General features: G+C 50.9%; 3 protein-coding genes and 2 long non-coding RNA genes across 5 annotated transcripts; 2 read left to right on the top strand and 3 right to left on the bottom strand.

Annotated features, from left to right (window-relative positions):
* Positions 1 to 45,146: 45,146 nt before the first annotated feature.
* LOC122200092 lies at positions 45,147 to 55,248 on the top strand. The gene is made up of 2 exons (XR_006193714.1): positions 45,147 to 45,284; positions 55,084 to 55,248. It is a non-coding gene; the product is annotated as an uncharacterized LOC122200092 (long non-coding RNA).
* Positions 55,249 to 85,398: 30,150 nt separating this feature from the next.
* On the bottom strand, positions 85,399 to 99,401 carry LRRC32 (leucine rich repeat containing 32). Its single transcript, XM_042906453.1, has 3 exons — positions 99,212 to 99,401; positions 94,332 to 94,422; positions 85,399 to 89,733 (listed from the first exon to the last, which is right to left on the bottom strand). The coding sequence occupies exons 2-3, from the start codon at positions 94,416 to 94,418 to the stop codon at positions 87,829 to 87,831; spliced, it is 1,992 nt and encodes a 663-aa protein (XP_042762387.1). The 5' UTR covers positions 94,419 to 94,422; positions 99,212 to 99,401; the 3' UTR covers positions 85,399 to 87,828.
* A 15,149-nt stretch (positions 99,402 to 114,550) lies between these two features.
* On the bottom strand, positions 114,551 to 215,402 carry LOC122201192 (guanylate cyclase D-like). Its single transcript, XM_042907123.1, has 19 exons — positions 215,236 to 215,402; positions 151,238 to 151,335; positions 148,518 to 149,249; positions 145,454 to 145,749; positions 143,331 to 143,685; positions 138,967 to 139,127; positions 138,755 to 138,883; positions 137,356 to 137,436; positions 135,899 to 136,075; positions 135,514 to 135,670; positions 135,071 to 135,220; positions 131,458 to 131,606; positions 128,289 to 128,452; positions 127,671 to 127,863; positions 121,181 to 121,355; positions 120,058 to 120,156; positions 119,127 to 119,221; positions 118,722 to 118,807; positions 114,551 to 114,896 (listed from the first exon to the last, which is right to left on the bottom strand). The coding sequence occupies exons 1-19, from the start codon at positions 215,400 to 215,402 to the stop codon at positions 114,788 to 114,790; spliced, it is 3,573 nt and encodes a 1,190-aa protein (XP_042763057.1). The 3' UTR covers positions 114,551 to 114,787.
* On the top strand, positions 215,244 to 229,530 carry TSKU (tsukushi, small leucine rich proteoglycan). The gene is made up of 2 exons (XM_042905006.1): positions 215,244 to 215,320; positions 227,032 to 229,530. The coding sequence occupies exon 2, from the start codon at positions 227,040 to 227,042 to the stop codon at positions 228,111 to 228,113; it is 1,074 nt and encodes a 357-aa protein (XP_042760940.1). The 5' UTR covers positions 215,244 to 215,320; positions 227,032 to 227,039; the 3' UTR covers positions 228,114 to 229,530.
* Positions 229,531 to 252,018: 22,488 nt separating this feature from the next.
* Positions 252,019 to 255,536, bottom strand: LOC122199152. The gene is made up of 3 exons (XR_006193384.1): positions 255,301 to 255,536; positions 254,724 to 254,839; positions 252,019 to 252,220 (listed from the first exon to the last, which is right to left on the bottom strand). It is a non-coding gene; the product is annotated as an uncharacterized LOC122199152 (long non-coding RNA).
* Between the last annotated feature and the right edge of the window lie 10,978 nt (positions 255,537 to 266,514).

Here is a 266,514-nt window from a genome sequence, read left to right as displayed (position 1 = left end):
AAGGGGGAGGCAGGTAGGGAGTAGTAGTAGGATATAAGGTCAGATAAGAGAACTGGAAGCTATTCCTACTTTTCTGAATGTTTTTATTATGAAAGTGTTGGATTTTGTGAAATGCTTTTTATGCACCAATTGAGATGATTATGTAGGTTTTCCCCCTTTGTTCTATAAATGTGTAAATTGATTGACTTGCTTATGTTGAATCACTCTTACATTCCTGTTATAATTCCCACTTGGTTATGGTATATAATCCTTTTAATGTGCTATTGGATTCAATTTGCTAGTATTTTGTTAAGGATTCTTGTGTCTATATTCATGAAGGATATTGGTCTGTAATTTTCTTAGGATGTCTTTAGCTGGCTTTGGCATTAGGGTAATGCATTACAGAATGAGTTAAAAAGTGTTCCCTCTTATTTTTTGGAAGAGTTTGAGAAGGATTGCTCTTCATTCTTTAAATGTTGTAGAATTCACCAGTGAAGCCATTTAGTCCTTGACTTTTCTTTGTTGAGAAGTTTTTGATTATTGATTCAGTCTCTTTTCTTTTTACAGATCTGTTGAGATTTTCTATTTCTTCTTAAGTCAGTTTAGGTAATTTGTATGTTTCTAGGAATTTGTCCATTTCATTTAGGTAATCTTATTTGTTGGTCTACAGTTGTTCATAATATTCTTATAATCCTCTTATTTCTGCAAGGACAGCAGTAATGTCCCCCATTTTCATTTCTAATTTTAGTTATTTGTGTCTTTCTCTTTTCTTTGTTGGTACCTAAAGGGTTATCAGTTTGATGATCTTTTCCAAGAACTGACTTTTGGTTTCATTGATTCTCTCTGTTGTTTTTCTATTCTCTATTTCATTTATCTCCATTCTATTCTTTTTCTTTTTTAATGTTTTTATTTATTTTTGAGACAGAGAGAGACAGAGCATGAGCAGGGGAGGGGCAGAGAGAGAGGGAGACACAGAATCCAAAGCAGGATCCAGGCTCTGAGCTGTCAGCACAGAGCCTGACGTGGGGCTGGAACTCATGGACTGTGAGATCGTGACCTGAGCTGAAGTCGGGTGCTGAACTAACTGAGCTACCCAGGCGCCTCTCCATTCTATTCTTTATTATTTTCTTCCTTTTGCTAGATCTGGGGTTCGGGTTTTTGTTTTTTCTGGTTTTCCTTTTTTTAGTTCCTCAAGGTGTAAAGTTAGGTTACTGATCTGAGATCTTTCTCCTTTTTTAAAAATGTAGGCATTTACATCTATAAATTTCCCTCTGAGCACTGCTTTTGCTGCATCCCGTAAATTTTGGTATCTTGTGTTATTTTTGACTCATCTCACAGTATTTTCTAGTTTTTCTTATGATTGATTCTTCAATCACTGGTTGTTTAAGAGTTTGTTGTTTAATTTCCACACATTTATGAGATGTCCAGTTTTCCTTCTGTTACAGATTTCTATTTTCATTCCACTGTGGATGTTCTATCTATGATTGCAAGTGGCATACTCAAGTCTCCAAAAGTCCCTATTATTGTGAGCCATTTCTCCCTTCAATCCTATTAATATCTGGCTCATATATTTTGGAGCTTTGTTTGGTACATGCATGTTTATAATTGTTATTATTTGATGAATCAACCCCTTTATCAGTATATAGTCCCTTGTGTCTTGTAACAGTTTTTGACTGAAACTATTTTGTCTGATATTAGTACAGTCACCCTAGCTCTCTTTTGGTTACCATTTGCATGGAATATATTTTCCCATCCTCTAACCTACAACCTATGTCTTTGGATCTAAAATGAACTCTTATGGAGAACATACTGGATTTTTTTTAATCCAATCTGGCAGTTTCTGCTTTTTTTTAGATTTTTTTTTAATGTTTATTATTTTTTAGAGAGAGAGCACAAGCAGGGGAGGGGCAGAGAGAGGGAGATACAGAATCAGAAGCAGGCTTCAGGCTCCGAGCTGTCAGCACAGAGCCCAACATGGGGCTCAAACTCACAAATCATGAGATTATGACCTGAGACAAAATTGGATGCTTAATCAACTGAGCCACCCAGGTGCCCTGACAGTCTCTGCTTTTTGATTGGAGAGTTTCATTCTTGTAACTAGTAATAAGGAAGATTTACTTATGTCATTTGGTATTTGTTTTACATGTCTAATACTTTTTAATCCTCATTTCCCCTATTACAGCCTTCTTTTGTGTTTAATTGATTTTTTTTATTTAAATATTTGATTTTCTTCTCATTTCCTTTGTGCACATTTTTTAGGTACAGTAAAACTTTGGATTGCGAGTAACTTGGTCTGTGAGTGTTCCGCAAGACAAACAAACATTTCTAATAAATTTTAATTTGATAAACAAGTGGTGTCTTGCCATATGAGTAGTACATGATCACAACTGAGCCAATGATTCTTGAAATATGCTTTGATATTACAAGTGCAGTGCTTTGGGTTACAAGCAAATTATGCTCCCAAACCAATGTTTTTCTGTATTTAGATATTTGTGGTACCATGGAGATTACATTTATCATCCTAAATTTATAGCAGTCTAGTTTGAATTGATACCAATCAACTTCAGTAGCATACAAAACTTTGCCCCAGTGTAGCTTTATCCCTCTTTATGTTGTTGTCATCACAAATTGCATCTTTAGACATTGTGTGTCCAATAATAGATTTATAGTTATTTTTATGCATTTGTCTTTTCAGTTATGTAGGAAATAAAAAAAATGGAATTACAAATAATATTGGCTCTTATATTTTCCCATGTAGGTAACTTTACTGGAGATCTTTATTTCTTCATATGGCTTCAACTTACTGTTGAGTGGCCTTTTGTTTCAATCTGAAGGACTCCTTTTAGTATTTCTTTATGGGAAGATCTAGTAGTAATGAACTCCCTGAGCTTTTGTTTATCTGAGAATGTCTTAATTTTTCCCTCAGTTTTGAAGGACAGTTTTGCTGGATATTGAATTCTTGATTGGCAGGTTTTTTTTTTCCCCTTTCAACACTTTAAATATGTCATCTCACTGCCTTCTAAGTTTCATGGTTTCTGATGAGAAAATATCTGTTTACCTTATTGAGGAGCACTGGTACCTGGCAGCTTACTTCCCTATTCTGTCAAGATTCTCTTTTTATCTTTTGACAGTTTGACTATAATGTGTCTCAGTGTATAAGTTTATTCTACCTGGAGTTCATTGAATGTGTAGATTTATGTCTTTCATCAAACTTGGAAAGTTTTCAGTTATTGTTTCTTCAAGTATTCTTTCTGCCCCTTTCTCTCTTTTCCTTCTGGTATTCTCATAATGCATATATTGATCTTTTTATAGTATCTGACAGGTTTCGTAGGTTCTGTTAATTTTTCTTCCTTTATTTTTTCCTATTCCTTCGACTGCATAATTTCAGTTGTCTTATCTTTAGGTTCATGAATTCTGTCTTCTGCGTGCTCAAGTTTTTTGTTGAACCCCTTTAGTAGTAGCAAAGTTTTTTTCTTAATTTATTTACCAACATCTCCTCATTTCTCCAGCCCTTGGCAACCACCATTCTACTCTCTTCTGTGAGTTTCACTTTTTAAGATTTCACATACAAGTGAGACAATGCAGTATTTGTCTTCTGTGTCTAGCTTATTTCATTTAGCATGGTGTCCTCCACGTTCATCTATGTTTTTGGAAATGACACGATTTTCTTGTTTTTTAAGGCTGAGTAATATTGCATTTTATATATACATACCATATTTTCTTTATCCATTAATCCATTGACAGACAGGTTGCTTCTGTATTTTGGCTATTATGAATAATGCTGCAGTGAGCATGGGAGTGCAGAAGTTCTTTGAGATGCTGATTTAATTTCCTATAAATATATACCCAGAAGTGGGATTGCTGGATGATATGCTAGTTCTTTTCTTCATTTACCTGAGGAGGTTCTATACTCTTTTCTGTGAAGTTTTCATTTCAATAATTATACATTTCATGTCCAGATTTTTCATTTGGTTCCTTTTTATATAATTTTAATTTTTTTTAATGTTTATTTTTGAGAGAAAGAGAGCGTGAGTGGGGGAGGGGCAGAAAGAGAGAGGCGGAGACAGAATCCGAAGCAGGCTCCAGGCTCTGAGCTGTCAGCACAGAGCCCGATGCAGGGCTCAAACTCACAAACCATGAGATCATGACCTGAGCCGAAGTTGGACACTTAACTGACTGAGCCACCCAGGCGCCCCTTTTTGGTTCCTTTTTATAATTTATCTTTATTGATATCCTCATTTTGTTCATATATCACTTTCCGTATTTCCTTTATTCTTTTTTCCATATTTCCATGTTATCCTTTGGCTCATTGAGTGCATATAAAGCAGTTATTTTAAAGTCATTGTGTAGTAAGTCCAATGTCTGGCTTTTCTTGGGGACTGTGTGAGTCAATTGATTTAGTTCCTTTTAATGACTCATATTTTTCTCATGTGTATACTTTGTGATTTGTTGAAAAGTGAACCTTTGAATATTATGGTATGGTAACTGGAAATCCGATTTTCCCTTTCCTGCAGGGTTTGCTGCAGTTTTTTTTCTTTTTTCTTTTCTTCTTTTCTGACCGTTAAAGGCTGTTGTGGTTCATTTGTCTACTGATGCCTCCTCACTGTTCCCTGCCCCCTGCCCAAGACTGTATTCCTTTTCGTATGTGGTCACTGAAGTCTCTATTCCTCAGCATGTGTTCAACTAGTGTTTTGACAGAGATCTCCTTGAACCCCAGGAGCTAAGCAAACACACATACATACACTCACACCTCTTGGTCTTGTTCTGTGGTCCTTCAGCATTACCCAGACTTCCACTGAGCCTAGGGACTGACCTGAGGTGAAAGCTGGAAGTCCTCTCAGTTCTTTTCTAAGCATGTATATGGCTTTCCAAATTCCTTTTTCATATACAAGTGCTTTTGAATGCCCTAATTTCCCAAAGAAACTCCTCAGCTTTTTCTCCCAGGCCTTAAGTGGTCTATTTTGTCCCAACCGTAATCTTTTGCCTTAGCTGTCTGCAGGTTGTTTGTCAGCCTTACCATGTTTTCAAGCAATGTATTCTGGCATTTCCAGCCTGACTGAGTTCTGAGTTAGGTGAAACAGAGATGACTGCCTTGCTTCAGTCCTTCAAATAGCCCTGAGGTAAGTTAGAATAAATGTACACAATGATTTGCAAATAACTGCCGTGTTCCTTTCAAAGGCAGGAACCAGGGCCCTACCCTGGCAACACAGGCATCTTTAAGATCATTGCTTAGCTGGGGAGAGGGTAGGGTGAAGGCTAGTAGAAATGCCACAAAGCTTTTCTATAGTTTTTTTTCTGTCTCATTTTTTTAATGTGGTAAAATATACGTAAGATAAAACCTACCATTTTAACTATTTTTAAGCACACACTTCAGTGGCGTTATGTGCATTCATCTTGTTGTGCAAACATCACCACTGTCCATTTCCAGAACCTTTTCATCATCCCAAACTGAGACTGTGTAGCCATAATACAATAATTCTCCCTTCCCACCTTCCCCCAGTCCCTACTAACCACCCTACACTTTCGAAGTTGTCTTTTTCTTGATTCAGCATTTGGTTGTTGCTATAAATCTTTGTTTTCCAGAGTTCTGACAAAGTTGGTTCTGACAGTTTCTGCTTGTATTTCAGTTTCTGTGGGTAGGGTAGGAGCTTGGAGCTCTCTACTCTGCCATTTTGCTGACATGATTCTCAACACTAAGGTTTTGTCCTGAGAAATTTGGAAGAGTACACTAGCCATTAACTGACATAGGAAAGACTGTGGGAGGATCTAATTTTGAAGGAGAATATCAAGGGCTCAGTTTGGGATAAATTAAATTTAAGACTCCTATTAGACATCAAGTGGAGAAGTCAAGTTAGGTAGGTAGAAGAGGGGTTCAAGATTCTAATCCCTGTGCAGTCAAGCACATAAGGGTCAGGAGGACTTTACTCATGTAAAGTCACTGGTGACGTTGGAAAGAGCAATTTTGATGGAGCTGGGGACAAAAGCTAGAGGAGGATGTGAGGAGAGAATTAGAGCTGAAAACACAGATAATTCAATAGATTGCTGTAAAGAGCAGCTGATATGATGCAGTTGCTGGAAAGGCAAATGGGGTCAAGAGTCTAGTTGTTTTCTAATTGAAGGAAATGAGATTCCTGATGTGATTGATCCAATGCAGAGGAGAAAGTTTATAGTGCAGAACAGAGGGGAATTGCTGGTGCACTGCTCTTGAATAGTGAGAGGAGATGGGGTTTGTGGAGGTGCTGGCTTCATCTGTTATAACAGAAGAGAAAAGATATGCAGGGACCGAAGTGGGCAGGTGGGTAGATACATCTGCCTCAATTTTCTATCTACAGTTGACATCTCTTCCCTGAGCCAAGGTCCACTGCCTTGAGACATCCCTGATGGAATTTCCTAGAAGTCCCTTAGCTTCAGGTTGCCGCAAACAAAGATCAGCTCCCTTCTGATTCATACTTCCTGCTGTGTTACTACCTGTCTGTGGCATCCCGATCCATGTTGAGAAGAGGAAAGGTCAGGTTTTGGGGTGGGGTGGAGACCTCAACAAAAAGGCAACCTCAGAGCTGAGGCTGGAATAAGGGAGTAGAATGAACTAGGCAGAACACCCTAAGATGGGGTGTGGGGTGACTAGATGGCAGGAAACTCAGAGCAGTCACCTGGAGGCTGTTACACACCCGAGTTACCCACAGTTTGTTACATCATTTAAAGGCTATTTTGAGTTTTTCTACGTTAGCGTTAGATTGTTGTCCCGCTGGAATAAGAACCCTGACAAGTCCTTTCACTGTGCCTTGCACAGGCTATTTGCTCCCTCCTCACGCAATGCACTCACCTCTGATGATTGACGAGACCCCTTCTCACTCCATCTCCAAGGTCACCTGGGATGCTTCCCTGACTTTCTTCCCCTTCACCCCCTCATCTGTATCTCCTTTATGGCTCCTAATTTTTGCTCCTCAAAAGTTTTGCTCTGAGAGTTGGATTCATCTTCATGGCCTTAGAAAAATACTTGGTGTGGAAGAGGCACCAACACGTTTGTTCATCAGCCGTATAGAAAACTCCCAGGCTGGCCCTAGGGCTCTGCCCACAGGTGCACAAGTGCTCATTAACTAAAATGCACGAGCAAATCCAGAAATAACATCCGTATTGCAGGTTGTTTTTGGATGAGGATGTTATTGTTGTGAAATGTTTGTATATCGGCCACTCTGGACCCAGAGGACAGTGCCCATCTCTGTTGTCATTTGTTCTGTCACTTCAAAGCGCAGGAAAACCATGGGTGGTGATTTTAGAATCTTATTCAGAACCCTCAGGGAATGAGTCATTTTGTACTGACGACTTTTCCGGATTGCCACAGTTCAAATAAATCAAGCAACAGGACATTGTTGTTGTTGTTGTTGTTGTTAATTTTAACCATTTTAGATGGTAAACTTCAGAAATGCATTATTGTACTTTTGTGAACGTGATCCTACCCACTCTTATTTCTTCAGAATCATTATCGTGAGCATAGTTATAATTTTCTGTCTCAGCTACGAGAATAGAGATCTTTGCTAAAGGAGTAAGAGGAGGGGTAGTTTGGGCTCAGTCTCTCCCTGCAGCAAACCTAGACTGGAGTCCAGAATCTAAGGTGGAGGCAGCTGACTGAGCTGCCCCAGAAATCAGAGGGCTAAGTGAGGGGAAAGAAGCAGGGCTTGACCCCAATGATAAGATCTGAGAATCTCCTTCTTTAGTTTGCGTTTGAACTACCTGAGGATCTTGTTAAAATGCAGATTCTGGTTCAGTAGATTGGGATTCAGTTGTAGCCTGGAATCTTAATTCTGCATTTTAAAAATGATTTCAGGTAATGCCAGTGCTGTTGGACCACAGACCACACTTTCCATATCAAGTCTTTATTTGACCTTCCAGAGATTTTCTTGTGACCTTTAGTTTTATTAGGTTTTGTTAGGAAGCTTATCTTTAGTGACTCCTGGCCTGGGGCATCATACAAGAAGCAGGTGGCCTCTGGTAGTAATAATACCTCTGTGTGCACAGTGCTTTAAGGTTTATAGGCTGGTCTCACGTTCCCTGTTCCTCTTCACATTATTACAGTAGTCCTGAGAGGTAAGTTAGCACCATTTTACCAATCAGGGGAACAATTTCTGACATCACACTGCTCAGTAATGGCCGAACCAGGCTCACGGTTTAGTGCTCTGTTCACTACTTGCTGCCTCCACCACATCTATGGTGCATGCCGTACATGGCCTTGTGGACTCCATACTGTGGGAACGTGATGGGGAAAACGTGCACACAAGACTGATCAACAGCTGTAGAACATGGGACTCATGCAGTCTCGGTTGGGACGCCCTGCCTGAGAATGACATTTCCTCTGCCCTCGAATCTCCACCTCCAGACGATGACCTTGCCTCATATTGTGTGGGCTAAATACTGGAACCACTGTGACGATCGTTAGCATGTGCTGAGATGCTTGCTGTCAGTGCTCCACTCACTGCCCCTCTAGGCCTTTCCATCTCAGGACAGGCTGGCCAACTCCATCTGCCAGCATTGTACCTCTCTGCCCAAGGGCTTTCTCTGCCTACAGGGGCCTGCTCTGCCCCATGTAGGCACTGAAGTGCTGGGAAATTTATGCCCCTCGGTCAACCAAGGATTGATAGGAACAGATGTAAAAATAAGCCAGTTCTCTCCTCTCTTAATTTGGGATAAGTCTGAGGCATTTTCCCCACATCAAGCCCCCATTACCTATAGTGGTAACTTGCTTGATAATGTTGCCTTTAGTTGCTGTCTTCTGCTCCCTGCCTCACTTCTCCACTCCTGTAAAATGTTTCCTGGGATTCCCCTCCTAAATGAATGATTGATACTTTTGTCTCAGGGCTCTGCTAGGGAGACCCCAGTGAAGACACTTCTCAGTTTCTCTCTCCTAGATCATTCCAACCGGCAAACATGCCTCAATATGACCCCCGAGGCCATGTTCTTCTGATTTCTGGCCAGTATGAAGTAACAGACTAGATTTTCTCTTCTGCCTGCAACAACAACAATCAAACAAAATATATGAAACAATGGTTTTCAAGACATTGGACATCAAGTATCAAAGCACAGTGATTCTTGAGAGATGGGAAACACAGGAGAGAATTTCCAAGCCCCAGCGCAAGGAGGGGAACCCAGGCAGAGCCTGATGGACTCCCTGAGTCGAGAAGACCAAACCAAGAGCCCAGAGAGATTGAGGTGGATCGAATGTGCAGGACAAAGTACTGGAAAGGCGAGAGCTTCACAGAGAGAGCACTCCTGAGATCTGCACAGGGACTCCGCAAGTATTCACTGGGGTACTGACAAGTAGGTGTGTATGAAGAAATAATCCAAGAGTAGGGAAAGAACCACCTGGAAGGATTAGAGGAAAACAGTAGCTGGCACTCACACAGAGCCAGGAATTATGTTGGTACCCCCCAGGCAACTGGAACACTTTGTATTTCACGGCGTTTTAGGTAGAGCACTCGGAAAAGCCTGGTGAGAAACAGCAAACCCTGCACTAAACGCTGCTCTCATCCTGCCCCACACATTTTAAAAGAAATACCCCAAAGGATGAAACTGTTTCCAACTAATATAACTACATCCCAGAACAAAGTTCAAGGAATAGAACTGCAAATGAAGGAATAGAAATGCAGAAATATCCAGCACTCTACAAGGTAACACTTGTTACTACCAGCATCAAGTAAAAATGATCAAAAATTCAAAGAAGCAGAAAAATACAACCTACAATGAGAAAAATCAAGCGATCAAAACAGACCAGGATCAGCACAGATATAAAAATTAGCAGGCAAGGACATTAAGAAAGTTATTGTAACTGCATATATGTGTTCAGATGTTAAATGGAGACATAGAAGATACAAAGAAATCCAAATCAAACTTCTAGAGATGAATATTACAATATCTGATCTATATCATCATATATATCACTATTTATATAGTGAATGGGATTAACAGCAGACTAGGCATTTCAGAAGAAATACAGTGTACTTAATGACAATAAGAGAAATAATCTAAAATAAAACAGAGTAAGAAGAAACACTTTAAAAATGAACAGAGCATCAGTTAACCATGAGGCAACTTCAAATGGTCTAACATGAATAATTTGGTATCCTGGGGAAATAAAAGGGAGGAAAAGAAAAAAAAAATACCTGAAAATAACAGGCAGCATTTTCCCGAATTTGGTAAAAACTATGAACCCACATATGCAAGAAGTTCGAGGAATTCCAAGTACAAGAACCATGAAAGAGTATACCAAGACACCTCAATCATTTACTCAAAATCAGTGATAAAAAGAAAAACCTTAAAAGCACCAGAGGGGAAAAGACGCATTACAATACAAAGGGAAAAAAAACTATTCCCCCCCCCCCCCCCCCCCCCCCCCCCGCCCCAGGAAACAACTCAAGCAAGTAGAGAGAGGAACTTTAAAGTGCTGAAAATAACTATCAACCTACAATTCTGTACCCACTGAAAATAAGTTTTATTATTTAAAAAAAAAAATTTTTTTTTAACATTTATTTATTTTTGAGACAGAGAGAGACAGAGCATGAAGAGGGGAGGGGCAGAGAGAGAGGGAGACACAGAATCTGAAACAGGCTCCAGGCTCTGAGCTGTCAGCACAGAGCCCGACACGGGGCTCGAACTCACGGACCGTGAGATCATGACCTGAGCCGAAGTCGGACGCTTAACCAACCAAGCCACCCAGGCACCCCGAAAATAAGTTTTAAAAATGAAGGTGATGGTTTTGACAATACACTGTGTTTATGTAGGATGTTGTCATTAAGGGAAACTGGGTGAGTGTACATGGGAACAAAGAAGAGAGAGATCAAATAGTAAGATGATAGATTTAAACCTAACCACATTAAGTGTAAATGATATACCCCCAATTAAAAGGCATAGATCACTAGATTAAATATAAAACCAAGACCCAGCTATATGTTGTCACCAAGAAACACACTTTAAAAGTAAAGTCTAAGATAGGTTAAAAGCAAACAGATTGAAAAATAGATCCCGAGAGACAGAATGCAAAAAAGTTGGATTGACTCTCTTAATATCAGATAAAGTAGATCTCAAAGCAAAGAATCTTATCAGAGATAAAGAACATTGGTTCCTAATGAGAAAGGGGTCGATTCATCAAAAGGACATAATTATAAAAAACATATGCATGTAATAACAGAATTCCCAACTATATTAGAGAAAACTGGTAGAACTGCAAGGAGAAATAGAAACATTTACAATAATGCCTAGAAGCTTCAACATCCCTTTCTTATTAATAGAACAAACAGAAAAATGCGTGAAGGGGAAACAAAACAAAACAAAACCTTTCACACTAAGAAAGCCAAAAAAAACCCAACCCCAAACGAAAAGAAAATATTATGCTAAATGAAGGAAGCAGTCACAAAAGATGTATAATTTCACTGATATAAAATGTCCAGAATACACAAATTCATACAGAAAGTAGATCAGTGGTTGCCTGGGTCTTGGGGGTAGAGGTGGGAAGGAGTGACCACTAACGGGTATAGGGGTATTTCTCTCCCTTTCCCTCCTCCTTTCTCCCTCCTTTCTCTCTCTCTCTCTCTCTCTCTCTCTCTCTCTCTCTGGTGTGATATAATAAAATTGATTGTGGAGGTGATTGCCTAACTGTGACTATATATTAAATTGTGAAAATAATTTAATTTTATACTTTAAACAGGTGAATTTTGTGGTTTTGAATTATACCTCAATTCAGCTGCCACTAAAAAGTAGTTCTAAATTTTGTAAATACCTCTTGGGTTAAGTATCGCATGAACACCTGCTGGCTTTTCATTGCACTTGGTATAACACCCCAACCCCATCCCTGGTGTGATTGACCTTTGAACACCTCTCCAACCTCATCTTCCTCCCTTCTCCTCATTCACCATGTTCCAGCCACAGTGGCTTTCTCTCTGTTCCTGGACGTGGCAAGCGGATTCCCATCTCAGGACCTTTGTACTTGCTGTTACTTTTACCTAGAAGGCTGTTCTACCAACTTGTGAAACGAAACTGCTTCCTTTTCATCAATCAGTTTTGTTTCATCCCAAGTATCATCTTCTCAGAGAGGTCTTCCCAGACTATCCTGGCAAAAGCCTACTTCCTATTCCACATTACCCTATTTTACCTATGTCATTGAATTTAGTGCCTGAAACCACCTTTTATCTATTGACACGTGCTTCCTGTACTAGAATGTAATGTAACTCACTGAGGAAAAACTTCCTTGTCTTCCTCCCTGCTGTATCCACTGATCACAGAACAATGCCAGGCACAGAGTTGTTGACTGAATAAGTGCTATCCAGACCAGAAAGAATTGCCAGGAGTATGCATTGATGGTAGAAATAGTGGCACTAGAGAGCAAGGCGTGAAGGGTTGCAAGAGTGGGTGAAGGTTATGCCTCAGTGACACCAACATTGCCTCTAGCAGTGGTGTGGCTGCAGGGGGATGGGGTTGACTGCTTTCCGGAGGTTAGCAGGCTAAAGAGCCTGGAAAGAGAGAGGCTAGTGCTGTAGGAATAGATGTTTCTATACTCTTCTTTAATAATTTTTAAATTTAGAAACACATATGCAGAAGAGTATATAAAACATATATGTGCAGTTTAAAGAATAACTGTAAATAAATATATATATATATATATATATATATATGGAAATTATGGATAAAGTTGCTATAAACATTCATGTATAGGATTTTGTGTTCAGTTTTCAATTGACTTGAGTAAATACCCAGGAGTGCGATTGCTGAGTTGTGTGGTAAGTCTATGTTTAAGAAACTATCATGGGGCACCTGGGTGGCTCAGCCGGTTAAGTGTCAGGTCATGATCTCACAGTTGGTGAGTTCGAGCCCCACGTCGGGCTCTGTGCTGACAGCTCAGAGCCTGGAACCTGCTTCGGATTCTGTGTCTCCCTCTCTCTCTGCCCCTCCCCCACTTGTGCTCTGTCTCACTCTCTCTCAAAATAAATAAACTTTTAAAAAATTTTAAAAAAAAATCAGATTGTCTTCCAAAGTAGCTATACCATTTTGTATTCCCACCAGCAATGAATGAGAGTTCATGTTGTTTCACATCCCCATCAGCATTTGGTATTGTCAGGTTTTTGGACTTCAGCCATTCCAATGAGTGTGTAATAGAATCTCACTGCCATTTTAATTTGTATTTCCCTAATGACAAATGACTTTGAGTATAATCACATTTTTGATTTTTATTTTTCTGATTACTAAGGTTGAATTTATTCTCACGTACTTATTGGCTATTTGATTTTTCTCTTTATGAAGTGCCTATTCAAGTTTTTCACCCATTTTTCTATTTGATTCTTGTCTCTTTCTTAATATATCTTTGAACTTTATATATTCCGGGCATTTGTTCTTTTCTGGTGGAGTGTAATGCACATGTTTTCCTTACTTTATGGCTTGCTTTTCACTCTTTATAATCCCTTTTGATAAATAGAAAACCTCTGTAATTGAGCTACAGTATTTGCTCTATTTATATTTAAAGCAGATATGGTAGATTTATATCTATCATTTATTTGTGCTATTTATTCCCTTCATTCTATTTCCTTTTCTCCCCTTTCTCCCCTTCATTTGGATTATTTAGTGCAATTCCATTTTTCCCTCTACAAGTCTGAAAGATATACATTCTGTTTTTATCTTCCTAGTGGTTTCTTAAAAGTTAAAAGATCATCATGAATTTACCGAAATCCAAGGTAGTTCATGTCTTTATCCTCCTCTTGAATAAGGACATCTCATTTTCACTCTACTTTCTGGAGTTCAGTTACACTTACTTTAGACTGTTTGATATCGTCTCAGAGCTCTTGATTTTCTGTTTTTGTTTGCTCCTTGTCATTCTTCTTTCCTCTGTGTTTTAGTCTGGGTAATTTCTATTGGCCTATCTTCGCTGATCCATTCCTCGGTCACTTTTAGCCGACTGATGAGCCATTGAAGGAATTCTTCATCTCAAGTACTGTGATTTTTATTTCTAGAATTTTCTTTAGATTCAATAGTATAGTTTCCATCTCTTTGCTGAAACTTCTCCATCTGTTCTTGTGTAGTGTCCACTTTTCCCACTAGATTCTATAACATATTATTTCTATTTATTTTACAGTCCTCCTCAGATAGTTCCACCATCTGGATTATCTCTGAATCTGGTTTTATTGATTGCTTTGTCTCTGGACAATGGGTCGTTTGTTTCTTGCTCTTTTGATGTATCTGGTATTTTTTATCAAAATGCCAGACATTGTAGACTAGATAAGATAAAGTAGAGACTAAGATAAAAGTCTTTACACCTGGGAATAGGCATGCCTCCTGTTCTGTCAGACCATTAGTGAGTGGGATTGAGTCGATCCGGTAGGGAGTTGAGCAGTGTTTGTGTTTGTTGCTGTTGTTGTTGTTACCTTATATCTTCAGTGCATCGCAGATTTCAAATTCCCCTAGAACTGCCTCATGTTTAGGATTAGAGGATTTTTCTTAGTGACGCCCTCCTCAGACTTCAACCATCCCTGCACTTCTTCACCACAGAAGGACTCACTCTCCACATTTTTCTCCTTCCTCAGTAGTAAACTGATTTGCTTGTTACTCAGTCTTACAAGAGACTTGTTTTGGGCCCCGGGAGGTGTTTTCCTTGCTGTGCTCCTGCCTCAGTCTTAGGCTGGCTCTGTGTGCATGGGTCTCAGGGGTGGGGCTTTCTTGGCATCTGTGTCCCTCCTCCCCATGGAAGCCTTGTCCCTCTGCCTTGAATCTCTGGTGAGTCTTGCCCTGGATAGGATTTCCTGCCTTCTTCCAGCAGCAATAGACTTGTGATATCAGTTCAAGATTCTGGATGTGGGACAGTTTTCTGCATTCTACTAGTGCAGGGTATTTTTCTTGTATTCTTCTCTCATTAGCAATGGGATTTTGCTCATGCCCTTTGGAGCAAGACTTGCTGCCCCTGCCCAAGTAGCTTAAGGGCTCTGTTCCATATGAGAGAGGGGTCTTGGCAGGGGGACAGTACTTTCCTCTAGTACTCCTCCTGCACATCTGCACCCCCAGAGGTGACTCTCTACAACATTTCTTATAAGTACCTGGTAGAGGTCCATGGGAAAGAGCCTCGAAATATGTCAAAACCCTCCTTGAGTCTGGGGCTGTATACTGTCATGCTAGCTAACACTCAGCCATTAGCGGTTATGAAACTTGTAGCTGTTTTCTGCTTCTCTGCCTGTATGGTGGCCATACAACGTCTAGCTCTGTCACAGGTGAGCCAGTCTCCGGTTTCATCTTTCCTTGGAAAGCCTGTCCCTCCAAGGGAGTCAGAGTACTGGTTGTCCTCTGACCTCAGATCTCTGATGGATTCACGAAGAGTTGTGCTTTGTGGTTTATCTGGTGTGTGTGTGTGAGTGTGTGTGTGTGTGTGTGTGAGAGAGAGAGAGAGAGATTGAGACTGAGAGAGAGAGAGAGAAAAGGCAGGAGCAACACTATTTCTAGTTTTCTACATCTTGGACAGTAGTGAAACCTCCCTCTGTATTTATTCTTAGGAAAGTAAACAGGTTTCATTTCTTTTGCCGAGTCTTTCCCCCTCCCTGTTGCCCTCTGACTTGGCCCTCCAAAGGCTACCCTCCAGCTCCGTTTCCATTCCCAAAGTAAGAGACTCTACTGGCTTTGGGAGACCCTGCTTAGAGGGGAAGGATGGGAAGGAACTGGAGGGGAAAAGGGAGGGGCTTGTCAGTGGGCAGGGCTTAGGAGCATCCCTGAATATTCATGCGTTGTTCATGTTTGTCTTGCCACAGCTTTAAATAATAGCAGGAATTGGGCTGGGTCTCAGGCCCCCTGCAGGACCCTCACCCCCATCCTGCCAAAGGGAACCCTGCAGAGGGGTCCTGCAGTTCTCCCGCTTATTTTGTCCTATTGCTGGGTAAGAGGCCAAGCTGATCTACATAATAAAGTACTGGGGGCAAAGGGAGGGAGGAGGAAAGGTGGGGAGAGCTGGATAGTTTGGAGGTGAAGTTTTCAGAGCATTTGGGGGGAGAGGAGACAAACCAGGCAGAGGATGGAAGCAAAGAGGAGAGGGGCGCCTGGGTGGCTCAGTCAGTTAAGCAGCTGTCTGTCCAACTTCAGCTCAGGTCATGACCTCATGGATTTTGAGTTTGAGCACCCCCACCCCCCGCCCCGCATGAGTTTGAGCCCCCTCCCCCTGTATGAGTTTGTGAGTTCAAGCTCCCCCCACATGAGTTCGGGCCCCCGCATGAGTTTGAGCACCTCATTGGGCTGTCTGCTGTCAGCACAGAGCCCGCTGCAGATCAGATCCTCTCTCCTACCCCGCTGCCCCTGCCCCGCTGGTGCTGGCTCTCAAAATAAACAAACATTTTTTTTTTAAAGCAAAAAAACAAGCAGGAGAAGAGTGGATTCTGAGAGCATTTCATGAACTGTACGTAGAGTCATTTTCTCTTTAAGAGAATCAAGAAAAAATGAATTATTTTAGATTCTTTATTATTACTTAATAATATAGTTATTAAGATTTCTAACGGCTTTATCTGTTTACGAGTGCTTTTTAAATGCGATGCCATGGGTGTCTCTGGCCTCGTAAGGGTTACACTGCAGGCTTAGCATGTAGGTACCAGGCTGTGTAGAGACTTCACAGGGTCAGAGATGGTGGGTGCCTCGCTGCCAGTCACACAGCGAAAAGATGCCAAAGCTTGGGCAAAAGTCCAGCCGGGTCTGGCCCTTTCTAGCCTGAGGTCTTTCAGTCTTGCTGCTCAGACAGGGCTCCCTGATCAGCCACGGACCCCAGCTCGTAGCTGCCCTGCTCCGACTCACTGCTCTGCAGTTGGCAGTGCTGGGCCGGGCCCAGCCTGCACCCTATCCAGCTCCTAGAGAAGGAGAGAACGTTCTTTCCTTCCTGACACTCCCCAGACAGCCAGGCCCCAGGGCTTGCAGCCAAGTGGAACCCCTCCGGGTGCCCCTCGCCTGGGCTCTGGGTGTGCTCCCCGTCACAGCCCAGGAATGCGGGCATCCGAGCAGCAGCAACAGACACGCTGGCTGTCAGCCGAGCCAGGGCCCCTGGTAACTGACAGGAGCTGAAAGAACCATTACAGGGGAAGGCACGGTCGCAGGGGCACATTTCGGAGTCGCCTGGGCTGTGTAGAACAGTAGAAGGCAGCCAGGGCTGGCAGCCTCAGGTTAGCCACTGCCTAGTAAGCCTCAGTTTCCCCATGTGTAGAACAGGGATGAAACTTCTTGGCCTGCTGTGAGACAACAAATGCACTACCTGACTGTATTGCCTACTGTGGCCCATCTCAGAGAACCACAGAGAGACTGAGGCCCCAAGAGCACAGATCATACTTTGAATTGGTAACAAAGCCAGAACCGGACTTCAGGCACCACCACCCCCCTTCCTTAACCAGGACTCTTCTGTTCCAGTGTCAGTCTTTTCTCTTTTGCACGTGCCCGGGGAGGGAAGTCGGCTTCCTGCATGGGGGACCAGGATGAGGTGGAATTAGTCCTAGGACGCCAGATGGGCTCCAGGCTTAGCGTTGTCACCTACTTGCTCTGGGAAACTGAGCAGAGGGTTCCTCCTGTCAGGGCCTCGTCTTTATTGTGAAAGAAGAACACCATGAACAATGCTCCTCAGACTTGCACGTGCTTGTGAATCACTGGGACCTTGTTAATAGATTCCGATTCAGCAGTTCCGGGGCAGGCCCCGAGAGTCTGCATTTCTAACAAGCTTCCATAAGCTGCTGCTGGCGCCTGACCACATTTTAAGAGCAAGAGGGTGGAGGAGCCCTAAGAGCTTCCAGGTCTGGCCTTCTGTAAGCTTCTGGGGCTCCAAAATGCGCCTTACCCTCATCCCAGCACCCCCAAGTCCCGGGCTGTTCGGGGGTCCCAAAACTTCTCCTTGGGAGTGCTTCCTCCCTTTCCTGGGACCCTCCCCTCCACCTGCTCCTGCTTCACCTTCAGGATCAAGAAGTCTCAATGGGGCGCCTGGGTGGCTCAGTCGGTTGAGCGTCCTACTTCGGCTCAGGTCATGATCTTGCGGGTCTGTGAGTTCGAGCCCCACATCGGGCTCTGTGCTGACAGCTCAGAGCCTGGAGCCTGCTTCGTATTCTGTCTCTCTCTCTCTCTCTGACCCTCCCCTGTTCATGCTCTGTCTCTCTGTCTCAAGAATAAATAAACATTTTTTAAAAATTGAAAAAAAAAAAAAGAAGTCTCAAGTTCCTTCTTCCTCCTGCTGGGATTGCCTCAGGAAGACCCTCCTCCAGCCTTTTGAGGAAACAGAGCCCCATCTGCACTGGGGACGTGAGGAGCTCATTCTGTAGCTCCTGAAGGCTGGGCAGCATCAGAGAGCAGGGTTTCTAGGAGCTTCCCATCCCAGAGGCCTGGCTCCTGCCACTGGACTTTCCTGCCCCCATCCCATACCCACCCGCCCGCCAGCAGCAGCTGCTGGGGTGAGATTTATGTGGATGCCGTGGGGGGTTTTGTAAAGAAAAGAGGGTGTGTGTCCATAAGGAAGGAAGAAAACCAACATTTATTAAGGTCCTATTGTGTGGCAGGCACATTCACAAACACCACTTCCGCCCACCCCTTGGCCCTGGAAGGTACGTTTGCCTTGAAGGTCATTGTGAGGATGAAATAAGACGAAGCCTGTGAAACCCCTGGGTGACTTGTCAGCAGTTTGAAGAGCGGACAGAGGCCAGTCTGGCTTCAGAGCACGAAGGAGGAGGAGATGGAGCGGGCGGAGGAGGGCGTCTGGCTCAGAGGGGGCGGCAACCCTCAGATGGAGTTGGACTCCCGTCCAGGAGCAGTGGGAGGCTGGTAGAGGATCAGGCAAGTTTGGGGCCAAATCGCATTGGCTCTCCAGACGTTCAGTGTGGCCACCGAGTGGAGATGGACAGGAGGGGGCACGGCCTGATGTGTGGAGGCTGGTGGGGTTCCGAAGAGCCCCCCGGTGAGATCCCTTCCTTTCCTGGGATCTTGAATGGGACCGGCTGTGTGGCGGCAATCCTGTGGTTCGCTTCCACATCTCAACAGCACATTCACAGACATGATCTGAGTTTCCCTGTCAAGCCCCCCAGGAGGGGGCAGCACCGGCCTCCGTCTCCCCTTTCGGGGACCAGGTCCTGGAGCACCAAAGGTTTCCCCGGGACCACCGAGGGATGAGTCACTAGGCTGAGGTTGGAATCCAGGCTCCCATAGGCTGTGTGGCTGCCAGGACTCTGGCGGGCCTGGGAGGGAGAGAGGCCGGAAGCCTGGGGCCCAGCCCGGGTCAGCCGGCGTCCATCACCAGGAGCATCACCCGGCTGGCCAGGCTCAAAATAGCTCTCCAGACGTAAGGAAATATTTTACCCTACTCTGTTTTCCCACCAAAAAATAAATAAATAAATTAATTAAATAAACATTCCCAAATCTCAATGGGGCCAGGCTCCAAAGAGGGGGAAAGGGAACAAGAACATGCCCGGCCGCCTACTGAGAAGTCCAGTGTGTGTCTGTCCTTTTAGTTCCTTGCTTGAGGGTCAAGGCTTTGCTTCATGGCATGAGTGCGGAGACTCCCACGGCTTTCCCAGTGGTGACTGGCTTTCTCCTGATGTCAGGCTGCCCTTTCCCAGGGGTCACTCATCTCAGACTTGGTGACGCACAAGGGATCTAAGAAATATATGACACAACTCTGTCCTCGAAGGTCTTACAAGTGCAGGGTGGCGGGGCAGGGCTTCCTCTCTCTCTGAGGCGCAACTGGAAAGTGGGGGAGAGGGCACCAACATTTAGGGACAGCCAATCCTGTGGTTAACCAGGCACTTCCACCAAATAGCATCCCTTTTGACCCTCACGCTAAGCCTTTGAGGTTTGTATTTATCACTTCCCATTTTACGAATGAAGAAACTGAGGCTCAGAACGGGCATGACCTGTTAAGGTTTCGCAGCCAGTGAACGGTAGACCTAGGACTGGATTTTCCATTACCTGGGCTAGGGGCGCCTGGGTGGCTCAGTCGGTTGAGCGTCCGACTTCGGCTCAGGTCATGATCTCGCGGTCTGTGAGTTCAAGCCCCGCGTCGGGCTCTGTGCTGACAGCTCAGAGCCTGGAGCCTGTTTCAGATTCTGTGCCTCCCTCTCTCTCTGACCCTCCCCTGTTCATGCTCTGTCTCTCTCTGTCTCAAAAATAAATAAACATTACATTACCTGGGCTCGAACGCTGTGTGGTGCATCACGTTGACTGTCGTAGGGCCCTCATGAAGGCTGGTGGGTGGACTGAATGAGCTCCGGACTCACTTGTGCACAGAGTTCTCCTTTCCTTTGCACTGTGGTCGCCCTGGGCTCAGGGACACCAAGACCCGATCAAGGGGGCAGCAGTGAGGCTGGTGTTGTGGGTTGAGTTGTGTCCCCTCCCAAAAGACATGTTGAAGTCCTTACCCCCTACCTGTGAATGTGACCTTATTTGGAAATAAGGTCTTGGGCAGGTGTAATCAAGTTAAGATGAAGCCATTAGGGTGGGCCCTAATCCAACATGACTGATGTCCTCATGAGATGAGGGAAAACAGCCGAGTGAAGACAAAGGCAGACACTAGGGCCATGCTGCCATTAACCAAGGAACGGCTGGGGCACCAGAGGCTGGAAGAGGCAAGGAAGGATCCTCCCCTGGAGGCTTCAGAGAGAACATGACTGCCAACACCTAGATTTTGTACTTCTAGCCCCCAGAACTGGGAGAGAAAACGTCTCTGTGGTTTCAAGCCATTCAGATGTAGTCCTCTGTTATGGCAGCCAGGGAAACTTCTACAGCTGGGGTTGCCTCCCCGCCCCACCCCGGGTCTCCTCAGGAAGCAGGCAGATTGGGACTGGGGACAGAGCAGAATTTGATTCTCCGCTCCATGAGGGGAAGAGCTTTCTCCCAGTCAGAGTGAGTCCTCGGAAGAGATGTCTGCTTCTGGGGAGTGAGAGCTGCATCAGGGGGCACAGAGATGAGGGAGCCAGTTGCCATACGGTGGAGACATAGGTGCGTCTTTCTTCTTGAGTTTTGGGAATTCATAAATTCCCGAAAAATAGATAGATTGGCCGACCGGGTAATAAAGTCGTTACGTATTTTGGGACTATGTTCCCTAGTTTGGGACTTGTATTTTCATATTCTTTGTGATGTAACAAGGTCTTCATTTTCATGTGGCCAGAGTTACTCATCTTTACTCGGTTGGTGCGTTCGAACCCCGCATCGGGCTGCGGGCTGGCAGCATGGGATTCTGTCTCTCTCTGTCTCTCACCCTCCCCCACTCATTCTCTTCCTCCCTCTCTCTCAAAATAAACAAACTTAAAAGAAATTTGTAGGACAGAGGAAGAGTTTGATAGGTTAGTATATATTTTTATAAAATGTTTTCAGTATAGATACCAATATACAAACACAATGTATTATGAATACATCATGATAAAATTATTCTTCACATGCTGTTCTGCCATTTGGCTTTTTCACTAAGAAATATGTCAAATATATTTTCACGTCAGAAAAATAGAACCGACCACGTAAAAAAAATACCGACAGAGTCTCCAATTTTAGAGAACAGAGGGACTCTGATATCGTCAACCAGCTCCTTACTGAAGAATGTTGGTATTTCCAACAGGTCGTTTTTCAAAATCATTCCTCTTCAATAAACACATTGCTCTCCGAGAAGATGCTAGTCATCTATACTCCCACCAACCCTGCATCACACTGCCTGCGGGTCGCACAGTCACCAACACTGGTTTTAAGGAAATAGTGGAACAGATACAGTAAAAGTAGAGCAAAGACCATGATAGGCACTGTGTACCCACCGCTCACATTAGCCACGTGGTTATTACTTTAGCTTTTTATTGCATTTTCTTTGGAAATGAAAAAGAATTTAAGGAAATTCCACACACACACAAAAGTAGAGTGAGTGGTAGGATGAACCTCCTCAGCCAGCTTCCACAATGATCAATTCGTTGCTAACCTTGCTCCATCTAGACTCGCACCCCCAAATGATTTCGAAGCGGATACCAGATATCATAGAGTTTCACCTGTTAACACTTCAGCAAGTCTGTCCAAGAGATAAAGACTTTCACACCGTAGAAGTCAATGATTTTCGAATGTAATCAAACATTCGATGTATCAACATTTCCTGGTTGTCTTTTTACATATGTGCCTCTGTGTGTATATATATATTATAATATATATATTATAATATATTAAATATATTATAATATATATAACATATAAAAATATATAATATATATAATATATATAATATATATAATATATATTAATATATAATATATATTAAATATATTATAATATATATAACATATATAAATATATATAATATATAAATATATATAATATATAAATATATAATATATAATATATATAAATATATATAATATATATAAATATATATAATATATATAAATATATATAATATATATATAATATAATATATAATATATATGTGTATATGTGTTGGCTTCAATGAGGGTCTAAATTAAGATCTAGACATTGCGCATTGCTTCTGATTGTCTCAAAAAAAAATTTTTTTTAATTTGAGTCAATCACAAACAGAAAAGTTGCAAGTATGTTACAAAGAACTTTCCTTCCTCCCCGGCTTTTGAGAGGGAGTTGTGGACCTGGTTTCCCATCCCCCAACCCCAATCTGTATGCAAGGTTTTCTATAATTAAGGATTTTCTTCTCTCTATAATTACAGTATTATCCTCAAAGCCAGGGGGTTACCATGGAATCACTGCTCTGATTTATTCCTCAGACCCCATGCAAGTGGCTAGTTGTCCCCGTAATGTCTTTTGTAGCCAAAGCATCCAGTTCAGACACATGTCATGTCTCTTTAGTCTCCTTTGGTCTGGAGAAGTTCTTCAATTTTTACTTGACTGTTAAGACCTTGACGTTTTGGAAGTTATTTTGCAGATCTCCCTCAGTGTGAGCTTGTCTGACGTTTTCGCACGATTACGCGTCTTTAACGTGAACATTCCGGAAGTGACCCTGTGTTTTCCTCATTGCATCTTCAGGTGGCGTGTGATTTTGATCAGTCCCATCACTGACGGTGACTAAGGTGATGTCTGCCAGTCTTGTCCACAGTGAAGTTACTCTTTTCTCCTTTGTGATTTTGTAGAGAGATACTGTGAAACTGTGCAAATATCTCATTCCTCATCAAGCTTTTATTTTATTTATTTGTTTTAAAGTTTGTTTATTCATTTGTTAATACAGTCAGCTGGCTATAAAGCAAGCATCAACAAATTCCAAAGAATCAGTTTCTTTGGAGGGACAGCATGGGAGGGACAGAGAGAGAGAGGAAGAGAGAGAATCCCAAGCAGGATCAGAGCTGTCAGCACAGAGTCCGACGCAGGGCTTGAACTCACGAACCGAGAGATCACGACCCGAGCTGAAATCAAGAGTCCGATGCTTAACCGTCGAGCCACCCAGGCACCCCCATCAAACTTTTAATTTATTCCTTTGTTTATATCAGGGAGGACTTATGGTTTTCCATTTTATTCGATAGGTTACAATCTGTTACTATCATTATTTATTTTGATACTCATGTTGTCCCCAGTTTGGCCAGTGGGAGTCCCTTCAAGCTGGCTTCTGTATCCTTTTGAAAAATCCCCATCATTCTTTGAACACTTCCTTACTTTCTGCCATAAAAGATGTTCCAGGTGTATCTTGTTCTTTCCTGTCCTTATCCTGTAATCAGGAGTTCTCTAAGGAAATGCAAAATGGTGATATTCTACTTCTAATGTTTATTAGCTAGATTCTTTTAAATTACAAAATCAATAACTTCCTTTTCATCAATTACGCTGGGCCATTTCCTTGAGATACAGTTTAAATAGCAAGTCAGGATAAATGTTTGAATCTTTCCCTTTACACTCCAGTGTTCATAACTGTGAATTAGTTTTCTAGAGTCTTCCAAAGGTGGTCAATAAGGGTTGGTTTTTTTTTTTTTAAGTATTATGATGAACTTACTAATTTTTATGAATTTCAATCTATTTGTCATTCTTGGTGTTGATTCCATCTTTGCTCAGTGGTAGCCTGTCTTGGGCTTTTACTCTTCCAGATGATCCTAATCATGAGGAAATAGGAGACAAACCCAAACCAAATTTCCTTCCATTGGAATTCTGGGAATTTTGTTTGGGATTGCATTGCCTCTATAGGTCAGTATGGGGAGAATTGACAGCTTCAGGATAGTGAGCCTTCCTGTTCATGAGTGTGGGGTACATCTCGGGTTAGGCTCCCTCTAATGTCTTTCAATAAAGTTTTATTAACAATCTTGCACATCTTTTGTTAGATTTATTCCAAGATATTGTATATTTTTATTGCTAGTACAAATTGCATTTTTTGAAGTGCGTTGCTAACTGAAAAAAAATGGAAAAAATGGTAACTGACTTTTGTATATTGATTTTACTTATTAAGTCTTAACAATTTGATTATAGATTATTTTGCTTTCCTGTGTAGAAACTGCTACCAATTCATAACACAAATCACAGCCTGGTTCTGTTTCTTCCTTTTTGGTCCTTATGATTTTATTTCTTTTTTATTTTATTGTGTTTTCTGAAGCTTCTAGTTCAGCATAGAATAGAAACAATAGCAGGCATCCTATTTTTAAAGGGAATGCTTTTAAGTTTCAGGATTTAGTAAGATGTTTTCTGTGGGCTCTTTGATTTTGGTAGATATCAGGTTTAGAAAGTTTATATTACTGATTTGCCAAGAGGTTTATTATTATTTTTTACCTTGAATGGATATTGAATGGATGATCTATATAATTATTGAAAGAATTCTAATTCTTGTCCTTTAATCTGTTAAGAAAAAGCAATTTAGAGATTTTTCTACTGTTGAACCCTGTGGTCAGAGAACATGGATTGTATGAAACTGATTCTTTGGAATTTGTTGATGCTTGCTTTATAGCCAGCTGACTGTATTATCAGGATGCACAGGTGGTCTGTCTTTGCCTTAAACTCAGATTCATTCTCCAGGGGCATCTGGGTGGTTCAGTCAGTTAAGCCTCCAACTCTTGATTTTGGCTCAGGTCGTGATCTCACAGTTTGTGACATTGAGCCCCAAGTAGGGCTGACAGCACAGAGGCTGCTTGAGATAGTCTCTCTCTCTCCTTCTTTCTCTGCCCCTCCCCCTTTGAGACTCTCTCTCTCTCTCTCTCTCTCTCTCTCTCAAAATAAGTAAACTTTAAAAAAATAATTAAATCAGATTTATTCTTTAGTCATTGGATGCAGGGTACTGTATGCATGTATTAAGTTGCTTAGTCTTAATAGTAATTTCTTTTTTTTTAATGTCTACTTATTTATTTTGAGAGAGACAGAGTACACAAGCACAAGCTCAAGCAGGGGAGGGGCAGAGAGTAGAGGGAGAGAATCCCAAGCAGGCTCCGCAGTGTCAGCACAGAGCCCAACTCGGGATTCGAACCTATGAACTGTGAGATCATGACCTGAGCTGAAATCAAGAGTTGGACGATCAACCGACTGAGCCACCCAGTTGCCCCTGATTTCTTTTTAAAAATGATCTATCAAATCCTGATCTCCCCTTATTTGTCATACACACACACACACACACACACATATATACACACACACATATATATATACACACATATATATACACACACACATATACATTACTTGAAAGTGATATATATATATATATATATATATATATATATATATATATATTTGAAGCTACATTATTATGTGTATGTAGATTCAACAGTTTTATGTCTTCCTGGATAGTTGAATGTTTAATCATTTTGAATGACCCACTCTATCACAAGTAATGTTTCTGTCAAGTCTGTTTTATCTGATATTAATATGGCTACATCAGATTTCTTTCGGTAATATTTGTTCAACATCCTTTGACTTTCAACTTTTCTGCGTTCTTAGAGCTAATTTTTTTTTAAACTTATTTTGACAATCTTCGTCTTGTTGTTGTGATTACTGATGTATTCAATTTGTTTTGACCATGTAGCACATAGTAGGTGCTCAAGAAAGCAGTCATCGTCAACCCAGGGTCTCTGGGGGTAGGGGGCTGGGAAGGGAAGTGGGGCCTTTTCTCTCTTTACCCCTTAGTCTGGGGAGCCTACAGGACATGGTTTTCCTGAGAAAAGCATGGCGTTTCCAGAAAGACTTGGCTGAGAAAACCCCAACCCAGTCTGAGGCCACATGACTGTTTCCTAGAAACAAGATGTGAGTGAAACTCGGCCGGTGCCCGAGTTACAGCATACATTTCCTGTTTTTCATCCACGAGCTAATAAAGTTATTTCCTTCACAGGCTGCTCTGTTGAGCAGGAAGGCCCCACTGCCTCAAGGCCTGAGGCCTGCCCTTATCCACCACCCGGCTCCAAGCTGAGGGAGGAAGTGGCCTGGGCTCCCTTGGGGGAGGGGCTTCCTCAAGTCTTCTCCCCACACGTGCTCCATCCGCTCAGCTCCTCGGGTGGCATCAAAGCCATCTCTACCCTGGCGGTCCCCAAGGCTCTGTCTCCGGCCTGGAGTCCTCTGTGGATCATCTGACTCATCTCTCTGCTTCTTTGAGAAGTCTCCCTGGGTGTCTGACCAGCACCTCAGACCCTACCTGTCCCACGCAAGTCTCTTGCATCACCTGTGTTCCTCCGGGTGTTCCTCATGTTCCCCATCTCCAGGGCTACCCCCATCCACTCACCTGCTGATCAGAATTAAGGGCATCACCGTGCCCCCTGCCCAAGCCCTGTAGCCCATCACCAGACATCTCGGTCTGGGATTCCCGGCGCTGGTCCAGAATCTGTTCACAGCAGTGTGGGAAGGGCTGTTGTCTGGCCCAGCTGCCCCCACTCACTGTGAGTCCTCCAGGGACAGGTTGGATTCATCTCTGCGCCCCCGTGTCCAGCAGAGTGGGACATGGGAAGACTGCTCAGGAAAGTGTGTTGAACAAACAAATGAACGTATGCATGAATGAGCAGGCCCTTCTGGAACTTCTCCAGGATAACACCCTGCCGCCCCTTCCCCAATCATCTTTCCTGGTTATGGTTTCCAGAACCCTCTGCCTCCTGCCACTTTCTAAACCTCCTCCAAGCCTCTACTTTCTTCCCCACGTGTGGAGTGCAGGTGCAAACATTGTCCTGGGCACTCCTTTGGAACAGGGACTACTGTTCCAGAGCCAGAGCCCTGCTGGCTTATTCTTTATTTACTCAAGCCTTTACATGTGCCATACCTGGGGGATATAGTATGGCAAAGACAGTTAAAGTGCCTCCCCTCCTGAGGCTTACTCACCAGAGCAGGGAGCAGAGGACCCAGAAGCACCCAGTCGCCAATGGTGTCCCGCTGAGCTGGGGCATCTGGAGACGTGTGTGGGTACAGGCCCGCCATGATGGGACAGGAGGGCCATGGGAAGCCTGTGCAGACGACAGCCCAGACAGCAGGCTGAGCTGCAGGCCTGAGTCCGGCTCCCAGAATGAAGTGTGCGTGGAAGGAGGGAGGGCGGGCCTCAGGGGCCAGGATCTACCACAGATGACCCAGACAGACGGTCAAGTGAGAAGGTCCCTATTTGGAAGTCAACCAGCCCTGGCACACGGAGGAGGTAGCTCTCTGAGTCCAGTTTCCTTTTCTGTAGAATGGATATTAGTAATCCCTACCTCACTAGAGGGTGACATAAATGCGTACCAGGGAAGGCCCCCTGGCCCATATGAGGGGCTCAAGGTGGGGACTGGGGGAGGCAGGGAGCCCCGAGGCATGGGGCCAGGGCCAGAGCTGCTCAGAGCCCCCCCCCCCCCCCCCCACCCCGTCCTCTTCTTCTCAGGGAGGTCTCGAAGCTAAGACAGGACCGGGGTGGAAGGGCGGGAGTCCAAGAGAATTAGGGGCAGAGGCGGGGGCGGGGGGATAAGGGGAGATTCAGTTTTGACTTGGGCAATTCATGTGCTTGAAGAGAAGCCTCACAAGCCTACGGTGAAGCATGTCTCACCCCGAGGAAACTGGAGCTCGGAGAGGAAGGGACCTCCTGTCCCAGGTGAATGCAAAACTGGGCTCAAATTCAGATTCACAGGAGCCCCGCGCTCATGCTCACGCCCCTTATCTTGCACTGATGGGGGCCCCCCCCCACCGTCCTTTCTCACAGCATGCCTTGGGGTCTTGAGCTCGTCCCTGCCGTGGTTGTGTGCTGCCGTGTTGGACTTCTTCATCCAACAGCGCATGGACTGTTTTCAGGCCAGCCTGGAGGCCTGCAGGTGTGTGCCGGCCCCCATCCTGGCCGTGGCTGGGCCGCTCCATGTCCTGCAGTGGCCTCTGTGCTGAGCTCCCGGAGGGCCAGGCCTACTCTGCCTCGTCCTCGCGTTCCAGCACCCAGCCAGGGGCCAGCAGGGAGCAGGAGCCAGGAATATGTTCGCTCTTTATAAAGAAGGAGGGTGGCCCTGAGTGGGTGAAACCTCCCCACGGTGCAGAAGGAGGGACAGACTATCAAGTGTGGTGACTCACGGTCCCAGGTGCGAAGGCCACCCTTGGCCATCTTTTTTTCAAACTGTGGTCAAAGACCTAATACAAAATTTACCGTTTTAATCCTTTTCAAGTGTACAGTTCAGTGTTATGCAACTATCACCACCCTCCAGCTCCAGAACTTTCCCGTCTCCCAAACTCTTGGCCATTTTTCTGGCCCGTGTACCCTCAGGTGAGGAAGTGCGGGCCCCCGAGCCTCAGTGTGCTCGTCCACGCCCGGGAGCACGCGGCGGCTTGTCGTGGGGCTTGTGGTGGGGCTAAAGGAGATGGATGAGGGCCCTGTTTCCAGGGCCAACTGTGGTGGACCCACGAGCGGCTGGTATTTTCCTGTGTTGGCACAAGTCAGCCCCTCAAGGACACTCCCTAAAGGGCAAGGCTGCATGTAATAATAATGGTAATTATGGCACAACCGTGACAAATGAGGCCCTGAGGAGAAGACTCCAGTTGGTGGGGAGCTGGGAGACCTGCTCTAACTGTGTGGCTTTGGTCAAGGCCAAGGCTGCCTTCCCTGGGCCTCCAGCTTCCTCCTTGTACAGAGAGTGCATAAGGGGACACTCTCTCGTGGTGCAGAACCTTCTTCAGGCTTGCCCAGCAGGACACAAGACCCTCAAGGACAGGAGTCCTGGCTTTCTCTCATTCATTCACTCATTCGTTCACTCATTCGTTCACTCACATACATACTCGATGAACCCTTGTCTGCTCGGGGCCCTGTGCCGGATTGGCTGGAAGGGCCCCGGTGCCTGCACTCCGGGGGGGGCTCTCGGTCTGGCGGGAGGTCAGAGCCAGGCACAGACAGCTCCCGGCCTGCAGGGAGGAGGTGCTATTCCCGGTGCCCTCTGCCCTGAGCAGGGGTGAGGCGAGGCGGGGCTCGTGGCGCCGACGTGCCTCCGCAAGCGCTCCTTCCAGCTCTGCCTCCTCGTCTGCAAAGCAGGCGTGCAGAACGCAGCCACGCATCGGGCCTGTGTGAAGAGCAGCCGAGGGGGTGCTCGTAAAGAAAGGCGCGCAGAAAACATTCGTGCTCGTGCGAACTCCCCACGGCTGGGGTAGACCCTGCAGGAAAACGCTGCACGTGTGCGCGTCCATCCGTCGGCCAAAGCCTTCCCCGGCACCTGTCGGAACAAAGCGTTTTTCAGGGGCCACACTGCGTACGTACATCGCGTAAACGTGCTGCTCAGTTCCGTGTGGTACTTCTTGAGAACCCGTAGAGATGCTTATCTGCACCAAGCTGCGGTTCTTAGAAGGGATCTACTGTTGGTTGAGCACAAACCTTGGGTCTAGGTACACAGAAGAGCAAGACCCAGTCCCCTCCCTCCAGATCCTTGGTCTTGTCGGGGAGAAGACAGATGGGAAACTTCAAGTGGCCTGCCCTCTGAGGGCTAGAAGTGTGACCCCGGCCCCGTGACCCCGGTGGGGGTGGGGGTGGGGGTGGGAAGCTGGGCCGAGGGACTGACTCAACTCACGGACGGAAGACAGGATCAAAACTGAGGTGAAGGACTGTTTTGGCCAGTTCTGACGTTTCTTCTCATAGTATCACCACAGCCACCCCACGCAGGCATATAATGTGGGTACTATTTCTAGGGTTCCCATTTGACAGATGTGGACGCTGAGGCCTAGAAAACTCGTCCACTTGCTGAAGATCACACCACTGGCAGGTGCTAGGCTCGGGATTTGAATGCTCATACGTGTGACATCAGAGGCCACTACACCTCACTCTGCTGCCTCGCAGAACCTTTCCCTCTCCCTTTGTGGGTACTTGTCCTCCCGTCGTTCCTTTGCCACCATCCTCTTCCCTGCCGCCCTCCAGGTCTCACCTTAAAACTGGGGCTGGAAGGGGGCACTTGGCTGGCTCAGTTGGTTGGGCGTCCAACTTCAGCCCAGGTCATGATCTCGAGGTCAGCGGGTTCGAGCCCCGCATGGGGCTCTGGGCTGACAGCTCACGGCCTGGAGGTTGCTTCGGATTCTGTGTCTCCCTCTCTCTGCACTGCCCCCCACCCCCACCCCCAACTCCCGCTCTGTCTCTCTCTGTCTCTCAAAAATGAATAAACGTTAAAAAAAAAAATTAAAACCAAACAAAACTGGGGCTGGAAGGCTCCACCCCTTCCCTGTCACAGGCCATCAGGCAGGAACTTCCTGGCTGTGTTCCTCAGGAAAGCAGTAGCTTCCCATCCCCACTTGCTCCAGAGGGGTGGATGGCGACATCCTCCTGCTCAGGTACAGCCCAGGGACACAGGCTCCACCCTGGGGCGTGGGGCTGAGCACAAAGCCTCTTTGTGCTCTCATCTGCCCCCACCCGGCCCTGCCCTGAGCCTCTCGGACTCGGGGAGGGCTCCGGGCAGCTGTGCCAACCAAGCATGGGTTTGCCGATGAGGCAGCTGAGTCCACGCATCCACAGACTTAGTACGTGGGCTCTCATCCCTGCCTGCACGGCAGAATCACCTGGGAGCTTACAACAAGCGCCCAGGCCGGGGCTCCTCGACAGACCAACGAAACCAGAATCTCTGGGGTCGTTGGGGGGGGTGGGGAGGGGGGGCGGAGCTGGGCAATGGCACTTTATGAGATTCCACGTGCAGCCAGGCCCCTCTTGGTTGGTCCTAATGGTCATGGCAGGGGGCCCAGCTTAGACAGGAATCTGCACTGATCCTCAAGCCTCCCCTGCAACAGGTTTTCTATGATCTCCTCTTACGGGTTGAGTTTTGTCCCCCCAGATTCATGTGAAGTCCTAACTCCCAGCCCGCCACAGAATGCAACCTTATTTGGAGATAGGGTCTTTGCAGAGGTAAGTCAAGGTAAAACGGGTCATTGGGGTGGGCCTGACCCCAGCACGACTGGCATCTCTATATAAAGGGGAACTTTGGAAATGGATCTGTACAGGGCAATGCATCTACGGGCCAGGGAACATCGAAGATGCCAGACAACCACCATAAGCCGGGGGGAGAAGCCGGGCCCTGATTCTCCCCCACAGCCCTCAGGAGGAAGTAACCTTGCTGACTGACGCCCTGATCTTGGACTTCCAGACCTCACAGCTGGGAGACAATACATTTCTTCTTTGTGCTACTTTGTTACGGCAACCCTAGCAAGCGAATGATAGTTTTACAAATGAGCGAAACCAAGATTATGAAGTGACTTTCCCAAGGTTACCTGGCCACAGTGGACCTCTTGGGTGCTTATTTTCTCTGCCGTTTTTAAATGCGGATATCCGCCCCTGTCCCCCACCCCCCCACCCCCAATCCCGTGCCCTCGGCTCTCCGGGTGTTCATCCATCCATATGTCTTTGAGGCAGACAATGTTGTGAGCACAGGGGCCCGACAGGAGAACAAACAATAGACACAGTCCCCGCCTCCCCCCCCACAATGGGGAACAGACAAAAATGCAAGGTAAGTGAACTACGGGTCAATAGTATGTTAGGTGGTCTAAGCGCCGTGGGGAGACCTGGGGCAGGGAAGGGGCACAGGAGGTATGGAGGGGAGGGGGTTTGGAACAGGATGGTTGGGAAGGCTAACCCAGAGGTGACACTCCGGGCTGCATCCCCTCCGGACACACACCTCCCAGATCCTCCTCCGTTCATGGTCCCCTGGGGCGTCCCCCCTGGGGCTCACCCTGTGCAAGCTGAACTCAGCCCTCCCCTCCACATGCCTCACCGCAAGGTGCACATCCCAGCAAGTGGCGTCACCACCCACATTCAGCTGCTCAAACCAGAAACCTGAAAGCCAACTAGACCTGCTCCCACTCTTGCCCTTCACCCCATCTGACTCGGGAACTGGAGGTGTTCCCTTTACAGGTGCTGAGGTTGCTGGCCCAGCCCCCTCTCAGCTTGGACAGAGGAGTCCAACTTAGGAGGGAGGGCTGTTTCTTGTAATGGTGGACCCAGCACATTCTAATCACCCTTGCAGATCCTGTCCGCCACCATGGGTGGCTCCAACTTCAGAGGCCATAGTTGGGCCCTGAGATCCGTAAATCTGCCTCTTCTTCTATGCCCACCAAATGCTGCTTCCAGGGGCTTCTAGGGGGCTTTCCATGACCTGTCTAATGACAGCAACCAGGTTCCTACCTTTTCTGGGCCTCAGTCTTCCCATCTGTATAATGGGCACACATCCACGCAGGGCTAGACTCTCAGGTTATCCTGGCTGAGCCAATGGACGTGAATGGCATAGCTCTAAAAGGCGGGTATGTTGTTGGGTATGCTGATGGGCTGGGGTGGGGGAGGATGGGGTGGGATGCTTTGTGTGTCGATGTGCACAAGCCAGAAGGGCCAGAGTGATCCGGGCTTACCAGTCCTCACAACGTGCTCCCCCCAACCTTGGTTTCTCTACTGGCCTCTTTCCTTCTGCTGTCTTCTGCCGAAAGGCTCTGGCCCAGACGCCTCCTGCCTCGGGGGCCCACACTGCGCACGGCACCCCATCTGAATAGTAAGATGGGATGGGAGAGACTGACCTCTGGGATCTTAGAGTTTTCATGAAGTTTCCAGGGGTGCTGGAGGCTTGATGGGGAAAGAAAGGGAGACCCAGACATGTTCCTCAAACTGTGACATTGGACCAAGCCTTCCTATTCTCTTGCCTCTGAGAAGCCCCCGGCCAGAGCAGCACAGGTCCTGGGGGTGGTGGGAGTGAAAGAGCAGTCTGGCTCATGATGAAATGATTAATATTTTTGACATATTAGGGAAGAGAGAATATATTGTTAAAATTAAGCTCACCTGTTTCTTTTTACTTTCATAATGTGGCTACTAGAGAAATTTAATTAAATATATGGCTTGCATTACATTTTATTGGGTAATGCTGTTCTAGAGCTTGAAAGGCCATTTGCAGGGCATCTTCCTAGTGGCTCCCAGGAGAAGCAGCCTTTGGAATTCCCACTGAATTCCACTCAACCTCAGCCCCAGAAGAATGTCTGCTTCCCAGACAGCCCGTGGGTTCTGGAGCCCACTCTGGGTGGCCTCACTCGCTTCTCCCTGATTCCCCGTGTGTCACATGGCCTCCCAGGAGGCTTAGACCCAAGCGAGAAAACTGTGTCCCCAGGATAAGTGTGGCCAACAGAGCCCACAGCCCCCTGTTTCAAACCCCAGCTGTCCTGCTGGTCGAACCTCAGAGCTGTGTGGGAATTTCCTGGTGTCACTTTCTCCCCCCAACAGACCCCAAGGATGTGGCTTTCTTGTTCCAGGCCCTGAGTCGGCTCCAAGGAATCCCTCTCCTCTCAAGAGGGCTGTGAGTGGGCGCCTGGGTGGCTCAGTCAGTTAAGCGTCTGACTTGGGCTCAGGTCATGATCTCACTGTTCGTGAGTTCGAGCCCCACCTGGGGCTCTCTGCTGTCAGCACAGGGCCTGCTTCAGATGCTATGTCCCCTCTTGCTCTGCCCCTCTCCCATTCAGCACATGCTCTCTTTCTCTCTCTCTGTCAAAAATAAATAAAAATTTAAAAAAAATCAAAATTAAAAAAAAAAAGAGGGTAACGAGGGTGAGATGTGTGATGCTGGAGGCCATGGCTCCAGAAGCCAGAGAGGGCCAGGCACCAGCCACGTGGCTCAGGCCAAGGCCCCTCTTCTCCATACCTCAGCTCTCTTCTTTTTGATATGGGCACAGTCATTGCACCGGCCTTGTGGTGTTGTTGGGGGACTCAATGACCCCACTGATGCATGGCCTCCAGCACAGAGCCTGATTCACAGTAAGCTGTAATTGTGAGAGTGACAGGAAAGAGTTAGGGATGTGGCTTTTGGCCACAGCCTCCCCCGTCCAGCCACGGGCGGAAGGTTCCAAGGGGGCGGGGCCAGGGGTGGGAAGGCGGGGGTGGGACTATATAGTTCCCTTTAGACTTTGGGCTATACGCGGCCTGACGCATAACCCAGCTGGCTCATTTTCAGATCAGGAAATCGAGGCTCCTTGAGGCGAAGCGATATGCCCGAGGGTGGCGCCAGTGCTGGTGGTGGGGGCTGCCTGTCTCTGAAGCCTGTGCCCTCTCCGCTCCACTGCCCTGCGAAGTCTGAGCTTGGTCTGTGCAGGGAGGGGTTGGGGTACCGGGGAGTGAACTCAAGATAGAATGAGAAGAAACTTGAGCTGATATGGCCCCTTTCCCACGGGTGACGTTGAGCCTTTGAAAGAAAGCGTCCCCACTCTTTTTTTTTTTTTTTTTTTTTTTGAATGTTCATTTATTTTGAGGGAGAGAGAGAGCCAGGGAAGGGCAGAGAGAGGGAAAGAGAGAATCCCAAACAGGCTCCACACTGTCAGTGCAGAGCCTAATAGGGGGCTCAACCTTACGATCGCCGTGAGATCACAACCCAGACAGAAATCAAGAGCCGGATGCTTAACCCACTGAGCCACCCAAGAGCCTCAAGCATTCCCGCTCATAAACTGGGCTCCTCAAAGCAGGCCCTGAGGCCAAGAACTGGGACGCAGGCCGTGCATTCAGGAGGTGACCCCAGGAAAACACAGTAAGGAAAGGAGAAGCAAGATGGGGACAGAGAGAGCCCCAAAAAGTGTGTTTGATCACCAGGTCGCCACTGAGGGCACGTGAGCATCCCGCGTGAGCTGGGGGTACAGAATACACATGAGGATTTTCAGACTAGGGAGCTGAAGGCTGGGTTGTTTGTCCTGTTTCCACTTTCATGATTGAGGATTGCCCCTGGGGGTGTGGAATTTCTGGCACTTCCCTGCACAGGCTGAACAAGAAGACCCTTTGGTGCTGGAGGAAGCCCTTGGGAGTAGAGCGAGAATCATGAAACAGGCCAAGTTAGACTCGAACAGGCGTGGTGTCCACGGGGTTGGCAGGAGCTCCACACCTGCACATTCCTCTTGAGAAAAACTTTCAAACTATACAATGAGATATTTGTGACAGTTAAAATATAATGGTAGGTATTTAAAAATAACCTAGGGACACTTTAGTGGCTCAGTTGGTTAAGTCTCCGACGTCGGCTCAGGCCATGATCTTCTGGTTCGTGAGTTCAAGCCCCGCATCGGGCTCTGTGCTGACAGCTCAGAGCCTGGAGCCTACTTTGGATTCGGTGGCTCCCTGAATCTCTGCCCCTACCCTGCTCATGCTCTGCCTCTCTGTCTCTCTCTCTCAAAATTGAATAAACATTAAAATGAATAAATAAACGAAAATAACCTAAATATTCGGCAAGAGGGGATTGGCCCAGTAAATTACGGCGCATGGGTAAGACAGAGTATCCTGTAGCCCAAAATGAAGACTCTGTTGCAACATGATGAAATATTTGGGGAGGGATGTTTAGTAAAAAATGACACAGGCACACAATGGCCCCCACGGCTGGTGCGTCCTCAGGGCCCCATCAAGGAAGCGGTACCAGTAGGAGGGCGTTGAGGGTTGGCTAGGCAAGTCCGAAGGACTCACTTTGTAACCACAGCCTGGGCTCTCCTGAGGCCGTGGAGACTGCAGATAGATACCCAGCTTCATCAAGCTGACACCACTCTAGCCTGAAGCTTGATCTTTGCAGGACTCCTCCCTTTCTGTGCCCGCCCCCCCACCCCCCAAATAGATGTAAGGTGGCAGCGTGGGGCCACTTTCTCTCCTTTTTCTCAGCGTTGGCCTCAGAGTACATCATCTCTGGGCATGGTGCCTGGACTGACACAGCACATACCCTTCCCCCACCCCGTTATCTCCTGGGCCTCCTGGGGCAGGGCCTGGAGGTCTGTGGAGGGGGACAGGACCTAACACATGGATCCCATCAGTGACCTCATTCTGAGTGGCCATCAGTAGACTTTCCCTGGCCTAGGAAAGGTCCGGCTTGAGGCTGCCCTCACCCCGCATGTGGGATTTGTACATTCCAGCCCCCCCCCCCCCACCCCGGGATGGACCAAGGTGAAGTAGAAAATGAGTCAGGCTATGACTGGCCGTGTTACCTTGGGCAAGCTCCCCTCTGGTCACTCTTCACTCTAACATGGAAAGTGTTTGATTACACCAGGGTTAGCTTCTGTGCATCTGGGGTTGGTGTCCTGAACCGAACTGCCCAAAGCAGGGCTGTGTAGGCATGGGGGTTGGGCTGAGTGGCATAAGCTGGGGCCAGCTGGCCTGAGGGTGGGGACATTTATGCCTGGAGTTTGATCTGCTTTACTAGTCCCAGGCCTTGTGCCTCAGTCCTCAGCTGAGGTCCCCAGACCCAGGGACCCTGTAGGATCCTCTGAGGCATCAGTGCCCAGCCTAGGGCTGGCATAGAAGGGCACTCAGTGAGTAGGGAAGAGAGAGAGAAAGGAAGGGAGGGAGGCAGAGAGGAAGGCAAAAAAAGATGGGGAAAGGGAGAGAGAAAAAGGAGGGAGGGGAGGAAAGGAGGAAGAGAGAAAAGGGAGAAGGAAGGAAAAGATGGAGGGAGGGGGGAGGGAGACCAGAGGACCAGTGACCGAGTGCGTGACGGAGGCCTGCCCCGAGCAGTCCACTGTCCGTGCAGTCCATTTGTGCTGCTGGCCCAACAGCTAGAGCCAGAGGCCAAGGCCAGCCCCTTCTGCAGATGAAGAAACTGAGGCACAGGGAAGAGAGGGGGGCGATGAGTGAGGTTGTAGAGAACGGAGGCAGGGACAGGACCAAGGTGCATCATCCAGTGTTCTTCCCACCTCTAAACATTGCCCTTGCCCTTGGTGAAATGGTTTCTAGAGCCAAATGGGAAAGCAACTGGGAGCTGGGTCCCGGGGGGTGAGGAGGAGACGCAGGGGTTCCCAGGCCCCCGGCCCAGGAGGGAGGCTGAAGGTAAGGCATCGTTAGGTGGGGAGCGCAGGGCGGGCAGGGCTCTGGGAGGCCAGCGGGCAGGACCGTGGCTGCCAGGGGACCGAGGCTGCGATGACAGCACCTCTGGGCTCCGGGCTGGCTGCTCTGCAACCTGCCACGTTTTGGTCTCACCGCTCCCCGTCTGGTGTTCTCAGCCCTGTTCCTTCACCTCCTCTCTTGTCTCCTCTCTGTTCTGCCTCTCCCTCCTCTCTGAGGGTCCGTCTCTCCATGCCCTTTTCTCCCTGTCTCACTATGTCTGTGTCACTCTGTCTGACTCTGCCTCCCGAGGTTACTTGAGCCTCAGTCTTGCCCTGCTCTGTCTCTGTGTCCCTCTCTCTGTCCCCTTCTGTCTCTGATTTTCCCCCTGCCTCTGTCTCACGCTCCCTCCTTCTAGTCACCAAAGGCCCTGCTGGCTGCTCTGGACAGTGCCTCACCCCTTCCCCCTCCTCGCCCAGTCTCTCCCACCTCTGGTAACAATTACTCTGGACTGCAATGGAATCCTCCAGTGCCCCAGACAGACCCACAGGCAGCACATGGGGACCAGATGGCGACAGACTCCTCAAGAAACTTACCACTTTGGGCAGGGGAGCAGAGGTCCCAGGGAAGGCCAAGCCAGCCAAAGAGCAAAGACCCAAGTGCCAGGGCTTCCAAATCCCACCCAAGAGCCTCTTGGGCTCTGCTCTGCCCACCAGGCCCGAGGCAGGGGGGGGGGGGGGGGGGGGGGGGGGGGAGGGGGAGGGTAATGCCAGATGCCCAGCGCATGGGCACCATAAGCAGCCACAGGCAGAGGAGCAGGGCCACTGGAAATCGGGTCCTACTCCTACCTGCACAGGCCTGAAGTCAGGGTCCAGACCCCTTCAGTGACCTTCTCAAGGTCACCGGCACCTGGGCAATAGACCAAAAACCTTGAGTTTGAATCCAGGCTCTGTTCCCAGGAATAAGTTGTTTCCCCTTTGCCGAGTCTTTCTCTGGAGCCAGACTGCTTGGGTTCCAGGCCCAGCTTCATTCACCTCTTCCTGAGCCTCTCAGTGTCTTTTCCTGTAAGTCAGAAGTAATAGTAGCCACATCAGCCGAAAAGGCTGATGGGAGGGTTTATGAGTTAATATGCATAAAGTATTCACGCAGGGCTTGGTCAGAATGACAATTCAATCAAATGATAAATAAACAGTACAAAATAATAATAATTAATAATTATTATTAATCTTCCTAAGGCACAGCTCAGCCCAAACCACTGCCGCTCAGAAACTTGCTACGCCCCCCAGTGTCTATGGAATAAAGTCCAAGAGAGCTACAGCCATCAATCTGCCCTCATCTTGCTCACCTTAGCAGTTGCTGCCACTTAGATATGGAGGCCCTTTGTTCATGTTTACTCTCCCTCCGTGCTGGGGACTCCTGACCGTCACTGATCACCCCTTTCGTGTAGCCAGGACCCGGGGTTCTTTCCACACACCCCACACCCTTGGCCATCTCAGGCTGCAGCGGCTCTCAGGGTCGTCAGAGAGCAAAGATACCAACACCCTGATCTGCAGACTGGCCCTTCGCCCTTCGCCCTGGCTCCTCAGCCATTCCAAACCAGTGTCTCATTGACCTTCACACTTGACTTGTCTAAACCACAACTTATGATTTTCTCTCCCGACCCTTCTTCCGCTCTGTCCCTCCACCTTCCCATTGCCCAGGCAGGCCAGGAGCCTCACGGTCATTCCTGAGTCCCTCTCACACCTCACATCCCACATGTCAGCAGGTCCCTCTGCTCAGCCTTCAGAAATACACCCCGAAGGCACCCGAGCCACCACCCCACTCTGGGCTATTTCCAATGCTCTCCCCGGTCCCACTGAGGCTTGACCTCAGGCTTGACCCTCCCGGCTTGTCTCCACTCAGCAGCTTGTGTGACCCCTTTCAAAAGCAAAACGTGAGGTTTATATGACAGCACACATTTGTCAAAACTCACGGAGCTCTACACTACAAAGGAGATAGTTTACTGCATGTAAATTACATGTTAATTTAAAAAATGGAACAAAAAGGAAAACAGACCACAGCCCTCTTCTGCACAAACCTGTCCACTGGCTTCCAGCTCACTCTTTACAATGGTCTACAAGCCTCTATGCCAGTGTTTTTCAAACCGTGAGCCATGACCCTTTGATCAATCGAAGGATTGTAACCAGCATTATTTTTAAGCTTAGATAAGATGATATATAATATAATATAAAATACATAATATAAAATAAAATATATACAAGTGCATACATATAGTAGAGGTACGATTTGTGAAATGTTTTCTTCGGTGTTATTTTTGCATATGCATGTTTTTACTGGATTGTAATGTAAAATTTATATCTTCCTGTAATATAAAACTTATATACTCAACAAAAACGAAAAGATGCCGTTCAGCTTAGTCTGCGTCGCAGCCTCCGTTCTCCCTGTGCTTCTAAAGTGTTTCCAAATTGTTTTTAATTTAATTTATTTATTTTGAGAGAGAGAGAGAGACAGAGCGCGAGTGCAAGTGAGGGAGGGGCAGAGAGAGAGGGAGAGAGAGAGGCCGTGGGGCCCGTGGGGCTTGATCTCATGAAACTGTGAGATCAGGACGGGAGCCAAAATCAAGAGTCAGACGCTTAACCGACTTAGACACCCAGGCACCCCCACCCCTACCGCGTACTTCTTTTCTTCCCTTTCTCCCTCGCCCACTCTGCTACCGCCTCACTTTCAGGTCCTGCCCCACTTGTGGCACACTCCCGCCTCAGGACCTTTGCACTGGCTGTTTTGCCTGGAACGTGCCTCCTGTAGATATCCCCACAGCTCCTTCTCTCACTTCTTCCAGGTCTTGACCCAAATGTCAACCTCTAGAGGGAAACTGTCAGCTTTCCAGTCTGGCTTGTTTAAAATAGGCCCTCTTCCTGGCCTGCCTGTAGTCCTCTTGCCTTACTTTATTTTCCTTCAGGCACTTATGTCTCCCTGGGATATTATATATTTATTTGTCCACCTCCCTTCCTAGAATGTCAGTTCCAGGAGGGCAAGGCCTATGACAATTTCCCCCCCGCCCCCCCCCCCCCCCCCCCCGTATCCCAGTGCCTAGAATGGTGCCTCTTGTAGGGTGGACAGTTATTGAATAAATTGCCATGGAATAATTACCATCCTTGCCCTAATGGAACATGTCTGGTTTAGATGGTAAAGTTCCCAGAAGCTCCCTCCAACCCGTCCTGAAAGGAGAAAGGGCACACCTGAGAATCCAGTGGGTTTCGTCAACCTGGAGACACTTGACCATCCTCTGGAAGCTTCATTGCCTCCCTGGAATGCGGCGAGAGCTGGCTCGCTCTCCAAGTTCCAGAGCACCTCTGCTGGGATTTCTCATCATCCTGCTGAGATCCCGGTGATGTGTGCCGAACCCCTGGGCCTGTGCCCTGTCGCAGTAAACAGCGTGGAAATACTGCGGTTGAGATCTCATTCCAGTTGACAAGACTTGTCGGCTGAGTGCCTCAGCTGAGACAGAGCAGAGAAACCTGAACCAGATGGCTGGTGAGGGGGAGGCCTTGCATGGGAGGCTGCCTCACTGGTTTGGAAGCCAGCCTCACCACAGCGCCCCATCCTACTGGCAGCAGCCAGAGAACCCCCCCTCAGGAGCCCGCACCTGCCTCAGGGCCAACTGGCTTTGTGGGGTGAGGTGGGGAAAGGAGGAGGGGACCACACCTCCAGGAGCCAGAGGGTCTGAGTGAGTTCTGTCTGCCAAAATGACCTTATTTCCCCAGATGGTGATGAATCGCAGGTTTAGACCACTGGGCGGGCCCATGGAAGTCATGTAATACAGCTTCTCTGTTCCATGGGGGGAGAAACTGAGGGCCAGACAGGGAGGGGGACAACCTCCCCCCCCCCCCCCCAGAGTCTCCAACCATCCTCCACCCATCAGTCTGGGCATTTCGAACCAAGCAGAAGTTCTAGGGGGCGCAGGCCTGGGGGACCAGGGACTGAAGGCACTGAAGCATAGCTGATTCCCTTGAGCCCGTGGTGTAAGAGAGCCTCGGTGGGTCAGATAGGATTGGAACTGATTCTTTACAGACTGGCCAGGTTTCAACAGAGAACAAAGACATTCCTGGGGTGCGGGTAAGGGGCTGGGTTAAGTTTGGCAGATGGGTATTTCTTTGGGGCCCTTCGTAGAACAGTGTGGCTAGTGTGGGGTCGGTACGGTGGGGAGGCGGTGGAAAGTGAGGTGCAAGGCCTTATTCTGGCAGTGAGGAGTCAGCCTCGTGCACAGCAGAAGCATTAAGGGCCAAGGACTTCATGCTTGGGAAGGATCAGGGAACACAGGAGTGTGCTAGCTGGGAGGTTTCTTTCCAGGTGTCCCCTGCCCCCATCCCGGGCAGCTCTGTCCCTACAGGTGGCCATCTCTCCTTGCCAAGTGCGGATGCTATTTTGGGATACGGAACCTGCCAGTGGAGGGGGGTCCGGGCTTGGGGGCCCCACCTCCTGCAGGGATGCCGAGGGTCTGGGAAACAGGAGCGGGGCCTGGGAAAACAGGCCATCAAAGCTGCCTGGGCAATTCCCTCCGGCCATGGGCAGGAGAGGGCTGCAAGGTCACAGCACACAGCTAAATATAGGGACACTCGGAGGTGGAAGTGGTTCCTGCCGGCCACAGGGGGCTGTCCAGTTCCTTCTCACAGGAGCAGGCATGAGGCTCTCGGGAACAGTGTTTGTGAGATGGAGCTCCAAGAGCCGGACCCGGTGGCGGGCTCAGGCATCTGGAAGCCTTGGTCTGGATTTGGCCTCCCATCCCCATCTACAGCTGGCGTCATGGCATGGGTTACCCTTGCATTAGTCATTAATTCCAGCCGTATCTATCAGCCCTCTGATCTGGGCTAGGACCTGGGCTTGATCTCGGGCTCAGAGGTCCCTACTGTTAGGAACAAATGCTTTCCTGGGGAGACCAACTTGTAAATGGCCAACCTGCTGTGAGTAAGTGGAATAAGGACTGACCTTAGAACATCAGTACCTACCCCACTAGGATGTGAGCTCCCAGAGCGAGGGATTTTTGTCTGTTCGGTTCACTGTTATATACCCAGCAGCCTATAGATCAGTATCTGGCACATAGTAGGTGTTTAATAAGCATTTGTTGAATAGTTGAATAAACAACTCTGGCCTGGGAATCTGACTCTATGGATGGGTAGCCTGGGGGTGGCTCTTGAAGAATGGATAGACTTTTAAGCCAGTCCCTTGGGGATGGGCATATGAGATAAAACGCCTTGTATGAGAAAGACACAAAAATGTGCTGCGTACTCACGAATATTGAATCAAGATGTGAGGAAGACTGAAACAGCTCCTGAGGTGCTGTGAACATGGCCAAGGGCCCTATTGTACAGCCATAGAGGTCCAAAATGGGGTGCACAAGGTGCTCCATTCATGTAGAAAGAACATTCTAGAGCTTTTCTGTAAACTTATTTTTACCTTTTTTGTAAAAAGGAAAAAAAAGTTTAAGTTCTACTAATAATAAATAGCCTGACATCTGTGCCCTCGTGTTGCCTGCGGTGTGATAGGTCACGTGTTCCGTATCCCAGGTCTGCTGTGAAAAAGCAGCATGGAGTCCACTGTGTGGGCTTAGCTGACAATGGCACCCCCATCTCCAGTGATGGTTCTAGTCAACCTGCCACAGGAGTCATCCAGGCACTTAATATTATAAAGGCAAAGTCTTTACATTATAGAATCTTTTACAAAGCTTACTATTGACAAAGGCAGGGGTCACAAAAATCTTTTGTACCATACAGAAATTTCCTGGTTGTTTCATAGCAAAATACTTCATCCGCCCTTAAAGATGAGTTTTACTTTTGCCTGTTAAGAAAAGACAAACGATCCAAATGTGCTGGGTCTTTCTGTGACAGCAAGGTATGTTATCCAGCAGATACTAAAAAAAATACATAGTACCACAGGTAAAGATGTGGTTTTAAGACCGAGTGAGGTGACCCCTTTTGGAAAGAAATGTGCTGGAGAGGCAGCACTTTGCTGACAGGTATTCTGGAATGATGTTGTTGACGGAGTGGTTCTCAGAGTATCACCCGTCTATCGTATGTATGCATTTAAAAACGGGGGAATAAAACTTTTCAACTTGTTTTAAAATTTTCTAAATTCTGAATTCACTTGTCAAAAATACTGAAAAAAAAAGATAACACCTTCTGACTGGTTTGCATTAAATGACATCGTTAAACCAAATTTCAGCAAAAAACTTCCGCACCGAATTGAAAACTGCACTTACAATTTAGCCAGTGCAGCCAACCACACACCTCTTCCCTGTGGAGCTCCCGCTCTTGGGAGGTGTTTTCTTCAGCCATAACAAGCATTGAACCAAGTGGACAAATGTGAGTTTAGTACCAGATTCTTACATGAATGGATCACAACATTAAACCAAGATTAAAAAATTTTTTTTTCATGTTTATTTATTTATTTCGTGTGTGAAACATAGAGATGGAACAGGGGAAGGGCAGAGAGAGAGAGAGAGAGAATCCCAAGCAGGCTCCACACTGTCATCACAGAGCCCAATGCAGGGCTCGAACCCACAAACAGTGAGATCATGACCTCAGCCGAAATCAAGAGTCAGACACACTTGACCCAACTGAGCCACCCAGGAATCCCTAACAAAGATTTTATTTAAAGATGAAATACATTTGGGGCACCCAGCTATCTTGGTGGAGCACGTGACTCTTGATCCTGGGGTCGTGAGTTCAAGCTCCACATTTGAGTGTAAAATCAAAATTTTTTTTAAGAATTAAAATTATTTTTATTTTATTTAAAAAAAAATTTTTTTTTAACGTTTATTTATTTTTGAGACAGAGAGAGACAGAGCATGAACGGGGGAGGGGCAGAGAGAGAGGGAGACACAGAATTGGAAACAGGCTCCAGGCTCTGAGCCATCTGCCCAGAGCCTGACGCGGGGCTCGAACTCACGGACCGCGAGATCGTGACCTGAGCCGAAGTCGGACGCTTAACCGACTGAGCCACCCAGGCGCCCCTTAAAATTATTTTTAAAAAAACCTTAAAATAAATACATAAAAATAAGACACATGTAACCAGAATTTTTGGTAATAATATGATTAGAGAAAGAAGCTTTTTTAAAAAAATGTTTATTTATTTACTTTTGAGAGAGAGAGAGCATGTGAGCAGGGAAGGGGCAGAGAAAGAGGGAGACAGAGAATCCCAAGCAGGATCCATGCTCAGCACAGAACCCGACGCGGGGCTTGATCTCACGACCGGGAAATCAGGACCCGAGCCAATATCAAGAGTCAGAAGCTCAACGGACTGAGCCACCCAGGTGCCCTAAGAAGCTTTCTTTTAAACCATTAAATAAAATGAAAACAAAGCATAAAACAGTATTATTTAATCTTGTTTTTTTAGTTTCTATTTTTTGGTAATGGGTTTTATAATTCATCCTCTATATTTGTATGTGGGTTATGCATATAATTTATAAATAAATATATGCATATGTTGGTTAGATTGCACGAACTTTGCTTTTCCTAGTGGGAGGCCGAGATTCAGCCGTGGCTGAGAATGACCAGGACGCTAGGGAGTGTTTCCAGAGGGAGGGACAGGATCCATTCGAGGCCACGTTGGAGTCTGGAGGCCTGGAGTCTCGAGGGAAGACTGAACTTTGGTCCTGACTGACTCAGGAGGGAGCCTGACCTGGGCCTGGGGCTGAGGGCAGGGAGGAGTAGGGAGGGAAGAATGCCGGAAGTTCTGGACAAGGCAGGAGTGCACACTTTGGTAATAGATGGGATGGGGTGGGGAGAGCTTGGGAGGAAACCATGCTGTTGCCCAGGACCTGGTCCCTGTGACGAGGTCCGTCCAGGCTAGCTGGCCCCGAAGGCCCAGACACCGCGTCCTCCAGCCTTATTCTCCTGCACAGCCCGTCTGAGCCAAAGAGGGCTCACAATGTAAGTCCTCATGCCAGCAGCCAGTGGGGGGGGTGGCCAAAGCCCCATGTCCCAGGCCGCTGGGTCTGGAGGTCGCCCTGGCAACAGGCTGTGTTGTGATGCTTCACAGAGCCAAGGGCTTGTTAGTCAGAGCCACACAGGAAGGTCCCCTCTGACCCTGGCAGGCCGGCAGGCCAAATCTGGACACTCCTGGGAATGGCCCAATGACAGACCATTGTCGGGCCTTGTTACCAGACCAGGAGAAGAGCAGCTGGCCAAAGGAGAGAGAGGTGGGTCCAGCAGGGATCGGGGTTCCGAAATCATTCAATTAACAAACTGTGCTCAGCCAGCAGGCAAATCAGGCCTCGCCTCGGGTGGGGAGGAGGGTCCCTGTGTACCATGTGAGATGTGATATCAGAGGTGGCACCAGTACAGCTAGGACATGTCCTTCCAAATAGGCCTCAGCCCCTGAAGCCGTCCCCTTGGGACGCTGCTGCCCTTACACCAGTGATGAAGCCGGGTGCCTGCATTTCAGGACTCTGCATGAGGACGGCTTCAGATCGGGGCCGCTGTATTCTAGTCCTGCCTGGAATAGACAGTTCCCCTTTTCCTGGGCCTCAGTCTCCCCATAGCCTGCCAGCAGGTTGCCCAGGAGACCTGCCCCCATCACCCCCTCAGAGCCCATCTCTCTCATCCCGCCCCAGCAAGCCCCCACGTCACACTGAGCTTTGTCAGGGCTACCTGGGTCTCCTCACTTCCACATTACTGAGAATGCTGTTCCAGTCCGCCATTCCTGCTACAGGGCCTGTGATGAAGGCAATGAGCGACCTGGGGCCCAGTCACCCCTCCCAAGACTGGATTAATGTCCCCAGGCAGTGGCCCCTTCCCTGCTGTGTCCAAACCTCCCCCCACAGCACACACACAGTTGCCCCTAGGGGCACAGTCTCCGAATGACTGGCCTCGGTGGAGCCACTTCCCTCCCTGAGTCTCAGTTTCCTCATCTGTGGAAGGAGGGTAGTGAGAGTGACCTCACAGGAAGGCATGCCACGCAGAGTTAGCTCCCATGCTTCTGATCACATTTAAGGAATTATTTTTATTATTAACGTGGGCGTCTCTTGTTGGCCTTTTTAGGCTGTTTGAAGAATAATTTGGGCACGGGTCAAACCCCACTTCCCTTGATCCCCCTGTGGGCTGAGGAGCTGCGGGGGTGGGCGGTGGGAAGCCACGCCCTCCAGGAACATGCCCCTCAACATGATGTCAGGAAGCGTGTCAACAGCAGCGCAGACCTGAATCACGAGGCCCTCCCCATCCCCTGGGAGCTCCCAGAATAGATCCAGGAGCCCTTCCCACAAGCGGCCCCTGAGCACTGGGAAAGCAGACAGGCCCCAGTTAGAATCCTGCCGATGACTCAGAGCAGGTCACCTGAGCTCCCCAACAACCCCCAGCCGCATCCTCACCCCTACCTTCTTCCTGGACTCCCCTCCGTGAATCTCCCCGCCCCAAGGCTTCCATCTCAGCGGGCCCTGTGGTTTCCTGCTGCCACGCTCTTTCTACAGAAAGGTTGCCCATTTTTTTTACCCCCTCTCACCCTCTGCCTCTGGCAACCACCGATCTGTTTTCTGTATCTATGACCTTGGATTTTCTAATTATCATTTTTTTTAAAAGATTCCACATATAAGAGAGATTATACAGTATTTGTCTTTCTCTCTCTGGCTTATTTCACTTAGCATAATACCCTCTAGATCCATCCATGTTGTCCTCGATGGTAAGATTTCATTCTTTTTTATCGCTGAATAATATTTCATTATATATATACATATATAATGAATATATATTATAATGAATATATATGTATATATGTATATATATGTATATATGTATATATATGTGTATATATGTATATATGTATATGTATATATGTATACATAATGAATATATGTGTGTATATATGTATACACACACATATACATATATATGTATATACACACATATATGTATATATGTACATATATGTGTGCATATACATATACATATATGTATATATACATATATATGTATGTACATATATGCATATGCACATACATACATATGTATATATACATATATACATACATACACACATATATGTATGTGTATATATATGTATATGTATATGTGTATATATGTGTGTGTATATATACATGTATATGCACACACACATATGTACATATATGTATATATACATACATATATGTACATATATATGTACATACATATATATGTATATGTACATATATGTGTGTATACATATATATATACATATATATATGTATATGTACCAAACTTTTTTAATCCATTCATCCATTGATAGACACTTTGGTTGTTTCCATATCTTAGCAATTGAAAATAATGCTGCAATGAACCACAGGATACGTGTATTTTTTCAAGTTAGTGCTTTTGTTTTCATTGGGTAAGTACCCAGAGGCAGAATTGCTGGATCATATGGCAGTTCTATTTTCAACTTTTATTTTTAATTTTTTGAGGGCTCTCTGTCCTGTCTTCCACCGTGGCTGCACCAGGTGACATTCCCACCCACAGTGCACGAGGGCTCCCTTTTCTCCATATCCTCGCCAACACTTGTTATTTTTTGTCTTTTTGATGATAGCTATTCTGACAGGTGTGAGGTGGCATCTCATTGTGGCTTTGATTTGCATTTCCCTGATGATTAGTGATGCAGAACATCTTTTCACGTGCTTGTTGGCCATCTGTGCATCTTCTCTGGAAAATATCTCTTCAGATCGGCCCATTTTTTAAACCAAATTGTTTGGGTTTTTTACTACTGAGCGGTATGAGTTCTTTATATATTTTGGATACTAGCCCTTTATCAGATATATGATTTGCAAATATTTTCTCCCATTCAATAGGTTTCCCTTTCTTTCTTTCTTTCTTTTTTTTTTTAAGATTTTATTTTTAAGTAATCTCCACACCCAATGTGGGGCTTGAACTCATAACCCTGAGATCAAGGGTTGCACGCTCCACTGATGGAGCCTGCCGCCAGGCTCAGGGTTTTCCTTTCATTTTGTTGATGGTTTCCTTTGCTGTGCAGAAGCTTTTTAGTTGGATGTAGTCCCACTTTTTTCTTTCTACTTTGGTTCCTAGTTGCTCGGGCTGTTTCCTCTGCTTGTCTTCTCGGGGCTGCTGAGCCCAGCCACTGCCACCAGGAAGCGTGCCCAGCCTCCCCCAACTGGAGGGGAGCTTTTCCTCAGCACCTTGTAGGTGGCACTTTAGCACATTTTTTCAAGTTGATTTATTTAAATTGAAAGAGAGAGAGAGAGAGAGCATGAGCAGGAGAGAGGCAGAGACAGAGGGAGAGAGCCCAAGCAGGCTCTGCGCAGTCAGCTCAGAGTCCGATGCAGGGCTCCGTCTCACGACCGCTGTGAGATCATGACCTGAGCCGATATCAAGAGTGGGACGCTTAACCCGCTGAGCCACCCAGGCATCCCTGTACGCATCCCTTTAAAAACTTCAAATAGGAGCTCCAACTCGGCGCGTGCGGTGGGAGCAGTGCCCTTCAGATGCAGCGTCCCATCTTCTTCTGTTTTACAGATGAGGAAACTGAGGCTCAGAAAGGTTGAATAACTTGCTCTGGATAGTCTGCCACCCTAGGACTTGAAGCACGCAGACACAGAAGTCCCTGTGCTTTTCTACACCCCCCCCCCACCCCGCCCCCTGCGCATTCCCATTTCTGGGCTCTCCTGGTCTTAACCAGACAATTGAAGATAATGTCCGAAGGAAATCGGAGTTGTAAAAGATTAAAACTTAATCCAAATGACTCTCCAACTAGCCAGTGACTCTTCTAAGTTTGTTCCTCCACACACTGTTAGCATTATAAAACTCTCTCTTTTTTTTTTTTTTTCTGGTAGAAATAATAGTTCCTAAAACAAAATATCCTCAGTGAACTCAAAGACCTGAGAGAAATATGGAAGTCCGTTGTCCCCTCTTCATGAGCCTGGACCCGCTCCACACAGGGACTAGGCAAGTCCTGTGGGGCCCAGCTGACAGCTTGCCCAGCGCTAGGGACAGTGTGTGACTGCTGTGTTCACACAGGGCTCGGAGGGTGAGGTCCTTGCTCATTTCACGCTTACAGCAACCCAGCTATGTGGGCCCCAGTACCCTTATGCTGTGGGGTGGGGGGAGACCGAAGGTCAGAGAGGTTGGAGGTGACCCCACGGATCTTCCCAGCTCCATAACTCGCGTTCCCAGCCTAGCAAGTGGGGACCTTCCCTCCCACTGTGGGTCAGGACCTCTGCCTGGGAGAAGCATTAGGCCTCTTGCTAGGGGATCTGCCTTGGAGAGGCCTTTCTTGGGACTCTCCCTCCTCCCAAAGGCCACAGAGCTGGCCTAGCCCCCAGCAGCTCCCAGACTGGTCCCTCCCCTGTGGTCACATGGATGGTGGCGCCCCACTGGTACACTGGAGGCAGTTATCGAAGGGAGAGTCAGGAGCCTGCGGTTCGGATCTTTGGTCTGCCACCTATTTGCTGTGCCATGACTCTGGGCCTCCCGGGGATTGTCTCCCTGGTAAAATGAGGGTATGTAGGTGACTTGGGCAGGAGCACAGCGAGCCTCCCCTGGAAGAGAGCCGAGTCTGAGATCAGGGTGGAAAGACAGACAAGAGAAGGTGGCCCCGGAAGCCAGGCCATTCCAGGTCTGGGTCAGGGAGCTGCATGAGAGCAAGGACGTGCTTATCAGTGCTAGGACAACCTCAGGGCACATGACTCCTCTCCTGTGGGTAGAAGGAAGAAAGAGCTTTCTCCTTTGGAATGTAGCCCTCCGCCTCCCCCAGGCCGCAAGACACAGACCTCCAGCATTTGGGCTGAATTAAGAGCCTCAGACATCAGCTGCCTCTGAATCACGGCTGCTCTGAGCCGAGCCGGGGAGGCACGTAGGAGCACATCCTGGACGGTGATTTTCACACCGTGTCCTATAGGCTCTGGGGGACCTCGGGTGTGCAGTTCCCTTTATGTGTGTTATATATGAGCTTCCTCTTATTTCAAGCGAAGAGAAAGTGCTGCATGCCAACAGAGGAAGGAAAGGAATGAGCTGAGTTCCAGAGAAGTCACACGGCCAGAATGGCCTCTCTGGGCCAGGCTTGGTGCCGACCATGAGGATTCCGTGGAAGCCACAACAGACAGGGCTCCTGCCGTCGAGGTGTTTAAGGTCTGAGGAGATGACAGCGATCGATAAGAGCTCATACATGGGGGGCACGTGGGTGGCTCAGTCGGTTGGGCGTCCGGCTTCCGCTCAGGTCATGATCTCGCGGTCCGTGAGTTCGAGCCCCGCGTCGGGCTCTGTGCTGACCGCTCGGAGCCTGGAGCCTGCTTCGGATTCTGTGTCTCCTTCTCTCTCTGCCCCTCCCCCACTCATGCTCTGTCTGTCTCTCAAACATAAATAACACTTTAAAAAATAAATAAATAAATAAATAAAGAGCTCATACGTGTAACCTTATGTAGCCTGTCATGCAATCTACACATATCAACTCTCATGACAGCCTTCTGAGGTTAGTAAATCCCCCATTCACAGATGAGGAAATTGAGGTATGAGAGATAAAACGATACACCAGGCAGCTAGGACGTGACAGAGCTGGGATTTGAACCTTACCTATCTGTCTCCAGAGTTTGTGCTCAGGACTACTACGTTACGCGGGTATATAAATAACCTATATAAAAAACCTATGTGTTTCCCCTATAGACAGGGGAACCCAGCTAAGCTGAGGTTGGGTGGGGAGCATTGTCAACAGAAGCTTCCCTGAGGAAGTGATGCTTGAGTTAAGATGGAAGGATGACATTGAGAGACGATTGGGGTTTTTTTAAAGTTTATTTTGAGAGAAAGAGCACAAGCAAGGGAGGAACAGAGAGAGAAAGAGAATTCCAAGCAGGCTCCACACTGTCAGCACAGAGCCCAACGCGGGGCTCGAAGCCACAAACCGTGAGATCACGACCTGAGCCGAAACCAAGAGTTGGAGGCTTAACCGACTGAGCCACCCAGGAGCCCCAACAGACAATTGATTTTTCACAGTGATGCCAAGACCATTCCCTAAGAGGACGGCCTTTTCAACGAACGGTGCTGGGGCAGCTGGATATCCACGTGCGGAGGAATGAAGTTGATCCCCTATCTCACACCATACACAAAAATTACCTTAAAATGGATCGACAACCTCAATGTAAAGACTAAACTTCTTAGAAGAAAATAGTTGTAAATCTCTGTGACCTTAGATTAGGCAATAATTTCTTGGATATCACGTCAAAAGCATAAGCAACAGAAAGGAAATTAGAAACATTGGACGGGATCAAGATTAAATACCTTTATGCTTCGGAGAACACTAGCAAGAATGGGGAAATCTTTTTGCAAATCATGTATCTGAAATATATATGAAATTCTCATAATTCAGTAATAAGACAAATGTGAACATAGGCAAAGGATCTGGATAGACATTTCTCCAAAAAAGGTACACACAGGGCCAACAAGCACATGAAAATATGCTCTGATGTCATTAGTCATCAGAGAAACGCACTCCAAGCCGCAGCGAGATGTTGCTTCACAGGCACTACAATGGCTGTATATATATTTACAAAAAGACGTAATAAAAAGCATTGATGAGTATGTGGAGAAATTGGAACCCTAATACCCTGCTAGTTGTACTGGAAAACAAAGCAGCCTCTGTGCAAAACAATCCGGCTGTTCCTCAAACGATTAAACCTAGAGTTGCCATATGATCTAGGAATTCTACTCCTAGGAATACACGCAAGAGAAATAAAAACATATGTCCGCACGAAAATTTGCACATGGATGTTCATAGCAGCATTATTCATAATGGCTAAAATGTGGAAACAACCCAAATGTCCCTCAATTTATGAATGTATAAATAAAATGTGGTATCATCCATGTGAGGGAATATCATTCAGCCATAAAAAGAGGACAAGGTGCATCATCTACTACGATATAGATGAATCTTGAAAACCTCATGCCAAGTGAAAGAAGCCAGTCACCAAAATGTAAGACTCCATTTATAGGAAACGTCCAGAATAGGCAAATCTATAGACACAGAAAGTAGATTAGTGACTGGTAAATGAGTACAGGGTTTTAGACGGTGATGCAAATGTCCTAGAACTGATTGTGGTGATGATTACCCAGATCTGTGGACATACTAAAAACCATTGAATCACATGTTTTAAATAGGTCAATTATATGACATATGAATTATATGTCAATAAAGCTGTTATTTTAAAAAGAAGGAAGGATGAAGAGGCATTAACTGTGGACATGGAAGGGGCTGGGGCTTGGGGCACGTCTTCTAAAGTAAGGGGACTGTATGTGCAAAGGCCCTGTGGCTGGAAGCCTGGTATGTTGAAGAAAGCAAGAAAGACCAAGTGACAGGAGCTCATAGGGCAGAGGGGGAAGAGGGAGGAGAAAAGGCCGGAGGGCCAGCTGGGCTAGGTTGCCCAGGGTCTTGGGGACTATGGCATGACCTCAGGTCCACGTAGAGACAGAGGAATGCAGCTCCCACAATGGTGCAGGTGATGGCATTATGGCATGTAGTTCATCAGGCTCAGGCTATCCTACACTTCCCTCCTCCTGACATCTTCCGTCTGCCTGGGGGACCCTAGGATAGGATGTGCATTCTGGAGGAAGTGTGGGAATCATCCGAGTCAGAAGTCTCTGCGGATGATGGGCTTTGTGGCAGAGCCAAGGTTTATGTCCCAGCTCTGCGACTGCTGTGGGGCTTTGGGCTACTTTTTCCTCTTCTTTCCTCTTCCTTCCTCTCTCTCAGAGCCCCAGTTTCTGCATCTGCATAGTAACAGCTCTTCCCGGTCTAGCCTCTTGAGAGGGCTGTGGCCAGGGGGGTCCATGTGATGGCGTCCAGTGCTTTGCAAAAAAAAAAAAAAAGGTTTAAAAACGCAGACAAAGGTCATTGTCTATCTGCCGCCAGCTGCCTTCTTTCTGAATTCCAGGGTCCGCAGACAGTCGGCAAGGCTGCCGCACCCCCGCTCTGGGGACCATGGGTTTTTCTGAGGAGCTGGCTCTCATCCTGAGATTGGAGAGAAAGTCTCCGGCCTGCACGCTGTTCCTCCCCAGCTCCAGGGCATCGGGGTTGGGGTGGGGGGGGTCAGGGAGTGGGAGAGCTGGGAGCGGACAGGCTGTGTCCACGTCCCAGGAGCTGACTAATTGAGGGCAGGGGGGAGGCCAACTGTCCTGCGAGGCAGAGCTGAGCGTGGACTCCCGGGGATGAGCAGAGTCTGGGGCTTCGGCAGCTGGAATCTGCTGGCTTGCTCTTTGAACAAACACTGAGGCCCTGTGTGCAACCTTAGAGATCATGCCTGTCTAATACAGGCTCTGGATTAGAGGCAGCTGGGGCCCGGCGTCGGGGAAGCCTTGCATAATGCCTCACAGTCAGTCAGGGGCAGAGGAAGACAAGCTGGAAAAAGTCAGAAGGGGAAGGGGCTTGGAGGCCTTCTAATCTAAACGTCACACTGCGCGCACGGAACGGGAGCCCATAAAGCTGATCCGTGATTAGAGGGATGGGTCCCCCCGTGGATGGAAAGATGGGCCGAGTGACCCAGGCTGCTCCCAACGTTTCTGTTGTCCTGACCCCTGAGGCCTCCTCCCCAGACCCTGGAGAGGAAGACACCTGGGGCCTCTTCCCAGTGTCCCATTTCTAGTCCTAGTCACCCCACCTTACACTCCCCTACTATGGCCTTTCCCACCCTCTCCCCGACCCCTCCTCCCAGTTCGGTGCCTGACGCGGGGCCTGCATTCCTAGGGTCAGGCCCCGAGCCCAGGATCTGGCCACCATATAACAGCGCTTTGTGCGTCCCAAACAGAACCTGTCTCTGGGCCCTGGCACCACTCCCCACTCTCTAGTCTCCGTTGGTGATGGACACCATCACCTGCACGGTGCCCAAGCCAGCCACACACCTGGGGCCACCTTCCCCTGACTCCCCTTCATCTCTGAAACAGCCCCTGCCCTCGACAGGGTTCCAGTCTCCTTCTCTCTTGCCTGTATCCCTAGTGCCCTCCGAGCCTCCCCCTCATCTGCCTGCTCTGGTCCAACCTCCTCCCGGGAGCAGAGACACATTTGGGACATACTGTTCTGATCATACTCCTCCTCTCCTCAAAACTATTCCATGACTCCCCAGCACCCTCAGGAGAAAGCCCAGGCTCCCTAGCCTGGTGTTCAAGGCCCTTCCTCATGTCCAGCTGGTTCCTGCTGACGTGGCGAGCCCCGGCACTCTAGCTGTCTATCCTCATTGGAGACAGGCTCCCACCTGGACTCCCGCGTCCAGACCTTGGCCCCCAGCTCGCCCTACCCAAGGCTTTCTTTTCCGCTAGTCTGCCTGGCAAACACCCACCCATTCTTCAAGGATCATGTCCCCAAAGATTTCCCCACAAAGAGTCTTGACCCCTCCCTCACTCTAGGACCCCATCCCACTGTATCCTGTACAGACCTTGATCTGAGCCCCTGTGACACAAAGCTTATAGCCCTCTGCCCAGCCTGGGAGCCTCTCAGCCCAGGGACCAGATCTTATTGGGCTGGGGTGGGGAAGGGAAAGCAAGGGAGGCAGGCAGGAGGGAGGGGAGAGGAAAGGATTTATTTCAGGTTCCTGCTTAATGCCTCCTCCCCCAGGAAGACGGGCAGACGGCCTCTTGCTTGCATTTCTGCTGGTGCAGTCACTGTTACTCGGGTTCACACAGTCTAGAATGAGCCCGGGGCCCTGGAAGAGCATTTAGGCGGCACCTTGTTTTACAGATGGGGAAAATGAGGCACAGGGATGAGCAGCCCCCCTGAGTGTCATTCTACCAGATTGGAGCAGAGCCATCTGTCTGACCCCAAACCCCATGCCCATGCCCTTTCCCTGCTCCTGCTGCCTGATGTTGGCACCTCTGGGTCCTGGGAGCACATCATAAAGGGGACTCTTCAACCCCGGAGCCCCAAGCCACAGGTTCCAGCCCAATGGGGCCAGTGGGGGCCTGGGAGCAGGTGGTGGGGAAGGGGCCTGAGCCTTGCGATGCACGCACACTGGGCTGACCCCTTTCCATCTCACTCCATCTCAGCCAGCCGGGACTATTTGTGCTTGGACCCCCTGATCACAGCTTCCACCACACTCTACAGAGCGAGGCCTCTGGGGCTTGAATCCCAGCTCTGGCAAGTTGTGAAAATGCTGTCACCTCCCTGTGCCCCGGCTTCCTCCTCTTGGAAATGGATACTTCACAAGGTTACTTTAAGGGCTGTGTGATTTCAATGAGCTGATTGGAGCCAATCGCTCAGCACGGCACAGGGCATTAAAGGACCCCCAGGCTGGGATTCCCTTCTCCCCTGCAGGCAGAGTTGCAGGCAGGGAATGGGGGAGGGGGACAAGGGCTGCCCCCCCCTTCCCCCGTGCTTCTGCTTTGTGTCATCCCCGGGCTGGCTCATCACAGGGCTGTGTGACAGGCATGTTTACATTCCTGAGTACCCCAGACGACAGCGGCTGATAAGGATGTCTCTGGTCTGGGAGCCTCCGCAATGACTTTATCTCCCTAGATAGAGCTGGCTGGCCCCGGTTGGGGGACGGAGGGTGACTTCGGTTTCTGAGAAGCCTCCGAAACCATGTTTGCGCAGATGTAACTGAGTCCACCTGGTTCTGGTGGCGTTTCCCGGTCTGTCCTCCTTGACCCGGATCCTGCCCCCTGTGCCCTCCGCTGCCGCCCCCCCCCCCACCCCCTGTCAATCACCCTTGACCAGATTCTGGCAAGCCTGCCCAGCCTCACTTCTCTTCTTCCTGCCTCTGGGTCAATCTGGGAGCAACCTGAGGGCAGCGTCTCCTGGGGACCCATCCCTGCAGGAAGCCGGGCTTCTCACACTTGATGTCCAACCAGCACTGACCCCTTTTCAGCCTCCCTGAAGCACACTCCTCCCCTTCTCCCTTGACCAAGTCAGAGACTGGAGCCATGTCTTGGGTCTTGTCCTTTCTTCCCAGCCTCACACACCTGCACCCTTCTAAGGAACACTCCCTCTGTGCCAGGCACTTTCCTTAATCCCCGGGCTCCTGGGAGGTACTGTTTTAATTCCCATCACAGAGGCTGGTGACCCGCCCAGGGGCACGTAGTTGCAAGTGACAGAGCTGGGCTCAGTGGTGGGCAGAGGACTGACTCCAGGTTCCACTGAGACATCTCGGGGGTGGGAGTGGGGTGTGGGGAGGAGCTTACTTAAACCAGGCTGGGGTGGCTCACAGGTTGCCGGGGAAGCGGGAAGGCTGTTCTTTTTACTCAGTGCTGTGTATCTAAAACCTAAGTGCTTGAAACAAGACATTCATTTTGTTCTCAAATCTGCGTTTGGGCAGGGCATGGAGGGGATAGTTCATCTCTGCCCCACTTGACATTACCTGAAATGGTTGCAGTCAGGAGCAGGAATCATTTGGAGAGTCGTTTGTGCACATGTTGAGCACTGAAGCTGGCCTAAGGTGGAGACCTTAATGGAGGCTGTTGGCCCAGAGCACCTACAGTGGCCTCTCCGGGTGGCTTGGGCTTCCTCACAATATGGCTGCTGGGTTCCAGAAAGAGACAGAGACAGACAGATAGAAGCCTTATCGCATTTTAAGATTTAGCCTGGGAAGTTAATGTAGTATCACTTTTGCTCTATTCTGTTCACTGAGGCAGTCACAAAGTTCTGCCCAGTCAGAAGAGGGGCAATAACCCACATCTCTTGGTGGAGAATGACAAGGCTCCAGTATGTAGAACTGGAAATCTTCCTGAGGCCACATGTTTTGGAAGGTATGCTCTGCCACAGGGACCTCCTCCTCTGACCTCTCATGACTAGTCCCAATTTCCTGACCTGAGAAGGCAACTCCAGAGGCTCAGTTGATTCTTCTCAACTTTGGAAGCATGGTCCTAAGTGGTGGGAGTTGGGGGAGACCATGAGCCAACATTTACTCACTGTATGCTGGGCCCTACCTGGGCATAGAGGTCCACACCCCACTATGATCCTACTTGATGGTCAATGAGGCCCCCATCCATCAGGTAAGGGAACAGAGGTTGAAAGAGGTGAGGTGACTACCCAGGCCACAAGGAGTCATCGGCAAGTCTGGAATAGAACCCAGGTCAGGTCAGTGTGGCTCCAAACGTCCTGGTCTTACCCTTGCACAGGCTGTCCCCAGGCTCAAGGTAAGGAAGGGGTGAGAGGGTGAGAGGGTGAGGGACTAATAACATGGGCTTTGGGATCAGAACAACCTGGGTTCTCACGGAAGCCCTTTGACCCTGGGTCAAAGGTTACTTCACATCTCTGAGCCTCAATTTCCATATCTGTCCAATGGGGTCATAACCTCTATGTCACTGAATTTCAAAACAAACCAGTGAAATAAAGTAATTTCTGCCACCAGCTTGGCACAGCCTGTGGCATGTCATAAATGAACCCAGAGCCCTCCTTAGACAAGACCCGCGCATCTGTGAGCCAGAGTGGGTGGTGGCTGCCTGGGGAATGGGCATTCTGCCGCTCACCAAGGGGGAGCCCCCGGCGCCCGGTGGCTCTGTGCAGGCAACCACAGAACCACATGTGGGGTTTACCACGGTCTGGCCAAGGCCGGAAGAACAAGAAAACACATGTGATGACGGAGGGTGGGCACCTGAGGTCGGAATGGGCCTCTGTCCTTTCTGGCATCTCCAGGTCGATTCAAACAAAGTAGGAGGGCTGTGTTTCCTCATCTGGAAAATGGAGACGATCACAAGCACAAAAGCCCCCCTTTTGGGGCTGCTTACCATGGGCCTGATGCAGATAGAGCAGCTCACCTTGTGAGCTCAGGGGATCTCACCCGACCCCGGCTGAGAGGGACGCTGTGGGGCAGGAGCAGCTCAGATAGAAGAGGCAGCAGGAGCGCGACCAGGCCGGTCCTTTTCACCACTCTGCTCCCAGCCTCCCCAAACACACTGCAACGAGTTTATAAGGACTAGCCGAATTATGGACGTGGGTATGATTTCAACATTGTAAGCTGGAATGCAAACAGAGCGGGCCCAGGGACAACCTAGGCTTCGACTAGAACTGTGTTCTATGAGGCTCTCCCCACCTCCCTGACCCTGGCCTTCAGCCATGTGTCTCCACTTACCCATCTGTTTTCTGGACAGGGGGTCCTTGTGAGATGTTATGTTGGCTTTATGAAAGAGAGAAAGAGAGAGAGAGAGAAGGGAGGGAGGGAGGAAGGAAGGAAGAAGGAGCGTAGAAAACCACTGAGGGGTGGACTGAAGTCCCAGGGTGGCAGGAACACTCCCCAGGGCACACAGTGGGCGCTGAGGCCCCACGTGTCCCAACGCCCTCACCAGCCTGGTCCACAACAGTAGCCCCGGGAGCCTCCGCCCACTTCTCAGAGGCCAAGCTTCAGGCCATCTGCTTCTTCACTCACATGGGACCTCTGACATCGGTACTTCTCAGGTCCAGGAAACCATGCTCCTGAAAGAGCCACTCAGAAGCCCCGTAATCCCCCAAGAGGAAAGCAAAGCAAAGCAAAGGACAACAAGGGAATGTTTGTATGTGCTCATACCTGCAGTTACATGCACTCATGCACACTGTGCATATCACACACGTGCAAGGCACACATTACGCACGAATACGCCTGTACACACACTTTTGTAGATCTACACACACACGTGTGCACAAAGACGCAAAACACTTATTCCCCCGGGCACCCACGCATACACGCCACACCTATCCGTATTCCTACATTAAGGTGCACCTCCAAAGTACACACACACCTTACACGAACATACACGCATGTCTCATACACTCATATGGATTACCATCAGGCACAGCATGTATTTATGCAAAAAAGCACAAATGTGCACAAACATACATACATATATATATATATATATATGTATATATACATACATACATATATATATACATATATACATATTTACACACACCCAATCAGCATACGCTTCCATGGGTAAACAGATACATATATTCAATATACTTGCACCACGAAAGCTTACATATCAATGGACGCTCATGCAAACACACCCATTCCCATACAAATGTAAGTGCACATTTATGCTTCGTTTCTACACAGGCATACACGGCAACACACAACACAGATACACAAGCATCTGTAGCTACACATCCCCGCGGTCCACACGTGCGTGTGCAAGCACACGTGCACACACACTTGCATGCACACGTCTAAGCTCCACACTGCACGCCAAGCGTGCACCCTGCCTTTTCGGGCTCCACTGTCGCTGAGCGATCCTGCAAAGATGCAAACACCTAGTTCCACTTCACCTGAAAACCCCCAGCCCCTGGGTGTGTGGGAGGGTGAGCCAGACGCCCTCCCTGCAGGGGGCACAGTGGAAAGTATGACCCAAGTTGACTTTTGCAATAAGAGCTAGAGGTGAGGGTTTTTTCCACCCTGTTACCTCACTGTGTCGGGAGGTGACCAAGGCCACCACTGCTAACCCACCTCCCATCCCCTCAAACCTCACGGGCGTTCGGGCCCAACACCAGAATTCCGTGTTTTTAGTTTTCTCAGCAATGAACTCACCAACGCCTGACTCCAATGTGCCAGGCCCTGGGCCAGGCATGTGGGGCTGAGGGAAGAGCTGGGTCTGGGCCCTCCTCGCAGGGCTCACAGTCGGGAGGAGGGGTGGGGAGGGCTCTAGGTCAAGTCCTTTAACGTGTATTCACTTGATGGCCAATTTGCCAAGTGATCGATCTTTCAAAAGACTGGTTTGCTGAACACATCACCTTATCAATTTAGCGTTACTTTTTTCTTTCTGTTCAGAAGTACACAGCAATTTTATTCGATGCATTGAAACTTGTTTTCATTTTGTCTTTGGAACAGCATCTCAAGGAATATTCGGATGTTCAAAAGCTGAGGGTCAGGGAGCGGTTTGGGTTAATAAAGGCACTTACTAGTTATAACTGGAGCAGGGCGTTCTGGAAGCCCTGTGGCATGGCAGGCCTCACGGGACCCCCGGCCCCCAGATGCATGTGACCTGTACCTGGGTTCTCACCTGGCTTCCCTGTGATCCTGGCCAGGTCCCTTCTCCTCCCTGATTCTCAGCTGCTTCACATACAAAGAGCTCATCTTTAGGGCCTCGCCGACAGTTAATGAGACCCTGGGGCTCCCTGGGACCTCCATCTCCCAGTGTGGCCTGCGTCCGGGCCCACGGGATGCAGAGGGTGCTGACTCTGTTTGGGGTGGCCTAGCCCTGCTCAGAAGTCAAAACCGTAAGTCTGCACTCACCCATACTGTGTGAACCGTGACATTTCTGGGTCCTGTCCCCAGCTCCAGGCAGAAGGGCCTAGTGTGCTGTGGGGGCAGTGGGGGAGGAGCGTGGGGCTGCAAAGGGTGGGGCGCAACTAACTTTCCTTTCCTGGTAACACGCTCGCTCGCTAACCTCATTTCCTTTTTCTGAAAGGAAATGCCATTGACATCACACAACTGGATTTTCAGTGAGGCCCAATGAGAGCTCATGACCCCCTCTCGGGCAAGAAGGATGCACGCATAAGGCGGGGTGCAAATCTCTCCGGGGTGGACGATCTCCGTGAGCTTCCCCCACCTCCGTCTTCCCCTGATTTGCCCCCCTTTGCTCCTTCAGTGCTGAGATTACTTGCCCCCGCCCGGATGGTGGAACCTTCCTGCACTCGCTCACACTATTCCCTCTACTGAGAACTCTCCCTTTTACAGGCACATTCCTGCCTAAGTTCACCCCTAGGGAGTCAGCTCTCTGGCTCTGCCCCCATCTCCACCTTGGAGGGAACGGATCCAAGTCTCCCTCTCCACTTCCCCAGCAAGGACATCTCACTGTGGAAACCTCTAAGCATGCACAAAAATACTCACACACACAAAATGCCTCTTCTTCACTCAGCTTCAACCCTTAGCAACTCAAGGTCACTCTGGTTTCTCTGATAGCCCCCAACTCCTCCCCTATTGGATTATTTAGAGCAATTCCAAAACATCAAACCATTTTATCCATAAATATTGCACTGTACGTTTCTGAAAGATAAAGGTGTGAACAGAACACCGTTATCATACTTAAGTTTCTACAACAATTTTTTATTTTCATCCCATATTCAGTAATGTTTACACTTCCCCAACTGTCTTGTAAATGGCCTTTTAAAGCTGGTTTGTTCGAAATTCAGGATCCAAACGAGGTCTGTACATTTCACTTGGTTGCTGGGTCCCTTAAACTACTTTCAATTTATAGGTTTCTCCCCCCCTCTCTTATTTTTTTCTCACATTCATTTATTGAATAAACCAGGTTGTTTGTCCCCTGTAGTTTTCCCCATCCTGGACTTTCCCCACCGCATCCCCCGTGGTGTTAACATAGTCTTCAATCCCTTCCCTTTCCTGCAAATTGGCAATTAGATCTAAAGGCTTGATTAGATTTGGATTTGATTAGATTTGGATCCTACTTCATAGGAGGAGTGTGTATTTTCCCCCAAAGGCACGTAGTGTTTGGTTGTCTGTCTGTCTGTCCTTTCGGAAGACTTTGGTGATCATTGCCTAGACCCACTATTTGGTTAGAGATTTGCAAAACAATGATACTGTAATTTTATGGATCCTTCTCATTTACTAGCTAGAATACTTCCATAGAAAGAAACTTTCCTCATCGGCTCTGGGTTCTCTGAGGTACAATTTATTTAGGAAAAGTGGGATAAATATTGGATGCTTGCACCATGTTTATCAATTTTCAGAATAACGAGTTGGTTCTCTAACATCTTCTCCAAAGATGTCCAACAAGGATTTTGTTTGTTTTTAGTTTAGTTTTTGTTTCTTTTGTACCATGGTTGTCTCATAGTTTCTAATACAGTTGCTATTTCAATCCATTTTGTCATTATCCTTGTTATCATTCAAAGTGTCCCACATCTGGCCAGTGAGGACCTCTTTAATGGGTGTCTGAGTCCTTCTGACCTGAGGAGTGTTTATTAACTCCCTGACTTTCTAGTATGACAAATGTTCAGGTTTGCCTTCTGCATTTTCTGCCCAGACATGGAATCAGCGAGTTCTCCAAGAGGCTGTGGTTCTTTTAGTGAGAAATGGTATTTACAGACCATGACTCTGGATGCTAGGAGTGTTCAGTGCTGTTTGGATGACCATCCAGACCAAGAGCTGGATGCTTAACCAACTAATCTAGGTCTCTTCAGTGTACAGAGCTAGGAAATACTTTTTTCTTTCTTTCTTTCTTTCTTTCTTTCTTTCTTTCTTTCTTTCTTTCTTTCTTTCTTTTTTTAAGTTTGTTTATTTATTCTAAGAGTGAGAGAGAGAGAAGGAGAGCACTCGGGACAGGGGTCAAGAGAGCGGGAGAGAATCCCAAGCAGGCTCCCAGCTGTCAGCACACAGCCCCGTGCAGGGCTTGATCTCACAAACCGCGAGATCACGACCTAGGCGGAAATCAAGAGTCGGATGCTCGTCCCACTGAGGCACCCAGGCACCCGGAAATATCTTTTTCTTAAGAAAATATACATCAAAAGTTCATACTGATACTTGAACGAAAACCTAAGGCTATAGATCTTTTAGTTTAGGTTTTTGGCTTTATATTCGTATGTCCTTGTTTCTAATGCCGAAAAGTTTCACTTCTGACAATATTCACAAGATTACTTATTTGTTTCCTCTTACTTTCTCTACGTACGATAAACACCTCAGAGCAAAAAATACCAGTAGTATGACTAACTATATGATGCGTGAACACACTTGATGATTTGTTTGTTCTTTTGTCCTTAGAATATATATGCTACTGATGCAGTCAGGGCACGGGGTTTCCAAATCACTCGAAAGAATTCAATTCTGCATGGTGAAGCCATCAACTCAATATGCAGATTCATTTATTTCATTTTGCTTTTGATTTGGGGAGATTGCTTTTGACTTGTTTTGATTTAATTTTGCCTTTTGTTTTGAGAGAGAGAACCTGTGTATGTATGTATGTGGGAGTGGTGGGGAGAGGGAGAGCAAGAGAGAGAGAGAGAGAGTTTTTTTTAGTTGAGAACCTCCCCTTTAATGTTGATTTATTTTTGAGAGAGAGAGAGAGCGTGAGAGAGAGGGGCAGAGAGGGTGCGGGACAGGACAGGGGATCCAAGGCGGGCTCCATCCTGACAGCAGAGAGCCCAATGCAGGGCTCCAACTCACAAACTTTGAGATGATGACCCGTGCCACCCAGGCACCCCAGAGAGAGAGAATCTTAAGCTCGATCCCACAACCACCATGACATCATGACCTGAGCTGAAATCAAGGGTTGGATGCTTAGCCGACTGAGCCACCCAGGCACCCCAGTTTTGTCCTATTTTTATGTAAAGCATTCACCTGGTTCTAAAGTTAAGCTAGAAGATGAGGCCCATTCATAGAGGTCTAGCTTCTGCCCTAATTCCCTTTACCACCTTTCCTCTGTCATCCAATAAAAGACAATTTTGACATTTTATGTTTTCTGTTTTAGCTGCTTGTTTTAATTAAAGAAAACATGAATGTTTGCGCATTCCCTTCCCTTTCTTTGATAAGTGACAATGTACTATATGCATTTTATTCCACTTTGCTTTTTCACTTAGCATCATACCCCAGAGGTTACGTCATCATCTGAGTGATCCTCCCCTGCCCTTTTCTAGATGCAGAACCACCCATTGTGTGGTCAGCTCACCCCTAGTGATGGGCATTTGAGTGGCTCTTAGAGTTTTACTTTCATAATGGTGCTTTTATGAATAGATATACTTGTATATCTTGTTTAATTTTTTCAGCGTATCTTTTTTTTTTTAGTTTTTTTTAATGTTTATTTATTTTTGACAAGGAGAGAGACAGAGCATGAGCAGAGGAGGGGCAGAGAGAGGAGACACAGAATCCAAAGCAGGCTCCAGGCCCTGAGCTGTTAGCACAGGGCCTGATGCAGGGCTCGAACCCACGAACCACGAGATCATGACCTGAGCTGAAGTCAGATGCTTAACCGACTGAGCCGCCCAGGCACCTCTCCAGTGTATCTTTGAGGATAGATTCTTAGAAGTGGATTTGCTGAGTCAAAGGGTAAACACACATATATTTTTGCTAGAAGTTACCAAATTCCTCTTCATGTAGGGCTTGCAGTTTTTTGAATTTTTTTTTAAACATTTATTCATTTTTTGAGAAAGCGAGCAGAAGCAGGGGAGGGGCAGAGAGAGAGGCGGAGACACAGAATCCGAAGCAGGTTCCAGGCTCTGAGCTGTCAGCACAGAGCCTGACGTGGGTCTCGAACCCACGAACTGTGAGATCATGACTTGAGCCAAAGTCAGATGCTTAACCGAGTAAGCCACCCAGGCACCCTGCTTGCACTATTTAGTATTCCCATCAGGTGATCTAAGAGAGAGCCTGTTTCCCCACAGTCTTGCCAGCGAAAGACGTTGTCCAATTTTTGAGTTTTTGCCAATTTGAGAGATAGGATTTGGTACCTCGGCTTAGTTTTATTTATTTATTTTTTTAAATTTTTTTTAACGTTTATTTTTGAGACAGAGAGAGACAGAGCATGAATGGGGGAGGGTCAGAGAGAGAGGGGGACACAGAATCTGAAAGACAGAGCATGAATGGGGGAGGGTCAGAGAGAGAGGGGGACACAGAATCTGAAACAGGCTCCAGGCTCTGAGCGGTCAGCACAGAGCCCGACGCGGGGCTTGAACTCACAGACCGCGAGATCATGATCTGAGCCGAAGTCCAATGCTTAACCGACCGAGCCACCCAGGCGCCCCTATCCTCGGCTTAGATTTAATTGGTATTTTTCTGATTATGAACAAGGTTAAATGTATTTTTGATATGTTTAGATTCTGGTTCACTTGTGGGTCCCCGGTGCCCAGCTGGTGCAGGTGAGGTTCTCGAGAGAGATTTCTGGAAGGAAGGAGAGAACAAATGAACAAACCAATGAGGAAATCAAGTCATGAAGAGGGTGGTTGATTTGCTGAAGCTCTTGTGTCCAATTATCACCAGAACTGGGGCTAAAATTTATCTCTTCCTCCCCGCCTCCGCTAATTAATTTTTTCTAGTCATAAAATGAGTAAAAGTTTATAGCAAGTTTGTTTTCAGACAATAAAATGAAGAGAAGTTTATAGAAGTTTCGGAAAGTACAGGGAAGTAAAAACCTAGGAAAAATTTAACCTTTCTGCCCCAAGTCAACCATTTTTAACATTTTAGTCTATTTCTTCCCAGTCTGTATGCATTTTTTTTTCAGTTATGATCATACTACACATATGGTTTTGTATTCTGTTCTTTTTCACTTAGTGCTTTTCCATGTTAAGAACAACTTGCAAAGATCATCTTAATGGTTGTACAATATTTCACTGTCTGAACAGACATGAATGCACTTAACCTTTCCGTTAGTGCTAGTCTTCTAGATTGTTTCCAGACTTGCTATTGCAAATAAATTCTGCCATGTTCATCTTTGTTCACATTCTAGATGTTTCCCCTTAGGATTAATTCCTGGAAGTGGAGCTCCTAGAATCCCAGCACTGAGTTCCAAGTCCAGGGCTTTTCTTGGCTGCTCTCGAAGAGGACTGTTTGTTAAGCTTTGCCTCTGTAGTTTCCCAGAGCCCTGGGCCTGGCTTGGTTCTCAGTGCCTGTGATCTGGAGTAGGGACATACTCCCACCCAAGTCAGATCAGCAAATGGGCTGAACCTGGTGGAGGCTGCAGGTGGACGGTGAGGCCAAGTGGACGTGGTCTCTGTTTTGGAAGCAGTCACCATCCAGGGAGGCACGCAGCTGGAGTCAGACCCTCCCACCGCGAGAAGGGCTCCAGCACAGCACTATTCAGAGATGGAAAGATCTGGGAAAGCTGCCTGGAGGGGGCATCAGTTGAGTTCAGTAGTAAGGAACATAGGTCTTATCTCACAGACGAGGTTGGGCAATGGCCAGTACTGAGAGGCTTATAAGCCAGGTTATGGACCCTGGATCTTGTCCTAAAGGCAGTGAAGCAGGGGGATGACAGAGTCAGGTCTGTGTTAAGGACAATCCCTCTGGCTTCTGGGGGAGGGGGCAGCAAGTTTGCAGGTGGGAACTGGACAGACTGTTGGAATGAGACCAATACTCAGGCAAGAGAGTGTGAAGCCTGAACAGGAGTGGTGGCCACAGGGATGGAAAAGGAGGATCAAGACAAGAGACACCGTGTATACAGTTGTCACTCAAAACGGATAAAGCTCCATCAATGTGTGGCCTTTCTGTGGCCTATGGGAAAGACTTTTGGACTAGCAGCCAAGGTACCGGGGTTCCAGTCCCAGTTCCTTGGGACCCAGGTAAAATTTCTTGCTTGTACCTGGGCCTCAGTTTCTACTTTTGTACAGCAAGAATTTGCACTGGGTCGTCTCTGAGGGCTCTAGTTTCTGAAAACTCTATGATCTGAAGGCTGCAGAGTGGCCGAGGTCCTGGAGGTGACAGGAAGGAAAAAAACAGAGGCTGAGTCTGTGGGGGCGGGAGTGGGGGAGGGAGCCAGGCCTGGGGTCTTGGGGTCCAGGCTCTCTGTCTCCCCACCCCATCAATCTCGCAGCATTAATGTCAGTGGGCTGGCCTGGGCCAAGGCCAGAGGCCAGCTGCAGGGAGGGAGGAATTGTCTCTGGCTCGAGGACCAGAGAGGAAAGAATGCAGAGCTTCCAAAAAGCCGTGAACCAGTCGTCAGCCCTGGCCGGGAGCCCAGAGATTTCACAACTGTCCTCTGGGCTTAAGTACTAGAGTGAGCCAGCGTGGGGAGGACTGCTAGTTTCTCCTCTGTGCATTAGAGACTGTCTGCGGATGAGGAGCCCTGAAGATGCCTTCGGCTGCAAGTAAGAGAGACCCTGCCTCCAACATCTCAATAAGGCAAGGACACAATCAGCTCCCTCCACTGCAAGTCCAGAGTGGCTCCAGCACCAGCGGCAGCTCCTGGGGGCACGAAGACACAGGCTTTTCTACTTCTCTCTTGTCCTTAGCTGGCGCCCCTGTGTCCCCATGATGGCTGTCACTCCCCTATGGGTTGAGAGACGGCTGCCAGTGACAACAGGGGCTGCATGCTTCCGTGTACGTGTCTGGCAGGAGAGTGCAAGAGGCTTCCCTCCCAACCCTGGGCTGTAAGTCCCTTTCTTTGGCTTGGATTGGACAGCTAGGTCATGTTTCCAATCAATAACAGTCTCTCGCGGGGACTGCCGTGTGCTGACCGGCTTAGATGAATTGGGATCTTGTGTTATATCCAGGTGGGGGGTGGAAATGAGCAATATTGGGGTCCTAGGAGGATGGAAAAGGAAAACAGGTGCTGGATGGGCACCTAACACATCCCCATGGTAATGAGCTTCCACTCCTCATCAGATCACCCGATCCCTACCCACCTCGGAGCTCAGTAGGACAGGCATCGCGTCCAAATGACCACTGAGGTCACGGAGGCACAGAGAAAGGGAAAGACTCGCTTGGGTCACCCTGGGTAAGTGGCAGAGCCTGGACTGAGAAAAAGAAATGCACGGCAAACAAACCAAGCAGGCCTCAAGCTGCCAGGCCTTGGCTCAACCTCCTGACCCTGTCCCTTCAAGCACCGCGCCTGCTGCCTCCTCTAGGCCGCCACAGTGCCTGCCCACCAGCAACCCTTGACTCAGAGTTCACCTTGCAGCGCTGGGGGGCTACCTCCCTCCTTAGTCTGAGCGTGCACACTTCCCACTCATGGCATGAGGCTTCCCAAGCGCTTCAGGATCCAAGGCCGGGGACATGGGTTCGAACCCTGGCTTTGAGCTTCCGTGTCCTCCTCTGTGCAATGGGCCCTTGAACCTCACCTATACCTCTTGGCCTAACTGTTGGGCGATGGAATGAAATGAGGAGATGATGCTTAACTAATGAAGTGCTGTGGGACCATCAGGTGTCCCTTCTCGCCGGGAAAGGGTCATTCCCTGGGCCTCATCTGCACTGGAAAATACCAAAAGACAGGCAGCCAGAGAGACCCATGAGACAGCCAGGTGTGGATCATTCGACCACAAATGCCTAGTTTGAATCTGTCATCTGATAGATGAGGAGATACGTCCAGAGAGGGGCGGTAATCCGCTCAAAGTCACACAGGACTAGAACCCGCCCCCCATCCCCGCCCCCCCGGATCCCAGTCCTGCCCTCCTTGCACCAGGCCCCAAGGATCGGGTGAGGTCCACTAAGCAGTCCGAGGTGGGGTGCTGCGGCTGTAACATTGGTGCCTGCCCGCCAGCACGTCCCCAAGTTTCTCGGGGGCCATTCTTCAGGGGTTCACTGAGGCGAGGCCACATTTCCCCTTGGGCGGCTTCCTGTTTGGGCCAAACAATGACTTTTGCCCGGACATGATGCCAGCTGGCTGCAGCTGTTGCCAAGGCCTTGACTTCTTGCATGCAGAGAGAGGAGATCCTGGCCCGCGGGGATCTGCTGCTGGCCTCCCCCAGCCAGGAACGCCACACTCAAATGCGGCCTTTGGGCCTCACTGAACTCGGTAATCCTTTCATGTACCGATCACACACACGCGAGCACCTTCTGTTTGCCAAGCTCCGTCTGGATACCTAGGATACAGATACCTGAGAGTTGGACAATTGTACAAATATTTACCCTCTGCCCGTGAGGAGTAGGTCATCGTACTAGGCACCAGCGATGCAGACCTGAATAAGAAACACCCTACAAACTCACTGACTCACTCAACTGCTTGTCCTCCCTGTCCCTTGCAAGACCTCAGAATTGGTTGTCGGACATTTACGTGCTTGTGTGAATGAGTGAATGCAGCTCCTTCCTGAAATAGTATCTCAGGGCACGCGGGAAAGGGGTACTAAGGGGTGCGGATCAAAAGAACAAAATGTTTGTAATGCCTTTTTTTAAGGGGTGGGAAAAGCACGCTGCAGATATGTGAAGGGATGCACGAAGGTAGGGGATGGAGCTAGGACCTTGACCCAGGTCTTTAGACCCCAAGCCTTGCACACCCAGATGCTTCAGAGAGCTTCCAATCCAGTGTGAGGATTCACGGGACTGGAGATGCTGTGGGGGTGGCCCTGTGTACAGAGGGGGGGATGCTTGCTGCTGAATAAAAGATGGGGGGGGGAACCTGAGAACAGAGGGAGACGTGGAGGGCTTGTAGGTGAAGGCAGCCGGCTACTTATGGTTATACCAGCTCCCCTGATGTGGAAAATCAAGAGGCGGAAAATCTCCCTGAGCATCTGGAAAACAGTGCGGCTGGCCCTTTCACCCAGGCTCCGCACTGGGCGGGCCGTTCTCCGTCTGCCCCAGTCCGCCCGCCATCCTGCTCTGTGTCCTAGGGGGCTGACTTTTGTGGCTGCTTTACCTTTCTGTTAGGTCCTGCCGGTGGGAGGCTGCGGCAGGACACGGATGGGAGCGAGGAAAGGGAGGTCCAGGCTTTGCGTCTCCCTGCTCCTCCCTGCCTGGCCACAGCCCTGGCAGCTCGTCGTCCTCCAGCTCCGGGCACGCTATCGGCTCTGGAACACCTGTTGACCCTGGAGGCGGTGGAGGGTAACCGTTTCCCGCTGTTGCTAGCCTGGGTGCCCCTTTCCCCGGGTTGGTTCCTGTCACCCTGCCCATCTGTTCATTCATCGCTCTCCAGTGCCTCGCTTTGGGTGCCCCCACTTCCTGCTGGGATCCCAGCCAGGCCTGCGCTGGGCGCTGCTCCCAACCCCCTGCCTTGTTCTGGGCCTCCATGGGGATGCCCCCCACCACCCATCCGCACCCGCCTGAGACAGGGCAGTGACTTGGCAAAGTCGGCTTCCCTCTGGGTCTCCTCAATTGTTTCTGGGCCGGGGCTGCTGTGGAAACAAGGAGAGGGAGGCTTCTAAGCCCCGGGACGGGGTCCCTCTGGGTCCCCCATCTCCTGGGACAGGCTGGATCTCCCCGGCCCCTGGCCAAGAAGAAGCAGAGTATCCTGCTGGCGGGGATGGGAGGGGGTCTTGGGAGAGGAGAGGTCTGGACCCAGGCTTGTCTGCCTCCATCCTCAAGTTGGTGGGGAGGAAGGTACCGGAGGCAGGGGGGCTGGGAGACTGTTAGGAGTCAGGCAAGGCAACCCCTCTTGGTTCAGTAGCGGGAACAGGCCCAGGAGTGACAGATGCCACCCAAGTCCCTAAGTAGACACCGCCAAGTCTACGTCAAGCCCAACTTCCCTCCTAGGGAGAAGGAGGGCTTTGTAACCCACGAGAACCTATACCTAGCATGTCCCCCTCCTCCCGGACTCCTGTTCCGTGTCCCCTCCAAGTTCTCACCAAGTGTGCCAGTTCGACTTTCCAAACCACTCTTGACTCTGACGTCGTCTCTCCAGGCCAGCGCCACCTCCCTCGTCTGGGTTTCGTCATCTACACTCGATACGACCATGGCCTCCTCGCTTGTCTCCCTGACCCCCGTCTTGTCCCCTCCAAGCTGTTCTCCGGGCAGCACCAGTGTGCTCTTTCAGAAATACAGGCCTGAGCATGGCTCCTCCCGGCTTACATGGAGCCAGACCCTTTAACCTGCGTGCACGGCAGGCCTTCCGCTCCAACTGTACCTCTGAAGTGAAACCCTATTTGCTGGTCCGTGATCCACTGGCCTTTCCCGGCTTCCTGCTGTGTGGCTCTGAGTCCGCCTCAGCGTGACCCCTTGGAACAGGTTCCTCCTCATTCCCAGCAGCGCCAGCACTGGGTCTTAATCTGGGTTCCTCCGCAAGCAGAGTATGATGCAAGGTCTCGGTGTGAGTAGTCTGTTTGAGGGTGGGGAGGGGGGTGATCCCAGGAAGCAGGAGGAGGGAAGCGGGAAGAGGGAAATGGGAAGGAAGAAAGGCCGCGCTAGGGCGTGTTATGTCCTTCTCCACGGTGGGGGACGGGGCTGCGTTCCACCCGGACCCCTGCAGAATGCCTCCCAGAACCTGCCAACTGCAGGATGGGAAGCTGGAAGCCTCTCTGCTGACCAATCCCCCCCTCCCCCCGTTCGGGTGAGGCCCTTCACACCTCTTGGCCGTGCTCACCTGCCCAAGCAAGCTCTTATGGCGCTGAGGAGCCTGTAACTGTGTGAAAACTCAACCCAAGCTTGGGGCAAGATGCTGGCCATGGGAGGAGAGCTTCAGCTGAAATCAAAGGTGAGCCGAGGGATGTGACGGCGGCTTCTGGGGTGGCTGTGCAGAAATGTACCTTCATCAGTCCATGTATCTGGGGCATCTGGATGGCTCAGTCGGTTAAGCGTCCAACTCTTGGTTTCAGCTCAGGTCACGATCTCATGGTTCGTGAGTTCAAGCCCTGCCTCGGGCTCTGTGCTGTCAGCACAGAGCCTGCTTGGGATCCTCTCTCTCCCTCTCTCTCTCTCTGCCCCTTCCCCACTCACGCACGCACTCTCTCTCTCTCTCTCAAAATAAATAAACAAACATTAAAAAAAAATCAGTCCCTACACCTGGCTTGTTGGAGCTCAGCCGCACACGAGGTGCCTTGAATTGCCGAAGGGGGACCGTGGTCAGAGTGCACCTGAGGAGCTCTGGAAGGAGCATGGGCTTTGTTGTCGGGCTTCCTGGGTTCGAACCCCGCTTCGGCTGGTATCTGCCGTGAGACGCCCAGCAGACGACATCATGCTGGAGCCACTGTGTCCTCAGCCCTAAGTTAGGGACAATAATATTTCTACCATACGAGGTGTTTATGAGAATCAAACGTACCCCCAGAAATGAATGCATATGGCAGAGTCTGATGCCAAATACAACTGGCTATGTCCATTTCTTTCTTCCCTCGGGAAGCTGCTGCCCTAGACACTTCCTCACTCCACTCCCTCTGTCAGGAGCGGCCTGTGTTCTCCATGCCATGGGTTTAACCTCCGTTCCCCACAAGCCCTGGCCTCCGGTAGGCAGCACTGGCTTGGCCCTGTCCTGGCTTTGGGGCCAGCACGTGTACAATCCCCAAGCCTGTACAGAGCAGAAGTAGCTTTTGAGGAAAAGTTGACAGGGCAGGCCACACAGCAATCACATTGTTTTAACCCCCTGGAGCTATCTCCGTCTTTCTCCCAAACCTTCTTCTGGCCTGGCTGCCTTTCTCACTTGGGCAATTCCACCTTGAGCTAATGCCTCCCATTTTGCTCCTCCACACTCATCCCTGCCCTTGGGGCTCTGGCCTCTACTCACCTCTTTTGGGTTGAATGTCATGCCTCTGAAATTCATATGCTGAGGTCCTAACCCCTCTACCTCAGCGTGCGATCTTCTTTGGAAATAGGGTCTCTGCAGATGTTAATTAGTTAAGAGGAGATCCCTTTGGAGCAGGGTGGGACCCCGACCCAATATGACTGACGCCCTGGGAATTTGGGCACAGAGACGTGCACAAGGGGCGGACGCCCTGCGACTGGAATTGTGCCACACAAAGCAGGGAACAGCCAGAGCCAGGAGAGATGCTTGGCACACATCCTTCCTGAGCGCCTTCCGAGGCAGCACGGCCCCGCCCAGCCCTTGACCTCGGACTTGCAGCCTCCAGAACTGGGAGACCATATGCTTCTGTTGTTTTAAGCCATGTAGTTCATGGGACTTTGTTCTGGCAGCCCTGACAGACTCATATGCCACCTAAAAGGGCAACTTCCTTCTCTGCTACAAACACCATTTTCCAATCCTTCTCTTCTAATCTCTGTGTCTGTGTGTGTTTCCCTTTCTCAACTCCCTGGTAGACTGTGAACTCCCCGGAGGCAGGGCCCGTGTCATTCTCACTGCTGTGTTCTCACGGCCCAGCAAAGACGCTGGCCCACAGGAGCCACTCAGCAAAGTTCTTCTGGAAACTTCTTGAAAGAGGTAGCTTCGATGCTTGCCCTTGAAGCGCAGTCCTTTTGGACAGGCGGAGCGGTCAGGGGGAGGCATTCTAGCGGGAGAGCGGCAGGAAAGGGCGGTGTGGGAGGAGCGAGCAGCCCGGTTTTTGTGGGGGGTGGGGGTGGGAAAGGTGGGATGCTGGCAGGGGGCGGGGGCAGGGGAAGGGTGGGACCAGAAGGTGGGGGTTAAGGTATCAGGGTTTGAATAGGCGATGGGGTCACGCAGAGCAACATCAGGGCTCTGGGAAGAGTATTCAGCTGCAGAACTGAAGACAGGAGACCAGGGAGGTCAGGGGGCCCCAATCCAGTGGCCCAGTGATGCCAAAGGCCTGAACCCTCAGACGGAGAGAACATGAGAGACTTAAGAGACGTTAGGAGGATGAAATGTGGGCCTGATGACTGATTTGGAAATACTTCCCCTTTGAGGTGCTTGCCTCCAAGCTCCTCCTTCTTCTGAAGATGCCATACTGAGAATTTCCATGATGTCGGTAGTGACATATAAATCACCCCACCCCCCGGTCCCTCTCTGACAGCTGTCAGTCTTGGTAAGGGAGCAAAGGAATGAGCCACCCCCGCCCCAGGCTGCTGAGGTTTCTTCTGGTCCACAATTCAAAATGTCAATTCATGGAAGCAAGTCATTTTTCACCTTTTTTTTTTTTTCAACGTTTTTTATTTATTTTTGGGACAGAGAGAGACAGAGCATGAACGGGGGAGGGGCAGAGAGAGAGGGAGACACAGAATCGGAAACAGGCTCCAGGCTCCGAGCCATCAGCCCAGAGCCTGACGCGGGGCTCGAACTCACGAACCGCGAGATCGTGACCTGGCTGAAGTCGGACGCTTAACCGACTGCGCCACCCAGGCGCCCCAATTTTTCACCTTTTTTTTAATGGCAATTTTTTCTTATCGCTCCTGCGAAAGGTAAGTTAACTGTATAAAAAATCTGACTATACAATGGCATTGGATAAGGTGAAAACTGCATTCAGTAAAAATGACCCTGGATAATCCCTTAAGTGGAAGGACCTGGGGTATTAGAAATTCAAAAGACAAAGATTACATTGTGTAATTATCTTTACCTCTTGACTGTGACCTTCTTTTCCCTGGAGCTCCAAAGGGGTTTGGAGGTGGGGTGTGGCTGGATTCAGGGTTTTCTGGGTGTGAGTCCAATATACATGTAAGTCAAAGAATGTCAAAATCACCTGAATTCCTCTTCCTGCTCTTCTGTTTTGGCAAATATCCTCTTTCCAGTCTTTTCTCCCCCTAATGCATGTTAAAAGCCACACTGGGTGGATGGAGTATGAGGGGTCTCACGATGCGGTAACCTGAGAAAGAAAACATCGCTTCTGTGCTATTCAAGACCCGACAGGAAATGTCAGACAAGACCGAATTGAAAACCAGTCTACAAAATAATTGGCTCGGACTCATCAAAAGTGTCAGTGTCACAAATGACAATGAAAGAGGAGCTGTTCCAGATCAATGAGATGAAAGAGAGGTGGTAACCGAATAGAGTGCAGGATCCTGGATTAAATCCTGGATCAGAGGGGAAACTGTCAAGAGGACATAATGGGCGGCAATTAGCGAAATTTAGATCTGGCTGGAAGATTAGATGATAGGAGCATAGCAATGTTACATTTCCTGAGTTGATGACTGTACTGTAGCTATGTAAGAGAGTGTCTTTTTTCTTAGGAAATAACATGTTGAAATATTTGGAGTAGTGGTGTATATGCAACTTACTCTCGGATGGTTTGGGGAAAATGCATATATAGAGAGAGAGAACGTGACAAAGCAGAATGTTGACATTGCTACCAGCTGGGGAATCTGGGTGAAGGCTCTCTGAGCATTCTTTGTACTATTCTTGCAATTCTTCTGCAAGTTCAAAATTGTTTCAAAACTACAAGTTAAAAAAGAAAAACAAAAAAACCCCACCACCAATTCCAGTCCAGTTCAACTGAAATTTCAGTGTCTGGGAGAAAATATTTGCAAAAGACCTATCTGATGAAAGACTGCTCTTAAAAAAAAGTCTGTTTGAAAACACACACACACACAAAAGAAACTTCAGTCTCCCACTACACTCGGATTAAATAGATTAGCGCACAACAATATCAAGTGTTGCTGAGGATGAAGGAAAACTAGAAGTCTTACACGTTGCTGACGAGAACTAAACATTGAACGATCGCTTTGGAAGACAACTTGGCATTGGCTTTGGGAGCTAAACAAACACCTGCCTTAGGACCCAACAGTCTGACTCCCAAGGTTTTGCCCAAGAGAAACGAAAACTTACGTTCCAACCCAAACCCGTATGTGGATGTTTATAGCAGCTTTGTTTATAATTCCAGCCCCAAACTGGAAACAACTCAAAAGTTCTTCGGCAGGTGAACAGTCACACACACTGTGGCGCATCTGTTTCATGGAGAACTGTCCAGTCATAGGAGGGAGCCTTGGTACTTTCAACAACATGGATGAACTTCAAATGCATTGTACAAACTGAAAGAGCCCAGACCCCAAAGGGTATCTACTGTGTGATTTCATCGATATGACATTCTGGGAAAGGCAAAAACCGTAGCAGAAAACAGACCAGTGATTACTAGGGCCTGGAGATGAAGAAGGGGGCTGACTATAGAGGGGCACAAGGGAACTTTCCGTGGTGATGGCGATGTTTTATGTCTTGACAGTGGTGGTGGTGACACGGCTGTGCGTATTCGTCGAAACTTCTGGAACTCCACGCCGAGGGTGAATTTTACCGTAGGCGAATTATACCCCAGTCACACAAGCAAACATGGAGAAACAAACTTGAGTTTCTCAAAGCTTCGCTCCTACCCTACCGCTCTCAGCCCGAGTTCAGAAACCTGCGATAAGGAAAGGAAGGGTTGTCTGCCTCTCTTTCTGTTCCGCGTCTTCGAAGCAAGGCTCAGTGTGGAGGCCGGGGGGGGGGGGGGGGGGGGGGGGGGGGGGGGGGGGGCGGGGGGGGGGCAGTAAAGTGCCAGGTCTGCTCAGAATGGGGGTGTTGTAAACTGGCCTCAAGCTCCTCTGGGTGGCAGATGCCCAAATTCTGGCCCTTGCTTTCTTTTTTTTTTTTTTTTTTTTTTTTAATGTTTTTAATGTTTATTTTTGAGACAGAGAGAGGCAGAGCATGAATGGGAGAGGGTCACAGAGAGATGGAGACACGGAATCCAAAGCAGGCTCCAGGCTCCAGGCTGTCAGCACAGAGCCCGACGCAGGGCCTGAACCCATGGACCATGAGATCATGACCTGAGCTGAAGTCGGACGCTCAACCGACTGAGCCACCCAGGCGCCCCTCTGGCCCTTGCTTTCATGAGGCAAACACTTGCGGGTTGCGCAGAGCTCCTTTTGTGGTCTCTTCCCACTGGTCCCTGGGCTTAGGTGACATACACCTGCTGACCACCTGAGCCTGTTCTCTCCACTCCTGCTGGGGAATCCTTCTGGAGAGACAAGGCAGACATCTTGGGTAGAGATCTTTCGGGATGACTCATGCTCAGCTTTGGTACACCGTGTCCAGTAGGTCCCACAGCAAATATTCCTTTCTTTTGCTGGCAGGCTCTGGAAACACAAGCCGCTCCCGCAGCAGCCCCCTCCCACCTTGGGCCATCACCCTCTTAACTTCAGACTTATCCACGCGAGAGGTGGGCTCAGCTTCCGTGTCCTCTGAGCTCCGGGGAAGCCACCGTCTCTGGGCTTGAGCCGTGTGGGGTAATGCCAGGCACTTGGTCAACTCTCCCCACAAAAGCTTCAGCAACCACCCTCCTCTCCCGGGCCAGTGCCTGCTGCGAGGCTGGCGGCAGGGGCCGGGGGTGAGGACATCACCGTCTCTGCTCTAGTCCTGCTGGTCTGTGTCTGGTGCTGCTTTCAAGGCTCTGGGGGACAGCAGCAGTTCTGAGACGGAGAGGTCCCATTTAGCATCCTGTTACATGTAACTAATAATGTTATTTTAGCCAAGTGGGATCTCACACATACTTTATAACCTGTTTATTTTTCACTTCATACTATGTTTTGAGCATCTTTCCATGTCAGTAAATACACCTCTACATTCAGATCATTTTATTTGTGTTTTAAATGTTTATTTTTGAGAGAGGCAGAGCAGGAGTGGGGGAGGGGCAGAGAGAGAAGACAGAAGCCGAAGCAGGCTCCAGGCTCTGAGCTGTCAGCACAGAGCCCGACGTGGAGCTCGAACCCACAAACCATGAGATCGTGACCTGAGCCCAAGTCAGATGCTTAACCGACTGAGCCACCTAGGCACCCCATACATTCGTATCATTTTAAATGACTGATCAGTATTTCCCCGTATGGATATACTATAACTTCCTATGTCAAACTCCAGTTGTTGGCTGTTTTAGGTTATTTCTAATTTCAGATTATCATTACTAACGCTATGGTTGCATCAATTTATGTGAAGCCGATGAAGCTTTAGTTGCAGGGTCCCTCTAAATGGTATAAATTCAGGCCCCACAAAAGCTGGATGTGCCCTTGGCTCTGATAAACATCCTCACACTCCACTTTCCTTTGGCTACATCTTTATTTCCTTAGGATAAACTCCTAGAAACAGAATTGCTAGGTTAAAACAGATGCACATTTTTAAGATTCTTGGAACATATTGCCTAAGAGGCCTCCAGAAAAAGTGATCTAATTTACACCCCAACCCCGCCCTAAACAAGAACACCCAAGACTCGGCTGGTTTCTATGGGATTATGTTTCTCTGTTATTGTGGCTCCGTTGTAACTGCCATTAACATCTTCTCCCCAAAACAGAGTCCTTGACCTGAGATCCACGGGACCCACGGGTAGAATTCTTGATGTCTGTGAACTTGGATGAGAAAAACAAATACATCTTTATTTTCAACATTACCTTTGAACTGAAACGTAATGGCTCTTTCCGTCATGGGTGTAGGCCTTTGACAAACCCCTGTAATAAATATTAGCAGTACCTGTTACGTTAGCAGTCCCTTCATCAACCAAAATCACAGATGTTTTCACGCCTTATTACAATTGTTGTTGCAGAGCTCCCAAAATCTTGTTCGTGCTCATCTGTGCTTTGAAAGTACAGTAGTTATTAGACCTCCCACTAGATCTCATCATTTACTATGTTAATAAAAACATATAGGACTCAATCACAATTATTACCTTAATATTTTGATAACTGCATTCAGTGCAATTCGCTCCTTTTATAATCGTGTATTTTTTGTCTTAAAAATTAAAAAAACTTGTTCTGAGAAGGGGTCCGTAGGCTTCAACAGATTGCCAAGGGGTCCACGGCACAATAAGTTGTCAGGGCCCTCACTGTAAGAGACTCCTACCTCGTGTGTTTCTGAAAGTTGTGCACGATACAGAAAGAAAGAAATTGAACTTTCATGACCGCTGCCTGGAGCCAGGCTTTGTGTCAGGTGCTGGGGGACAGAGGAGGCAAGATGACACCAAGCTTTTGAGAAGCGCAGAGTCTAGGTGGGAGATACCATTTCGCAGCTCCTGCCACTCATTGTCCTGTGGGCTGGGGACCAGGTTCTCAGATTTTCCAGGATTTTACGAAAAATCAGAAAGCCAGATTCTTACATGTTTTCACATAAAACAACTCTTCCAACTTTTAAATGTTGGCAATTAAACCGGACTTTAATAAACCACTGTGTGGGCCAAATCAAGCATGCCTGAGGGCTAAATCTGGCCCATAGGCCACCAGCTTTCAACCTTTGCTCTAGGAGGAGGACGGAATGAATTCCAGTTCGGGTGGAACAAAGCAGCAGAGCTTGAGTTCCCCTCACCCACCCCTCCACTCTGCTCCTGCAAATCAGGGAGACAGAGGATGAGAGCCCTGGTCTTGGGAAAAGAGGACATGGAAGAAGAAGCTCTGTGGTGGGCAGTTGAGGGGGGAGGGGGTCCCTGCAACCTGGCTGCAGGCCAGATGAGGAGGGGCCTGGCTGGAGGCAGATGCTGCTGTAGGGAGGGTAGCAAGGGAGTTGTGGGAAGGATGAGGTCATTAAGTGATCGTATACCTAGAAAACCCAAGAGGCTTTAGCAGACAAACAGAGAGCAAAAACACATGCAAAAACAAAAGAAACAAACAAAAAACCTTATTTGAATGAAGACAAATTGATAAGGTTATTGGGTGCAAGATAAATATACAAAACCAAGCACCGCTCTCTGTTTGGACAATAAACACATCAAAATGCAAATAGAGAAAATACTCCATTTACAATAATGACAAAAGAGGAATAGATTTCACAGGAAAGACACAGGGCTCACATAAAGAAAGCAATACAATCTTGTAGGAAGGTTGAAAACGAGTTCTGAACAAATGGAAAGACACATCATGCTCTTGGACAGGAAGCTTTGATAATCACACAGATGTCAAAACTCCCCAGATCAATTCCAAACAGCATGAAATGTTTATTTGGAAGAATAAATGCTTAAAAATAGCCAAAAATTTATGAAGATAATAGCAGTGCAGGACTTACCTTATACATGTCAGAGCGAACTCTAAAACCAGTCACTAGAGTATTGGTACAGGGATAGAGACACAGATCAGTGAAATACACAGAGGAGGAAATCCACAAGTAGATACCAAACATATGTCAGAATTTGATATTTGACAGGGTGACCTTTCAATTATTTAGTAAATGATGCGGGCAAAATCACTGTCCATCTAGAAGCAAATTAAAATTTGCCCAATTATCCAACTTCATAATCAAAAAGACACTTCCGATTATTTAGAGATTGAAATGTAAAAAATAAAAGAAGAAAAAAATCAAGAGACTTTATGACCAATCCGAGTGAAACAATCGAATCAAGAGCTGTAAGGGAAAAATGAGGCCCCAAAGCGCTGTGGAGCAAAGATACAGAAGCAGAGTCGACAGACAAATGAAAGATTTGGAAAACATTTGTTTAAAAAGTGCTAGATGAATAACTACAGTGCACGATGAGGTTTTACAAATTGACAAGGAAAAGATAACACAGAAAAATGGGCAAAGGACAAAAATGAGTGATTCATGGAAGAGACCATCCAAATGGCAAACAAACATGAAAAGCTGCTCAGATCCAGCCTAGGGAAATGTGATTTAAAGTAACAATGAGAGGGGGGTGCCTGGGGGGCCCTGTCAGTTGAGCTTCTGATGTGAGTCTGACTTCCTCTCAGGCCACGATCTCAGTTTGTGGGCTCGAACCCTGCGTCGGGCTCTGTGCTGACAGCCTGGAGCCTGGAGCCTGCTTCGGATTCTGTGTTTCCCTCTCCCTCTGCTCCTCCCCAGCTTGTGCTCTCTCTCTCAAAAATAAATAAATAAGCATTAAAAAAATATATAAAGTAGCAATAAGAGACCATTCTATACCTGTAGCTACCACCTGCGTTGCTGGGAGGGAGGTGCAGAAAAAGATATTCTCATAAATTGTTGACGGAAAGGTGAAACATAACCGTCTTTTAAATGAAGCTTTATTAAAATTGACATAACTTGTATTTCATATCTATCTGTTTGATCTGGAATTTCACTTGTAAGAACTTATCTGACAGAACTACAACTCCCAGAGACCATGAGCATCTGAACAAGGATGTTTTTGCAGCAAGTTTATAGTTGCAAGAAAATATAAAAGAGTGAATGTCCCTCCATTGATAAACAGCTGAATAAATTATGAATATTCACACTACGGAATATTAGGTATTGTCAAAAATGAATCAGAGCTATATCAGTTGGTTTAGGGGGGGATTTCCTTGCAGTATTGTTGAGTAAAAACAAGATGTAGGAAAATGTATTTACTGTGATCCTATTTTTATATAACAATGTACATGCATATGTGTATTTGCATATAATTTACATGTATCTGTCAGTGATAATTATGGAGACAATACGCAGAAGGCTAAGAGATGAGAATGTTAATAAGTTACCTAGGACGAAAAAGGAGGGTCGGTGCAGGCTAATATGGGTGATACCGGAATGGAGGAGGGAGCCAAGCCCATTGTACCTGTCCTACCCCCGCATCAAAATTAAACAGCAAGAGCCTTTGGAATTGGACTCTTAGCCTGCATCTAGCCCCCCCTACCCTCCCAATGCTTGGCTCCTGGGACCCCTCCCTTGGTGATCCCTCCCACCAATCTATATGTGGCCTTCCCTATTTTTCTCCGTGATTCTAGAATAGGACAGTCAAGGCACTGAGAGGGAGAGAAGGCAGAGAGGGTCCCAGTGTCAGGGGCTCCTTTCAGTGCGTGAAAATTGGCCTCGGGGTCTAGAGTGCAGCTCTTACTTTCCTGGGCATTTTGGCAAATTCACGCGAGTGAGGGGAAGAGGCCAGAAGGAGTGTTATTAACTCACTCTCTCGATGTGAGTCTTCCTTTAGGCTCAGCTTACAGGTGGTTGTCCTCCGAGAGGACATCTCTGTCTGCCCGTCTCAATGACATCTCCCTGTGGTTGTCCTCTCACGGGACTCTTCACAGTTGGCCATTTTGTCCTCATTTGTGTGTGCCGGCCTGTGTGTGAACGCCCATTTCTCCCAATAAACAGCGAGCACCGCAAGGGGAGGGGTGGTATATGTATAGCACCTAGTACGGAATGTAGCCGGGGCTTAAGAAATGTCAGTTGAATTTAGTAACTTACTCACTTATTCTCTTTCTCATTGACTCACTCTTTTATTCATTCCCTTATTCGTTTATGCCCTTATTCATTCCAGAAACATGTGCTATTGGGGCCAATGACTTTTCCCCTGATCTGGGTCTTCCACTTTCTAGGGTGGTTGAGGGGGGGTGGGGGCGGCGTGGGGACATGACTGCAGAATTCCAGGAACATGTCCACAACTTGGGAGAGCTGGATGAGTCGGAAGCTCTCCAGGGAGGGAAGGAAGATTCTGGAAGGCTGCAAGGTTGGGGCGGAAGGTGCTGAAGGATCAGAGGAGACACGGTTGGGAGCATGGGGGGGAGGCTGGCATAGGCAGACTCCTCTCTGCCCCACCCAGACCCGGCTTTTGCCGGCTCCCGGTTGCTCTGCCTGGAGGAACCTCTCCCCGGGCTCCACATGTTGAAATCCTACCCTTCCCGGCCTGGCCAGCCCAGATGTCCTCGAAGTCTCCCCTCACTCCTCCAGCTGGAAGGGCCACTCCCTGCTGCAAACAATCTTCCCGAGTACAAAATCTGGACCTCCCTCATGGCGCTGACCACTTCCTGCCTGTGCTGTGGTGTGGCCCCTCCCTCCACCCAATAGACCGTGGCCCTGTCCGACTGTTCCCAGGAACCCTTCGGGGCCCAGCACAGAGTGGGTGCTCAAGCTACTCAGGCCTAACCTGTGAACCGCAGCGTGCGTTCGGGCAGTGATTGTGACCCCATTTTAGGGATGGGGAAATGGAGGCACAGACAAGTGGCTTGACTTGCCCTTACTCCCAGAGCAGAGCCTAGACTTAGCCCTGTGTTTCTGGTCCCGGAGGCAGGGCTCTTTCCAGGGCAGCTTGGTGGGAGGTGGGAGGAGGGTGGGGTGGTGTGGGGTGGGAGCTGGGTCCTGAGAACCAGCAGGCCAGGGAGATTTGAAGTTCGAATGGCCAAGTTCAGGAAAAGCACAGCTGGGGAGGAGCCAAGGTATTTATTATGCTTGGTTTCCCGCTCCAAACAGCTGATGGATGGAGCTACTCCCGTTCCTATAAACAGCTCGGGCCTCCCTCCCCTCTGCCCCTCCCCACTCTCAGCCACCACAGCCCCAACTGCTTCTAGGGAGAGAAGGGTTGGGGGAGAGATGACCAAGGGAGGGAAGGGAGAAGAGTGCGGGGAGGAGGAAGAGAAGGAGGAGATAAGACGGGGTCTCAGAGACAAGAAGAAAGTGGAGGGAAGTAGGGGGTGTTGAGAGAATATTCTTCCTTTGCCTCTTCCTCTGCGTCTTCTGTGTCCCCTGCATCTGTCACCCCCTTCTCTTTCTGAGGACTGGTCTTAATCCCAAGTTTTTAAGTCCTGAAGGGTGGGGGCCATGCATTCAGGAAGAGCTTTCTGAGCTCTCCTTCTGTGCTAGCTCACGGGCCCTGGGGACACAGAAAGGATTCTGGGTAGAATCTCCCCCCAGGAGCTCTTAGTCTGGTGGCAGATCAGGCAGAGATTCCGCCCCTCCCCCCAGCCCCCTGTGGCCCACAGCAGCCTGGGGCTGTGGAGGGAAATCAGGGCAAACTCCCCGGAAGAGGTGGTGCAGGGAGGGGTTGAAACAAGAGTTTGGCAGGTGGGTCAGTGTAGGTGAGACACTGTAGGTGGAGGAGGTGGGAGAGAGCCTGGTGTTGGCAGGTGGACAGCCCCATGGTTAAGACGGCGGGCTCTGGAGCAGCACATACCTGCGTTCCATCTCGGCTCTGGAGGTTTACGGCTGCGGGAACTTGAGCCTCAGTTTCTTTAAAATGAGGCTGATAATAATAGAAGTCTCTTCAAAGATGCTAAGAATTGCACATAACAATGTACATTAAGTGCTCAGTGCAGGACTGACTCAGAAGTGCTCAATAATTATCAGCTCTGAGCACCGGGTTGGAGATGGCCAGAGAGAGACGGAGCACCGGGCCCTTGTGAGCTCCCTGAAGAACAGGGGCACAGAGAGCAGACTGTGGCTCCTGGGCCCTGGGCAGGGGTGACAGCACAGGGGACTGAGAAGGTGAGGCAGCTTGCGGGGCCGTGGGTGCTGCCTTCCTCCCCTCCTGCCCGGCCTGGCCTGCGAGCCTGGCTCCTGCGGGGCCCTGTGCCTTCGGGGAATGCCACAAGAGCTTACTGAATTGAATGGGCTGGGCGACCTGGCACGCAGGCTGTGACGTGGGCGGACAGGGGCCTCCCCTCTCCCTGGAACTTGCCGGATGCTCTGATGACCTAGTTGGCAGCTGTGTCCCTGTTTGGCCGAAAACAGGAATTTCTGCCTTGCTGGGGGTCTTGGCCAGGTGAGCAGACTCCCCTGTTTGCCAGGAAAAGGGGTCAGGGACCTGGTGGGTTCCAGCTGGATTGGAGGTCCGCAGAGCCCTGGGCCGAGCTCAGCCTATGCTATTGCCTTCCTTTACGCCTTCACTGAGCACGTGGTCTGTGCCAGGGCACTGAGTCACATGCCTTCTGACGCCACGAGCCCCATCTATGAAATAGGCATTTAAGATTTTCCTTTAGGGCCCCTGGGTGGCTCAGTGAAGCATTCGACTTCGGCTCAGGTCATGATCTTGCAGTCCGTGGGTTGGAGCCTGCATTGGGCTCTGTGCTGACAGCTCAGAGCCTGGATCCTGCTTCGGATTCTGTGTCTCCCTCTGTCTGTGTCCCTCCCCCACTCTCTTTGTGCGTGTGTGTCTCTCTCTCAAAAATAAAAAATAAATAAAAATAAACATAAAATGTTCTTTTGGAGGGGCGCCTGGGTGGCTCAGTCGGTTAAAGCGTCCTACTCTTGGTTTCGGCTAAAGTCATGATCTTGCGGTTTGGGAGTTCGAGCCCCACATTGGGCTCCACACTGACTGCTTGGGATTCTCGTTCTCCTCTCTCTCTGCCTCTCCCCTGCTCGCATACTCTGTGTCTCATTCTCTCAAAATAGATAAATAAACTTAAAAAAAATTTTTTTTTTTTTCCTTTGGAGTAGGAGCTCTGAGGTGAGAGGTCACAGCCCAGAGGAGCTACCGTGGAGAAATCTCCAGGGTGCTTGGAGGACAGAGGAAGTGGAGCGTCACTAAGCGGGAATTTGTGGGAGAGGAAGAAGGGAAGAGAAGGCACTTCTAAAGGGGATAGTGTCTGGGTGTCAGGCAGCTGAGAAGGGCTGATGGGTCCACATGAGGACAGGCACAGGGGTCTGGAAAGTGGAGGGTGGGGTAACTGCCTGCCCTCCGGACTCCACCTCAGAGCCCCTCACCTGTCCCCCACCTCCACCCCAGGTGAGGTGGCTCTTGTCCCCTCCCCCAGACCTCACAGCCCACACCCTCCAGCTCCCTTCCAGGGACCAGGAATGCTCTCCTCCTTGCCCCCCTTCCCACGGTCTTCTTTTAAGCTCGGTCTTGAACTGCAGCCATCCATTCAACTGACCACCGATTCAATTCCCTGGCCCCCGGGGAGAACATTAGCTCTCCAGCTGCGGAGGCCTCTGGGTATCAGGGCCGGATGCTCAGGGCTGACTGGGGCTGGAGCTAGAGATGTGGGCATCAGAGCAACGGAGTGGCTACAATCATGAGGGTGATGGCATTCCTGAGGGAAGAGGGCCTGGAACAGCGTCCTGGCAATCACCACTCAGAAAGCTGGATGGAGATGAGCACATAGCAGAGTCTGAAAAGGAGCGGTCTCAAAGGAAGGCAGACACCATGTGTGGGGGGCTTAGATACCAAGGCGAGTGTGCTGAGTGCCGGGCATGAGGGACGGGGACTATGGGGTGAGGGACCCCCGCAGCTGAGGGGTCGAGGAGGTACAGTCTGGAAAGTGCACTGAGTCTGGCAAAGGATACCCTAGATGACCTCGGTTCAAGGCAGTGCGGGGGGGGGGGGGGGGCAGAGGGGCAACGACACCTGGGGTGGGTGAGAAGGGAGGGGAGAGGGGGGCTACTTCACCAAGGAGTTACCTATGAGGTAGGAGAAGGAAAGGGAAAGCAGTTTAATGGTCTTTTACTATCTTTCAGATAAGCCAGACTTGAACACAGCCAAGGTGTGAGAGGAATGTGCGAAGACAGAGGAGAGGCTGCACAGGGAGGAAAATGAAGGGTCCGTGAAAGGCCCCGGAGGGTGGGCGGGAGAGACAGCAGGGCGGAAGAGACAGCAGGGCTCTGCGATGAGGCAGGGCCGTGAGCACAGAGAGAGGGTAAGAACAGAAGCTGCCGAAGGAGGAAGGGTCAGGCCGGGTCAGGGCTTGTTGAGTGCAAGGGTCAGAGGTGTGGCAGGGGAATGAGGGCTGAGGCCCCAAGGTCCCGGGCGGTGAGGACCCAGAGCCTCAGTCTCCCCTCAACAGCCCTCAGCCCATCTCTCCATGGGTTAGCCATGAGGATCCAAAGCCTGCAGTGGAAGCAGAGGGGGCAGGGCTCAAGCGGATGCCATGATGCCAATCACCCGCAGTGAGGAGGAGGCTGGCAGGCCACGCTGTTTCTCCCAAATTATTTTTTAATACATTCATGTGGGTTATACAAAGAGCTGGTCCCGAGGCCAGGGCTGTGGCCTGGCTCCTGGGAGGTGAGAGCAGCATTGCGTAGTGTTTTTGAAGATCAGGCACGAAGGGGCCCACGCCCCGCCCTCCAGGCCTGAGGAAGAGTGTTTATGTGCAGTGACCATCTGTGGTTGTGATCCCAACCAGGGCTGGATCCACCCGGCTGTCCCACATACCACCAGGGCCCCAGGCTGGGGCCAAGATACCAGCTTCTAGCCCCAGCTCTGCCACTGACTCCCTGAGTCCTTGGCCCTCTCTGGGCCTCAGTTTTCTTGTCTATAAAATGGGGCCGAGAGAGGGGTGTTTTCATTGTCTCACTCAAGCACCATCGTGAGCCAGACCACGGGCCAAGCTGGTAAAGACAGTAACACAGGGTCTTGGGCTGACCCCAGGGCTCCCTGGAAAGCCCATGATTCCATGGGTGTGAAGAATAGGGAGTTACACCCAGATGAGTATTTCTACTCATTTGTCTAAGAGGAAAAAGTCCCTGCCTGATGAGGATCCGAAAGAGTTTGGAGCCAGCATTATCTTGTGATATGACAGCTGAGAGAGAAGGGAATCACTCAGGTCCAAGCCCTAAACCCCTCTCACACCCCCAGGGAGGTATGAATCCACTTTTTCTCACAGGCTTTGCCACCGACTTGTGAAGCTCTCAGCAAATTCCATTCTCTTCCCCAGCCTCAGTTTCCCTATCTGTGCAACGGGGAGGTTGGACTCAATAGTCTCAAACTCAGGACTTCGCTCAGTGGAGGAAGAGGGAACACAAGAGCAAAACAGAAAATGGTGAATACACACCAGTCTGCAAAGGAGGGAGTAAGGGAAACTGAGGCAGAGGAGGAGGGGAGGGCCTGTGTCTACCTGCCTAGGAGAGAGGCGGGAGAGGAGTGGGTGGGTATATGTGGCACAGGATGCCCCCAGGGCCTGTTCCCTCGATGTGGGTCCATTTCCTGTCCACCTAACGGCCTACAGCCCCCACAGTGGCAAAGGTCAGGCCCTGGAGACAGGAGGATTTGAGTCTGAATCTCAGCTATGTCGTTTTTTAGCTGGAGGACCCTGAAGGGAGAGTTTTGGAGTTTTGGTGAAATGGGATAAAAGACCCACCTCAGAGGGTTGTCGTAAAGAGGCAGACGTGTCACAGCTGCCGAGCCTGGTGCAAAACAGAACCAGATACCTAAGCTTCTAACTCCTGGCTCACCAGCCGGCGTAAGGCTGGGACTGAACAGCATGCCTGCATGTGCCTGCAGAGGAGCTGGGGGGCTGGAGCGGTGTTTGGGCTAGTGTGGGCACCACGAGGGTGCCAGGTAGGGAAAGAGCCTGTTTGGAGTGGGAAATGGGATGGTCTACCACCCGGCCGGAACCCAGGGCAACCGCCTCTTAACCAGGAGCCGCTGCAGCCCGCCTAGTAGCCCGATCCATGTGGCTCCAGTTCTCTTCCGGTCACAAGCTCTTCATGTTCCAGAGAGGCTGAAAGTCATTATCAGAAGATGTGACAAACAGTCTGCTTGGAACCGGCTCAGACAAGTCTTCTGGGTCTCGCCCCTCCTTTGCTCTGGCCCTGCTGAGGCAGGGCTCGCCACTGAGCCCCAGGACTCAGCCAGCCGGGGCTGGAGAGCTTTGGGGCCCTGGATCTCCACACTCCGTGTGGTCACTGCCTGGCTTGGCGACCACCTCCCCACCAGGGCCGGGAGATGCCTGAGGGCAGGGATGTGTCTCAGTCACCGGGCGTCCCCAGTCCCCAGAGCAGGATGTGGTGCAAAACAGATGCCAGGCGAAGATTCGTTGACTGGATAGGTCGACCTTATTTTCTGTTGCTCCTGAAACTGCTTGACTTCCGGCTTCCACAGCTGGACCACATGTGTGGCCTGGGAAGTGGGTCACCTGCCAGTACAGCGGGATACAGGGAAAGGAGCCCTGGGCTGGGATTTAGAGAGCAGAGTTCTCAGACCCTGTGTGACCTTGGGTCAGTCCCCGCCCTTGTCCGTGCCTCTGGCTCCCCAGCTGACCCGGCGGGGCTCCCGGCCGGGCCCTTCTACAGTCTCTGGCCTCTCTAGGCTTTGTACTGCTGGTTGAACTTCTGCCGGCGGACACAGCAACAGGTGGCCAGTGTGGTGAGGAGGACGGCAGAGACCAGTGCGAAGGTCAGGATGATGATGAGGTTGACATTCTTGAGCCCCCCCTTCTCACAGTCCTCAGGACGCACGTGGCTCAGGGATACCTCCTCCCGGGAGCCAAAGCGGCAGGTCAGGTCCTGGGTGGCATCCACGTCCACACGACCCTGGTGCAGCTGGGCTGCCAGCCAGCCGTTGCCGCAGCAGCTCAGTGGATTCCCCTGCAGGTAGAGGCGCCGGAGGCTGGGCTCGAGGCCGCCCATGGCACTGCCTGGCAAGAGGCTGAAACTGTTGTTCCTCAGGTCCAGTACCTCCAGTGACACAGCCTGCGTCCAGGCAGGCAGGCGGCTCAGGCGGTTCTCGGCAAGATTGAGTCGCTTCAGGCAGCTGAAGCAGGGCAGGTCTACTTGCAGGATGGCCAGCCCATTGCCCTGCAGGGCCAGGACCTCCAAGGAGGCCTCCAGGCCCGCCAAGGCCCCCGTGGCCACATCCAGCCCTGGGTTCGCAGAGAGGTCCAGCTCAGTAAGCGGCGTGTGGAGGAAGGCACCCGGCCGGAGCACCTCCATCTCATTGTCCGCCAGGTTCAGGATGCGGAGGGAAGAGATGTCAGAGAAGGCCACGCAGCCCGAGGGGCCAGGCTCACCTGGCCCCCCGCAAGGCCTGATCTGGTTCCCCTGCAGGTTAAGCTTCTGCAGGCTGGCCAGGCTGGCAAAAGTGTAGGGGGGCAGGTCCTGCAGGGCATTGTCCTGTAGGAGCAGTGTCCGCAGAGACCCCAGGGCCCTGGGGCCCAGCTCCAGCGTCTCCAGCGCGTTGTGGCTGACGTCCAGGTGCACGAGGCAAGGCAGGAAGCCCGCACGCCGCACCTCAAAGGCTCGCAAGCAGTTTCGGCTGAGATTTAGGAAGCGAAGGGAGGTCAGGGGCTCAAGAAAGCCCTCAGGGACCAGCTCAATCTCATTGTAGCTCAGATCCAGATTCAAGAGCTGGGAGAGGGGGTGGGTGCTGGAGTTCCGGCTGGGGTTCGAGAAGGGCAAGGCTGACCAACCCTCGGAAGGTGCATGGATGCCCTCACCGCCCTGGGGTGGCTCTGCGGGGAGCCGGATGAGGTTGTTGGACACGTTCAGGTAGATGAGTCTCGGGAGCGCGGCCAGGTCAGGGAAGTGGAGCAGTCTGTTCTCCCGCAGGTCAAGCCAGGCGAGCTGATACTCAGCCTGGGGCTCTGGGGCCGTCTGGAAGGCCTCAATACTGTTGCAGCTCAGGTCAAGCACCCTCAGCTGTTGGAGGCTGAAGTCAGAGATGCAGGTGAGAGAATTCCTGGAGAGATTGAGGTGGGCCAGGTGCGGCAGGGCCTCGAAAGCGCCGTCCTCAATGTCCATGAGCACGTTGCTGTGGAGGTCCAGCCGCTCAAGCGCGGGTGTGCCCCAGAAGGTATGGCGGGCCAGGCGGGTCAGGCTGTTCTCTGCCAGCGAGAGGGTGCGCAGGGCAGGTGCCTCCCCCAGCAGCCGCTCCACCAGGCCACTGTACAGACTGTTCCCAGACAGGTCCAGAGATGTCACATGCGGCAGGGGGCCCAGGCCAGGGGCGCTCAGCACGGTGCCCACTGCCAGGCGGTTATGGGCCAGGTTGAGGTGCTCCAGGTGGGGCAGGGCCTGGAAGACACCTGTCTGGAGGAAGCTGATCTCATTGGTGCTCAGGTCCAGGTGCCGAAGCTCTGTGTAGAAGCCCAGGGGCGAGGCCAGGATTCTCTGCAGCTGGTTTCCAGATAGGTCGAGGGCCTCGATGTCCAGCGGGAGCATTGAGGGGACCTGGAACAGGCCAAGACCCTGGCACAAGACCTCCTTTTCTACCTGGGGTGGGTCGGGGAGGGCAGGGAGAGCAGTGGGCATTAGTGGGTGCAGTGGGGGGTGGAACCAGACACAGCATCTGGAAAGGATGACTCAACCCCCTCTCCTACCCACCCCCACCCCAGCCAGACCTAGCGAGGGCTCCACATTCCCCCACCCCAGCCTAATCCTCCCATGTCTGGATGATCTCCATCTTGCCCCCTGCTCCCATTTCTGGCACTCAGTCCTGGGCTGGGCATCAGGGAGGGATTTAAGGAATTTTGATGGATACACACAGAAATAACAGACAGATATGAGGACAAATGAACTAACAAAACACCCTACATTGATTATTATCCCATTTCACAGGAAACGGAACCATATTTCACCTAGTGTGATCCCAAGCCAGTGGACAACAGGGCCAAGCTGATAGCCGGGACTCCTGGTTCATATCCTGGGTTCCTTCTTTGGTCCCAGAGAGTTAAATTTACCCAGCTGCTATTAGACTAGAAACCATGTGGGGAGAAATGTTTCCAAAATGCAATTTGTACTCCTCTCACTAGTTCTCATTTTGGCCTCCTACCCTCAGACCTCATTCCAGGGGGCAGAGCTCTGGGTCCTAGTGCCTGCCTTCCTTGCTGCCTATCCCCAGAGGAGACCTCCTTTCTGCTGCTGCTACCTGCCCCACCTCCATCCGTGGCCTTGCTTCCCAAGGCCCGATCCAGACTGGCCTCTGGAGATGGGAACAGGGGTAGGAAGCAGGGGGAAAGATGGCCGGGGTCCCAACCCACATTCTTTGGTGACAAGAATATGATTTTGCTGTGTGAGCCTTACCAAATCACATCATCGCTCTGGTTTCTTATCTAGAAACTTAACAGCCTTCCTCAGCACCAACTCAGCATTTTACATTTTATTTAGCACATTCAGGCCCCTCGTCTCACTGGAGCCTCGCAGCAGCAAGCACGTCAGATATGATCACCCTTATTTACAGAAACCCAAGCTCAGAGAGGGTAGAGAGGCTCCAGGATCGCTCAGCCGATGAGGAGCAGAGCTGGGATTGGAGCCCGGGTCTCCTCACGATCAAAGGCCCAACTTTCGTCCTTCTAGTGCATGGGCCTTCTGGAGCCTGAATGCTTTCTGTGCAGATACAGTCTCCCCTTCTCATCCCTTCAAGGACCCCAGGAAGGCAGCCTTTCCCAGGAAACGGTCTGACTTCCACAACCACCCAGTTCAGGCCTATTCCTGCCCCGGGGTTCTCTGTATCCATTGACCCCTTCTGACCCCTCCACCAGTCAAATGCCTGGCAACTGCTAAACAAACAAACAAACTCTGTGCCACCCTCTGCTTAATCCCCTCCAGGGCAAAGTCCAGGACCCTCAGTGGGGTTCAAAACTGTTTGTAGCCCTTGCCAACTTGTCCCCTCTCCCCCAGCCCACTCCTGCCCAGCCCACATGCAGTGACAACATCTGAGCAGTGCCCTTCATACCCTCCCACACCTACCTCTGGGCCTTCTCCTTGCTGTTCCCTGCATTGGTTAGGCCCACCCCCACCCAGATGTGCAGAGTGAGCCCAACATACTGAGCTGGGCAGGTTGGGTCTCCTCTGGGCTCTCCCCAGGCCAGAGAGCCCCCGGTGCTCCCTCTCTCAGAGTTTGGCCCCAGATTGTGACTGTCTGTGTGGGACCTGCTGCGCAGAGAGCTCAGAGCTAACAGGGACTGGTGTGATTGATGGGGATGCCTTGGACCTGGCCCACAAAAGGTGCTCAATCAGTTTTTTTTAATGAATGAGTCACGGACATCTCTGGCTTAGTAAAGGTCTGAGGGATTGAATCAATCACCTTTCTGAAAGGAAAGAAAAAAGAGAGTCGATGTATTCAAACTGGACTCAAAGCCCATTAGAGTAAAAAGACTCTGGCCCACCCACTTCTCAGATGGGGAGACGGAACCTGAAGATGGCAGTGACCTATGCAAGGTCACAGTGAGTTAGTGGCTGAGCCCACACAGCAGAAACAGCAGCCTGGGTGTCCCCTGCCTGGCCCAGCTCTCAGCTTCCTCCCCAGAACCCCAAGGTGAGTGTGTGGTGGTGTGTGTAGGGGGGTCCTCATCAGGCATCTGTGTGACTCTTCCCCGTTCCAGGCAGCCCAGTGACCACTCCTACCACCTCCAGCGAAGCAGCTTCCTGGAGGCCTCAGAGACCCACAGATACACCCGCGGTTGGGCGCCCCCACGAACCAGAAACCCAGCCCTGTCACCTTGCCAGCCCTTCCCGTCTCTTGCCCCTTCCTCCCTCACACCCTCTCTGCCAGCTCGGGCCACTAGGCACGGCCTCACCTCCATCCTCAGCTCCCTGGACCATCCTGACTTAAGGAAGGAACAGCAAAAGGAACACAATGACCGCGGCTGTCACGGAGCGCCAGCTCTGTGGCAGGCCCCATGGCGGAGTGCACAGACTCCTTGCCTCATTTATTTACCCTGCTGTACTCCCTAAGGAAACAGGCTCAGGGCAGGGGGGTGAGCTTCCCCCAGCTCTGATGGTCAGAGGCTCCAGGGTACCAGTGTGAGTTCCTTTTCCTGTCAGTGCCAGCTGAGTTCTGATCACTGGGCCCTCAGCTGGCCCAGCACCCACATTGACTACTCCAGCACAGTAAATGGTACCATTTGCCGAGCATCTGCTGTATGGGGGGCACTGTACTAGGACCCATGTTATCCCACACCCCATCTCGCCTCTGGATACTCCAAGGCTCCCAAGACACCAGCCCCTGAGAGCTGAGCCAGGACACAAAGCTGGCCAAGCCCAGGGCCTAAGACTTGCTTTCCACCTTGGTGCCCACGAAGGCTGGCAGGGCGGCTCTGGGCTGCCAGTCCAGGAGGGAGCGTGAAGGCCAGGGTGGCTCTCAGAACTCTGTTTCTAAGGGTGTCCGCTATGCCTTCGGCTCTGAGCCTCCAGCATGGCTGACATGGCCAAGTTCAGAGTTGTCCCTGACAATCTGCTACCCGCTGTCTCTGGGATGCCAGCATGCCACTGCCCTGCTTTTTTTTTTTTTTAGGAGGGAAGAGGACTTTCCACCCAACTCCATTTTGCCACTTGCGCATAGAAGGGAAATGAGGTAGAAAGAGGCACCCGGCAGGGGACAGCACCAGCTCGGGAGACATGGGTTCAAGTCCTAGCTCTGTTGCTTCCTGTCTGTATGACCCTGGTGGGTCACATCTCTTCTCTCAGCCTCGGTGTCCTCAGCTGAAAAGAGTTCTTTGTAGGATAAAATGAGAGAAAGCCCTCAGCATGGTGCAGGTACCTCGCGAGCCCTTAGTATGTGGCAACTTCTTTTCACTATTTTGAAAGTCATCGTCACTCCTATATTGATCTTCCATGGTAGTTCAGAAAGTGCTTTCTGAATGCACTTTTACCCAGAATGCAAAGCTCCCTCAGCTTCCCTCTGCCTGTTGGGTGGTCCAGCCCCTTCACTAGGACCCCGCCAACCCAGGGAAGGGCTGCCGGCCCTTCCAGCCCCTGAGGCAGCTGCCCCACCTGTATCATGAGCTTCTGGCCCCAGGTCCAGGTGGGGCTGCTGGAGGGCCTGTGCCTTCTCCAGCCTGACTCTGGCCTTCACCTGGGTGACTTATAAGTGGACCTAGGTGGTCCCTTTTCCCTGTATCCTGCGGGGTCCCAGTGACTTCAGGGCTAGTCTGCCTGGCTCAGGGCAAGAAAAAGGACCCAGAGTGAACCAAACCTTATCTCTGCCCTCAAGAAATTCTTGGTCTGGCAGGGGAACCAGGCTTGGACCCACTCACCCACTACCCCACGTGCTCAGTAGGAGGGTCCAGAAAGAGGAAGCAAACAGAACCAGAGCAGCCTGGGAGTGGTCAGGGGAGACTTTCTGGAGGAGGTAGCATTTGGCCTTGGCTGTACTGAGTGAGAGGCATCCCATCAGGGAGGGAAGCAGCAGACAGGCCCAAGTCAAGGACCCCAGTTAGGAAAGGAGATTTTCTGCATGAGGGACCCAGCTGGCCCACCCCCAATTCCCCACACATACACATACTCTGCATCACCCAGATGGGTCCACTGCCCTGCAGAGGCAGCTTGGGGAATAGAGTCCAATATCAGCCCCCTGGTCCTAGTTGAATGACCTTAGACAAGTAACCTAGCCTCTCTAAACAGCTGTTTCCAATTCTATACAATGGGAATAATGGTACTTACCCAATAGGATTAATAGTGCAGAAGGTATTTAAACGTTCTAGTAGGTACTTATTAAATGTAAGATTTAAATGCATTAAATGCATTCCCTGGGGCACCTGGCTGGCTTGGTTGGCTAAGCATCCGACTTTGGCTCAGGTCACGATCTCCCTGAGATCTCCCTGAGTTCAAGCCCTGCCTGGGGCTCTATGCTGACAGCTCAGAGCCTGGAGCCTGCTTTGGATTCTGTGTCTCCTTCTCTCTCTGCCCCTCCCCCACTTGTTCTCTCCCTCTCTCTCTCTCTCTGAAATAATAAATGAATAAACTTTATAAAAAAATTAAAAAAACAAATGCATTCCCTTTCCTCTTCTAACTCCTCAGACTTCTGGCTTGTGGGGCTGGGACGGCAGGACACCCTAGGGGCCCTACCCTGCCTAGGTGGGGCTTCTTACCATCTTACAGGGCACCTTGTCTCGGTGTTGGGAGGTGGCCAGGCCCAGGGTCAGCACGGTCAGGAGCAGCAGGATCTGGTGGCTCATGGCTCTGTGTAGGGTGGGAAGGAAAGGGGAACACTGTAAGATCACTGGCTCCTTTCCACTGCCCCCATCCTGTCTGTGCCTGCCTTCAGGGAACCCCAGATCACAGTGGAGGTGGGTGAGAACTGGGTCCAAAGGCTACCACAAAGGATCCCTAGTGCCAGGCCATTGCCCCAGGCAGCAAGAGTTTTTAAGGAGTGGGTGACTTGGTCAGATTTGGGTTTCAAAAGACCCTACTTGCCAGAAGACTGCCTGGAGGAGGTGAGCAGGAGACAGAGGGACTCTAAGGGCTGCCCTGGGCCAAGCTCAGGGCTGGGGTGAGGTGAGGTGGGGAGCTAGGCCTCTGACTGCATTTCCACCCAGGTCATAAGCAGGTCCCCCATCCTGGTTCCTTAGACCCCAAACGGAATTCCTCAATTCCCCCCACCCCCGGACTTTTATTTTGCCCTTTTTCTTTTGATTTTCTGATTCTGGAGTCGCTGCCATTGTTTGAAGGCTGGGCCTGGAGCCCTGACAGGAAACCCCGCCAGGAGGCCTCTGCCCTGCCCCCAGCACTGTCGCTGTGGACTTCCCCAGGAGCGGGCTCCAGGCCCTTTACTTTCACTGAAGCTACTGCCTACTGCCAGTGCAGGGGGACTCTTAGGCCTGCTGGTGTCCTCTCCGTGTAGAGCTGAGGTGGCATTGAGGGGGGCCACAGAGGCCCTGAGCAGGGTTGCATCCCATTGCCGCTAGCAGCTCACTTGCTGAGGAGCTGGGCCAAGTGCTAGAAGTAGACAGATCAAGCCACTGATTTCATTCATTCATTCATTCATTCATTCATTCATTCACACCTAAACTGAATGCCTCCTCAAGTCTGGCTCTGTGCTGGGAACTGAGGCCACATATAAATGCACAGAAGTGATCATAATGCAAACAGAGTGTTAACAAGGAAGGGCACTTTGTAAAGCCCTCCAAGAGCACTGGACTCAGTCACCTGTAACTGACTGCTTTCTCTTTCCCCTCCACTTGCCTGTTGTGTGACCTTGCACAAGTCACTTCACCTCTGTGAGCCTCAGTTTCCTCTTTTTTTTTTTTTAAATGTTTGTGTTGTTTTTTTTTTTGAGAGAGAGAGAGAGAGAGAGAGAGAATGCATGCACGTGCACAAACGGGGGAGGGGCAGAGAGAAAGGGGGCAGGAGATCCAAAGCAGGCTCCGTGCTGACAAGAGTAAGCCCAACAGAGACCTCGGACTCATGAACCGTGAGATCATGACCTGAGCCGAAGTCGGACACTCAACCGACTGAGCCACCCAGACGCCCCTCAGTTTCCTCTTTTGAGGTTAATGCCAACTTTGCCAAGTTTTGTTAACGATCAAATGAGATGCATTCTATGAAAGTGCCCTTACAGAGTCCTTTATCATAAACCAGGCACTCTTCTCGATACTTTACGTGTATTAACTCACTTAATCCTCACAGCAGTTCACACACTTGGTTCTATGATTACCATTCCCATTTTGCAGGTGGGGAAACTGAGGCTCGGAGAGGTTAAGTAACATGCCCAAGGTCACACAACTAACCAGTGGCTGGCACAGGCAATCTGTGCCCTAAACGTCTACACTAGAAGGTCACCCACGGGTGCTTAATAAACGAGCACTGAATCGCCACTCTGAAGGGTGCTTTAGAAGAGGAGGCATCTATGGGACCTTTGAGGGCTGGGTCTTTGTTGGAATCCACCAGTGTCCTTGTGATAAAGTTTAGATTAAGATGGCTGGTTCTGAGGCCACTTCTTGCCCAAACATTCAGGGGCATCTTTTAAACGCCATTGCCTAGGTTCCCCTCAGGGCCATGCCCTCCCCACCCCCCCCACAGCTGCTCTCCTCTCACCTGCTTTCACAGGAAATTTGGTTCTGCTGTCTAAAAAGCAGAACATCACCCCCCCCCCCCCCTTTGAAAGCTAGTATAGTCAGAATTGAGTGGAAACCTCTCAGGGGGGCCTTCAAGGCCCTTGGGGAGTGTGCCTGCACGGTTAGTTCTTCCCTCCAGCTTCATCTAGCACTGTCCCCTTTCCCACTCTGGGTTCTGGAAGCCTCCTATTGCCTTCAGTTCTCTGAGTGCCTTTTCACTGCCCCAAATCTTCACTTCCTCCCCTCTCTTGTGCTGAATGTCTCCTTATCCTTTGGATCTCAGCTTCAATACCACTTCCTCCAGGAAGCCTTCTCTGATTTCCCAAGTCTGGGCAATGTATAGCCCCTCCTCCAGGTTCCCACAGACCCTGAGCTTCCAGTGAGCACAGCACTGAGCACTCCGTGGCTTGTGCCTCCAACCCCTTTCCCACGGTCAGTGCCCCAGGGCACAGAGGACTCACTCTCCCCTGGGCTCCATTTCACACCAGCAGGCAGGCCAGGGAGGCACTGAGAATTGACACAGGGTGACGCTGGCGAGAGCAGCGTTCTCCTAGGCTCTCCCTTCATCTCCCTGCCGTACCTTCCCCCCCATCAGCGGGTGCTGCCTGTTCTGCCTGAAAAACAGACCCTGGGGCGGTCTGCTGCTTCCCTCCTCCATCACTGCCCCACAATGAGGCACCATCACAACCCTGGGCCTTGAAGCAACACCATACTTCCACCCTGACCCCTTTCAGGCTGCCCTCCACGCACAGCCAGAGTGAGGTCTCCAAATCATATATGAGATCATGAATCTCACAGCTTGAGAACCTCCAATAACATCCAGGCTTTACACAAGCTCTTCTCTGCCCGCATCTCCCATTTGCCCTGCCCTTACCAAATTCCACCATTCCTCAAACATAGCAAGTGCATTCCTGCCTCAGGGCCTTTGCCCTTGCTGCTCCCTCCACCTGGAATCCTAGTCCCCAGATTCTCACACATTTTATTGTTTCCTTGCATTGATCATTTTCTGCTCCTTTATTTCTGATTCTGTGAGAACAGGGGTCTCTTAAGTGGTGCTCACCAAAGATCTATTGAACGAATGGCAAAGTGAGGGGTAAAGGCTCTACTGCAGGGGCCTCCGAGGTCAGGACAAGGTCAGGACCTCTGGGTCCTGAACCTGAAGGCATTGTTGCCCAAAGGGGCCCTCACCACCCCTCCTCTGCCTGCCAAATTTTACCCTACCCCTGAGGCGGGCATCTGTGCATCCTTCCGCAGTGCCCAGGACTCGATGTGTGGCATTGGAGGGCTATTCACCCTCGAGGGAGCACTGCAGTCACTCAGACCCAGGCTTACTTCCAGACTCTACTGCCTACCGACCCTGCTCCCTGGGCAAGTCCCTTAACCTTTCAGTGCCTAAGTGTCCCATCAGTCCAGCAAGCAGCCTGGTTCCTGTTCTGCCACTGGCTTCCCCCAAGCACAGTGATGATCAAGCTGAGAATGGCTGTCAAAATATCTTGGACACATCTTTCCCAGCTGGGGCAAAGACCCACAAGGCTGAATGGCCCAGGTGAGGCATGTTGAGGAGCGAGGCCTCTGGCCTGCAGACCAGTAGCCTAGGCAAGAGAAGGCAGGAGACATTTTAGAACTCTAACTGGGAGGAGAAATGCCAGAGGATAACCGTGCGTGTGTGTGTGTGTGTGTGTGTGATAGAGACAGACAGACAGAGAAAGAGAGAGAGAGAGAGAAATAGTGGGGGCAATGTCTGCTATTATAATAAGCCCATCTCTACTATTTCAGGACGTTAGACACTCTTCTGAGCATTTGACGTATATTATCTCTTTGAAATCACAACCCAATAAGGTGGTTACCATAATTTCCACTTTACAGATGAGAAAACTGAGGCTCAGAAAGGTGAAGCGACTTAGCCCACAGTTACTCAGCTTATTAGCATTTTGGGGGTTAGCCCAGGTCTCCATGACCCAAATGCTGTGTTTTCTCCAGGTGCTGAGCTGCCTGCTCATCCTCCCTTTGCCCATGAGGAAAACGAGGCTCAAAGAGGTGACTTACCCAAAGTCACACAGTAAACAGCAGAGACTGATTCAGAATCTGGTCTGTCTGCCTTCAGAGCAAATGTTTCCACTACACCAGGCCAAGTGCTCCCTCCCTAACCCCTTCCGACGACCCCCACCCCCACCCCTACCACACACAAACAAACAGGCTCACAGGACTGGGCTCTGGGGTGCTCCTCTCCCTCCTCTCAGCCCCAGTCTCCAGCAGAGTGGGGTCCTGGGAGAGCTGCTGTGGACGTTCATAGCAAGCAGTGAATCACTAAGGGCAAGCCCCATTCTGGAGACATGTGCATCCCACGGGGGAATTAGACCTTAACCCAAAGGAATGTAGCTGTGATGGTGGAATTTCAGGCAGCCTGGGGTGGGGGTGGGGGTCCCTCACATCTTACCACTCATGAAGAAGGCCGGCTTCAGAGCCCCCTGGGAGAGGTGCCCCCCCCCCCCCCCCCGCCCCTACCAATCCCCACCCAGAGATGGGCAAGGAAGCTCTTTGGTGCGGTGGGATGGGAAGCCCCGGGGCGGCCTGAGTCAGAGGGTGGTGGGAGACTTGGATTCAAATCCCGATCTGCCCTAGCCTAGCTGTGAGTTCCCGGGCAAGTAAGTGCCGGCCTTTCCGCCCCTGTTTTCCCATCTGTCAAATAGGAACGCCGGGCTCTCCCTTCGCGGGAAAGATCAGCTGAGACAGGAGCCGTGGGGCCGAGGGAGGGTCAAGCTTGGCTCCACGCGCGAAGTGGGCGGCGGCCGGAGAGGACTACTGGGGGGCGCGGGAGGCGTCCCGACGGACTCGCCGCACCCCGCGCTCGCCAGGGGCGCGGGACAGCGGGCTCCCCGAGGGGCCGGCAGCCTCGCCCGCGGGGCGGCTCCTACCTGGCTCAGCGCGGCCGCCGCTCCTCTCCCGCGCAGCCCCGGCACATTTTGCGCAAATCTGCCCCCCACGGCCCCACCCCGCGCCAGACCCCGGGGTCACGGCCGGCGGAGGCCCACGGCTGCTCCACTGCCCCACGGGAACCCGACCCGCGAGGGGGCGGCTCGGGCTCCAATTTAAATACCTCTCCTGCCGACCCGCCCCACCACGCCCCCCCTCGGCCAAGCTGCGGGGTCCTAGCGCCCGGCCGGCGCGCCCCCGCGTGACTCGGTTTCTCCGGAACGCGCGAGAGGGTGAAGCATCTTTCCGCTGGAACCCGGGCTGGGAAGGGGCGGGGTGGCAGGGGGCGGGATGAAAGGGCCGGGGGTGGGAAGGAGGGTCGCTAAGGAAGCTCTGGGCGGGCGAGGCCGCCCCGGACAGCCGCACGTGCAGCTCGTGGCCCCGCGGGGTCCGGAGGGGCGGGAGGGGGCCCTCTAGGAGCCGCAGGTCCGCAGAGGAAATCCGGCCTGGCCCCGATTTCCCCGCTGCCGGCGCCGCCGCACTTAAGGGGGGACAAACAGGAGAGGTGACGGCGGGGCTGAACGCGGAAGGAAATGACCCTTCACTGGCCCTGGGGCGGCCGCAGAGGGGGTTCCCCACACCGCGGCCATCCCCTCTGACGAGTCCAGGCAGGTCACTTCCCCTCTCTGATTGTGCTCTTGTATCCAGACTCGCCTTCCTCCATCATCTCCCGGACCCTTAAGCCGTCCTGTGAAATGGTACCATCCGAGCCTCCAGTTTTCAGATGGAGAAAGCGAGGCTAGGGATGGGACAGCGAATATATAAATAGAAACCAGTTGTCTGGGACTAGTAAGGTCCCCATTTATGTTTGGGGAAACTGAGTCTCGTAAAGGTTAAATGGCACATCCAAAGTCACATTGCCTAACAGAGCAGGGATTGGAACGCAATCTGTCCATAAAGCTAAGTCCAGGTGCCTCTGGGTCCCCTTTTCCAGGCACCATCTTGCTCAGGTTGGTTTAAAGTGCTGTGAGCACAAGGAGCATGGTGGAATCGTTGTCTTTTACATTACGGGTTGAGGCACACCTTCCCCAAAGCCAACCCCTCTCCTAGATGCCTCGGCCCTACCTAATCATGGGTACTCTGTCCTGCAGGGTGTGGACCCAAAGATGGGGGAGAAGGGTCATGGCTGTCTCCTGGGCCTCAGTCCCAAGGATAGAATGTTTCTCTTCCCAGCCCTGAAAGTGACATGGGCTGCTCCATTTTACAGATGGTAAGTGACCACCCAAAGCCTTGTGTTAAATCAGGGCAAAGCTGGGCTTAGAAACTGGGTTCCCTGAATCCCTAGATGGCTGACATCTTTACTTCTTCCCATCTGGCTTACTGTGGGGACAGGTGTGGGCAGATGGGGATGGTCCAGAGAGAGGACAAACTGTGATAGCAGGTGGCCCAGGGCCTAAACTAATCTGGGAAGAGATCAGGGAAATCTTCCCCAAGGAGGGGCCTGAGCTGGAATGAAGGCATGGGTAGGAAAGGGTGCAGGAACAGGGAAGGGTGTCAAAGCCTCCCCCTTCCCTGTCAGCCGCTGGAGGCCTCCGAGCTATGCTCTTGGAGGTCCCAGCTGGTCATCCCAACCCTCTCTCTTGATTCTAATGCTCTTCTGGTCAAACAGAACCTCAGTTTTCCTGTCCGTGAAGTGAGGCAGATAGTAGACACTTCTTGGGGTTAGTGCCAGAACGAAGCTTAGCGAACCCCTCCTGGGGCCTGGCCCCAGTGGGTGTTAGGGTAACTCCTTGCTGGCTTTATTGGTGATACCTTTGCTGTACCCTGAGGGCTTCCTTTTCCAGATCCTTGTCCAAGGGGCCAAATGTCCAGAAACTGCTTCGCAGCATCCTTGCAGCATGGGCAGAGCATGGCCAGGCAGGATTCAGGCATTTCCCGGGTTCCCCCACGTGACCTGCTCCTGCCACACCCAGGCCCAGGCCGGCTGAGCGCCAGCTCGTCTTTCCCTGGGCTGCTGCCAAACAGAAACCACTGGGCTGGCACAGAGCTTTGGCCGGGGTTGGGTTAGGGCGGGGCCGGAGCTATGACGGGCTGGGGACAGCGGCCTGCCTCCCACACACCCCCAAAGGCTGTGGTTGTGGTTAGTTAGTTCATGGGGTTCCACCTCACCCAGTGCCCGGATGGGGCTCCCCGAGAGTCGGAGACAGATGGGCAACCAAGTGTGACCACCTACTGCAGGTGCCTCTTGGGACCAGGGGCTAAAGCCAAGAACCCTACGTGCTCAGTGCCCCTCCCTTCATCTCTTCACTTCTGCAGCAGTCATGGTGCTGTGTGACTTTCGGCAGGTTGCTTGATCTTTCTGACCGCGGTCTGTGGATCTGCAAGTGAGACTGATAATATCACCTGACCTCCTGGCTTGCTGTAAAGAGTCAAATGCAACAATGTATGTAAAGTACCTGGTCAGAGGCCTGCGGCCCATGGTACTTTCTCAGTAAATACGACCTCCCTTCCCTGGCGGGCCCCAGAAAGCTGATGAATAAAAATGTCCAAGCTCCAGTCTCGCATCACCAGATGCGAGGCAGATGAGGACAGAGGATGAATGAGTCCAGAGGCCTCGAAGGCCAAGTCCAGGAGTCTGAGCTTGATCTGAAGGAGGGGGAGAGGTTGGAACTGAGCAGGGTCAGAGTTGCCTAGCAGCCATGTGGAGGGTAGCTGTCTTTAAAAGGCCACCAAGGCCAGCTCTCCATCCAGTGTTGGCTAGTTCCAGCTCGCACACCTCTGGGAATAGGGAGTTGTCTGGTCAGTCCATCAGTGGGCAGCTCAGTCTTGACGGTGTTGGTATTTTTGTGAAAATGCCTCCACTGCCTCATGCGTTCTATCAGTGAAGATAGGAGACGCATGTTTTCCTGTGTCCTCAGGACCACCATTCTGAGATGAGAAAACCCTTTCAGGCACCAAGTCAGGCTGAAGTCTCCCTGGGAGGGCTCCACCTCAGGCCAAAATGATACTCAGGGTCTCAAGTAGGAGCGAGTGGCCCAGGAAGGCAATGAGGTGCACATCCTGTGTGACCTTGGGCAAGTTGCCGAACCTCTGGGCCTGGCTGTCCTCATCTAACTGTAAAACTGGAGTGGAAAGGACCATGGCACCTTGGGCCCTCAATTTGGTTTCCACTGTTCTTTGCTAACTATCCACTGTGGACCAGTCTTTCATCTCATGTGCCAAATCAGGATAAAGCCACAGAGAAGACTTTCATTTAGGTGTCTTTATTTTCAATTACTGACTAGGAAAACAGGTTCAGAGGCGTTAAGCAACTGGCCCAAGTCACACAGCTTTGGAGTCAGGAATTGAACCCAGGTCTCTGTCCTCCAGGCCAGGTCTCAGTGCAAAGATATGGTTTGCCCCTGCCCCTTGCCTTGCACCCCTGCGGGCCCCTGGGAGTCAGGAAGTCCCTTATCAGTCCCTACTGGGGCCCTGCCTTCTGGGGCAGAACCCTGGGTTCCCCAGCTCTTTTACGGCCCACCCTCTTTTGCTCCCTAGGGAAACTGGGCCCAGACCATACCAGCTAGGGCCACCTCTTGGAGGGACAGTAGGAGAGGAAAGCAAATGTTGCTGGGTATCAGCTATAAGGAGTTTGTGAGTAAAAGCCAGTGTTGGGTGCTTGGGAAATAAACACATAAAGGACAAGTGGTATGTCCCTTGCTCTGATGTGTTAAATGGAAATAAGGAAGGCTTGCAAGGCCAGGCCCAGTGCCAGGCACTATATTCAAATTATCTCCTCCTCATGGCCATCTGATGAAGCGGGGAATATTGTTGCCCCCCTTTTGCAAAAGAGAGACCGAGGTTCAGGAGGATGACGGGACGGGGCACAGCAACCATTTCCATCTGAGCCCTCAGACTCCAAGGCCCTCACGCATGGCCAGAGACTCACCTGGCTAATTCTCTGCTCTTTGTAGGGACACGAGCACTGGGAGTGACCAAGGTAGGGGAGGGTGAGGCCCTGTGTACCCCTCGGCCGCCACCCAGAGTCTGGTCCTCAAGAACTGGCTGTGGGGAGTTTGGAGGCTCCGGGAGGCCCCAAGGGAGAGGGGGATGGTAGATGAGAAAATTCGAGACGGGGCCAGGCAGGCAGGCAGGCAGGATCAGAAGCGGCTCCACAGCTTGACTGTGCTGTGCCACGGACCATGAAACCACAGCTCTCTGCAGTACCCGGGCTGCTGGGAACTGAGGGTTTGTCCCTTCCAGCCACACAACTTTTTCCCCCATTTTAACCATTTGAAGGTTCAACCCAATGTAACTGTCCCTGAGGATCCCGGGTTATCAGTACGGGCTTTAGACAAGCCCAGGGGAGGGGGGTGGGGGGTAGGGGAGACAGCAAGCACGGGAGTAAAGTAGAGTCCAGGCTGCCTTGGGGACAGCCCGTCGCGGAGAGCTGGACAACCTGGGCCAAGTCTTTTCCCCCTGGTAGTCTCAGTTTCTCATCTGTGTGCTGGGGACTCATTCCGCCAGCTTCAAGGCGGCGTTGAGATGACACTGAAAAGCTGAGTGGAGCAGGGGTTGGATCGGTATGATTACTGATATTGTCTTCCTCATGTGAAAGGCTGTGACTCTGTGGTTGACCTGAACAGGAAGGGACCTGTTTGTTGGCAGGTGGAGCGCGTAGTGATAGGAGACAGCGACTGGGAGGGGCTGACAGTGACTGGGAGGGTCCCGGCGCTGTAGGCTCAGTGGACCCAGGGCGGAGGGCCAGACTCCTCAGGCAAGGCGCGGCGCCCGTGAGGGGAAGGGCCGTGGCCCAGGCAGGGCAACCCATGGTGGGTGTACCCTGCGTCCAGGGGCTCCCCAACTTGAGGTTCCCCACGGTGCTGAGCTCCCGGCGGGCTCTTGGCTCCTGTCTTCCTCCTGGGTGAGGGCGGTGAGGGTGGGTGGGTCAAAGCCCCAAGGTCTGGCAGAGCTTCTGGAAACCGACTCACGAGTACCCAGGTGATCCCCACAGACAAAGGCCACCCCCCTGAAGTTTCAGAGAATCCTGCTTGCCTCCCCTACTTCCGCTCCAAGAAAGACAGCAGATTCTAGGCCCCGAGAGCGTGCTGAGGGGGTGGCTCCCCTCCCCCCCCCACTTTTTTTGACCTGCCCCACGTGAGGTGCTCCTGGGTTCACACCACAGACGCCTCGCCCAGCTCCTCTCAAACTGTGGAGACTATCAGAATCCCCGAGGGCTCGTTAAAACAGACTGCCAGGCCCTACCCCAGAGACTCTAGTTCTGGAGGTCCGAGGTGGGGCCCAGAAGCTGCATCTCATGCAAACCCCCAGTGGCGCCGGTGCTGCCCGGCCACAGGCCACCCTTGGAGAAGCGCCATGCCTGTGAGGGTGAGGGGCAGCCTTCATCCTCCGTGAGATGGAGGTGACCACAGCCTCTCCTCACGAGCTGCCCAAATGAGGGCGTGAAATGGGAAGCTCTGGTTAACAGGAGTATGAGTCTTTCTTACCATGAGTAAAATTCCGAGACCAGTGTGAGGCCTCTGTGTACTCAGAGGTGGGAAGGGGACGGGCTGGCCCAGGAGATTGCTTTCTTTCTTTTTTTTTTTCTTTTTTCTTTAAAAAAAAAAATTTTTTTTTTAACATTTATTTATTTTTGAGACAGAGACAGAGCATGAACGGGGGAGGGTCAGAGAGAGGGAGACACAGAATCTGCAACAGGCTCCAGGCTCTGAGCGGTCAGCACAGAGCCCAACGTGGGGTTCGAACTCACGGACCACGAGATCATGACCTGAGCCGAAGTTGGCCGCTTAACCAACTTAACTGAGCCACCCAGGAGCCCCTCTTTTTTCTTTTTTTAATTTTAGGGTGGGGACGGGCAGAGGGCAAGAGAGAGAGAGAGAGAGAGCGAGCATGGGGTGGGGGAAGGGCAGAAGGAGAGAGAGAGAGAGAGAGAAAGAGAAAATCTTAAGCAGGTTCCACACTCAGCGCAGAACCTGATGCAGGGATCGATCCCATGACCCTGGGATCGTGACCTGAGCCAAAATTAAGAGTCAGACTCTCAACTGACTGAGCCCCCCAGGTGCCCCCCAGGCGGTTTCTAATGCAGCTTTCATGTTGTGACCCATTCACTGCTATAACACCCAATGAGGTAAATATTTTATTATTATTATTATTGCTATTATTATCTCCACTTTATACAGATGACATACGAGGAAACTCAGAGAGGTTTAAGTGATTAACTCAAGCTTGCACAGCCAGTACAAATCAGTCCAGGCAGCAGGGTTCCAGCGCCTATATTGTCCCTTGATGGAACGTTAATTAGCCAAAAGAGTAAACGATCTAAAAGTTTAAATTTACATGACGCCCCTTGTGCGTGGCATTGTATTTTCTCCCCTCTTGGGTGGGATGAGGAGTGGCCTGAGGAGGGCAAAGCTGAGGGAGAGAAGCAGCCTAGATTTCAGAGAGGGACCCACCCGGGTTCCCATCCTCACTGTGCTGCCCATTGCTGTGTGACTTTGGGCCCGTGGCCTCACCTCTCTGAACCCATTCTGTCTCTGTAAAGTAGAGCAGTGATGGAAAGCTAGGGCTGTTTGAAGAGCTCCTTTGTGTCAGTGCCTGCCTGCCTGCCTGCCTGTGGCATTCATCCATTCAGTGGTACTGCCTGTGATTTCTGGCTGGTTATTGTTTGCTTTTTTTTTTTTTTTTTTTGGATAGCAGCTCTATCTTCCCATTTGGGGAAGGAATGGAGGGGTCTGTGAAGCTTCCCCTGGCTGTGCTTAGAGAACGTGGGGAGGGGACCTGTCTAAAAGGTAGCTGTGGCTGCCCCAGGGACAATGAGAGTGAACAGCCTTCCCATTCTGCAGAGGGACAGGTGGGGCCTCCAGGGAAGGGCTCGGGGCAAAGGACTGGGCACACCCAGCTCCTATTGTAACCATCTTTGGCACAGGCCACTGTGACCCCTTCTTGTCCTCTCGCGTTGTCTTCCTCATGACCAGAGGCCCTTCCTAGAACACTTTAAGTACTGGTCTTTGGGGGAAATCTGAGGCTTGAGGGGGACAGTATTAGCTCACGTCACAGAGTCAGGACATGTGATGTTGGGCTGTCTCACTTCCCCCCATGACATCCCTTCACACATTCACACACACACGCTCTCCCCCCGCAGACACAGTGCACCTGCAAAAGCACACCCCAGGCCCCTTTAACACACACACACACACACACACACACACACACACACACTCCCTTTATATATCCCCTCAAAGACCGTACAGGACACACAGGGCCACGACTCATGAACACAAGCATCAACCTTACACAAACGTGTCGCACAGGTACACACTGGCTACAAACATTGCAAACGTTCCACAGAGACGCCCTCGCAAGTTGCATAATCACAACTCACAGACACACACGTTCAACTCTCCTGTTAACACTACGCACGCAGCATCCATCACAAGCATACACGTGAAGCATACGTGATGTGCACGTGATATATATCCCATGCAAGTGCCAGTCACAGACACAACACACACATTGTCCACAAACACACTTTGTATCCCCTATACACAGCAAAGACTTAAAATAGCCGGGCTCCCGCGCCCAGGGCACATACACAGACACATGGGCACGTGCTTGTAGGCAATGGGCTGTGATCTCACATTGCTTGTAACTCCGATGTTCTCCAAAGCAGATCATACAGGAGTCGGGTGGCTGATTTGCCGGGGTGTCAAAGGGAAGAAGGGAAAGGACAGTTTGACAGATTCCTGTGGCCTCCCAGGGAGCCTGTGATTCATCCCGATGGGGTACTGTGAGCTTAGGACGCCAAGAGCTTCGAGGCTGGGCTGGGGCTGCAGGATGCAGAGGGCTGGATCCCATCTCCTAAGGAGTGGATGCTGGCCCTGACCCCAAAGCCAGCCCCTCTCTCTAGGTCTGGAAGCTGGGGAATGGGTATTCAGCCTTCCAGACTGCTGTTCTCTGGGTTCTTCTGGGCTGTGACTTCTGCCTGCTTGCCTTCCCTCTCTTCTGTGTGCTGGGGGCAGCAGACCTGGGTTTGAGGCCTGATCCAGACCCCTGAAACCAACCTCACCTCGGCCTGCATCAGGGCCCGCCTGGCCTCCTGGGGGCCGGGCTATGCTTCCTGCTGGCAGAGGCCATCTTTCAGGAGAACAACGCAGCCCCTCTCCCTGCAGGCTCTGCCATCAGCGTGAATGCTCTCCTATTTAACAAATTCCTTCCAGGCCAACCCATGTCCCCTCCAGCTACTGCCCTGTCCTCTTGTCTCCTAGCCGGACCTGCCAGGGCTGCTGCCTACCCTTGCTGTGTCCATTTCCCACCTCCGCCACATGCCTCCCTTCTCCCTCCACTTGTCTCCGGCCTCATCATTCCAACCAGCTCATCCCCAGCTTCCACATCTAGAACTGCTACAGACGGAAACTCTTCCGTCCCCAGCTCCCTCGGTCGCTTGGTCACTTGGCTGCCCACTCCCTCCTTCCTGAATCGCCCTCTTCCCTTAGCACCTTGTGATGCCCTCTCCTGGCTCTCCTGCCACCTCTCCAGTATCTCCTCCTGGATCCTTCTCTGGCCCCTCCTCATCTTCCTCCTTCTCCACCTGATCTTTAAATGTGGAAGCTCCCAGGTCTCCCTGGCTTGTTTCTCTCCTTGCCCTCCCTCCAGGAGACCTTCCTGCCCCAGGATCCCCCTTTCCTGTTCACCCATCCAGCCATTCATCTTCCACGTGGCGGCCAGATGGAGTCTCTCCAAAACACAGATTTGACCAGGTCACTCCCTGCTTAAAACCCTTTGATGGCCCTGGGGGGTCCAACCACAAGTCACATTTCCCATTTTCCTGTCTCTTTCACTGCTCACAGGGACCAGATTCCATATCATGCACCGACACACATCCTCCACCAGCTCCTTTCCTGCTCTCTCCCAACTGTGCTCAGTTATCTCTGCCATACTCCCGCTCTCCCTGCCCCCACTCTCTCCCACTCTTCCCCACCCCCATCTCTTCCCTCTGTCTCTGTCCCTCTCTCCATTTAGAGTTGCCAGACCACCACCCTCCCTTGGGCTGCCTGCCTTGAAGACATCCTTCCCAGTGTCTGGAAGGCTCTTCGAAGGCTTCTGGATGGCCACAGTTCAGGGGCATCCTTGCTATTTCATTCTCCCACTGCCCCACTTACACTGCAGACACAGACCTTGACCCCTGTCTATAGCACACTCTGATGTCTGCCCATTCAGCTCCTCCATCCGCCGTCCGGACACATGGCTGTTGGCCTTGGCCTCACCCGGGGCCCAGCCTCACCTGCCTGTTCCTCTGGACCTCGCCCCAGAACTCACCCCATTTCCTTTGGCTGCTCCCACCCTGCAGCTGGGGACTGAGGCTGTCACCGTATCCACGTCAGCTCTTTCTGTGTAGTATGTAGCTCTGGGGGGACAAGGCAGGCAGGATGGCACACGTGGTGGGGGCTTTGGAGTCAAGGTCTAGGAGTCTCAGTAGCATCATTGAAAGATATGGGGAGAATAACATCTACCCTGCATGATCGTAGTGAGGGTTGAAGGGCAGGTATCCTACCCATATCAGTTCCTTCTTTTCAGTGGAATAAAGACCCTCCTATGGGCTGCCCACAGGTGAGCCGTATGTACATACTGCCCAGTGCCCGGGAAGGCCTGATTCAGCCCTTTTAAAGACTCCTGGGCCTTTGATCAATCTTATAAATTGCTCTTTGGCTATTTATAAGGCAGCAGCCCTGGCAGGTCCAGCTAGGAGACAAGAGGACAGAGCGGTAGCTGGAGGGGACATTGCTCTACCAATGAAGCAGGAAGCAGAGGCCGGGTGCTGGTTGGCTCGGGACGACAGTGGGTTCTGGAAGCAAGGTGGAAATGTCTGTCAGGGAGCAGACTGGCAGGAGAACCAAGAGGCTGGTGTGGGGGGTTCACGAAGCCCTGCTGTATGATGTGCGGTGATGTGCTTTCTTCTTGACTCCCAGGAATTCTCCAGCAAACTCCCCATTTCTTATGATGCACGGGGAAGTTGCACTGGTTTTAGGGCTATGTCAAAGTGCTAAGTGCAGGTTCAAGGTGGACACTCAGGGAGAACAAAGACTGCCCTCCCCCCAGCCTAGCTTTCCCCAGGCCATGCACTCAGTGACAATCCCGGAAGTGGGCCAAGTGGATATTGTGATCTTCCTCAAGCAAGGATTTGGGACTTGGGCACAATGGTCGCACCGTCTCCAGGCCACTGAGTCCAGGTCTTGGGTTATTAAAAGTACTAATAGGAATGCCTCACAATAAACATCCTCTAGGTTGAAACTGGAGGGTCTGAGCACTTTGAGAGGACAAGGTGGGGCTGGGCATGGGGGTGGGAAGGTGCTGGGCATCAGAGGAGACGGTGGGGGAGGGTCCACTGGCAGGAGCCCCCTGGCGAAGAGCCCTGGCCTTCAGCAGTGGGGAGCACGCTATGTAGGAAGGTGGCATGGCGAGCCCTGTGCTGCAGGTAGGCTGAGGATGTCACAGGCCAATGGGGAATGGAGGCAGGAGAGTGGCCCGGAGGTTGATGCCATCACTGAGTATGCTGATGGTGGGGCTTGGGTAAAGGCAGAGCCCAGTGTGGTGGGCGGGACAGGCTTGGGGAGAGGGTCACGGGAAGGACGGGGAAGAGAGGGTGATCATTCCTGGTTCTGACCAGGTGACTGGGCAGAGCACAGTCACGATGGTCTGTGGCTCACTGGGGAGATGCCCAGTGGGGCATCACTACACCTGCCGCTCAGGAGAGGGTCTGGAAGGCCAGGCGAGCATCACCCAGGTGTTATTTAATAGGAGTTTCAATGACTGAGACTGGACAGAACTCTGACAGAAGCCAACTTGGGCCAGGCCTCTCGGATGGGGATGGGACCCGGATCTGCTGTCCTCTGCTGTCCTTCACTCATCAGAGGGGAGTCCCCCAGCAAGATTCCTCTGTGGGGTGGACCCCCGCCTATGGCTCTGTGTGGTCCCATCCTCCCTTCCGGCAGCAGCCCCTGGAGCCTGCTGGCTGGGGAAGGCCCCAGAATCTTGGGGTTGCCAGCGGGCTCCCGGTTCTCTCTGGAACAGCTTGCCTGCCCCCTAGTGGACTTCTGAAGAGTCTCAGGTACTCACGGAAACTGGAAAGGGGCCTTGAAGATTCAGTCCACCCTGTCCACGTCCTGATGGGGAGACCGAACCTCCCAGCAGGGATGGCTAGTGCAAGTCCAGGGACGGAGCTGGGACAAGAGGTGGCATGGCTGGCACTTGGGAAAGAACCCCAGGCTTTGGCGTCCCACAGCCTCAGGGGAGCTCAGCAACAGTGGGGGTGATGACGCCTCCCCTTCCATTGCCCGCCCCCGCCTAGGGCTACAAGGACCGCTGTCTGAGACAACACACACACAACATGCTCAGTAATATGTGGCTCCTTCCTCCTGCTCTACGTTACTTCTCCTCCCCCTGTAAGAGTGGAGGCTCAGCTCTAACAGCCTTTGAGTAAATCAAACCTCGATCTTCATGCAGGTAGATTTCCTTAAAGTGGGGTTCACCTGCCACCACAGTGGCCTCCTCTACCTCCCCTGCCCTGTTATATTTGTTCTCCTTCTGGGGTCACAGAAAGAGGGTTTAGACCCAGTCCTGCCCCCAGTCTGCAGCGACAGAGCTGGACAAGGTGGCTGGGGGTCCCGAGGGGCAGAGGAGATGCCCCTCCTGCAGTATGCAGGGGTGAGGGGATGGTTTCCAGGAAGGCTTCCTGGAGGAGGCAGCAAGGGAACAGAGGTGTGGAGGGTGAGGAGGAGCTGGCCAGAAGGAGTAGGAAGCAGAGGGACTAGGGAAGATCTTTCAGGCTAGTGTAGGGGTGGAGGTAAGAGCATCTGTAGCAGTAGGAGGGGTGGTGGTGAGGAGAGACAGGGCAGACAGGAGAGCCACGGACTGACACACTGCCCACACATGGCACGCAGGATCCTAACTCAGCAGTAGACTACACGAGCCCTGTGCAGAGAACATCCGAGGAGGAGAGCTTGCAGGGGAGGGCAGGAGAGCTCAGGAGCTAGCATTGCAGGAGGGGAGATTGCTCGCTGACAGCCTGTGGGCTAACTAGTTCTTTAGTTTGTTAGCTCATCGGTTCACCATCCCGCTGCACACCTCCATCTGGGCTTTGGGCTAAAGGAATGAACTTGATACGGTTCCTGCCGTCAAGTGAGGGTCGGGCACGGCAACTAATAATTGCCTATCGAGGGTGCCTTGGGAAAGGGTTTCAGGAGGAGGTGGCTTTTAGGTGGGCTTTGAAGGATGTTTGGGAGTCTGCCAGATATTGAAAAAAGGGTAGGGTCATGTAGGTGGAGAAAACAGCAAGAGCAGGATGTGGCATCACTCTGGGTTTGGGGAAGGGTAAGCAGTCTGTCATGACCAGAGAGTTGAGTGGGAGGGGCAGGGGAGGTGAAGCCAGCACGAGTAGATGAACACCAGGCTAAAGCATTTGGCTTTTCCAAGGAGTCTGTCCTAAATCGTGCCTGCCTGAAGAACACTGCACCCAGCAGTTCCAGACCACCGGAGCCTGCAAAGACCTTCTGGAGCCCCGTGGTTGTGCCTGCCACCATGAGAACTCCTCTCCCTAGAGGAACCAGGAGCGTTCTGTTGCTGGAAACCGACCAAGGGACAGGAACATGGCCCCAGGCTGATGGCGAAGGTGGAGGACTTCATGGGGACCAGCCGGCACTGGCTCGTCATAAGACGAGGGGGAGCTCCTGAAAGCCTCCTGAGCCTCATCAGGAAGGTTTTGTCCTCACCCCCCACTCACAGAAAAGCCATGCCCTCTGGAGCCCCCTCTGGGAGCTTTTCAGGGACGATCGCTATTTCCCGGGGCTTTTGTAGCACTGTGTAATCGCCTCAGATCAGAAGACACATAGAGGCTGGCGTGGACAAGTCACTTCACCCCTCTGAGCCTCTGTTTCCTCATCTAGAAAGTGGGCACATAACTCCTGTCTTGGTGAGTGTTGTGGCTGAGACAACGTACATGGAAGCTCCGGGCACAGGGCCTGGCCCACAGCAGGAAGCAGTGAGTGTAGAATAAATCAGCGCTAACATCTCCCAGCACCGAAGAAACTGGCCCAGGCCTGGGCACAGGCACGATGTAGGAGCCAGGCGGGCACTGGCCTTCTGCCTCGGTGACCTTGTCCCCAGCTGCTGAGGGAAGGGTGGGGAGAGGTGAGGACCACAGTGTGGGGGGCCTCTATTCATCTGCAGTGTATCAGCTTTGGAGACAGTGTTCCCTCCCCGGGGCCCCAGGCCTGCCTCGCAGGGTCTGAGCAGGGGCCTCGGGGACCAGAGCTGCCTCAGCCCTTCTCAGCCTGGGCAGCTCAAGGGTGGGCAGCAGGACAAGGGCTACTCTCCCCACATCACCATTCTGGGGGGCCCAAGAGCAAGGAGACCCAGGGCCGGATCCAGGCACAGTCTGACATATACCCCACACGTGTACAAGGCATGCACTTGGACACACCCCCCAAATGCGGGCGCACGTCGTGTGCACAGACACAAATATGTGGAGATCTGCCGCTGCTCCCAGACTTTGGTGACCAGCCACACACGCTTGGACACATAACATACACAGCTAAAGCAGGGTACGTGCAGACACAGCAAGGCCCACGTATACACAGATGCACACACACAGACCCATATGTGCGTATACATGCGCACTGACAACATGCACAGGGACATCCATAGACAAGCACACACATGCGGACTCAGACGCACACACAGGAACGGGGTCAGTCGCCTGCCCAGAGCCCTTTTAACTCCAACATCCACATAATGCACATGAAGCCATGCGGGGCTGTTCACACACATGTGCACGCTTTCACAGCTGTTGTCACCTCTGACCCAACAGCATCTCTATAAGGCAGGCACGGCAGGGGCCTGGTCTCTGCTGTGCAGTGAGCAGCTAAGGGTACAGAGAGACCCCCTGCCCGGGTCATGGTAGGAAACCAGAATCTTGGTTTGAATTCTGGTCTCCTGGGTCTGCCCTGCACACCGGGCCTCCACGGACCCACACGTGTGCTCATGGAAACTGTGTTCGCAAAGCCTCAGACCCGGAGGGACCTCGCGGTCACCTAAAGATGGGAGAAAATTCATAGGCTGAACGTGAGCCACAGAGTTCAGTAGGGGACCCAGGGCCGAGCTTCTGTCCCGCCACCAACACGGCTGCGTGCAGGTGCAGACGCGGTCGTGCACAAAGCCGTGGGCTTGTCCCACAGCTGGTGTGTGCAGGTCCTCCTTCCTGCACACCGCTGCACCCTCGTTTGGCTGAACGCACTGTCCCCAGGAGCTCAGGGTGACTGGCCAGGTTCTGCATTTCAGGAAGCTGAGGTGTAAAAAGGTTAGGCCCAAAGCCATGTAGGTCAGGAGTTCAGGAGTGGCATCTCCCAAAGCTGAGTCTAGCACTTTCCACACAGCAGCTAATGGCCCCATTCGCACCTCATCCGTGGGCCTCTCACATCTCCTCTCTTGCTCCTGTGTGTGCATGGGAGTGCGCGCGCGTGCGCCAGCATACACACACACACACACACACACACACACACACAGGCAGCCTCTGTAAGCACAGCCCCCACCAGAGTATTTTTCCAATGACCCCCAGTTCCGTGTAGTGCCAGCTCTGCCTCCCGAGGGGTCTTTTGAAGAAGGACAAGTTTGTTTAGGGCTGAACCTGCTCCCTGGCCCCTGGCCCTCTCCCCTCAGTCAGGGAAATGAATTCCACCTGCGCCAGTCCGCCTGCTCTGAAATCAGCCTCAGGGGTTTGGTGAGCAACTCTTTGATGTTAGAAGCCGCTTTAATGAGTTGGTTGTGGGTTTGTTTGCTTTTTTTCCTGTAAGACAGAAGTCTCATTTTCCTAAGAACTAAGGAATTATCACTCCGCTCCCCTTCTTTCCCCTGAGATTCTGGGAGCCCAAGACCTAGACTCCCAACGCAGTGCTCTCAGATACCCAAAGGGTTAGGCAGGCTAGGGCAGGAGAGGAAGGGAAGGGGGCGGCATACTTACAGTGTTTGCTGTGGTCGAGCCCTGTCTTGGGAACAAGTCTTACGTGGGCCTCGTCGACACCCATTTTAGGGATGACAAAAGTCTCCGTCCTCGGAGACGACAGACCACCCGGCTGAGTTTGGGGCCCTCCTCTGCCTGGCTCCAGCTCTTGGTCCCCGTCTTTCCCTGTGGCAGCTGTGCCACTTGGGGCACATGACCTCCTCCCTCTGGGCCCAGGCACTTGGGCTATACAGTGGGAACAGTGTTCTCCATGTGAGGAATAATAAGCCCTATGATAACAAGATCTCAGAGTCCCAACGATTTGTCAAGAACAAAGCACGGCGTGAAAGGGAGGGAATAATTCTATTTTTATTGTTTTTGTATCAAGAGGCAAGTTTGCCCATAGGATTCATAGTGGAATGCATCAGTTAATATCGCTCTAGGGCACTTCTTAACGAGCACTCTGTTGGCTTTCAGGTTGCTGGGCAAGAGCATTCTCTGCGGGGATTGGAGTAGAAGGAGGGTTTGGGGGTACGTAGGCACAAGAGTTTCTGGGCTGGGACAGGCCCCTGCCCCCCTGTTTTCCTCCTCAGGGCCCAGCGAAGGCCTGACCCGAGCTCCTGGGCCTGGCCATACCCTGGCGCGCTTTGGCAAAGGCCACCTTGATTTCTTGGTTTATGAGGTCCTGCCAGGGATCCCTAGGGGGAAAGAAGAAACAAGAAGAATAAAACTACCATCCAGAACAACAGTGGTGGGCGTTGAGAGCCCCCAGCTGCTTACGGGGAGCCGCTTCTGCTTCTGCGCCTTCCCCTGATCCCGGCAGCAGCCCTGCCACGGGCGTACCCCGGTCCAGGCTCAGGGAGGTGAAGAGTTGTAGAGACTCATTTGCATGTGGGGCTCCGTGTCCAGCCTCCCAGGAGATTGGGAGCCAGCCCCAGGTCTGTCCCCTGCTCCAGATGTGAGCTTGGGAAGCCAGAATGCCAAGGGCCGAGGGGCTCTGTGGATCTTGAGGTACGAGGCAAATCTGGGTTAGGGACACTGGGCCCCCACCTTGCACACTCTTTCGTTTTCTCATTTGCTTCCCATACGTGCCTGGAGAACGGTAGGTTAGGGTTATGACCTTTGCATGGAGAAGAGAACAAGGCTCTCAGTGACAGCCAGGGCCTCACATCAACCTGGCAGGGGACACTTTTGAGCCTGTAGAGGGAAGAGAAGCGACCATTCTGTGGAGCGTCTCTGTGACACGTGACAGGAGGCACTTCCGTGGGCACTGCTGCTGTGGCCATACCAACACATGGAAGGGGGCTTTGTCCCCTTCCCCTCATCTTCACTGGCTCCCAAATACACGAAGGTAAAAGGTATCCCAAACACCCCCAAATACACGAAGGTAAATGACTTCTGTAGATACGGCAAATACAGAGAGTAAGGATAAAAGCATCTTTAGAAAACTTGGCTTTAAAAAAAAAATCAAGTTACAGTATATCGCTGAAGTAAGAATTTGGAAACTGCCTTTCCCCCTTTTTTAAAGTTATTTATGTATTTATTTTTAGAGAGACAGAGAGAAGGAGAGAATCCCGTGTCTGTATATCTGTTGGTCTGTCTGTGATCTCATCTCCAGCCACGCAGAGGGGCACGTAGTGGCATTTCCATGTGTGAATGTACCGGAGGCCCACGACAGGTGTGTGCCCACTTATGTGCGTGGGCCCCATGTGTCCGCGTGCTGGGTCTGATTCGGGGGGCCTAGGTGGGTGCCGATTCTCCCCTGCCTGCCCGAAGGCCTCGGAGGCTCCCAAGTCAGGTGGAGTTCACGGGGACTAATCTCAGCTCTCTTCCCTCCCTGAGCCAAGAAGATGAAAACGTTTCTGGCGCTTTCTAAAGTTTCCATCAAGGAGTGGGAAAGTCATCAGCTGAGCGAGCTCAGCATGACAGATGTTGGCCAGACCTGCCATTCCACTCCCAGGATGGGGTGGGCCAGGGCCCAGATGGAAGCCGGCGGGAGCTTGAGAGCTCACCTTCCCGGGGTCCCGGAACTGGGAGACCCGTGGGTGCATCAGACGGCCAGATCTCTTGGGGCTTGTGTAAGCAGGGGAACATTCCATAAATGAATCGAAAAAACAAGAGTCAGGAAGCAGCAAGTGCTATGGGGAGGCAGTGCCGGGAGATGGGAAGGAGGTGACAGCAGGGCTTTCTTCAGCATGTGTGATCAGAGCCGCCTCGTGAAGGAGCGGCATCAGAGCTGAGGCCTGCAGGATGGGAAGGGACCACGCCAGGGCATTTTGTTACAGGGGATAGCAAGAGCAAAGGCCCTGAGGTTAGAGAGCAGCTTAGTGTGTTTTGCGGCAATGGCAAGGAGGCCCTGAAGAGCAGGTAGTGTGCCGTGGAAGGTGGCCAGGGAGCCAAGGCCAGGGGCAGGGGCAGGCCCAAAGGAGTGGGCCTCCAGGGTAGCATGAAAGAGTTCGGGCCTGAGCCTCAGAGCAGTAGAAAGACCTAGAGGGTCTGTTCAGTAAACAGGGGGCTTTCCTATTGATCATGTTGGTGTTCGTCTTAAGAGCTCCTTCTGGCTGCCAGGTGGGGGGCGGAGGGGCACAGCGGATGGGGGGCGGCCCCTGCCCGGGCCAGGAGAAAGGTGCCAAAGCCAAGCCCCCAGGTGGAGCTGTGATGGAGGCAGGGCTGCTGGGAAGCGTCCTCCACCTTTCTGACTGAGGATGGAGAGGCCACCCACCACGAGAGAGCCCTGGAGGAGGGCCAGGCTGCCAGGTGAAGCTCCAGAAGGATCTTGCTGAGGGACAGCAAGAGTTGTACAACCCAGAGCTCGGAGGGGAGGCGGGGCCAAGGCCCATGATGGATGTCATCAGCATCTGGATGGGAAGGGAACCCCTGCATTTCAGAGTCCGGGGCTGGCCAGCTGGCGGGGAGCCTGCGAAGGGTCAGTTGGAGAGGAAGGAGCACAGCTGGGGAGCCAGGGAGGCCTGGGACATATTTCCGGGAAGAGGGAAATATTTCTGGCAAAGGGGAAATGCTGTCGAGCAGTCAAGTTGAGAACTAAAACTGCCCACGGATCTAGTGACATGGATGGAGGTCACTGGTGACCACAGAGTCTTCTGGGCGCGTGGGAGTGGAAGTCAGACCGCGGGGGCTGGGCAGGGAGTGGTGGGTGAGGAAGTGAAGTCAGCGTCAGCAGATGGGCCTTCTGAGAAGTACCGCTCCCCACGGGGGCGGGAGTGGGGGGCACCTGGAAGGCTGTGAGGCAGAGGAGGCTTGCTCTTTGAGGGGCAAGAGAGGTGGGCTGGAGCAGGGGACCCTCATGGACGAGAAAAGGCCACAAAGGGCCACGGCTGTCCTCCTGGGGATGGGTGAGCCAGGGAGCTATGGCACATGGGAAGGCCCCAGGCCATACCGTGTTCCTGTCCCCACACTGCTGCCCCAGGACACTGTCTGCACAGAAACTGGGCTGCATGGAGACGTTTATGTGAGCATAAGCTGGTTCTGCACCCAGGAGCTGGGGTGTCCTTGGAAAAAGGGTGCACCTGTGTGTCCTGTACGCTGGCCAGTACCCCAGTGTGTGCCTACCCACCCCCTCCCCTGTCCTACAATGCTGGACCCCGCTCTGTGTATGTCCCGCGCATTTCTTGTCTTTGAGAGATGGAAGGGGGGCAGCCTTGGGTGGGGGGCCATCCTGGAGGAGGTGAGAGGAGCCAGTTGGAAGTTCTGGTGATGGAAAACCCTGGGCAGGAAGCTCCAACATGCTGGTGCTGCTTAATGGGGCTCAGCTTCCACACCTGTGGTCCCCAGGACCTTTCCAGTTCTAGGAAACTGTCATTTTCAGCCACCGGTAACACCCGTGCGCCCTGCCCTCGGCCCCCTGTGGACCCTTCTACTGCTTGAATGGAAGGGAGTGAGAAGAGCACATTGCAGTGGGGCCCTATTGCTTTCCTTGCCACCCCACTCCCATTGCCCTCTGGGAAGGACGCAGGGTCATGGAGGACAGGGGACAAAGGGAAGGGCCAAACTGCCAGGCAGGCACAAGCTCTCTGAGGATCTTACTCACTTGGCCCCTAAAGTGTGAGTGTCCTTTCATCTATAGATTCCTCATCTGCAGAAACAGTCCGAATTGACATCAAACGCCCAGTAACTCTTTACCAAGGCTCCAAATGGGGAGACGGTCACGCGCCCAGCACCGAGGGAAAGGCCGACCTAACCATCGCACGCCCGCATGTTGCGATCCCGATGCCGTCACTGCAAATGTGTGTTTATAAAGGGCCCTGAACCATATGGACAGCACAGACCAGAATGAGAAATTATCCAGGCACCATGACCTCATCCACAACAAACGCATCAGCAACAGGCTAGCAGCAGCAGTCTCTCGGGACCGGAAAGAGGTAACTATTTAATCGTGAAAGAATTCTGTATTTTCCAAGTTTTCCGCGTTGGGCAGGTAATAATACTCTTATGATCAGAAAAATAACAAATATCAAATTTCAAACAAAAGATGCTGAGCTCTGCGGGCAATTCCTCTTACTCACCCAGGTTTGATGTTCAGCGGTGTGGGGAGGGGCCTGGGGAAGCCTGCCTTCCCCACCAGCCAGTAGGTCTCCTCTTTGCCCTTCCCCTGGAGGAGAGAGGAAAAGGGACTGAGCACGCCTCAGGCAGGGAGTGAGGCCGGAGGAAAGGGCGCAGATCCAGACAGCTCTGGAGAAGCGACTTCTCCATCCCGGCCCTTCTTCTTATGAGGAGTCAAAGAGGGAGTGGCTCCCGGGAAGAAATATATTTTTTTTTAGAATTTGGGGAGTGATTAAGACACGTAAAGGCGATCGACTCCATCCTTGACTCCAGGCAGGCATTTTCTTCTCTATCAGATGAGTGAGAATCTGTCCCCTGCCCCCAAACACTGGATTTTCCATCAATGCCAGGAAAGAGAGTCCCCTCACCTTTAGCTCAGTCTGGCCTCTGATGTCAACTGTGTAGCCTTCATCCAGGCTGAGCAGCGTCTGGACCGTGCTTCTGTTGACATGAATCCTGTATGCTAGCCAGAAAGGTAGTAATCTAGTCACCACCAGGTGGCAGCATACCTAGTGTTTCGTACTATCAAGACCCTTAACAGCCCCCAGTTCCAGCCAGTAATACACCCAGTTCTGATTCATACGGCACCCTTCACCTAACCTTCCTGTCCCTCTGGTAGACCAGAGGCCTCACTAGGGGCCTCAAGGAAAAGCGGATTCCGTAGATTGAGTGTTAAGAGGGACTCACGACGAAGTCAGAATGTCTAGGAATGTGATTTTTAGTGATAGGGAAGTCAATGAAGACGGAGTCAGAGGGACAAGCAGTCACTTTCTTTCAAGAGCAGGACTCCCCGGTAGGGCCACTGCATCTAGTCACGCAGGACGTGTCGAAACGACGTTAGGGAGCAGACAACTCATGCAGCCAGAAGCACATGTCCCAGGACTTCAGATTTGACAGCTGCTCTAACCAAGCCATCAGTGTGGCCTCTGATGCCAGCAAGGGCCTAAAATGACATTGAAAAATCGAGAGGGGTCTCCTCATTGTAAAGGTGCAGAAACCCAGGCCTAGAGGAAGAGTATTTTCAAGGACAAGCCGGTGGCAGAAGGGGCTAGGACCCAGGTTTCCTGCCTCCCAAGTCATTGTTTCCTCTCGGCTAATTCTCTCACGAGATCATCCCAAAAGCCCCATGGAAAGTTACAAGAACCAGCGACCTACGCGATCTCCTTACAGTTGTTTCATTGACAACTAAGGTACACTGCCACCAGGTGGTGATTTGGTTACTAAGCACTCTTTCAAACAGCCAGGCTGCAGGGGTCACTGAGAGTCCTTACCCACGCAAGATAGAAATGTAACACTCACGCAGTCCTGTGGACTCCATCCGGGATGCGGTGTTCACAGTATCACCAAAGAGGCAGTACCGAGGCATGGTGAGACCAACGACCCCTGCCACACAGGGCCCTGAAACTCAAATGTGTCCGGTGAGCGCCAGGAGGTCCTGGACCCAAGGGAAGTTCCCATGACAGTTTGCCCTTGCCCACCCCCTCTGCTGTCAACACATCCTGGGCTCCAGCTGGGGGGTGAAGATGAAGCTATATGGAGTCTCCAGTTATACCCAGAGAAGAGAGGATATTGGTGGCAGTCTCTGTGCCAGGGGTGGGGGTGGGCACACAGATAAATCAGAGCCAGCGTTTGCTCTTGGGGAACTCCCAGCCTGGTGGGGGAGACGTGTAAACTGTGATCGATGTTGTCAAATGGAGGCACCAGAGCTGTGCTGGCCCCAGAAGGGAGTCTGACCCAGCCCAGAGGACTTCCTGGAGGAGGCAGTGCATGAGCTATGTCTTGAAGGATGAGAGAATGAGTGGGCAGGGCATGGCAGGTGCCAAGGCACAGAGGCAGAGAGCCCACAGGTCTGAGGGAAGCGGCAAGCAGCTGAGTCTGGATAGGACGGCAAGTAGGAAGTTGTGGGAGATGATGTTGGAGGGAATAACAAGGGCCTGGGAGGCTGGGGAGGGGGTGGGGAGGGGGGTGCGGGGACAGGAATTTGGACTTTATCCTGCAGGTGAAACCATGGAGGTAGGAAGGGGTGGGGACCTGAGAAAGATGCCCCAAGGTCTCTCCTAGACCCATCCCAGCAAACATTTAGTTGTTTGCAGAACCACAGAAGGTCTCTGTCCTGCCTCTCCTATCAGACTATCAGCTCCTCAATATAAACTCAAAATAGCTTTGACAGATGCTGAGACAAAATGTGTGTGTGTGTGTGTGTGTGTGTGTGTGTATGAAACCGAACATCACAGATTCTTTAACTTATAACATCTTAGAACCTTCAAATAATAGAAGAAAAAAAGGAATGTAAAATTTTCTATCCTAGAGTTTTAGGATCTCAGAATTCTAGAAGCACACCATTGGGGTTGCCCCAGCCAATGCCCCCAGAATGATTGGGAGGTTGACGTGGCCCGTCGCCCCCACAGCCCCCAGTTTGTACCTGAGTGCAGACCAGCCCGGATGTAAATGGGTACATCGGGCGCGTGCCTCATCCGGAAGCCTCTCACAGAGCTGAGGATGTCCAGGGCCATGTTGGCAATCTCGGCCGCATGCCGGCTCCCGTTGCGCCGGGGCAGCCCTGAGGCCACCATGTAGGCATCCCCGATGGTCTCCACCTAGAAGTCACAGCCTTCATGCTCCAGTGCAAGAACACGCCCTCCTTGGACCGTCCCAGCTCACACAAGGCCCTTCTGGGGAGCCCTGACCCACCCCTCAAGTCTCTGGCCCACAGCGTCGTCTCTACCAGGCCTCCCGTCCCAGGTGCCTCTGGCAACACTTAGATCTGCACGCTTCACATCGCCTTGGTCTGAATTGCAGTTGACCGTGGCTATCTGGGCTTCTCTGGCCCCGGGCCATGAGCCCGTTGGCATCGGACCTGGGCGCCCCGTCTGCACAAGGCCACAGCAGCAGATCAGGACTTCATCTGGAGAGGAATACATGTATATTCGATGCATATACACCCCAGGGGGTTGGAAAATAAGTATACCTAGTATGCCTTCCAAGGTGTACTAGGAAAAAAATGTAGGTGTTGGAATCCTACAGATGCGGGTTCAATCCCTGGCTCTGCCATTTACCTTGGGCAGACCACTTCACTTGTGTGAGCCTGTTTCCTCTTAGGTGGAATGCATATGAAAGATAAAGTGTTGAAAGCACTAGGCTCCGGGTACCAGAGGGGAGGTGGGCAGGGGGATGGGTGAAACAGGTGACGGGGATGAAGGAGGGCACTTGTGATGAGCACCGGGTGATGTATGAAGTGCCGAATCACTAACTTCTACACCCAGAACTGATATTTCACTGCATGTTACCCCAAAAAAATTTTTAAAAAGAACTAGGCTCATCATAGATGCTCAGTGGATGGAAACTTCCATCACCATCGCCATCATCAGCATCCTTTTCCTTGGCTGATGGTTGTGGGGATGAAAGAATCCCACAGTCTCAGAAGGGCTTTGAAGGCCACCCACCTGCCTCTTCAGTGGCTGGCCTGGCCTGCTTACACCTCTTGATACGAAGGCCCCCCCCCCCCCCCCCGCTTCTAGAGGTGGCTGCTTTTTCTTCTAGGCAACTCTGACTTTCAAAAGTTGAGTGGAATAGAAACCTGCCTTTCACCCGCTGCTCTCAGCTCTAGCTCCTGAACTCTAGCCACAAAGCGTTCCCAGGCACCTTCTTTCTTCCGAAGGCCCTGTTCCAGCTACTGGGGATACAGATGTGCGCCGTGGCCCTCCTCCCTGCCACAGGTCAGGCCAGCCAAGGTGAAGATGGTGACTCTACCCTCCAAGTCTTCCCCTCTCCAGGATGAAGAGCCCAGCTCCTGCACTGCCTCTCCCAAAGCCAGCAAATGCTGGCACCTCCCGGACCTGGGGAGCAGGTCCTGGCCGGCTCTCAACATCTGCTCTCCCTTGGCACCTGGTGTGCAAATAATCATAATCATAATCATAATCATAATCAATACTTCCCCTGACCATAGGGAGCACTGCAACTCAATAAATCTCTTACACAACATTTGCTGTAGACTGTGCCTTACTCCCCATATTCCCCAAACCTCTCCCTCATCCTCCCAGGCGATCTCTACCCCACCGCCAGGAAGTGATCTGCCCTAATCATGCCACATTCTGTTTGGATACTTAAATTTGCTCCCTGTGGCCTGGCAGTCAGGGACTCCTGTGATCTGCAGAATTTCCTGACGAAGTGCTAACGGTCACTCCTTGTTCCCCATGCGTCCACCAATGGGAACATTTCTGCTGTCCGCAGAGACACTCAGGGCTTGCTCGATGGCCTGGTCCCCCTGCCCGAAATGCTCTCTCTCAGTCCCTGTTTGTTGAGATCCAAGCCCTCCATCAGCCCAGCTCACACTTCGTGGAGTCCCTAAAATCTTCCTGGTCACCAGATGTTTCCCTCCTCTGGGCCGTGAGCCCCGTCTGCCTCCCCATCACCTGCGGTTGTCCACCCTGCACTTGGGGGCTGGCAGTGAACGTGGCAGGGGTCGGGCACATGGCTACGCCCCACTGTGTACATTTTCACAAAGGAGAAAGACCTCCCACCCCATGCGCCAGGAGGGAAAAATATGAGCGAGCCCTGGCTTTCCCTCTGCCCACCCACCTCTTCCCACAGGAGGAAGAACCCATTATCTGATTGGCAAGATTGAAAGGACGAAGCGCTTACATACTGGTATAGCAGTTATCACATGCCAGACGTCGTTCCAAGTCCTTTACAAACATCAATTCGTTAGACCTTCACAAGAACTCTGTGAGGTAGGCACCATTACCGTTGCCATTCTGCAGGTGGACATCGGGCCGGAGGATTGAGCCACTTGCCCATGTCACACAGTGCAGATGTGACCTTGATCAGTCCAGCCCCAGAGCCCGTAGACTGTGCTGCCTCTTGATACGCATGGCTTGCGCCCCTTCTCTCTCTCTTTTGGGGACAGTGCCTGCTGTGTGGGGTTTTCCTCAGCGACTGCCCTGTGCAGTCAGCACCTGTGCGTAGGTCAGTCTGGCCTCCCAGAGGCAGCCCCGGAGAACTACAGCTCGCTGGCCTGACTTTGAGTCAGCGGCCGAGCATACAGCTGAAATTCAGGGACGGTACATGTGCTTTGGAGACCCAGCGTTGCCTCAGTCGGGCGACCCCAGGTCCGGACTGGGGAGGAGAAGCACATGGTAGTGTCTCTAAGCTGTTAGACTGCCCTCCACCTGCCTGTAGTGTCATTAATAATCACCCCTACAAATCCAGTGACAGCAAGATGACCAGGCACAGGCCCCACTCTCTAGGAGCTCAGACCCATGAAGATGATCACTCAGAGACTCCTATCATAGTCGGCACTCAGCTGCACGCAAGGGTATACGCAGGCGTGGCCCTTCTGTGGATGGGAGAACACAGCCAGAGAAGCGAGGGCAAACATTTCCATACTGGCAAAACACAGATGTGAACTCCAACTCCGCCACTGACTAGCCGTGTGACCTTGGGCTAGTCACTTACCCCTCTGAACCTGTGTTGCATCTGAAGGAATAATGGTCTGTTCCTCTGAGGGCCATTGCGAGGGTTGAATGAAATACCCTGTGATAGTCCCTTGGCTGGGCGAGTCCTCTGTAGATGCCTCACTAATGCTGGGGCCCACCCCCAGACCTCTGCCCCATCTGTGCTTTCAGGGCAAGGCCTCAGCATCTGCTCGTGGTGGTGGTCGTCATGGCATTGGTGAACGAATGATCCGTAGCCCTTCCTCTCACGCTGCTCGCTCTGTAAAACGATCCTAAGCCATAATAGGCAATTTCACCTCTTTTTACAAATGGGTGCTTGGAACTCGGAGAGGTAAAGTGATTTGCCCAGGGTCGCTTGGCAGTATGGCTAAGGCCGGTCTCTCCCGCTGGGGCTGAGGGGCTAGGGTAAGTCCCCTCCACCCCTGTAGCCCACACGGACTCTGCTGGAACTATGTGCATAAAGTGCTCATTCAGTGCGTGCTGGGAGGGAATCACAAACCCCTGCAGAACCAGGAAATGATTGCCTGGCTGCCTCCCAATCCAGACTGGATTAAAGAGCAGTAACCAGATCCTGCTGGGGACGAAGGGGAAACCGAGGCGGATGGCGTGAGTGATGAGAGACGCGCTCACACATCGTCAGGAACAGGCCGCCTGTTTCCCCACATCTGGAGGGGTGTGCGGGCCTTGTTTTATTCCATTTCATCCTGCCAGAAAGATGCAGACCTCTTGGCCAGAGTTCAGAGCAGATCAGAAAGTATGATTCAGAGCGGGGAGGGGCACATGTGTGAGAAAAGATTAACAGGAGAGGAAAAGGCAAGGCCAGGGGTGACTCAGGGCACATCAAAGCTGCGGGGTTCAGCAAGATGAGATGAGGAATCTTTTCCTGGGGCCCACAGGGCCAGGGCGGCTCTGGAAGCAAGAGGGAAACTCAGCCAGCATGAGAGACAACATCTCAGAACCAGGAGCTGAGGCAGGAGTATAGGCTCCAGAATGGGGAGCAAGAGGGAAGCTGTGTCCTTGGCATGTCGGTGGCTCAGGTCTCTGAGGCTCAGTGTGCGGCAGGGTGGTATAGTGGACAGAGCCAGGCCGTGGCGGGAGACATTGTGGGTTCTAGTCCTGGCTCTGCCACCTACGGGCTGGGTGACCTTGGGCAAGTCACTTTCCCCTCTGGGCCTCAGTGAGCTCTTCACTCAGTCAATATGTATTTCCAGACAACCTACCATGTGTTGGACTTTGCCAGGCACTGGGGACAGAGGGGTTTAGGTTAGAACCATATGGTGTGGCTGTGCTTTCCAGGGGGAGTTATGAGAGCACCACACAGGAGCTCCTAACCATGTCTGGGAGGGGAAGGAGGCTAACTTGAGGCCAGAAGGATGAGTAGGAGGGGGCCAGGTGACATGGAGGGAGACCAGTGTCCCTAGAGGAGGCAACCGCATGTGCAAAGGCCTAGTAGCCCCGTCAGCAAAGCATGTGTGAGGAATACGAGGTCTGCAGAGATGCAGCGGCCAGAGATACAGGTAAAGAGGTAGGTGGGGCCAGCTTCTGGAGGGTCTTGTGGGCCACTATGAACCTTTGGTTTAACCTGAGGATGTTCATCTCTTAGGGATGGTGAGCCCCAGAGAAGGGAGGTCTTGGGATCAGAATGCCCAAGTTCAAATCTCAGCTTCACATGCCACTGGAAATATGTAATTAGATAAGCCCATTAATCACCTGTTTCCTCATATATACAGTAGGGGTACCATTACCTACCTTACAGACTGCAATGATGATTAAGTGAATTAGTACATATAAAGCACTTAGACTACTGTCCAGTATACAGTAAGTGAATTAGTACATATAAAGCACTTAGACTACTGTCCAGTATACAGTAAGCACTCAATAAGTACTGGCAATTATTATTGTTGGGATACTGTACATAATGCTATCAGCAGACTGCCTGGCACCTCAAAGAGGTGCCTCTGTCCAGGCATCCTGTCCACTCTGGCTTCTGCCACAGGGCCTGGCCTTCCCCTGTCCCTGCCTCCCTGGAGGGCTATGGCTGGAAGGGGACTGGTGGTTCACAAAAGGAGGTTAAGGCCAGTGGAGTCTGAGTGTGGAAGTTTCTGGGGAGCTCCCCCTCCCCACCTCCTCCACTGTGTCTGAAGTGACCCAAGACCTCTAGCAACTGGACCAGAACAAGGGGCAGGACTAGGGTGGGGTCCCCACAGCAGGTACAGAGGTACAATTTGCTTACACAGCACTTTTTCAAGGGGGTTAGGAACTACCCATCATCTGCCAACCCCCAAGGTTGAGGTCACCATTCCTCATGTTTTATACATAAGGAAACAGAAGTCCAGAGAGGGAAACCATTTGCCCAAAGCTACACAGAAGCTGGTGGCCAAGCTGGGACTGAAACCCAAGGTCGAGAGATGCACAGGGACTAGATCGTGGAAGGTCTTGACAGCTCTGCCCCTGCTCCCCTCTCCAGTGTCCCTCAGCCGCCACCCACTCCACCACCAGCCCACTTCACGTCCAGCCATTACAACCCGTTCAGCACTCTTCATACTCACCAGGCCCATCCCCTCAAGGCTCAGGCTTTGGCACATTATTCCCCCATGGCTTGCCTGGAAGAACCACACCCAGACTGGACAGCGCTAGGAAGATAGCACCTCCTCCAGGAAGACTTTCTTGCTTTTTACTCCACACGTCTAACCCTAGCTGGATTGGGGGACCTCTCAGCCTCCTTTGCCTGCCCTGACCATCGCTTTTACTGTGGGCTGTCTTCATCTTTTATCTATAGCAGTGAGCTCTCCCTGAGGACAGGCACAGGAGATGACTCATCTGTTGGCCCTTGCCCAGCACGGGTGGAGTTAATTTCCCCACCTCTTGAATCTGGGTTGGCCCCTTTCTAAGTAAACTTTAATGCCCAACATGGGGCTCAAACTCAAGAGCCCAAGAACAAGAGTTGCATGCTCTTCCGACTGAGCCAGCCAGGCACCCATGGGTTGGCTTTTTGACTTGCTTTGACCAATAGAATATGTCAGAAATAGCCATGTGCCCAATCCCAGCTTAGACCTCAAGAGGCTTCTGTCTTCTTTCCCAGAACCCTGCCATACCATGTGAATGATACCAGCCAACCTACTTGGGGTTAACAGACCATGTGGGCCACAGCTGTCCCAGTCAAGGTTCCAGACACATGAGACGTCCCAGCCAAGATCGGCAGAACTTCCTAGCTCCCTTGCAACTGACCACAGATGCATGAGTGGTCCAGCTGAGTCCAGAGAACTTTTCAATTTCCCTATAGGTTTGTGAGCAATAATAAATGCTTATCATTTTACATTACTGGGTTTTGGTGTTATTTGTTACACGGCAATAGCTAACTGATAAAGCCACACAGGTAAATGACTAGAAGTGAATGTATGACACAAACACAGCAGTGCAGGAAGGAGAGCTGGAATGCCAGCCTTCTGGTGTTCTCACCTTATACACATCATGGCTGCCCAGAACAGCATCAAACAGTGTGTAGAGGTCGTTGAGCAAGCCTACCACCTCAATGGGCTCGCTCAGGGCTGAGATGATGGTGAAACCCACAATGTCACTGAAGTATATGGTAACCTGGTCAAAGTACTCTGGCTCCACAGTTGCCCCCATTTTCAGAGCTCCAGCCACAGACCTGAAGAATGAGAAGGACCAGAGTCACAAGGTAGGAGGACCCCCTTCCCATAGTTTGGAGGGAGGGATTTCGGGGGGAAAATTCTTGGGTTAAGCACTGGGGAATCTGGATCAGGCCTGCTTGTATCCTGGCTGCCCTCCAGCACATACCTGTCCCTCTCTGGACATCACTTCCTCTGAAGTCAGATGGGGGACACTGTGCCCTCTCCTTGCCCCCGAGGAAGTGAGGTAGCAGAGTTAATAGAAGGGCCCAACATAGTGCCTAACACAAATAGGGGTTCTGTGAAAATATGTTAGATAAATAAACAATGACTAAATTAAATGAATTCATGGAACCCAGACTTACTAAGCACCTACTATGTCCCAGGTCCCATGCTCAGAGCCACAGAGGCTAGAGACATAATCAAGTCCTAAGGGGCCACTCACGGAGGGAGCATCTGAGAGAGTAGCCTCTCTGTCTTCTGCCTCTCCAGCTCCAGTTCCTCAGTCCGCTCCTGGATCAGGTCCTCCAGGTTCTGGGAATACTTCTCCAGCATCCACAGCATAGAGTCAGCAACACTGGTCTTCTTGCCTTGATTGAGGCTTTTGAACTGAAAATGGAACAAAAGTCCCAATTCATCCATGAAGGTCAGCACACTTGCTCTTAGGTTGGCAATCTGGGCCACGAGAATGAAGCAGACATAGTCCCTGCCTGGAGGAGCTTCACTGGTGAGGAGCAGATATGTAATAGACAAGGGACGGCAGCTGGAGGGAAGCACAGGGGAAGCACAGACAGATGGAAGGAAAAGTGAGTTAGTTCTATATGAGGCGGGCCGGCAGGGAGAGGACTTTACAAAAGAGCCAGCTCATGGCCAGCATAGCATTACCATTATCAAACACTAACCCTACTGCTCTGGTTCTTACAACAACACTGTGGAGTGGACATTTGTTGTTCTTCTCAAAGGTGGATGGATGGATGGACAGATGGACAGATGGATGGATGGATAGATGGATGGATGAATGGATAGATGGATACATAGATGATAGACAATAGATGGATGGATGGATGGATGGATGATAGATAGATAGACAGACAGACAGATGGGTGGATATGATGGATAGAAGGATGAATGGGTGGGTGAATAGACAGGTAGATAGAAAAGATACATGTAGATTAGTTATGTATATAATCATTTCTACCTCTATTTCTCTCCTTGTTCAAAAAAATGTTTTACAAAATAAGATAATAAATACGTAAGGCCACTGGGACCAAAGGAGGGAAAATGCCTGCTATTTTGGTCTAGCAAAATGCATGTTAGAATTTGGTCACAATTTTGAATATAAGCTTCCTAGCAACAAAGCAAAGAGGGAAATATAGATTATATGATCCAGAGTCCATGAGACAGCGGAGCATTAAATTGGTTGCTCCAAAGAAACAAAACTGCTGGCTGCTGAGCAGAGAGAAATGCCTGTCTTAGGTCTTCATATGAGGACATTCATATGTGGTCATAAATCACATCTTCAATGAGAAACTTACAGGAAATACGGCAGTGCGTTCCCTAAGGAGATTTACTAGAACCTTCCCCAGTCTGGTTTGTACCTTCCCAAAGTGCAGTCAGTGGGAGAAGCAAATTAATGATGGTCAAAGTGAAGGAATCCAACCCTGTCTAAACCCAGAAGCTTAGTGTGTGGGCATGTGCGTGTGTGTAGGTGCGCATATCCAACCTCCATGAATACCACTTAGCTCAACCCAACATCTGTAAGGTGGGGAGTGGCTGCAGCCCCTCACGTGCACCTATTTTATAAGCAGAGGCGCAAGCTTAAAGGGCAGTCGAGGTGGGCATGACAGCTCCTGACCCTGAGGCACCAAGAACCTAATGCTGACCAGAAGCTCACCTCTGCAAGGAAGGCCCTCGTTATACAAATGAGAAAACAAAGGATCTGAGAGGTGAGATAACTTGCCAAGGACTTCATAATGGTGGAACTGAGTTTCAAACTGAGATCTTTCACGTATTAATTTTATCATTGGCCAACCCACTGAATTAGTTTAAAAACTGGAATGCGCTTTCCATTGTTTCCCCCGGTTGCCCAGGAACGCAATCATAGGATCTGCAAATAGCAATTAATTTCTTCTTCCTTTCCAGTATTCATTTTCCTGTCTAATTGCATTAGCCGATACTCCCAGAACAATGTTAAATGAACATAAACCCAAGCCTTTTGATTTCCAGGTCCATGTTCTTTCCCTAATGCCTCACTCACTCTCTCTTTCTCAGAGAACCACCTTTTTTCTTAACTTAGTTATCTCACCTGATGGTCACTCAAGTGTGGGGAGTCAGACCACAGTTAGTCTTGCCAGGCAACTTTTAAGGAGGTTGAAGCTCAGCAGAGCAATCAACGTGCCCAAGGTCAAGGAGGTAAACTGCAATGTACATGTGAATGAAGGCATTCTGGCCTTTAGCCTCCCCACGGCGTGGTCCAGTCCCTGCCTTTGTGCCGAATGAATCACATGCCCATCTCTGCTTTCTCCACCCCAGAGCCTTGGGCGGGATCTTTCCCCACAGTCACCCATCGCTGGCCATGGCAATCTCTGATCCCTGGATGGATTCCAGGCTTGTGTTTTAAGAATTGCTGGTCCTAGCTCTGCAACCCACCCCCACGGTGGCCACTGAGAGCTCATTTACTCTAGATCCAGATTTCTCATTTGTGCAATGGCGACGCCACGCCTGATACCTGAGCTGAGGTGAGGAAAGGAGGTGGGAAGTCAGGGGATGTGGAAAGGATTCTCAGGGGACACCTGTGTGCTCCTTTTGTGTGTCTTCCTCGCTCCCGCTCCCTCATCACCTGTCTGGACGCCCCTCTTGCTCGCTGAGCCTCTCCTTGGCAACGTTTGCTGTGGCTGGGAGTAGAGGGCAGAAAGGGAGGCACAAAGATGTCACCTCAGGCTTGATGGGTTAGTCTTGTGGGAGCCATTAGCCAGCTCAGTCAGGCCCACACTCTCCACCACCACCCTGCAAACTCGTACAGACTTGCCTCACCCCTCCTGTTATAGATCCCAAGGCAGGCCTGGGGGTGGGGGTGCACCCGAGCTCCTCACTAATTCCACTCACGGACAAGAGGAAACAGCATTGATTGTCTCCACAGCCACAAACGACCTCTTTGCTCTGGGGCCAGGAGGCCGAGATTTCCAGCACCAGCTCTGCAGACAGACAAACCTGAGTTTGGATTCCAGCTGCACCTTTCACTCCCTCAGTTACCTTGGGCGAGTGCCTCACCAATCTGTGCCTCAGTTTCTCTCCCGTAAAGCCAAGATAATAACAGTGCTTTTTGGGAGGGCTAGCCTAAGGATTAAATGAAGTAAGCACAACATAGCATGGGCCTCGGCACTTAGGAAGGCACTCAACACACATCCCCGGATCCCAGGGATCTGAGAAAGTTTTCCTCAAAGGGTGGACCTCGGCCATCCCCCCTTCTCCCCCGCAGGAGTGATGGTGCTGGCCTGTTGCCCCTTTGCTACATAAGGTTTCTAGGCCCCATAGGTAGTATCTGGCTGTCACTGAGCAAAGTGAAGTGAACCGATCTGCTAGGTCTTGGGAGCACTGGCCTGGGGTGCACTGACCTGGGTGTAGATCTGGTCTAGACTGGGTCTGTCCTCTGGAGCCTCCTCCCAGCACTGCTCCATCAGCTGGATACACTCGGGCGGCCCATGGTCAGGGGACACCAGGGGCCGGCACAGGGGAGGGGGCGACACCACCTTCCTGATGATTTCTGCAATAAACACCATGTGGACGATACGTCAGACGGGCCCAGGAGGACTCGTGGCAAGGGGTTGGCCTGGGGTCCTGAGAAGGAGGGCAGGGTAGGCCCGTGAGGGTGTAGGGATCAGGTCCTGAGGGTACTTCTTGCCTCCCCTGGGCATGCTGGCCAGTGGACCCAGGATTGCCCAGGGTGTGGCCTGGGAAGGGGTCTCACGCTAGGAGCCGAAAAGTGGGTTTTGACTTCTGGATCTGCCCCCCCCCCCAACCTCTCTAGGAGATGGTGGACAAGACAGTGACCTTTCTGAGCCTCAGTCTTCCCATCTGTGAAATGAGCTTAATAAACTGCCTTCTTGAGAGGAGTGCAGAGGGAAGAGATGATAGATGTTAGGCACCTGGCCCCTAGAAAGCACCCCCCCCCCCCAACCCACAAACCCAGCTGCTGCCACTTGCCAGCGATGCCCCACCCATGCGCTTGAAACCTTGACGCTGTGGCTCTTGCCTCCAGTCCTGCCACCTGGAGACTTTCCGGTGCCAACTCCCCATGTGGGAAACAAGATTGTATGCTTTCATTATCATCATCATTATCATTATTTTCCCAAGACAGCCCCTGCCATGATCTTCCTGTCCCCACTCCCTGTGATAAAGACCATCAGACTAAGTCGAGGTCCGATAGATCGGCGTTCTAGTTCTGGCTCTTGCTATTTGCCATCACTCTGTGCCTCAGCCTCCTCATCGGACAACTGGCCGGGAAAAGCTCCCCCTCAGGAAGCTGTTGGGGGCACTGGGGGAGCTGAGAGATTCACAAGGGCATTGGGAGGAAGTGGGGCTCAGATTTTCAGCGGATCAGGAGGGGACTTCTATATCACCCTCTTACGGTATCACCTCTCTGAGCCTCAGTTTCCTCCCATATAACAAGTACAGTTATAAATAGTACAGACCTCCTAGGGCTACAGGTTACTCCCTCAGGAGGGCTGGGATCCTCCTCTCTTGACCGAGGAGGTGGGGGCCCTTGGTGCCACCGAGGAGAAGTTTCCTTCTGGATTTCAGTTCCCTCCACATTCTTTGTCGGCCCCCTTGTTGGGGGGTAGTGCATGAGTCCCTGTCTAATTTTACATATAGGGAAACTGAGGCTCCTGGGAGTGAAGGAGTTCACCCACAGCTGCAGGGCTGGTAAAAAGCAAACTGTAGAACTGAGCCCGATCTCCTCCAGGCCTACATGATTTTCTTTGCCCAGAGGCTTCCAGCCTGCAGGCATCAGACCCTGAGGGCCTCTGAGTAAAGGACCTGGAAAGCTGTGTGTGCTTACAAAGGAGGGTATGCAGATGGAATCAATAACACATCACACACACACACACACACACACACACACACGTACGACTCTTTTTCAAAAGTATTCAGATGGGGTTGTGATGAATAAAATACAAATCCATTTCAAAGCGTTGCTGACTTCAGAGCCGATTCTGTCTTTGGGGATTGTCTCAGTCAGCGGATATTAAAAATCACATAGCATGTGAGGCTCCAAACGTTTTTGACATTAAAACGGAGTCCTCGTATGTGAATGTGCTGAAAACGGCTGTCCCAGGCCAGGCCAGCCGCGGTCTCACGTTCCCTCCCCCTGCCCGGCCCGCTGTCCACACCCAACGCATCACGGTGACGGACTGGCCGTGTCAGCGGTTGAGGGAGGAGGCCACATACCCAGGTCTATGCGAGTATGCTCCATGGATGACTCCAGGAGATTTTAGGGCAAGGACACTGAGCTTGTCCAAGTCCCAGACCCACTGCTTCCCCACCGAGAAGCCCCTTCCCCTCTCCGGGCCTCACTCAGCTATCTCTAACGAGTGCACCTACCGCCTCCCAGGGTTGTCCAGTGGAATAAAGCATGTGACAGAGAGAGCTCTGGAAGCTGCAATTCCACCCCTCACCCCCACTGCACACACACACACACACACACACACACACACACACACACACAGGATCTTGAAAAGATGTTACTTCTAAGATCAAGGAGAGTTTGCGTCCAAGTTGGGAATTCAGGAGAGAATGTGGGATCCCCCATCAGCACCTCCGTAAAACCGCCCAGGCAAATACTTGAGTGCCCACCATGTGTCAGGCACTTGGTCTAAAGAAGTTCACTGACTCCTCACAACCACTCTAGGAGGCAGGCAACATAGTCCCCATTTTACAGACAAGGAAACTGAGGCTCGGAGCCTGAAAGGGATTTACTCAAAGTTATGAAGTGAATTGGCGTGGAGCTGGGCTTAGGTTGGTGTCCCCCAGTACCTGGGCTCTTAGTGTTTTACTCCCCGAGACCAGGGACAGCGTGCCCTGGGACGTAGCAGGCCCTGGACTTACAGCCTGATCCAATGGCGGCCATCAGGTTCCAGGCCTGATCCCTGCACCTAAAGCCTCATGGAGCCCAGGCCTGAGGGCCATACACTTATGGACCCCATCTGGCTGGTCTTTCCTCACCCAGCGGGTAGATGTGGGGGGTCGGGCCACTGAGGATGTTGAACAAATGGCCTGACAAAGATCCCCCTCCTTCCCACTCCTCCACCTCATAAATTTGGAGCTTGGAATGCTCATTACTCACTGAGCAGTGCTTTAGTGGAGAAAGGAAGCAAGCCAGGCCTCCCATGAGTTAATGATTTTCCTTTAGGGGTGGGACGGAGTAGTGGGTTCAGCTCCATCACTGCTCTGGACTGTGGGCTGAGATGCCGGGGTGTCTGTGAGGACAGGTCCCTGGGACTGGACACAGACAGGAGGGGGACAGCTAGAAGAACAGCCCAGGGTCTGGGAAACCCTGATGAGAAACACAGAAAGGGAGGAAAGGTTTCTGAAGTTGGTCCTCCGCGCTGGGGTCAGAAAAGAAAACATCTAAGACTGAGTGATGATGGGGAAGGTGTGAGTGACCATCCCACACACCTAAAGTATAAGGACAGAGATGTTCTTGAAGGAATCCTGTCTGGGCAGAGAAGCAAGCCCCTAAATACTGAGCAGCCTGGCCACATCAGACGAGGGCCAGATGTCTGGCCCATTTTTATTTCATCCCCATTCTAAAGATGAGAAAACTAAGGCTCAGAGAGGGTAAGCGATCTGTGTAAGGTCATGTAGTAAGTTAAGTGATACAGCTGGGGAAAACTGGGGTCTATATGCACACAAAGTCTATGCAAATCAAGGAGGGGTGGTTAGGGCATGAGCATCCACAGACATGGCAGTGACCTTAGAAGAGGCAGAGGGGGTTGAGGTTTTCACCCAGAAATCAATATCTTTACCTGGAGCTGGTCAGCTGCCATTTTGGTGGAGCTGATAAGGCTGCCTGGCTTGAGCCAAAGAAACTTAATTCTCATGGTCACACCAGACAAGTGTGTCTGTAAGGTTATTTCCACCAGGATTTCCTGGTGGCCACAGAGCTCCCCAACTACACGGGGACTCCAGCCAGCGAACGGCCAAGGAAGGAGGACAAGGGCACTGTACCTTCTGCGGAGAGCCCTGAGGAGCAGTAGGGTGGGCCTCGAGTCAGCACCTCCTGCAGGATGATGCCGATGCTGAAGATGTCTGCTTTGAGGGTGCCCCGTCCCGGCGCCCCGGGCCCCCGCAACAGCTCTGGAGCCGTCCACAACAGCTCTGCAGTCACAAGGCAAGGCCACACTGTCCTCACCCACTGACCACCAAACTGGGCCAAAATGGGCAGGCACTTCACATATGTGGCGTCATCGCCCTCTACCTACAGCCCCCAGGAAGACATAGGTGCTTCTGTTCTCCCCCATTCATAGGTAGGGGGCCTGAGGCAGCTCAAGGTCACACCACAGGAAGTGCTAAAAGATTGGACATCTCCCCTGTCCCCCTGCCTCACAAGCATCCAATTTAAATAGAGGCCTCAAAACCCACTGGCAGCGCCTGCCCATCCCTGAGCTGACCTTCTGGGGCTGGCCGGGGGCGGGGAGCCCGCTGAACATCCAGGAGCTCTGCATAACCGTGGTCAGTGACCTTGAGAACAAAGCGCCCATCCACCACACAGTTTCGGGACTTGAGGCGTCCGTGAGGGAAATGTCGGTGGTGCAGATACCGCATGCCCTGGAAAGGACATAATGGTAACCCATTATGTGATGAATCAAAGGGACCCCTAGTCCTCTCAGCATCTCACAGACCCCAGAAACACTTCCTGCCTCCTCTCACCTTCTCCCATACTGTTCAGATTTTTCTTAGACAAAGTAGGAGACCAGGTCTTGGAAATCTGAGCATCTCTTTTCTCCCTGCCCTCCCCATGGCCCCCATAGCTCTAGGCCCAGGGACGGTTCTCACACGGATCAAATCCAGCAGCAGAGAGGCCTTGAAAGTCCAGTCCAGCCTCAGAGCTTCATTCCGCAGCAGGTCCTCCAGGCTGCCCCGGGAACAGTGCTCCAGCACTAGAGCACTGACCCCAGGGGCCACAAAGAAGCCCAGGCAGGCAGCAACGTTCTCATGCCGCATCTCCCGCATCTACTGGGGCAATAGGCATCTTAGCAGCCCCTAGCGGCACATTGAAGGCTGAACCAGATACAATCCACATCTGGGTCTCCAGTATTTAGCACCCAGTACAGGGAAGAGCACAGAGAGGCACCAGAAATGTTGGGTGGATGGATGGATGATGGATGGATGGAGATGGATGGATATGTGCATGGATGGGTAGATGGATGATGGATGGTTGGGTGAATGGATGGATGGATGGATAGATGGATGAATGGATGATGGATGATGAATGGATGCCTGGATAGATGGATGGATGATGAATGGATAGATGGATATGTGGATGGATGGGTGGATGGTTGGATGATGGATGGATGAATGGATGGATGAGTGGGTGAACAAGTGAATGGAAGTGTCATGGGAGAATAAATGAATAAGCTGTAGCGAACTCCACAGTGTAGGGATCTAGGCCTGTTTCCCAACCTAAGTGGAACCATGGACCTGAAAACTGTAAAGTTTCTCCCCTAAGACTTAGAGACTGATAAGGAGAGGAAGAAGAGCAGAAGGGACCAGGCTCAACCAGAAAATAGCCTCTGTCATGGCTGCCCAGCAGGTCAGAGAGCTTGAACCCAAGCAGTGATGCTAGCATTTATCAAAGGCTCACTTCTGGCCAGAGACAATTCTAGGTTATTTCATATGTTCTCTCCAATCTTCCTAATTCCCCAGAGGGTAGATTTCATTAGCTCCATTTTACAGGAAAGCTAAGCGTTTCATGGAGGCAGAATTCTACCTGGGACCTTCCTGATTCCAATCCTGTGCTCTGTGCTCCAGCCACAGTGCTTCTCAGGATACCGACAACCTCGGGAGTGAAGGGGCTTATGTGGTTAGTGATGACAAGTGACCGGAAGCTCCTTGAGGGAAGGAACCCTGTCCCTCTTCTCCACAGCTGTACCCCCAAACCCAGAACATGGCCTGGCTCATAGGTGATGCTCAAAACACAGTGACTAAATGGGTGGATGGGTGGAGGGATGGCGGGTACAGGATCAGGTCCTTCGAGGGTGTTGCTGAGACTGATGGAAGGGACTGTGCCCCTGGGGGTCGTGGTGATGGTCACGTTGAGGTGGTGACGTGACTTGAGGAATGCTCGTGAGTGAAGATGAGTGTGTAACTGTGGTTGAGGTGTCGGCCATGGGGCAGCAATTGTGATGATAGAAAGGACTCCTTTCTGAGGCTAGAAGCTTCCACGTTGAGCGGGGACCACTCCATACCAGTAGGGGTCCCCTGCCAGCGTCCCCTCCCCTCCTTGGCCCTACCTTTCTCAGGAGGCTGAGGCAGCTGGGCCGAAGCTCAGGGGCTGTGCCTGCTTCAAACCTCTTCAGCCACACCCACTCCCCCTGTTGGAGGAAGAACGAGAAAGTTCATTCGCTGCTGCTGGTCTCCCGCTGTTCGACCTTGGGTTAATCCCTCTGTGCCTCTCAGCCCCAGTTCCATCCCCATAAATGTATCTTTTCTGTGTGCTGCAAGCCAGGCAGGGCCTGGCCGGCAGAAACCGAAGTTAGACTTTCACTTTGGTGGGGCAAAGCCAGGGGCTTTGGCTGACAGACCCGAGTTCAGCCCTAACCCCGCCACTGTCTAGCTCCGTCTGTGAGCTTGAACAAGTGACTTTGGTTCTCTCAGCCTCTTGTTCCAGTTCTGTAAAATGAAGATGATACCCCCCTCACCCTGCAAGAGCTAACACTTGTTGCATATAAAGCATGTCAACATGCTCCCAGTGTCAAGGTCAACTTTACTCTGCAGACCTCAGGCACCCACAACACCCCAAAGCCTGTGAAGTGACGGGGGCTCTGTGACCCAGAGACTGTAGGAGAGGGGACGGCGGGAGAGAAGGAAGCCTCGGGCTGGGGCTCGGTCCTCGCCCCGGCCTGGCCCAGAGCTAGCTGCAATCTTAGCCCTCTCTCCCCTGTCATGGATGGATTTCTGCCTTGTCAGCCTCACCCACAGACTGTCAGCTAACTTAGAGAAGCAGACAGAACATGCTTTGTACAGCATTAAAGCCTCCTTTCAGCATAAAAGAAGAAAAGATGGGATTCCCCTGGGGAGGAAGTGGAAAAGAAGGATCATAAGCCTCATGTCCCTTCCTGTACAATTAGCCTGGCTCATCAGCTGTGAGTCGCAGAATTTGAGAATCGGAACATCAGTGAATTGTCGAGTTGGAGAACACAGAACCTGAAAAGCCACAGTGTCCTCAACAACTTTAGAATCCTGCCGGTCTAATCTCTGACTTTGTGGCCTCCCTATCGGCTGACGGTCTGGGGCTGTGTGCTTCCCTCACCTCTGGGCCTCAGGGACCTGGGATCTCACTGTCCCTTGCCGAAACAGGCAAGAGGGTGACCTAGACTGGCCCCCGTGCTGAGAGAAACCCTGGGTGGACCCACGTTGGGAGAGCCCAGGCCCAAGTAGCCAGCAACTTGTTGTCCCAAGGTCAGATCACAAACCATGCTGAGCTGGGAATTGAGAGTCCTTCTCCACTCCTACTATGCCACTGATTTGCTGTGGGACCCAGGAAAGTCACTGGCCCTCTTCAAGCCTCGGTTTCCCATTCTGTAACAGGAGTAGGGCATACAGAAGCCCAAGAGGCTGTGGGCTCCCTCAGCTTCTCCCAAACTCACTGCAGCTTCTCAGGCCCAAACATGTGGTGGCAGAGGCCCTCACCTGGTACAGGGCCACATTGGTGGGCTCCTGGGGGGCCTGCAGGCTCCTTGCTGACCCCTGGGCCACCGACCTCAGGCTCCCGCCATCTGCCACACTTCTTGATTCACTCACGCTGTCCACGTGCAGCCTCTGGAGGGGGCAGGTGCGGTCAAGAGCCTGGACCAGGCCTCAGTCAGCGGCTTGCCCACCCAGCCCAGTGCCTGTCCCCCTACCCATCTGCTTGGCGGCCGATGGATGAAGGTGAGCTCCTGGGCTGTCAGCAGGATCCGGTGGGGGCCCCGCACCAGCTGTAGCTGTTGGATGCCCAATCTGGAGGCAAGAGAAAGGGCAGGGCAGAGGGAGGGCACACGTATCACTCCCACCTCGATCTGGCCTATTGGGCCTGCGCTGACCCAGAGCCCTCAACCTGTTTCTCTCCCTTCTCCCCAGCAGTCCCAGCACCGAGGGGTCACTGCTGAGCACTGCCCCCTACCCAGGCCCTTGGCCTGGCTCAGGCCTGATAAGCCTACTGGTCCCTAGCCTGGGAGTTCCCAAACTGCCCGGAGGCTTCCTGAGGTGAGGGCTGGGGGCAGGCTCAGGGAACACAGAGGATTTCAGACCCAGGAAGAATTGCTTTCAAAACTGAAGGGCCCTGGGAGTTGTCCTGGTCAAGCCATCATTGTGCATGTTCATAGCCTGAAGCTCAGGGATGGACAGTCTTACATAAGGTCCCAGGCTTCTTCCCCGACTTTTAAGTGGACCTTTTCGCAAGGCCCCCCAGCCTCAGCAGAGCCATGACTGAGGCTCTAAGATGGACAGGAGTGCTGGACTGTCCTGAGGTCCTGGGATGGGAAAGCCTCCTGAAGATTGCCAGGACTGTGCACACACAAGAGAGGCCCTGTGGGTGGGGGGCACAGAGGGGCAGAAGGAGGCTCGGGTGCAGACAGAGTCTCACCTGATGAGGCAAGTGAGGGTCCCGCCAGCCAGCAAAAGGACACATGCCAGGACAAAAGCGAGGAAGCTCCCCGGGAGCTGTGCATCTGCGGGCGGAGCAGGATGGACGTGAGTCCTAACAGTAACAACCACACAAGGAGGGCAGCCCCCTTCACCCAGCTCCTGTACCTCCTCCTGGGCCTTCCTCTGGGAAATGGAAACACAAACCCCAATCCAGACCGACCCCAGGGATGAGGCTCAGAATGACACTCACGTAGGAAAGTCCTATCTGTGGACTGGTCATCACACGCAGGTATTGAGCCCCAGTGTTTCAGCCTGTGTTCTTGGGCTCCCTGTCCCCGGATCCCCATGGTCCCTGCTCAGATCTCATTACAGTCCTGGTCAGACTATGGTCTTTTGTCTGATGGCACATCAAGTCCCTTCCCAATAGACAGAGTGGCTGGATAGCAGGGCCTGTGTCTTATTCATCTCACTGTCCCTGGCACCTAACACAGAGCCTGGGCATAGTGGGTGCTGAATAAAAATTTTGTATCCCTGTCGATTATTGTCCTACTTCTTGCATATCCCCTCTGATGGGCCCCTCGCTATCTGTTTGGACAGCCAGTTTCATTGTCCTTCACTCTGACCATTAAGAGAGCCTTCCTGACACCAAATCCAAATCTCCAGGCCTCATGTCAGGAGTTGGATGTAAAGACGCTATTAAAGTTCACTGGCAAGGTTGGGAGGGCACCCCTACTTTGCTTGGCAACCCTAGCATCAGCTTAGGCTGGCAAGGATGCTGAATGCCCAGCCCCAATCTGGAGAGAGGACATTGACCTCTGCTGCCACAGAAATGGGGCCATCCCTTCTGCCTTCCATGCCTCCTCTCCCTTCTTCCTTTCGCTGGAGGATGAGCTCTGCTGTCTGCCCCCTGCTGAAGCCCTCCAGTCTGAGTCCATCATAATAATAGCAGCAAATACCTTGCAATCCCTATTATACTATTGCACATTGTATTGCATTAAGCACCTATTCTGACGATGTTATGTATTTCAATTCACCTTATTCTGCACAATGACCCCTGGAAGTAGGTATGGTCATGGTCACAATTTTGTAGAGGAGGAAACAGTGAGAAGTAACTGTCTGTGAGTGGCAGAGCCTGGGTTCAAACCCTGGCACTTTCGCTCTGGCATCTGGGCTCCTAACCACCGCATCATCCTGCCTCTCGCCCAGGCTCCGAAAGGGTAAGCTTTGAGTCTTAATCTGGAGGAGACAAGGGAGCAAACGCACAGGGTGCGGCAGAAAGCACAGTGTGCCCCAGGCCTAGGGGGCAGTGAGTGCCAAGGTTCTGAAGCAGGAGCGGTCTGCAATCCAGGGAAGGACAGAACAGAGCAGGAGGAAGACAGATCAAGATGCTGAGCGGGACAGGGTGCTGTAAAGTCAGAGGCCAGGACTCTGGCTTGGCTCCGGGTGAGGCCAAGCCTCTACAGGTCCTGGTGGGGGAGTGATTATGTTTCCAAAGGATCCTCCAACCTGCCAGGTTGCATGAGGACGAGGCGGAGGCAAGGCAGTGACCCAGTGAGAGATGACGAGGGCCTGGCCCAGGATGGAGGCAGTGACTGGTGAACAGCTCTGCTGCCAGGCAAATTCTAAAGATGGCGCCCCCAGGGTGTGCTGACCAACTGGATGGGGGGTGTGAGGAGACAGAGCGTTCCTGTGCCTGTGGGAGTTTGGGGGTTCCATGACCTGCAACGGAGAACATCATGGGAGGCAGATTGGGGGACAGATCAGGAGTTGAGCTTCAGACAACATCAAGTTTCAGATGCCGACTAGATATCCAGGTGTCAGTAGAATCTTATTGGACATGTCAAGTAAGAGGTTGGGCAGATATGGAGTTTAGGAGACAACAATGTCCATCTGGGGGCCACGAGAATGGATAAGACACTGTGGGAGTAAGTGCTGAGAGAAAACGGCTCAAAGCACCAAGCCCACAGGAGTGGTGTTAATAGGTTAGAACTCTATAGAACAGAAAAGGTGACTGAGAAGGTGACGAGTGAGGGGGCCCTGGAGAGGGATGGAGCAGCAAGGAGGACGGGAGTTCGGCTGTCTTGGCTGAGCAAAGCCAAGACTAGCAGCTGGCTCTGGGCCTCAGCACATGGAGGCTACTGGGGGCCTTGAAAGGACTGCTCGTGTTAAGAGAGTAGTGGAGAGAGTCAGCAAGGAGGACTCCAGAGAAGAGGGGAAGGGACATTTAATCCAGTTAGCACCCACACCCTTTCGACGGATCTTGCTGCCAAAGGGAGTCAAGGAATAAAGCTTAGGCTGAAAGGAGTGTGAATGAATGGCTCTCTAGGGCTAACATTCCAAGACACAATCAGAGGAAACAAAGAACACGGCACATTGTCTTGCTGACAAGACCCTGAGACCCAGGGAGGAGAGAAGCCAGCCCTGGACAGGAAAAGTCCAGCCGGTCCCAGCGCTCCTAGGTGCCACTTGAGGAGTGCTTCTCACTGAGAGCACGTGACCGCGTAGCTCCTTCCCATCTCCTTGGAAGTACAAGCCCTGCTCCTGAGGTCTGCCCCACCCCCACCTCACGCAAGGACAAGCAGTTGAAGGTGTCAGGTCTTTGTTCCTATTTCTACATGAGAAATGGAGACCCAGAGAGGGTATGCAACTTGCCCAAGGTCACACACCTAGTCAGGGGCAGCACTGAACTGCAGCCCTAAGTACATTTGCCCCAAAGCCCCCGCTGTCTGGTCTCTCAATCCATGGTGGTGATCAGTTGTATCGGTGATAATCATGACAACACAGGCCAGAGTGTGAACTGTCACTTTTAGATCCCCAAGAGAAGATACATCCTGAGGCCGCTGCTCAGGCTCCCACAACCCCCTAGTGTCCCCTCTCAGAGCCCCCTCTCAGAGCACCTGCCCTTACCCCGTCCCCCTTTACCCAGGGAGCTCCATGCCACGTGCTGGCAGTGACCACGGGTCTTATCTGCCATTGTATCCCCAGTTCTAAGCACTGAGCATGGGACACAGTGGATGCTCAATAAATGTTTGCTGATTGATTTGTTGAATGAATTAATTAAAAACCTGTTAGATGGTGAAATCTGTGAGCCAGGGCTGACGGAGAAGGATCTCCTCTGAGCTCCGTCAGCCCCTGGCTGCCCCCTTCATGGCTCTGATCACACTGTCTTGTATTGTTTTCAGCTGTCCCTGTCTCTGTCACCAGACAGAAGCCCCTGGAAAGCAGGCCCTGGGGTTGGTCTTCGAGTACATCAGCTCAATGAGGGCAGGGACATCATTTCATTCACTCCTATATCCCTGGGGCTGAGCATAGTGCCTGACACGTGGGAGGTCCTCCAGCAAATTTTTGTGGAAAAAGGGGCAGAGAAACAATTGGGTGAAGGCTTCTTCTCATGAGCTACCTTCTAGTCTGGGGAACAGATGGCACTGGTTCTTCCCAGCACGGGACACACACCCTTATGAACATGAAGCAATTCACTCAGGGCCTGTGGGGATCATGGTGGCCAGGGTGGAGGGGCAGCCCTGATTGGTAAGACAGGTAAGATTTAACCAGGCAAGGTGGGGAGCTCTCCAGGAAGAGGAAAACGCATTGGGTGATTGGATGGATGGATAGGTGAATGGATGGAGGGATGATGAATTACCTCTCATGCATAGCATATTGGGGTCAAACCAGCAGCTGGAGTCACGTGCTGGAGGGGCCCCTCCTGGAAAGTGTATGGCCCTGTCCAGGGGCTGCACTTGCCACGTGCCTGTGTCCAGAATGTGGGTGGGGACCAGCTGGCTTCCCTGACCATCTGTGTCCAAGATGACGTACTGAGCCAATCTCCTGCCCTTCTCATCCGTCCGGATCCTCTGGCTAAAGCCAGCCACATTCAGAGCCCCTGTATGGTCTCTCAAGTGGGCCCCCGAGAGTCCTGCCCCATGGCTCTCAGAGCGGTTCAGGGCATGGGCCAGCAGGACAACAGCATCATAGATGGTCCCAAAGAGCGGGGATACCTGTGGAAGAGAAGGTCCCTCAACCCCATAACCCCGTGGCACAGGCTCCCAGACATCTCTCAGCCCTGCCAGCAGAAGGTTGTATGGATTATCACCCCCACCCCGCCCCCAACACAGCCCTCTCTCTGGTCCCACCATGACCTCAGTCCCCACTCAGTGGAATCACAGTCTCCGTGGCCACTGCCAACTCCGACGTCTCACAGGCATGTCAATCCTGCCTGACATGTCCAAAACAGAACTCCTGGTTCTTCAAGGTTCCGTCTGGTTCTCCCACACTAACCCCACTCCTCCTGAACCTTAGGAAATGGAGCTACCTACCACCTGCCCGACTTCTCGAATCTAGGTTTGATTCCTGACGCCGGTCTTTCTCTCTTCCAGTTTGTCGTTGAATCTTTTTGGTTTTATTTCAGAATCTATTCCCAACTCAATTGACCCCTCACCCCTCTACTCCTGCCATCTGGATCTGAGCCCCTCACTGCTCACCTGGCCTGCAGAGGAGCCCCCTAAAGGTCTCCTTGCTTCACCTGGGTCTCTTCAGACCCTTCAGGCAGCCCAAACGATATTTTGTAAGAACATGAATCAAATTATTTCTTACTTAAAACCTGCTGATAGTTTCCCATTTCACTTATGATCATGAGCTGAGACTCCTTTTGCCCTGGCATAAAATGCCTCACATGGTCTGGCCCCCGCTTATCTTGGACCCCTGTCCCTACCTGTCATGACAGTCCAGCCTCTCCACGCCCTCTGCCTGTTCCTCTAGCCTCCGAAGTTCACTCTGCCTCTTGCCCCTTGCCCCTGACCTTTCATCTACCTGGTCACTCTTCACCCAGACCTGCACCTGGCTGCCTCCTTCCCGTTCCAGATGCAGCTCACGTGCCATCTCCCCGCAGTGGGCTTCCCTGCCTATCTTAGCTCCTGTCACCCACTACTTTATCCCACCTGCTCTCTGTCACTTTATCCTATTTAGTTTTCTTGGCGACATCGCCACAATTTGGATTTGGCCATATGGTTGCTTGGGTGTTACCCGTCTTGCCCTAACATAATGGAAGCTCCCTGAAGGCCAGGTCTGTCTTACCCATCAGTGTGTCCCTGACGCCTGGCCCCATGGCATGTGAGAGGGACTCAAGTTACATTTGTCAGACGAATGACCGGTTGCAAGGCCTTTCATCCACATCTGCATTCCTGTCATCACATGCAGACACTATTGTCTTCTTGTCACCAAGAAACAGACGTCCCAACAGGGACCAGAGCAGCCGAGTCCTCTCCGCCCAAACTGAGCTGGCAGCCACACCCCCACCGCTAACACCCCTCAGATTCACAGCAGTGACTCCAGAAAACCTTCCCATTCCCCCACGCCCCGGCATCTCTCCTACTGATCTGCACACTTTGTTAGACAGACGCAGAGGAAGGGGAGGGAGAGAGTCTGCACGAGGAAGAAGAGCTGGGCCAGAGATGAGAATCACAGGCACTAAGCTGGAGATAGAAAAATAGGAGGCAAAAAGTCACAGGAGAAGGTGAATTGACAAAGCAGGCCAAGAGTGAGTAACACACACGAGAGAGAGAGAGAGAGAGAGAGAGAGAGAGATGGAGACAGTGTACCGAGGGAGAGGCAGAGACACTGTCAAATAAGGGACAGGTCACGTGCCCACCAGGAGGCGGGACTGGTCGGCCAGGTGGGTAGGGGGCCCGGGCCGGGAAGGCCTAGAATGCACGCACACCTGCCCACGACCCAGGGCTCCGGGCCCTGCTCGGGCCTGCATCGACCTACCTGCTCTGGCTCCAGGTGGGCAGCCACCTCTCCAATGGCCCTGGCAGCTTCCAAGGCCTCGTCCACAGGGCCGGACTCCAGGCTGACGGTGAGCACTGCGTCATAGACCTCCTGCAGGGGCCCGCGGTCGCCAAGGGCCGCGTAGGAGCGGTTGCGGTAGGGCAAGGCAAAGAGCAGGGTATCGTAGGGCAGGAAGACCAGCCTCCCATCTGCCAGGCCCTGGGCCCACGCTCGGCTCAGCAGGGCCGTCTGCTCCAGGCCCCCCAGGAGCGCCGAATGCATGCAGAGCACCACCACTGGGGGTAGGAGAGGCGTGCTTACCTTTGCAGGCCTCCCCTGAAGCCCAGAGTCTGTGGCCCTGGAGAGCTGCTCGTAACTCTCAGGTCCACGCCCCTACCATGAATAGATTCCTCTTTGCCTTAGCGAAAGAAATAGGCCCTTGGCGATAAGCAGCCAATTCCATCCCCAGGCACCCAGGACAGAAGAGAGCCCTTGCCCAAGATAAGGGTCCTTCCTCTCTTCTCCACTTGGGTCCCTGACCAGGGGGACCGCCTCAGTCAACAAAGGGCTACCACTTACTCTGGCTGTGGTCTAGGTTCCCTACTGCAATCCCTTTCTCTAGGAAATCCGGGAAAACAGAGCCACCAGGGAAAGCTGAGAGTCCCCTTGCTGGGGCCCGAGGACCCCAGTCATGTGGAAGTCAGAGCCTGGAGCCCTGATCTCTGCTGAGCCTGGAGGGCCATGCTGTATGGGCCACGGGCCACAAGCCAGCTGCTCCCTGCCCCAGTATAATTGGGGGGGGGGGGCGGCTCGGAGACTCACTCACTACAACTGGGGGTAAATAGGACCCGAGCTTCCTTTTTCCCATCTCTTCCACCCGGGGGTTATTCTGGACGCTAACCAAAAGACCCATTTGTTTTGTAAGTGGGGGGTGCCATTCTGCATTTTCCCTGCTTTCCCTGCACAAGGGAAAGCCGATCCCCACAGCCTGGGAGGAAGCCGTGGACTGGGAAAAACCCACACTGATGGCAAGCCATGCTCGCTGTGTGCTGGGCACTGTTCTACGCCCCTTATCTGCAGTAGTCCTCGTCCTCACAACCCTGTGATGGAGGGGGGTCATTAGCCTCATGTCACCGATGAGGAAACTCTAGCACAGAGAGGTTTAGTGAGTTGCCTGAGGACACACAGCTGGCAGGAGGTGGGGTCAGGAGTGAGACTCTGGCAATCTGACTCCAGAGAATATGCCCTGAACCACTCTGCCCCCCTGGCTCCTGAAAGCCACCAATGTGGTTGGAACTCAATATCCAGCAAAAGGGTTGGAGGAGTCTGATGACGCGTCCCCCACCCACTGCCACCATGCTCCAGTCATGCAGAACTGAGCCGATCCTTCTAATCCCAACATGTTACCTCCATTCCTCTGCCCTAGCGGGTTCCTCTGCCTGGAACCCCTTCCTCCTCATCACCGCCTGCAATCAACTTCTCATGCTCAGGCCCTGCCCTGGTATTACCTCCTCCATGAAGCCCTCCCCACCCTTAAGCAAAGGAGCTCCTACCAGACTGGAGCTCCTCACTGCCGGGACCTGGGTGCTTCCTCCCCACCCCCTCCCCAGAGCCCAGCCAGGGTCAGGCACAGAGCAGTGCCCAGTGACTCTTGGCTGAAGGAAGTGTTTACAAAGCACTCAGCCACAAATATCTGCTCCTTGTGACCCTGTGAGGTGGGTTTCAACTATCCCCATTTCACCTGCTGGAGAACTGGGGCTCAGGGAAGTGGGCTACTGGTCCTAATGGGCAGCAGGCTAACCTGGGCCGGGTCTCACTCCCTACTTGGGGCTGACTCACTAACCAGCAGCCACATCAGCTTGGGGGTCCGCCCACCCCGCCCTCCCCCAGGGCGGCACTGGCTCCGGTTCCCTCAAATGAGAAACATGGTGGTTGTGAGTTTCACAGAACAACACTTTCCCCTGCTACCTGCAATACATTCTCGCATTCACCACTTTTATTCCATTCTATTTTATCTATTCTGTTTCATTCTTCTCTTTCTCTCCTGTTTTCTTTCTTCTTTCTTTCTTTCTTTCCTTCTTTTGTAATGTTAGTCTTGATTCACTAAACTGGTTTGTTGATCACAACCCATAGTTTGAAATCATCCCAGTCTAGATTAACTTTAAGGTCCCTCCGGGCACGCCTGAGCGGCTCCGTGGGTTGAGTGTCCAACTCTTGATTTCAGCTCAGGTCATGATCCCAGGGTTGTGGGATCGAGCCCGTGCTGAGTGTGGAGCCTGCTTAAGATTCTCTCTCTCTCTCTCTCTCTCTCTCTGCTCTTCTCCCAAGCTTGTGCTCTCTTAAAAAAAAAAAAAAAATCCCTTCTGTTTTCCAGGTGCTACCTCTCCTCTACAGTCTACCCACCATGCCTCACCTTAGCTAACAACTTCCTTCAAGACAGGCAAATGTCACCTCCTCCAAGAAGCCTCCTCTGATCCCCAGGGCCCCAGCCTTGTACTTCCTCTCATTCTCCAGGCCTCTGTTCCCTCTGTTGGCCTTGAGCTCTCTGTCGTAACCACCTGTCTCTTATTACTTATATAGCTGTCTCTCCATTACCTAGTCAGCCCCTGGAGACCCACCACCTGATCTGTCCGGTTCACCTGTGTGTCCCAGCACTCAGCACAGCAGGGTTCCATAAATGCAAGAAACGATTAATCGGGGGAAAAAAAGTGATTCTGACTCTAACTACCTTCCCGGGCTCAAGTACCCCTACACTCTCGTTTCCTTCAATATACCAGACATGAGGCAAGAAAGCCCTTTGACTCCCACTCCTCAACCAACACTTGAATCAGAGCTCAAAACCCGACTGCCCTGCCTGCCAGCTGTGTGACTTGGGCAAGTTACCTACCTTCACTGAGCTGTGAAGCGCAGACCTCAACGGGACTAGCTCAGGGGGCTGCTGTGAGATGAAATGCAGGGCCGTTGTCCCGAGCTCAGCCCACTGTCTGATGCTGAGGAAACTCCCCACCAGCAGCCATATGAAGTCCATGCTGCCCACACGAGGAAGGCACCCGTGGACACTTACTTTTCAGACCGTCCACGCGGCAGAGCTGCTCCAGGACCTCCGTGGCCCCCTGCTCCCCAGGTCCTAGAGAGGTCACCAGCCCCACAGGCAGCCCATGCGTCCTCAGAGTCACGGCCACCTGCCGGGCTGTGGCCACCCAGATGTCCTGGTGGGAGGACACGATGGCCATGCGAGCCCAGCCAAAGTGTCTCATGATAGACAGCAGCACGTGGGCAGCCGAAGGCAAGGTGGCCACCAGCTCACCTCCTCCTTCTGGAGCTCCGCAAGCCCAGGAGAAGAGGGTCTTGCCCCAGCCTTGGGCCAGCAGGGCTGCCGCTTGACAGTAACCGGGATTGACAGGGCCCACAAAGGCAGCCACGGTATTCTTGTGGGCCAGGAACGTGGCCAGAGCATGAGGGGTGTCACAGCCCATGGCAAGGACCACGGAAGCCAGCCTCGAGCCCAGCACCAGTGAGGAGTCCTGGTTGGCTCGGTCCACAGCCAGCTGGGCTGCTACACTGGGGAGGGCCCTGGCAAAGATGGGGTCACAGTCCCAAGGACCCAGCACCCCCAAGGTGAAGGTCCCTGACCCGAGGGCCGGATCGGGGAGGAAGCCAGCCCACAGGATGGCACCCCAAAGCACCACAGACAGAAGAGGTGGGAAAAAGGCTGTCCTTGGATGACTGAGAGTGGACCCCCACGGACCCTGGCAGGACAGGCACGTCTTCCTGTGTGGCAGCATCCGATACCAACCTTCAGGGGACAATCCCCCCCGTAGTCCTGGGAAAAGGGGACAAAAATAAAGTTTGCTTTCTAGCATTTTCTGCCACTACTTTCTGTATGATTTTGAGGCACACAGTACCTTCCCCCAGAACCTCAGCCTCCTCATTGATAAAACGAGGGATTTGGACCCATCATGTCCGAAGACTCCCAGCTTTGGGGTCTAACGTCCTCCCCAAGACTGACTCACAGCCTGGGCAGAAGCCCAGTCATTCGGTGTGGGCTCCAGAGTCAGAGCTGGTGAGACCTGGCTCACTGCTTTCCATCCTCGTGGGCCTAGCCCAGTCTCTGAGGTTTCTGAGCCCCATTTCCCTCTTCTGTGAGGATGCGGAAAACAAAGCCTACTTTATGGAGTTGCCATGATGGTTGTGTGCCATAACGTGCAGCACTCAGCGCAGTCCCTGGTCCTTCCTTAGGTGTTCAATAAATCCTGCTTCTTTCAACCTACTATTACTGTTGTTTCCTGCACTCATCATCCTAGGTGGACTGGTGCTCGGGGCCGCTGTGAGCCTCCCCTGCCCCTTATCCTCAAGCCCAGCACCATCCCCTGGCACTTGACTCCACTGGACTCCAGGGCCCTATGGCGCAAGCAAAGCCTGGGTATGGTGAGCACAGGCACAGTCCCATCTTGAATCCCCTCGGGCCTGTTCTCTCTCCACTGTTCAGATGAGGAAACTAAGGGAGACTGGGAATGGGGTTGGCAGAGAGACAGGATGAGGACAAGTCTCTCCAACTCATCCTCTACCCTACACAGGACCTCCTTGACCAGGACATTTGGACTAGAGGACCCCCCACTCCGCCCTTCTGTCCCAGGACTTTGACGTCCAGCCTACAGTCCTGCCACCCCGGCTCAGTCTCTGCCCACAGCCTTGACATGGTCCGTTCCCCATCCGGGGCACCCAGCCAAGTCCTCCCACCTCCTTCATGCAGCCGGCAGCCTTGCACTCTGGGGGCCACAGGAAGGCATAAGATCTCATCTTACCCTTAAGAAAATGCCAGGCTGGGGGGTGCCTGGGTGGCTCAGTCGGTTGAGCATCCAACTTAGGCTCATGTTATGATCTCGTGGTTTGTGGGTTCAAGCCCGGCATCAGGCTCTCTGCTATCACCCTGTTAGTGTGGAGCCCACTTTGGATCCTCTGTTCCTCTCTCTCTCTCTCTCTCTCTCTCTCAAAAAAAAAAATATTAAAAAAGAAAGAAAGAAAAAAATAAAATGCCAGGCTGGTAAGAAGGTAGGTTCCAGCCAAGAGAAGAGTTGACCACAAGTGCAGGCAGTAGGCAGAACCAATAGGGAGGTACTGTGAGTTCATGGAGGGCTTCCCAGAGGAGGCAAGCTGGAAGCAGCCTACACTTGGAAGTGCTTGTCAGGAGAGATCTTGCCTGGGTGGCTCAGTCAGTTAAGTGTCTGACTTTGGCTCAGGTCATGATCTCACCATTCATGAGTTCGAGCCCTACGTCCAGATCTATGCTGACTGCTCAAAGCCTGGAGCCAGGGACCTGCTTTGGATTCTTTGTCTCTCTTTCTCTGCCCTCCCCTGCTCTCACTTTATCTCTCTCTCTCTCTCTCTCAAAAATGAATAAAACATTTAACAAATTTTTTTCAAAAAGCAAGTCTATGTCAGGAGAGTAAGGGGGTGCCCTCTCAATGCCAACAGCCGTGGTCTGTGCAGGGAAGCACATTAGAAATTATGTTCAGTTCAGAGGAATAATAAGGTCCTTGGAATTACACAGAAGAATAAACCCTGATTTTATCCCTCATTTGTCCCTAACTCTGGATGAGACGTTTAACTTCTCTGAGCCTCTGTTTTCTTGTCTGTAAAATGGAGATGATGACAGCTATCTGGCAGAGTTGTGGCAAGGGCTAAATGCATAAAGTCTCTACGGTGAGGATATCACTGTGGCAAGCAGGTAAGGAAGTAGTAAGTGGTACTGGCCAAGCGGAAGTAAGTAGGTACAGTACTTACTATGTGGAATAGTTATCATCCCCAGCGCCATCGCAGTCACCATCATCACCATCTTGGGATCTTGGAAGAGCGGCAGGTGTACTTTGGTGTAGAAAGCGCTAGACAGGGAGGTGGAGGCCTGAGTTTTAGCCCCCGCTGCCCTTGAGGCCTCAGTCTCCCTATCTGTAACAGTAGCCAGTTTTTGCTGGGCGGGTCAAGCTGAGCCCTTCAGGCCTGTGATGCTATGGTTCTCCCAGCTCAGGGCTCGGCGACTCGGGGAGGGCCCTCTCCTGCCAGCCTCTGAGGAGCGCGCTGTGCCCTCCCTCCGCTTCTGCCATGATGCGCCAAGTGGTCTCTTCGCTCCCTCAGGGCTCAGGATGAACCCCTCTGAACAGCTGGGCTTGTTCTGGGCTCACAGAGAGCTGATCATTTCTGGTTGGAAACATAAGCGTACGTGCACCTCTCCCCCTCATTTGTGCTTTCCAAATCACCTGTGATCCACTGCTTTGCCTTGTCTTCCCAGAGGTCCCAAGAAGAGAGCTTTTACCCTCTTTTTCAGAGAAGCACACTGACTCCGGGGGGAACAGCAACGTGTCTGAGTTCTCACCAAAAGTTAAGGCTGAGTTGGGACTGGAGCTTGGCTTCCTACCTCCCAGCCAAAGACAAAAATCACCCTTTTATCAAACACCTAGACCACCACAGCTGAAGGATCCTTAAAGATGGAACATCTAAACCAACTCCCCTGTGTACAGATGGGGAAACTGAGGTACAGAAAGGCATATGGACTTCCTTCAGTCCCACAAAGCAGCAGCAGGGTCCCCGACCCCTGCAGTCCTGCTGGCCACACTCAGTGTCCCAGGACCCCTCCAGCTGATGGCATACAGGGACTTAAGGAAGACTCCGGCAGAGCTGCTTTTAGCTCCAGCTCTCCTGCTGACTTGTGGAACAGGGTCCACACCCCTTTCTCTGCCCTGGTTTTCCCATCTGTACAGGGAAGGCTTAGTTTAGCTGTGCAGGTCTCCAAAGATCCGTCAGCTCTGATGTTCTGTCAGTAAAAATCAGGAAATGGGTGGTGTTTGTCTCTGAAGCTGGCCACGTCCCCTCTCCCAGCCCTTCCCCCAGGAGCGTGTGAACAGTGCCGGCACTGTGGGTTAATTCAACCCCATCCTGGGGGAAACCGTTTGTATTTTTAGGCTCTAGGAGATGGATGCTGATGATTAGGCACAGGGTGCTTGGCTCATAGAGCCAGGCTCATGGAATTAGTCAACTCATAGTATCCTGACCCAAAAAGATGAAGATGCCTGTGGTTACGTTAACAGACAAATGAGCAAAATTAAAACGGTAATAGGAACCCAAGGAAGGAGAGTGGAGGATTTCTGTTAGAGCTGGGACCTCTTCAGCTCCTGTAGCCAAAGGTCATCCTGCTGACCTCCCAACCCAATTTCTTGCCTTCTTTCAGGACAAGCTCCCCGATGACCCACCTGCCATGCTGTCTCATTGGGGCTGACTCTTTGCAGGTCCTAAGGTTGCTGCACCAGTGTCCTCAGATGTCAAGCCCTCCAAGAAGACTCTAGCCTGGAGATTCCTCATTCCCACCACAGCCCCTACAGTTAACACTCCTGCTGCCTGTCAGCTTCCTGGGACTCCTGCCCAGGGAGTGCTTCATATATGGCTCATTCCCTTCCTGTCCCCAACAGGGGCTTGAAGAAGCCACTTGGAAAATTCGATCTGTTCACTTGGAAAATTCGATCTGTTCAGATGGTAGGGCTCTGGGGAGCCAAGCAGGGAAAGGAAGGAGAGAAGGAAGGAGAAAGGAGCTGAGGGAGGGAGGATGTCTTCAGCACTCCGGACAGCTCCAGGCCAGGCTTGTTCTCCCTGGAGGAAGGAAGGATGGGCAAACACTAAAGAAACCAGCAATACTGAAAATCCAGTATTATTGTTATTCCAATTTTATCGATAAGGAAAGTACACTACCCAGAGAGGTTAGGTCATCTGACCAAGGGCACAGAGCTAGTAAGTGGCAGGGCCAACTATTTCCGCTCATCGCGCCACATTGATTCTTTGGGATTCTAATGGTGGTTTTTCTATCTTCCTTTTTGGGATGAAGCCTTTTGTGGAGATAGATACCACAGTCCCCTGGATATTCAGCTCTTCCTTCTCTGTCTGCTTTCTCCAACCTGGGTGAAATTAACCGTTACTAAGTACAGTAAGTATTTACTATGTGCTAGTAACTATATATCTCAACTAATTTAACCCTTGCAACAACCTTGCAAAATGCGTGTTGTATTTTGCTTTCTTCACATCACTTTATTCATGCTAACATGAATAAAGGCACTGCCCACTTAAGATACATCAACGAACCAAAAAAGCAAAATTGCTTTCCCCTTCAAGAGCGAACTTTCTAGCATGGGTATTCAACCAAAAAGAAACATAATAATTAGGTTTATTTTTTATTTTAGAAAGTGATAGGTGATATAAAAAAAGAAAGGTAAAGGGGGGTAATAATGTATTATAATTCAGTATAAGTATTTTCTATACTGCTGCACAATCTTCATGTTTATAATTTCAATGGTCAAGGAACACACCGGGTGGATGTGTCACAAGTTAGTAATTATCTTTTTTTGGATATTTTTATTTTGTTTTGTTTGTTTTATGTTTATTTACTTTTGAGAGAGAGAGGCAGAGCATGGGCAAGGGAGGGGCAGAGAGAGTGAGGGGGACACAGAATCTGAAACAGGCTCCAGGCTCTGAGCTGTCAGGACAGAGCCTGACGCAGGGCTCAAGCTCATGAACTGCCAGATCATGACCTGAGCTGAAGTCAGACGTTTAACCGATTAAGCCACCCAGGAGCCCCTTTTTTTGGGATATTTTTGGCCTTAATCTTGTCCTGGACGGATTTTAGGGCCTTTGTTTTTGTGCCAGACTTATGCCTGTTTGCTTTCTCAGCTCCATTTCCTGACCTTCCCAAACCTGACTGGGCTCCTAATTGGGAGACTAGGGAGGGACCTCTGTCCCAAGAAGGGCAGATCCTGAAAACTTCATTCCCAGCATCCCTTGCCACTGTTTTCTGGCTGGATTTAGCCAATAGGAGACCCTGACAGGAGACTGGAGGGAAGGAGAAAAATAGAAGCCAGGAGACATGTCCCCCCCGCCCCACCGCCCACATGTGGAAGGTGTCCCAATGATAGCTGTGTCTCCTCTCTGGTCCTAGCCTCATCAAACACCCCTCCTGATGTGGCTCCAATGTCTGGGCTTAAGTACTACCACCTCCTTCTTCTTTTTGTCCCTCCCCGACCAGGGGTGGAAGAGACTTCCTGCTGTTGCCAATCTCTGAACTGCTTCATATCCCAACACCTTTGTAATCACTCTCCCACTCCAACTTCCCACTACTGAAAGTACTGATGAGGACTCTATTTTCCAGGGGGTATCCTGATCTATATACTATATATCTGAGTTGCTTGCAATTTCCCACCATTATGAATAATTCTTTAATAGATATCACACTTTTATCATCTTTTAAATTTTTTCTTTATGATAAACTCTCAGGAATAGCCATACTAGATCAAAGAATAACAAAACCTTTAAGGTACGTTACATATTGCTTCATATTGTAATGTATTAATGCCAAGATATTCTTTAGATAATTGGAGACATTTGCATATTGCCTGAGCATTAGCTGATACATGGTTATTCTTAAGATTTTTAGGTGAAATAATGGCAAGGTGGTTATGTAAAGAAATTTGTCATTTGTTTTCAACTCTGCATACTTGAATTATGTAGAGGGAAATGACATGATGTCTGGGATCTATTTTGAAATTATTATACAAAAGGCGAGTGATGAATGAAATATGAAAAGATCTTAATTTTTGAATCTAGGCTATGGTTGTACTTGGGTTCATTGTAACTTTTCTTCCTACTTTTGCTTGTGTTTAAGAACTTTCATAATAAGAGAAAATAGTGTTCATACCAATTAACAATGTAGGTATACAACTTTCGCCAAATCATTTTTAGCATTCAGTATAATAATTTTTAAAAATATAACCAGCATTTTGAAAAATCATGCATTGTGTTAGTTTTCTGTGTTGTATGATAAATTACCACAAACTTAGTGACTTAAAACAACACATGTGTATTATCTCAGTTTCTGTGGGTCATAGGTGTGAGTGCAGCTTAGCAGGACTCCAGGTTAGGGTCTCACAGGCCACAATCAGGACATTGGTCAAGGCTGAGTTCTCATCTGGAGGCTCAACTAGGGAAGGATCTGCTTCCAAAATCATTCAGATTGTTGGCTGTCGGATTCATGAGAGCTTGCCGCTTCAAAGCCAGTAACGAGTCTGCTAGCAAGTCTTAGAAAACATAACATAATCTAATACAACCTAATCAACAGAGTAACACCATACCGTATTCTTTACTATATTCTATAGGTTCAAAGGAAGTCACGGGTCCAGTCACATTCACAGGGAGACATTATACAAGGGCACAAATACAGGGAGGTAGGAGCTGTGAAGGCTACCTTAGAACTATACCTTAAGCATATAATAGTGAAAGAAACTGACAGCCTTGGAGAGTTCATTCCACAGCAAGCTGGGTCAGGGCTAGAACCAGAACCCAAGCTTCCCTATGAAAATTGTAATCATCTGCTTTATGACTTTGCTAAGGGGAGAGCCAGAACCATCTTCTTTCCTTCCCTCCACACTCCATCCCTAATTTCTATCATCTCCCTCTTACTCCCTGCCATACTCCGGGCAGGACATTGTTCTGTAGTCTAAAATCTCTTAGGAAGGTCACATGAAGGTCATTCTCATACTAAAGGTCTGATGGTAGATACAAACTTCCTAGGATTTTCCAACGCGGGGTATCTGCTATGTAACAAAGACAACAAGATGATTTGCTCCAAGAGAACGAAGGTTTACTTTTAGACACTTAGAGACATAAACAATCACTGGGGACAGTATTTGGATGGAAGGAACAAACAGTTCCTATCTCAGAGTGGATAAACCCGTCCTGGCAACAGTAACCAGGAGGGAACTCTGAGCTCCACAGACTTCAGTTAAAATCCTCAACCATAATACTCTCTGAGTGACCCTAAGCAAGTCACTTAGCTTCTCTGAGCTTCAATTTCCTTATCAATAAACAGTGATATTATTATAATATCTACCTCACTAGGAAGCTATGAGTGAGTGTTAAAGCATTCGGTAAATGATGAGCATTACTAATAATAATCACTATCATCACCATTACTGAGCACTGACTAGATGCAGATACAGATCACATGATTCAAAACAGAATGTGTTCAGTGCCCTTGAGACAGGAAAGGGGGATGTTTAAAGAAAGAAGATTATGGCAGTCAGGATCTCAGCTAGAAGCAGAGGCACATGCAAATTAGGATAATCCTGGGAGGATTTATTTACCAAAGAATTATTAACAGAAGGATGTAGAGCTTGTGCTATAAACTGGGGTTAGCAGCAGCAGAGCTGCTACCATTCTTGGCCCCAAAGGGAAGGGAGGGCACAGTTATCAGACCTGGGAAGGGTAAAGTTATGAGAGAAGGCTGCCTTGATGGGGGCAATGACCTTTGGTTGAGGGATACAGCCAACCCAAGACAATCCTGCATGGAAGCAGCAATGGAAACAAATATCTTGATCTCACTCTTCTTGATCCTCCAGGTCTCTCCTTGGTCAAACTCAAGCAGAAGCCGGCAGGCATAGAGGTTTGATGGTGTTTCCCACGAAAGCCAGCCTCCCAGGTCAGAGTAGGCGAGGGGAGGAGATCACCTGGCAGGCAAGGAGAAGGTATGTGGCACAGTCCACCCCTTTGCCTCTCAGCATTCACTCCTGTCTTTCATCCAGTGAAGTCTTGTCCCTAAGACAGACGTGCAAAGTCTCATTGGCTACCATATTAACAAGGTACTGTCAATTCACCTTGCAACCACTTGAGACTAACACATTAGTCATGGGGCTCCTGGGGGGCTCAGTTTTTGAGCATCCAACACTTGACTTCAGCTCAGGTCATGATCTCACGGTGCATGAGTTTGAGCCCCACATTAGGCTCTGTGCTGATTGTGCAGGGCCCGCTTGGGATTCTCTGTCTTCCCCTCTCTCTCTGCCCACCCCCCACCCCCGCTCATGCTTGCTCTCTCTCTCTCTCTCCTCCCTTAAAAATAAATAAATAAACATTTAAAAAAAACATTAGTCACTACTAGTGTTCTTTATATAAGAAAGTGGGTACAAAAGAAGCAATTTACATAACGAGTGGCTGCTACAGTCCCCATCTCCATAGCTGATTGGTCATCTAAAGTGCTTAATCAGGGGCACCTGGGTGGCTCAATCTGTTTAGCGTCTGACTCTTGATTTCAGCTCAGGTCATGATCTCAGTGTTGTGAAATTGAGCCCCACATCAGGCTCGTGCTGGGTGTGCAGCCTGCTTGAGATTCTCTTTTTCTCTTTCTCTCTGCCCCTCTCCCACTCACATGCAGGAGCACACATGCTCTCTCTCCTTCTCTCTAAAAAAATAATAAAATAAAACACAAAAATACAGCGCTAATCAGAGCTGCCTCCATTTGCCATTATTCTATGTCCCCCTCATCCTCTTGCAGCACCTCACGTGGGGCTTCTCCACCTGGTATAGGGATCCAAACCCTCACTCCTAAAAAATCTTGAGTCCTCAGTGGTCTGCTTTTTACTGGGTTGCTCCGTTGATTATTGACCAGGACTTCTGGGCAAGGGAGGACTGACAGGCTCCTCCTTTAATGTCCTGGGTGCCAGTCACAGTCCTCCCTTCTCCATTGTGAGGCAACAATGACATTTCCTCATAGCAATGGGGACCCATCGCTTTAGCTTATATAGTGTGACTTCCTTCTCTGCCTATTGATTCAGGGTCATGAAGATCTCGAAATGGTCAAGGGGCAGTTTCAACTTCCAATTCCTAAGATGAATTACTGAATTCTCTGGTGGAGCTGTTCCTCTCCTAGACACAAGGAGCTCCAAACTGCCAAGTTCAAGATCGGGCACAGGTGGCAGCAAACACTCTTCCAGCGTGAGGCCACTCCTCTTCATTTTTTGGTTCCCAACCTGCTCATTCTGTCTACAGGAAGACCACACACTTGGCCATTAGTATAAAGTGTATATTGCATCTTGTGAGTACAAGCTAGTGTCTCCCAGCTCGTTCTATAACTGAACCTTCAGCAGACCAGTCCACAGGTCCATCAAGCCAGATGCTTCTGGATGATGGGAGATGAAGCCAAACCAGTGAGCCACCTGCCGCAGCTCCTCTGCAGTCAGATGTGCCCCTAGTCAGATCATTGTTGTAGAACACACTATGGTAATATAGGGCACTCCTGCAAACGCAGGAATAACAATTCTGGCAAAAGCACTGGGCAAGGAAAGCAAATCTATGCATAGTTCTATTCCTATCTCTGCGAGTGGAAAAAAGGGTTGCCTCCTCTGTGAGGGGAGAGATCTGATATAACAGGTAGCTGGCTGATCCCTCCCCCCAAGGAAATGGTGCCAGTCTGTGCATTTGGTGTGGTCTCTGCTGTTGGCAGGCTGGGCACTGAGCTGTGGCAATAGTCAGATGAACCATGGAAGTCCGTGTTATGGAACCCACACGCAGCCTCCATTCTGGTTCTTGTGGCCATTCTGGATGTGGGCCCATTGAACAAGCATTTGGGGTGGCTGGAAAGCAGCTGACTGAAAGCCACAGCTCATCTTGTTCACCTAAGTATTGAAGACTTCCTCTGTCATAGATACCCCTCTGGTGGGGCATTCACACCCCGTGCCTATTCTGAGAGATGCATCCACATACCTCATTCACACCAATTTTCCTGTCCTTAGGATGGCCTAAGACCTTGGCCATCCAGATGACCCATTATCAACTACCCATGAGTCAAAGTGAACTAAGACCTCAGGCCATCTCTCCTTCTGCACAAAATGGACAACCGGAGGGATCCTCTGAAGTTCTGCCCACTGGGGAGATTTCCCTTCACCACTTGTATTTCAAAGCCAGCTTCGGTTGGGGATTGTAATGTAGCTTCCACTCCTGGCCAATGCCAGAGTATCATGATATCCACCCTTGAATGAGGCCCACTTTTTCCTCCTCCACTAACTGGTAATAAGGAATTCCCAATAAGGTCATGGGTGTGGGTTGAGGGAGAAGTGGCAGAAACAGGAGTAGGTACCATGGGAGCCTCAGCCACCTGCTTGGTTGTGTCTGCCACCTCCATTTTATTAAGGAGTGGTTCTGTGCATGTCAATATTATGGTTCAGTGCATCAGATAACACCCAGTTCACTTGTAATTCTGGTAGCACAGTCACTGAGTGTCTGTAATGTGTCTGTTTCCATCTCTACCAGGGCCAGGAGCAAGTCATTAACTGCTTCTTAAATGGATAGAAGTTGTTCACAGAAAAGAATATGAGTTCACTCTGCCACCACCACCTGCTGCCATGAGTGAGTTCCTCATACTTTAGTGAAGGGAGCGTGCTCCAGCTTCTCCTAGGGGTATGAGCAGCTTGTGTATAATAGATCTGTTTCAACATGTTTACTTTCCTGAGACCTTAGACTCTTTCCTACACAGAATTCTAAGGAAGTTCTGGCATTTCCACCTCAACCAGTGAGATCATCATCGTGTTCAAATTTCAGTTAGGCAAACTAGAGACAATTAAAACCACTCCTAGGTGATCAAATGAAAAAATGAAACCCCAAATCCCAGGCTAGGGCATTTGGTCCTGTCAAGCCTTATAATTCTTCCCCTGGGTCTAATGTCCTTGTAATCCACTCCCACAGGTTCCTGCCAATATAGATTGACAAAGTCTTCTTTTTATATAATGTTTATTTATCTATTTTTGAGAGAGAGAGGGACAGAGACAGCAGGGGAGGGGCAGAGAGAAAGAGAGACAGAGAATCTAAAGCAGGCTCCAGGCTTGAGCTGTCAGTGCAGAGCCCAATGTGGAGCTCAAACTCACGAACCGTGAGATCATGACCTGAGCCAAAGTTGGACACTTAACCGACTGAGCCACCCAGGCACTCCTTGACAAAGTCTCCTAAGAATTTCACTGTATAGACAATCTTCTTGTGGTACAGGCTTTGTATTTCTCCTCCATGCCATGCTGGGATTAAGCCCCAGTTATGGGCCATGAAGAACAATGAGGGTGTGTTCTCAGGAGGGTAAAGATCACCTTCCAGAAGGACTCCTCCTGGTTCGACCTCCAAAAGGCTTTTGTGCAGAGAAGTGGGTGCATTCTGACATGGAGGGAGGGGCTGGCAAAGGAGGTTTGGGGGAATTTGCAGGTCAAAAATTCTCAGCCCCAACCATGTCTCCCCAATGGCCATTCCTTCCTTGTTAGTGCCCCACGTGCAATGTAAGATACCTGGGCTGGGGATCCTGTCACTCTGCAGCCTTTACCACCAGAACTTGGGTTTGGTCCTGCTCTATCTCTCTGGTAGTCACAGGACCTAAGAGGCTCGTTCCTTCAAGCTCTCATGGAAGCCTCCCGTGGCTCATGCATCTTCTCAATTATGTGATCGTAAGTTTTCATTTATTTCCTATGTATTTTCTCTTGGGCTGTAGGAAGAAACCGGGTGTCTCCCCCGTCTTTATGACTAGTATTGTTGCCACTGGGCCAAGTGCCAAGGACACTTGATGTGCCGACTGGTCTTCCAACCTGCACTGCACCCCGTGCTGCCACTAATGTTCATCTGAGCCACAGTGACACTACCAGAGGCCGTGAACTCATCCTGTTTGCCTCAGCAAGGAGATTATCCCTATTGTAAAGCTGAGGATAGGGGTGCCTTAAAGAGTGTTGCAGTAACTCGAGGCTAATGGTAGAACTGTTGCCTCCCCAGGCTCAAAGAAGAGGGAGGAGAGAGTTTTCTGGAGCCCAGAAGACAGCTAGCTGCCTCGAAAGGTGAAAGGGCACAGCCAGACTGCAGCATCCTACAGGGAGGAATCTAGAGGGTAAGAGACCCTGCTGACGTTGTGCATACAGGCCAGCCCCCTGGAGCCCAAAGAGGTGGATAGGGGTAAAGACTTGACCTGGGCGGGCAGATGAAAGACACCGGTGCAGCCACTTTTCCCCAAAGAGAGTCAGGAGCAGACAGCTTTAGTCCTTCCAGGCCTTGAAGAAGGAGAGGTTTGCCCAGGAGCAGATCACAGGGGGCACCTCGGGAGAAAGGAGCGACACAAGCAGATGTGCAGAGACCAGAGTGAGGCAGGTACATCCAGATGTTGGCTGCGTGCCTAGAAAGAAGGTCAGGGTCAACACACACTGCTCATGCGCTGGCCTGGGCCCAAATCTCCACTTATCTGAAAGACGCTATTTCTGGAGTCTGTCCATCTTTCTGGCTTGGGACCTCCCGCACTGGGCATCCAGAGACCTCAGGAAACACTGCTCACTGTGGCCCACACAGTGAGGGCCCCACACATTCTACCCCGCTGTCTGCCAGGATCCACAGCCTTCCGGCCCTGCTGTCACCAGGGCTCATCTGACCAACTCTGTCTTTAACTAGTTTGTCCTTAGTGCCCAGCCCTGCGATCAGAAATGGCCTCCATGCCTGATGGGGTCGTGGTCTGCTGTCTGCTTCCAGAGAGAAAGTCCCGCGGCAACAACAGCCCTGATAGAAGAAAGTGCAAGGTGCACACGGAGCTTAGAAGAGGGGACCAACTTCCTGGGCAGAGGCAAGGAGGGCTCCAGGAGGAGGTGTCACCGGCCAGGTCTGGGGTGTCCACAGCAGTCCTCCAGGCGGGTAGGAGAGGAAGGCATTGGAAGCAGTGGGACCAGCATAGACAAGTGTCTGGAGACGTGGGAGCGTGAGAACAGCAGACTTGCTGTGGCTGAGGACACGGCAGGGGATGAGGCTGGAGGGACAGAATGAAAAAGGGTCTCAAATACCAGGTTCAGTAGTTTAAATCTTACCCTGAAGACAAGGGGCTGGTATGGGGGTGGGGGAGGCACACAGAATACATTTTCAAGACCTTACCGTTGAAAGTACGTTTGCACTTTCAAGATGTTACTATCGTTGTGCCCATTTTACAGGATTCAGGAAAGGTATATCACTTGTACAAAGTGACCTGGCTTATGCAAGACGCATCCATACATGCTATAAGCATATGATCTCTGAATTCTTGGGGAGACCAGCACAGTGCAGTGTGACGCTCTAATTATCTACTGCTGGGAAACACCCTCACACTTAAAGTCTTACCATGACAACAGCCACTTATGTTGCTCGTGAATCTGCAATTCGGGCAGAGGCCGGCAGGGAGGGTTTGTGTCTGTGGCACGCGGCATCAGCCAGGCAGCTTGCCTGAAGCAAGTTATAAGGGTGGCGGCATGTCTAGGACCAGGAGGCAGTTCCCGGGAAGGCTGGCAAGGTCTTCACTGGTCTCCCAGGGTCTGGTGGAGACTGAGTCACAAGCAGAGGGCTTGTCGCCTGGCATCAGGGTTGCTAGCAGGAGGTGGCCTGGTGCTTCTTCATCTTGGGAGGGAGTGCTCTCTACAGGAGCGTTAGGGTCCACTCCATCTGTTCCCCCTGGAGAAATGGAAGCCTTCAGCTGAGGAAGAAGCTGTAAGTGGTCTCTGTGCCTCTCACACAGGGAAGGAACGCCCTGTGGTATCTCTACCCCTGCTTGCACACGTCCACTGGTGAACCACTCACTGTCCCTGGGCCAGCTGCCCTGATGTGGGGCTGCTTGGCTGTTAAGGCTTCTGTCCAGCCTCCCTCCGGCCTCAATACCTGCGTCCCTGTTCTCCACTCTGCCCACAGAACAATGCTGCCCCCCATCGTCTTCATCAGCCCTGGAGAGTCAAGAAGCATCACCAAACGTAAAGTACCAATAAATAGCCAACAGTCAGGATAATGACAATAGCCAACACCCAGTGCACGTTATGTTTAGAACTGTTCTAGGTGCTTGGCATGTGATAATCTATTTAGCCATTACACTCCTGTGAGATAGGACAGACCTCCCTTGTCTTGTTCATTCCTGGGTCCCCAAGACCCTGCCTGGCACTTACCAGCTAGATAATATGTGTGTGTCGTATTGTTGTATGTTGTGTTGTATTGTATCCTCGGAATCCTTAGGGTTGTCGTGAGGACGAAGTATACAATGGATGTGACAAGCAAGAAAGAGGCACACGGTGTGGGGCTTCCTCGTCTCCTGCTCTTCGTCACTGAGGCCCACGCAAAGCCAGGTGTAAAGCCCGAGCTGGGGGTGCTTCAGGGGGCCCCTGGGAGTGAGGGTGATGCTGCAGGACGTCAGAAAAAAACGGGTGGGCGGGTGAATGGAAGGATGGACGCAGAGGGATGGATGAAGAAATAAGGGCTCTTTCAAAAGACAATGTACCGGTGTGGACTCAGGCTGGTATTTCAGTCTTTATCCAGCAGAGGGCACCAAGGCTCCAACAATTGGCAGAGGAGCCTTTCTTGGCCCTGCAGGAGGGCACTGTAGCCCACAGAGGGCCTGGCCCGCATATTGTCGGCAGCCCTGGCAGGGTGGCGAGGGAGGGAAAGACATCAGGGTCCATAGGGGTGCAGGGCGAGGAGCAAAGAGCACAGGCTAGAGTCAGACCCAGGAGTCCACCTCCCGTAAGGGGGACCTTGGGGAGTACCTCACACCCCGGAGGGGTTCCCTTTTGTAACATGATACACAAAATACGTGTACCTTCTAGGCTGGCCCTGGGGACTAAACGAGATGCACTCTAGGGGATGCGCAAACCTCAGAGAGGTTTGTCTGCCCTCCCTGAGGCCACCCAGCAAGTATGAGGTGGTCTCTAAGGATCCTAAGGAGATTTCTATGAAAATAGAGAGTTGTATTAGGATAAAAGCCGTTCTGGGGAATAGAGACAGTTCTAGGTGAGTGTGGAAGACTTGGGGGAGGGAAGCTGCTCAGAGGCTAGGGAGATTCTTGGAGACACTGAGGTAAGGAAGCCCACCCTGTCATGATGAGTAGATACCTGATCCCCCCTCACAGCCAGCCTAGGAGCTCCAGGTGCACTTCATTAATGTGGGAAATTAAGATTTTGTTTTAAATGTTTTTGGGGGGAGAGTGCAAGTGGGGGAGGAGCAGAGAGAGGAGGACAAGGGATCTGATATGGGCTCCATGCTGACAGCAGCAAGCCCAGCCGGACGTGGGTCTCGAACCCACGAGCCACAAGATAATGACCTGAGCCAAAGGCAGATGCTCAACTGACTGAGCCACCCAGGTGCCCTGGGAAATTAAGACTTTCATGTGGAACTTGACTTGCCCGTCTTCTGGCAGCTGGGTGTGCATTTGCCATCTCGGCGGGTATTTCAGGAGTGTTTCCTTTGGCATTTATTTTATGTATTGTGGTCACTCCTGCTCCCTGCCAGGGATTTATCGCAGGGACCAGGCCTGGCTCACCCTGCCTCAGACTGGGCTTGTGTCAACAGGCCGTCCCCTGCAGAAAGCCAAGCCCGGTTCTATACGGCTTCAAAGACATAGACAGCAAACCAATGCCATGTTTCCCTGGAGCCAGCGGCCTTGCCAGGCTGAGGAAGTGTCCAGCCAGAACACAACAGCAAGGGGGCTCCCAGTGGTAAGCCAGTGCCCTAGCCTGGGCCGTGGCCTTGGTCTTGAGCAAGAAGGTGGTCCACACTTGCCGTGCTGCTATTTCTGAAAGCGGCTTGCGCAGGATAGGCCTCCCTTTTTGGGACAGGACCCCAAGGCAGAGCAGGGATGCTTTGTTTTGCCCTTCTTCTTCTCGTAAGGCAGCATCTAGAAGCCGCCAAGGTGCTGCGGGCCAGGGTAGAGCTGGGTGGGACCACACCGGGCCCAGGACCCACTCGGGTTTCAGGAGCCCCCAGTGCTGCTCGTCAGGGAGAGCCGCCAGCCTCCACCACCTGGAGGGTCTGCGTCTTCCCGGGTGGCAGAACTCCCCGGGCTCGAGCAGGATCTTTGCATTCATTTCTGATAAAGCTCCTCTGGGCACATCCTATTCGTGAATCCAGCTTGTTGAGACTCGCGTCTTCATTCGCCCGTGACATCAACACTTTCTGATGTCCCACTCAGTGCCAGCTCCATCTTTGATACTAGGAGACGGGACCACTAAGCCAGGGCCCCTGTTCTAAGCTCGTGGGGAAGGCGGAGGATTGCAGCCTAGTGGAGGGCGGAAGCCCCTGAGGAGGTGGGAACAACGCTTTGGAGTGGACCCTGTGGCCTGGGCAACCTCGGCCCCTCCCTCCTCACGCGCGTGCGGGACATCGAGCCTGCGGACCACTGTTTCACCCCGATCTCCAGCAAACTGATTGAGCAGCACAGAAGCAACAGAGGGCAGCTTGGTGGAGACCCGCCTGTGGACGAAGAGCCAGCAGCGAATGGTGAGGAGCAGATGGGAGAACCGAGAAGACCAAAACCCACAATGTGATGAGAAAGTGAGCCACGCTTGTCACATGGGCCCCTGCCAGCGCCCTGGAGGGCGTGAGGCTGAGATTTTGCAGCCTGAATTGCTATCAAGTTATTGTCCATGGGCTCAGGACCCTAGACGAGGCAGGTCTGGCACGGTGTCTGTAGAACTAACCATGTGCTGGGAACAGAACTGAATGCACAAAGCAGACACTAGGCCACGGAGGCCTAAGGAGCCCCCTGTGGCTACATATCAAGGGGTCCTGGGCAGCCAGTCGGGAGGGAGGCCACTCTTCCCTGTGCTAGAAGACCACCAGCAGCTGCCTCCAAACAGGCAGCCTGCTGCTTCCCACCTTGACATCTCAGCCCACCCACCTCTTGGGCACTTTTTGCTTCCTTTAAGGACACACTACATGTGATGTGGCTTGTCCCCAGCCCTGACGGTCACACTCCTTCCCCCCTAAAATGCAGATCTCCAGCCTTTGGGGTCAGAAATCCAACAATACCATGGCAGCTTCTGGGATAGCAGATCTGACTTTATTTCTGTTGTGTCTTCTCCAGGACTAGAACCATCCGTCCAGGTCTGCTTCGAAGGGTCTCTTGGCTTCTCTTCCCACTGCCACATTCGCATCCTCGGGTTGTCACAGTGGGTGGAGGACAGAGTGAGCAGGCTAGACTTGTACGGGGTTGAAAACTCTTCCTGATGGGCCTGTGACCTTGGGAGCCTAAGCCTCCTCACCCGTGAAACGGAGGACATTTGCACCTGCCTCCCGAGACTGCCGTGAGGCTTGTGTGGGGTGGCAGGTGCCCCTGGCACGGGTAGGGAGATGCTCAGTAAACGTCTGTGAGGTCTGGATTCTGGAAAGCACAGGTCCGGACTGCAAGGTGAAATCCCTGCGGGTTTGATGGTAATCAAGCCAGATCCTAACCCTCGGATAAGTCAGAATTCTCTCTCCCTACTGAGTCTTGCTCCATGCCTACAAGGAGAACATTCCAAGGACTGGAAACTTGCAATTAAGGCCAGAGTAGACTTCAAAGAGAGGAAACACTGTTTACAAGAACCTGAGTGCCAGCAGCAGTTCCTGATGAGAAATGACTGCCAGTGCTCATGCCCAGCCGTGCTTGTGTGTGTGTGTGTGTGTGTGTGTGTGTGTGTATGTGCGTGCATGCATATAGTTGGGGATTGCTTGTGCAGTCGATGCCCACTATCTGGGTTTGGGCTGTGACAGGATTGGACGTCCTCTCTGAGTGCTGTGTGAGACTTTATGAGCCTTCTTTGAGACAAAGGCAGCCAACAGGGCCCAACATGCCCGCTGGGGCCAGCCTCACAGCTGCTGTTTCCATTACAGGGAGGAGCCTGGCTCTGGTAGGGGCTGCGTGGCAGTGGCACCTAGCTCCCAGCCCCAGGCCAGGGCATGGATGGGAAAGGGGACTCTGGGCAGGGACAAGGAAGGAGGGGGGACCCAGAAACACTGGTTCAGAAATAGGCTGAGAAAACAAAGCGGGGCAGGGAACTGGGGATCAGTGATCAGAAAGAGAAACAGAATTCAGAGCAACGTTGTCACAGACAAGGAAGAGGTAGAAAGCCAGAGAGCAGGGCAGAGAGGGACAGAGTCTATAGTTCTAACTGTAGAGTTGGAAGCACTAGAAACAGAGAAAGGAAGAAGGAGAAAGAAATGGATTCAAGAGGGTGCCTGGGTGGCTGAGTCAGTTGAGCATCTGACTCGGTTTCAGCTCAGGTTGTGATCTCACAGTTTCACGGGTTCGAGTCCCACGTTGGGCTCTGTGCTGACAGTGTGGAGCCTGCTTGGAATTCTCTCCCTCTCCCTCCCTCTCTCTGCCCCTCCCCACTCATGCTGTCTCTGTCTCTCTCAAAAATAAATAAATAAAATTTTAAAACATTAAAAAAAAAAAGAAATAGATTCAAGGAAGAAAAATTAAGATAGGAGGTAGATATTCAGAGTCACAGCAAAGACTAAAGTCACAGAAAGAGAAAGAGAAATTCTAAGAGAATCAGAGGCAGAAGGGAAAGAGTATATGCTAAGTAGACAGGGAGCAAAAAGAGAGACGGCAGAGATGGGAGGTAGGAGAAGGCAAAGCCAGGAGGGCCTTAAAATCTACATTCGACCCTCCCTCTATTTTCCTGAGGAGAAAATTGAGGCCCAGCAAGCCAGTGGCAGAATCAAGCTTAATATACAGGGGACAAAGATGGTGAAAAGAGAAAGAAACCTGCAGAAAAGATGAGAAGCTAATGTGCTTCGCCACAATTCATAGTTATCAAGAACGGGTGACCCACCGTAGTGCACGCTGCTCACCAAGATATGGAAGAATAGCATGCAGCTGAGGAAAAGGGTCTCAAATCAGGAGTCCAGCAATGTTTCTGAGGGTATGAGATTTCTAAGGGGAGTTTTAACTGTGTGTTTTCCCCATTTGACATTATTTTTAAAATTCTCCTCCCGGTTGATCAAGAATACACTTATCACGGGGTGCCTGGGTGGCTCAGTCAGTGGAGCGTCTGACTTTGGTTCCGGTCATGATCTCACGGTTTGTGCATTTGCGCCCGCATCAGGTTCTGTGCTGACGGTTCAGAGCCTGGAGCCTGCTTCGGATTCTGTGTCTCCCTCCCTTTCTCGCTTTGCCCCTCCCCCACTCAGGCTCGCGCTCTCTCTCGCTCTCTCTCTCTCTCAAAAATAAATAAACATTAAAAAGAAATGTTTTTTAAAAAAGAATACACTTATTGTGATGAGCCCCGAGTAATATATAGCACTGTTGAATCACTAAATTGCATACCTGAAACTAATATAACCCTGCACATTAACTATACTGGAATAAAACAGAAAGCAAAAAGAAAAAATTATCTTCCCAGGTATGAAAACAAATGGTCTCTTTTTCATTGACAATTCAAAATTAAAGGAGATTTTGGTAGAATAAGCCTTGAATTTCTTGGTGAGGGTTACTAAAGAAAGACTGAGCATTGCGTGAATCAGTTCAACAAATGTTAACCTTTACTTCCCATTGCCAGGCCTCTGGACCCATATGAGGGACTAGCCCTGGATGGGGTAGCAGAACACAGAAAGGGTGAGAAGGGTGTCCACACAAAGGAAGGCGCAGTGGCTATAGAGATCGGTTCTATATCTCAAATAAATAAACATACTCAGTATCATGGAAGCCATGTTTCTCACTGTTGGAGGAGAAGGTCATAAATATGGAAAGAAAAATATAGAATTAGCTGTGTGGTGTTGGAGTGGAACTGGAGGGAGTGGAGTGAACTCACAGTTTTCCAGATAGATAGGCTTTTTAAAAAATGTTTATTTTGAGAGAGAGAGAGTGCATGTGTGGACGCAAGTGGGGCAGAGAGACAGGAGAGAATCCCAAGCTAACAGACTCCGCTGTTAGCTCGGAGTCTGATGCGGGGCTCAGTCTCATGGTTCGTAAGATCATGACCCGAGCAGAAATCGAGTTGGATGCTTAACTGACTGAGCCATCCAGGCACCCCCAGATGGATATGCTTTTAGCTCTCTCCACTGAGAAGACCTGGGAGAATTAAACCCCAATAGCGATGAGCACCCCTAGTATCTAGATCTTGGCTTCTAAAAAGATCCAGGGCTCCTTTTAGAAATGGCTTATTCCCGGGGCAGGAAAAGAACAAGATGAGCCTTCTGTTCTGGAAAGTGAGGAAGTACTTAAGGATGGGGATATATCAAAAAGACACAGAAGTCACTGTCTAATCTGGAACACTTTGTACATGAAAATAAATAATGATAGTAACGTTATAATTCACTGAATAAAATAAGAAACCATGCGTCCAAATTGTCAGGGAGGAAGGAAGGAGAGGAGGAGGGAGGGAGAATTTGACGGGGAACAGGATATTTATATCATTTCAAAATACCCACAAAAATACGTTTTCATTACAAATGGAAAAGGAATAATTTTCTGCAGTAATCTTCCTGTGCAGAAGCTTGGCAAACACAATCAAGGTGATCAAACAGCACCAGTAATGAGACAAATTGAAATCACGTGCAGCCTGATAGGATGCACTGAGAACACAGCGTCACTTCTGTGATATTCCTGCTAAAGATTCAAAACCTGAATCTAATCATGAGAGAACATCAGACCAACCAAAACTGAAGGGCATTCTACGAGGGCAAGGCAAGAATAACTGGCCTATAATCTTCAAAATACCAAGATGCTGAAAGTCAAGGAAGGACTGAGAAACTGTTTCAATGTGAAGGAGCCTAAGAAACACAACATAACAGGAGATTTTGAACTGGATCCTTCGGCCACAAAGGCCATTATTGGGACAACTGGAGAAAGTTGAATGGGGCCTGAGGGCTAGATTATGGTAATGTACACATGTTCATTTCCTGATTTTGATGGTCCTATTGTGGTTACGTAGGAAGATGCCCTTGTGTGTAGGAAACACTAAAATATTCATTCGGGAAAAAAATAAATTCTGTGTACTCTAGTTGCAACTTCGCTATAAATGTGAAATCGTTTTAAAATTTTTCATTAAGACTCTCAAGATGAAGAATTTTTCACATGTACAACACCAAACCTTCAAGGAACTAAGAACCTGGATTCATAAAACATCTCTATAGCAAAATCAAAGTCAGTGTGGTAAGGGAAAATTGTAGGCCTACAGGACCTGTGAACGCCTTTGTGAAAACCCCAAAGAAAACACAAGCAAAGTCTAGGGCATCACACTCCAGGAGCCTTTCCTGAGAACCGGGGGGCCGGCCCCTTGCTCCCGCGCAGGAGCCTGTGTGGCTGGGACACCGCCTTGGGTCATGAGGTCCAGCCTGGTTGACCTCTGAATGCCTACCCCTGAATGCCTACTCCAGACTTGTCTGCGAGAAAGGCATAGACCCCTCTTATGTTTAAGCTAGTATTATCTTGGCCAAATTTTATCTTACCTAATATTCAGCACTAACAGTTTAAAGGAGAAAAGCCGCATTTTCATCTCATAGATGGGGAAAGAAAGGATTCAACACAATTCAATGTTCATTCATGATGAAACAAACAAAAATCTCCTAGACTCGGAAGAGAGAGAAGCTTCCTAAACCTCACAAAGAATACCTATAAAACCTCCACCAGCAAATAGATTCAATAGTGAGTTGTTTTTTAAAAATCCTCTTTAAAATCAGGAACAAGATAAGTGTTCCTGCTGCATAGCTCCTGTGAAACTCTGTTCTGGCGTCCTTGGCCAGCACAATAAAACAAGAAGAAATGGGAAGTATAAAGCTAGGAAAGGAAAAAGCCAAACAAAACTCTCATTGTTTGCAGATACTATTGTCTACAAAGAATCCACAAACAGCCCTCAAACAAATAATTTAAATAATAGAGTTTAGCAAGATGAGTGAGTATAAGATAAATACATAAAAAGAAGCTGCATTTTTTTATACTGGCAACATAAAGTTCAAAAATGTAATTTTTAAAAAGATGCCTTTATAATAGCAACAAAAATTAAAATGTACCTTGAAATCAACTTAAAAAGACAGCACAAGAGGGGTCTATACCTCTTTTTCAGACAAGTCTGGAGTAGGCATTCAGGGGTAGGCATTCAGAGGTCAACCAGGCTGGACCTCATGACCCAAGGCGGCGCCCCAGCCACACAGGCTCCTGCGCGGGAGCAAGGGGCCGGCCCCCCGGTTCTCGGGAAAGGCTCCTGGAGTGTGATGCCCTAGACTTTGCTTGTGTTTTCTTTGGGGTTTTCACAAAGGCGTTCACAGGTCCTGTAGGCCTACAATTTTCCCTTACCACACTGACTTTGATTTTGCTATGGAGATGTTTTATGAATCTAGGTTCTTAGTTTCTTGAAGGTTTGGCATTGTACATATGAAAGTTGTTTTTTTTTTTTTTATGGAGAAAGATTTTAAGCTTTCTTGAAAAACATTGAAGAAGACCTTTCAAAAATGGGGACATATTTAAGATGCATGAATAAAAAGTGATCAATTATCCATGTCAATGTTCTCCAAATCAATTTGTAGATTCCATATCATCCCAATAAAAATTCCAACAACTTTTGGAGAATTTTGCAAATTGATTTTAACTTCTTAAAAAAATTTTTTTTTAACGTTTATTCATTTTTGAGACAGAGAGAAGACAGAGCATGAGCAGGGAAGGGGCAGAGAGAGGGAGACACAGAATCTGAAGCAGGCTTCAGGCTCTGAGCTGTCAGCACAGAGCCGACGTGGGGCTCGAACTCACGAACCGTGAGATCATGACCTGAGTCGATGTCGGACGCTCAACCAACTGAGCCACCCAGGCGCCCTTAACTTTCTTTTTTTTTTAATTGACGAGCAAAAAGGCCAAGATACTCCCGAAAAAGAAAAATAAGGTGAGCGGCCTGCCTGACCAGCTGTTGAGGCTTATAAAACCCCAGAAATTAAGAAAGTGTGGGTGTCGGCACAAGCAATAAACAACTAAAGCAATGGGACACAGCAAAGACCCTAGAAATAGGCCCGTGCGCGTGTGGAGATATGACAGCTGACAGCAGCACTGCAGATGAACAAAGGACCATTGACTGATTGGCGTTGACGCTTCTGGTTATCCTTCAACAAAACACGAAATGCGACCTGCACCTCACACCAAACACAAAAATCGATTCCAGATGGGTTAAGAGTTCAAATGCAAGAGCCAACTTTTCTGTTGTTAATTTTTGGAGAACGCGTAGGAACGCTCCCTTACGAACTTCCTTTATGGAATAAGATACTTAAAAATGCAAAAACGCCAACCGAAAGGGAAACGGGCAGTAAGTTGAACCGCTCTCGACCTCAGAACTTCTGTTCGCCGAAAGATACCCTGAGGTCCCAACAGGAGCTGCAAAAGTGGGTGTGGCACGTTTTATTTTCCAAAGATTGCAGCTACAGTATCTCCCATCTCACCTGCTCTTGCGGAATCTTGCCACTCCCCTTCAGGAAGTAGAGTTTAGGCGTGCCTACACCTCAGTCGGTTAAGGAGCCGACTCTAGCTTTCAGCTCAGGTCATGATCTCACCAATCGTGAGATTGAGCCCTGCGTCGCACTCTGCACTGACATTGCAGAGCCTGCTTGGGATTCTCTCTCTCCCCCTCTGTCTGCCCCTCCCCTGCTCATTCTCTCTTTCTCTAAATAAATATATATTAAAAAAAAAAAAAAAGTAGAGTTTATACCCTCTCCCCTTGGACCAGACAGGTGCTCATAACTGCCTTGACTAAAAAGGTACAGCCAGAGTGATGCCATGTGACTTCTGGGGTTAGGTCATGAAAATGCCAGACTCGTGGGGCACCTGGGTGGCTCAGTCGGTTGAGCATCCAACTCCGGCTCAGGCCGTGATCTCGAGGTTCGTGAGTTCAAGCCCCACACCGGGCTTGCTGCTATCAGGGAAGAGCCCATTTCAGATCCTCTGTCCCCCTCTCTCTGCCCCTCCCCTGCTTGTGTGCTCTCAAAAATAAATAAACCTTAAACAAAAAATTGCCATACACATTAACCTCCATGTCCTGCTTCTGGCCTTCTCTCCCTTCCCCTTACACTTTGTAGGTGACACAGAGCTGTTTTCTGGCTCAGACCCCGACTTCATCACAGCTGTTAGTGCTAATGTTTGCTTGGGTTTGGCCTCTCCAGCTATCTCTGCAAGACCCTCCCACAGGACCATCTGGCCTGGAGACCTGCCTCGGCCTTACTTGGGACATATATTTTCGCAGTCTCCAACGTGAGAGGTGGAGAGAGGCACGGAAATCAAAGGCATATCCAACATCCATTTGTGTGAGATGTTGGGGAGAGAGGGGTGACCTGGAGTGAGCATGCTGGGGTACACTTAGAATGGGGAGCTATGTCCCCACCAGCTGCCTATTGCTGTCCACCAGAGTCGTGCCCAGTAAGGGTGGGAAAAGGTTGGGACTTGGAGAATTCCGAGTCCTTGCTTTGCCCCTCATATGCTGTGTGACTCGCGGGATGTCACTTTGCCTCTCTGAGTCTGGGCTTCCTTAACACCAGGGTTCTTGTGTTCATCATTTTCATCCATTTTTTTTTTTTTTTTATTTAAAAAAATTTTTTTTTAACGTTTATTTATTTTTGAGACAGAGAGAGACAGAGCATGAACAGGGGAGGGGCAGAGAGAGAGGGAGACACAGAATCGGAAGCAGGCTCCAGGCTCTGAGCCATCAGCCCAGAGCCCGATGCGGGGCTCGAACTCACGGACCGCGAGATCGTGACCTGAGCTGAAGTCGGACGCTTAACCGACTGAGCCACCCAGGCGCCCTCATCCATTTAATACCTAGCAGGGGGTCTGATAATATGGAGCAGGAGCTCCATAAATGGAGTTGAAGGAATACTCTCTTGCCCTGCCCCCCACATCATTCCTACCCAGTAAACTTCTACTCATTCGTCAAGGCCCTCTCATATATCATCCCTGCCTTAAGTTCCCCTTGACCCAGCCAGCCACCTGGGGGTCTCCATGCTTCCCCCATCACAGTACTCAGCTCTGTCTCCCATCTTAGCCACTCCTAACCGTGAGCCCTCTGAGAGCAGAAATCCTATCTGAACCCCCTCTGTGTCCCAGGACCCGGCCCAGGAAATTGGCTGCTAAACTAATTATTTAATTAGCACATAAAGAAACCTGTTCCTTTAAGAGGACCCAGAAGGGTCTGCTTTGGCTGATGGCCACTCTGGCTGAAGGCCACACAATAGCCAGACGGGGAACCGAGTCCCAGGCTTCTTTGAGATTCCCATCAGCGAGGCCAGTCACGGGGCTGTTGGGGAAAGTCACCGGCTTCCAGACAGCTGCTTTCTCAGCTGATCTCATGACACACATGAGTCTCTCATTTATTCATTTATTTTCCAATAGTGGCAATATTCCAAGAATGGCATACTTTTTTTCTGGTAAGATCTACAGATATATACATATATATATATATATATATATATATATATATATATATATACACATATATACACACACACACACACACACATATATATATAGTCATTATTGCTGTCATTATATATAGTCATTAGTGCTGATTTAAATAACATATATCGTCATTAGTGCTGATTTAAATACATTTTTATACCTTTCGTGCCGTAGTCAAAAAGCACAGGTATGCTCTCCATTATCTGCATGTGGACCGTCTGTGGCCAATGCGGACGCCCTGGTGGCTTCCCTGGGCCTCCTCCTGGGTCACCTCTTCCTCTCACCTGATGCTGAAGACTCGACCTTTCCAATTTGACCTGAACCAAATAAAATCGGGTGTCTTGAGGATTGCTCGCACACCATGGCCTCTTCCTATCTAGAACAACCCAGCCTAGCTCAGCTTGGCCTGAACTCACACAAAGGGCGGTCCCTCAGGGAGCCCCACTCTGGTTGCCAATCTGTCCCACCGCCCCTCCACCTGCTTCCTCATTTTCATACAGTTCAGTCTGGAGCACCATGTCTCTGAAAGACCCCCCACCATGGATGCAGAGTGGAGACCAGAGTCACAGATGCTAGAATGTCCTGCCCTGGGTCACCTTAAACCACCTGGAGTTCGCAGGCAGCCTCAGGAAACAGTTCCAGCCATGCTGATAGCTTCTGGCCCCAAGCACCTTCCTCCCTCTACTCTCTGTGTTTGTTCTCCTCGCTTTCTGTGCTGCTTGATTTACTTCTAGGGTCACCTCCAAAAGAAACTATGTGCACCCAAGTCCTTGTCTCAGAGGCTGCTTTGGGGGGAACCCAAGCAAAGACTGCCAAGGAGATTGATGTAACGGTGCAGGGACAGGTGATAGGGCCTGACCCGAGGACGGTGGTGAGGAGCCAGAGAGCCCGCAGATCCCAGAGGAGTTTCAAAGGCAGAACAGATAAGATCTGGCAGCTGGCTGGATATGCGGGCACGGTCAGAAAGTGGGAGGCCCGAGTGACACTCAGGTTTCTAATTCGAGTGACACCTTTACTGCCATAAGAAACGGTCAAGTAAATTTGGCAAAAACAAAACAAAACAAAACAAAAAACTATGACCAGCTTTGAATGGATCACAATTTCAAATTTTACATACAGTAGAGTTAATCCTCATAACAATCTTGTAAGATATTCATGAGTCTATTGATTTCCCATAATGTCGAAAAAAAAAAAAAAAGGGATTTAAAGTGGCTTTATAAGATTTTATAAAAGTACGAGATGGTGTATATATAGGATTGTGTATCAGTCAATGGAGTGTTAAAGGCAGTTGTGAAAATGATGATGTAGAAGAATATTTAATGACATGGAAAACTGTTTAGGGGGTTTTATAAAGTTAAGAAAACTTAGCCTACAAGAAAACAGATGAGCCCCAATTGCGGAGGTATGTATATACATGGGTACATGTAATGGGTTCCAAATGCAAATGACTCAGATATACACAAAAAAGCAGTAAATGCTTTTTTTCTAACCAAATTTCCATTGTTTTACAAACCCCCATTCTGTGAGCTAGAAACTTACCCTCAGTCCCTTCTGAGTCCCCACGTACACAACCAACTCCACCTCCTTTTCCCTGTTCCTATAGGTAGGTCCTTAAGTGCCATCTACCCACAGTGGTGTCCCCTGAGACACCCCATCAGCCTGGCTGAGCCCCGGTTGTCAGCCCTCACGGGGCGCTGCCGGGTCAAAGCCTGTTCCCATCCACCAGACCCCTCAGTCGAGGCAGGTTTCTGGGCCCCTGTGGTAGGCGGAGAAAAACTCCCCCCACCCTTCAAGAGATATTCACTTCCTAATCCCAGAACCTGTGAATGTTAATTTATGTTTGCAAAAGAGGAACATTGCCTTATATGGGAAAATGTGCGATTAAGATAAATATCTTTTTTTAAAGTTTAAAAACTCCCATCCCATGATTTCAAAGAGGAAACTGAAGTCCAAAGAAATGATTTCCCTTACCCAAATCACCCCTAGAGGCTCTTGACTTTTCCCTTTCTCTTTCTCACATCAGAATAAAACACAACGGAAAAGAAAAAAGAATAAAACATAATGGGGCCTGATAATGTGCTATCAGTAGGCAAACTGAATTCATTCATAACTTCAGCATTTACTAAGAACCTATCTACCACATGTTCCGCTAAGTGCTGGGGCTCCTGGACCCCGACCATCTCTGAGCTTAGTTTCCAGTGACCAGAAGGAATCTTCCTCACCTTTGTTGAGTCAGTCTCTTTTTCTCTCAAAACTCTACATATGCACCTGCAACCCATCAGAGGCGAATAAAACGTTCTCAGTCCTTTATTCCGGACGTAGTTCATACACTCAGTTGGGTGCCTTAACTCAGGCAGAGACAAACCGAAAGAACAGCAGGGACTTGAGTCCACCTCATTCAGCTCTGCTTTGGTTCCTGTACGAGACGCAGACAGGTAAGGATAATGCACATGTATGCACACATGGATAGAGACAAATGAGGGACCCAAGACTGATACCTTTATTCTATTTTCACCTAGGAAATAAATTTATGGGTGTATTTAAATCATTACTTATTCACAATTTTTAATGATTTGCCTATTTTAAATTATTATTTTCTATTGGTTTATAGTTTTAATTTTACTTATTTTTAAAATTGTAGTTACAAAAATAAATGCAAAATGGATGAAAGACCTAAATGTGAGACAGGACACCATCAAAATCCTAGAAGAGAACACAGGCAGCAACCTCTCTGACCTCAGCCGCAGCAACTTCCTACTAGACATGTCGCCAAAGGCAAGGGCAACAAAAGCAAACGTGAGCTATTGGGACTTTATCGAAATAAAAAGCTTCTGCACAGCGAGGGAAACAATCCACAAAACCAAAAGGCAGCCTACAGAATGGGAGAAGATATTTGCAAATGACATATCTGATAAAGGGTTAGTATCCAAAATCTGTAAAGAACTTATCAAACTCAACATCCAAAAAACAAATAACCCAGTAAAGAAATGGGCAAAAGTTATGAATAGACACTCTTCCAAAGAAGACATCAAGATGGCTAACAGACATGGGGCACCTGGGTGGCTCAGTCAGCTGAGTGTTGGACACTTAGTTTCGACTCAGGTCATGATCTCATGGGTTGTGAGTTGGAGCCCTCCATCAAGCTCTGTGCTGGCAGCATGGAGTCTGCTTGGGATTCTCTTGGTCTCCATCTGCCCCTTTCCCCACCGTCTCTGTCTCTCTCAAAATAAATAAATAAACTTAAAAAAATATGGCTAACAGACAAACGAAAAGGTTCTCAACATCACTCATCATCAGGGAAATACAAATCAAAACCAAGATGAGATACCACCTCACCCCTATTAAAATGGATAAAATTAACAACACAAGAAACAACAGGTGTTGGCAAGGGTGTGGAGAAAAAAGAACCCTCTTGCACTTTTGGTGGGAATGCAAACTGGCACAGCCACTCTGGAGAACAGTGTGGAGATTCTTCAAGAAACCAAAAATAGAGCTACCCTATGATCCAGCAATTTCACTATTAGGTATTTACCCAAAGGATACAAAAACACAGATTTGAAAGGGTACATGCGCTTCAATGTTTATAGCAGCATTATCAACGATAGCAAAAACTATGGAGAGAGCCCAAATTCCCATCATTGGGCATCCCATCATCATGATGAAGGGATAAAGAATATACGGTGTGTATATATATATATATATATATATATATATATATATATATATATATTTACAATGGAATATTACTCAGCCATCAAAAAGTATGAAATCTTGCCATTTGTAATGATGTGGATGGAGCTAGAACATATTATGCTAAGCGAAATAAGTTGATCAGAGAAAGACAAATACCACACGATTTCACTCATATGTGGAATTGAAGAAACAAAACAGATGAACATATGGGAAGACGAGGGAAGAGAAGAGAGAGAACAAACCACAAGAGACTCTGAATGATAGATAACAAACTATGGGTTGATGGAGGAAGGTGGGAGGGAGATGGGTTAGATGGTGATGGGGATTAAGGAGGACACTTGTGATGAGCACTGGGTGTTGTATGTAAGTGATGAATCACTGAGTTCTACTCCTGAAACCAATATTGCATTGTATATTAACTAACTGAAATTTAAATTTAAAAAAGGGGGGGAACCAATAAAAGTACACATTTTAAAAATAAAAATAAATTTAAAAAAATTAAATTTTGTTTAATGATTTTCTTATTCATAAGGCAAGTTTTTTATTGAGCTCGGATTGGCATTTAACATTATATTAGTTTCAGATGTACAACATAATGGTGTTTGTATATATTGTACCATGATCATAATAAGTCTACTTAACATCCTTCCCTATACATAGCGGCAAAAATTTTTTTCTTATGATGAGGACATTTAAGATCTACTCTCCTAGCAACTTTCAAATAGTGTCGTATTGCAACTTGTAATACAGGGTTATTTACTATAGTCACTATGCTGTACGTTACTTTTCCAGGACTTACTTATTTTATAACTGGAATCTTGTACCTTTTGATCACCTTCACCTATTTCACCCACCTCCTACCCCCACCCCCACCCCACCGCTGGCAGCCATCAGTCTGTTGTCTGTACTAGTTCAATTTGGGAGGTTGTTTTTTTAGATCCCACATATAAATGAGATCACGCAGTACTTGTCTTTCTTTGTCTGACTTACTTTACTTAGCATAATGCCCTCAGAGTCTATCCATGTTGTCACAAATGGCAAGATTTCCTTCTTTTTTATGGCCAAATTATATGCCCTTTTTTATATATCCGCTACATTTTCTTTATCCATCCATCCGTCAACGCACTCGGGTTGCTTCCATATCTTGGTTACTGTAAATACGGCTGCAATGAACATGGGGTTGGAGACAGCTTTCTGAGTCAGTGTTTTCGTCTTCATCTGATAACTACTCGGAAGTGGAATTGCTGGCTCATGGGTGGTTCTATTTTTAATTTTTTGAGGAACCTCCATACAGTTTTCCGTAGCGGCTGCACCAGTTTGCATTCCTACCAACAGGATACAAAGCCTCCCCTTTCTCCACATCCTCACCAACACTTGTTATTGTTTGTCGTTTTGGTAACAGCCATTCTAACAGGTGCGAGGCAACATTTCATTGTGGTTTTGATTTTCGTGTCCCTGACGATCAGTGATGTAGAACGTCTTTTATTTATTTCTTCCTTTTAAGTAGGCTTCATGCCCAGCACAGAGCCCAGTGCAGGGCTTGAGCTCACGACCCGGAGATCAAGACCTGAGCTGACATCAAGGGTTGGACTCTTAACCAACTGAGCCACCCAGGCACCCCTAGAATATCTTTTCAATGTCTGTTGGCCCCACCTGCATATTTTCTTTGGAAAGATGTGGGTCCAGACCCTCTGCACATTGTTTCATCAGGTTGTTCTTTTGTTTTATTTCATTTTGTTACTGAGTTGTAGGAGTTAAATGTTTTGTTGTTATATGCGTAACCTATTTTGGATATTAACCCCTTATCGTATATATGATTTTCCAATATTTTCTCCCATTCAGTAGGCCGCCTTTTCATGTTGTTGATGGTTTCTTTTGCTGTGTAGAAGGTTTTTAGCTTGAAGTAGTCCCACTTGTTTATTTTTTCTTCAGTTTAAGATAAGGATCTTAAAAGAAGGAGCTTATCTTGGATTATCCAGATGGATTTTAACAGCAATCACGTGTATCCTTGTAAATGAGAGGCAGAGGGAGATTAGACAGATATGAAGACAGGACAGATGTGTAGCCACAAGCTAACGAATGCCAACAGCTACCAGAGGCTGGAAGAGTCAAGAAGATTCTCCCCTAGAGCCTCCCGAGGGAGAGTGGTCCTGCCAGCACTTTGATTTCAGTCCCGTGGATCTGATTTTGGACTTCTGGCCTCCAGAACTGTGAGCGAATAAATTTCTATTGTTTCAAGCCAGCAAGTGTGTGGTAATCTGTTACAGCAAGCAGCCCCAGAAAATGGTACAGCCCCACATCAGGGCACTGTGATGGTCCCACTTGGGTGTGGGCCAAGGAGAGCACCGGGGGGTGCCCCCTCCCCAGGGACCGAGGATCTCCCTCTCTCTCTCCTGGCCTCTCCAGGGCGGAGGGGCATTCTGTGGGGCTTACTTGGCTCACCCGCTTGGACTTCCCAGTCATCTCTGCTCTGCAGTCCAGCACCTCAGCGGGCTGGCAGAAAGTCAAGGGTCCTGGCCTCCTCGGATGTGCTGAGAGGGAGGGCTCAGGTCCACCATCTGCTCATGGTGTTCTACAGCACCCTTCTGCCACGCTGGGGCTGGTCCCCGTGCCCCCACTGCCGGTGGGGGACAGACAGGGCCTCTTTTCAGCGCCCACATTTCCTCACCTTCCCTCCAACCCGTGTCCCTCGGCTCCACTAGAGCATTCCTGTCTGGTCTGGAATCTGGGTTGCTGGACTCTTCTTCAGTTCTTCCAAATGTGCTGCTTATCCTCAAACCTCAAAAGCCAAATGTTGGCTTCCTTTATTATCTGTAGCCCACTGTGGCATGAAGGTGCCATCCCCAGGAGCCCATGTGAGGAGAAGGGCAGGGGGTTGAAGGAACTGTGGGAGAAGGAAAAGCAACATGTAGTAGCTCAATGTTACATATGTATTACACATGTATGTTATGTATGTGTAATATGCATGTTATATATTGCATGTATGTGTTATGTGTGCATGTTTATATATGTAACACGCATATACACATGCATGTGTAATACATATATATGTTATACATGTAATATACATGTTATATATGTACAATTGGGGTGTATATGTCTGTATATATAAACAAATGGAAATTCTACCCAACAAAAGACGAGAAGTGGTTATCTTTGAGTCACATATATTTTCCCCGTGGTATTCTACATGTCCGTTTCCCAAAATATCTAACATGAACATGCATTATTTTTGTAATTGAGGAAAAAATTGTTATCACAAAGAAATTATTTAAGAGGCATAACGTTCAAAAACAACTGTACAGTAAGTAAGAAAGCAACAAGCACAAAAATAAATCTGTGATGACCTAAAGATCAACGCATTTGCTCCGAAAGGGCACGTGCTTTGTCTTCTGCTTCTCAGCAGCCAGTAAGCGCGAGAAACACAGCCACAGTTCAGGAGATTGAAACGGACCAACTGCTCAGAAGGACTGCTATTCTTAGGCCTGAAAGCAGACAGGAATTTCTGCCAAGGATCTGTTAGACACATATTCTTAATCTGCTTTTTTACAGAGAGGAGAAAAATGAAGCTGAGTGGCAAAATGTCTTGCCCAGTGTCGCAGCTACGAAGAGGCAGAGCTGAGATTTGAACCTGCAGAACAGCCGTGCAGAGTGATCCTTTTGAAACATAAGTCAGGGGTAAAGGTGGTCCAAAGGCACCAGCTTCTAGTTATAAGATCAACGAATTCTGGGGACGTAACGCGCAGCATGGTGACTAACTATGGTTAAAAATACTGTGCTGTATATTTGAAAGTCACTAAGAGAATAGATCTTAAAAGGTCTCATCACAAGGAAAACCAATTTTTTAGTAACTATGTGTGGTGTTGATGTTCATTAAATTTATTGCGATAATCATTTGGCATCTATCAAATTATTAGGTTGTATACCTAACACGAATACAATGTTATGTGCTAATTATATCTCCATAAAAATAAGTAAGTATTAAATAAATCAACTCATGTCATTCCCATGCTCACAACCTCCCATGGCTCCTTAATTCGTTCAGAGAAAAAATCAAAGTCCTTCCATGGCCTGTTAGGCCTGGTGAACTAGCCCAGTAACCACCCTGGCCTCATTCCCTAATGTTCTCCCGTCCCCCTTCTCCACCCCAACAAACCATATCAGCTCCACCTTGGGGCCTTTGCCCTGGCTGTTCCTTGGCCAAGAACCGCTCCCCACCCCTACCCCCCACCGATATAACTATACGGCCAAGTCCCTACCTCCTGCAAGCTTCAGTTCAAAGGTCCTCCTCTAAGGAGCCATATACCAACCGCCCCATTTAAGATTGTAACCCAGTCCCTTTACCCCCCTCACCCCCCGTGCACTGCTCTATTTTTATTCACAGCACTTGTCACTTTCTAACACTCATGTTTGCCTTTTGGCATCTGCTCCCTCTTCTAAAAGGCAAGTTCCCTGAGGACAGGATTTGTGCCCCGAGTGCCCCACCCACCTTACCTGAGTGCCACTGACGCGACCTGACATATAGTAGGAGTTCACCAGGTATTTGTGAGGTGGTTGAATGATGCTCAGAGGACGCTCCCCACCTTGCCTGGCTCAGAGTTAGTACTCCGAGTCGGAGGCTGTCAGGGTCAGGGGCACTTCCCTCTGCTTGTGCTGTATTGGGTCAGGTCCTGGGTCAGGCACCGGGGATAGGAAAATCCTGTCCGCAAGGATTTCCCACTCTCATATGTGTGTTGTCACTATATGCTCATGAGACCCACAGGTAGGCGTGAACAGTCCCATCTTACAAGCAAGTAAACTGGAGCTCGTGGAGTCAGGTAAAGTGCCCGAGGTCAAGTCAGAGAGTGAATTGTTCTCACTCAGGGAGATCTCGGCATGATTGCGGTAGGGCTGGCAGCGGAGAAGACACAGTAGCGGAGGCTGGACCGCACATCCCGGGTGGCAGGGACAAGGAGAGCCAAGGCACAGGGGTGGTTACACGGGGATGCGTTCAAGGGCAGCCAGAATCAGGTAAGGGCAGATCTGTGGCCCCCGCCAGCTGTGGCAGCCTGGGGATAGGATGTGCCCAGGTCACTACCAAGATGGGGTGAAGCTTACAGTCAGAGAAACGGCCTCACCCCTGGCCGCCACGTTCACTGGCAGGACAGGCCCCCTGACCCTGGCCTACTTGGGTCTGTTCCAGGCTGCAACTTCCTTGGGTTTAGAGCTCTAGCTCCTCAGCAGTCATCCTGGCCACTTGGTCAACAGTCTAGTAAAACAACTCCCAGGCACCTTCACGCAGTCTGCTGTGAGCTCGAAGGACACTAAAAAGCAAGCCAGACCCTTTACCCATACTCCTTAGCAGTGTGGGCTTAAATAGGGCAAGTGGTCCCATATAGAAGAGTAAAGGTTCATCCTTATACACTAAATTCTTTCTTGTAAGTCTTATGCCATGATTATTATGACTTATCAGGATTAAGATTAATTAATCTTCAATCGAACGTTCAATTGAACGCTAACCATGTACTTGTACATTCCTTACTGAGTTTCATTCTTATAACAACCTTGCAAGGTCAAGACAACCTCTCCGTTTTACTGAGGACCTGTGGTTCACACGAGGCCACCCCTGGTCAGTGACTGAGATTCGGGCTCCCATCCTCTCCTGCCTTCCTTTATTTATACGTTGCCGTTTTCTGAGCATCCTCCCCTGCCCAGCCCCGTGCAGGCCTGAGAGGAGACAGATGGGATCTGAACGCAGATCCCCTGACTCTGCGCTCATTCCTCTGTCAGGCATTCGGACTCCATCTCAGGCGACATTTATTGGGAGCCTTCAGCGTTGGGTGTTTTTTCCATACCTTAACACTGAATCCTTGCAACAGTGCACCGGGAGGGAATCTGCTGTCTCATTTTACAGGAAGGAAAACAGAGGCTAAGAAGGAAGTGGCTGGCCTATGACTATCCTGCTGGTAGGGAACAGAGCCTGGGACCCAACAGACCTCTTGTGTTTAATCCCCACCTCGGGTTTCAGATTCCAGTTTCACATGTGCTCTTGGGTTGCCTTACGCCACTCCGGCTGGGTCCTGGGGGTCTTATTCCTCTCAACGGAAGCAGCCCCGATATCTAATAGCCCAGCTGCCAGCAGGCTGTGGGGGAGGAGGGGGGCAGAGGGAAGCAGCCCTCTTAGGGGGCCCATGAGTGCAGCCATTGTTTGGGGGACCGCTCCCTGGCCAGGACACTGGAGCTATCCGGGCCAGGCTGCTCTGCACAGGGTGGGGACAGTGTGTCTCCAGACCACCTGGGGGCCACTCCCTCCTTCCCCCCAGGGAGGCCACTCCCTCCTTCCCCCCAGGGAGGCAGTGCTAGGATGTGGTGAGTCCAGCAGGCTCCCCCTGGCTGTGCTGGTGCCCTTCGCTGTCCTGCAGCACCTGCCTGGCAGAGGGGTGGGGTGGGCATTCAGGCTTGCCAGGCCCAGGCTGGTCTGAGTCAAGAGCCAGGAAGGGGCTTTGGGAGAAACTAAAACCACCCCTCCGCTGGGTTGGGGGACCTACGGGGGCCGCTAGGGTGGGAAAGGGATCTGGAGAGAAGAATCCAGAAAAACCAAGGCAAGGAGAAAGGAATGGAGAAGGCAACACAGATGCAAAGAAGAAATCGAGAGAAAAAAGCAGAGAGAGGAAAAAGACAAAGCCAGAGCACAGAGGCCAGGAGACAGACAGACAGACAGAAGGAGAGGGAGAGTCTGAGAGAAGAGCGGCGGGACTACCCCCCCACCTCCCGGACAGGGAGAGGCCTCAGCTGGGTTCGGCCACAGCCTGCTGGACTCCAGGCAAGAGGCAGGGACCGCACCCATCTGGAAGCAGTCAGGGTCCCTCAAGGAGGAGGGTGTGGGGAGGAAGCCAGACATGAGCCACGTCTGAAAAGAGAAGGCAGCAGAATCTTGCAAAGGCCTGAACTGGCACAGGGCGGGGATGTTACACAGACTGGCTTCCCTGGCCCGATGTTGCTCCAAGGGCAGAGGGGACAGAGCGCCCGGCAGTCTTGGGCTCCAGAGCAGAAGGACTGGGTGGGCGGGGTTGTCAGAGAGAAGCCTGCCTCTCTCACCAGCGCCTTTGCGGAATGAAAACAGAGGCCCAAGGAGGGAAAACGTCTGGCCCAAGTTCACACGGGTTCCAGGTTTTCTATAAATGCAGCCCCTGACATTCATTCATTCGTTTATTCACCCAGTTACTCCACAAACACTGGCTGAGCAACTGCCCCGTGCTAAGTGCTGTGCTCGGTACTAAGAGGACATTGGTGAAGAGTAGATGGTCCTCCCCTCCCCAGGGTTCACAGTCAGAAGGGGGAGGCAAGCATGACGACACAGTACGCTAAATGCTGTGATGAAGGGGTGTGGAAGCCAGTATGGGGGTTTGAGGGTACATCCCCGAGGAGGAATAACAGGGCTAAATTGAGAGATGGTGAGGCGCCAACCAGGAAGGCGGGGTGGGGGTGAGCCCAGCAGAGGAGACAGAATGAACAGAGTGCGTTGCGTCAGGGCCACAACATTCAGCTCCCGGTGCATCCCAGTGCACCAGGAAACTCAGTTATTTTGGTTGTTATTAATCTGACGTTCCTCCCAAACCACTCCTGCCTTGGGTAGCAGGAAAATATTACATAATGTCATCTAATACGGTTTAAAGCTGGGTCTGATCTGATTTCAATGATTTCTTTATGTAACTTTCAGTCTGTCTTATTTACAACTGTTCCCTCCCTCAGATGGCTTCCACCTCCACCTGCCTCCCCAGGGGTGTGTGTGTGTGTGTGTGTGTGTGTGTGTGTGGTGTGGAGGGGGCCCTAATGTGAGTAACCAGGCAGATACAGGGTTGCCCTAAAGAGCAGGTGCAGTCCATGCCATCTGCCTCTCCAGGGTGATGATAGAGTCCTCGTAGGAGGTCTCCAGGCCAGACCCCGTGGTGGCCCTGGGTGTTTTGGCTACACCTTGACTGGTGGTGCTTACAAACCCACAGTCTCTTGTTTGTTCCCCAGCTGACTCCCTGCCCAGTGGTCTCCCCTCAACCTCCGCTGCCCAGGTCCTTTACCGTCCTGGGCCTATTCACTCCCTTGTTCTCAGTTCAACCTCCAAGGTTACTTGGAATGCAGGATAGCCCAGGAACGCAGGTGCTCAGAACTCCCTCTCCTAGACCACAATGCAAGGCTGCATGATCCTGCTAGAGTGAATGCACCATCGTCTATTCTTATACATTTACCTCCAATTTTCATTAGTATGAATGATCCTGTAATACACATCTTTGAACCTTTCTCTTCGTGCATGCATGTAAATGCTTCTCTGAGGCAGATACCAAGAGGTGGTGAATCACGGGTCAAATACACCACGGGAGGAGTATTCTAAATTCTGAATTGAGCCTGTCAGTTGGTCCCCAAAAGGCTACACCCACTTACATTGCCAACTACTCAACAACATTGGATATCATCGATACTTTTCACAATTTGTCAAATTTTGGAAGTTTTTCAAAACGTCTTCTTTGTCAAACTAATTTCCCACGCAATGTTCCCTTTAAACTTCCATTTCCCTGAGGAGCCACAAGGCAGGCATCTTTGCAAGCATAGATCCATTTTGTCTTGTGACTTTCCTGTTCAAACACTTTGCCCAGTTTTGTAGCAGCTTGCCTATCTTTTCTTGTTGATTTATGTAAGTTCTATTTTCCAGGTATTGATCTCTTCTTATGTATGTGGCAAATATTTCTCTTGATTTGTCATTAGAGTTTTGACATTATGCTGTCTCCTTTTACAAAGAAGTTCCTAACTGTTATGACATCAAATGTAGCAAACTTATCCATTAGAGCTATTGTCTTTTACTTTCTATTTCATTTTTTCTAAATTAAAGTTAAAATTTGCTCAGGTCTCCTGAATGGCCTCCTACACAAGGGACTTAGTGAACCACAAGGGATTTAGTCCCAATTTCCCAGCTAGTGAGAGAGCACCTGTGCCACCATCACTCCTGTCTGCCCCCCGGCATCATCTGGACCCACACGGATCCGACAGTTGAAGCAGGGCCCTTTGCCGGGCCACATGTTCCTCCAAGGGGCCACCCCACCTTCTCCATTCCAAGCTCAGATAAGGGTGCTCAGCACCTGGGCTCCTTGCCTGGAAGGTCTTCCTATTTGGCCCACGGCCATGGGCAGTCCTGGTGGGGCGGGGCTCACCCTCCATCCTCCTGTGGATAAGACTTCAGTCCCTTTTTCTCCTCTGGGATCTGGCAGTTTTTACTTTTAAGCCCACAAAACACTCTAATTACACTCTAATTACATACACTTCCCCTCCCTGACCACACTGTTGGCCCCACCCAGGGATGGCTGTGCTCCCCAGAGCTGGGCAGAAGATGCATGTTCTAGCATCTGCCTCACTCCCTCGTAGGCCCTCACACCCTGACAGCCTGAGCCCATGATGTGGCAGCTTTTCAGAGTCCCTGTTCTCCCTTCTCATTCCCAGGCAACCCCAGAGCCAGGGATCCAGGCTGTTTCCAGTATCTGCCTTCTCGAAAATGCTGATCCACTGTCCCCTCCCCGTGAGGACCCCCTCATTCTTGTAGGACACCCAGGGGCCTCCCCTGCAGCAACTTTCTCAAAAAGGCCACATTTAGGGGTCACCTGGGTGGCTCAGTCAGTTGAGCGTCTGACTTTGGCTCAGGTCATGATCTCATGGTTCATGAGTTCAAACCCCATATCAGGGCTGTCTGCTGTCAGCACAGATTCTGCATCAGATCCTCTGTCCTCCTCTCTCTGCCCCTCCTCTCCCACTTGCACTCTCCCCCCCCCCAAAAAAAAAGACAATATAACTTAGTTCCTTACAGGACAGTCCTTCTGAGCCCGCTGCTCATCTGAACTCTAGGGTGACGACTAAGGTGCATAGAGACATTCAGAGTAGCACCCATCAACCACTGTGCCTGAAATGTCACCATATGTATACTTCATTCCATGGTGTAAAATGCCTTTTTAGGGGGCTTTCTTTAAATGCAATCATGTTCTGCTCTTAATGCTTTAGTATGAATTAGATTGTCATTGGATCCCCTTGTGACAAGACAATAACCAGACAGCCCAGATTTTCCAGGAACATCCTGATTCTAAACACTAAAATATTATATTAATTGATATCTGTATAACCAAAATCTGTACTCCCTTTATGTCATTCTGTTCTTTTCAACGAAATGATCTATTAAGTGTGTGACCACATATGGCTTAATTTTGGTAAGTTATTCGCACTTAACCCCTGTCCCGGCCTCTGAGTTAGTACTAGGACCACAAGACAAAGACACTTTACATTGATAAAAGACGAAGCCCATGGCCACAGGGGAGGACAGGTGGGCACCAACTATATCCTGCAGAAGACAAACCCTGGAACAGAGGTTTGACCCAAGCACTTTGGAGCCAGCCGGAATGGGTAACTAACTGCCCGATGAGGACGGGAAGGCCCTGAAGGACCTCTGGATGTAGCCACATGGAATAGACTGTCAAAGGCATTCAGGCAGACAGAACAGCTGGGCAAAAGCCCAGAGGCCAGGGAGAGCATCTTGCTTCTGGGGAATGGCAAAGCCCCCAGTGCTGTTAGGGCCGGAGGACAGGGTGCAAAGGAGATGCAGGGGAGGCATGAAGACAGGGGCCAGGTCATGAAGGGCTTTGCCTTTACCGGGCTAGAAAGGAGCTTGTGGGTTTTATCTCACTTGCAATTTTATTTATTTTTAATTTTTATTGACACACAGGAAAATTCACCTCAGAGAGCTGTGACACAGGCTCAGGTTGGAGACAAGGATGGGCTGCCTCAGCCACGCTCATGGGTGCAGGAGTGTGACCTCCATGCTTAACTTCTGCTGCTGCTGGTCGTAACTCTGAGCAGGTGAAGGTTCTCTCAGACAATTCAGGGATCTGGGGTGCTAGAGTTCTGGAGGTGGGTGGAGTTCAGAATGCCAAGGCAATGGCAAAGGCCACCTGCCCTCCCTTGGTCACCTTCATTCAAAGGTCACCTGTCCCATATGCATGACAGCAACCCCTGGTGTCCCCTCATTTCCACTGGTGGCCCTGGTCACCAGCATCTGTCCCCACTGGCATCTGTTGAAGGGCACACATTCCCATCTGATCAGACCCATCTTAGATCTGGGCAAAAGGACCCCTGCCTGGTCCTTGCATTCTAGAGGGTCATGCATATCACAAAGACTGAAATACAGCTATATATATATATATATGTGTGTGTGTGTGTGTGTGTGTGCATATATATATATAAAATCTTGTAAGAAGTTATTTTGGAAGCCCACTAACCGATTGAGCAAACAAAAAGACCAGAGATGGAAGTCAGAGACCAAGTGCTTTATCCCTGCTAGGCCAGCGGCCCCAGGGCTGAGAATACATCATTGTGTAAGCACCAAGCATCTCTGTGTCAGACACACTGAGGTGTTAGGAGGCAAAAGGGCATTGGAGAGGCAGACCTCTCACCCCTCACATACCCAGGTGGGCTCTTGGCTACCCCCAGCCTCACCGGACAAGCCAAGCACGGATCAGCACGGCTGACACCTTAACCTCACAGCTAGTCTGAGCACCCCTGCAAAGGGCTTTGGCATGCTAATTCAATCATGGCCAGGAGGACGGGTGGTAAGTGGATGCAAGGAAGTGAGGCAGCAACCGGAAAGTTCCTGAAGGGCAACAGAAGCCCCGAGACACTCACCTGGGACCTGGTCAAACCTCTGGGGATGACATTTGGGAAGCCACAGCCATGGGCTCCCCCAGACTTGCCGAACCTCAGAGCTACAGGTCTACAGGTCCCGGCTGCCTCTGTACAGCGGAGGGGACAGGCCCGGGGGGAAGCAGGGACTCCTTCAAAGACATAGCGCTGCACTGGAGTAGAAGCCAGGTCTTTTGATATAAGGGCTCTTCCTACCTCCCCAAACACTGCAAGAGCTGTGGAGGTTCCAGACCTGTGACTTGCTCCCTCATGAGTGGAGGTTCTTCACTGTGACATAATGATGTTAATGAGACCAAGGCACTGAGCCTTGTCCCTAGGCTGGGCTCTCATCCCTTGTCTACAGTTCCTATCCCCAAAAGACAAGCATAAGCTTTTTTTTTTTTTTTAGTTTATTTTGAGAAAGAGAGAGAGTACGAGTAGGGGAGGGGCAGAGAGAGATGGGGAGAGAGAGAATCCCAAACAGCCTCCGCATTGTCAGTGCAGAGCCTGACGGGGGGGTGGGGGGGGGGGGGGGTGGGGGGGGTGTGGGTTCAATTCCACAAGCCATGACATCATGACCTGAGCCGAAATCAAGAGTTGGACACTCAACCGACTGAGCCACCCAGGGGCCCCAAGGCAAACATAATCTTCAGAATAATTGGGGGAACCTGCATGGCTCAATCAGTTAAGCATCTGACTCTTTTGATTTCAGCTCAGGTCATGATCCCAGGGTCATGGGATGGAGCCCTGCATCAAGCTCCACGCTGAGCATGGAGTCTGCTTGGGATTCTCTCTCCTTCTGCCCCTCTCCCCACTTCATGCTCTGTCTTCTCTCTCTCTCTAATAAGAAAAAAAAGAATAATTGGTCAAATTCAGCAAATAGATTTTCTGATGGTTGGACTGCTTCCATGTTATCTTACATCCCACCCCCCAACTCCTCAGACCCACACATGGAAGCAGGCATCCCAGAGCACAGCTCAGGATGATCTATCAGTGGTTTGTGAGCAATTCAAGGGCAGGATTTGGATCCCACTCCTGCCTGGACCCCCGGCGCCCACAAGAGAACATCTCATAGAGGCTTCAAGAGCACTTGACAACGAATGAATGAATGAGTGAGTGAATGAATGAGTGGATGAGTGAATGAACAGACAAATGCACCATGTTCGTGTCGCCTGGAATAATATCCCCATACCAATAACAGAGCACATGTGACATGGCCCGGTGCCAGGAGAGATGTGTAGGGTGGATGGATGGATGGTGTACAGGATGTCTTCCCTTGGCCCCTTCACCTCTGTTCTCCACCTTTCCACAGCTGCTCTGTGTCCTGGAGGCTGACCTGAAGGGGCTGCATCAACCAGTCACAGTGACCTTTGATTTCTGGTTGGATCAGCTGAAGGGAATCCCAGCAAGATACAGAAAGGAAGAGAGAGGAAAGGAAGAGGCTGGGGTATTTATTCCTCAGGCTCCCCTCTCCGTGGGTGGATAGAACTAGCATAACTTAGTAGCTAAGGGCCCAAGTCTTATACCCTGCATTTATTTGTATACTAGCTCTATGTGTTAGATGTCTGAACTTGAACAAGTTATATAATGTCTACAAGATTTTGTTTTCTCAGCTGTAATATGGGAATAAAAATAGCAACTTATAGAGCGGTTGTGAGGGTCGAATGTGATAATAAATGCAAAGAGTTAAGCCTCTTGCTTGGCACACAGTAAGTGCTCAATAAATGGCCACCACGGCTACTACAGCTGGCCAGTCGGATGGTAAGACGGAGGCCCACACTGCCTCCGTCAACTTGAGCCGCCTGAAGTTCAGGAATGAGGTCGACTCGGGCTGTGGTGTAAAACATCTGTGAATTCTTTCCCTGGGGGCTGCCAGACTTCCCTCCCTCCCCCGAGCCTAGCTGTGGAAAGCACTGGTGTTGTTCTCACTCTTCCCCCTGAGCTGGGTGGGTGGTTATATGAGGTGGGCAGACAGACAACTCTGTCTGTCTCCTGCCAGGTGTTCCCATGGTCTTGCTCCTCTTTCTCTAGGGTGGGAGCAGGGAGCATGGCTGGATATTCGGTGATATAAGTGACTGTAGCAGTTCAGCTCTGGACACGGCACCTGCCCCCCCCCCAGCTTCCCACCCCCACCTTTCAAGAGGCCAATAAAGTTTAAGAGCTGCAGGCCTTTCTGGTGAGGGGCATCTCGGGCTATGAGCACCCCCCGCGGTGAGGTTGAGAGGGATCCCCAGAATCTCCCTCTTCGGAGGCCTGTCTGAGGCCTGTTAGGGAGGCACAGCCCTGTCACCAGGAAGGGAGCCTTCCACCCCACAAGGAACAGCCCTGGACTCCCTGCCCCTCACATGGTGCCCGCAAGCCTCCCACCCCCAGGGTAGCCACACAGGCTTTCTCCCTGGCCCCCATGGTCGGTGAAAGTTCACTGAGGTCCCCTCTGAGTGAAGGGCCACCCCAGGCACTGGGAAGCCTTCCACACACACAGCACACATCCAGAGGTGGTCACGGTGGGAAATGGATGAATCCAAACCCACTTTACAGATGTGGACAGTGAGTCCCGGGGAGGGGAGGGACCCGAGGGACCCGCCCAAGGCCATCCAGCACTTTGGGGAAGAGCCTGTTCCGGACCCGGTTTTCCAGCCACCTGAGTCAGCAAGAGTTTCAGGAAAGGAGACAAAATGGGTCATGGCTTGGGGCCATGGAACTGAGGGGCCTTGGAAACTGACCTGAGCTCAAGGCCTGGCCCCACTGCTGGCTTGCTGGGAGATGTTAATAAGTCACCTGAGCTCTCTCGGCTTTAATTTCTTGGCTTTGAAATCAGAATAATAACTCCTTTTTGCAGAGAATTCCCAGCAAGAATATAGAGAGAACATTCTGCATTGTGCCTGACTAACATGTATTAGATGGAACTTAAGAAATTGTCAGCTTGGGGGTGCCTGGGAGGCTCAGTCAGTTGAGCGTCGGATTCTTGATTTCAGCTCAGGTCATGATCTCACGGTTCTTGAGATCGAGCCCTGCATCAGGCTCCGCGCTGGCATCCTGGAGCCTGCTTGGGATTCTCTCTCTCCCTCTCTCCCTCTGCCCTTCCCCTGCTCTCTCTGTCTCTCTCTCTCTCAAAATAAATAGGCTTTAAAAAAAAAGAGAAATTGTCAGTTTTTCAAATAATGGTTTCACCTAATTATCGTCTTTATCAGTATTAGCGTAATTATTATCAACTGTGCATTCTTGTGCATATTACTTTGTCTCTCAGTTTCCTCATCCCACAAAACGAAGATGGCACATGCAAAGCATCTTGCGTAAGACACGGCACATGGTAGACGCGCACTAGAACTTGGTCTCCTCGGCTCCTCCCCCTCCTCATGCAGTCACTGTGGGAGGTCACTCTTTTCTGAGCACCACAGCCCTGCGAGGATGAGGATGAAATTGTGACTGAGAGACGGGGGAAGAGTAAGGAGCTGACTCCGAAAGTCATCGTCTCAGGGCAACTTAAAAGGCTAAAAGAAAAAATAAATACCAGGTCACGTTTTCAAACACCTGACACGGTGCAACCCTGTCAAGGCATGCCTGGGACTTCAGGTCTCAGGGACAGGAGACCAGAGCCCTGTGGATAGAAACTCCCTCTTCTACTCCTCCCCCCACCTCACCGCCTCCCTCCTGAGGGATTTAGCAAGACAGTTAGTTCAGTGTATTCTGGGTCATAACTGAGCAAACAGCCAGAATGTCCTTTTGGCAGCTGGATGCCACCTGGAGCCATAGCGGAACTGAAGATTCCAGATCTGGGAACGCCCCTCCTTTCTGAGTCCAGCCTCCTGCCTCTGAACGGGTGGCTGTCGGACCCTGAGTGCAGAGGCTGGAACCCTCCAAGGATGGAGAGGCCACCCCGACTTTAATCCCCTGCAGGGTTTTCTCTCATGCCAGTCAGGAAGCCTCCCTTTTGTCCAGCCTCGGCCCTTCCCCCCCTTTATCCATCAATCAATAAGTGAGGCTTATCAGCATCTCTGTGCTGGCACGCGAGACACAGGGACAAACAAAAACAGTCCCTGTCCACTCCCCAGTCTGTCTCACTGGATTGCTGTCACTTGTCAAGCACCCAATTTCTCCACCGGTCTGAATACAGGTTAAGGCTAGACCCCAGGTGAGGCAGGACCCAGGTGAGGCAGGACCCAGGTGAGGCAGGACCCAGCTGGCACAGGGCATGTGGGAGGTACTCCGTAAACAGTTGTTCAGTGTTAAATGAACGAACAGCCAGGCTCTACAGGAACATTTTCAGGAACAAGGTGCTCACTGTTTCACAGGTAGCCCATGCCCCTGAAGGAAACAGGTTGGAAGTGATGGGCCCAAGCCGAGGCAAGTGCAGCTGGCCACCCGGGTCTCCTTCTGCCCCTGGGCTGGCTCTGCCCACTGGAGAGACCACGAACCTTCCCACACATGCCTGGGCTTCAAACCAGGAGCTGGGGGATCCCCAGGTCTGGAAATTCCCTCAAGCCTGGCACTCGGCTTTCCTATTCCATCCCACCTCCCCCACAGGCCTGGATATTCTCAGCACCATTTCTTGGAAGGAGCTACTGGCTTATGATCAGAAGTGCTGGAATTCACTACAGGAAGTGGCCATTTGAACAATGGGGAGAGGACCCTGCCCGAGGAGCCAAGGACTCCAGGTTCTGGTGGCCCCTCCAGCAATTACACGCGTAGGACGCGGGACTGGGTTCAACTCTAGCCCTACCGCTGAGGCGTTGTCCGATTTTCTGGCAAGCCATTCACCTCACTGAGCTCCGGTTTCCTCTTTTTAAGAAGGGATTATAGTATCTGCCTCAGCAGATTCCTGTGAGGATTAGATGGGGAACCAGATATTCGGCTGGCATGCAACGATTCTAACTTACTGCGTGGTAAAATGGCTGCTGCTCCGAGCCCCCTGAGTGCCCTCCCATCCAACACGTCACCACCCCTACCAACTAAAGGGTTCGGCGACGAAAGGGTTAACGTCTTGCCCGGTAGAGGAGCTCCAAGACCCTGCTGACCCTTCTGATGTGTTGGTGTCCATATTAAATTAATGGGTGTGAGTAAATGCTTTGGAAACTGCCAGGTGCTAGCTAACCCCTAGACCCACACCTCCAGCTCGGGTCCGTCTCCTGATTGTGGATATTTTGCCCTGCCTCCTGGACCCTATCTGGATGCCTCATGGGCACGGCATGCTCTCCGCTCCCAGGCTGAACTGGATTCTGTTAAACCCAGCCCAGGAGCTGGCTGCACCGTCTGTCCCTGTCTGGCAATTCTGGTTCCCATCAGTCCTCTAGATCCGTCCCTCCTTCCTGCCTCCACTCACCTCCTGCCCTCACCATTCCTCTGTCGATCGGATCAACCTCCTCACTGGCCCCTGCACTCCAGCCTCTCCCCCCATTCCATTCGCACACGTTGACCTCCCTCGGTGATGGTTGTAACAAGCTGGGTTCCTGGGGAAGGAGATTCTGAGATGAATATTGGCTGACAGGAGGCTTATTGAGGATTGATCTCGAGATCAATCCCTGTGTGTGTGTGTGGGGGGGGGGGGGGGTGACCAAAGCAGGACTGGGTAGAGGGACAAGTTGGGCTGTGGTGCAGACCCCACGAAGGGTTCAGCCCACCGCTCAGGGAGCTCTGTAGTTGGAATGAATTTTCACAAGTTGAACCAAATTGAGGCATGGGGGCTGGGCAGTATACCCCCATAGGGATCAGTCACTAGATGTGGGCTGGTCCCAGCAAGGGGACTGACATTAGGTGAGAAGGGTCTCTTCAGCCTAAGGCAATCGGCAGGGAAGAGCATCTCGGCTTGTGAGCTGTCAGCCATCAGAGGGATGAATGTCCCAGTCTGAGTGGGGAGGCACAGGGAACTGGGTGGTGTATACGGTGCCCCCTAAAGGTGCTTTGGGTACGGTAGATCTTCAGGAATGTTTGTTGCGTGATGAACAGATGAACCCTCCATTGCCTTCTACATACATTTTGAATCAGCACATGAGGTTCTGCGTGATCTGCCCCCAAACGTCCTCTCCATCCTGCTCTCATCTCTCACCCCGCCCCACTTGCTCTCCGCTCTCTTCCCATATTGTGCTTCTTGCAGTTTCCCAAGCCCCACGTGCCATTTCACACCTCCCTCCTTTCACACATGCTATTTCATCTGCCCGGGATGCCTTTAAATGGAAGAAGAAATCCTACTCTCTCCTTGCAGCCCACCCCTGCTCCTCCATCGAGATTCTGGCCAAGCTCTGCCTCCCCCGGGGAAACCTTCCACCGATTCCTCCGCACGTGCTGCTGCTCCCACCACACCCAGGGCAATGAGATCTTCGTCCAGGCTCCGATCCATGGGGCCTGGTGCCTCGAGGGCCCCCGGCAGCCCAGGACGCATTGCGGAGCCGTGGTAGGAGAGTGTCGGGAATGGCAGCCAGGGAGAAGGAACGGTAAAATGCAGAGCCCGGAAGCTGGAAAGTTTGGGCACGCTGGGAGAGGGCCTCGCAGTGTCTCATGCTGCCCAACGTGACTGTCGTTGTCATCCTTCTCCCCACTGCCGTCATCACCATCATCATCCTGTCAGCAAGGCCACACTGTTGAGTGCTTACTATATACCAGGCACTGGGCCAAGGTTTTTACAGACACTCCATTTAACTCTGTTTTATCCTCACTATTAATAAATGCCCCCCAACAGTAGGGGTTATTATTAAGTTCAGGAAGGTTAAGAGCTCTGCCCAAGGTCAAACAGCTGGTTAATGGTCTGTCTGGCCCAAGGACTATTCACTCACCAGCAGGCAGCTGGGCCACACTGACCTCATCCCTTCCTGCCCCTCCCGTCCCATCACCGTCTGTGGGAACTTTTTTCGTAAATGAAAGGATATTCCGCCAAGAAGATGTAGGGTGGACCCGGCTGCGGCCCCGAGAGAACTGGAAGGGGTCTTGGGAGAGGATGGGGGAGCACATTCAGAATCACATCTGCCCTTCCGGTCGGACCAAGATGGCGTTTGATTCAGCTACAGCTACGAGTGCTGCTTGAAGAGCTTGTCTGAAAATAGGAAATCTGAAGCCCTGAAGGGAAGGAGCCCCATTCAGGGTCACACTGTGTTACAGGCTGGACTCTGGGCTCCCAGACCTGGGCCCTGCCCACTGCCAGGCTGCAGCAACAAAGGCCCCCTTTAACGGAAATTTGGGGATTCAGGGAAGAGCCCCTCTTCACCAGCCCAAAGGTGTACCTCCCAAGGCTGCTGGGATGTCAGGAATCCCTCCAGGGTGCTGAGCCTCCTGACCCTTGACTCAGGCCCAAAGTCTCCACCCCAGCTGGAAGCCACCCGACCAGCTCCCTCGTCTCAGGAAATGCACAAGCAGCCAGGGACTGACTCCGAGGAGGCTCTGGGAGTGAGCAAACCCCAAATGCGGTCATGACAGGGCCAGATGAACAAACAAGAGGCAGCATAACCCAGTGAGAGGATTTAGCCAGACTGGTTTTAATCAGGCTCCAAGTGTACTGGCCAACTACAAAATGGAGTGGCTATCTGGCGAGGTTGTTGTAAGGATTCGACGAGATAGACATTGAGGGTGTTTGATGAGGCAACAGGCCCGGTGCCCAGAAGGGGATGTAGGTGGCAGCTGGATTATAACTGAATTTGGGGTGGGGGGGAGGGGCACCTGGGTGGCTCAGTCTGTTAAGAGTCCGACTTCAGCTCAGGTCATGATCTCACGGTTTGTGAGTTCAAGCCCTGCAGCGGGCTCTGTGCTGACAGCTCGGAGCCTAGAACCTGCGTCAGATTCTGTGTCTCCCTCTCTCTCTGCCCCTCCCCCACTCGCACTGTCTCTCTCTTTCTCTCAAAAATGAATAAACATTAAAAAAATGTAAAAAAAAAGTAACTGAACCTGGGGTTGCACAGAGCCAGTGGATTTGTCCACATCTCTCCTATCCTGGCTGGACAACACAGAAACTTCTTGGGCTGGCACCTGGGACACTCCCCTGCCTTTTCACCTCTTCTCACTCAGGCCTTCTTCCAGCGGTTCCAGGGCTCTCTGTCGTCACAGAAGCTTTTACTGAAAATATGCCTTCTGGTCTGTCTCCCCAACTTGGCAATGATCCCCTAAAGGAACAGGACCATTTCTGGTTCTCCTGTGTCCCCAGAATCCAGCACAAGGCCTGGCCAGGGTTCCCAATGCTGAGGGTTTATTGAATTACACAGAGCTCTCTAGCTTCCGAAGGCAGGCTTCCCAGTGGTTGGGGGTTGGAGGAAGAAAGATACAGGGTGAGGGCGGCCTTTCTGCTAGAACTCTCCAAAGGCAGAAGGGAGCTGCAGATGTGGTGAGTTTCTTGGAAGCCTCCAAGCAGAACCTGGGTGGGTATTTGGCAGTCACGTGATCACCAAGGACACCTGGATCTGCAAAATTTATGCACCTGGGAAGAATGTCTGAGTTGGAAAGCCACCCAGAGGCCCTCGAGCTCAACCTCCTTAACATGCAAATGGGGAGACCGAGGCCCCAGGGTACCTAGGGTGAGCCAATGCTAGATCCAGGATGAGGAGCAGGTCCCCTGGCTCTGCAGAGAGAGGGCAGGTACCGTTAACATCCATTTTACAAAAGGAGAAAGTGAGGCCCAGAAAGGGGCCGAAATTTGCTGAGGTCACCGGTAGAGTGTGCGATCGACAGGCATCCATCTCCCCGGCTTCAGGGCTCCGCCATGGCTGTCTAGGCTCAAAGGTTTCTGGCTGGAGAAGTAGGAGCCAGGGGACTGATCCCCACCCTTAGAGAGGCTGGAACGAGTCACATTTCCTGGGGCCATCCTGCAGTGCCTCTCGGCTGGAAAAGTCACCACGTGTGCCCCAACCCAGCTCCACCAGCCAAAACACCAAAACTCCAGGAGGGGAGGCCTGCAAGGCACTTATTACCCAGCTACCGAGAGTCTGAGGAGGAAAGGGGCTCGGAAAGGGGAGCGGCTGCTCCAGGATCTTGCCGCCATCCCAGCCTGGCCAGGCGGGCCTTGACCCCAAGCCCGTTCTCTCAAGAGAAAGGCGGGGACAGACACCATTGCAGAGGGGAGATTGTGCTAACCTGGGAAAGTGGGGCAGGAGGGAGGAAACATGTGCCAGCACTCAGCGCAAGTGACAGACTCTGGGCAGCCCTGCCTCTCACTAGTTGGGGGGCCTTCGAGAGCTGGGAGAAGAAACAGCTCTGATTTGCACATCCCTCAGCTGTGCTCCCATCAGCCCCCCTGCTGTCTCCCAGGGACCCCCTCCCTACCCTAGTACTCATCCTCCAAGTTGCCGCACTCATTGGCCCTACCCTGTCTTTATAGCATCAAACAACCTTAACTTGAGGTACGTGGGTGTCTCAGTTGGTTAAGCGCCAACTTCGGCTCAGGTCATGATCTCACGGTTCGTGGGTTCAAGCCCCGCGTCGGGCTCTGGTGCTGACAGCTTGGAGCCTGGAGTCTGCTTCCAATCCTGTGTCTCATCTCTCTGCCCCTCCCCCATTCATGCTCTGTCTCTCTCTGTCAAAAATAAAATAATAATTAAAAAAAAAAACCTGGGGCGCCTGGGTGGTGCAGTCGGTTAAGCGTCCGACTTCAGCTCAGGTCACGATCTCGCGGTCCATGAGTTCGAGCCCCGCGTCAGGCTCTGGGCTGATGGCTCAGAGCCTGGAGCCTGCTTCCGATTCTGTGTCTCCCTCTCTCTCTGCCCCTCCCCCGTTCATGCTCTGTCTCTCTCTGTCTCAAAAATAAATAAACGTTAAAAAAAAAAAATTTAAAAAAAAAAACAAAAAACCTAACTTGACATGACCTCTCATGCCTCCATGTCTTCCACATGCTGTTCCTTGCCTGGAATGCTGTTCCCTCCCTTGTCCCCCTAAGTTTTACTCATCCTTTACTCCTTCAGTTGAGGCTTTCCTGAGAGGCTACCCAGGCGCTCCCATCCAGCCCTCTCCTGCTCCCCGAGGCAGGTCACATGCCACCTGCCCTAACTTCCCCCAGCCCAGGTGGCTCTTTCACTCTGTCACAGGGCAGGTCTCATCGTGGTAACTGTCTGCGTCTGCCCTCCCCAACAGACTGGAATGGAAGCCTCTAGAAAGCAAGGTTAGGCTGTGATTTAGGCAACATCCACAGATGCAGCAAAGAGTTGACCACAAAGGATTAACTCATTCATTCATTCATTCCACAAATAACGACCAAACATGGACCATGTGCCAGGAACCGTTCTATGTGTAGGAGACAGAGCAGGAACAAAACAGACGAAATTCCTGCTGCATGATTACCATTCTGTGGGGGATAGGGAATGAGAGGTAGACGATAGTGAAAATGTAATAGTCCAAATAAGCTTGGATGGTGACAGGCGCAATGAAGAAAGTAAAACAGTGTTTCTTGAACCAGGAACTGCAGAGAGGGAAGCGGGTTTCAGACAGGCACAGTAGGCTGGAGGGAGGTACATTCCAGACCCACTCACCTGTAGGGCCCTCTCATCGCATTCCCTCAAGCTGCCAGGCGCTGCGGGAAGTAGGCATGTGGGAAGGAAGCCTTGGGGGCCCCCTGGAAGTGCCAGACGTCTCTCCCACCCACAGGCACACCTCCTGGCTCTCCAGGAATTCGATTCAGCAACAGTTACTGAGCAGTTAGTTATGAAACAGTCACAATAGCTGCCATTTATTGCGAGCCTTGAGGATTCCAGGGGCAGAGATGGCCTCCCTCTCTCATGGAGCCTCTCAACAGCCTGGTGAGGTGGGGGACTTGTCCAGAGTCACACAGCTAGTCGCTGGCCCAGCTGGATTTGGGCCTAGGTCTGGTGACTCCTGGGGCCATGTACTTCCCACCACAGCCCACAGCTGCCCAAGTAAGTGGTCCCACTGATGGAAAGAGCCAGGGCCTAAGTCTGGATTCCAAGGTCCTCATCCCAGCATGGGGTTGCTGAGTTCAGAGGAGCCTCTGAAGTCCTTGGGCCTCAGTTTCCCTTTGTGTCAAGAGGAGCCCATTAACCCAGCTCACCTGAAAGGGTTGCTATGAGCATGAGATGAGATTCAGTGTGCAAGTATGTTAGGAAATACGACCACAACACAATAGTCAACTCCTCCACCCCGAGGGCCCCCCTGGTCCACCCTCCCTATCCTTCCGACCCTGCCCTGCTGTTGGGGCCTAAACCAAGCTGGCCAACAACTCACAGCAGGTTTACTGCTGAGCTCAGGCAGAAGCAAAAGCCTCTGTGAACCCTGATGACCTCACAGCCCGGCAGACAGAAAGCCAGTGTCAAGGCCAGGGGTGGAGCTGAGAGCAGCATTGCCAATCTGGGGAAAGATGAGTTCCAGGTCAAGGGTCGGGGGTCCTGGAAGTTCATGCTGAGGCAAGATGACTCAGTAACATCCCTATTCCCCTCCCCGGAGGGGAGAGCCAGCTGCTGTTCCCATGCTAAGAGGGGAGGCAACACCAGCATTCGCGAAGGACCTACTATGTGTTGGTGCTTTCTCAGGCATTACCTAGTTTAATCTACGAATGACACAGAAGGATTAAGGTCTACGCTCGATAACGCATAATGAGTATATTAGTTTGCTCAGGCTGCCATAACCAAGTACTACAGACTGGATGCCTTAAACAGAATTTTTTTTTCCTCACAGTTCTTCAGGCTAGAAATCTGAGATCAAGCTGTCAGCAGGGTTGGTTTCTTCTGAGGCCTCTCTCCTTGGCCTGTAAGAGGCCATCTTTGTATTCACATGGCATTCTCCATCTATACGTGTCCAAATTTCCCCTTCTTATAAGGACGACGGTCATACTGGAATTGGGTCCACCCTAATGATCTCATTTTAATTTAATTACTTCTGTAAAGACTTGAACATACAGAACTGGGGGGGGGGGGGGCGGCAGGGCGGTCAATTCAGCCTATAACAACGATTAAGTGGCAAAGCCAGACTTTGACTTTGGGTCTGCCTGCCTCAAACATCTGCCCTCTTTCCATCATACCCAAACATTTCTTCTTCTTCTCCTCTGAACCCAAACATTTCCCAATGGCCAGCCACAAAGGGGAGCTAACATACTCTAGGCATCTACTGTGAATCAGGGGCTTTGCCCCACTGCTTCATGGAAAACAACAAACTTGTGGGCTTGAAACTGAGGCTGAGACAAGAGAAGTGTTCTGATGGCACACGGGGAGTGAGTAGCTGAGGCAGGGCAAGAACACGCGTGCCTGACCCTCTCCACCCTGCCATGCTGCTTTCCCTCCCAAGCAATATTCACATTACTCAAAGGTGGTTCGGCCACACAGCAGTATGGCAGTGTGGCCAAATGGAACACGGCATTCCAGGCCGGGGCAGAGGGCTGGTCAGGCATGAACTACCTAACTGCCAGGGTACCCTGGGCAGAATAGAGAACACCAAGGGAAGTTAAGGGAAATGCAGAATATTAAATTCTTTTATAATCAGTAAAGCACTTCTGACGCGTACCAGCCCTATTCTCCGCCATCAGTCATTCCTTTGAGAGTTAGGTCAACACTAGAAACCAGAATTTTCTGGTGGAAGTGGAAAAACTCCTCCTGACCTAGAAGGTGCTGGACAAGGAGTTTCCTTCCTTTGAAAAGACAAGCCAGGTCTAAGGAGTTGTAACTCAGAGCGGAGGGGGCAGGGCTGGAAGGGGCCTGAGAAATCATACCCACCAAGCCCCTTACCATACAGATGGAGACACCAGTACCCAGGGACAAGGATTTACCCAGGTTTGTGCAGTAAGCTGGGTCAGAGCCAGGCCTGGAACTCCAGGATCCTGCCTCCAAACTACATCTGCCCATGCCCCGACCTCATCAGAACCAGCCCCCCCACGACCATCCGTTGCCTCACCCCAGGAGGACTTCCTGTGAGTTCAAGGCTGCTTGGTCTGCTGGTTGCCCCTGGAGATAAGAATCCCAGAGCAGTGCACCAAAGTCCCTAGAGGGCCTAACCTGCCCTTCCCTGTCCTGCTCTGCCTGGGCTGGGCTGAAAGAGCCTGGGGGCCATCCCTCTTGAAGATGCCTCATCTACTGGCCTGTCCAGGGCCAGGCTAGCTGACCTTGGTGTCCATTGCAGGGTCTGGTTGGGCCCCTTTCCATGAACTGGGGGGAAGGGGCCTCGTGGCATAATTGGAACTCCCTCCACCCTGAACTCCCATGTGAGTGAAGAGGTTAAGAGTACAGACTCTGGGGGCATCTGGGTGGCTCAGTCAATTAAGCTTCCAACTTCGGCTCAGGTCATGATCTTGCAGTTTTTATGTTGGAGCCCCACATCTGGCTCTGTACTGACAGCTCAGAGCCTGGAGCCTGCTTCAGATTCTGTGTCTCCTTCTCCCTCTGCCCCTCCCCTGCTCTCTCTTTCCTTCTCTCTCTCAAAAGTAAATAAATATTTAAAAAAGAAAAAAAACCACAGGGGCGCCTAGGTGGCTATGTCTGTTAAGCATCTAACTTCGGCCAGTCATAATCTCATGGTCCATGAGTTTGAGCCCTCCATCAGGCTCTGTGCTGACAGCTCAGAGCCTAGAGCCTACTTTGGATTCTGTGTCTCCCTTTCTCTGCCCTCCCCCACTCCCACTCTGTCTCTCTCTGGCAAAAGTAAATAAACATTAAAAAAAAAAAAAAAAAAGCACAGACTCTGAAACCAGAAGGGTTAGATTCCAGTCTATTCCATGTCCTAATTCCATGAATCAAGCAAGTTTTTTAACTTCCCTATGCCTGTTTCCCTTTCTATAAAATAGAGATGACAGCAACAGAGCCTTCCACATGGAGATGCAAGGATTCGATGAGTTAAAACAAGAACCGTATCTTGCCCGTTATGAACTTCGGCTAAGTTGTTAACCGAAGCCACTCTCACAGGCGCCCAGAGCACAAAAACTAACCTCAAGTCCCAGTTCTGCCACTTTCTCACTGTGTGAACCTGGACAACCACTTCTGGTCTCTGAGCCTCAGTCTGTGAAATGAGGGCATGAGCGCCAGCGCCCCCCCACCCCCCGCCGCCCCGCCCAGGGTCATTGTGAACATCAAAGGTGGCCACAGCATGAACCCTGAAAAACACACACGTTTGATTCCTATGACTACCACCAGAAAATTGAAATGAAAGCAGGCTGACAAACAAGTATCCTTTTTTCCTTCGTGGGTCAAGGCCTGCCCCGCAGCTCCAAATAGTAGGACTTCGATCTGGCTGGGGCGTGTGGGAGACCACTGCCCCAGCCATAGGCAGGTCACTGACGCTGACTCACCGAGCTCACCCTGCGCTGAAGCAATCCTCCTTTGTATCAACATTCCCGGGGTATCTGTTCTGGTAGCACAAAGCCCATGGCTGATGAACTTTCCTCACCTACCTGGCAGGGCACCTGAGTTCCATCATGCACTGGCCTTGAGCCTGCACCCATGCGTACATGCACACTGGTCCTGCCCTGGTCTTTCACCCTCTCCTCTCCCTCCTCCCCCTGGCCCCCTCTCCTTCACCCCTTATTTTCTACTTTCTGCATCCTTAAACTCAGACCATCCTACTCAGGCCCTGGTTGTGAGGACAGACCTTGACCTTCCACCTCCTTAGGCCTTTAATTAGAGACGCTCTGGATGTCACTCTTTGGTGATGGGGGAGCGGTTACTGTGACTAGCAGAAACATCCAGAGTAAAGTGGAGACGAGAGAAAGCACTGAAGCGCCTGGGGGCTTGTCACCCAGTGCAGGTGACTGGCAACTATATATGGGACTGGCAGACGCGTGGTGGGATCTGAGCGGGACGGGCAGGTGGAACCTCACCTCATGATCCCTCCAGAACAAGGAGAGGTACGGAGTAGCAGAGGCAATGGGGCAAAGCCCCGATGGTCGTGTGCCCTGGGATCGGAGCTCACTCAGAGGGTCTAGCTGAACATGGATCAGGGCACGAACGAGGGACCGCTCAGCAGGTGAGCTGAAGCTGAACCAGGTGAGAAGCTGTTGGCAGGGGTGAGCATAGAGGCGCATGGTCAGATGCTCCCCGCTTCTCAGGTCCTACAGCCCAAGATTTCAACCTCCATTTAGCCATTCCCAAGCCATAGAACAACTTCCCCTCTCTGAGCCTCAGTTTCCCCAACTATAAAATCAGACTAATAATTGCATCCACTTTGTCGCGAGCTTTCACAGAGGGGATACCAGCATCTATGACATTTAGCACAGTGCCTGGTGCACGGAGAGAACTCGGTAAATATTAGCCCCTTTTCTTGCCCGCAACTGCATTACTCTCTGGTCTCAGCTCTGAGGGCAGGTGTCTGAACTGAGTCACCCTTATTATTCAAGAAGGCTTTACTGAACACCTACTTCTAAAACATATACTGTGAGGCACCTGGTTGGCTCAGTCAGTTGAGGGTCCAACTCTATCTCAGCTCGGGTCTTGATTTCAGGGTCGTGAGTTCAAGCCCCACATTGGGCCCCACACTCGTTGTGGAGCCCATTGAAAATTAAAAAAAAATTTTTTTTCAATTAAAAAAATTAAATTTTTATTGTGAAAGATTATTATTAATAGTAATAAACACTTACTGAGCAATTACTATGTGTCAGAATTGTGTGAACCACTTTATATAAGGGATTCCATTGAATCCCTGCCACCATCTTGCAAGGTAGTCATTTTCTTCGTTTTACAGAAAAGGAGTCTTTAAGGGGCTTAAAAGGAGAAGCAGGGCCAAAACTCAACCCCAGGTCCATGCGGCCTAACAGCTGAGCCCTTCCTCACTCTTTCTTGCTGTTCCCACCGTATTTTTTGATCTGTCCGTTTTCCCAGCAGCCTCCCTGCTCTGTCCATTTCCCAGGGCATGAGGCAGTGAGTGCCTAAGGCAGGCTATATCATGCAGTGGAAACAGCATGAGCCTCAGAAGCAGAGACCCGGGTTCAAACCCAGGCTCTTCCACTTGTGAGCTGACTGATTCGGGGCAAGTTGTTCTGACTGTCTGAGCCTCAGTTTCTTCATCTAAATTACAGAGATAATATGAAATCATGGATATGGCACTCAGCTCAGGCTCTGACCTAAATGCCTCTTTCCTTCTCTTCATCTCACACAGGGATATGAGAACCACTTTGTGCACGTGACCTTGCTCTGGTCATGTATGGAAGAATTACCTAGAACTTTCCGCTTATCTGGTAAACCCAGAATATAATCATCTGGCACCATCTGAAGGCCTGGAACATTGCTGCCTTCAGAAACCACAAGCATTGTTCCTATTGTTCTAGACCAAAGCAAATGCCTTCAGATGGTCTAGACCTAGGGAGGTTGAGAATTTAAGAAGAAGCCTGAAGAATCAGAGCCCAAAGGAGTGGATTCTAGTTGTGGTTCTGCCCCAACATGCTGTGTGACCCTGGACAAGCCCATACCTTCTCTGAGCCTTGGTTTCCCCATCTGTAAAATCCGGGCTTCTAAGGAAGTTCAGCCTGTCCTGACTGTAGAGAATTCCTCCTGAATGGTGCTTGTCCTCTCCCCCAGGCCCTAATCCTGAGCACTGACGTATGCCAGTCTAGGACAGAGAGGCTCTGTCCTCTGGGACCCCGGGAAAATAGGCCCAAAGCTGTCAGGTTGGGTAAAATAACCCGATCAAGGTCTCCCCATTGGAACCCCAGGATAGTTGTTTGGTTACAAAGAGACTCACTGAGGTCAGACAACACTACCTTCACCCACGTATCAGCAGGAGCAAGACGATGTGTATGCACACAGTTGGACTCCATGGTCCCACTGCTCGCACCCCTAGACTGTGCAGGCAGGGCCTCTTATCAGCACTTTATAAAAAATTAAATGGAAAGTCAGAGCGAGGGCTTCATCAACTTGCTTGAGATTACAGCTGGCACATGGTAGGACTGAAATATTCTCTGGTCCCATGCATCTACCTTCTGTGAATCCAATCATTACATCTCTATGATTCCAACGTCCTGTGACTCTGATCGTTAGCAGCCTGTGTTCCAAACATCTGGTTACTGTTCCTTCTGAACAATCGTGGTGTTTCTGTTTTGCTTCCAACACTCATTAAGTCTGAACGCCCATTCTTTCGGGGTGCCTGGATAGCTCAGTCGGTTAAGCATCTTGGCTGACTCTTGGTTTTGGCTCAGATCGTGATCTCACAGTTCACGGGTTCGAGCCCCACGTCAGTCTCCATGCTGACAGCACAGAGCCTGCTTGGGAATCTCTCTCTCCCTCTCTCTCTCTGCCCCTCCCTTGCTTGTGTTCTCATTCTCTCTCTCTCTCTCTCTCTCTCTCTCAAAATAAATAAATAAATAAATACACTGTAAAAGAAAGAAAGAAAGAAAGAAAGAAAGAAAGAAAGAAAGAAAGAAAAGCCCATTCTTTTACAAATACTCATTGAGTGCCCACTATGCGCTAGGCCCTGAGCTCAGGGCTAGGACACAGCAACAAACACAGTGGGATTTCTAGACCCACAAAGCTTATAGTCTAGGGGCAGAGAGGACAGGTGTGATCCAATTATGACGAAGTGTGGTAAAGGCCATGACCGAAGAGGCCGAGGATGCTGCAAAAGCACCGGGCCGAACTCAGGACCCACACGTAGTGGGCCAGAGACAGCTTCCTGAACAACAGTCAGCTAAGCTGTAACTGGAGGAAGCAGTGGGCTTTAGCCAGTGTTCCAGTGAGACAGAACAACAGGGGCAAAGGCTGGCGGGGGGTGGGGGTGGGGGACCTCATCCAAGGAACTGAAGACGGTTGCACATATCCAGAACTCAGAGGTACAGGTGAAAGGTGAGGCAGGAGAGAGAGAGGCTGGGGCCAGATAACACAGGCTTCTTTATGTCATGGTAAACATGGTAAGCTTCCTCCTAAAGCCATCAGGGTAGATTTCAAACCAAGTAGAGGCAAGATCAGTATTGCATTTGAAAAGAAACCCTCTGACTGTTCCAAAGAGCTTGGTCTGAAGGTGATGATATGCAGGCAGCGAGACCTCAAGGAGGTGATTTCCATGGTCTAGGCAAGAAATGCTGTCACCTCTCTCACTGGAACATTGGCTAGGCTCAGGTGATGTGAACAGAGAGAAGGGGACAGACAGAATTGAGAAGCTTAGGGATGCCCCGACCCCCGGGGACAAGGAAGAGGAGGGAGTCCGGGATGGGTACCAGGCTCCAGGCTTATACAGCTGGGTGGGCACCTTTCCGTAAGATGAGGATTCAGGAGGGGCAGGTTTGGGTGGGAGCAAAGCTCTGAATGAAGTAAACGAAGTGTAAGGCCTATAGGACTGCCTAGTGAAGAGGATGAGCAGGCAGATTGGCCAGAGAGGTCTGACAGAGGCTGACATGAGCAGCGCCACCAGAGACAGAACATTCTTCAGCATCGGGCAGTAGCAACTGAAGGCATGGGGCAGGGAAGGGGTGAGCCACCCAGGAAACCCTGCAGAGTGAGAGGCATAGGGGATGCAGGACAGAGCCTGGGGAACCATAGGGCTGGGAACCAAGGGGGAGCCAGCAAAGGAGAGCAAGAAGGAGCAGCTTGTGGTAGGAGACAACGTGAGGGGGGAAGCCAAGGAGAAAGACAGTCTGCTATGACAAATGTCACATGGTGAGAGTTGGTGAGCCACTGTCAGCAGCTTAGCAGTGGCAAGGACCAGTTTGTGGTTTTCTAAAGGGATGAATGGGAGTGAGAAAGTCGAAACAATGAATCTAGACTGTCATTTAAGAAGCGTAACTGATGCTGGGGCGCCTGGGTGGCTCAGTCGGTTGAGCGGCCGACTTCGGCTCAGGTCATGATCTCGCGGTCTGTGAGTTCGAGCCCCGCGTCGGGCTCTGTGCTCACAGCTCAGAGCCTGGAGCATGTTTCAGATTCTGTGTCTCCCTCTCTCTGACCCTCCCCTGTTCATGCTCTGTCTCTCCCTGTCTCAAAAATAAATAAAACGTTAAAAAAAAAAAATTAAAAAAAAAAAAAAAAGAAGCGTAACTGATGCAAGCTGGGATCTTCCGTAAATGCTCAGCAAATATTTCTAAGTGAATGCATCAGTCAGAGAGATGGCTGTGGGAGGCATTCTCTGGTTTTCTTGGCTGGTTTGACTTAAACACCAGAGATACTAAAACAGAGGTTCTCAAACTTCCCATTTTAACTTGGTGGGATGAGAAATCATTTTCTGGGTTATGTCCACCTTTGTTATAGCGAATAGAATAGAATAGAATAGAATAGAATAGAATAGAATAGAATAGAGAACATCAGAGCATACTACCTGTGGCAAGGGTAAGTATTGTTCTGTCAAACTTTTGTTTCTGTACCAGTGTCCCTGGTTGCGTGATACTATGCCTTTCTTACTATAGGCTGTCATTTAAAAAAAAAGTCTGAGGGGTGCCGGAGTGGCTCAGTTGGTTGAGCACCCAACTTCGGCTCAGGTCATGATCTTGCAGTTGACAAGTTGGAGCCCCACGTTGGGCTCTGTGCTGACAGCTCAGAGCCTGGAACCTGCTTTGCATTCTGTGTCTCCCTCTCTTTCTGCGCCTCCCCCGCTCATGATCTGTCTCTGTCTCAAAAACAAATAAACATTAGAAAAAAAATTTTTTTTAAGTCTGAAAACCTCTTGATAGAACAGGTTTGCTTATGGATAGGAATGATTCCAATGTTCTCTGGCAGTCAACTTGTGTGGGGGTAGCATTCTGTAGTCTGTTTGTCCTGGGACAGAAGGTAATAAATTGAGCACACGGCCCTTTGCACGCAATAATGTAATCATGTAACCCAAGCCTGATAACAAAGGTCCCCCGAGTTCACTGGCCCTCAAGGACTGGACCTAGTCAGGAAGTCTTCTGCACGATGGTGTAAATGAGACATCTTCCCTATAGAGGGCGCTGTAGTGAGGGGCCAAGGAGACACTGGCCGGACTGACTTTGCCAGCTGGTAATGGCCCTGCAAATATATTGTTATTAATAAGCTGCTCTTGCCCAGGTCAGTTGGTGACAAGGCCAGGACTGGAATCCCACATCTTGACCTCCAGACAGGGGCTTTTGCCTGCTGAGGGTAGTGGTAGGATACAATCTTGGGCCTCTTTGCAAGCCAGGGTCTCCTGCTGAGAGGGCCAACCAGAGATCCAGGGGGCCAACAGAGGGAGCCTCCCTCTCTACTTTGTCTCCCTCCCCACTCCCTAGGCCAAAGCCACCTTCCTTCCATTTTTTTCTCTGCATCTGGAAAACAAATCATCGTGCTTACCGAACTTTCCACACCCCACACTGTGTTCTCCGGGGCCATCCAATCAGGCTCCTGCTTCAGTTTCCCTGTCGATTTTTACAAACGCTTGTCCTATGCTGTAGAATGAATAAATAAATCATAATAGTAGTAGCCAACATTCAGCAAGTGCTCGCTATATTCCAGACACTGTTCTACACATTCTGCATGGATTCATTTTAATTCTTACAATAACCTTTGAGGTAGGGACTATTTTTCTCACTTTACCGATCAGAAATGTAAGGCAGGGGCTCCTGGCTGGCCTATTCAGTGAAGCATGCTACTTTTTTTTTTTTTTTTAAGTTTATTTGAGAGAGAGCAAGCGTGAGAGCGGGAGAGGCAGAGAGAGAGAGGGAGAGAGAGAGAAGGAGAAGCAGACCCCACACACTGTCAGCATGGATCCTGATGTTGGGCTCGATCCCATGAACCACAAGATCATGACCTGACCTGAGCTGAAATCAAGAGTCCACTGCTTAACTGACTGAGCACTCAGATGCCCCTGAAGCATGCTACTCTTTTTTTTTTTTTAATGTTTATTTATTCTTGAGAGAGATAGAGACAGGGCGTGAGTGGTGGAGGGACAGAGAGAGAGAGAGAGAGAGAGAGACACAGAATCTGAAGCAGGCTCCAGGCTCCGAGCTGTCAGCACAGAGCCCGATGCGGAGCTCGAACTCATGAACCTTGAGATCGTGACCTGAGCCCAAGTCAGAAGCTTAACCGACGGAGCCACCCAGGTGCCCCTGGAGCATGCTACTCTTGGTCCTGGGGTTGTAGATTTGAGCCCCATCTTGGGCGTAGAGATTACTTAAAAATAAAATCTTAGAAAAGAAGAAGAAATGTAAGGCACAGAGAAAAGTTTAAGAACTTGCCTACTGTGGAGCTGAGATTCACACCTCAGCAGTTTGGCCCCCAAGTTTGCACCTTGCTGTAGTGAGTAAGTGAATGAATGAACCACCTTGTTCATGACAGAGGTATCTTCACTGTCATGGAAGGACAGAGGAAGAACCCCCCAGGGATAAAGTGAAGGATTGGGAAAGTCAGGAGAGGTTCCCTGGAGGTGATACTTCAGCTGAATTCTGAGTAAGAGATGGGGTGGGCTAAGGGCCACTTCCGTAGGGGGGGACAGCAGGAACAAACACACGGAGGCAGTGAGCCACTGCCAGAACCTGCAGGGATCCCCAACAGTCGGGGGAGGTCGGGGCATCAAGTCGCAGCAGGGGGCAGGGTGGAGAGGGCCCCCCCCCCACCGCAAATAAGCACAAACCAAGTGCTTCCAGGCTCAAAGGAAGAGAAACTGTGGGGAATGAAAATGTCTTTGTGGAGGAGGCAGCAGGGCTTGGAAGACCACGAGGACTGCAGCTGGCAGACTGAGCCGAGAAAGTCATTCCAGGCAGGGGAAAAAGCATGGAGGTGGGAGAGTGGGAGAGAAATATTTAGGGAAGCATTTGATTTAGCAGGAGGAGAAGGGTGTTCATCGCACAGTGACTGCTGAGGCACCAGCAAAGCCCGTGCACAGAAGTCTGCAAAGGAAGGGCTGGAGTCATTTCAGAGCCAGTTTTAAACTCTGTGTGCCCCTGGACGTGTCACTTCTGGGTCTCAGTTTCCACACCCGTAAAATGGAGATGAGAGACTACCTAAGGAGTTTGCTTAGAGGTGTAGACATGAGAATGTGTGTGGAAGGACTCTGCAAACTCTAAGGAAGTTCTGCCATGACCCCCAGTCCCCGAACGGACATCAGAATCACCACACGAGCTTTTATTTTTTTTAATTTTTTTTTTTTTGAGAGACAGAGAGAGACAGCATGAGTGGGGGAGGATCAGAGAGACAGGGAGACACAGAATCCGAAGCAGGCTCCAGGCTCCGAGCTGTCAACACAGAGCCCGACGCGGGGCTCGAGCCCACAAACTGTGAGATCATGACCTGAGACAATGTCGGACGCCCAACCGACTGAGCCCCCCCCCAGGCGCCCCACCACACAAGCTTTTAAAAAACAGAGCATACCACAAGCCAACTCAGCTCTACGAAATCAGAGAGGGGGGCTAGGAAAGGCATCCTTTTTCTTCCAGCTCCTCTTTTCTATTATTTCCTCACATAGTCCTGATGCTCTATTAACTTTACATCTGCCAGCTTCGACAGCTGAAAAGAAGAAAATGCAGCAAGAAAAATAGTTAGAGATCTGGGACTTTCATGGAAATACATTGAATTTGGAGGTTTTTTCTGGTCAGGCCTTGATATCCATGATGAGAGAGAGAATCAATCTGGGTGGTTGTTACAGGGATTGAATGATACAATGACCTTTATTTTTTTTTTTTAACGTTTTTTAATTTATTTTTGAGACAGAGAGAGACAGAGCATGAACGGGGGAGGGTCAGAGAGAGAGGGAGACACAGAATCTGAAACAGGCTCCAGGCTCTGAGCGGTCAGCACAGAGCCCGACGCGGGGCTCGAAATCACGGACCGCGAGATCATGACCTGAGCCAAAGTCGGACGCTCAACCGACTGAGCCACCCAGGCGCCCCTACAATGACCTTTAAAGTATCTAGTCACAGTCCCTGGTATGTGATCACGGTCAGGATGACCCCAGAAGGGTGAAGAGAACGGAAGTGAGAGTGCATATGTATAAAGGGAGTGGCAACAGAATATAATGAAGGACCTACTTTACCTGGCAGAGGGCTTCTGGGGGAGGGGAATCTGAACAGAGACTTGAAAAATGTACAGGGGCTTCCCTCCCCCAGTTCCATGTAACTAGAGGACTAGAGCTTTAAATGTGTAAGAGGGAGTGGTCACAAAGGAGACTGAAGAGGTGGCGGTAAGGTGGGGGCATATCTCATGGGCCTTGAATGCCGAGCCAAGGAGTTTGGCTTTTGCCTTGGAAAGGTTCTAAGCAGACAAAATGTCATGATCAGTTTTGTGGATTTGCAGTTTAGGAATGCTATTTCTGCTGCAGTATAGACAGCAGACAAGGCTGCTGGACATTCCCTCTCCAAAGCCCTAGTTAGGAAAGATCAGGGGAATGATGAACGTGGGGAAGCTGCCTCCAGCCACCAACCAAGATGTGAAGAGCTGTTCATCACGTGTCTGTTAAGTGAAAAGCCCTTTAGGGGAGCCTGGAGGCTCCAGCCCAGCGGGTAGACCCTGCATACAAAGGGCAATGGGAGGTAGCATCCCCCTTCCCCCACCCCCTGCATTCCCTGGGAGTTGATTATTAATCTCCATTGCTCAAATGCTCAGCAGGAGCCTCACTCCGTAACTCCACATCAAGGAATGTGAGTCTCCAGGCCAGGGCAAAGGGGGATTCACCAAAAGAAAGCCCCCTCCCCCACAGGGAGGGGGGCCAGAAAGTCAGGTGACCATGCCCCTGTCCCCTCTCCTCCCAAGCCTGCTGGGCTTTCCAGACTCTACACCATCCCTGATGGGAGACTTCTAGGTATAACAATAATGACAATTAACAATACAGGATGGCGCTTCCTGTGAAGCCGACTGAAGTTTTACTAAGTTATCTTGTTTACTTCTCACAACAGCCTCTTTTACAGAACCTCAGAGAGTTAGGTAACTTGCCTAAGATTAGGCTACTTGCTGGCTAGCTTGGGTTGGAGCCTAAACCCAGTCCACCCTCAGGGCCCTCACCAAATGCTTTTTGGGGGTCTCCTCCCCCAGGCAGGGAGGAGGCTGTGGGAAGGGTCTGACTCCTCCTGAGGGCTCCGGGATGCACAGAGAATGATTAGGGGATGCAGAGTTGAATCTTAGTTGCCCATTAATTATAAGCTCCACTGTGAGGAGGTGACTGGATGCAAAGGAGCCTATGGTACAATTTCAAAGACTGATGCGAAGGGCTGGTTGGTCCCTCTGGCCTCCACTTCTGGCAGCTGGGTTTCTAACTCTGGGAGGACAATGGGCAGAGGAGAGGGGTGAGCTCTTCCTGTGCTGCACTGATAAGATGGGGCTCCCAGCCTTCTCCCTTCACCTCCCTAACCAGCAGGGACTGGGGGGTCTCAGCCCAGGTGAGTGGCGCCTTCAGGACCACACAGTGACTGGGTGCTGGGAGGACTTGCAAGAGTACTTTGTTCTCCGTGCAGCAGATTCAATTTTGCTGCCCTGAGGCCTCCTCTCCTCCTTCCCCATCTCTCTACGTGCCTCCCTCCTTCCCCAGACAGACAGACACACATATACACACAAGCCCAAGCAACTTTTTGTAATTAAAAAAAAAAAGTAATAAATAAGGATCAAAAAGACTGGGAGTGCGAGTCTGGGCCACTGCAGGGGGAACATTGCCCAGTCTCTGCACCCAGGGGCCCTCTCCAACAACAGAAAGTTCCTGGGAGGTCCAGGGTCAAGACCAAAACCTCCCTCAACCCCTGGCCCAGATACCTGGGGGGTGCCTAACAACCTCCCTCATCCCTGTCTAAGCCTGTAGACTGGGAGACTCAAACTCACCCTGTGCGCCAACCCCACATAGGGATTTCTCCCCCGACCCCCACTTTTAAAAGTTTTGGGTTGTTTTATGTCTTCCTGCCCTTACAACCATAAAAAGGGGTGAAGAGAGGATGGACTGCAGAGGGAGGAATAAACCGGTGCCTACTCACACACACAGTTTCCCTTCTTAGAAATCCAACCAGCAGTCCACGGTCCCCTTCAGAAAAAATTAGTCTGCTGCTTTCCTTCTCTCTCCCCAGGTTTTCTGCCTGAGCCTGTCTCTCTCCTCTCTGTGGGTTCGTCTTTCAGCCAGTCTTTCAGTTTCAGATTCCTGATGTACTTCTCACTAAAGTCTCTGGACCTCTTTTTCACTCATTAAAAAAAAAAACGGGGTTGAACTCGAGAAAAGGGGACCCTCACCCACCCAATCTCTTTCTTACCAACATCCCCCCACCCTCTGTCTTACACACACACACACACACACTCTCTCTCTCTCTCTCTCTGGCGACCTCCAGATGTTCCCGACCGTGCGGCCATCTGCTGAGGTTGCTCAGGCGCTCCGGGGGAGGGGGCAGGGATCCCGGTTGCAGGAAGCTGGGAGCCAGGCCGACTGGAGTGGGCGGGAGCTGCGTGCGCACTTTTGAGACGCTCCCTAGGGTGGAACCCGGGCTCGGCTCGGGCTCGGCAGGCGGGCGGGGGGCGGGGCGGGCGCGCGCCGGGAAAGCCGGCACTTTGGCGACACTCCCTAGGTCGCCAAGCTGCGGGCCCGAGCCGCCACTGGGCGCCTGGCAGGCGGGGCCGCGGGGCGGGGGGGTGGGGGGGGTGGGCTCCCAGAGGCGGGCGGGGGCCGGGGGGGGGGCGGGCCGCGCCGCGCGGAGAAAAGCGCCGGCCGAAGGGCCCGCGGCCGGGCCGCCTGGGTGAGCGCGCCGAGGCGGCTGAGGCACAGGCTACCAGGTGGGTGCGGGTCCCGGGTGGAGCGGGAGTCTGCGCTGCGGGAGAAGGTCCAGAGCCCACGACCCCAACCTCGCCGCCCCATCCGGCGGGCAGGCGGGCGGCGCTGGACTCTGGGGGCGGGCCCAGGGCCCCTCAACTTTTCGTGGACCCAGGGCGTCGGCAGCCGCTGCCGGACGCCCCGGCCTCGGCCGGGGTAGGGAGCCCGAACTAAGGGGAGAGGGCTTCCAGGAGACAAAGGCTCTGACCGGGGGCCGGCGCCTCTGGGGTCTTTGTGTGGACACGTGCATCACGCGTTTGTGGGTCTTTGTGGATTTGGATCCGGGGACGTGCATCTGCCTGCGCCTTTGTGTATTTGTGGCTTTGCGTAGCTGTTTGGTGCCTGTGTCCACGTTCTGTGGGCTAGCGTTTGGGTGTGGGTGGGCGCATCGTTGTGTGTCCGCGTACGTGGTCTGTGCCTGTCGACGTGTCTGGGTTGGGTGTCCGTGGAGTGTATGCGCGCCTAGATCCAGACACCGCCCCAGCTCCTCGCTCCCCTGCTGTCCACCGGGGCCCCAGACTTGACTTCAAACTTTTCTCCTGGTTCCTCGGGCAACAGCCCTGGTCCTCCTCCCCCTGCAGCCCGGGCAGGGGCGCTGGCAGCCCTCCCCTCCTTCACCTCCTGGGGTCCTTAGTGCTGCGAGGGGATAGGATGGGGGGGGGGGGGGGGTTGGTCAGTCGCGCTAGCGGACTGGCCCGGGGCTGGGAGGAGCGTGCCGGACGCCCCAGCCGAACCAGCTCGGACGAGAGAGGGAAGCGGCCAGTCCTGGGCCCCGGCGGGGGGCCGGAGACAGGAAAGGAGCCGGCAGCTGGGTTTGCCCGCCCTGATCTTCTCGGTGCGAGTGTATGTGACCGAGAGAGACGTGTCTGCTCGGCGGAGAGGCCGGCCCCAGCCCCCGGCTCCGCTTTGAGATCCGCTCTCCGCTGGCGTCCCGCCCCCGGGGGCTGGTGGGGGGACCAGCCCTCCGATCCTGTAGGTGAGGAGGCGACGGCTTCTGGGCTCCTGGGATCCGGGCGCGTCCGCGGCGCCGGCTCCAGTACCCTCAGCTGGCCTGCAGAGAGCAGGAACCGGGCACCTACTGGTTTCCGATGGGACGGCCACGGGCCCACAGTCCGGCTCTGGGCGAGTTGCTCAGCCTCTCGGAGTCACAGTCACCCTGTTGTGAGTGGGGGCGAGGAGCTGGAGGTGGGGATTACCTGCGCCGCGGGAACCCGCCTGAGAGCCTGCCGCCCACACTTGGCCGGGGCGAGGAGGTGACTCAGGAACTCTTCTCCCATCCTTCCTCCCTGCCTGCTCTACCCTTCAGAGAAGTCCAGACTTGCGGAGCCTAGGTCTGATAGTGAGGGAGGGCTCAGGGGTGGGACTCTGCTGGGCCTTTGATCCTGAGTGGCGAAGATAGTAGCCCTTACACTTTCACTCCCCTGCCCCCCTCACCCCCTACCCTGCACCAGTCTTTAACCTAGAATTTTACCAGATGCTGCAGATGTGAAGGAGGGCCACGACCCACTCACATAGGAAGGAGGCTACCGTGGGCGCTATCCGTTCCCCTAATGGGCTTCAGTTTACCTTCTGGAAAGGAAGGTGTTGACTTCTCCCCTCCCTTGCTGTTGTTGCTGACTGGTTGAGACCCCAGAACCTGGGGACACTTTGATGTTTAACACACACCTCCATTCTGACTTGAGAAGTTCCCAGGCACTAATTTGCTGTGTTGAATGAGGGGGAGGAGAGGTGTCTTTGAAGTTAGGGAGGGATGAAGTGAGGGGGGCCTGGAGCCCCTGCAGCCCTGGAAGGGAAGGCTGGAACTCCGCAGCCAGGGGAAGCCGGGGAATATGTCCAGGAAGCAGGAAGTGTCTCCCACTGAGGAACACCACTGCATGGCTCTGTGTTTTCTGATAACACAGACAGAGGTGGTCAACATTGTGGACTATCAGATGCAAGGTGTGTGTTTGGGGGGTGGGAATTGGACTTCAGCAGGAAGGGAAGGCAGGGGCCAAAGATGAGGGCCTTGAATGCCAGGCTTAGGAGCTGGAATTTGAACCTGTAGGTGGTAGAGAGCTGCCGGAGGGTTTAAGCAGGCATAATAGAGTGGGATTGGTAATTCTAAGGAAACTTCCTCTGGTTTGTGGGTGGTGTTGGAGACTGGGAGACCAGTCTGCAGGCAGAGTTAGTCAAGAACCTAGATTTTACCCCCACTCCATTGCTTCCTAGCCCTGTGGCCTCGGGCAGGTAACTTTACCTCTGGTTCTTAGTCTCCTCATCCTTCAAATGTGAATGGTAGTAATTCCCGTCTCACTGATCTGTTGTGTCAAGTGGCATAATGAATTACGTGTGCTAACAAAATGACACGAGGTTTGTAGTCTGCCTTACATTGTTGGATTGCACTGACAACAGAAGGCAGAGACAGCATCGACTGTGGTCCTAAACCTGATTTCACCACTTGGCGGGGCCCTCAGTCTCCTGGAAGCTTGAGCCAATTGTTGCCCTCACCAAGCAGGAGGAAGCTCTCTCTCATCTGCTCTATCCCCTTTCACCTGGCCAGGCCCCACACGGGAGACGAGCTGGACACAGATATGAAGATGGCCACAGACCACAAAGTGTGTCATACTTTGACAGGAGCTGCCCAGGGGCCATAGGAGCTTAGGAGGACCGCGACCTTTTGTTGGATGAGGGGCAGATTAGGCCTCACAGAGAAGGTGGCTTTGGACTTGAATGTGTGCATTTGCGTGGTAGACAAAGAAAAGAAGGACATCTCTGTCATCTTCATCACAGGGGACAACCTGTGCAAAGGTGTGGGGCCCTAGAAGCAAGATAGGCTTCTAGCGTGGCAAGCTCTCTTTGTGGGAGGGGTTTTAAGTGGGAGGGGTGGTGAGGGCCGATTCTTCTGTTGGGACTGTACTCCGACGCCCAGCAGGGCTGACAGTTGGAGGCAGGGGGCCAGGAATAAGGCTGTTGTAGCAGTCCAAGTCATGAGGCCTGCTGAGCCCGACCTGGGCAAGGCGAGGTAACTGCCTGGCTTGGGGGGATGAGAGAGGGGAAGATAGTGACCCACCTACCCAGGCATAGCCGCTGATTCTCCTTCTGTCCTCATTCCGCCACATGTGCGCCACAACTGTTTCAGCCTGCTTTGGCTCCTGCAACCTTTCCAAACCCCCTTCCCAATTCCCAGATAGATCCTGGTCAGCACTAGTGGCCCTGGTAGGGCCCTGGATGGTGCACTGGAAGAGAATCCAAGGCTTAAGGATGCATTTTGGATTCTTCTCTAAACCCTGCCACTGCCTCGCTTTCAGATCAGCTGGTGTCGAAGCTCCTTTTTCTTTCCTGGCCCCTGCAAGGTGTCACTGGGGGCAGGAACCCACACACAGTGAGCGCCAAAGCGTGCCAGGCCCGAGGCTGAGTTTTCATTTTACCTTGTGTAATCATCCCAGTGACCTGCTGGGAGCAATACTAGAATTCTCAAGCATGTTACAGATGAAAGCTCAGACTCAGGTGAGGGCACGTGCAAGCCTCCTAGCAGGAGAGGCCCTCTGGGGTTGGAGCCCGGTCTACCTGGCTGCAAAACCCATTCCTCTGCCCCGTACTGCCTCCTCGTGTGTCCACACATTCTGCGTTACACCGAAGGGAACTTGGCAAGCTTCAGGAAGAAGGTACGCTGCCTGGCGAAAATAGTATGGGGAGCCTGGCCCATCTCTCTGTAGATCATCCTCCTTAGGCAAGGTTGCTGGGCCTCCAGGGCCCACCTTCACCAGGGATAATGTCACCGAGGAGGCCAGGCTCTGGGTGTCAGAGTTCCTGGATCCTGAGTCCAGCCCCTGTCTTCACGGGCTGCGTGACTCTGGACAGATCACCAAACGTCTCTGGGTCTCTTTACGCAACTGCAGGATAGACACAGCGCTGTCTAACCTGCTGATCTTACAGAGTGCCTGAACAGCTAATAGTTGAGGCATTGGAAAGGTTGAGAGGTACTGTTCGGGGAAATAATAGTATTCTACATGCCTGGTATATCTTCATATAATACCGGCTCTGTGCCAGCTCCAGTGCTTCCTTAGCTCCAAGGACATAAAAATCAACCTGATCCCATCCCTACTCCCAGGAAGACAGACAGGTAAACGTAATTAGAGTCCAGCACGATCGGCTCTAGCCGTCACCCACACGGGCCTATTTGGAAGTAGAGTCACAGTGGCCTAAGGAAGGGTTTGGAGCTCAGACATCTGGATTCGAGACCTGGTTCTTCGACTGCCCAGCGGAACAGTGTCATCTCTTTGTCTGCAAAATAGGGACAGTAATCCCTACCTGCGGTCAAGGACGGTGATGAGGCCAAAGCGAGACGGTGACGTAGAAGAGTGTGGTGAGCTGACGTGTTTGTACAGATGTGCGGCATTAGCGATCGTGTCGGGAGAGCCAGCCCTCAAGGCTCTGGGAGTTTGGCCCTGAAATTCTTTTTGCCTTGCGTTTCCAGAGCTGACGAAGTGGCGGGGGTGGGGGAGGGGTGGGCAGGATGCTAATGGAATTTCCACCTGGGGATTTTGTTGGCATCATCTCAAGTGAGCTCATGGCAAAGGGAGCCCGGTGGGAGGCAGCTCAACATTGAGCAGCTGGTGGAGGCAAAAGTCTGCCTCAGGTGGGTGCTGGGGCCCTGGTCCAACCGAAGGTTCAGCCTCCTCCCCACCTCATCCCTGTGCCAGGAGCTCCCTCTTGCAGGTGTGGTGAGGAGCTGGCAAATCTTGGGGCCAGAAATGCTGTGGTGCAGCACCAGGGGCAGGCACGTGAGGCCAGGACGGCCCAAGCTAGAACCCCTAGCTCTACACAGGTCTCAGGGGAGGAGGGGAAGAGGGTTTGGGGCCTGGCCAGCCGATACCAGCGCACTGACCCAAGAACATTCGTACAACCGATCACAGACCTGCCAGGTGCCTGGCGCTGCACTGGGGACTTGGGTAGGGGGGAAAAAGGAGAATAACATGGTCATTGCCTTCTGGAATCTCAGTAAATCATCACCATCACCGTCTACCGTGCACTGGGGCACTTAGCATGAGGCAGACATTGAGCCAAATGTTTCACACGCCGTCCCTTAATGCTTTTACCAACCCTGTGTTGTTCTCCCTATTGGGGACACGGAGACTCAACCAGGCGAGTAGGTACAGGGCTGGACTTTCACCTGGGTCTGAATCCCGCAGTTGATCCTAAATTGCTGGGCCGTCCACTCACCCGACAGTATTTGCCGTGCCTGCCAGGCCTGGCTCTGACCCCGGTGGAGGTCTGGGGGGAAGGGATAAACAGGTGAAGATGGCAGAGTCAGGGTCCCAAGCTGGCAGCACTTCCAGTCGGGAGATGGGCAGGTAAAGAACAGTAGAGAACGTAGTCAGTGTGCATCCGGATGGACGATGTGAGAGGCCCAGGGAGGGAGAGGTGGCCCTGGGGGCCCCAGCGGACAGAACAGGCTTTGTTCCACTGGCGGGGCCAGGGCAGGCCAGGTGGGTGTGGGTGCGGGTGCAGCTGGCAGCGGTGAGGCATCGAGACCCAGGTCCTGCTCTGCCATTTCCTTGTTGTCACTGCCCACTCTGGGCCTCCGTTACCCGTGCGTTATCGTGGGGGACCCTCCAGTTCCCCAGCCCTGAATTCTCTGAATTTGAGGAAGCGTGACAGGGCCAGGAGTTGTCCAGAGGTCACCACCGTGGGTTCGGATCAAGATGGGGGCTCAGCTAGGGGAGGGAGGACGGTGGGGACAGCTGACAGATGCCCTGTGCCAGGGAGAACTGGATTTCTGCGGGTACAAGTAGAAGTTGGGAGGTTTTGGGGAAGGGGAGTGATGTGGGCAAAGCTGTTCTGGAGGCTCTCCTACCAGGGAGACCTACCTGGAGTCTGTTAGTAAATAGCCACACTGCTTAGTCTTTTGACCTCACAGGGCCATCAGCAGACTTTCCTAGTGTCACAGTGGGCGCACCAAGAGTAACTCATGGCCCCTGCCCGGAGGACCTTATGCTGTGTCCCCTGAACCCAGAGTGGGGAGTTTCTTTTTTTTTTTTTTGTTAATGTTTATTTATTTTTGAGAGACAGAGAGAGGCAGCATGAGCGGGGGAGGGGCAGAGAGAGAGAGAGAGAGACCCAGACCAAGGAGCAGGCTCCAGGCTCTGAGCCGTCGGCACAGAGCCCAACGCGGAGTTCAAACTCACAAGCCATGAGATCGTGACCTGAGCCGGCTCAACCGCTCAACCGACTGAGCCACCCAGGTGCCCCCAGAGTGTGTAGTTTCTAACCCCTCGTGTTCTGTAAGCTGGCTGACCAGTGTCTTTGATCCGCAGGTCGGGGTTTGGAAAAGAAGTGATACATCTTGGGCCAAAGATCCCTTTCCTCCCTCAGCTTCAATGGTGGCCCCCTGTCCGCCTCTCCCTTTCTCCCCAGGGTAGATCACAGGTCCCAAGAGGGAGACAGAGTTCATACTGTTACACAGATGAGAAAAGCAAGGCTCAAAGAAATAATGAAAACCATGAGGGTCACACAGGGAGTGGCAGACCTTGGCACTAGAGGCCTGGTCTTCTGGGTCCAAGACAAGCATTAGTGATCTTGTTCTGAGCTGGTCTCCCGTCCCCACGGCTGGTCTGTAAGCCTCATGAGGACAGGGGCCCTGGTACCCCCAACCCCCACCCAACATATACCTCACATGGCCTTGCCCAGCACGCCCTGCACTTCGTAGAGATTTAGTAAACGTTCCTGATAAGTTCTGGACTCCTGAAATGCTAGAGCTGCACTGTCTAGACTCAGCCTCTTACTGTGAAGCTAGAGAAGCTGAGGCCCAGAGGGGAGACGGGACCTATCCGCAGAGGGAACAGGCCAGGCAGAGCAGGGACTAAGGCAGGCGCCCCTGACTGTCCTCCAGGGTCTGTCTTGTCACCATGCACAGTTGTCCTCCCCTTCAGCCCCAGAGAGTGGTGAGAGGGATGGGGAGGGGCCTCGGCGGCCCTCTCTGGGGGCCCCTTCTACCGTGTAACCTAGGAGAGGCATCCACTGTTCATCTGTCAAGTCCTGGCCCTGTGGTCTCTGATCCTCACAGCAACCCCTCGAGGAAGGGCTTGCTGTCTCCATTTTCGGTGAGAAAACGGGCTCAGGGAGAGGGAGTCGCTTCCCAGAGTTGCCCAGTTTGGCACTGCTTCCCAGTGTTGGAGACTGCTTCCCAGTGTTGCAGCTCCTTCAAATCAGGGAACTGATCCCAGAATGCCAGTCTTTGTCTTCAGCCCCAACTCTGATCAGTGGGTAGAGCCCTCCTAGAGCACCGTGTCAGGAATAGCTCGGAGGCCCTGTGCAGGGCCCCGGGAAGCGGTGCTGTGATTGATTCGTGACCTCTGCAGTGGATAGGGCTATAGGTAAGATCAAAAGGCACCACCTTTCCATTATGTGGCCTCCACCCCCGGGGGCCCCATTTCTCTATAGGAACGTTCGATTTCACCTTCACAGTCCCCTCTGAGGCTGATAAGGACCATCATTTCCATCCCAGACTCATAGTCTAAGGAACTGGTCCAAAGATGTAAAATGACTTGCCTGGTTCACCCTGCAAATTAGTGTCCAAGGTTTCTGGCTGTGAAGGCCTTCTCTGCCCACGACGCTGAGGCTGGTGGTTTTTGTCAAGGGGAACTCCCATTACTCATCCCTTCCCAGAGCCAGCAGCGCTGTTGAGAAACTCGGGCCTCCCAGGAAAGAATCGCTCTTCCAGAGGGTGCCGATAAGAGCTTGGACACGTGTGATACGTGTGTGCCGAAGCAAGGAAGAAGAGAGATGGGGCAGCCCCCGCCCTCCGCTGGTGCCCACGCACCTGCTCCCTGTCTGTGGAGGAAGGCGGGGGAGCCCACACTGCATTCTCCCCATGTGCTAGGAAGGCTGCCAGGTGCCGCCCTGCCATCGTTTCATTTCGTCCCCATGATAGTCCCGGGAGGTGGCTATTAATATCTGCATTTTACAGATGAGGAGACTGAGGCTCAGAGATAGTAGCTACACAAGATCAGAGAAAGCAGAGATGGCCACGGGGCACTCTTTCAGGAGGCTTTGTTAGTATGTTTGCCAGTGTGTTGCATGCATTTTTTTACTGTAAGAGAGGAAATAGGGGTAGAAAAGGAGATTAAGCCATGCTTAAATCACTCAACGGTTCTACCATCTAAAGAGAAACTACTGTTGTATGGATAGATTTTCTTCTAGACTTTCCAAAATTAGGATCTGGGTGGTGGTTGTTGTTTTTAATGCATAGTTATAATTTTCCTAGACATGCAATTTATCCTTATGATACCTAGCATTATGGCATCAGCCCCCTCTGTGAAGCCGCAGGCTTTTCTGAGCATGACTTTTATGGACTTTGTAAGATCCCCAGGGGACTTCCTGAGTCTCAGCAGCCATCCTGAGCGGGCTGGGAAGCCCTAGGCCTGGAATGAGCAGACCAGAGCCTGAACGCCACCTCCTCATGGGGAATCCGTGGACAAGTCACTGCACACTGGGTCACGGCCGCCTCATCACTAAAGTGCCAGATTTCATGCCCTGCTCTGCCGCCCTCATGGCATCAAACGAGCAGAGGCCTTTTGTAAACTCTAGAGAGCTGTGCCCCTGGCAGGAATTTTCCTTATCTTCCCTCGGTCTCCTTCTGAGAAAGTTCTGCCTTCCCTTTGGCCCCTGAGCCTTTTGCTAAGGGCTTAGAGCAATAGTGGCAGACCCTAGCATCTCTGAGACATGCATACATGAGGCATCCCTCCCAGAGGGGACATCTCCTCAGAGCAGGACAAGGGCACTGACCCTCAAAGACCACCAACCCACACACCTCTGCCTTTGCCCCCTTCTGGGTCCACGTTGTAAGGCATCTCAGGGGTTTCTCCCTTCTTTCAACCTCCTAGGAGACCTCTGAGAGGCCTCTGGGCTCTCCTGTGACCTCATGAAAGCCCCAGAACCACTGAGTGGCAGCCAGAGGTGGCCTTACAACTCTCGCCACTTAGCTCTTCTCTTCTCAGCTAATACAGAAGTGCGTGTTCCACTTGAACCAAACCAGTTATAAGGTCACCGAGACCTGAATTCAGTTCCAGGCTCTGTCACCTTCCCTTTCGTGTCCTCGGTTTACTCTAAAATGGACACAAGATGCTGACCTCCTGGAGTGACCGCAGATGTGGGAGAGAATGTGAGTCCGGCACTAGCCCATAATGGGGACAGGCTCCGACTGTCCCCGTCAGCACTTTCCACTGCCAGTGTGAGGCCCGGAGCAGTGGCCCCTGTGCAGGGCTGAGCGCGGACCTTGTCTGGGCTGCCCTGGGAACACTGGCGAGCACAGTCATCCAGGTGGGTCTCGATCTGTGCTCCTGCTCCCTTTACGTCTGCTGTTGTGTCTCCAGCGGCCCAGGAATGACCACCTTGCATTCGTGCACAGCTCTTCACAGTTTACATTGCACTTTGGTGGGAGTTGAATCACCTGACCTGAGGAGGGCAGGGCAGGGATTATTGCCTGTGGTACAGAGGACAGGCTAAGGCCTGGGGAGGGCAGTAAGAGGCCCCTGCTCTGGAGGGAAGGTTTGGGCTGTGTCTGGGCTGCCGGTTACATAAGCAGGAGCTCACGAGGGGCCATCTGGCATTTAATAGGCACATTGTATAATCACCTTGGGGAACCAAAGCGCAATCTCAGGGCCATTGTGTGTGTGTGTGATGTTTGTTTAAACCCCAGGAAGGATGGGTATGGACAAATAGGCTTGGCAGGGAAGGTGGGGCTCTGAGTGGTAATGAACCCCTGTGGTGAGAAGCTCACCCAACAGAACAAAGGGGGCCTGGAGCAACTCAATGTTTTCCTTTTGGTTCCAGACACTGGAACACTCTGTCCTGCCTCAGTTGGGACAAAGTCCAGGATGCACCTGGGCCGGGTTTAATCCTCAAATTGGCCTCTACAAAAGAAAGGGGTGGGAGAGGAGAGGCCCACAGAGGGGGGCGGAGAGAAGAGCCCCACTTCTCGCTGTCCCTGTGCAGAGCCAGAGTGTGGATCAAATGACGGCCCCTTTAAAGTTTCATGTAGGGCTAGTAATGCTATCCCGCTTCTCCCTCCCCTTTACCCCCTCCCTGAAGGCCAGTAGGGGCAGGTGGGGAAGGGGAGACTGGGCAGGGGGGCAGAGCAGGGCCACGCCAGGTGAAGAGACCTGCTGGGGTGAGGCAGGGTGCCTTCTGTCTCCCGGGTGGAGTGGTCACTGTGTGGCAGGAGGGGGGGTGGGAACCACAGACTGTCCGGTTAGAGGCCTTCATTACTCAACCTTCTCTCTCATCCCCCTGTGAGCCCCTCCCCCAGCACCTCTGTCCATGGAGCTACGGTGGGTGTGAGCTCAGGCTCTGGGTCACACAGATGTGCGTGGGTGTGAGGAATGAAGGTGACAACACATGCAGGTCTGGCGTCGCTGGCAGCTGCTGTTAGAATCGTACAGGGAGGGAAACCGAAGCCAGGGGAGGGTAGTGGCTTGCGTCATGGCAAGTGGCAGTGGGGAGAGCGCCTCGTGGGCCTGTCTCCACTGGCCACCTGACCAGCCCTGCTTGAGGCAGCAGATGAAAATAGCGGAATTGGGGCTGAGCAGGCGTGGGTTCTAGTCCTGCCCTGCTTTTTACTAGTTTGGGATAAAACCCAGGTCCTCTCTGAGCCTCTAGTCCTTCTTCCAGATGAGGGAGTCAGCCCAGCTGCCTGCCCTGGGTTAAAGAAAGGGCCAAAGAGGCATAACAGCTATATCAGCTTTGGGTAGGGAGGGACAGGGCGGGGGGTGGGGGGGGGGGGGGCTTGGGACAAGTGTCCCCAGAGCCCACCTGGAAGTCTAGACACAGGGTCCCCAATTGGAATGAAGTATGATGCTTCTGGAGGACAGGCCAGGGAGAGGGCTTAGGACTGTGGACTCAGCTATTGTTACCCACAAGAGGGGTAAGGTGGGTAGTCAATGCAGGCCCCCCTTACAGCGCGAGACCTCCGTCTGAGCGGATGGAGTATGGGTCTCAGACGTGGTTCCAGCCACTGCCAAAGCACGACAGTGAGTCATGCCTCCCCTGTACTCCATCTAGTTCCATCCCCCTTACGTGTGGCCATGCATAGCTTTCTGAACCTTTGCATCTCAGTTCCGTCTTGGTGAAGTAGCTGCCTTGCGGTGTCTGTAATTGTGAAGGTTAAGTGGGGCCAGGCCGTGATGGCGGCTCATGGCGCACGCTCAGAGCTGGATAGAGCACCCTGACCCCTCCTCAGCAGGGCCTAGGGCAAGACCAGCCCATGGACCCTCGCCCATCAGAGCCGGAGGGGCCAGACCCATCTAGTCCAGGGGGTTTCCGGCAGGGTTCCTCAACATCTACGGCAGGGCTGGTAAGGAGGCCTGGAAAATTCCAAGTCCCCACCCTCATGTCAGCCAGAACATGCCCATTTTCCTCTGCTAATCTTTTTCTAAGAAAGCCTTCCGCTGCTTTCAGTTTACAATCCACCCACCTGGCCTTTTATCACACAGATGGAGAGACTGAGGCCAGAGAGGAATGGGGACCCGGAATTTTATGAGGAAGGGTGTTCGGGGAAAGCGTCCTGGGAGGACAGGACTGGTGGTGGCAACTTCCAGCTGGGCCTAGATACGCTGGCTCGTGTCTTACGTGGTAGGCCAGAACCACCTGGTGTGGGGTGCCTGCTGCCGTCCCTCACCTGTGGCTCTCCTTCCAGCCCCCACCATGCCGTGGCCCCTGCTGCTGCTCCCACTGCTGCTGCTGGCCGTGAGCGGGGCCCAGATGACCCGGCCATGCTTCCCCGGATGCCAGTGCGAGGTGGAGACCTTCGGCCTCTTCGACAGCTTCAGCCTGACACGCGTGGACTGCAGCGGCCTGGGCCCCCACATCGTGCCCGTGCCCATCCCTCTGGACACAGCCCACTTGGACCTGTCCTCCAACCGGCTGGAGACCGTGAACGAGTCGGTCCTGGCGGGGCCGGGCTATACCACGCTGGCAGGCCTGGATCTCAGCCACAACCTGCTCGCCAGCATCTCGCCCACCGCCTTCTCCCGCCTTCGCTACCTGGAGTCACTCGACATCAGCCACAATGGCCTGGCAGCTCTGCCGGCAGAGAGCTTCACCAGCTCGCCCCTGAGCGACGTGAACCTCAGCCACAACCGGCTCCGAGAGGTCTCGGTGTCTGCCTTCACGACCCACAGCCCGGGCCGGGCGCTGCACGTGGACCTCTCCCACAACCTCATCCACCGCCTGGTGCCCCACCCTGCAGGGGCCAGCCTGCCCGCACCCGCCATTCAGAGCCTGAACCTGGCCTGGAACCGGCTCCGCACCGTACCCGACCTCCGGGACTTGCCCCTGCGCTACCTGAGCCTGGATGGCAACCCGCTGGCTGCCGTTGGCCCGGGTGCCTTCAGGGGGCTGGCAGGCCTCACGCATCTGTCACTGGGCAGCCTGCAGGGGCTCCCCCAGCTGGCGCCCCATGGCTTCCGTGAGTTGCAAGGCTTGCAGGTCCTGGACCTTTCAGGCAACCCCAAGCTCAAGTGGGCGGGAGCTGAGGTATTCTCGGGCCTGGGCTCCCTGCAGGAGCTGGACCTGTCAGGCACGGGCCTGGTGCCTCTGCCTGAGATGCTGCTCGTCCACCTGCCAGCACTGCAGAGCATCAGCGTGGGCCAGGGCGTGCGGTGCCGGCGGCTAGTGCGGGAGGGCGCCTATCCTCGGCAGCCTGGCTCTAGCCCCAAGGTGGCCCTGCACTGCGTAGACCCCCGGGAAAGGGCTGCGGAGAGCCCCAACGCTTTGTGACAAACGGTGTGGCCCGGGGCCGTCTGACACACTGCTGCCCTGGGCTTCCTCAGGGCCTGGGTAATTTATATTTTCATGTGCCAATGCCAGGGGGCACCCTGCAGGCCTCTGTAGCAGCGCGGAAGAGAGCTGTGGACCTAGGGAGAGCTTTGGGGCTGGGGCCGACACCCAGGAGCAAAGTCTGGCCCCTCTGTCTGTGTTGCTCCCCAGACCATAAGTAGAAGGTCTTAGATGCCAAACCCAGACGGCAGTCCCCTGCCGTCCTTCCCCGTTTGTCCCCAAAGTGCCTTCCTTCAGGCCTGGGCCAACCTGACCTGTGACAGGGGGAGGGTGGAAGGGCGATACTGCTGCAGAAAAGAGGTCAGGCCCACGGCTGAGCATCCCCTTGGGCCCACGGTCCAGTCACTCAGGGGCGTGAGTTTCTTTTATGAGGTAGCCCCCGCTTTGCCCTGGGCCCATGAGGCCCACGTCATCCTTTTCTTTTCCTCTAGAACGCTGGGTAGAACCTTAGTCATAGAAGGGACTAGAGAAAAAAATCAAGTGCACCTCCTCATGTGACAGGTGGGGACACTGAAGTCCAGAGAGGGCAAATGGCTAATCTAAGGCACTAGAGCCATGGAGACGTAACCGGCCCCAGCATCCTGCCTCCCAGCGAGGCCTTTTGCACTTTTCTGTCTTCTCTAAATCATGCCCTCTGTCCCCTTCCTGGGCTCCCCCATCCTGCCATTTGTACCCTTTCCCTGTCGTCCCCAGGACAGGCAAGGGCCTCCGAGGTGGGACTCGGACCCGAGACCAGCTGTATGGCACAGGTTAAGTGAGTTCACCTCAGAGCCTCTGGAAGCTTCAGGCATGCCAGTCCCAGCCCTACCAGTTTCCCACTCTGCAGTGGGATCCTCCAGCGTTGAGACTGGAAATTCGTCCATTGACCCCTGCGGTACTGCCTCTAAGTGCAAGGAGTTGATGCAGTCCTGGAGCCCCAAGGGGCCTCCTGGACTCGTTCCCCACTGGCCCTGAGCCCAACAGCCTCTCTCACCCATCTTTGGGCAGGTGGCAGGTACCCCCATCAATGTTTATGCTCTCAGCTTCCCAGCCCTGGGCTCTTTCCTTTGTATTTGTTCTATAAAAGTTGTTGCCTTTGTAATGGACTGTTACTTCAACCACCCTTCCCCCCACCCCTGCCGGCAGGGGATGGAAACGTGTCATTTGTAAAAGAAGAAAAACGTTGCATTTGTTCACTTTTGTAATACTGTGTCCTGGGGTGTGCTGAGGGAGGAGGTGTTGGGGGGAAGCGATTGGGCATGAGGGGCATCAGGGGTCCCAAGGAGCCACCCACAGGACAAGGAGAGCTCTGTCCTCCCCCACTTAGCCCCACCCTACACCTAACTGATCCTTGATTTAATAAACACTATAAAGAGTCCATCTTTCCATCCTTGGACTAGCACCCTCCAACATGCTCTGGGCAGCCTGTTGTCCCGGAAAAGCCCCATCCCCTCTCGCAGGATTTGAAGAGTGAGCTGACCTGAGGGAGGGAGTTACTCGGGGGGTAACTGAAAGGAGTCGTTCCTTTCCCTGTGGCTTGCACCCCGTCCACCCTTCTCTCCCCTCTCCCTGCTGCCCCAACTCCATGAACTTGGCAGGCCCTCGCACACCTCTGCTTTTGCTCAGGCTGTCCCTCTGGGGCCTTGCCCTCCCCCCACCCCCCACATCCCTGCCTCTCAGCTCCTTCCCACCCTAATAGCGCCAGTTCTGGCCTCACCTCAGAAGCTTTCCCTAAGACCCCCTCCCCTCCCTCCCTCTGAGCTGCTTCAGTACTTTGTTCCTTCTTGGCACTTTGCCTGCTGTGGTACCCTAAATGCTGTTTGCAATACTTCCAGTCGCAGGGAACCCCCTTCCAGTTCATCTGAATGGGTCCGCTGCCTGTAAGTTATTCCTTCTCACTGGCCAAGGTCTGCGGGAACATCCATCACCATCATCACCAACAATGACCAGTTTTTTCTGATAACTACTCTGCCAAGGGAATCTTGTTCTTGGGGTGTGAGTGGGAAGGACACACAGAAGACACCTGAGCGGCAGGTAGCTGTGAGAGCCTGCCGGGGCACGGTTAGGAAGGCTTCCTGGAGGAGGCCGGTCCACAGAGCTGAGAAGAACAAATGGACCTGGACAGAAGAGGGTGGCACCTAGGAGGAGGGAGTCACAGGTGAGCTATGGCACAGAACCTAGAACATTCAGGCTACAAGGTATGGCTGGGAAGCTTGCCCATCATGCCACTTAGGCCCCCCGGGCTTGGGCTCCAGGAGCTGGAGGCTGGCACCCATCAGTCAATATGGTCATAGATAACAGTTCTCAGATTGGTTCTCCACACTTCTCTCATCTCCTGGGATAGGGGAGCCTTCAAGGGCAGGGGCAGGGGAGGGATCCCAGGGGCTTTCGCCCAGTGAGGCTGGGCCCTCCCCAAAGTTCCCCTTGAAGAAGAGTCGTGGGGGGAGAGAGGGAATGGAACGTAGCTGTCTTTCAAATGGGGACAAAGGCACCGTGGGGAGGCCGAGCCTTCTGCGGGAGACATGTGAGTGTGTCTTCCGGGGCAGGTCACCTCTGGCCTGAGCTGGAGCTTCACACCCGCAAAATCGGCAGGGATGAAGCTCTATGGCGAGGATGGGACCATCACATTGTGGGGCTCCCCCGCCCTGTGGGGCACTACCCCGCACATCCCGCAGCTCCGGCCTCTTGCAAGCCTTCGGGAGAGCAAAAGCCCCGGGGGCCAGCGGCCCTCACCTAACCCCGCGTCCACGTGCCCCTCCGGAGGCTCCCAGTCCGCAGCGCCACCACGTGGCCGCGCATGGCCAGACACCCCGGAGCGAGCTGTCGCGCAGCTTGCCGGCGAGCACTCCTTCCCGTAGCCACAGCACCTTCATGCTGCTACAGTCGGCCCTCCTGGGATCCTGGGGCCGAGAAGGAGGACATTACAGAATTAGAGGGATAAGTGCAAAGATTCCATCTTGGAGTTCACAGAAAAGGGGTAATTAAAATCCTGGGTCCATCACGAACCAGTTGTGTGACTTTGGCCGAGTCACTGTACCTTTCTAGGCCTGGAAAATGGGGATGAAAATATATCCCTCCACAGGACCGAATGAGCAAATGAAGTAAATGTTTGTAAAGAATCAAGTACAGTGCCTGGCACAAAATAGACACTCCATAAATGCTTGGTCCCTCCTTCACTCAATCACAGAATTATGAAATAGGTCAGAGAATCATGCGGTCTTAGACTCCTGTTTTGATAACTGACTCAGAACCGAAGGGTGTCATAAAGGTTCGGGATTGTGGCTGCAGAACAGTACTCTAATCCACAGGATCTTTGCTCAGTGTGCCGGACATAGACTAGAACTTCAACACATGCCAGTCAGGTTTTAGGGATGGGCAGACGACTGAGACACAGTTTGTCATCACAGCACAGGCTGGCTCACAAACATTTCCTTACGTTTCACTAATAATCAGCTGCCACTTACTGGACACATGTTCCTGGGACTTGGAGTACTGCTAACATTTCCTCCTCACAACTGCCCCGAGTAATATTGTCCCCATACAGGTGAGGATACCAGCCGGGGCCTGGCTGCATCTGACCAATGGTGAGTCGTTTTTGCTTGTCCGATGTCAGTGGCTGGGCCAGCTGTACAGACCTCACGTGTCAGAGAGGGCAGAGGTGCTCCGAGAAACCAAAACAACACTGGGATCCCATTTATTTTCCTTTTGAAAGTAAACTGGGGAGGTTATGCAACTCTAAATGTCTCCGATCAGACCCCTGATTCTAGACCCTAGAGCATGAAAAGCCAAAGAGCCAAGTCAAAGTTCTTCCCCTCCTGGTCCCCATTTCACAGAGGGAGAGACTCAGGCCCAGAGAAGAGCAGCCCAAGGTCGCATGGCAGGTGACCAGGATTCTGTTCTTCAGGACTGACTACACAATTCGTGCGACCCAGTATAAAGTGACAATATGGGTACTCATTCAAGAATCTCGGGATGGCAAGAGCAGAGCGTTAAACCAAGCCCAAGACCCTTCTAATGTCCCACCGCCCACGAAGCCAGCCCTGCTGTGCTTCAGTCACACCATTTACGGAGAAGGAAGGAGCCAACGCCCAGTTTTGGTCAGGATGGCAGAAGAGAGTCTGTGTCGATTTGTGTGTAACCCCATCCCTCTGGGAGCCAAGGAGTTTCCCTCCCTGGGTGTTACCATGCCACCTCTTTGAAGTCCCCAAACTGTCACGGCCAAAGGCTCTCAGAGAGAAAGGGCGGATGGAGATAGAGATGCTTCCGCACCAGCTCACAGGATGTGTCTCTGGGCAAGGCCGCCAGGCATGTCTGGGGCAGAGGCCTACCCTCTGTTCCTACCTGATGTCCACCACGACGGTAGAGGTCATCATAGGTTAACAGGGCCTTGTCCCATCAGTGCTCAGTGCTCTGTGTTGGCCAATGCTCACCAGGGAGCCAATGTTCACTGACACCTAACACTTATCAGTACCTAATGTCCATCAGTGACAGTCCCCACCAACAGCTGATATCCACAATCAGAAAATGTCCAGTGGTGGTAACGTTCACTACTGCTCAACACGTACAAGTGCCCAGTGTTTGCAGGTATCTAATTGCATTGTAACCGCTCTAGGCATCCATACCTAATGTCAGTCCATAGTTCCACACCTTAACCATCCAGTTAAGTCCTATGGCCTGTGTTTATTCTTCTCTTTTATTTATTTGTCAGTGGTTGTATTTATGGATATGATTAGGTCGTTGAACTAGACAGGAGCTTCTTCCTGGGTTTACTGTTTAATTCCAAAAGCTGGGGCACCTGGGTGGCTCAGTCGGTTGAGTGGCCGACTTCAGCTCAGGTCACGATCTCACGGTCCATGAGTTCGAGCCCCGCGTCGGGCTCTGTGTCTCCTTCTCTCTGATCCTCCCCCCGTTCGTGCTCTGTCTCTCTCTGTCTCAAAAATAAATAAACGTTAAAAAAAAAAATTTTTTTTAATTCCAAAAGCTATTTATTATTTTATTGTGCATACCTGTTAGTCAAAATATCCAGATTTAGGCATACACACTTGTGTTTATGTAGGTGTATATGTAACGTGTATATACAGTATGTAATTATCATGTACATGATACAAGAAGACAGAGAAAAAGAGAAAATGATTTTGGAACAGAAGTGTCAAGCCAGGAAAAATTTTCTAACTAGTTGCTTCTTAAAAGCAGCAGCTTTTCCGAAGTTGAGTGGTGACTCAACGCATCAGCCCTCCCGCTCAGGTAAGGTCAAAGAGCCCGACTGCAGGCTGAAAAAAACCCAGGTTCCCAAATCGGGTTAAGGCCCTGAATGAGGGCTCCTTAAAAGCAGTGTAACCTGCAGTGAAGGCCCAGGCTCGAAGCCCAGCTTTGCTGCTTATAGCGAAGTGGCCTGGGCTAAGCCATTTAACCTTTGAGCCTCAGTCTCCACATCTGTGAAATGGCGTTGGTTGCTATCTCACAAGTTTGTCTGTAGGGAATAAGTTAGTCAATGTACAATGTGCTTAAACTAGTGCCTGGCATGTAATAAGTGCCATATAATAAATAGCATAAAATACTGGGTTGTTTTTTTTTTTTGAAAATTCTTTCTTTTGCCAAACTTGTTAGCATGCTATGATGCAAAATATTCTCAGGCAGGGTTTCTTCAGTGGCCATCAGGTGAACCTCATATTATGCTTAGGAATTTGCCTGAAGAGAGGTTCTACTCTCTGCATCGGTACATTTCAAAATTACCCTTGGGGCGCCCGGGTGGCTCAGTCAGTTAAGCGTCCAACTCTTAATTTCACCCAGGTCATGATCTCACAGTTCGTGAGATGGAGCCCCACGTCAGGCTCCGTGCTGACAGCGCAGAGGCTGCTTGGGGTTCTGTCTCCTTCGCTCTTTGCCCCTCCCCACTCACACATGTGCACACACTCTCTCTCTCTCTCTTTCTCTCTCAAAATACATAAACATTAGCACTGGGTGTTATATGGAACCCAATCTGACAATAAATTATATGTTAAAAAATAAAACAAAATAAACGAACAGTTGTTTTCATTAAAAACAAAAACCAAATTGCCATGCAGTTTCCTTCTGATCCGATACTTGTAAGGGAACAGTGCTTAGGCAATCTCCTAACCATCCTCCTCGGGGCTGGCGGTCACGGATGGAGATGCAGGGCAAACCTTCCATTCCTGTCTCTCTTCCCGACAGCCTCACTCCGTCTGAAATTCACTCTTTGGCTTAAGCTATGGAGACGAACAAGTGTCTGTGTGGGATTAGGGCATCTGCGAACTGATGGAGAGCAAAGGGGTACCTGACCACTTTCTCCAAACGTGATACACCCTAAAAATGACTTTAAGGGGATGTGCTCGGCCAGTTGCGGAGGCAAGATGGTGAGATCCATAAAGAAGGTAGTTGAAGGATAAGGTCTCTTCCACACGCGGCCTTCTCTACCAACCAGTGTGATATCCTGTTATCAGGATAAATTATATAAATAAACTTAAAAAAAAAAAAAGGCAGCCTGGTAGCTTTCACTTTTGCAATCTTGGGAGCCCAGATATTGGTGACCCCACCTCCTAGTATTATCACCCAGTGTGGAAACATCCTTTTGAATATGGATTGGATCTGTGATTTGCTTTAATCAATAGAACACAATAGAAGTGGCTCTGGGCCAGTTCCAGACCTAAGTCTTAAGAAGGCCTGGTAGAGGCGCCAGGTGTCTCAGTCGGTTGAGCGTTGACTCTTGATTTCGGCTCAGGTCACGATCTCACGGTTCATGGGTTCGCTCCCCAGGCTGCACTACCAGTGTGGAGCCTGCTTGGGATTTGCTCTCTTTGCCCCCCCCCCCATGGTCTCTCTCTCTCTCTCTCTCTCAAAGTAAATAAATAAACTTAAAAAAAAAAAAAAGGCAGCCTGGTAGCTTTCACTTTTGCAATCTTGGGAGCCCAGAGCTGCCACATATGGAGTCTGATGAGACCGTGCAGAGAAGCTGTAAGGCCATATGGAGAGAGAAAACTCAACCCTCCTGTATCCCAGCAGATCTTGGACCTCAGGGTCCAAATCACCAGCTTAACATGCAAGTGACCCCCAACAAAACCAGCAGGGGAATCTCAGCCCTGATTGTAGAATCATGAGCAAATACAAGGATTGTTGTGCTAAGCCATTGTTCTTTGGAGCGGTTTCTTACAAGGCAAGAAATAACCAAACTAATCAAGTCTTAGGCCCCACGTGCCCTCAGCCCCACTGCCCCTGTTTTACCCCCTCTGGCTTCCCTGGTAAAAGAACGGCTAACCAAGCCCCGGGCCAGAGCAGCTGAAGATGCAAGGGGACCAAGTGACAAAGCCAGACAGCCAGAGCCCCCTCCAGGGATGGGGCAGAGAGGCACAGGTGGCAGGAAACACATGTAGCAGGTGTTTTAAAGTTTACGAGGTGCTGCCCTGCCCATGAGCTCATCTCTCATCATCCTTGCGTCTCATGGCCTCCCAGGGAGCTTGGCCAGGCCCCCCTCAGGTTCACACTCTCCTCGAAGCCACCCCCCCCACTCCAGCCCACACAGAGGACTCGCAGGTCCTCCGACAGACCACCTCTCAGCCAGGGACTTCTCTTGCCTCACCCCTACTCCCAGCCGAGAACTGGAGGCGTCAAGAGCCAAACCCTCTGTCCTGCCAACTGCCTTCCCCTTCTCTCTGGGGCTTTCTTCCAGACGGAGGGACTTCCTTGAGGAGCCCGAGGCCAGTCACAGACGGGGGTGGGGAGAGAGAGGCTGGTCTGGAACACAGCGGCACCGAGCGGACAACAAAAGAGGCGTAGCTTTTTGTTGCTTCCCGCAGACTGTGGGCAAAGTCATACTTAGCACAAGCTTTAAAAATCCTCTCCCCACACACGGACACAAACACTGTAATTCCCTTGAGTTGCCCCACCCACCAGCTAAATCCAACATCGTGTACAGACATGTGAGAAGGGGGGAGGAACCAGGATGGGTGCTTGGAGGGAACGTTCTCTCGGGGTTCAGAGCAGACCTCTCAGGAGCGGCTACACAGAACTTCCCTTTGCTAACATGTTCTGAAGAAAGCTCCCCGTCGAAGGAGTAAGGGAGGGGGCGACAAATGCTTCCCTGTCCTCACACCCACCAGCCTGATTACCTCCCACATAGCCTTCCTATCTCAGCATCCATGCCACCACCTCTGGGAAGCTTCCCTTGACCACCTCCCCGCATTCTTCCCCAGGCAATGTTAGATGCTCCTCCTCTGCATTAACCCAGTATCTCACCTTCCCTCCAGAGTGACACTGATCACATTTATTTTCTGTTTATTTTTCCAGCTTACACTCTGCCCTGAGGGCAAGAACTTGCTTCCCAAAGGGTCCTTAGCACCTAAGCTGGTGCCTGACACATAGCTGGTTGTCAATACTTCCCTGAAAATAAATAAATGTGTCCGTTGCATCCCTTTTACTGACAGTTAAATGGAGGCCCAGAGGGGTTAAGTGACTTTCCCAAGGCTGCACAGCAAGCTCATGGCAGAAACCAGCTCTTCAGACTTCCAGCTCCTCTGTCCCTGTCCCCTCCTCTCTCCCTCAGGTGGCAGGTGTGTGCTTCACCACCTGAAGCTGGGATGGGGAAGGAGTCCCCTGTGAGTATCCCCTCCTCCTCTCCAGATCCTTGGCAGGGAACTACCTCCGTTCTGACTTCCTCCTGGGTGACTAGATCTGTGCTTCATCCATCCCAACAGCAACCCTACCGGCAATCAGTCCCCCCCTGAGCCTGCTTCCCCAGCTGTTAACATGAGCCTGCCTCAGAGGGCAAGGGGCTCCTTCTAACCAAGGGTCTGTGAACCCCTACGAAAAAGACCGAAGGAGGCACGCCCCATAACGCTTGCGGTGGTACACAGCACAAACCTTCCCCAAGCACCAGAAAGGCCCAGAAACCTCATTCTTTCCAAATGTGCCAACATTTCACTTCCATGTTCCGTAAGTTTCAAACTTTCACACGTGCATGCTTGGTATGTCGGTACCCACACGGATGGTGGTGATGGTAGTTTTGGGGCTTCAAAAACAAATCCTGATGATTCGACTGCATCACCAGGTTCGGCCAGCATTTTAAAGTTTGCACAGAGGGGTGCCTGGGTGGCTCAGTTGGTTGAGCGTCCGACTTCAGCTCAGGTCATTGATCTCACAGTTCGTGGGTTCGAGCCCCGCATCAGGCTCTGTGCTGACAGCTCAGAGCCCGGAGCCTGCTTCCGATTCTGTGTCTCCCTCTCTCTCTGCCCCTCCCCCACTCACACTCTGTCTCTCTCTCCTTCAAAAATAAATAAACATTAAAAAAAAGTTTTTTTTAAATAAATAAATAAAGTTTGCACAGAGCTTACATTTCACACCCATACCTCATTTACTCTTCACAACCTTCTCATGAGGGAGGCAGGGCAGGCCTTATCACTAACCCGTTTCACAGACGGGGAAGATGATGCCCAGAGAGTAGGCGGCCGACCCCGGGACTTGTACTCAGAAGCGCTATTCCAAATTCTGTTCTCCCCACAGAGTGAATCTGTTTCAAAACGTAAAGAAAAGAAAGAGAAAAAAAAAATCAAGAAGGACGAAGATAATTTTCTAGGAGATGGGAGTGAGAGGTGACAAGAAGAATAAAACCCTAGGACAAAGGTGACAGGATGCTGAGAGAGTGACTCAAAGGATCGGGGCAGCCCAGGGGGTGAGACGGCAGGCCTCAGGGCTCAGGATCCACCCACACACACTTTGAAGCCCTGCAATTGTCAGGAAGACACCACAGTCTGGCCACAGGGCGCCCAGACACCCTGACCCTGGCGGCTCCCCAGGACAGCAACAGAAGGTGGCGTAAGTGGGGCCAGAGCCCGAGTTCCCATCCGGCAGAGTGGTGGGGGAACCAGGGATCCTTGCAAGAATCGAGTTGGTGGCAGAGCCAGGAGCAGAATCCAGGTCTCTGACCTGTCAGGGCCGTTCCCACCAGAGGGTGCGGCCAACGGCACTTCTTTCTTTCTCCACCCATTTGCCCCTTTTCTTACACCCCCTGTTTCTGGCCTGAGGCTTGGGTCAGGGAGGCATCCCCAGGAGGAGAGAGCAGAGGGGGACTCGCAGAAGTAGGAGTCTGAACGAGCAGTGGATTTCGGTAGTCACCAAGGACTGTCTTGCCTTGACATCTTCCCCTCTGATTAAATAACTTCCAATCTTTGTGTTTTACAGAATTTTAAAACATTTTTCTCAGGTGTGTGTGTGTGTGTGTGTGTGTGTTAATTCAACAAATAGTCACTGCTTATATGTTGACTTATTTCATCCTCACTATACAGGAAGATGTTTGACAGATGGGACTCCTGAGGCTCAGAGAGGTTACCTGATTTACTCAAGGTCACACAGCAGGTAAGTGACAGATTTCAGATTTTCTTTTTTTAAGTCAGCTCTACGCCCAGTGTGGGGCTTGAACTCACGACCCCGAGATCAAGAGTCGCATGCTCCACTGACTGAGCCAGGCAGGTGCCCCCTGGATTTCAGATTTCAAAAGCAAGTCTGGAGGCACCTGGATGACTCAGTTGGTTAAGCACCTGACTCTTAATTTCAGCTCAGGTCATGATCTCATTGTTCATGGGATTGAGCCCCGCGACCAGCTCCATGCTGACAGCGCAGAACCTGCTTGGAATTCTCTCTCTCCCTTTCTCTCTGGCCCTCCCCAGCTCATGCACAGGTGCTCTCTCTGTCTCAAAATAAATAAATAAACATTTAAAAAAAAAGAAAAAAAAGCAAGTCTGTCTGACTCTGGAGCCCATAAATAAAGTGTGTATGTGGAAAGCACAATGCTAACCTTACAGAATCAGAAACAGAAAATTCTAGAGTGTCAGCCTCCTTGGCTCTTTCCTCACAGTAGCTGAGGCTGCGGTTTGGTGGGAACCTTGGAAGGGACTTGAGGTCCTGAGGCTAGTGATCCGACGGCTCTGATCCCCACTCCAGCCCAGTCCAGCGACCTCTGAGCAGGGCCAGTCACCCCTGCTTGGTTATCTCGCTGGCCAAGGGTGGTTACTCTGGGGTTGGGAACCCCCTCAGAGAAAGGCCTTGTGGGCCCAAGCCTTCATTCTCCACCTGCTCAAAGCCACCCAGTCGAGTGGGCCTGGATTTGAACCGGGGTCCTCTGACCTTCCTGTCCAAGCCTCCTCCCGGCCCATGCTGGGGCCCTGTTCAGCATGAGGTGTACCCAAGGATGTCTCATGGGCCATTGCCAATTGTGGATGAGTATGGCAGAGTCCCCGCCCAAGTCCGTGGCTCTTTAACAAGGACCGCAGAGATTTAACTAAAAATGTTTGGTTATATGGGAATACCCAGGCATGAAGGTAGGTCAGCAGGGGAAATATTTAGCCTCTGGAATCAGGGGGGCAGGAAAAGTTGGGGCACCTTGTATCCCGGCTGCTCCTGCCACTTCGTAGCGGCACCCCCTCAGCTAAGACATTGGAGCCCCAGGTCCCTCACCAGAGAGTGGGGACATCAAGGCTGTTTGCAGCACATTTACACCACCCTCAGAGCCCCCATCACACTGAGGGCCTCAGATAGTGCCGGCAACTCCCCCACTTCCCAAGGCTGAGATTCAGGCCTGTGTCAGTTTTGACTGGGCAGTACTGGGTGCCACACTGGTACGGAAATCCTGTGACTCTCTACGCCATTAGGTCTGAGCAGGACCCAAGTGGTGATTGGGCCATTATTTCACTGACACCCGGCGCTGATAAGACAAATTAATGGGGCATGTAGCCAGAAACTAAAGAGGAAAAGGAACTAAAAGTAACAATAAAATCTGTCGTCTGAACAGCATGTAATGTTTCAGAGCAATTGCCTATCCGCGATAATGCTTAGATCTTAACAAAAACCTTGTGAGGAGCCCAGATGGCATTGTTAGCTCCTTTTACAAAAGAGGAAACTGAGGGTCAGAGAGGAGGTATGTGGTTTGTCCAGGGCCCTACATGCAGTGGCAGAGAGAATGAGTGAACTCTGGTCCTGGTCCCTGACCTGGTGAGAACAGGGGTGGGAAGTAAGTGGGAAGATGTGAGAAAGGAGGGAAGGACGCGGGAGCACAGAATTCCCCCTATGTCTCCCCCCACCCCGAATTGCCCTTAGTAATAAAAAAAATACAAATTAGGGGCGCCTGGGTGGCTCAGTTGGTTAGGCGACCTGAGACTTTGGCTCACGTCATGATCTCATAGTTCGTGAGTTCGTGCCCCGCGTCGGGCTCTGCGCTGACAGCTCAGAGCCTGGAGCCTGCTTCGGATTCTGTGTCTCCCTCTCTCTCTCTCCTCCTTCTCCCTCCCCCACTCGTGCTGTCTGTCTGTCTCTCTCTCTCAAAAGTAAATAAACATTCAAAGAAAACACAAATTAAAACCCTGTGGAGATCCATTTGCACTGGCTTTGTTTCATTTCTAAGAGGTGGTCTCTCCTTGGAGGCAGGAATGGGAAAATAGCCAGTCTCATGCCCAGCTCAAGAGAGAGAGAACTTTGGCACAAACCTTGAGAAGGAGCAGTTTGGCAATACGTACGCAATGTCCTAGAATTATTTCAAAATAAATGAAGCTGCAAGAACCCCAGCTAGGGGATGGGTTGTTGCGAGAAGGGGGGCCTGAGGACACCCTCTGGGGGTGTATAGGACAGTAATACCCTGTCCTGTTGATCTGGTTACACTCTGTGTTGTGAAATTCAATAAGCTGTACCCCTTGACACATGTACTTTTCTGAATCCATATTACACTTCAGTACAAAGATTTTCTTTTTAAGGGTAAACCCACAGAATAACATTTAACTATATATGTGCGTGCGTGCGTGTGTGTGTGTGTAGTTGTTACATTTAACTATATACACATGTATAGTTGTTTCAAATGCTAACCTTCCATATTTGTATGGGCTTTCCTAGCTTGTAAGTATTTTTTAATAACCATGTTCTTGGAAAGATCCACAGGACAGGGATTATTATTCCCATTCCACAGATCAGGGAACAGTAGCCCCGGGAGGGAGCCACTTCTCCAAGACCTCACCACGGTTACCTATGGAGTGGCTAGCCTCAGGCCTCCCAGCTCCTGCACTGAGCTCTCGCCACTACCCTGCTAACACAGCAAAAGACGGTGCTGGGCAAAAGGAATGTCAAAGGTAACTAAAATCAAAGCTCTCTGAGTCGGACTTCACATCTCATTTAGTCCAATCCTATGATCTTTGCATCACACCCCCAAATGGCTACCGGTCTCTACGTACACACCTCCAAGGACAGGGACCTCACTATCTCCTAAGGCAGCCCCTTCCATTCTAGATCTGCTCTATGCTCCGTAAATTACCCAGCATTATCACTGACTCCAAACCTATACCCACTCCTCCACCTTCCTTCATCCATCATCCCGCTCATTGGGCTATGCAAACAAATGTGCTCCCTCTTTCGTGTGTCAGTCCTCTAGAATTGGGGAGGCAACAATCTGTCTCTCGTTCCTAAGGATAGGACTTTAAGCTTCTAATTTTCTAGACCCAAACTCTGAGACCAGAGAAATTGAATGGCTTACCTAAGGTCACACAACAATATCAGTGGGTGATTACTGAGTGTCTGCCATGGTACAACACATTCTGTTGACTCTGCTAATATGGCTGGAGCCGCCTGGACACTTGGGGGGGACCTCCTGGGATCTCCTTTTCAGGAGTAGGGAGTGGAAAGGAGACATATCTCAGTGCCAAACCTGCTTCGGGGTCCTCCGGGAGCCATAAGCACCCTACCCTCTCCCCCCACCGCACGCACTCAGGGGAGTCGGCACTCCACCCACACACTTCACTGCCCAGAATTACTTCCAAGCGTCCCCAAGCCTTCGGGTCCTACCAGGAGTCCCAGCTCTGCTCCTGCAGTCCTGGGGGAAATGAGTCAGGCAGGAGGGGCTGAGGAAAATGTGGGGAAGGAAGGAAAACAGTTCCTGGTCTCTCACGGGGGGCTCTGAGGTAACCTTAAGCAAGCACTTCTCTTGAGAGCTCAGCTTCCTCATTTGCCCACCAACATGCAGGTCCCCACCCTGACCCAAATCAGGGCTGCTGGGAGGATCCAGGAGGATCAAGGATAGGGAAGGGCGTAGGCAAATGAGGGACCTGGGATAACAGAGCGGTACAGGAGCTATTGCTGTTTAAAACGATCTTAGACCCTCCTTTCTTCCCTTCTCATTCATTCATTCATTCATTCATTCAAACCTCCTCTCTCGGCCAAGCCTTGGGCCAGGCACTAGTGATAGAGACATGAATCGGCCCAGGTACCACCCTCAGGAGTCCATGGTGGCCAGAGGCTGGCGGGGTAGGGGGGCAGAACACAGGCAAGTAAACCGACAATTGCAAATGGTAATGAGAAGCTCAGGGCACTGTGAGAGAATCCAGAGAAATGGAGTCAGCTCAGTCTGTGAGATACAAGGAGGGGGAAGTGGCCTCTGGCTGGACTTTGAAGAAGCCCTGGTGGACAAGATGGAGAAGGGCATAGAGCAGAGGCATGGATGTGAGAAAGGCCTCCCCTCCTGGCCCCAGAACGGCTTTCTAAAGATGCCTGCAAAGACAGGAGAGACTCCCCGGGAAGGAAGGGCGTGAGAAGCCGCCCTCTTTTGCCTTGCTATGGACAGACAACGTGAAGCAGAGAACAGAGAAGCTGGAACAAAAGGCCTTTGAGGTCTTCCTAAGGTCTGAGATTCCGAGCTGACCTTGATTAGAAGGAAAGCACAAGGTCGTTTTCCCTCTGTGCCCAAGAGGCCGTGTCACATCTCAGGACTAAAGAAGGACCTTGAGCCGAAAGATTACAAAACCCTCGGTGGCATTTGTGTGCCATTGGAGCAACCTCAAACATGCACAGCCTCTCCTGCCCTGAGGGCCCTCATCTTCCCAGAATTCAGCTTTCAGCATCCCATTCTGAAGTTCCCCAGGGAGGCCCTCCGCCCCGCACCTCCTGCCAGGGTGAAGATCCCTAAGAGAGGGTGTGGGTGGGGGAGGACCCGGAAGGGCTTCGGCTGGCAGAGGGGGGCTGGGCCTCCAGCAGCACAGCGGCCCAGCCAGTGACCTGACCCCCAGGACTTCTAACTAGCACCCAAGTGGTATAGAGGTCCTTTCCCACATGGATGCCAGTCACCCATTTCTCCCCTGTCCCCTTGGAGACCTACCCCCTTAAGACAAAGGTACAGCAATCCCCTTAATCACAGTTGTCCTCCTCTGCCAAAACTAGCAGCTTTGGCTTCTCTCTCTGCCCTCAGGGACCTTACTGGGTAAAGGTAACACCACCCTGGTTCTGACATGAGTCAGAATGGAGACAAAGAGGAGTTAGGGGGCAACCCCAGGAGGCCGAGCCTCGGTGATAGTCCCCAGGGAGTGGCTGAGGTCTGAGCTGAGGCTGAGGGCCCGCAGAGGAGGCCACCACAGGATTAGATGTGGGGGTGGGCGACAGTGAGAGGTGGGAGTCGGCTCCATATTCTGGAGTGGCTGCTGTGTGGGTGGGGAAATGCAGAGGAGAAAACCAGGGGAGAGGGCTACAAAATGAGCTAGCAGGAAACGCCCATCGTCTCTTTTAAAATTTGATCTTATGGGGGCGCCTGGGTGGCTCAGTCGGTTAAGCGTCCGGCTTCGGCTCAGGTCATGATCTCACAGTCCGTGAGTTCGAGCCCCGCGTCGGGCTCTGTGCTGACAGCTCAGAGCCTGGAGCATGTTTCAGATTCTGTGTCTCCCTCTCTCTCTGCCCCTCCCCTGCTCATGCTCTGCCTCTCTCTGTCTCAAAAATAAATAAAAACATTAAAAAAAAAAAACATAAAAAAAAAAAAAAGAGTTGGACACTCAAAAGACTGAGCCACCCAGGCACCGCTAAACATGGTTAACTCTTAAAGATGAATCACTGGGGATTTTTACTGTCTTCTTTGTGCATTTTTTTTCTATTCTTTCATAAGAAACAATAAGTATTACTTACCAATGTGCTCTGTTGTGAGGAATATATGGAGCCTGGACTCACAGATATGGAGTCTGGACTCCTTGAAACAATGACAAAGCATCTGAAGATACTTCTGCCCCCATGTGTGTGTCCCCCACCTTGCGTGTTCTGTCATGTGGGAAAGCAGCCCTTTGGACCCAAGCAGCAGCTGGGTGCTTGCTTGTCTGGGTTCTAAGTGGCACAATTCCTTTTGATTCTTGTGTCCCGATCCATGTAGGACAGAGGCCACCAATAAATTGCACCAGGATCTCTGACCTAGAAGGGCCCTGGGAACTTACCCCAAGTGGAGAGAGGCTGACCTGCCAAGGCCAAGAGTCCGGAAGAGAAAAAGGGCAAAGGTAATGTGCTGTTGAGCTGGTCCAGGTGCATGTGGTAAATAAAACCAAAGAAATGTTCATTAAAAATATATTGAATGAATTAATGAAGGGGCAAGATCAACTTTGCAAATCTTTTGGATATGTTGGGAATTTTTTTTCTTTTTTTTAATGTTTATTTATTTATTTTTGAGAGAGAGAGACAGACAGACAGACAGGCACAGAGAGTGAGGGAAAGAGAATCCCAAGCAGGCCCTGCGCTGTCAGCACAGAGCCCGATGCGGGGCTTGAACTCACGAACCGTGAGTTCATGTCCTGAGCTGAAATTAAGAGTCGGACGCTTAACGGACTGAGCCACCCAGGCACCCCAGGAATTCTTTTTTCAAATGACAAGTGAATTAAACAGAATTTTAAAGAAATTAATTTAACACCAAATGCTAGTCTGTAGATCAGCTGCCCCAGATTAGTAGTGCTCAGTCTTAGTGAGATCCAATGGGCGGGACACACGACTGGCCCCTTGAGATCCAACTGAGCTCTGCTCTTCTCTCCTGGCAGGGCGTGGTCCATAGTGGTGGCTCAGTTACATTCCACTAAGTGAAGGGAAGGGGATGGAACCAGGGGCCTCACTAGCTGTGCCGTTACCCCCTTGAGCTCATTAGTTTCTCACACGTCCCTCCAGAAGTTCTGCACACACGGGATGTCCTTGGACACTTGCCTGAAATTGGCAGAAAGCCCCTGACCTTTTCCTAATGAGAGCGTTATTAATGTTCTCTGACTCCGGAATGACAGCTCACTGCTTTTTTTTTTTTTTTTTTTTTCCTTCCTTCCCTGAAAACCTATTAATGTAGGAGCATCTGGGGGATTTCAAAGTTGGCAATGACCTTGACAGCTTCTCCAGCCGCCCTGCCTGCGGCGCCCTCGGGCATTCGGTGGTATTTCATAGGTTCACAGAAGCCTTCCAAGGAGCTCCACGATTTCTAGACCAATTCCCATCCAATCACTCTGACATCTTCTGAGCAGACAAGGTTACCCTTTCCTGGCAATTATTCTTCATCTCGCCTCCCTCTGTTCTGCACCACTATGGTTTCTGCCCCCTAACACTGCCACAGGTTTAGAATCAAATGCTGAGTCATGGACTCATGAAGGTCAGAGCTGGAGGGGTCCTGGGGGATAGGGGGCGGTGGCAGTGTAGGTCCAATCGTCCCCTGTGCAAATTCATTTCCCTCCTTTTCATCCTTCATTACCAAGCTGCTCCTCTGTGCTGGGCTCAGTGCCAGGTTCTGGGGGCACAGAGCTGGTGCTTCGTAGTCTCCCCAGCAGCCCTTGAAGAATTTGCTCTCACAGGGCAGAGAGGACTGTAAACTTAACCAAATTGTTTCAGAAAGATAAGGCTTCAATAGAGGGCTGGATAAAGTCTGGGAGAGGGGAGCATGCAACAGAGAAGACCATTGCACTTGGTGAGATCAGAGAAAGCATCATAAGAGGAGGTGAGGTTTGGAGTTTCTAATTTGGCATTTTAAGTATAATAGTCAAGGGCGTGTCAGGGAGATGTGGGAGTAACAAACGTTTTCAACAAAAATGGTGGCCTAATCGTGCGGAGCTTGGGCTGTGGAGTCAATCTGGCTGGGTTTGATTCCATCTCTAACTGGCTATGTGGCCCTGGTCAAGTTCTTCATCTTCTCTCTGCTCAGCTTCCTCATCTGGAAGATTCACGGACCCCTGTAAGGAAGGCTGTCGCATGCAGCCTGCAGTGTAGGTCACGGTGCCCCTTCTCAGGACGTGCCCTTCACCACTAAGAGTTGTGTGCTTGTTACCAAAGTTTTTTAGTGGGTGGTAGTCAAGTGCTTGCTTTCTCAAGATATTGTGACAATTGTTACAGACTAAAGCCAAGTGTTGTGAGGAGGGGTGCTCTTTCCTAATTTACACAAAAGCACCCATTGTGCTGCAGGTAGGTTGGTACCTGTGGTGTCTTTCTTTCTGCTTTCAAACGTGAAACTCTAGGGGGCGCCTGGGTGGCTCAGTCGCTTAAGCGTCCGACTCCTGCTCAGGTCATGATCTCACCCTTCATGGGTTCAGCCCCGCGTTGGGCTCTGTGCTGACAGCTCAGAGCCTGGAGCCCGCTTCAGATTCTGTGTCTCCCTCTCTCTCTGCCCCTCCCCCACTCACGCTCTTTCTGTCTGTCTCTCTCAAAAATAAACATTAAAAAAAAAGTGAAACTCTTATTAGGCAGGGGTCAGAGGAGCTTCAGTCTTGCCTCTCTTGGGTTGTCCACGGAGAAGCACCCCTGGCTATTTGGGGTCGCTGCCCACTGGAAGATATGGGAAGGGACAGAGCTCCTTGCCCTCACTCCTCTGTCCCTTCAGTGCCCCTCAGATTACACACTGAACTGGGCAGGGGGTAAACCTTTCTGCAAGATGGTTGGGACAATCCTAAAAGGGGATAGTGACAGGAGATGTGCTCATTTAAATAGCATGCCAAGAGTCTGCAAGCCCCCAGCCCCAGCCCCTGTGCTGCTGAGAGGAGTTAATTTCCTGCTCTATCTGGAAACCCATCAGAAGAACCAAAATGTGTGCCATCACCCTTTAACACAGTGTCCCTGTAGGTAAAGTTTCCCAACTCCTGTGTCAGTGTCACCTGAGGGCTTACTAAGATGTCTGAGCCTTACCCTAAATCCTCCCCTAAACCTACTGAATCAAAATCCTTGGGCGGGGCGGGGTGGGAAGGGGGAGGGGGAGGGTGAAGGCAGAAATCTGTGCTTCTAATAGAGTCCCAGGTGGTTTTTAGGCCCGGTAGGTTCGGGGAAATTCCGCCCCTTGGTTGCCTCTTTCAAATAAAGGAACGACCAGGGGCACCTGGTGGCTCAGTCAGTTAAGCATCTGACTCTTGATTCCGGCTCAGGTCATGATCTCACGGTAATGATGTCACAGTCTTGAGATCAAGCCCTGCATCGGCTCTGGGCTGAGTGTGGACCCTGCTCTCTCTCCCTCTGCCCCTCCCCTACCTTTCAAAAATCAATTAAAACCAATTGACCATCCTGGTCAAAGGATTTTATGAAATTCTTTAGTTCTCCTTATGATGGGTGTGGGTGTGAGTGCGTGTATGCATATGAGGGGCGTGTATATCGTGTGTAAGCATACGCGGTGTGCATGCATATGTGGTGTGTATTTGCGTGGTGTGTGATGTGTGCATGTGTGTGATGTGTGTGCATGTGTTGTGCGTGTGTTGGGAGGGCAGCAGGCAGGGTAAAGGTGGATCAACTCTTCACACTACACATTAAAAGATAAAAGTTCTGGGACGCCTGGCTGCCTCAGTCAGTAGAGCATGAGACTCTTGGTCTTGGGGTTGTGAGTTCAAGCCCCCCATGGGGGGTGGGGCTTACTTGAAAAAGATAAAAGTGCTTCTCTTTGGGCAGTGGAATTAATGGCTATTCTTCTTTCGCCTTCTCTGCATTTTTCAGCTTTTCAACAAGAGACATAAATGACTTTCACAATAAAAAAGAACAAAATTAAAAGGAGCCCACTGTATTTCATTGTCATCCCCCTTGAATCCTTTAGTCCCAGCAAATCCTGTGAGTGTCCTTCTATCTCAGTCTGATGTGTCAGTGGAAAAACGCTCACTGACTGTTTTTAGTCTGGCTACAGGAGCCATCTGGAGACAGCGGCCCCACCCTGTTCTGTCATCCAGGGCTTGCCCAGATGGCCTGGTAGGGCCTCCTGAGCATTTGAGTCCCAGGTTCCAGGCATCTTTGGAGCTGGATCCTGGCCAAGGGGGGAACCAGGTGCAGAGTCCAGCTCTGGAGAGAGACCCGGTAAGACATAGGATGGCACCAGAACAGCCCCATCCAAGAGAGCTGCCATGGCTCCTCACCTCCACGACATGCTTGTCCTCCTTGTGTTGATTTCTGAAAAGGCCGGGGTGGGGGGGGGGGGCGGGGAGGAGGAGGGGAATATCTGGAAATTGACATGTACATTTAGTGAGGTGATACTTCTTGTTTTCCCGAAAGGCTCTTATTAAATCTGCAAGTTATACCCAGAATGGAGCACAGTGGCAGACTCCTAGTAGATGCCAATAAGTCTGTTAATAAAAGAATACATGGGGCGCCTGGGTGGCTTGGTCGGTTAAGCGTCCGACTTCGGCTCAGGTCACGATCTCACGGTCCGTGAGTTCGAGTCCCACGTCGGGCTCTGTGCTGACAGCTCAGAGCCTGGAGCCTGTTTCAGATTCTGTGTCTCCCTCTCTCTCTGCCCCTCCCCCGTTCATGCTCTGTCTCTCTCTGTCTCAAAAATAAATAAACGTTAAAAAAAAAAGAATACATATATTAAAAGGAAAAAGATAATACCTATCTTTTTGTAAGTGCAACCTGCCTCCCACTGATCCCAAAGGAAGCGATGCTTGTTTTGGGGTCTCCCCTGGGCTTGGTTAGCTTGGCACAGTCCCCCTGGGGACCTTGAAGAGACACAGTGACCTGTGAGCCCTGTCTGAGGGGACGGGCATTTCCCCTCATGTCTTCATACACACAGAGTTCCTCATCCACCTCCCCAGGAGTATGAGAAAGTTTCTTCTCAGGGCACAAAGTTTCTGCTCAGTGCTGGGCTCCACCATGCCACTACCTCCTCCTGTCTGTGGCTTGTGTAAGATTCTTATCCGAAGGAGGGCTTTCCTTTAGGAACATCTGTGCTCACAGAAGATAAGGGAAGGAACTGAGCAGCCACGGTGTAACCACATGCTCATTTAAAGCAACAGGCACCTCTCACTTCTATTGCAGAGCGAAAGAACGGCAATATCTAAAGAGATATTAGGCTGACCCCTACTAATACGAAAAAAAAATAGGATTCATTCCAGACGTGGAGTGTTTCATCATTATAAAAAAATGAACTATTTTGAATGATTGTCCCCTTGGCCTCAGAAGGGAGTGACGGAGTCCAGGGTCCAAAGGGATGTGGTCCAAAGCTAGTGGTCTCTGAGTGGGTCCCCTTGGTGGGCCTGGCACCTCCACCCCCATTCTCTAGCTGCTATTGTGCCCCCACCCTCACTCCCCGCCAGCACACTGGGAGGTGCAAGTGGAGATCAGGAACAGACAAGGATTAATGTGACCGTTGCAGATTTAACCTGGCATTGGGTCCTTCTTCAAGATACCTGTGCAAAATCCGTGGCATTTGTCTTGTGGGAGGATCTGTGGGTCCCTCACAGCCCTTCCCCATCCTTGGGGAAGTCCCTTGATATGGCTTTGCCTTCTCTGGCTGAAAGCTCTCCTCTCCTCTTAGCTCAGCTCCAGCTTGTCCCCTCTGAGAGGCCACCTGCCCTCTTAATCCAACTCTTCTCCTTGGAGGCACATCTGGCCCGTTGCAAAAACCCCCTTGCTCAGCCAGAATCTGGGCTGTTCTTCAAGTAAAACCATCTCCTGATTTTGCCACCAGTGGGCGCTCTAACCAAGCCTCTAGCCAATACACGTTTTTAGGTGCGGATCGGGTATTGATCTCTACGCTCGCAAAATGTCGAAGCCACATTCTCTGGATGGTTTCCTGGAAGCCCCCTCAGTTGGCTTCAGTAAGGAAGAGGATCCCCTTTAGCCTTCCCATGTGGAAGTCAGGATGGGGCACAGGCAGGGACAGAGATGGACAATACCGTCCACTCTCCAGTGAAACCCTCACCTCCCCCTTCTCCAGCTTTCTGTGTATCTTCACAGTAAGGGTTTTAGTCTCTTAGTAAATCCCATGTAGATTGTTCTTCCCTTGGTCCTTAGTGCCTCCATGGACACTCTGAGACAAACAGGAAGTTGCCTCAACCCTGTCGGGCTTCAGTGATTCTAGATTCACATGGAATCTGTGGGATGTAGATTCAGATTCCCACCCTTTGCATAACAAGCCCTTTGGGCAAGTTGCTGAACTTCTCTTGGTCCCAGGATCCTCACTTGCAACTTGGGCTTTAAAATCCTTATTTCACAGAGTTTGGGAGAAGTTTAGACAGATAATATTGTGGGGCATTGGGCATAGTGCCCAGCTTATAATAAATGCTCCCCTAAATGAGAGTCATTATTCACGTGGTCCTGCTCAGGTAGAAGCTTCCTGCTCTGGGCCTGGGAGGCATCCAGGCTTTCCAGGGCTGCTCTGCAGAGGGGTAAGCTCATCCATTATGCTGCCAGTTGCCAGCTTGCCTCCTTGAGGAACCGTAGGGAAAGACCACAGGTGTTATCTTCACACAGGGTGGGTTCTCTTTCTACCCTACCACTGCTCAGCTAGGTCACCTTAAACATCTCTGGGCTCCTGGTCCCTCCCCTGAGAAGTGAAGGCAACATCAAACTGTTTCGGAATGAAACCTTCCTTGGTCTCAGCGGGCTGCTGTAAAGATGAAATTAAGTGCCATATGGCAGATGTCTGGCACAAGCCTTGCGGCCCGGGAGCCCTCAGCAGTGATTAAATCCCTCCTCCTCCCCTGAGAGGGATCAGTGGGGATGGTGCCTGTCACTTGCATGTCTTCATCCACAAAACTGCTGTGATGGCTGAAGAAAAGAGCGTCCTGTCACAGGTCGCCTGCGCTGTGAAGGGAGAATGGGCTCTGACCATTAGCAGGAAGCAAGAAGAGACCAGAGGTTCTGGGAAAACTTCCTGCAGAAGAAACCACTCTAAATGTTCCTCCCCAGGGAAGATTCAGAACGGTCTGTTCTGCTGAAACGCGGGTTTCTCTCACAGGAGTAGTTGCACACGATTGGTAAGGAGGGCTGTAGTGTCCATATTATGTGGGAGCCATATTGATTCCTGTATAATATATTCCAGCATGCTTGTGTTTTGAGGCAATTAGGAACAAGCTTTTTCACAACTAAAGAGGAAGCTCTAGCCTTTTCAGAAGATCTCACAGAAATGCTGAAAATCCTGCAGAAGTGCTTTTCTCTGGTATGCGTTGTTGCTGATTTAGTGGCTTCAGGAACCGCTGTCCTTTCCACTATGTTAGGCTCTCTGAGGAAGCGGATCGTGCAGATGAAGAAACTGTGGAGACACTTCCTCTTGTATTTATGAGAAACTGCTTTAGCTTTTGAAGAAGTCTAAATCATAGCTCAGGAATCTGAGGGATCCCAGAGGGGGGCAACTCCACAGTTGTCACTTTGATGAATCCGGTTCCGTCAGAGGCAAATGCCGCAAAAATCCTACATCTGGGACGAGGTACCTCAGGCTTAAGGCGGCTAGCACAAAGTGACCTTGATGCTGGGTAAAAAGGCCGGCAGCCACTGAGCCACCGTTTATTAGGATTAGTGCTGTTTTTGTTAGAGTTCTGCTTACAAAGACCCATAGGTTTTAACTTATTCCACTGTTGTTGTGAAACCCTATCATTTTTACGCCAGGGGATTTTGCAAAAGGATTTTCGTTTGTTTTCTTTTCAGGGCCTTGCATATGACATTATGGCAAAAATGCCCACATTAGGATCCCGTGGGCCAATCCAAACCTCCAAGAAGCAAAAATTAAGAGTGCTTTGGGGCAGTTCAGTTCCCCCTCAACCTCGTGTTTTCCAGGGTTGCTAAAGCCATGTTTCCAGAACAAGAGAATATTCCTCATATAGGGAAAAAATAAATAAAATTCAGATGTTACCTCCTCCAGGAAGCCCTCCCTGCAGCCTTCTCCCAGGCTGGGCTAGGACCCCCCTCTGGGATCCCTCAGATTCCTGCATTTCTCTGTGTCAGCTCAGAGAACGTTGTGTGATAACTGCCTACATCCATCTCTGCTTCCGCCCCTGAACGGGTTTCACTGGTCTTCAGAGTCGGAGGTCCAGGGCCCAGCACAAGGCCAGGCAGTGGGGTGGCCTCAGGGAGTGCTGTGAACCGAACAGAATGATACATGAACACTGCTGGGGGCTGGTGAATATAAATAGTGTGACCCTGCCTGTACTTCTAGCCAGTGAGAACTCATTTCAGGGACAGTTTACCACTAGAAGCCAGTAGTAAGCCTGTGTGTAAACACTTTTTACAAAGCTTGTGAAGTATTGAGCTTTGTTTACGAGCTCTGGTCCAGGCCTCCCCACAGCCCCCCAGTCCCCCTGAGGTTTGAGTAGCTGTGTGGATGCACAGAAAACCCAGTTCGGGCTCCAGAATGCTGTGCGTGACGGGGAAGAAAACCAAAGCAGGAGAGTATAGGGAGGATATAAAAGTGTTGGGCCGTAAATGAAGCCATGCTGTAAGCCACACTCTGACGTCCTCATGCCGCACGACCTAGAGAGTCACTGTGACTCTTTGGGTTTCAGTTTCCTCATCAGCAGAATGAGGTCCTTGGAGTAGGCCCCACCATTTGTTCAACATATATTGGTTATCAGGACCTACGCAGTCCCTCCGCAGAGGGAAGAAGGATTAACATTTACGGAGCACCAACTGTGTCCCAGGCACTTTGTATCTAATATCTGACTTAATGCCTCCTCCAAGGTAAGCTTTATAATCCCCATTTTATAGCTGTGGAAACTGAGGCTCAAGAGGTTAAGTGACTTATGTGTTTGCGGAGTTAGCAAGTGACAGAGCCGGCATTTGAACCCAGATCTGCCTGACTCTGAAGATTAAGATGGTTCCCATCCAACCTGAGCAGTCTATGATTCCATGATTTAAAAACATAATACTTCAGGAGAATGTGTACTCATTGCTGTCCTTACATCTGTGCTTTTAATTATTTAAATGTTTTAAAATTTCTGGGACCCCCCTGAGTGGCTCAGTCAGTTAAGCATCTGACTCTTGACTTTGGCTCAGGTCATGATCTCACAGTTGTGGGATCGAGCCCCTTGTCGGGCTCTGCACTGACCGTGGTGCCTGCTTAAGATTCTTTCTCTCTCGGGGGCACCTGGGTGGCTCAGTCAGTTCAGGGTCCGACTCTTGGTTTTGGCTCAGGTCATGATCTCATGGTTCATGAGATCGAGCCCCACATTGGGCTCTGCACTGACAGCAGAGAGCCTGCTTGGATTCCCTCTCCCTCTGTCTCTGCCCCTTTCTTCTCACTCATGCACTCTATGATTCACGTGCTTTCTCTCTCTCTCTCTCTCTCAAAAACAAAAATTAAATTTTTTTTAAATTACAAAACTCTGATTCAGAAAATGGATAACATCCTGCTCTAGATTATATGTTACAAACATCTAAAAGATGGCTCATTCAGCCATTCATTATTTATTCACTCGATGATTCAACAAATACTTATCGAGTGCCTAGGTACTGACCACACACTGTTCGAAGCACTGGATAATCATAATGAACAAAGACAGACAAGGTCTCTGCTCTCATGGAACTGATGTTGTATTGGGAAATAGACAATAAAGATATAAACAACTAAGTAAGAGGATTTCAGTTCATTATAAGCTCTAAGACAAATGTAAACTAGGAGAAACGATATGGCAGACTGCAGATCCACCTACGTCAAGGCAGTTAGAAATGGCCTCTCTGAGCAAACAAAGTTTCTGCTGAGACCAGGGTGAGAAGGACCCAACCATGTGACGATTGAGGGCAAGTACTTCCTAAGTTGAGGGAACAGCAGGTGAAAAGGCACTGAGGTAGGGACAAGCTTGACTCTCTGAGGAACAAAGAGGAAGCCAGTGTGGCTGGAGTCGATCAATGATTCGGAAAGTGGCAGAAAATGGGGCGCCTGGGTGGCTCGGTCGGTTAAGCATCCGACTTCAGCTCAGGTCACGATCTCACAGTCTGTGAGTTCGAGCCCCGCGTCAGGCTCTGGGCTGATGGCTCAGAGCCTGGAGCCTGCTTCCGATTCTGTGTCTCCTTCTCTCTCTGTCCCTCCCCCATTCATGTGCTGTCTCTCTCTGTCTCAAAAATAAATAAAAACGTTAAAAAAAAAAAAAAAAGAAAATGATGTGGGAGGTGGCTCCGTGAGGCGATGGTACAGAGTTTACATAGCTGTACAAAGTCACTGGCAGAAGGTAAGCAGGGTAATGACATTGAACCTTAGAGAAGACAGGAACCTTAGAGGCACTCTGACCCAAGCATCTCACATTGGTCATGAAAAGACCTGTTCAGAGACCCAACAAGGCCAATTAGTGGGGGAGCCAAGAGTTAGTGGAAAACCCTAGTCTCCCTGCTCCCCAGAGTGTTAAAACAGAGCTCTTGGCCAAACCAGGGACCCCCTGGCTGTGATGCAACTGCCCAGGCCACCGTTGTGTCTCTGTTCTGATCAACTGCACCAACCTTCACTGGTCTTCGGACTCCCACCCTTACCCTCCTAAGGTTTATTGTCTACACAGCAAGCAGAGCAATGATGTTCACGTTAAAACTTAATTTAGATCATGTCAGACCTCTGATCAAACCCTCCGATGGTTTCGCTGTACCTCACCATACCTGTTCATTTCTATGTCTTCCCACCAGAGTTGAGGGCAGGCTCTTGTCGTAGGTATCCCTGGATCCTTGGTGTGCTGAACACAGGATTTGGCAAGCAAAAAACACTTCGATAAGTGCTGAAGGAATAAACATGTATAGATATAAAATGCTGCAAGCAAGCAGACCTGGTGATTTACTTTATGCCTCTGTAGGAGTCTGTCTGGTTATCATTTATGCATAGCACATTGGTTAAGAGCATGGGCTTTGAAACAGCCTGCTAAGGTCGAAAACCTGTCTCTTCCACTTACCAGTGGTTTGACCCTGGATAAGTTACTAGCCCCTTTGTGTCTCAGTCTCCTTGTTTGTGTAATGGGGATAATAATAGTATCTAGATGGCTTCAATGGAGACTCCTGGTATAGGAGACAAAGCACTGCCTTTGGAGGCTTCCCCAAATTAGCCGGTGTGAACTTGGGCAAGTCACTTCAGCCTTTAGAATCTGTTTCCAAATCTGAAAAATGCAGATAAGCTTACTTGCCCCATTTGACTACAGCTTTGAGATCAAGTGCGATTATGTATATCAAATTTCTAGCTCAGTACCTGGCACGTCCTCAAAAGGCGACGAACGTTTCCTTTCTTCTCCGCCTTGGTCTGTGAGTTCACCAAGCCCGCCAAGCAAGGGATCCTTGTAAACTGCGCCTGAATCTGCCCACGCCCTTAGTGCCTAGCACAGAGCCTGACCCTGTGAACAGACAATAAACAGTAAATGGACAATAAACAGCAAACAGACAATAAGCACTTGTGGACTCTTACTTATATAGGCTGCTTTTGCAATATTTCCCACACCTCTCCCCTTGGTTTCTTTTTTTTTCTTTTTTTCTTTTTCTTTTCTTTCTTTTTTTTTTTTTTTTTTTTTTTTTTTGCTAGAAATCTTGTCCAGAGCATCATCTCTCACAATGGCTATGCCAACGACCACCTACCTATTTCCCCACCCTGGGAAGGGCTTGTCCCTTCAGCTGTGCTGAACACGGTACCAGATTCACCTTTCTGAAGCACAGCTCAGACCATGTCCCTTGCCTTGCACAGAAGACTTTGTGATTTTCTAGGGCTGACCCAACCCACCCCTGCTCCTTAGGCTGCTGTTTGAGGCTCACCACGGTCTACCCCTAGCTGCCCTGGCCATATCCTTTCTCTCTCCTTCTCTAATCATACGCGCGCACACACACACACACACACACACACACACACACACACACACACACACGGACACCAGACTGAATCACCGTTCCTTGGGACTTGACATCGCTGCGCCCTCGCTCAGACTCTTCCCTCTGCCTGGAGTGGCCTTTCAAAGCATCACGGGTTCCCCCTGGCTGCCCTTGCCACATCCCAAGGTCCCACTAAAATGCCGCCCCTCCATCTGGCCTCACAGAGTTCCGCAAGCTAGGATTGTCCCTCTGGCACCTCTGTCTACGGCACTTCATGGGACTGCTCCTGGCACAGTTGGCTTCTGCGGACCTTCTGTTGTGTTCCTCTGTGTGCACGAGCCAAGCAGGCACTCCGTCCACACGGTGAACAGATGTGTGTCGGCCTCCCCCTGTAAGGGTAGGGACGGGTCTCCTCCATCTCTGTACCTCTCCTCTCTCACAAGCGTACATGTTTTCTTAAACATGAAGAAGGAGCGTAATACATACTTGACAGATGAGTCACCTAGCCTGGTCCATTCTAGGGCGCAAAGGTGTCTAGAATCAGTCTCTTGTCCTCAACCCTGCCGCTGCCCTAAGTCAGGCTGAACCAGCTCTCACTTGGACCATTAGGACAGCCTCCAGCCCCCTGGCTGTCTCCCTTCTGTCCTTCTCAGCCCCACACAGACTACCAGAGTGACCTTCCTAAAAAGAAAATATCATCATGCCTTTCCCCTGCTGAAAACCTTTGATGAGCTCCCCACTGCCATGGGATAAAGCCGCCTTCCTCTTCAGCCCAATCTCCTGCTCGCGCACCTTGCTTTTCCCCCACCCCATTTCCCCATGTTCCTCCAGACCTGCTTGTAATACCATGGCAACCCTGTGCTGCTTCCGGCCTCCGTGTCTTCGCATATGCTGTTCCCTCTTCTTCAAACGACACCCCACCTCTCCTCCACATCCCCATCATGTGATAACAGCTGCCCATGCATGCCCCAAAACCCAGTTCTGCTGAAAGCTTCATCTGAGAAGAGACAGCCGATGTATGAGCACCCCCACCCCCGCTCCCACCATACATTTGCCCTACAAACACTGGGCATTCTCTGTGTGCCAGACATTCCCTCTACGTTGATGTGAACGGTGCTCGTACCTGCCTTTTTTCCTCACCTGGAGCCCTGAGCTCCAAGCTGCTCCTGGCTCTTTTCTCCAAGTGCCCCTCCTCACTGAGTGCTCACACGGTGTTCACGAATTGAGGGGTGGGGGGCCGTGACTGAGCCACACTGCGGGCACAAATGGTCTACCGGTCCATTTCTGAGGACTGAGGAAGGCAAGGGTGGAATGGAGCGGGACAACTTCCGAGGTCTGACCAAAGGCTGGCAGGGCATCTTATTTTGGAAACTTGCTGATCAATAGCAAAAAGATGCTTCCGCTTTGGCTCTCCTGGGGCCCCTGCTCAGGCTTCGGTTGAGTGGTTCCCAGGGGCAAAGTCCTCAGAAAATTTCCCCGTAGCCCCCAAAATGTTGGGCCAGCGAACGGGTCATACAGGCTGTGGACAGCCCAGCACAGCGCGAAATCAGCTCTGTTATCATAGGGGTGGCAGCTGTTCAGAGCCTCAAAGTATCCATTCTTTTCTTTTCCCCTTCCCTTCCCTTCCCTTCCCTTCCCTTCCCTTCCCTTCCCTTCCCTTCCCTTCCCTTCCCTTCCCTTCCTATCCCTTCCCTTCCCTTCCCTTTTCTTTTTTCATTCTTTTATTTAACAAGGTTTGCTGATGCTCACTTTGTGCTTGGCACTGCGGACAGAGAGAGAAATGAAACGTGTCCCTACCCTGGAGAAGCACCTCGTCTGTGGAAGCAGGCAGTGTATTTCAGGTAAGTCACCGCATGGCTAAGTCTCAAAGAGCTACTTCCTGAAGGAAGAAGGGACATGGTGCATTCGAGGAATGGCTGGAAGACAAGTGAGGAGCACCTGGTGATCAGGGGAAAGATCCCAGGTGAAACTGGACACCTCGTGCAAGGTGGATGGAGGGGGAGGGGCGCAGCCTCGTAACTGTAGTGAGAGCTAACATCCATGTGGCACTCACCATGTGCCAGGCGCTCTTCTAGATGTTTTGCACGTGGTAACTCCTTTAATTGTCCCAATAAGCGAGGACATTAATTCTGACCATTATCCTATGGGCCATGAAAAGCCATCGAACGGTGTCAAGCAGGGAGGATAAATCAGATTTATGCGTGAGAAATTTCCCTCTGGCTCTGGTGTGGCACACTGAAGGGGGTCAGAGTGGATGCCAGGACACTAGTCAGGAGGCCTCTACAGCAGTGGTCCGGGGCAAGATGCCAGGAGCCTGGACCTGGGAGCTGGCTGTGGGGGTGGAGAGAAGTAGGCATTTCCGAGAGCTGTTAAGGGGCAGAGTTGACAGAACTGGTTAGGGCTTACTCATTCTTCAGGACTCAGCCAGGCCTCAAACAAACCTCCCCTCCTCCTCTAGGCGGGGTTAGGATCCCTCCCCCAGGCTTGGCCACCTTGCTTCCTTCTAATAGCCCTGATCTTACTCAACACCAGACTCCAGGCCAGTTTTCCAACAAGCACATCACAGAAAGCCAGCTGCCCAAATGAGTAATTCCTCAAACCATCACTTTGCCAAATGGCTAATAAGCCAGAAGCTGATTCACAATAAGCCAAATCGTTCAAAGCTAATTCCCTAAATTTGCTTGTTTCCCTTTTTTTGTTTGTTTGCTTTTCTTGAGAGAGAGAGAGAGAGAGAGAGAGAGAGAAAACACGCGTGCGCCCGCGCGCGCGCGTGCACACACACACACACACACACACACACACTTATGAGTGGGGGAGGGGCAGAGGAAGAGTTGGCTCCATGGTTAGCGCTGAGCCTGATGCGGGCTCCATCTCAGGACCTGAGATCATGACCTGAGCCAAAACCAAGAGTTGGATGCTTAACAGCCTGAGCCACCCAGGCGCCCTGGCTTGTTTCCTTTTAAAACTATTACGTAATTTACAGCAGTTGGTATTAGACGGGGCAGGTTTAGATGGTTAACAGACACACGAAAAAATGCTCAACATCACTCATCATCAGGGAAATACAAATCAAAACCACAATGAGATATCACCTCACACCTGTCAGAATGGCTAACATCAACAACCCAGGCAGCAACGGATGTTGGTGAGGATGCAAAGAAAGAGGAATCCTTTTGCACTGCTGGGGGGAATGCAAACTGGGGCAGCCATTCCGGAAAATGGTATGGAGATTTCTCAAAAAATTAAAAGTAGAACTACCCTATGATCCAGCAATTGCACTATTGGGTATTTATCCAAAGGATACAGCAGTGCTGATTCGAAGGAACACATGCACCCCAATGTTTATAGCAGGGCTGTTGACAATAGCCAAAGTATGGAAAGAGCCCACATGTCCACTGACAGATGAATGGATAAAGAAGATGTGGCATATATACACAATGGAATATTACTCGGCAATCAAAAATAATGAAATCTTGCCATTTGCAAAAACGAGGATGGAACTAGAAGGTATTATGCTAAGCGAAATTAGTCAGAGAAAGACAAATATCATATGACTTCACTCATATGGGGAGTTTAAGATACAAAACAGATGAACATAAGGGAAGGGAAGCAAAAATAATATAAAAACAGAGAGGGAGACAAATCATTAGAGACTCTTAAATACAGAGAACAAACTGAGGGTGGCTGGAAGGGTATTGGGTGGGGGGATGGACATAACAGAGGACACTTGTTGGGATAAACACTGGGTATTCTTTGTAAGCGATGAATCACTAAATTCTATTCCTGAAAGTATTATTACACTAACTTGGATTTAAATTTTAAATTTTTTTTTAAAAGATGGGGCAGGTTTTTAAAATTTTTTGTATTAATATTAAGCAGGTAAAAAAGAATGCTTACAAAATATGCATAAGGCATTAAAAAAACAAAGATACAACAAAACTCCTGCGCCTAAAACCAATTTTTAAAAATGAATATTACTTTTACCTTGGAAACCTTAGCGCTCCTCTCTCATCCCATCACCCTCCTTCTCATGCCAGATATAATACTCCTAAATTTTCTGACTTTCTCTCTCACTTTTCTTTATAGTTATGTATTTGTATCCTCAAAGAGTATTTTCTTTAGTTTTGCATGTTTTTAAATTTTAAATAAAAGGAATTAGAGTATATGTATTTTTCTGTAACTTATGTTTTTCATTCAACATTGTATTCCCGAGATTCATTCTTGTTGACGCGCAAAGTTCTAATTCATTCGTTTTCTTGGCTGTATAGTAATCTGTTTTATGAATACATTATAATTTTATTCATTGAACTGAGGGACACACTTAAGATGGTTCCAGTGTTTTCTACTACACATAGTACTGCTAGAACATTCCTGGATATATCTCCTAGGGCACAGATGCTATAGAATTGGTCTAATTCATTCTTTACAACAATCACATGAAGTACAAATAAATGGCCTCATTTTATAAAGTACTTGAGGTTCAGAAAACTTAAATGACTGAGGATATGAATCTAATAAGAAGTGCAAGATTTTATACATTGAATCTCCCCATGTCATGAAGGGGTCTGTGAGAAGAGAAACTCAGCCTCTGACCCATTCTCTAAGCAAAGAGTTCCTCTTTGGACAATTCCTACCCCCGTTTCCCCCACCCCAATATCCCGCTCTTCCCAGCATACCACTAGCCCCTCCCTCCCAACCTCATTCCTCCCTGTCCCGTCCTCCCTATCCCTGAAACCCACCATTGTCCACTGTTCAAATTAATGTCGACCACCACTGAGTTAGAACAAAGAACTAAGGACCTTAATCTCCCACCCACCCCTTCCCGCCTTCCCTATCCCTCAGCCTCTTGCCCCCAGGCAGGAGTCTTCCCTCCCCCTCTGACCACCCATAGCTGTGCCCTACTCTGATGAACCTGATTACTGGGCCCAGGATGCAGTATGCCTCACCGAGGTAGGAGCTCTTTGAGCAAGGGTCCATCTGGGTCGTTCATGTCTGTTTTCCCAACAGCTCCAGAGAACTTCTCTAGTGGTATTTAGCACTTTCTATCTCATGTTATAAAGGACCTGTTTTATTCTCCTTAATCTCCCCAGATCTCAGCTCTGGGCCTTACACAGAGTGAGTAACAAATATTTAATGAAAGAATCCATTTTCACCCAAACCACTTCCCATGCCGTGCTTGGATTAATTTCAGTTTATGTTCACTGATCTGCTTGAAAGTACCAAATACTGTGCAAAGTCCTCCTGTTCTGGGCAAGCCAAGCCACTCCCTCCATCTCATCTCTCCAAGCTCATGCAGAGGGACGGCCTACTGTGCATCTGGTACCTTCCTGGACATAGTCTCCTTCATAGAGACTTCCTATAAGTCTGGCGCCTAATGACAAGCACTAATATTCACATAGCTCTTTCAAGTTTAAGCAGCACTGTCAGACTCATTTGATCTATCCAACCACTCAGTGAGTGTTACAGGTGTCATGATCACCATTTTGCAGAAAAGAAAACCAGGCTCCAGAGATATCACATGATTTGCCCTGGTCCACACAAAAAGTCTCCTGAATTGAATCCCATTTTTCTGAAGTGAGAGTCCTTGCTTATCCACTACAGTAAGCCATCCCTCCATGAAATCATGGAAGTTGACAAGGCAGTATGATGTAGCAGGAACGGCTGCCAGCTTCATCACTTAGGAATTGTGTGACTTTAATCAAGTCATTAACTTCCCTAATCCTGAATGTTTCATTTGCAAATGAGGCTGTGACATCTAGCTCACAAAGTAATGAATATTCAATGGAAAAAATGCGTATAAGTTGCCTCACAGGGCGCCTGGGTGGCTCAGTCCGTTGAACATCTGACTTCAGCTCAGGTCATGATCTCACGGTTCGTGAGTTCGAGACCCACATCAGTCTCACTGCTGTCACAACAGAGCCCACTTCGGATCCTCTGTCCCCCTCTCTCTCTGCCCTTCCCTCGTTCACACACTCTCTCTCAGAAATGAATAAACATTAAAAAAAATTGCCTTAGGTATGGTCAGGGCTCAATAAACCTCGGTCCCTTACCTGGCCCCACCATGCCCTTACCCCACTCCCAATCTCTGTGTTCTGTGCCCTAAAGTATTAGTCTGTGCATGCAGGGAATTGCTCACTCACAGAAGATGGGGACACTGAGTTCAGCACAAAGGACAAATGCCTATTAATTTCCTCACTCCTGCATCTAGTTCTTTATTTTCCTCTGGTTGGTTGCTTGCTTTCTCTGAGACTTTTCAGAGCATACAAATTTGGGTTTGCCCCTAGCCTGATGGGGCCTGTTTTAGCTACAGAGCCTGGTCTCAGCCTTCCTCCCCCCATAGTGAACCCTTTACCCCACCCATCAGCTGCCAAGCTACAAAGGAGTTTGTGGTTCCTTGAAGCCCATGGTCACCTTCAAGGGAAATTTTTTTTACAGCTGTTTTTAATCTCAGACACTATTCCCTGCCAAACAAATGGTCTACCTGTCCGTTTCTGAAGACTTAACTAAGTGCAAATGATGCCGCAGGCCAGGTACCAGGACCCAGAGGGGGGTCCCCGAGGACCAGCCAAGAGGGTGCCTGGCTGTGCACAGGATAGAAATCAAGCGCGAGCCAGCAGGAGGTGAAAGCAGAGTGTATTGTAGGTATAGAGAGAAGGCAGGCACAGACAGTGTCTGGGAGACTCAGAAAGGAAAGGAGGGAGCCTGGTCTTTGTTCCGGGTCTCGGGGTTTTTACTGAGGATGATAGCATGGTGTACCTGTCCTCTCAGGCATCTAGGAACCCGTCCGAACAAAGACCAGGACCCAGGTGTTATACTCCTTGGTGCCCAGGGGTGTTGGCATGGAGATGTCTAGCTCCGGTGGCGGTCTGGAATACACATATGATAGCTTCCTCTGCTCATTTTCACCTGGTCCTTCCTTACATGTTATTTATTTCTTAAAAAAATCATTAACTCCTTGTCCCTTACAAGGAGGACATAACTATTTACCTCCTGAAACATGCGTAAAGTGGGGATATAGATCCTAGCAAAAATAGAAGCAGAGAAAGGAACAAAAACCAGGTTTTTTATCCACTCTTTCAGTTTCCCTATCTCACAGATTGATGTGGCACATAATTACTATAATGACTGAGGCTGGCAGTTACTGGGCATTTATACCTGTGCAATGGCACCAAGAGCTTTATACATATGATCTCATCTTATCTTTACAATAAAATGGTGGGATGGGTGGTTATCTTCGTTTCAAAGATGAGAAAGCAGCATTAGAAATGCTTGGTGACTTGCTCAAGAATGCACTGGTCACAGAGCTGAGGTTCAAGACCCTGTCTGAACGCAAAGCTCGACTTCTTACCCTGCCCTAAGACTCTCCCCAGTCTCTAAATGGGAGCTGCAAACCCAGAAACAAATACTTCATTCGTTCCAAATGGCCCTTTGTTTCTGATTATAAAAATTGGTTCTGAATACAAAAGTCCTGCTGTGGCAGAGGAGGATTAAGGGGACTGAGATGAGAGAAGGACTTATGTTTTGAGTACTTTTTTTGTACTTGGTGAATTTTTGAACCTGGGTAATTTTTTTTTTTTTTTTTTTTTTTTAATCTAACAAAGCAGTGGTAGAATAGGCCACCCAAAATGGCCACTGTGGCATGTGGATTATTTTACGCTGAAGGCAATCAAGACCCAGCAGACTAAAGAAAAGCTTTTTATCTCCCCTTAACGGCCTAAAAGAATTTAGAAAGGGGGGCCTCTAAATAGGAACAGGGCTATTACCTGAGATCACATTTTCAACTGAGAGACTTACCTGCAGGGCAGGGCAAACGTTTGTTTACCAAACATTTGCTCTTCTCACCTTCCTGCGAATTGCTTTCCCCCACCCCCACCCCTCTCAAATCCCAGATCCCTATCCTTTTCCTTAGATCGGGAAGGTATATATACAAGCCTCAACCGCGGTGGTTGCCTTTGAGTCCCATATCTTTGTGGGAATTTCTTTTTCTCCTGTTAATCTTTTTATTATGGGTGGGGTCTCAACCAAGAACCCAGAAGAATAAGGAAGAACTATTTTCCCACTCTTACATTCGTTTTAAAAGCCAATTAAAACATAGAACATTTAGAAAATAGAGCCAGGAATAAAAAAAATCATTCTTAATCCCACTTTACATAGATACTCATTTCTGGCTTTTTTTTTTCTAAGCACACGCTAAAAATGAGACTATATTTATACACACCCTTGTGTAACCCGCTCCCCCCGCCCCCCGCCGGCCCATCATCTGCATCTTATGACGTGCTACCACGTGGACCTTTTCACGTGCGTGAGTACAGATCTGTGGCACTGGTGGCGTTCAGGTGGTTTACAAGCCCTTACGCTAGGAGAAAGCCGAGTTGAACTTTTTGGAATGGGAATCTGCAGCGGCCTGTGCACACCCCTCTCAGCTCCCGCTGACGCTCCTAACGCGGAGGCGGGGACCGCGGGCTCAGCGCAGGGCATGCTGGGCCCCGACAGGGTTCGCCAGGACCGGGTGCCGCCCCGGACTGGTGTCCGCAAGTGTCCCACCAGAGCTCCCTCGGGTTGGGCTAGAGCTGGGCGGAGCGGAGGTCACGCAGCAGAGGCTCCGGCTGGGTCCAGCTCCTGGGAGGGGGACCTCCCTCCTACTCGGCCTCTAGGCTTGGTGGCACCTGCGGGCAGGCGTTCCCGCCAGCGGGGGAGTGGCAGACCCGGTCATGCCAGTGCCCGGGGCTTGCTGGATTTCAGAGCTGCGGGCGTCCGCAGGCGTGGGTCAGTCCCTGTGACGCTGTGTGAGGGGAGGCCCGCACCCCCCGCCCACCTCCAGGACAGCTAAGAGGCTTGAGGAGGGCGACCACCATCACAGATGGCGGTGAAATGACCCCAGAGATTTAGGGTGCTTCTGGACCCCAAAGTCCCTACTCTATCTGTTCTTATTGAAGCCTTTAAAAAATTATACGGCATACACAAAAATACAATAATATACCTCTATGTACTCTTTACCCGTCTTAAGTCATATCTTCCTATTTTCCTGTATTTGCTTCAGCTCTTTTGTTCTTTAAGAAATGAAGTGTTAAGAACACAGTTCAATGTCTCTGTGAAACTCTAATTCCATTGCTATCTATGCTTCTAGGTCACTGCCATTTTGAATTTGGGGCTTATCAATTTATTAACTCAAGGTGTGTGTTTAATTGCTTCTAGTACATATCTATTTAGCCACACAAAAAAGATGGTTGTTTTGCATGTTTTTTTTTTTTTAATGTTTAGAGAGAGAGTGAGAGAGCGTGTGTGAATGGGGGAGGAGGAGAGAGAGAGAGAGAGAGAGAGAGAGAGAATCCCAAGCAGGCTCCATGCTCAACACAGCCGGAGGCGGGGCTCAATCTAAGGACCCTGGGATCATGACCTGAGCCCAAATGGAGAGTCATTTGCTCAATTGACTGAGCCACCCAGGCACAGGGGAGGTCAGAGAGAGAGGAGGACAGAGGATCCCAAGCAGGCTTCTTGCTGACAGCAGAGAGCTCAATGTGGGCCTCGAACTCACAAACCCCAAGATTATGACCTGAGCCGAAGTCAGATGCTCAACTGACTGAGCCCCGTTTTAAGCTCAGTATTTCACTTATTCATAAGAGCAACCTCATGAGGTTAGGACACCTATTAGCTTCATTTTTCAGATGAGGAAGCCAAGCAAACTGCTCAAACTCACAGCAGCTCCATTGCTGGATTCAAATCTCTGGTCTGCTAGGGAGCTTAGACTTGAAGCTGCGGACAATGGAGAATCACTGAAGGACAATCACTCTTATTTGTTTGTTTGCCTATCTGAGAATAGTTTTTGCTACCCTATAAATAGTAGTCATTGTTATTATGTGGATGAGGCAGGTAGAGGAGAGGAAGGACAAAGGATTGGAGCTTGAAAGGTGACCTACCTTGTGCCTGGCCCTGTGTTACACACTAGGGACATTCTGGGGACCAAGACACTTTGCTTGCGCTGAAGTTGCCTGGAGTCTGATTCAGTGTTTCTCCAGATCTGGTTCCTACGCCATCTGTCTCACAATGACCCAGGCTGCTTGCTCCACATGCAGATTCCTGGGCCCCCAAAGACTCTGATTCTGCAGGTCTCTGTAGGAACATAACAAGCAGCAATTCTGAAATTCTCATAAGTTTGAGAGTCACTGATCTAGCTGTTGAGGAAGACACATAAACAGATGACTACAATGCAGAACGTTAGAAATTACAATGGCAGATCTGGGAAGAGTTTCTGGAGGAAGCCGTGAGTGATCTGACACCTGAAAGATAAGAATTAGCTAAGGGAGGGGGGGCAGCGCCTGAGTGGCTCAGTCAGTTAAGCATCCGACTTTGGCTCAGGTCATGATCTCATGGCTCATGGGTTCTAGCCCCACGTTGGGCTCTGTGCTGATAGCTTGAAGCTGGGAGCCGCTTAGTATTCTGTCTCCTCTCTCTCTGCCTCTTTCCTGCTCAGGCTCTGTCTCTGTCTCTGTCTCTCTCTCCAAAATAAATAAACATTAAAAAAAAAAAAAAAGAGGAAGAAGAATTAGCTAAGGGAACAGGAAGGGAAGGGGAGATTCAAGCTGTTGGGAAAATGTCTACAAAGCCC

This window comes from Panthera leo, chromosome D1 (assembly GCF_018350215.1).
Source record: "Panthera leo isolate Ple1 chromosome D1, P.leo_Ple1_pat1.1, whole genome shotgun sequence".
Taxonomy (NCBI): Eukaryota; Metazoa; Chordata; class Mammalia; order Carnivora; family Felidae; genus Panthera; species Panthera leo.
This window is presented reverse-complemented; position numbering and strand designations above follow the sequence as displayed.

What these genes read in the sequence shown, in the direction of transcription:
- LRRC32 (XM_042906453.1), bottom strand. Translation starts at nt 94,418, where the DNA reads ATGAGCCACCAGATCCTGCTGCTCCTGACCGTGCTGACCCTGGGCCTG. An exon ending in ACAAGGTGCCCTGTAAGATG is followed by an intron (nt 89,734 to 94,331) that starts GTAAGAAGCCCC and finishes GACCCACCCCAG; the next exon opens with GTAGAAAAGGAGGTCTTGTG.
- LOC122201192 (XM_042907123.1), bottom strand. Translation starts at nt 215,402, where the DNA reads ATGGGGCGGCGAGGTTGGGGTCGTGGGCTCTGGACCTTCTCCCGCAGC. An exon ending in CCGCGTGGACGGTCTGAAAA is followed by an intron (nt 145,750 to 148,517) that starts GTAAGTGTCCAC and finishes TCCTACCCCCAG; the next exon opens with TGGTGGTGCTCTGCATGCAT. An exon ending in GAGGCCAGACTGAGCTAAAG is followed by an intron (nt 118,808 to 119,126) that starts GTGAGGGGACTC and finishes TCTCTCCTCCAG; the next exon opens with GGGAAGGGCAAAGAGGAGAC.
- TSKU (XM_042905006.1), top strand. Translation starts at nt 227,040, where the DNA reads ATGCCGTGGCCCCTGCTGCTGCTCCCACTGCTGCTGCTGGCCGTGAGC.